This window comes from Astatotilapia calliptera, chromosome 1 (assembly GCF_900246225.1).
Source record: "Astatotilapia calliptera chromosome 1, fAstCal1.2, whole genome shotgun sequence".
NCBI lineage: Eukaryota > Metazoa > Chordata > Actinopteri > Cichliformes > Cichlidae > Astatotilapia > Astatotilapia calliptera.
The window spans coordinates 616,422-904,779 of record NC_039302.1 but is presented as its reverse complement, the minus strand read 5'-3'; the positions used below and the strand labels follow the sequence as shown (position 1 = coordinate 904,779).

The 288,358-nt window shown below is 41.6% G+C and overlaps 10 protein-coding genes and 1 pseudogene across 21 annotated transcripts; 4 read left to right on the top strand and 7 right to left on the bottom strand.

Moving 5' to 3' along the window:
- The first annotated feature begins 4,988 nt into the window (after positions 1 to 4,988).
- On the top strand, positions 4,989 to 10,057 carry ctxnd1 (cortexin domain containing 1). 2 transcript variants are annotated; one of them, XM_026185711.1, is made up of 3 exons: positions 4,989 to 5,609; positions 9,225 to 9,306; positions 9,848 to 10,057. In XM_026185711.1, exons 1-3 carry the CDS (start codon positions 5,242 to 5,244, stop codon positions 9,875 to 9,877), a joined length of 480 nt encoding a protein of 159 aa, XP_026041496.1. In that variant the 5' UTR covers positions 4,989 to 5,241; the 3' UTR covers positions 9,878 to 10,057. The 2 variants fall into 2 exon arrangements, with proteins under 2 accessions (XP_026041496.1, XP_026042275.1); XM_026186490.1 differs by having other exon boundaries at positions 9,225 to 10,057.
- Positions 10,058 to 18,303: 8,246 nt separating this feature from the next.
- Positions 18,304 to 38,943, bottom strand: fah (fumarylacetoacetate hydrolase (fumarylacetoacetase)). The gene is made up of 14 exons (XM_026184228.1): positions 38,794 to 38,943; positions 38,199 to 38,309; positions 36,722 to 36,843; positions 33,508 to 33,557; positions 32,059 to 32,149; positions 30,859 to 30,956; positions 30,694 to 30,746; positions 30,413 to 30,512; positions 26,775 to 26,905; positions 24,453 to 24,528; positions 22,879 to 22,925; positions 20,816 to 20,917; positions 20,514 to 20,631; positions 18,304 to 19,064 (listed from the first exon to the last, which is right to left on the bottom strand). The coding sequence occupies exons 1-14, from the start codon at positions 38,872 to 38,874 to the stop codon at positions 18,988 to 18,990; spliced, it is 1,257 nt and encodes a 418-aa protein (XP_026040013.1). The 5' UTR covers positions 38,875 to 38,943; the 3' UTR covers positions 18,304 to 18,987.
- An 11,368-nt stretch (positions 38,944 to 50,311) lies between these two features.
- On the top strand, positions 50,312 to 159,163 carry adamts17 (ADAM metallopeptidase with thrombospondin type 1 motif, 17). 2 transcript variants are annotated; one of them, XM_026183405.1, is made up of 23 exons: positions 50,312 to 50,521; positions 50,818 to 51,176; positions 67,171 to 67,342; positions 79,256 to 79,434; positions 80,326 to 80,409; positions 87,105 to 87,262; positions 97,967 to 98,010; positions 102,318 to 102,423; positions 106,170 to 106,310; positions 106,650 to 106,800; positions 108,851 to 108,952; positions 109,101 to 109,246; positions 109,950 to 110,116; positions 120,203 to 120,330; positions 123,996 to 124,116; positions 137,347 to 137,427; positions 139,874 to 140,031; positions 146,465 to 146,624; positions 148,131 to 148,266; positions 150,542 to 150,746; positions 151,145 to 151,297; positions 153,934 to 154,111; positions 157,012 to 159,163. In XM_026183405.1, exons 1-23 carry the CDS (start codon positions 50,467 to 50,469, stop codon positions 157,161 to 157,163), a joined length of 3,336 nt encoding a protein of 1,111 aa, XP_026039190.1. In that variant the 5' UTR covers positions 50,312 to 50,466; the 3' UTR covers positions 157,164 to 159,163. The 2 variants fall into 2 exon arrangements, with proteins under 2 accessions (XP_026039190.1, XP_026039274.1); XM_026183489.1 differs by lacking the exon at positions 137,347 to 137,427.
- On the bottom strand, positions 110,773 to 118,060 carry LOC113031237 (uncharacterized). Of its 2 annotated transcripts, none has more exons than XR_003273718.1 (2): positions 111,264 to 118,060; positions 110,773 to 111,107 (listed from the first exon to the last, which is right to left on the bottom strand). XR_003273718.1 is itself a non-coding variant. In XM_026183292.1 (2 exons), exon 2 carries the CDS (start codon positions 117,456 to 117,458, stop codon positions 111,630 to 111,632), a length of 5,829 nt encoding a protein of 1,942 aa, XP_026039077.1. In that variant the 5' UTR covers positions 117,459 to 117,623; positions 117,780 to 118,060; the 3' UTR covers positions 110,773 to 111,629. The 2 variants fall into 2 exon arrangements, 1 of the variants encoding a protein (XP_026039077.1); XM_026183292.1 differs by having other exon boundaries at positions 110,773 to 117,623; positions 117,780 to 118,060.
- A 2,464-nt stretch (positions 159,164 to 161,627) lies between the features above and the next one.
- Positions 161,628 to 176,082, top strand: minar1 (membrane integral NOTCH2 associated receptor 1). 5 transcript variants are annotated; one of them, XM_026183694.1, is made up of 6 exons: positions 161,628 to 161,739; positions 161,886 to 162,066; positions 164,816 to 165,701; positions 167,015 to 168,469; positions 173,640 to 173,903; positions 175,625 to 176,082. In XM_026183694.1, the coding sequence occupies exons 2-6, from the start codon at positions 162,035 to 162,037 to the stop codon at positions 175,820 to 175,822; spliced, it is 2,835 nt and encodes a 944-aa protein (XP_026039479.1). In that variant the 5' UTR covers positions 161,628 to 161,739; positions 161,886 to 162,034; the 3' UTR covers positions 175,823 to 176,082. The 5 variants fall into 5 exon arrangements, 4 of the variants coding, with proteins under 4 accessions (XP_026039479.1, XP_026039566.1, XP_026039396.1 ...); XR_003273761.1 differs by lacking the exon at positions 175,625 to 176,082 and adding an exon at positions 168,876 to 169,391 and having other exon boundaries at positions 161,628 to 162,066; positions 173,640 to 173,685; XM_026183781.1 differs by having other exon boundaries at positions 161,628 to 162,056.
- Positions 176,083 to 188,009: 11,927 nt separating this feature from the next.
- On the bottom strand, positions 188,010 to 193,172 carry mthfs (5,10-methenyltetrahydrofolate synthetase (5-formyltetrahydrofolate cyclo-ligase)). Of its 2 annotated transcripts, none has more exons than XM_026184106.1 (4): positions 193,154 to 193,172; positions 192,669 to 192,780; positions 190,630 to 190,894; positions 188,010 to 188,765 (listed from the first exon to the last, which is right to left on the bottom strand). In XM_026184106.1, exons 2-4 carry the CDS (start codon positions 192,777 to 192,779, stop codon positions 188,539 to 188,541), a joined length of 603 nt encoding a protein of 200 aa, XP_026039891.1. In that variant the 5' UTR covers position 192,780; positions 193,154 to 193,172; the 3' UTR covers positions 188,010 to 188,538. The 2 variants fall into 2 exon arrangements, with proteins under 2 accessions (XP_026039891.1, XP_026039810.1); XM_026184025.1 differs by lacking the exon at positions 193,154 to 193,172 and adding an exon at positions 193,078 to 193,147.
- An 18,840-nt stretch (positions 193,173 to 212,012) lies between these two features.
- Positions 212,013 to 228,376, bottom strand: cers3a (ceramide synthase 3a). Of its 3 annotated transcripts, none has more exons than XM_026183094.1 (11): positions 227,430 to 228,376; positions 226,544 to 226,725; positions 225,944 to 226,061; positions 222,176 to 222,294; positions 222,039 to 222,096; positions 221,816 to 221,866; positions 220,998 to 221,090; positions 216,019 to 216,147; positions 215,313 to 215,419; positions 214,985 to 215,138; positions 212,013 to 214,180 (listed from the first exon to the last, which is right to left on the bottom strand). In XM_026183094.1, the coding sequence occupies exons 2-11, from the start codon at positions 226,714 to 226,716 to the stop codon at positions 213,992 to 213,994; spliced, it is 1,191 nt and encodes a 396-aa protein (XP_026038879.1). In that variant the 5' UTR covers positions 226,717 to 226,725; positions 227,430 to 228,376; the 3' UTR covers positions 212,013 to 213,991. The 3 variants fall into 3 exon arrangements, with proteins under 3 accessions (XP_026038879.1, XP_026038953.1, XP_026038797.1); XM_026183168.1 differs by having other exon boundaries at positions 228,289 to 228,370; XM_026183012.1 differs by having other exon boundaries at positions 226,544 to 227,516; positions 228,289 to 228,366.
- An 18,532-nt stretch (positions 228,377 to 246,908) lies between these two features.
- LOC113031021 (serine/threonine-protein kinase pim-1-like) lies at positions 246,909 to 249,849 on the bottom strand (annotated as a pseudogene).
- A 6,910-nt stretch (positions 249,850 to 256,759) lies between these two features.
- Positions 256,760 to 259,716, bottom strand: LOC113030896 (matrin-3-like). 2 transcript variants are annotated; one of them, XM_026182720.1, is made up of 7 exons: positions 259,576 to 259,716; positions 258,895 to 258,974; positions 258,747 to 258,770; positions 258,263 to 258,516; positions 257,139 to 257,255; positions 256,943 to 257,064; positions 256,760 to 256,851 (listed from the first exon to the last, which is right to left on the bottom strand). In XM_026182720.1, the coding sequence occupies exons 1-7, from the start codon at positions 259,639 to 259,641 to the stop codon at positions 256,777 to 256,779; spliced, it is 738 nt and encodes a 245-aa protein (XP_026038505.1). In that variant the 5' UTR covers positions 259,642 to 259,716; the 3' UTR covers positions 256,760 to 256,776. The 2 variants fall into 2 exon arrangements, with proteins under 2 accessions (XP_026038505.1, XP_026038565.1); XM_026182780.1 differs by having other exon boundaries at positions 258,747 to 258,767.
- A 3,108-nt stretch (positions 259,717 to 262,824) lies between these two features.
- On the bottom strand, positions 262,825 to 268,558 carry lins1 (lines homolog 1). Its single transcript, XM_026182602.1, has 6 exons — positions 268,164 to 268,558; positions 268,000 to 268,089; positions 266,555 to 266,687; positions 265,683 to 266,273; positions 263,882 to 264,065; positions 262,825 to 263,622 (listed from the first exon to the last, which is right to left on the bottom strand). Exons 1-6 carry the CDS (start codon positions 268,518 to 268,520, stop codon positions 262,890 to 262,892), a joined length of 2,088 nt encoding a protein of 695 aa, XP_026038387.1. The 5' UTR covers positions 268,521 to 268,558; the 3' UTR covers positions 262,825 to 262,889.
- Positions 268,559 to 269,084: 526 nt separating this feature from the next.
- asb7 (ankyrin repeat and SOCS box containing 7) lies at positions 269,085 to 283,678 on the top strand. The gene is made up of 5 exons (XM_026182485.1): positions 269,085 to 269,332; positions 270,010 to 270,106; positions 274,794 to 275,047; positions 277,048 to 277,653; positions 281,602 to 283,678. The coding sequence occupies exons 3-5, from the start codon at positions 274,807 to 274,809 to the stop codon at positions 281,739 to 281,741; spliced, it is 987 nt and encodes a 328-aa protein (XP_026038270.1). The 5' UTR covers positions 269,085 to 269,332; positions 270,010 to 270,106; positions 274,794 to 274,806; the 3' UTR covers positions 281,742 to 283,678.
- Positions 283,679 to 288,358: the final 4,680 nt, after the last annotated feature.

Sequence of the window (288,358 nt, the reverse complement as noted above, 5' to 3'; positions counted from 1 at the left end):
CCTGAAAATTGTGGAACTACAGAATCTAGATGTGTTTGTTAGACATTTGCCTGCATCCAAATGTATTTTAGGATTTACAGATCTTTCATAGGGGACACACAATCCCACACGCAGCTGCTGGAGCATGGCAGTGATGTCAGGGATGCTGTAGTGATCCAATTTGGCAATGATGATCTGGCATCATTTCTAAGTTTACATTTCTTCAGTATTGAACAGCAGACATTAACATTTCTTGTTGGAGGTCATTTAAAAAAGAATAAACCCCGACCCCCAGGGGTCGTTTGGTACCGGACCGCGAGATTTGAGGCTTGGGTGTGAAATTTATGGTTTTCAGGGTTTTTATCGATTTTTATCATTATTTTTTTTAATCGTTTTTATCGTTAACGGGGTTTCCTGGGTCTTTTCCCATGTGGTATGAATAAATCTGCTTCTTTTCTTTTTGGTACCGGTACTGGTTTTATTTTGTTGTATTTATCTGCGACACCTTAAAGGCTGGTCTGTGAAAATATTGTCAGAAATAAACCGGTCCGTGGGGCAAAAAACGTTGGGGACTGCTGAGTATCTATAATACATAAACATCTCCATAAATATTCAAATAAATACATATAAAGGGAATGGATGCAAATTACATACAGATACAGATAAATGAGTAAATAAGAATTATGTATGGTATTAAGGGTGTGTGTGTGTTTGGGGGGGGGCATGATGTTGAAAGAGCTTTTAGTGAATTCAGTGTTCAGAGCAGAGATGTGCAAAGCAGTCGGTATTGGTATTTGTTGAGGGGGGGAAGTATCAAAATAGGCGTAAAGATCCAGTTTTTTTGTGTTACAGTTCTAATTAACATTAGTGTAAGTATTCTTTAGTAGTGGTGCCGGTGGGGGGGATTGGTGCTTATGGGGGGGTTGGCAGACAGTACCAGGAATAAGATGCTTTAAGTGCATGTGATTATGCATAACAGATGTTGACAGATGTTTGACATAACTGCCTCTGCTGATCTGACTTTTGCACACATTACATAACAGTTTGGTTTCATCTGCAGCACTGAGTGTAAAATGCTTCCACACAAGTTGATCAAATTGTTTTGGCTGGTGCAGGACCAAGAGGTGGCTCAGCAGCAGCAGCACTCTTTTCTGTTTGGTTGACCAACTCCATGTGGGGAGTTTCAGCTAAGTTAATGAGTGACGGAAAGCTCTGCTACTAGCCTATATCTTGCTGTCTGCAAAAGACAGAGTAACATATATGTACCATATAACTCCCACAGGTGCATACAGTTCGACACAACAGAAGCATTGTTTTATCCTTTTAAACCGAACTTTAACGTTACTCTGTCAACAGCCTATTGTCTAAATCCGGTCCTTTTTTGCGCCACGGACAATATTTTTACGGACCGGACTTTAAATACAACAAAATAAAACGAGTATCGGTACCAAAAATAAATAAATAAAAATATGTATTCATAACACATGGGAAAAGACACAGGGAAACTGAGGTAACGATAAAAACGAATAAAACCCTATAAACCATAAATTTCACAACCGAACCTTATCACTCACGGCCCGGTACCGGTCCACGGCCCGGGGGTTGGGGACCGCTGGTCTAAATTACTAACAGAGCTACGTAAACAGAGCGAACATGAGAGCACTGCAGACGTCAATAATGCAGCGTAATGGAATCATCTCCCGATCCTCGCTAAAGTTACAAACTGCCTCCGGAACCCAGTTAAGGTCCAAAAAATCTATTCAACAAACATAGTGATGCAGTTCAGTTCAGTCTTGTCTGCGTGGAGCAGCCTGTGTCATTCACCTTTTACATGCACTGCGGTCTAATAAGGACACTCAGCTTTTTGATATAAAGTTTTTCTTGTTCCCGAACACAAATATTTTTAAAAATATTTATTCAAAATAAGTATTCGTAAAAAAACACGATATTCGTGCTCATCCGAATCCACCCCTAGTTCAGAGTTTTTATAGCCTGAGTAGGCAAGTGTGTGTGACCCGTGGAGGGCCAGAGGCACCAAAATGAATGAATTAAATATGCCACGAAGTAATTAATTATATGTTTAATTAATTAATTAAATTATTGCAGAGAGTAATTAACACCACCCAAAAAGTCATTGGCTGCCCTCTGCCAGATCCTCCTGTCTCAGAAAAATCAGGGCCATCACAGGTGACCCCTTGCACCCCGCCCACCTGCTGCCCTCTGGTCTGCTCCTCAAGTCAGTCAGGTCCCACACCTCCAGACTCACTCACAGCTTCTTCCTCTGGGCCATTCAGACTGTTAACAAACACTATCACCCCACACCACACCCCTACCCACCCACCTCACCAATCTGAGCTATGGTCTCAGTAACCCTCATCACTCAGGCCTCTCACATATGGACTCTATATTCACACCACGTCCTTACTTCTTCCAAGCACTTTGCTGTCCATTGTGTGCCTTTCTCTTGTTTTGCATATATTCACAGCGGTGTGGAACACCCATAAGCTTGTTGTACATGTAAACAGGAAACATAATGAGATGCAGACATGATAACACGAGCTTGACAACATAGGACACACAGACATGAAACATGAGAGATTAAGACCCGCAGACCTAACATGACAAACAGACGAGAAACACACTGTAGATATATTCAGAGGGAAAAGGGAACATGAGACATGGACATAACGAAGTACAAAAAGAACATGATGGCTGGGGGAAAATACACATAGTAGATGGAATGGGTCATGGGGGGGGCAAGAGGAGGAGACGGTGGACAAAGACATTATTGAAACACATGAAGGGAGACTTAGACACAAGGGGTCTAATAAACAAAGAACTAGAACTGGGAAACAGGAGCTTAAGATGACTAAGTGAACTTAAACATAATCCATAAACATCAAAGTATATTAAAACTCAAAGTCTTGTGCTGAATGTCTTACTACCTTTTGTGGTTTTTAATGTCCATTTCATGTTGATTATTTCAGTGGCTGGATTGGCTTCCAGGAGGATAAGCCTGAAGCCATGCGAGGTCCATGGTGGTGGTCCTTCTCCACCCCCCCTTTGTTTTACAGTACCTGGGTGTAACGTTGGTGAGTTTGTATGTGCTCCTTTTTTCTTCTTCTTTTTGTCCTGAGCAACTGGTGAGTCCAGCTCAGCCTTTCTCTTGTTTTTACTTGATTATTGGACAGATTTATCTGCTTCAGTCAACTCTTGATAGTGATCCAGCCTGCAACTGCTTATAATTTCTTTTTATACATGTAATAAATATATCTTAATATTTAAACCAATGTATCTCACTGGGTTGCATTTTAAAACCTGTGCAGCCTTCTATTTAATTTGCTTAAATATTCCATCTTTATATTTCCTAGGAGTGAAATTCCCCTAGGTGGCAGGTCGCAACTTACTTAATGACAACCCCCCCTGAGCACATTGCCAGTAGCAAGACCTCAGGTTAAGTAGTTTTGAGACAAAGTTAAAGAGGCGAGGTTGAGATGGTTTGCAAATGTATAGAAGGGATAAGGTATATGAGGGATACCGCAGAGACGACTCGTGGAAGTAGTGAAAGAGGAGATGCAAATGGTGGGTGTGGTCTGTAGCTCAGCTGCAGGGGAGGTGTGGTGCAGTGGGTTCAGGTGGCAGTACCGGGGGAGGCTGGCCAGCACAGTTGGTGGTCATCATTAAGTCATGCCGCCACTTTTTCAGTAGCACCGGTCAGAAACTAGAAGAGAGAGGAGAGGAGCTGGAAGTGGACAGCTGCAGACAGCAGACATGACAGAGCAACTGTCTGTGTGGAACAGCTGCAGCTGCTGCTGTTCAGTATTATGGGGAATATGAGCTAGCTGCCATAACATCCTGGAAAGGCAATGCTGTAAATTGGGTTGTTCTGGCCAAGAATAACACTGAGTCATGTTACAGTTGGTGTGACAGAAGTGGATGCTCGACATGCTGAGATAAGATGGAAGCAGAAGATCCACTGTGGTGACCCCTAAAGCGAGTAGCTGAAAGAAATCTCTAAAATACTTCTGCAATTAAAAATCATTAACTAAGTAGTGACTGAAAGAATTACAAATGTGAGTGGCGAATATGAACTTTCTCAGAAAGGTGAATGGCTTCTCCGAGTAAGGAGCTCAAACATTCGAGGTGGACTAAGACTAGAGGCAATGCTCCTCAATATTGAAAAGAACCAGCTGAGGAGGTCCAGGCATCTCACTGGGATGCCTCCCTGTGCCACCTGGGAGAGGTGCTCTGAGGCATGTCCTACTCTGAGGAGGGCATAGACCAAGGACACACTGGAGAGATTAGATCTTTCTAGGCTGGCCTGGAAATCCCCTGGATGAGCTGCAGTAGGTGGCTTGGGAAGAGGAGGCCTGGGTTTCTCTGCTTAGATGCTCCCCCCGTGACCCGGACCTGGACAAGTCACAAAATTGTACAAGGAAGTTATTGATACTGCTCAAAAAATGTAAAAACACCTCTGAATCAGAGTATAGCATGAAGTCAATGAACTTCAGGAATAGTACTCTGCTAGTTAAGTAGCAGAGGGGATTGTTGACCAGGTTTAGCTACTTTGGTGTTAACAAACTTCACAACAGGTGCACTAGAGAGGCAACAATGAGACAACCCCAAAAAAGGAAATGGTTTTACATGCTACTAACATTGCTGCCCTCCTTATCTTTCCGAGTGTTTTTCACTATTTTTGCATTTAGTTTGTCACGGTTCTGGGTCAGTTTGACCCAGTATTTTGAGTTGTCATGTTTTTGCAGGTTTAGTTTAGTTCCATGTGTCATTTTCTGTCTGTCTCTGTGTCGTGTCTGCATCTTTGTTTAGTGGTTTCTTGTTCCTGTTTTATTGTGAAGGTCTGCGTCTCATGTGAGTGTGTTCAGTTTTACCTCTTGTCTCGTCTCGTTGATTACTCCCAGCTGTGCCCCCACCTGTGTGTAATCTCCCTGTGTTTCTCTGTGTGCATTAAAGTCTTTGTAGTTGGTGGTCTGTCTGTGTATTCCACCATGTTTCATCCATGTGTTCCCTGCCGTCACCATCTTGTACCGTCGTCCACCTTGCTTCATGTTTGAGTTCCGGTTTGTATTCAGTAGTTTAGTTGTCTCCAGTATAGTTTAGTGTGATCTCTGTTTCCATTTTTCCACTGGCGCATTGTGTTCAATAAACCACCTTCACTCCTCCACTTCTGCATGTGATTGAATCCTCATTTATTATTTTCATACGGCTCATCTCACTCGTCGTGACAGTACGGAATAGCCAGATATGGATCCAGCGGCAGTCACACCACCCAGGGAGCTTCAGGAGGCCGTTATCGACTCTGCTTCTAAATTAATTTACCAGTGGTTAGAGCATGAGGGAGAAGCCCCTCTTTACACTGTGGAAGCCAACCTACAACACCTCATTTCCGGTTATCCCTGGTTATTGGACTCTCTGCATCCGCTCGTGCAGAATTTCGTTCTCCACGAGCTTCACCTACGCCCCCCTGCTACCGCTCGCCTGCTCGCTTCAATGGAGGACGTGCCGTCCGAACCGCTGGACGAAGGATTACCCGGCCTGTCGGAGCCGTCTCCAAGAAAGAAGCGACGTTTGCGCTGTCGGTGTGGCACCCCACATGTAAACAATCGGCTGTGGTGAGTGAAAGGGACGCTTTTTCTGCTGCGTCAGACTCTGTGACTGTGTTTTCTGGAGCTATTTTTTGTGTGTCTTCTGAAGATAACAATAATTTTTCTGTCTCACCCATGGCCACTGCTTCAAAGTCTGTTTCTCCTGAGCCCACGCTCTGTGTTAATGACTGTTTCCATTCTGTTTCCAAGCCTGGTATTATGAATTTAGAGAATGGAAATGTTTGGGACCCTTTTTTTACCTGCGCCGATTCATTCAGGGGAAGTTGTAAACCTCACCGAAACAGTTTTTCCTGATCATGTTCTTCCATCCACACTTTCACCACAGTTTAACGTTGGGTCTGCAATTCAGTTAACCGCAGTCAGCCGCTCCACCACCTGTTACAACTTCGCTACCTGAAGCTCAGTTGCCACCAGTTCAGCAGCCTACCCACTCTTTCATTCAGCCTCCATCTTCACTGTCTAATTCTAAGCAGGGAACACACTTCACCACAATATCTGCTGGTTCTCTTAAGCTGGCCATGTCAGAGACAGTTGCTCCCTCTAGGGCCTCCCCAGAGGCTGGGTGTCAGTCACCAGCCAACTCTGGACCCCTAGAGGTCAAGACGCCAGCGCCAGCAGCCTCACTGGAGAACTCACCAGAACAGTCTCGGCTCTCAGCACCCCCTGAGAGTTCAAGTGAGTTCATCCGCCCGCCTCCGTCCTCTGCTGAGTGTATTGGGGAACACTTTCAGCCCTCTGAGGACTGCATCCCACTGTTGCTGCCTGAGTCTAGCCACTGTGCAGCTCAGTCCCAGCCAGTGTCCACACTGGCAGAGGTCTGCGTACTGGCTGCTTCAGTGTCTGTTTCCACTGGAGGGCCCGAGGAGCCCGTCCAGTCTCAAGCCACGTTAGCTGGGGGTTCAGGTGAACCCAGCCAGCGTCCTGCCTCGTCGGCTGGAGGGCCTGAGGAGCCCATCCAGCCTCGAGTGTCGTCAGCTGGGGTTCGGGAGAACCCAGCCAGCCTCGAGTGTCGTCAGCTGGAGGGCCCAAGTCGCCCGTCCAGCCTCGAGTGTCGTCAGCTGGAGGGCCCGAGTCGCCCGTCCAGCCTCGAGTGTCGTCAGCTGGAGGGCCCGAGTCGCCCGTCCAGCCTCGAGTGTCGTCTGCTGGAGGGCCCGAGTCGCCTGTCCAGCTTTAAGCCAAGTCAGATGGTGGGTCTGAGGAGCCCACCCAGCACCATGCCTCGTCTGCTGGGGGTCCTGGAGGACCCAGCAAGCACATCCTCACGTCTGCTGACGGTCCGGGGAAGTTTGTTTAGCCACCACCTGCTGAATCATCCCCTGTGGCTTCTACACCGTTGCCTGCATCCACATCACCTCCTGCAGCATCACCTACTGCAGCATCACCACTGTCAGGTTCCGCAGCCGTGCCTTCATCCACACCTGGTCCTGCCTCCGTGACACCGTCTTCGTCTGGTCCTGCCTCGTCTTCGTCCTCGTCTGGTCCTGCCTCGTCTGGTCCTGCCTCATCTGGTCTGGCGGTTGCCACACCGCCGTCAGAGCCAACTCGACCCGTTCCGCCTCGCCTCTGCCGGCCATTTTCCGGGCCTCTAAGTTAGCATCATGGCCTTCGGGGACGGCCTCCTGAAAAAGTTTGTCGCCGCCGCTGGCATCGTGGCCGACCTCCGGACCTGCTCAGTGGCCGCCACTGCCTTCCAAGTGGTCGGCCTCCTGATTGGTTTTGCCTGCGGCGCCGCCGTTGCCGTGTGCACGGCCGGCCTCCAGAACTGTCTTGGTCTTTGTGTTGTCGACCCCTGGGTCGACCCCGTGAACTTTTCTCGGACTCTTGTTGAACTCTAATTTTACAGCATTGACAGGAAGAGGGAGCAGACAGCCCCTCCTTCTAGAGTGGGTGTTGGGTATATCTTGGCGGTAGCCAACTAGGTGTTGTCTCCACAGTCAGCCTGGTATCATGCGGGTCAGCAGAGCAGTTACTCCATTACAGTGTGGTACCTGGATCTTGCGGGATCCCTTTGTGTCAGTCTTGTGTCTTTCAGACTGATAGCTCCTCTGCTTCTTAGGGTTGGCCTTCATTTCTGGCAGGGTGCTGACCTGGTGGGCATGTGCTTAAGGTATTGGACCGCACCGTCTCCCCATGCGCTGTTTTACATATGGAATATGTAAATGAGCGGACAGATAGTCTTGATGTGATAGAAAGCATGCTGTTATTTTGCAACCTTGGTTCTCTGAGTGAGAAACTCTCTCCCCAACTTTAAGGACACTTGGAAACACGTCCCAATGACACTATCAGCGATTTCATGTCTGCACAGCTGTTTTATAGTTAAGCTGTGAGGTGTGGCAGTACTGTCTTCAAGAATTTTATACAACCTGACTAATGGGGGGTCATTCTCCTGTACATGCGGGATATGTAACAGAGCAGAAGAGAACCGAGGTTACACAGTAACCGTTCATATCCTGGTTTCTCAGATTCGTTTTGTGTCTTGTGTGAGTTTTTGGTTGTTCTACTTTTGTGTTTACAAGCTACAGTATTAAAGCTGCTGTGTTAGTTGATTTTTTTTTTTTGGTCTCCAAGTCCTGCATTTGGGTCCTGTCTAGAATTCATCTTAAAATCCTTTTGTTCACTAATAAATGCCCTGTCATGGTGCTCGGTTGGCGACCCAGTGCTTTGAGATTTGTTCTGATTTGATGTTTGATTTTTTTCATTTCATTCATTCTCTATTAGTGTTCAGGTTTTGTTCTCAGGGTCTCTAGGTCTTAGGCTTTCTTCCTCTGTTTAGTGTCTACTTATCCCTGTCCAGGTGCTTTCTCTGTGCTCTGTTTCGTGTCTCTGTGTCTGTGGACTTCCTGTTTTACTTTGAAGGTCTGTGTCTTTTGTCTCGTCGCGTTAATTAGGATCAGCTGTGCCTCCCTCCTGTTTGCCATTCCTTGTTTCCGTGTGTGTATACAGTGCGCGGTTGCCTGTGTTTCCTGGTGTCTCTCTTCGTATCTCTGTTCATCATCCCGTGTTCTTCCCTGCATGTTATGGTTTCAGGTTTGTTCTCTAGTTTTCCCAGTTCAGATCTTTTCTTAGTTCTGTCCTCGCCATCCTCGCTTTTGTTTGTTTTCACCTCCTGTTAATAAAGCTTACTTGCATCATCAGCCAGTGCCTGCATTTTGGGCCCTTCTTAATAACTCCACACGGCTTGCCCTGCTAACCTTGACATGCCCCTTATTGAATACTTAGATCAGCTGATGAGTAGGTGTTCATAGTTCAATGTACCAGACTTGCTGCTACAGGTAATTAGACTTTTACCATTGCAGCTCTGAAACAGAACAACATGTCCTTTAAATATGCTATAAATAAACATTTTTCTTTTCTTTTTAAAATTTATTTGTTCTTTTTTCTTTGTTCAGTTTTTAAATGAAATCATATAATACACTATAATAAACATGACTTGTGCATAATCATTTATGATAAAACACATATGTCAGAGTAGAAACCGCTTCTTAGTCTATTAGTCTTTGTTCTGATGTGTCCGTATCTTTTGCCTGATGGCAGCAGTTTGAAGAGATTATGAGCAGGGTATGAGGAGCCTCCACATATCTATAGTATAATACTCACCATATCTCTTTGTTGTGCTTCCAGTCAGGTCTTCAGGATGGTAGCATGGTATGTGGGCGTGTCTGAGGACAGCAGCAGCAGTGAACAGCAGTCATGGAGATGGAAGGTACTGCTGAGCCAGCCTTTGTGGATGTGGACCAGGGCCTGACTTTAGCCTGTGTCGCCTTCCTCTGCTTACTGCTGATGGCCATGATCATCCGCTGTGCCAAGGTCATAATGGACCCATATAGTGCGATTCCTACCTCCACATGGGAGGAACAGCACTTGGATGACTAACAAACTGAAACACATATATACATATACAAGGGGGTAGTGGTGGTTTTTCATTTCACTAAATGACAGTGTGTGTGTTTTTTCTTCTCTAAAATGTTGAAGCTCCAGAACACATGTACTGCTGTACAATCGAAAATTGTATGAAATCCAGACATAAACATGGAATTTACACATCAGCAAAGATTGAAGGAAATGCTGCTGTTTGAAAAACCATTGTTGGAGTGACACTAATACAACCGATACAATAACCTTGGCTTTTGTGCCTAGGGATGTCTTCCAGAGCCTGAATTCTTGTTTGTGTAATAAACACTATTAGTATTTACAAGTGGACAAAACACTTGACTGACCGCACATTTCCCTTTACAACATTACAGACTGGAGAAAAAAAGCAGACGATGATATAAAGAAGAGGACCCTTTCACAAAAGTGGAAACAAAGAAAAATACCATATAGTGATAACACATAACTTAAGCAATGTTTAAGAATAATCTAAAGTATCATTTTAGTTTATTGCAAGTTTTATTTCTTGGTGTTTTATTTACAATTCTGGAATGCTGACAAATATGATGGAACGTCTGAAGATATTGGAACAGATTAAATCAAAGTCATCATTTGATGACTGATAATTATATGTAGTCATCAACCACAGTTTATTACAGTTGTCCAAAATATTGTTTTTCCCTGTTTTTGGAACTTTGGTAGAAATTAGCAGTAGATAATCATGAAGCCATGAGGTTAACCTCATGGACACCTGATTGATTTTTTTAAAAAAAAATTTTATTTAAAAAAAGCCTAAAATATAGAGATTTGCCATTACTTTGGAGATAATAATAATAATAATAATAATAATAATAATAATAATAATAATAATAATAATACATTTTATTTATTGGCACCTTTCAGACCCTCAAGGTCACCTTACAATGACACGTGAACAATAGCATAAAAACATAAAAAAAATATGTATATATAGTAAACATGGTAAATAAAATTTAGACATAAACAGTCATAAAGGCAAGTATAAAAACTGAGCAGGTAAAAATGGACTAAGACAGATCAGGTGTGTGCAATTCTAAATAGATGAGTTTTGAGACGTGATTTAAAAGTGGTGAGACAGTGTGTGGTCTCGGGGCAGAACAACTAAAGGCTCTGAAGAGAAATGAAGACAGAAAAAACTAAACAACAGCAGTGTTTGATGGGTTATTTAAGTTGGGCCATGTGCTACCTGGTCCCCAACAGCAAAGGACAAGACACTGAAAACTGACCAAATTTCAGTCAAGAGATCACATGATGTGATGCAGCCACGAGGTTAACCATTAACCCTCTGCGGCCCAGGGCATAATTTGCCGTTTTTTAATACTTTTGATCGTACTTTTATATTTATTTCACCTTAAAAAACTATTTGTCTTGCCTTGTTTGCTATAATTTTTTAGCACAACCTCTCATCAATTTTTCATTTTGCCATTCTGCGTTAACACAACTGATCTAAAATCACACATAAAACATAAAATCAGAGTCGGAAAAAAGTCACAAACATGTTTTGCGAATCATTTTCATACTTTTAAATGCAAATATAAATCGCACATTTTTAAAACGTATGCACAAATTTTGCCAACAGCAAAGTAACATGCTGTTTACCTAAAAATGCAGCCAATTTCTCAGGCGCTTTTGTACAACCCTTTAAAACTACTAAATTAAAGAACAATCTGGTTTCACGATAAGATGCCACACAAATTTGACCATTTTTGCCGCTCCAACAAATATTTTCTGCCCACAACAAGACAGAGGAACAGTCCTAGGTCTAAAAACTGACAACAGGTGTATCACTCCTCCTGTTTTCCACCTGGAGACAGCGTTTACAATCTGCCTTCATTAGTGGCTTCATTGTTTTGACGCTCAAAACAAACAAATGACTACACTACACATTAACTACATAAGACAACAATACACACAAACTACACACTCCTAAAACGCTAAATGTGAAAATACGCTATCTCCCTCGCTCGCTCGCTCTCTCTTGCCTGATGTCACTCCCAAAACTTTCCCGTCTTCCTGCCAAATGCCTTGTTTTGCCATATAATTCCAGGGAACGAATACCTAAATAATCATATTTTTGACTACAGGCCCAAAGTTTCTAAGTAAAAAATGTAATTAAATTTTGATTAATTACATGGCAGGTCATGGTTTTAACAAACCTTTTGACCTTTTAGTAAAGTTGTGTTGGTCCCAGGTCTCATTATTACTATTGAAATGATGGCCTACAAAACTGCAAAAATACACAGTTGTGTTAAGAACATTAGCCATGATCTCTGTTATGTGCTGACAGTATATCGTATGATGTGATTTTGACATATGATGTAATGTTATTTTGGCCATCCACAGTAGACAAATGCAACAGCCCCAGTTACTTAAATATTCAATGCTGTCATCACAAAAGAAAAGGTTAGACCAGCATACTTTAAAATGATTCATTTCTGGACAGAGACAATGGCACTTAACTGATTAAACAAGTTTACTAATAATTTCAAGTACTAGTCAGAACTTAATAACGGACAACAAGATAACATATGAGTGGTTACCAGGCTCTACAGAAAACAAACTGCATTACTGGACCTGTAGGGTCCAAGGTTTTTAAGGTTTTCACCAATACTAACAGATAAATTGCAGCAATTTCAGTCTTCTAAATATGACCCTTGCAAGTTGCCAGACTCATGGAGATGAAAAGCCAAATCACCAGAGTGCCCCTTTATATCACTTATTACACAAATACAACATAACGAGGCCTTTGAATATTACTTTCGCTGTCAGCCACATGTGAAAATTTTATATGTTTTTTTAAATAACTCTGACTTGACAGAATTATAGCTTGTTTTTGATGTAGTGTCTGTGAGGATAAATGCTCAAACAATCTGTAGCCTTTACGACAGCAGTCTTGCTTGATTATGTGCTAATGCATGCTGATGCATAGGATTTCCTCTCCTGGTGGTGAAAGGAATGCACACACCGTGTCCATGCAAAGATAAACTCCAAAGCAGAGATTGAATGTGTCCCGGTTTAGGGCAGTATAGCACTGACACCTTTGCCTGTCTCAGCCACTAGTTTAAAATAAGCTGGGTGTTCTTGTTGCATATGTCTGACTTATATTTGTGCGTAGACTGCATTTATCATGTATGAAATGTAAGATGCATGTTATGAAGTGCCTATGCTCATAATAAACAACAGAGGAGCCATTTAATACAGAGTTCTAGATCAGCTCCTCAAATCCTTTAAAGTCCTTGGACAACTTTTCATTCGGGTTTCAAAATTGTATAGTGTCTTTCTCCACAGACAGCCATGCTCCATCTACCAGAAAACATATCCATACTCTGATACATGCATCAGAGAGCAACCTGGGGGTGGTATCTTGCCCAAGGGTATTTGACATGCAGCCTGGAGCCTCCAGGGACTGAACCACTAACCATCCAATCAGTAGATGACCTGCTCTACCTTGTATCCCAGAGTCTGTGGGCTACACTCTATAGGCATTAACTACTCGTAGAACTGGTCATCTACCACTGAGGGGTTAAGTGTCCAGCTACTACAGTATGTATGTCCAAATATCTTTGGGCAAGATACTGAAGCCGAGTTGCCCTTAATGCATTCATGTGAATGTGTGCGTGCCTTCTAGCAACTACCAAGAAACAAACAGATAGGCAACAAACTAAAAGACAAACACAGATGATCACTGAAAGGATCAGGTGATGCTGCAACATTTTGTGACAACCGATTGGATATTTACTTCATTTCAGTTCAATGTTATTTATATAGCGCTAAATCACAACAACAATTGCCTCAAGGTGTCACGAAGTGGGATGGACTCAAGCGCAGAAAAGGCAGCTAGAATACAGTTCCGTTTATTACTATACAACACCAGGTGCAAATATATACAAGTGAGAGGGCGGGGGGAATCCAGGGCACAGGGAAATCCGGGAAAGGAGCTCTTCACACACGAGGGACTTCACAAAAAACACAGCACATCAGCAGCCCGCACACCAAGGGTTCCAGGGAAACGGGATTCCTGTTTACAGACAACAAGTGATTAATCCAAAGGGTCAGCGACACGAAAAGGAAACAAGAGACTAGTACTCCGGAGCTTACTACTGAGGTTACTCAATAGTCCAGCAACGAGATGTTTCCAACCACTGCCTTAAGTAGTGGATGAATTTAGGCGATGAGCCACAGGTGTGTGATTAACTTCAGGTGCGAGGGCCAGGGGCGGGAGCCCGCAATGAGCTCTGCCCCGGTGAGACACGGCAAGCGTGAGAGAGGTAGATGTAAACAAGAAACATATGTAGCCAACCTGAGTCAGACACGGGGACCATGACACAAGGTGCTTTATATTGTAAGGTAAAGGTCCTGCAATAATACAAAGAAAACAGATGAAAGGATCATATGACCTCCATGAGCAAGAGTTTTGGTGATAGTGAGAAGGAAAAAAACTCCCTTTTAACAGGAAGAAACCTCCAGCAGAACCAGGCTCAGGGAGGGTTATCTGCCACGACTAGTTGGGGGTGAGGGGAGGAAGGCAGGACAAAGACACATGTCGAAGACAGCCCGAGATAACATCAAATAATTGAATGCAGAGAGGCCTATTAACACATAGTAAGTGAGAAACGTGACTGAAGAAGACACATTCAATGCATCATGGGAATCCCCCAGCAGCTTACATCTATTGCAGCATAACTAAGGGAGGATTCAGGGTCACCTGATCCAAACAAAACTAAATGCTTTATCAAAAAGGAAAGCTTTAAGCCTAATCTTACAAAGAGCGTCTGTCTCCCGATTCCAAACTATCAGCTGGTTCCAGAAGAAGAGAGGCCTGAAAACTGAAGGCTTAATATGTGCATTGAAGGACATGTCCTGGTCAAAAATGACTCCAAGGTTCCTCACAGCGTTACTGGAGGCTGAGGTAATGCCATCCAGAGTAAGAGTCTGGTTAGACACCATATTTCTAAGGTTTTTATGGCCGAGCACAATAACCACAGTTTTAACTAAATTTAGAAGCATAAAATTAGAGATAATCCAGGTCTTTGAGTCTTTAAGACATTCCTGCAGTTTAACTACTTGGTGTGTGTTATCGGACTTCAAGTTCAACCTACAACAGGAGCTGCTAGTGATCTTCTACGCTGCCATCATCCAGTCTATCCTGTGCCCACTAATCACTGTCTAATTGGGCTCAGCTACGAAGCAGGACAGGACCAGACTGCAATGGAGAATCAGGTCTGCAGAGAGGATTATCGGTACTGATCTTCCCTCCATCCAAGACCTGTACAGGTCCAGTGTTTGGAAACAGGCAGAAAACATCTCTGCAGACCCCTCACACCCCGGAAAAACTATTCCAACTGCTGCTTTCAGGCAGGTGTTGTTTACAAAAACCACAGAGACAGTTTCTTCCCTCAGGCTGTCACTCGGAAGGACACCGTGAAATAACGCACTGCTATATCATTCAGGTTGTATACCCATATGCACAATGAACTACACAGTTTTTCATTTACAAGCTATACAAACTTGTTTGTATAGTATCTTAAGACTTTCTGCAAATTTTTTTTCTTACTTTTTATCTGTGAGCTGGAGTCAAAACTTGGAGTGTTCACAAAGAGCAGAAAAATGTTATACAAGAACCAGAGCAGTGAGTGACGTGATTTAAAGTGAAATAAAATAAAATAAAAAGTATTATAGCAATAAAACTGTATTTTTCAAGGGTGAGAAGCTGTTATCCAAAAGTTGACCAAAATGACATTTTGTTGACGACAAAATGTATAAAGACTTCAAGACTTCAGCCAATAGAGAAACACATGAAGGAGGAAAATGATCTGATGGAGACTGGAGAAGATCAGCCAGATGGACAACATGTGTCGCAGCTGAAGTGCCAGAAACCAGGAAGCTCCACCATGAAGGGAAGGAGAATCCCAGCACAGCTTGAGACGTGCAGGCAGGGAGATTCAAACAACAGCAGCAGACCAGCATCCAACTGTAATAGTATTAGTAAAAATGTACAAATGAAAGATTTTTTCACAGATCAATAAAAATGTACATGGGCCAATAAAACTCTGAGCTGAGGGGCTGTTGGGTTGGACAGCGAATTAATATTAACATTAATTATTAACATCTACACCATCACAATGAGTCATTTTCAGCAGTATAACATGTTGCATCAGCGCACAGGGCAAACTTTCTTTACTGCAGCAACCACATACAAGCAATACAGACACAGACTCACTCATTCACTAACACTTACACAGGCAGAAACACATGCACAAAAATACACACATGGACACACAGGAGACACAAGTATACCTTATTTTATTTGACATTACTGCACATTTGATATGCCATGTAAATACACTGAAAGGGTTAGTTTTTAGTTGTTGTTTGCAGTTGAACTATTAAACATTGGTTTCCATTTGAGAAATTGCATTATTATTATTAGTAGTAGTAGTAGTAGTAGTAGTATTAATTCCGATCAATTACTCACAAACACACCTCTCTAACTAACCATCCTCTGAGATTTCAGAAGACGTATGTTATTATTGGGAAATGACATGTTAAACGCTCCCTAACTGCTGGTATTTTTCACCTTTTCGGTGGCTCCGTAATGTGCTTACAGTCTCCTTGCAAGCTCGTGATGATCCTCAGAATTACCTCAGATCCAGTTCACATAAAAAGAAAATTCCTGTGTCTTGTAGACAGCTTTCACAGAAACAGGGTCTTTATCTTTGGTTATGTGATATTCTCAAGAACTTCTTATAGACTTCAGAAGGCACAGACAGGTCCACTCCTGTCTCATTATGACTGGAGAACAGGTGGAATCTGTCTCCACTTTCAGGTTTCTGGGTACCCATATATCAGCCGCTCTCACCTGGATGCACTACACTCACCCTGAGTCCATCAGCAGCTGCACTTCCTCCGTGTCCTCGGGAAGAATGACCTCGACCAGAAGCTGCTGCTGGCCTTCTACTGCTCCTCAGTGGAGAGCACACTGTCCTGCTGCCTGGATGTCTAAGGGGCCAAAGCTGAGAACAGGAAGACTCAAATTCTGTTATGCAAAGATTAGTTTCCCTGTGTCGAGGTAAGTGTTCACTGTTCATAATCATAAACTACACCTTTATTGGCTGCTATTTCCAAGCACATTGTGCGCTGTCGGTCCTGCGTGCTACACAACAACATTCAATATTTAGTATTTACTGCTTCCAGTTTGGATTCAGGAGACAGACACTATCTCTACTTTCAAGATTAGGCTTCAAACTTTCCTTTTTGCTAAAGCATATAGTTAGGGCTGGACCAGGTGACCCTGAATCCTCCCTTAGTTATGCTGCAATAGACGTAGGCTGCCGGGGATTCCCATGATCAGAGATGGGCAGTAACGCGTTACTTGTACCGAGTAGCTACGACGTAATGGGAAATTCACAGAGAAACTCGCGGATTCTTTAACTGACCGCGGCACACCTGCACCAGGGTAAACCTCCGCCTGCCCCACTCCTGCTTTACAGGTGAAAATAGAGCAACAGGACCGCTGAGTCTTTGACTTTATTTATTTTCTGCTGTGTTTTACTTGCATCTATTTAAAGACTGAGTGTAAACACAAAAAATCTTTTATTTTATGTGCTGGAATGTGCAGAAAATAGGTTTAAATGTTAAACTAATTTCTTCCAGTCAGAGAATGTTGCATATAATTTAATTTTTGCTTGATGCATAAAGTTAAAAGATTAAAACTAATAAAACAAGTTTTAAAAAGAGACTTTTCCATTTGATTACATTTTGTATGATGGATTATGCAGAAAAAGTAGAATTGGGCTGAAAGATCTATCACTTTATCACCTACTCAGGTTGTAAATCGTGTTTTTAAAAAGTAAATAATTAATTACTTTTGAAAATAAGTAATCAGAAAAGTAACTGGATTACTTTTTGGGGAAGTAATTAGTTACTGATTACTTTTTTCAAGTAACTTGACCAACACTGCCCATGATGCATTGAGTTTTTCCTTTTCTCACTCACTATGTATTAACAGACCTCTCTGCACTGAATCATATCTGTTATTAACCTCTGTCTCTCTTCCACAGCATGTCTTTATCCTGTCTTCCTTCTCTCACCCCAACCAATTACAGCAGATGGCCCCGCCCCTCCCTGAGCCTGGTTCTGCCGGAGGTTTCTTCCTGTTAAAAGGGAGTTTTTCCTTCCCTCTGTTGCCAAAGTGCTGCTCATAGGGGGTCATATGATTGTTGGGTTTTCTCTGAATCTATTATTGTACGATCTACTGTACAATATAAAGCACCTTGAGGTGACTGTTTTTGTGACTTGGCACTATACAAATAAAATTGAATTGAATTGAAAAGTGGGATTTTAAATCTTTTAGAAGCTTTTCAAATATGATCATCAGGGAAGATCTCATTTCATCTGTTTTGTTTATTTCTGACTGGTTTATTTCCTCATACTCTCACCTCTCAAAGAGTTGGGGTCCCAGAAGAAATCTACAAAAATCTGTGAAAAGAAAATGCTTCATTGCTCTTTTCCTACTTTTATCTAGAAATGTACACCCCAATCCTGGTCCAGATTACAAATGTTTGAGTACTCCTTGTGATGTTAAAGGTATTATTTATTTAAATGTCAGAAGTCTTCTTCCTAACCTGGATTCAGTGTAACTTTGGGTGAACACATCTGATTCTGATATTCTTATATTACCTGAAACCTTGCTTACAAAATCAATTACTGTTTAGCAATAATGAGACAGTGTGTCATGACGCTGTTTCTTCTTCACTGCACACTGAAGCAAATACAGAATCACCACCTCCAGACAGCTTTTTTTTATTCATTTTTTATTCAGCTTTTCAGAAATGATTGTCAGATTTTTGGAAGCATTCATTCTTGCATCATCTTTACCCTGTATTCAAGTTTACCAATTCATCTTTTTCCTATTTTTGGTCATATGCATATCCTGTTCCACTGGAGTTTCAGATAATAAGGTCAAAATGTTTACAAGTCCTGAAAAATCAGAATGACCTGAACATTTACATTTAACCAATTTTAAGCTGCTGCTCTGTAAGGTGACATAGAGAGATAATATATTCATCTCAGATCAACTTCTATGGAAGTGGAAGAGCTCCAGTTGGATAATTCTGAATGCAGCTGTGTTCCTGAGGTGGCTGAGTAAGTCCGCATGAAAACAAGACAATAACAGAACCAAATTTAAAATGGATGATTTCGTCATAGAGGGGATACAAAACATCAGTAACACTGATCCTGGTACAGCAGTAACATTGTGATATGATACAGGACAATCTCTCTGCTGGATGGTTATTTCATTATAGATCAGTAACAAGGTCAGAGATCACATTGAGAGAAATCTGCATTCATTCTTTACTAAAGCCCATAGCGCCCCTTTAAAGAGAAGAGGAGAGTGAGGGGGAAGGTCCATGTTGCAGTTTTCCATTGTTGTCATCAAAGCCAAGTGAAATACTTGTGTGAGTAGACATCTGTTTTAGAGCAGCAAAGCTGGAAGGATTGTTCCCTGGCACGTCCCAAAGCCCACCCTGTAGCCATCTCCTTCACAGTAACCTAAACAGAGGAAGCCATTGGACACGTATATGACCAGTGTCATGATGCTGTGTAATACTGTGTAAGCTCGAAAGCTGAATTTCTGACAGGCAATATAAAAGTAAAACTTTCTCTACTTTAGTGAGCCATCTGTTTGTAGTCATACATTTGTTTAGGGCTGTGCGATATGACCAAAATCTCATATCCCGATATAAGACATTTATTGTCCTGACAACGATATATATCAGAAAAATTTTAGATTTTCTGCCAATTCTGTGAATCTCGACTTGCATGAAATGTTTTCAGCTGGGTGTTGAGTCTTTTGACCCATGCATGAAACTATACATTTTCTGATATAAGTAGTAAAGGCCGCTTATATCTAAAAAAAAAAGCGAGAACTTTAAGAAATTAATAGAGCCACTACAGTGACCATCACAACGCTGATAAAATATTGCTGTAAATTGTTTATTTGCAACACCATGAAACTGTCACGGCTGGCGGAGTGAGCCGTGTGGTGTGGAGGAAATGGAGGACCCAAAATGCAGCAGTGACTGATGGTACGAGTGATGTTTATTCACAAGTGGTAGTGGCAGAAACAGGCAGAGAGGTATGACAGAACAACTGAAGAAACCTAAACTGGGAGAACTAAATGACAAACCTGAGACCATACAAAAGGGGTGCGGGGCAGAGAGACGCAGAGACAGGAACACCATAGAACGCAGAGATACACGGTGAATGCAGACGAGCCGACAACGAACACAGACCGACACCCACTAAATATACACACACAAGGTAATCAGGTAATCACACACAGGAGGGAAGAACAGCTGATCCTAATACACATGAGGACCGGAGGACACAAGCTGAACACAATAACAACAGACACAGACTTTCAGAACAAAACAGGAAATCTAGGACCCGAACCGGACACAAGGGGGGAGGACACAGAATAACTAGAACAGAGGAAAATAATCACAAAACACAAAACGCTGGGTCAACGACCCAGCACCATGACAGAAACAAACGGTAGCGTGATATGAAACGATGGATGTTTTCATATCATCATCCGAGCCGATATCGTTATCTCGAACAGCTACATTTGTTTATGTATTATTGTTATTATTTAACTATTTGTTTTTAACAACAATAATAAAATATTGAAATACACTTTGAAACTGAACAGATTCCTTTCATAATGTCAGCCAGATTAAATTTTCAAGTTCAACAAGTCCAAACTTCAGCTGCAAAATTAAGATAAGAGTTTATCTGGAAATGCCTGAAGCACACGAGAGTCCGACAGTTATGTTCTAATTCTTCAATCCTTATGTTTTGTCTATTGTAGTTAACCTTATCTTTATGTCCATGTTGGCATTATGTAAAGATGCAAAAATGTTATTGCTACTTCTAAAAATATTGTCACATAAATCCAAATGATATGAAGTGGAAAGCATACGTTTTAAACAGACCAACCTGATATAGTGACTTCATCTCCATCATTCAAGAAGGTTCTAGTTCCTTCTCCTCCCAGGTCAATGTTCTTAGAGCCATTCCACGACAGCTCAAGCATGGACCCAAAGCTCTCTGGATCCTGCCATGAAACAAACCAGTTGCAATAAGGACAATGGAAAAGCAACAACAGTGTGAAAAGCCCACAAGAGAATTTGCTAATGAGTGATGTTATATAATCTAGCTTACAAACTGAGAACTGACAGACAAAAAGGTACACATTACAGTCATCGAGTCCTAAGCATACTGTGCACGTGGACACTCACAGGTCCACTGATGGTGCCTGAAGCGAGCAGGTCTCCTGGTTTGACATTGCAACCATTGACCGTGTGATGGGCAAGCTGCTGCTTCATGGTCCAGTACATGTACTTGAGTCAGAGAGACAGAAATAAAAATAAAACATTAGTGAATTCAAGACGGGGACAGTCATGGTACGCAGCGGCACAGCACGCTTTTCTACTGTGCACTTTATTTTGTCTTTTTTATGCCTTTTTACTGCAGCTTCCTGCAACACACTGTCACTTTCAGTCGTCAGACATCAGCCTCAGCCTGAACCTGGCCTTTACTTCAGATTCGACCGACATTATCCCACCTGAGATTGTGAGACCACCCAGCGCTCTGTGGTACATTGTCAGAAACAGACAGCCGAGGGAGAGGAAACAAAAGTGGGGATGGAGAACTGATTATCATATCCAGCTGTCAAAATAACAACACAAACCCCTCCATCCATCCTCATCCTCCTCATTAATGACAGCTCCCTCACAAACATCCCTGATCCCTCAGCGGAGTTACCGGTCAGACATTACACTGCCAGGACCGCAACAAAGGAAGGGGGGGGGGGGGGTGCTCTGTGCTTATGTGCTTCAGGACTGGTGCCGTAACAATAGGATTGTGGACAGTCACTACTCACATGTCAAATAAGTGCAGGCCCTTTAATTTACCTCACAAGCTAACGGCAGCTGCATCAAACAGCAGAGAGAGCGCCCGGAGAGTGTCCATAATCTTGCTTTCAGAAGTCATGTTTAAATCTGTGCTCTGTACCAAATTCCAACAACATGTTACATGTGCCACACAAATATGGACTCTATACTCAGAGCAAATCCTTTGCACTACTTCCAAGCACATGGTTCTCCAGTGGGTGCCTTTCTCTTGTTTTGTATATATTCCTGTTGATTGTATATATTTCACCTGTTTGTTATTTATTCCTGCTGTTTTTCTATTTACCTTTTATTCCTACACAGTTAGCATCGAGCACCCATAATTTTGTTGTAGATGTACATTGGCAATAAAGGGCTATTCTATTCTATTCTATTCTATTCTATTCTAAAAGAGAGCAACTGAAACTTTATACTGATTCTCCATTCTCCTAACGAATAAAGGCCAATCCTTCCTTTTGCAGTCTTCTGACCAGCTGAGAGAAATGAAGAAGTCAACAATGTCAAAATTGCTACAGCTACACTAAATAGATAAAAATGTCAGAACACATTTTACATAACACAAACATTTACAAGAGAATCGGTCTTTCTAAAGAACTCACTGACTTTGAGTGTGGTGCTGTAACAGGATTTCAAATCAGTTCATAAAAATGCTTCCCTTATTCCATGTCTGGTAAGGTTCTCCAGGTTCTCCCGGTCATTGTAGTCTAAGAAGCTTGGTAAGAAAAGCGTCTGAACGTCTTTAAGTTTCCTTGAAGACGTTTCACTTTCATCCGAGAAGCTTCTTCAGCTCTAAGAACAACTGGTGCAGAGTCACAGCTTTTAAGCCCTATGGGAGTGTCCCCCCAAGAGAGACATGGACCCCCTCAGATGAGAGGTGAAACGTCTTGAGGGAAACTTGAAGCAGTCCAGACGCTTTTCTTACCAGGCTCCTTAGACTTCCCTTATTCCATGGCCAATTTTATGTTGTTTCTTTGCTGCAGCAACTCAAACAACCGGAGCAATCCATGTCAAGTTAAATCAAAGGATTGCTGAGAGCCAAGGCTTTAAATGACTCGATAACTTCAAAATCCCTCTGGCATTAACATCAGCACAAAAACCGTGTGCTGAGAGCTTCACAGCATGGATCTCCATGACTGAGCATCTGTTGCATATATAATGTGTAGATGGCTTACTACTTTTGTTTATACATGCTGTTTTTCTTTAGTGGTGCAGCCAAAGAATATAATAAAATATAATCATTTAAGAATGAAGCAACCATAAAATGCTGGCAAAACAGGCATAGCTGAGACAGCAACATGTCAAGTCCTCTTTAATCGTATTTTATATAATACGGTTTGTTGGTTTAAAAACATGTAATATAGTGGTTCTGGCTCTGCAACCATGAATCTTACCTTAAAGTTGGATCTGCAGATGTTCACAGCTTCAGCCATGCCTTTGCCTTTAACAACAGAACAGAGATTCATTTCAAAACATGTTACTCTCCTAACCAAGAGCATTATTATAGTGAACTAAAACTAAACTAAAAATGTGGGCAAATGGTTAACTGAAATAAAATCGCATCCATCTTCTTCTATTTAGTAGAAATAAGAACTATCCTTAAAAAAAATTAATAAAAGAAATTAAAGCAGCATTGTGTACTTTTAAAATAACTAAGTTCAAATGAAAGTATATAATAAATGAGCTTGTTTTAGGGTTGTGACAGTTTGGTCAGTTGTGTTTGTTGCCTGACCTGGACCGTCAGTGTGTCTGTGAGTCAACAAAAGTGCAACTTCCTTTATGTTATAATAGCAGAGTAGCACTGACACTTTTAAAAAGCAAACTAAAATAAAATATTTTGACTAAAAAGACTAAAAGCTAAACTGAAAAGAATAAACTTACTCTGGCAACGAACTGAAGCTAAACTGAAGGGAAAACAAATCCTCCAAATGAAACAAAATAATAATAATAATCTAGGATCAAAGTTATTGTAGTCTTGTAGTTTCTAATTTTTATTTTTATTTCATTTGGAGATTTGGTTTTCAGGCAACCACCAGTTTACAGTAAATACAGAAATAATGCTTTACACCAGAAAATCCAATGGGGTCAACCCAATCTTAAACTTTTAAGGCCAGAAAATTCTCATTCTTTGAAAAAAATCTGATCACCCTTTTTGGCTCCTACCTCAAAGCACACTGTGTTCTGTTGATCTTATGTGCTGCACAATAATGTTTAACATTTAGTATTTACTGTCATATTCCCATATATCATTGTGATGCTGTTTATTCTATTACTCTTGTTCTCTTCTGCTTGCTTTCTTTTTTCTTTCTCAGCAGGTGATCCAGGTGATCGATAGATGCATTTTTTTTCTCTGCCCGTTCTGTTGGTTTTTGTCTTTTGCCCTTCTCCCCCGTCCCTCTTCTCAGCTGTTTCTCTTTCCCTCTTTCTTTCTCCCCTTCTTTCCCCCAGTCAAGTCTGTCCCGTATTCAGCAAGTGAAAATAAAATAAACAATAAAAGGTGAATCAAATGGACCATTACGGCAAGGCTGGGATGGTCAGTTTGGTAAAGTAAATCCGTTGGGCATCTTTCTTTGCCTTTAGACAATAATTCTGATGCAAAAGAGCCAAACGGGACAGGCAAAAAAAACAAAAAAAAGAAAAAAATCTGATCAAACTACGAGAAAAATTTGTATTTCTTTGAATATTTTATTCCCAAACCAAACAGCAGAAGATTGTTGTCTATTAAGTGCTAATGCTACCCAGTCATTAGGGTATGAGCATTCATTAAAGTATCTACCCAACAGTATGTAGAAGGTTGAATGAGACTCACTTAACCAGCTGCATTAGGATGCTGCCTGCATATTGAAACATCACAGAAACTCTATTACTATATATTACTTAACACTGGCAGGGACAGTGCTACTCCTCATGAGAGAACTTGACCATGAGTATATGTACAATTGATATCATGATAGTTTGTGGATGGTACCTTTTAGTGAAACAAACAGATTAATATTGAAAGTATACGCATCATGGTGTTGTAGGTATGGGAGGGGTTCTGGATCCTGTTGGAAGACACAAAATACAAAGCTGAAAAAGAACAGTGAGCAAAAAGAGATGAAAAAGAACACATTTTCATTTCACAGGTTAGAATGATGGAAGAAAAAGGTTGTGAGGTGATGTCAGATGGGACGGTCTGGCTTGTGGTCTTTGCTCTAATTCATCGCAAAGGTGTTCAGTCAGGTTGAGATGAGGACTCGGTGCAGGTCAAGTTCTTCCTTGTCAATCTCACCAGTCAATCCCATCGTTATGGACCTTGATTTGTGCACTGGTGCACAGTCATGTAGGAAGGGATCAAGTTGGGAACATGAAACTGAATGAAACTGAACATGAATGACTTGGAATGCTGAAGCATTAAGAGTTCCTTTCACTGGAAGTAAGGGGCTGATCCCAGCTCATGAAAAAACCCACCATAATCCTCCCTCCTTTAAGAAAATGACACTTGGCACAATGGCAGTGAAGTACCACTCTTGTGGCAACAACCAAACCCAGACTCCTCTATCAGAGTGACAGAAGCACGATTCATTACTTCAGAGACACGTCTCCACTGTTCTAGAGTTCAAGCTCCTGTTCTGCTGATGGGTTGAGGACCTTTACCGCCTTGTCCAGCATTATTTTAATTTGTTTGGTTTTTTTTTGCCTGTCCTGTCCAGTACTGTAGCCATCAGAATTATTGTCTGAAGGCCAAGAAAAATGCCGAATCGATTTATTTTCCCTAGTGGACCATTACGTATTTGCTAAACTGGTCTTGATTGACTGGTCCACTTGATTAGATTTTTCTTTACTTTAAGTTATTACTAGAAAGAAGATTAAGAAGAAGGAAAGTGAAGTGAAGATATATTATATATATATTTTTTTTTTTGCACTAACTTGTCTTGTAGCACCTTGGTTCCTGGAGGAACGTTGTTTCGCCTCACTGTGTATTTTTAAACTGTATATGGTTGAAGTGACAATAAAGTTGAACTTGAACTTGAACTTGAACTTGAGTTGGGAAGAGAGTTAAACGAATGAGAGGGGACAAAAATAAAGGAGAAGACGGGTAGAGAGAAAGGACACTGAAAATCTACTTGACCACCTGCTGGAAAAAAACAACCAACAAGAAAACAACACAGCAGGGAAACCACAGCAACAACCAACGTAAGCACAAGTAACAGTAAATAATAAATACTGAATGTTGAGTACATGTTTCTACACCTGTATGAACACATGTGTGTACACCTGTGTCAAAAAGTGGGTGTGGGAAGTCATAGCCCCGCCCCCCCAAGAAGCAGGCATGGAGGAGATCCGGGCCCCGGACATCTGGAGGCCGCCCAGAGCATGAGGACCACCGCAGGGGCAATCACACCACCCACTCAGAAAAGACCTGAGAAGTGTCCTAGAAAGAGGTCACCCAGCAGCCACTGTACAGAAGCCACAGGGCGACGGGCCCAGAGGCTCCACTGGCAGCCGGCTATGCCACCAGGAGTGAGCCAGTACTCACCCAAGCATAACCACCAATGCACCGGCAGCTGGGGGCACCAGCCACTGGGAGGGTGTGTGGTGGGAGGGGCCTGAGATGTTCTGAGAGAGGTGGAATCTGAGACCTGACCTAACACATAGATATAGATGAACAGGCACACACAGACACAAAGATCCGTTCCCACCCTCATGCACACATATACAAATACTCAGCACTTGCCCAACATGGACACACACAGAAATAAATGTAGTACACACGCTCACACTCCCCTCTACATACTCTATATTCCAGGCACAAGCACCCCCAGAGGAGCAATCCCAGACCATGGACATGGTTCCCTTTACGCTGGGGTGGAGAAAGAAAACCACCCCGGGTCCTGCAACAGCAGGGAAGCCCACCAGCCCAGACTCAGACCAGCTTCTCCTCCCAACCCTCCACCCCAGATGGCAAACAGAGAACGGGGTGTGTGAAGAAAGGAAGCCCCTTCCTGGAGTCAGCTCACCCCCCGACCCCCATGTGTGAGCTGTTCCCTGATATCCACCAAGGACAGTGGGTGCCTGGGCCCATCCAGACTGAGGCCCACAGCAGCAGCACCACCAAGCCACACAGAGCATGAGGAAGCCCCATCCATGCAGTTAACTCCCAGACTGCATAAGACAATAGACGCCCAAGCTGAGTTCATCTTTTGACTCGATGCTATAGTCTGATTCAAATGTGCTCCTTAATTCTTTTTGAGCAATGTACTACATGCCGCTTATCTTTGTTGTTGTTAATTGAGAACCTTATGTTCACCTGAATGGGGTTAGGCTCAGCAAAGGGTAACAGTGCCTCCATGGGGACGACCCAAGGTGAAATAGTTGTCCCAAAATTCTTCCCCAGGAAAGGTCCCAATGGAACATACTCCCAGGCCTGGATGTCCCTAGCTGAGAATAAACACAAGTGAGAGAAAATTAGGAAGGTTATTCTTTTTTCTTTCCAAATTACTTTGCAGATTATTCAATCCACTCTTGTGGCAAACCTTTAATTTAATAAGTTGTATTCCAGGACACAAATTTCCAAAGTGCATAATTATCGGTTAATACAAGAGTTCAAATATGGTTGTCCATTCATAAAACTTTGTGTTCTTCGTTGCCACATTGACAAGTGTATACTGAGATAGTCTATACGTTGGTCGCACATAGTATTGTCATGATCCTGGGTCTGTTGGCCCAGCGTTTTGAGTTTTAGTTTATGTAAGCCCTTCAGGTTTCCTAAGTTCATTTGTTATCATGCCTAGGTGTTTCTAGTTCTTATTATTTCCCCCTCGTGTTTCCAACCATGTTAAATCTCCCCAGCTCTTCATGCGTTTCATGTCTGTGTCTTACGTTGTCAAGTTCGGGTTGTCATGTCTATGTCTCATTATGTTTCCTGTTTTATTGTGAAGAGGTCTGGTGTTTCTGTGTTCATCGTGTTCAGTCTTACTCTCCCACTGTGACGTCATTATGTTCATGTGTGCCAGCTGTTTCCCCATGTGTTCCCACTTCCCTCATCATCCTCCTGTGTGTATTTAGTCCGTGTGCTTTCAGTCATTTGTTGTCAGGTCGTCTGCTCATCCATGTCAGTTCACTATGGTTAAGCTTTTTCATGTTTTGTTATTAGTTCACCCAGTTTAGGTTATTGTTTAGTTTTCACCGATGCCTGATTATTTTTACCCTCGTTGCTAGCCTCAATAAACGGCTTGTTTTGTTTATCCACACTACGTTTTGGTCTGCGTTTGAGTCCTCCTCTGCAACACATACGGTCTGCCCCAGCCAGACCGTGACAAGTATACGTCCAGATTAAATATCTTTGTTTCAAAATCATGCAGAGTGTAATGATTTGTGTATTTATGTCAGTGAACACAAACAAATGCATTGCCTTGTCACGGCCTTTTCATGTTTTGCCATGAGAATTGGTAGTAAGGGACAATTCATCCATTCTATTTATTAATGAATCAATTTTCCAAGGGACATTTCTAAAATACACGCACAAGCACATGTTTAGTCTAAGTAATGTTTTATATGTACTAAAACAAACTGTTGACAAGTTAAATTTAATCTTGATCTTGAAAGGTTAGTATATCCAGTTCATACCTGGTACCATAATTCATTGTTGTAATCCAAAGTTTCATATTCACTGTTCCTCAGATTCCACTTCATTTAGAAACTGATTTCTTTTGATCTCACAACATTTTAATGTTTAAAATTACATCTTTAACAAATCAGTGATTAGAAAAATATATTTTTAATTAAATTAAGAAAACATTTTCTACAATTTAAAGCTGCAGTGGAGACCGTCTAATTAAATCGTCTAGATTGGTTCAAAGTTGCATTAGCTACTGAGGTACCAGCATGGCCGCCTACAGGTTTAGTTTTAATGAAGCTGGTTCCTCTCATGAAATCTAGCTGCAGTTCATAATTAGACAGTGGATGTTGTTTAAGTATATTATACAACAGTTTGTGTAAGTATATATTTTCACAAACAATGACTCAAATGGAGCTGTGGCAGTGTAACAGGACTGTTACTTACGAAGAGTAACTCTCTGCTTTGGGGGTGACTGTAGCTCAGGAGTCAGAGCAGCTCCGCTAACTGAAAGGTTGGTGGTTTGATGCCTGGCTGCTCCAGTCTGCATAGCAAATATCCTGTGGCAAGATACTAACCTCAATTTGTTCTCTGATGCATCTATCAGATTAAAAATGTGTGTGAATGAAAGCACTTTCTGGGTTACTTATTCTTTGATGTTCAAAGAATGTATGGGTCCATTTTGAAATGTTTGTTTCGTGCTGGCTATAGTTTTAATGCCAGTCTTCTTTCAGAATCTTTTTCTGTTCTTGCACACAGATACATTTCATTGCCTGAGCTTTCTCCACTGAAAAAAATACTTTATAAACAAGAAGAAAGCATTGCATTTAGCTTATTGTGCAGTTCTATGGGAGAAAGTTTACATGGCAAATATTCATAGAAAGTCTGTGGTGAAGTCTGCAGCCTGATGTCCTGAGGGCATCAGCAGTCGTGTATAAAGTAAAAGTGACATCAGTTCACCTTCAAGCTGCATATTCAGCAGAAATGTCACAGGCTGAAAAACCTCTTACCACTGTACTGTTAGGAGGAAAAGCTGGGGACTAAAGTGAAGAGTTCACTAGTAAGACAGGATGTGCTTGAAATATCAAAAGTCCAGAGAATATGTTCCCTAAAGACAACTCCCTACTTACTGGATGTTTTAAGAGTAAAGTTAAATTCAAAGGTTTTGTACATTTAGCTTTTTTTCTTTTTCCTACGGCTTGTATCTCTCTGACACTCAGACACGAGAAGGCCTGGCTTACAATCTCCGCTCTGATTCATCATAAAGGTGTTCTATCAAGCTGAGAGGAGGACTCTGTGCAGGCTAGTCAAGTGCTTCCTCAGCAATGTCAATCTCAGCATCCACTGCCCTGTGATTTCACATGGCCCACCTGTCAGGGGTTTTGAGTTTGTTCTGTATTTTTGAGTTTCTTGTGTAAGGTTTGTGTTATTCTTATTAGGGTCTAGTTGAGTTGAGTTGAGCCGTTACTATCATCTGTCTCCTTGGTTTTTGTGTCTTGTTTCTTGTCTAGTCCGTCATGTGTTTTAGGTCTGTGTGCTCCATAGTGTCAAGCTTGTGTTGTCATGTCTATGTCTCTCCATGTTTCCTGTTTTATTTTGAAAGTCTTGTGTTGCTATGTTCAATGAACATCTTGGGATAACAAAGCAGCAATATCTGCTCCTGTACTTTAGACACATGGGATTCATGTAGCCTCTCTCCAAGTACCAATAAAAGACAAAGCTACAATAGTAGTTGTGTTGAAAAGGCACAACCTGTACTCCCTGAATAGCCTCCCAAATCACAGCCGGGCAGGGCAGAAGTAACTCACCCAGTGTTGTGCAGAGGATTACAGAGTGCATACATATAAGACTAAACAGCAGACTTGGTTTGTTGTGGAGGGTGGAAGTTCATGACTTATTTTTTCACTTTACTTTAACCGGAAATAAACTTTCAGTTACACTTTTAGTAGCTATAGCTATGAAAATATGAAAACAGCTTGCAGCATTCATAGCATGTAAAATTACAATCTATGAATATAAAAGGACAATTAGCTTTTACAACCAGATACAACGTGTCATTTGAACATAATTATTTGAGTCTCATAGGTGTTCTTATTGAATAGCGTCACAACCACATGTGAAATGTAAGATTCTGTGTAAACCTTAGTTTGACTATGGCACTGCAGTTGGTGGCGTACCAATGTGTTCTCTAGTAACGTTTTGGGAGTCCCCCCTTCTTCTCCTGCAGATTATCTACTATAAACATTCCCATTTCTGTTGCATAGTAAAACCATCTTCAAGCATTTACAACATGAAAATGTTGGTGAGGTGTATTGTTTAGAGACTCTTACCACTCCAGTCATTCATGAGTACCATTCCAAAGATGTGTTCATGGGCTTTCTGGATAGGAATGGCTTCCCCTAGTGGATTACCTCCTCCAACAAAGAATGCCTGATCACAAACAGAAGCAGTTGTGAATATGAAAACAACTAAATACTGAAGTACAATACTGAATATTCTGACCAGAGAAACTCTGATCTTTCTCTCAGTTAATTCAGATGTTGAAATTAAATTAATACAATTACAAATAAAATACACCTGGGCTGTTAGATTAAACAAACACATTAATCACCATCTCCAGTTCAATGTCCAGCTTCTTAGATGGGCCAAACACTGGGGGTTTTGCTAAAAAGAAGAACAAAGGCAACAGTTATCGTCAGCTACGAGGTGAGACTGTGCCTCATGTAAACATGTGATGCGAATACAATAAAGAATCCTTGAATTATAAGGATCTTACTCTGATCAGGCCTCATCTGGCCTGAAGGGCGGCGGATGGGAGTCCCAGAAACAACCACTGATGATGCCCGGCCATGGTATCCCACAGGAAGCCTCAACCTGCATAATACAGAACTCAAGTCACTACAACAAGCTGCTGTGCCGCTTTAAGTCTGCAATGTGCAAAATGGATAGGAAATTGATTTCTGGCAAATAAGCTGCATCATTTCCAGTTATCTTCGAAATGTACAGTCAGTGACAACAAGAAGAAGATAAGGGTAAAGGCATAACTTGCAGAAATGAGACAAAGGTACTTATAGTTGAAGATGAAATATTAACCATAGTAAATAATGACTCATTTAATTATGTAAAAAAGCTCAATGTACGCGAGCGTGTGGGTAATTCTTCACAAAATATTCCAAAAACAAGCATTTTTAGGCATGTAAATAATGTTGAATACTAAGAAATTTCAAATCACATATGTTGCTAAATGGCAAAATGTCTGACTTTGAGATGATAAACCCCACGGTAGCATTTCTGTTTCAGTTCAGCAGCATCGATCGTTGGTCACGTTCATAGTTTGATTGCTGGTTTTCTGGACTTAATTGTCTTCTGAATCATATTTTCAAAGTGTTTATATGCAATAAAATCCAAAAATAAATTCGCTTTAGTAACTTTGACACAGTCACATCTGCTGTAATATTTACACAGATTACTGTGGTTTACAGAAATACTCATTTTGGCCATGTCATTTTCAGGCAGTAACCTCAGAAAGACTGTATGGGCGTTTAGTTTGGCAGGTGTTTTGGTAGCAACCAGGGACCCCATACAATATATGACATGTTGTGGTTTACCATTTGCCCTTTGGAGCTTTTAAATGGCTTCATTTTATAAATGAACTGTTAAAATGAAGTGTTAGGTAACTTTATGCAACCTTCACTGCCTGAGATGAAATTATCCAGTACAGTGTGTCAGAGGGGCACACAGTTATACTTAGCATTAGTCCCCTGAGAGCGCACGTTGTGACAGAGGGATTCAGTGGGGATTCCTGCAAGTCCACACCAAAGCTCTGAAGTACAAATTAATTAGGCAAACCTTGTAGTGGCCACAGTTTGTGGACAATTTGAAATGATCTCTTTTAATATTACTACACATTAAGGCCTCCCAGTCAGCATTTTCTTCATTGTATCAAGTGTTTACTGTTGGTTGGATTCACATGTACCAGTTTGGCATCAGAGCATTCTCCTTTCCCCGGAACATGATCCCAACATTAGTGGCATGATCTCTGGAGGAGTAGAAGTCCGTGTAGTCTCCTATGAAAAACAGACAGTTCATGAATGGGATGGATGCTTTCTTTAACAAACATTTGCAGGAGCGGTCTGCATGCCTAGGCACTTGATTTAGTGTACCATTTCGAGATTAAGTATAAAAAAGCTTATTTTTGCTTGTACTCTCTGCCGCCTGCATTCTGGGTCCACTATGTGGTTCTCCACCCAGTTATATTTGCTCTGTCACAGCTGTAGTAGGCTGTAAAAATGTGTTCTGAATTTTGCAAGTGTCTTGAGCCACTGCTATAGAACCAGCAATGTCCTTGTAAAAGAAGAAACAGCATTATTTGATGTGTGTGTGGTGGGGCGTGGTTTACGATGCTGCTGCAGGTGCGCTTGATCCACCTGCGCGGCATCTGCAATGACGCCTCGCCTGCTTAAAAGTTTGGAGATGTGGTTAACAATGTGGTTGTTGGTGTGTTGAGCTGGTGGCGGGCTAGCTGCAGCTGTGTGTGGATGTATAGCAACCGTGTGAGTGTTAATAAAGTATGTTGAAAAGCATGTTTATGCCACCGGGCCTGCCGTGGTCCTTTACAGTGTGAAATTAATCAAAAAAGGCTTTGTACACAGGTGTGTATAGATATGACATCAGAACAATGCAGAAGGTGCTTGCAGGCACCATTCCTGCCATTTTCTTTGGAAATAATGATATTTCTACATGACCTTGAAATTTTGAGTGGAAGTTTATATAAACTCGTCAACCACAACATTAAACTCAGACAGGTCAAGTACAATGACATTAAATCACATTAACTGAAGTTTGATAAGCGGTTAAGAAAATGTATTCATGAATGAATGGTATATACAAGTGTGTATAAGTGTACTCTGAAGTTCTTTGGGCAGTCAGTAAGATTTAAAGACTAGAAAAGTGCTGCAGTCAAGAGAGACTAATGACTCTCTCACTGCGTCCAGACTCAGCAGCTACGGCGCGCTGCCAGAGACCCTATATGCAGTTTAACAACCGTTTTTTGCCTTTGCTATCAGAACATCATGATAGCGTGATTACCTGACAGAAAATGACAATGAAGCCACATTTTTGCACAGGTTTGGCCTGTGGTTCTAAACTTTTGATCAGCTGTGAAACAGCCTGTTTCAATTTAAGTGTTGTTTTCAATAAATTGCTCCAAAAAATATTTTGTCTCACTCCCAATTCTGCTTGTTGCATGTTGAAGCTCTACTTGGAAACTTGTTTTGCAATGCCATCTCTTCAATAATCATGCAAAATATGTTTGTTTTTTGCCATTTTTCAAGTCGTCTTTAACTTTTAATTGTGACTGTATACAAAAGCAAGTCCATTTTCATACAACAAAATCTCTGATAAGAGAAGTTTAGGTGAGGCTTACCAATGTTTGCAGGAAGGTGCATGATGACTGCGCTTTGATGGATAAATGCTCTGCACAGACAAAGGAAAGAGGTGGATATTAGCAAAATAAGCTTTCTCAAAAGAGGATACACACACTTATGGACATAAAATCTCCTGAAGACTAAATAATGCAAAGATACGTTTTGCTTTGTTTTGTTATATGTGGCTCAAAGGGGATTAAACAATACAAAACTGCATTTACAAACACAGACACACTTGTAGAGTGCAAAAAAATCCAGAACCCCCCCCCCCCCCCTTAATATTCTGGCAGCTTTGCACCAGAAAAATATCTGAAAATAACAAAATCTATCATCACGTAAAACTGTGGAAATTTTCTGTAATTTAAATACAATAAATGTGTGTGACGTGTGGGATACTAAATTAGACTGCAGCTGTTTTAGCTTTAAATTTACTAGAATCACAGACTTTGTATATTAAAAATAAATGCAGTAGTAGTATTAAAAACAATGACATTACCTATTAATATGGTAAAACACTGATCTAATACAATTATCAGGCCTCTAACAGCAGAAAAGTACTCTTATTAGTTGGGCTTTATTATGTAATTTAATGTGAACATTTTTGTACTTTTTATCCATAATTAATGCAATAATATTCTGTACCGCCCATTAAACAAAAGTCACAATATTTTTATTAAACGGGTACAGTGGTTTAAAAATACAGCAATCTACTGTTTATTTTTATACGGACTGTGTAATAGGTTTTTACGTGTATTCTAACATAAAGTTAATGGATTTACCCTTTAAAAAGTATCCTTGTTATTGTAATTATAATATATTGTTAACTACAGATGTTATAATGCACATACTGATCAATATGAATATTGAAAGAGACCATTTTATCATTTTATATAACTTTTTCAAAAATTAGAGAACAATGAGATTTTGTTTTACAGTGCCATCTCTTCAATAATTAGGACACACTTACTTGCTTTGCCTCAGCATTTAATTCTGTTAACAAACAGACCACAACAGAAAACTTCTAACAATCTGTCGTAAAAAAACGAAAGTGCTTTGTTCAAATGGCTGTTAATGAGCCATAAAAAACAGCAAGTAATTAAACCTAGGGTACACTAAATTTAGAGCCACACTGAATATGGCAAGTTTTCCTGGTGCTGCAGACACCTAAAGATATTTAGGCACGTGCAGACAGCAAAGTTATTTTTCAGTCTAGTTGACAACAGGCATAGTTTCTATGGTAGCTCGCTCTATCATTAGAAAATAACCACTACAAACTTCACTGGTGGTGGAGTCTGAGTACACCACATCTCCAACTTCCTCACCTAAACTGTTACAACTGGAGTGCTTAAATTTTGGGCGAATATTCTAAATACCATTAGCCACATTATAATAGATAGATAGATAGATAGATAGATAGATAGATAGATAGATAGATAGATAGATAGATAGATAGATAGATAGATAGATAGATAGATAGATAGATAGATAGATAGATAGATAGATAGATAGATAGATAGATATATGTGGGGCACAGAAAGGAATGGGCAAGAATACTAGAGGCACAAAACAACAGCTCCTGGTAGACAGAGCAGTCGTCCAAGACTGCAAGAGCAGGCTGACCAACCTGTGCACTGCCTCGATTGATTAGAAGAAGGCCAATGACTCGATGCCCCACACCTGGATCCTAGAATACGTCGAACTGTACAATATCAACAGGACCCTAAGAGCCTTCATCAGGAACTCAAGTTTTTATAACATGGTAGTTTACTTGATCATACTAACTTTAGCTACTTACCTACCTTTAACTACTCTGTCAGGGGTATTAATAGTTAGTAATAGTTAATAGTATGATGTATAAGTTAATATCTACAAGAGACAGTCCTAAATATAATGTATGAAATAAAAAAGGTTTTAGCTACCTTGCAGTCCTGAGCAGTAGCTAGAATGTGGGGTTTGCTGCTGTTGAAACCCATTGGTTTATGTAAGCATGGTTCTGTGAGGCAAGCCACAGAGGAAAATGGCAGCTAAAGTTAACTGTTGGTGCCTCAATTCTTTTCCTTCATCCTGGGCTATAATAGAAAATGCAGACTCCCGATAAGCAGCAGTCTGCCACCTACTGGCAGCTGGCTCTTTGCAACAGTGTCTAGTGTTGAAGTGGCAATTTAAAGGGATGCACACTGACTATTGCCCTAATTAACATAATTTCATCTTAATGTTAATAACCCAAAATAATCTGTGTCCTGATTGCACACCTCACAACACTGAATTGGACAACTGGGAAAACATGGATGGTATCTTATTTTTGTTTACTGGACATTTTAAACATGTGTTCCCCCTTCTTTCCTGCCTGAAATACTTTTACCATATTATGCAGGGGTGCCCAATCCCGGTCCTCGAGAGCTACCGTCCTGCAGCTTTTAGATGCATCCCTACTCCAACACAGCTGAATCAAATGGTTTGATTACCTCTTCAGCATGCCATCGTGTTTGGCAAAGGCCTGATAACAAGCCATTCATTTGATTCAGCTGTGTTGGAGTAGGGATGCATCTAAAAGCTGCAGGACGGTAGCTCTCGAGGACTGGGATTGGGCACCCCTGATATTATGTATTGTCATCCAGATGCTGTGAAAGAGCAAATCTAATATATTCACATGTATAATTCTTTTAAACCTAACTATTAGCATTTAGCTGTTTCCAGTTTATTCCAGACTTCCTGATTCTTTCTGATTCGTGTTTTATTCAGTTATCATTGCCATGGTATTAAATTGCTGCTTATTACACCAAAACTGCCAGTTGTTTCCTGGTCATCACTATTCTTTAAGCTTGTTTTAAAAGCTTATTAACATGGGTATTAATGTGTTATTAAATAGAAGCAGGCAGTTTTGGATTTTGTAGTTGGAAGCAGGTTATTTATTGCTTTATACATAGATTTATGTGCAATATTACTCAACTGTAACCACTGTTGCTACCATTGTATTACTTGGATATTAAGTGGTTATTACTTTGGTAATTAAGTGGTAATAACTTAGAAATCAGCACATTATTACGTTCATGTTTCTGCCTTGTTACCCTATTATTACTACTTCATTACAGAGCTGTAATAGAAAGCACAAAAATATATGTATTTTCTAAGAGAAAAACAACACAGTAGCCTGAGGATGAAGATGCAGTGTAGACTATGCTTTGTACTGTACACTCCTGTAAACAGACTGACCTGCTCCGAAGGCTCATATCATCTCTCAGTGTGCTCTCATTGGCTGACAGCAGCATTTGCACTGTCCTTCTGGCTTCCCTCCAGGCCTCATAACCAAGAGCCATGAATGCATTCAGTGTAGGCTTATAGGGACACAGATAAAGGTTAGTATATGATCCACCAAGTAGCCTTTTTGGTACATTTCTTCAATGGAACATGAAGCAAATAAAACTTTGGCTGATGCACAATACATTAGTGGGCGAGACCACAATCCAAGTGTAGGGGTTCTGTGTGACTAAATGTACACAGGAACCACTTGATCACTTCCAGCTTTGTCTGTTGTACTGTGAACATATCAAAAAGTAGAACTAGTAATGACAACCCTTTTGTTCTAATGAAAGCTGCTTAATTAGTGAATATACTTTCAAACATTTCTACTGTCCTGTAATGTAGGATATCTAAAATATATGATCCACAGAGTTCAGAATGTGATTCTTCCTGACTCATCTCTATACAAAGGAAAATATTTACATTGCTTTGAGAAAATATTTGCTCCCCTTTCTGTTTGTCATATTTGTCCCACTTACATGTTTCAGATCAAATAGATTTTAATATTTTAATATGTTTTAATATTATAGAAAGACAACCTTTGTAAATACAAAATATGATGATTTAACTTGTTTAAGAACTGCCACCAACGGCAGCATTTAAAAAAACACCATCATCATTTGAAAGGTTATTATGTTTTAAGAATGCATATTTGTCTTTCTAAATGATGTTTAGGACGAGACCTGCAGTCTGTCATGTTACTGAGAATGCCAAATCTGTAAAATCTGAAGCTGCGGTATTCCTGGAATCTTTATTTTCATTTTTATTTCCTTTTTTAAGGCTTAAGATTGTCTATTAACGATCTGATCTTTAACTGACACAAAAAATTAACTTGCTGGATTGTATTGATATTCTACTGTATGATGAAGAGACATAGTATGGCAGTAATACAGTGGCTTGCAAAAGTATTCGGCCCCCTTGAACTTTCCCACATTTTGTCACATTACAGCCACAAACATGAATCAATGTTATTGGAATTGCACGTGAAGGACCAACACAAAGTGGTGCACACGTGAGAAGTAGAACGAAATTCATGCATGATTCCAAACATTTTTTACACATAAATAACTGCAAAGTGGGGTGTGTGTAATTATTCAGCCCTGAGTCAATACTTTGCACACCCCACTTTGCAGTTATTTATTTGTAACAAATGTTTGGAATCATGTATGATTTTGTTCCACTTCTCACGTGTGCACCACTTTGTGTTGGTCTTTCACCTGGAATTCCAATAACATTGATTCATGTTTGTGGCTGTAATGTGACAAAATGTGGGAAAGTTCAAGGGGGCCGAATACTTTTGCAAGTCACTGTATTTCATTTACTGAAATTTTGTTTAGTTAATGTCAGATTAAACAGGTAACCTGTGTTATTGGTTAATGTTTAGACTCACCTGGTCAAAGACATCTTGATGTTTGGAAAGCACAGGTCCTCTAAACAGAGACTTCACTGCACTGAGGTCTAGGATCTGGTCCCCAATCGCAACACCAATGCGATGTCTGGGCTTGGGAAGTACATGCATCCACAGAAATACACGTGACTAAAGATTATCTACTATGCTTTCACATACACCACAGTTCCACCACCAGTGTTATGTACATCAGGGCAAAAGGCTCCCTTTAATGCAAATAATAGTTCCCTACTAATACCACTGTTCTCTCTTCACATTAATTTAATTCTCATTGTGTCCTGTAGATGGAAGCATTGTCATCCAACCCCACTTGTAAAGGGACAAGTGGACCCATACCAGGCAAGAAAACATAGACACTGAATGTATGTATGTATGTATGGGGGGAAGGGTTGAGGTTTTTCATTCAATTTTAATCAACTCTCTTTGTCTGTGTGACTAAACTAGTGTTTGTGAGCAGAACATTCCCATGGGTCAGGTTTTTACTTGGAGAAAAAGAGGCTCTGTTGTCATCTCTGTTACTGAAAGGTTACGCAATATTCCTTCATTAGAATAGTAGTAAAAAGCAAACTACACTTACACTGTCAGGTGTAGAGAATATTCCATAAGGAAGGTTGTGGAAGGAGAAGTCAGAAGTTGGATCTACTGCTATAAAGGACATCTTCTCTTTGGCAGCTGGATTCAACTGAAGCTTACTGACTAACCAAAAGACTGAGCAGTAAGCTCTTCCAGATGTTTAACTTTAGAAAGGCCCCACCTCCTACTGGACAGCCAATCACATGTTGCCTAGAGTATCCACCTCTAGCTAAGGTCCCTGGAAGTTAATGCAAAACAGCCACATAAATGACTCAGCAAAACTGTAGCCTCATCTCTTGGTGGAGTATGGAGAGAGGGAAAGTTCATGCACCTTAGTAGAAAATGTTAAAGATCTCTCAGGTGTTAACTTTGAATGAAAAAGCCACAAGTAAGTAAGTAACACTTATATGATCGTGACAGATCGTTATTGTTTCAGTATTACTGATAGAAAATGTGCTGTCAGACTTATAGAGTTTAAATAAAGTGTTACCAAATGTTTTTAGTTCAATAAAGTTCAACACATAATTTGCCTTTGATGTCTGTGCTTCCCATCAGGAAGATACATGAATGAGTTTGAACGAGTGGCACTTCACAGAGGCAGTTACTTTTTGTGTTTAAAAAATTTGTCCCAAAAGTTGATGTGTGTAGTTCTGTGATGTAGTGGGTCAAAAAAAGTATACTGAAACACACAATGATAGTCTAATAGAGTGAAAATATAACAGATAACACCAAATCCATTCTTACCCTCATTAAAACTGAAGTTTTGTGTAATCATACGTGCATTTTGACTTTTCTTCTCCATGAACAGACTTTCACTCGTCTGTTGTATTTATTGCTGAATTGTCTATCAGGAGTTTCAGCCCAAAGGAAAGCAAAAATTTTGGGCTTCAAATTTAATCACAAAATTATTTTGCCAGTGGCGGTCAAAACTTCTGCGCTTAAATCTTTCAATTCCCCCTTCCTCTCACAAACACACTCTCACACATTTCCCTTTTAAGGGTTTGACAGATTGACACACTCAAACAGAGAGCCTTTTCTTAATGATGGATTGGAAACAAAGTGAAGTTTACACTAATACAGTACATTTGCTTATGAAAGACTGAAGTGAGGAGTAGTAAAAAATTCAGTTCAACTTCCCTACAAACAAAAACACATGGGTTTGATTGCTGTGATAAGCTGTGGACAAACGCATGCCTGAGGTTGGCTTTGACGAGACACCATTTCGTATCTCTTTCATGCATAGTGGTCACCACAGTTACAGCTATTCAAAAGCTGTTTTCTTGTATTTGTGTCAGTGTTGATAGGGGAGAGAGGGCTTTTGCTGTGGCTGCACCCAGACTGTGGAACAGTTTACCTCCTCACATCAGACTCTCCACAAGCCTAGGAACTTTTAAAACTGCTCTTAAAACTCACCTCTTCTCATTGGCTTTTTAGCAAGGTTTTAACTTATTGGTTTAACTTATTGTTTTATCAGTGAGGTGTTTTATGTACTTGCGTTTTATTGTATTTTATATTTGTATTTTATTGTACAGCACTTTGGTCAGCCTCGGTTGTTTTTAAATGTGCTTTATAAATAAACTTGACTTGACTTGACATCTATAGTAACATTAAACAACCAGTGGGAGGCAGGTATGGGCTGACACACATTGTCCAATGTAGTGGTTTATGTACAAGTATCTGTACCTGGGAACATCTAAAAGCATCAGGTCTGCTGACCTCAAAGATCTCCTGGGGCGGTAAATGCTAAGAAGCTCTGCCAGGTAAGGAGGTGCAGTACCGTTAAGAACCTTAAAAACCAGCAGTAAATTTTTAAAATCAATCCTAAAAGCAACTGGGAGCCAGTGGAGAGAGCAGAGGACCGGAGTGATGTGGTCTCTCTTTTTGGAACCGGTCAGCATGCGAGCAGCAGGGTGCTGCACCAGTTGGAGGCGATGCAGACAGGAACGATCTAAACCAGCATAAAGGGAGTTACAGTAGTCCAGCCGTGATGTAATAAAAGCATGGACCACCCTTTCTAGATCGTTCCTGCACAGGTAGGACTCCACACCTTTGCTGAATGTCATCAGCAAAGGTGTGGAAGGACACATTATGTTTGCGCAGCACATCGCCCAGAGGGAGCAAATACAGAGTAAACAGCAGGGGGCCTAGAATGGACCCCTGAGGTACACCACAAGTTAAAGGAGCTCTGGGAGATGACAGTTCACCGAGGTGAACAGAAAAACTCCTGTTATCCAGGTAGGACTGGAAAAACTTTAAAACAGTACCTTTCAAACCGACACAGTGTTCTAGGCGGGATAACAGTATGTTGTGATCGACAGTGTCGGAGGCTGCTGTCAGGTCTAAGGTTACTAGGACAGCAGCACAACCAGAGTCTACACAGCAAAATCTCCAGTGTTAATTTAACACTGGAGATTTTGCTGTGTACAGTTAAAAGCAAAAGCATGTGATGTGCGACGTGTTTGATTGTAATGATTGTTATTCAACCCTTTCATGCATGAATTAGGACAACCTCAATCAGGAGTTTTATTATTCTTTTCATGCATAAAGACAAATAAAAATCCTGATTGAGGTTGAAAAAAACAAAAGCAACATCAGTCCAGCAAACAAGTACTGCACACTCCAGTGCTCAAAATCTTTAGTCCAGCGGCTGTTTTGAAGCCTAATCTCTTCTCTCTGTAACAACCAAACCCACAGCTGACTAACACCTTCAGGTGTGCTCCACCAGCGACTCTTGGACAAGGACAAAAACTCTGGTTCAAAGGGAGTCTGGCTGCTCTAAAGCCGGCACAGCCGTAACCAGTATTTAATGCCCCTCTGGAACTCAGGCTACTCACAGGATTGGGCCCATAAGTAGCAATGTCAACTAGTGTCCTTTCCTGGACAGCAATATCTAACAGGTAGTAACGTGACAGCAGCACAGCTCCTGATCTAGCGTTTCCCACATATGTGCTTCATGTTCTCCCATCACCAGTCCTGTGCAGGCCTATAACTATAGTAACAAACATGTAGCTCCACATCAAGACTGCTTATTGGCCCTCAGCAACCTGCTCCCAAGCAGACTGACTCTTCCAGTTTTCCATCAGACTACTCAGTTGTGTCTATTAACCACAGTTGTCTTGTCATTCAATTGTCTCAACAAAATCTGTTTTACATTTATGGTAAACTAGTTGGAAAAGATGGTATGAGTTTACAGCTAAGGTTAAATAAATGTGTGTGTTGTGTTTGCTCTGGTACAAATATCTGCCCCAGAGCAGATACTGTATTTATCCCAGTGAAAAAAGACTGAGCAGTTGCCTCAAAACCAGCTTAAAAGTTGTGTAAGTGCCAAGAACTCAACAAATTTACTACAAGAATGTTCAAACATCCAGCCATGAAAGAAGGTGGTGTGTGGATGAGGTGCCACTTACTAAGGGGCATTTAACCAAACATTAGTGAGGAGGTAGATATATATTCAACCTGCATGTATAATTTAGAGAAAATCTCAAATAAATTTTAATTTGTGTACCCAATTCTTGTTTTTTTCTTTTGAAGATGTATGCTGTACAATCATTCCAACATGGAAAATGATTCAAAGAAATCATTAAAACCCTCAAACGAACGTGGATGTCATGGTCCTGAGTCTTCTGACTCAGTGTTTATGGTTTTTGAGTATTTATATTCTCTGTTTCCATTTATTACACTAGGTTAGGTTATCGTGATGTTGTTTATTCTATTGCTCTCTTTTTCGTCGTTTCTTTCTCAACAGGTGATCCAGGTGATTGATAGATGTATCTTTTGTCTGCTTATTTTGTTGGTTTTTGGGTTTTTTTGCCCTTTATCCCCGTTCCTCTTCTCCGTTGTTTTTCTTTCTCCCCTTTCTTTTCCTCAGTCAAATCTGTCCCGTATTTAGCAAGTGAAAATAAAAAATAAAATAAACAATAAAAGGTGAATCAAATGGACCATTACGGCAAGGCTGGGATGGTCCCTTTGGTAAAGTAAATCCGTTGGGCATCTTTCTTCGCCTTTAGACAATAATTCTGATGGCAAACGGGACAGGCAAAAAAAAAAGACTAGGTTAGGTTTTGCGCTGTGCCTGCATGTGTCACGACTAGTCAGTTATGTTTTCTTGTCTACGTTCATGTGTCTCTCCAGTCAGTCGTGTTTCCACGTCGCAGTTCGTCGCTCTTGTCACTGTTTACACCGTGTTCCCTGTCAGATGCATCCCTTTGACAGTCTGTGTCTCTGTGTTTTGCTTCCTGTTTTACTTTGACAGTCTGTGTCTCTGTGTTTTGCTTCCTGTTTTACTTTGACAGTCTGTGTCCTGTGTCAAATATATTCTGCTTTATTTCCTTTGTCTCGTCATGTCAAATCAGCCCCAGCTGTGCTTACCTCCTGTTTTCCATTCCCTTGTTACTCCCTGGTGTATTTAAGCTCTGCGTCTTCTGCTGTTTGTTGCTTGTTCGTCTGTGTTTTATCCATGTTATATGTCTCCGCTCAGGTTTTTGGCTGTATTACTTTCTGTAACTTAGTTTTGGGACATTCTGCTTCTGTTTGTGTCTCATCCACTGTAAATAAAGCTCACTCAGAGTAAAGTCAGTGCCTTCACTTGGTCCTTTTTTCACCACTCTGACATTCATGCTCATGATGAGTGTATTTAAACTTTTGATCACAACTATAAGTTGTTGTCTCTGCAAACACATAGTTCCATTAGTCTCTGATCTAACTTTCGGTCTGACAGGCAGAAATACCTTCCTGATTTCTCTCTTTGTGAAATAACGATCAGAACAGCAGCTCCTTGCACACAAACAGCATGTGTTGTTTGCAGAGATGCTGATGTGAACGTTTAATGAGATAATATTTCATATGAATCTCATAACAATAAAAATAATAATACTACTTTACTGCATTAAAGGGAATACAAACAAAACAACAACTTGACTACTGAGCTGCTGCATTCACACGGACCACTGCTGATTTCTAGCATCCTTTTTTCCCCGTCATGTTTTCTCAACAGTCACTACAATAGCGACCTCGTCTCCTGTGCATTGCGTTCAGTTTCTCTTCCCTTTGTCGCATTAGATAGATTTAGTTCAATTGTGTTTCCGCAGGTGTCTCTACTTTGTAGTCATTTTCTGTTGTGTATTTAAATCCTGTTTTTTTTCTGTTCTTCTTCATGTCCTCCTCCTCTTTGTTTTTCTTTTTGTGTTTTGACCTGCGTTGATTATTTTTTACCCCCCCTTAATTTGAGTCCTGCATTTGGGTCCAACTCCTGCCTGCACAGTCTTGACAGAAGGATACCAAAGGACCCAGCAGACTCAGGTTTGCTAGAGTACAGTGAGGAACTAGGTAGAGGACACAAGTCTATCTCACTGTAGCAGCAAGTGTCCTCCTGCCTCCTTTCTGGCGAAATTATAGGTTGAAGAAGAGGAGCCTGCTTCCTCTGTTTCTGCTGCACCAGTTTCATTGGCTCCATCTTCCCAACAGAAGCAATGTTCTTGCCCCCGGCGTACAAGATTGGACCCAAAAGCACACTCAAAACACTGTAAAATTTGAATTAAGTCTTTTATTTAACACAGGAATTTCTAAAGCAAAGTAGAGATCTAGTCTCACTGGACGGGGGAGCACTGCAAGGGAGAGGTGAGTTAATTACAGAGTTTTTGATGTGAGGAGTGATGTTGTTCAAGGAAATAAGGCGAGGTTTTCTCACTTGTTGTTAGAGCGACGTGGACAGGATGAGGGAAGCAATTTGTCTGATTTCTGATCTTTCCTTTCTAGAGCGGAGGTGAACTAAGGTGTGCAGGAAGGCAGGTACGCAAGATTTCTGAGCGGCTCAGAGGTAAGCAAAGAGCAGGTGCGCTACAGGCAGGCAGCAAGCGTGAGGGGATCAGCATAAGAGGGAATCAGGTTCTTGGCTGAGCTGAGTGAATGGTTGGAGCGTAAATGTAACACTAACGATCTGGCAGGGAGTGAAGCTCTGAGCTGGTTTTCAATACTGCCGTGCTGATTGCTGCCAGTGAACTGCAGGTGAGGTGGACCTGGAGTCTGAAGTTGGAGCTGAAGTGAGAGAAATGGGAAAACTACTCCAGGAAAACCAAAACACATCAGATTATGACAGCAGGTGTTAGTCACCACTCTCAACTGCTTTCCAGCCTGTGCCCGCCTCCAATTGCATCAGCCAATGTCAGGCCTCCGTGACCCAATAGAAGGGTGAATGAAAAAGACGTGTGCCTCCATGGTCACTCTGAGCCTGACAGAATAAAGATGGGCTTTTAATTCTAGTTCAGTAACAAAACTGTTCTGTGTGGTGCTACTCCAGTTGAGGTAATGACTATGATTTCTATTTTTGAAACCAACAATATTGTGCTTGCTTCTGAGTTTTTAGTTTCCAAGCCAGTCAGTGTTAATGGGTTAGTTGGTGTCTTCTCTGTTCATGAGTCAGTTCACTTGAGAACTGAGAAAGATGTGTTTGAGCTGGCCGAATAATAAAGGTACAGATCTTTGTGCTACTGTTGTCACAAATAGAACACTACCTGGTGTTCCTGTGTCGACCGGTAAGAAAGTGTTTAGACTTTTCTGTGTCTGAATTGGCCTCTGATTGTTTCATTTCCCTGTTGTTCAATGTGGAAAGAATTGTGTTTCGTCTTCCCCGGCTGGCTCACTCTGATACCTTGCCCCAAGACTGCATATTCTGTTTCTGAGCTTACCCCATCAGGGACTTTGGCATGTGCAGAGTCTATTCCCCAGCTGGGATTCCCAGTTAAATCTGGAGCCTCGGTGGATCCCATGCCAGAAAAGCCACAGTCGTTGTCACCTGTAACGTTGGTTGCATGCCCTACCGAGCAGCCATAGCCTCAAGCGCCAGCTGGGTGTTCCAGCAAGCAGCCCCAGTCTCTGATGTCTCCAGAAAATCGTATCCGTCCTGCGTTCCTAGAGTTTTTCATCCTGCCTGCTTAATCCACTTCTGAGCCCATAGGGCATGTGTCACCTAACCCTATGGGTTCCCTCCTCTTTCTGTCATAGCCCCGCCATCGCTGCCAGGTCTCTAAGGGGCATGTCCTCTACCTATGTATGTGTATGAAAAAACAACAACAACAACAAAAAATGTTGTTGACTCATTGGCCCACTAGTGCGTTGACCCACCAGGCAAATGCCACATTATCATCCCATTCCTGGCTTCATGGATAGATAAAGCTGGGTATCATCTACATATGCACTCATCAGGGAGAGGCAGGGATGTCCCTGCAATAACTTAGAGCAAACTCTAAGTTATTGCAGAGATTGCTCCACAAACAAAATTCTCTGTTTTCATGTTTGTGGATTAGATGGACGTGTGGAGTTTACAAAATTTGGCAGCTGTTTTATAATTATTCTCTATGATCAAGGTGATTGCAGGAGTCTGTGTTTTGGTGGAATTCATGAGGGAACCATAAATCCTATGACACTGGCTGAAAGAGGACAACACTGGTTACATTTTGATGCGTGTGTTATGCATGGAGATCAAAAGGTTTGGGCTTGAAACAAAAAAATTATTAGTAATTGTATTACATTGGCACACATAATTATCAAAATAATAATTTGGATAAATTATATACAGACATTTTCTAGTTGAGTTATTGCATTGAGACACTCAACTAAATTTTTGAAGAAATGTCTTGTATGCTACTGATGATAAATTGTATCAGAAGCCAGTAAGACCTGGAAGTGGAAGATTTGCTTATTAGAAGAGCTGGGTGCATGGTATATATCTGGAAACAAAAACACATGGAGACCAAGTGTTTAACCCTCTCAGGCTCAAATTAAACTTTTTGTTGCTAATGCACAACCAAGTCCTGCAGTGGTGCTTCTGAGTTAAAAAAACTCATAAAATATGTATGTGGGGTAATCAGGTTGTTAGTTTTTAACTGTTGCAAATCGGCAACGCCTGCCTGGAGAGAGTTAACAGTCATCACTGGAATTCTATTTTGATACATTATTACACCGACATCCTGTTCACACAGCAGTAACAGTCGTAAGTCAAGCTACTGTGGCAACCACATGATACAGAATGATGTGATGAAAACTATCATCTTATACAAGCCCTGGAAAGCAACTTTAATACTTTAAGGTCAAATATAATTTGGTTAAAAATATTATAAGGTGAAACAAAATGTAGAGATTTTGTCAGTCACAACTTGTCCATGAAAGAACTAGATACATATAATTTATTAGGTGGACATGTTAAACAAAAGCTTGTTTTGAAAATGTTCAATTTAACTTTTTATTGGCAAGTACTGAAAAGTTAACAGCATTACAAGAAATGATTAAAAGAATAAAATGTAAAACAAGGTAAACAAAACAAACAAACAAAAACAATGAACACAGCTCAGGCAGGACTGATCAACCTTCAGTTCTAACAAACCACAGAAACAATTTCTTATAGAGGTGCGTTTGCATTGTGCCACTTTAAGTAGCAGCGTTAGACATTTAGCTTTTCATTGTTATGCTGAAATACTCATTTTCACACGCTGAAGTGTATTTGTCTGGTATATTAACAAGGAAAACAATATGATGTAATGAACATTTCTTTATTCACTGCTGGTATTACTGCGGTCCTTCATAAAGGGTAAACTGCCTTGCAACACTGTGGTTCTGTCCATTTGACTTCCACCTACACACAAGAACAGTTCATATGATCAAATGAACAAATTAAATGAGACAGTTGTTGATGACCAACAATGGTGTGAAATGAGAGAAAGGCTAAATCGGTGCATTAATATACTCAGTTCAGGTGTGCGTGATCCCTCGTCTGAACTCTCTAGATCTGATATGTTCTCCAAAGGTTGTTGGTTCTCCATTATTCCTGTCAACAATTCATCCAACTGCTCCGTGTGCTTATTTGCAGGTCTGCCACCACTATTTCTGCAACAGTCTTTTTTAAGTTTATTTGTATATTCTTCCACAAAACAACTTGATCTAAAGCAGCATTGTAAGTCTGAGCTAAAAAGATTTTTCCCGTATTAGTATTCTGGAATGTGGCAAGGTACTAGAGATTGCAATTGTCTATACAGGCTAGTTGTCATGACCCGAGTGAGTGTCCAGCGTTTTTCTGTTTTGGCTCTGCTTTTCTTGTGTCCACCCATTGGAGCAAACCCCTGGTTCCACACCTGCATCGCTACCCGTCGTCCGTCAGCAACAATCAGCGTTTGTCATCACGGTTGTAACTAGACCTTCATGGTGCTTGTTGTTAAACAAGTGTTGCCTTGTACCCACTCCTGTGTCTTTATGCCTCTAGATCCTTTCAGTCTCAACTTACCGGTAACTCAGTCCTCTGGATGCTGGTCACTAGTCATGGTGTGTGTGTGTGTGTGTGTGTGTGTGTGTGTGTGTGTGTGTGTGTGTGTGTGTGTGTGTGTGTGTGTATACACCAATATGTGTAGCCTCATATGGGTATTCTATAATTCGTACATCATTACATTTACATACCTACTACTGGTATGAAGCACACATTTAATGCCACAGCAGGGCTGCTGTACGTTGAATAACCAACAGATGTCAGTACTTTCAAACGAGCTGTTAAAAAGGGCTTCGTGGGATCTGCCTTTTGGCAAAGCAATTGGCTGGAAAGATTAGACACATTCCTCATGCTAAACCTTCCAAGTAAGCTTGCAAAATCATTCTTTGGAAACTCAGCTGCTCCCACCTGCCTGCCCTCCTGCTTGCTGCACCATCGCTGGACCTCTGGAAACAAAAGGTTGTAACTGCAAGCTCGCGTACATCGTCAGCCAGACGCTCACTCGGTCATACTCTACCCTAGAGCAAACTCTCATCCACCTACAAGTAAGGCTTCATCATCCCAACTCTTACTTGCCTTCAGTCATCCTCACCCGTTCACTAAAATGAACTATTCGCTCCCTCTGTTCCAGTTGCTTCCTCGATAGGGACTCTCACCACCACACCTACAGTTCACGTCACTAATTTGAATAAGGCTTTGTTTAAATCACAACCTAACTGTCCGTTGAGTCTGCTCTTGGGTCCACTCCCACCTACAGGCCATCTCGGCCACTGAGTGTAGCCATAGATGATAGTATGCAGGGTCAGGGATCCATTTACTTTGTATCAAATAAATGTTTCAGAATTTCACATATTCAAAACCTGTGACCAATATTAATGTAAAGCCATTTCTGTCTCAATGTATTTTGAAAAGAGGTCTAAATGATTAAAGTACTTATTGTGCATCTGGAATCTAATGTGGACTGGACCATTATTTACATAATGAATACCATGCTGTGTTTAAAAGCCTTAAAACTAAAAACTGAGATGTTATACTCATCACTGATTAATAAGGGAATAATAATAATGGATTGGATTTATATAGCGCTTTTCAAGGCACCCAAAGCGCTTTACAATACCACTAATCATTCACTCTCACATTCACTGGTGGAGGCAGCTACAGTTGTAGCCACAGCTGCCCTGGGGCAGACTGACAGAGGCGAGGCTGCCATATCGCGCCATCGGCCCCTCTGGCCAACACCAGTAGGCGGTAGGTGAAGCGTCTTGCCCAAGGACACAACGACCAGGACAGAGAGCCCAGGGATCGAACCGGCAACCTTCCGGTTACAGATACGCTTCCCAACCCCCTGAGCCACGGTCACCCCAACTGTATGAATGAATGAATCAAGGGAGCTAAGTTCTATTTCTCCACTGATTTCTATATAGCTGGACTTCTTTCAGTAATCATAGTTAGTAACAACTAATCATTCAAAAGAATGCAGGTTAAAGGAATTTACATATGAACTTAATTTTTCAGACTCAGGGGCATATTTTATATACAGCAAATGCAACAAATGAAGCGGGCAACTACCTGCACTGTTCTCACACATATAGGACATCGCACAGATGCTGTGTTAGGAGGCCAGCAGGCTAAAGACTGTTTAGTGTTCAATTCTTGATGGGTAACTTCTACAAAGGTTTAGAGCTGGAGTGCATCTGTTGAATCATTTAATTTTGTGTGTTGATTATATAGGTTGCCTCCTTATGGGGCAGCTGTGACTTAGGAGATAGAGCAGGTCATCTAATCCAGAGAGTGGTGCCTCAATCCTTGGCTCCTCCAGACTGCAATTCAAAGTATATTATGGAATTTGTGTCATGTGTGACTGTCAGATGAGGCTTGAAATAAAAAGTTTCTTGAGAGCACAATTAGAATATAAAAAACTATTTAAGTACAATTTATGCAGTTACTCCTAAAAACTCTGGTTTATGTAGTCTTAAAAATGATCTCCTTTTTTATTTGTATTTTTACTGTCCAACAATCACATCTTCTTTCGTTTGTTCATCCCCTCCCGTCTATGTAAAGTTTTCTCTTAAAAATGAAAAGCAGAATACAAAAAAACCTTTGACAATTATCAGCAATTCTCCCCACTTGAAACCACGTGTAGGGTTTCAACCCACGACACTTTCCAACAGCTTTGCCGGCCAATGAGAATAGAGAGATTTCTCGGCCTCGGTCGCCTTAAGGTTTAACGGACCCAATCTCACGCGAGTAGAGGCGGACTCCAGCTGTGTGGGCGTGTCCTGCGCTGCAAAGTAATTCCAGCCTGAGTTACTGAAGCTTCTCCTACTTTGGAAAAGTAGAGTTTCCGACCTATGCTTCGCTAAGCGCTTCGGTTTCCTCAAAATAAAGCACTTTTAGTTTTTCTTTCTGCGCTGCTTTGTTTTTATCATGGTTAACAGCCATGTTGTCCCTCTGCTCTTTCTCCTCTGCATCGCATTCACTGGTAAGTATAACAGCTCTTACGCATGAACTCATTGCCTTGTACGACGGCTGACACAGGGCAGCTGAAGAAATGTCTTTCTGCAGTTAAAAATCCAAATGTTTCTCACCAGTTACTTGTATTCTGTTACGAATAGTCGAAGGCTTTAGATTTTTGAGATCCACAAACTGAGCTCGGATGTTGAACGTGTGTGCTAAGAGTCAGGGAGCACCGGAGCAGACTGTCTCCTCACGCAGACTAGGATAGACTATTTTTGTCCAATGTGGTCGCTGTTTGATGGAGGCTGTCTCTATCCACAGCCCAGTCTGAGCTGGAGACAGATGAAGTAATTCCCAGGCTGCTGTATGGCCAGGAGGCGCACCTATCCGACCACACTACCCGCACCCTGCGCCGCGGTCAGCGCTCCCTGGACGCCGCGAGAGAAGGACGCTCGGAACCAGAAAACATCATCGTCTTACTGCCCGCTTTCGGAAGCAACCTGCATTTAAATCTAACGCGGGATAGCACGTTTCTGTCCAAGGACTTTGTAGTAGAGGAGAGGTACAAGGGGGAAAGCGCTGTGGTAAACAGCTTATCCAAGAACCAGCTATGCTTTTATTCTGGAGCCATCATTAACCATACAGACTCTCTGGCATCAGTTAGCACCTGCGGTGGTCTGGTAAATGTGTCTGCAGTTTCTCTTTGTGCGTGTGTGTGTGTGTGTGTGTGTGTGTGTGTGCGTGCGTGTGTGTGTGTGTGTGTGTGTGTGTGTGTGTGTGTGTGTGTTTGGACTTGTTAATAGGTGTCATATGATTCGATTCAAGCAGTTGGGGTCATATTATTCATTTTCATAAAACTAAAGACTACGTTACAGCAAACTGGCTAGTGAGACTTCAGTCACCTAGTGAAGCACCTCTGAAGCATGATTTTGTAACAACTGCTAATCTCTTAAACCCCACTGACCTGATGGTGGGTCAGTCAGTTCAAAGTCGCACAATGCAGCTCGATACTAACTGTATATTAAGGGCTTGGCAAAACACTGTAATTCAAGTTCCACTCAGCAGTTCTCAACTGCTTCTTACAATCTCCTCAGTGAGTCAAAGATTAGCAACTTCCACTGTGAAACATACCTGTAAGCTGAGCGAGCAGGCCAGGAGTTAACAATTTGTGTTTCTTTCATGCTCTGTGTGTGTTGAGTGGTGCTACGTAATCACTTTGTCCACATCTTGATTAGTGACAGAGGAATAAGGCGATTGCTTCAGTCTTAAAGTATTGCAAGGAAAATACTGCCTAACTACAAAATACTGGATGTTAAATAGTCAAATCTGTTAGTTTGCCAACATCCATCGGAAACTATCACTTTAAAATGTTTTGAGTCACGTACTTTTACTAGCTATAGCAGTCACTGATCTCTGAGGCACTCGTGGAGGAATGGGGTGGGGTTAGTGTTTGGTATTTTGATAATACTCTTATGTAATGGGACTGTGCAGGTAGGGGTCCGGGTTCAGTCCTGGACTCCTGGATTCAACAGGCCTGAGGTCAGTTCTCAAAGCTGTGCTTCTTTATTTTCTCTGTATAGTCTTAGTAGCCACATTTGAGCATTAAACCCACCTACACTGAATGAGAAGATCATTGTCCAGCAGTGAACAGACACATAGTGTGTTCATATGGAAAAACAAAAACTTTGGCAGCTGCAATCCATGAACTTACAGCCTCATATCCTCCTGCATGGTAGCTTATTCTGCGATTCTAAATTGGCTAAGTGGTCAAAGACCAGAAACACGTTACTCACTGTAAATGTGTGCTTACAGTAAGTAATTCTGTAAACTCACATTCACATTACATTACATCTGACTTACAAGTAAACCAACCCTAAATGGGTTACTGAGGGGATGATAACACAATATCACTTCAAAGTTTAATTTTTCCAGGACAAGCAGCTGGACGAAGGTTGGAGAGCAGGTTACTGAGAAAGAACACTGAGGCAGCAAGGGGAATAAAAACTCCTGTTAAAGATGCCACAGTTCAGTTAGTGCTGCTTTTACTACTGGAAGAAATTATGTTCCAAAGTAATAACACAAAAGTTGTAAGCAACAAAGCAGAAATGCAATCTGCATGAAAATGTTTCAGTTGCTTGTCCAGTGTTTATAAATGTATTGCAAACTTTATCCATGATTAGTGTTTTGTGGAAATTGGATAAAAACTACTGGCTGACTCCACAGTGGGACTGTAAATGGTTTGCATTTGTATAGCGCTTTACTCAGTCCCTAAGGACCCCAAAGCGCTTTACACTACATTCAGTCATTCACCCATTCACACACACACACTGGTGATGGCAGCTACATCGTAGCTACAGCTGCCCTGGGGCGCACTGACAGAGGCGAGGCTGCCGGACACTGGCGCCACCAGTAGGCAAACATGGGGTTAGTATCTTGCCCAAGGATATTTGGCATGCAGCCTGGAGGCAGCCTGGGATCGAACCACCGACCTTCTGATTAGTGGCTGACCTGCTCTGGCTGTGTAATACACCCCTGCCAGGTTCCCAGTTTATGGTGTGGCTAACAAATAGAAGAAGCCAGCTGGTAAATTACAACCAACGACCCTTTTGTGCTGTTAGGTGAGAGTGCTAACCGCTGCCCACTGTGCTGAGAGAAAGAGAAACGTTTCCTTTTTAAAAATGTATTTATTTCTAAATTGGGACCCATGGCAATGGATGGTAACCATGTCAAGCTCTGGGACACCTGTCAGTCGCACTTTACTGTGTATATGTGTGAGATAGCCTGGTCTACACACACGTGCACAGAGTTGATTTAACCATGTTGCTCAGTTGATCTGGTAGTTGAACTGTTTGTGGTTGGATAAATTTCATAAGAGTGCAAGCCCACTTTGCCCTTGTGCGACCAAGAAGCATAAATGAGACTGATATCTGCATGGCCATCTGTCAGGTCTGCTTGGATTATGGTTTGCTGCATTTCTTTCTTCTATTTTTTTTAACCCGTATTCAAAATTCATCATTGCAGAGTAGACAGGATAGGAGGGCAAGGGAAGACAGAGCAAAAGGCCACAGGTCGCACTCAAACCCCGGCTGTTGCTTTCTAGCAATAAGGCATATGGGCACACGTTTGACCAGTGACCTAAACTGGTTCCTGTTTGCAGTATGTTTATTCTGTATTTGCAGTAAAGATGAGTTTGTTCCGTTGGTGTGTGATCGCCGAACACTTGTTGAAATCAGATCATCCCACATAACTTGGATAAAGCATTACTTGGGTGATCAAATCTCCTTCAAATATTCCAGGACAAGGAAGAAGTGGGAAGGTGTTTTGATGAGAATTAAGGTTTACTTGAAGTTTGCCTGCAGGTCTGGTCCCTGCCTGCTTTCAGTTGGATTTCTTCTGACTCACTGACTACTGGGGCTTTTGTGGACCCATCCAGTCCTTCTTGTTCATCCAGAACTTCCTCACTGGCTGATGAAGACTCCTCTCCCTCTCCAAAAACAGGCCTAGACATTGAATTACAAAAAAGTTCCAGGTTGTTGGTGATTCGTAACTGTTGTGAATCCAGACCCTTGGCCAAAGAATTTCAAGTCAAACAGAGTTTTATTGTCAACCCAACATTATACACTCAAAGTGTACAGTTGGATGAAATGTCATCCTCCTGGGTCGAAGTTACAAAGTGTAGAAATAAAAATAAAATTTCTAGTCAATAGATTTAAAAAAAACAAAAAACAATCTAATTAATCGCACAATTTTTCTGTAATTAATCGCAATTACTTGATCAATAGCCTGGCTGCAATTACACTTTTTCAACTTTATATTTAAGCTTGTAACTGACATTTATGCAACATAATGAAGCAGAATAAACACAAAAAATGTTAAATGCTTAAATTCAAAGAGAATTTGAATAGTTTCAGTCTTTTAACACAGCTTCTCTCCTGTGAAATACAACTTTTTAAAAAACCTATATACTAAGAAGTAAGTTTACACTCATATATAATATATATTAGTGCTGTCAAACAATGAAAATATTTAATCAGATTCATCACAGGGTTACTGTGGATTAATTTTGATTAATCACAATTAAATATCATTCATTTTTATTCTATATTTTTTTTAGTATTTTTAGTATTTATTTATTTATTGTCATTGTCAAGAACAATGAAATTGCGTTTGGGGCTTCCATACAACCCCAAAAAAAGAAGAAAATAATAAATACCCCTTAAAACCCAAGTGTACATATTTAACCCAGTGTGACTCCAATGCAATAATGTTCGTAGAAATTCAGACAAAGACCTGAGAAACATGACAAAATACAACAATGCAACCCATTCAATATTATTGTACTGTAAGATATGATATCAGATATGATAGTTATCTATTTAAGAAAGAGGGGGGGGGGGCAGGAGGGGGAAGAGAATAAAGATATGATGCACCAATGCAGACCAGTTCATTGCTATTAAGAAGTTGGATATGGTTATTGTCCGTGAGAGGGGGGCAGAGAGTTCAGGAGCCTCACAGCCTGTGGATACAGGCTGTTGGCCAGTCTGGATGTTCTGGCCTGTATAGACCTGTACCTTCTCCCTGAGGGCAGCAGATGGAAAAGGTGGCGCGCAGGGTGATGTTGGTCCCGCAGGATACTGTGCACCCTCCTCAGACAGCGAGTGGGGAAGATATTACTGATCTCTGGCAGACTTGTTCCAATAATCGCATTTCAGTTTGCATGAGCAAACAGAAAAAAGGGAAAATATAGGCACTTAACATGTTTATTGAACATCTTAAACCTTCATGTAAACAAAACTCTGTGAACATTTATCCTCTCTCTTCTCAACGATATTAACAGGTCTGCAGTTTGTTGCAATTGTGTCAGTTAATATGTCCGAGGTCGACTTACCGAGCCCCCGATGCTCCGTGATTGGTTTGGTGCAAGCTGGGTGACACGTTAGCCAAAGTGCTAGCAGCATCCCTGACTAACGTAGGCTTCGCTTCAATGTGATATTTTAAGATGGAAGTGCTTCGGTGAAAAGAAAATTCCTTCTTGCACAATGTGCAAAATACTTTATGTCGGTCGACTGTTCCATCTTGTTATTTTTTTAATACTCAAATTTCCCATCGAGAGGGCCAATGTGTGTTTATCATCTTCCATATTGAGTTGATTGGTTCAGCTGCCCGTCACTACCAGATCAACTGCCCATTTGCACATGTGCGAAGGTAACTCTATTTGGACAAACTGCCCAAAATGCGCTGACAGAAACATTTCAGGGATTTTGAGTCATTCTGCACTCCAGATGCGTTAATTGCGTTAAAAAAATGTAGTGGATTAATTTGTGTTAATGCGTTAATTTTGACAGCACTAAAAATTTCAAATACAACAATACAGAACTAAGATAAACTAAGAATAAGTACAGCAATACTGTAATTGAATAGAAATAGAATAAAAAATAGAAAAATGAGAATAAATAAATACAAGAGTGGAACAGTGTAATATGGAATAGATCAAGTATTGGAAGTGAGAGGAGAGTGTTATATGTGTGATGGAGGGCAGCATGGTGTTCAGGAGCCGGACTGCTTAGTGGGAAAAAACTACCTGGTCCTGATGCTGCAAAGTCATCTTCCGGATGGAAGAGGAGTAAACAGTTGGTGGGAGAGGTGATGCGGGTCAGCCATGATGCTAATGGCTTTACAAATTCAGTGTCAGGTGTAAATACCCTGTAGACTGGGTAGAGAGCTGCCAATAATGCGCTCAGCAGTCCACACAATCCTCTGGAGGGCTCTGTGGTTGGACGCGTTTCAGTTTCCGTACCAGACTGTGATAAAGCTGGTTAAGATGCTCTCTATGGTGCCTGTGTAGAAGGTGCTAAGGATAAGGATGGGTTTGGGGAGGTGCACCTTCTTCAGTCGTCTCAGGAAGTGCAGTCGCTTTGTGCTTGAATTTCTTAATCCCCTAGGGTCTAGTGTATAATTACACATTTGTGACTACTTTTGATTTTACCTTTGTCTGAAATTACAGTTACATTTTCATTTTGACATTCTGTGTTAACACAATTGATCTAAAAGTGCACGAAAAATATCAAATACTTATGAAGTTTTTTTTTCTGTGAAAACCACAAACATGTTTCTGTTTACATTTTCACAACTTGAAATGCAAATATAAATTGTCAATTTTAAAATGACAGAACAATTAGGCGTCACAATAAGATCCAAAAAATAGTTTCTCTGCATCACAAAACAGGGTTTGCATTGCAATCTGCCATTGGTCACTTTTTGGCTAGCAACTGTGACATTCACTAGTGCCCTTTTTGTTCTGACTTCACACTAATTAACATAAGACAAGACACTATAGTCATGTCCAAATTCATGGGCTGCATCCTCCTGAGGACCCGGCCTTTGCGGTCTACGTGGGCCGGGTCCTCAGAAGGTCGGGTAGGCTGGAAATAAGCGGCTGTGAAATTGGACGGTCCAGCCTTCAGATTAGCGTCACCGCTGTCTCGGTGGAGTTTAATAAACTCAGCCGTCTGCTCCTTGCTATCTAAAATATAACAGGACACTGGAGTAAACTCTCCACCATCTCACACGTCTGTTTAATCAGTTTTCTGTCTGACGTTTAGTCAGCTGTGTGAAAACCAAGGAGGAACCCACCCGGGGGATTAATAAAGTTTTATTTTATCTAATCTAATAACTTTAATCTCAGCCAAACCGATTTACTCACGAACAAACAAAACACTGAAATAAGCCAAACCATAACATTTTTAGGTTGTCTAAGTGACTTATATATTACATTTAACCTGAGTAGCAAAAGTCCGCGGTGATCTGAACATGATGTGCCGGGAGTTTGCCGTTCTCTGCGGCTCTAATGACCCTCGAGCTCCCGGCTAGCTATCGACCCAGGAAGATTAATAAGAGTAATTTTAAAACTTAGTAGCGGCCGCCATTGCCGGAAACTGGAGTTTGGCTGGGCCACGCTATGAATTCTGGGATATGGTGGGCCACGAAGGACACACCCGACCCATCCTTCAAATTCGGGGAAAAGGAGGACGCATTTGTCGGCTGCATTCGGAGGAGTCTACGAATTTGGACAGCCTTCGGCGCGTCGCTGTGACGCAATTGGTCTACAAATGCGGCCTCAGGAGGATGCAGCCCATGAATTTGGACACCCCCTATATACTCCAAACACGCTAAATGTCACAAATCTCTCACATCTCAAAACTCTCTCGCTGCCGTCTCTCCCAAAACGTTTCTCTCTTCCTAAACAACTAAACGCCACATGTTGGCATAGAATATTTTTGATTGGTTGAAATTTGTAATTTTTATTTATTTTTTTATTTTTTTACACCAATAGGAAAGAAATGTCATGGATTTTTTTTTTTTCACGGTCCTTAGAAAATGCAATTTTTACTGTATCTTGCCACACTAAACCTGATATTTATTTGTCTTGTTTTACATGTGCTATCAACACAATTTCAAAACTGTTGTGTACATAGTTTCAACTCTGCACTTTCAGCACAAGTTGAAATGGAAACTCAGTGTGGGTGCATCTTGTTGCTATGTCATCTTGAATGGGTCATATGATTTGGGTGTGTCCATTGATCCCAGAGGGTAAATCTAGTTAAATCATGCTCTGATAGCTTTCAGAGGCACTCTTTTGTGTGAGGTTGGTCAGAGGGCTGGTCAGCTCCACGAAATTTGGGATGAACCTACAGAAGTAATCAGCCAACCCCAAGAACTGCTGCATCTCTTTTTTTTTTTTTGGTCTTGGGATGAGAACAGGATGCAACAGCTGGAGTCTTCTCCATCTGCATCTGCACACTTCTTTGGGTTGGTGATGAACCCCTGCAGCACTGCGGCATCTCGCTGCATATGCTTCGCCCAGGTGTCACTGTGGATCATGACATCATCCAGGTACACGGCAGCATGTTGATGCAGCTCTCCATCAGACACTAGACAGAATTGGTAAAAACAAGGGATGGAGAAAGCAAATTTTTTTCGTAGACGTTGGAGTCAAGGGAATCTGCTGCTAGCCAATGATCAAGCAAAAAAAAAAAAAAAATACAATAGCAAGGTGATTAATGTAATGATTTAATACAACTTCATGTATATCTGTTTGATAAAGCTTAAGTTGGATCATATACACATTTGACTTGATGTGCCACTAATAAAGAGGAAAACCTTTTAGTAATGGCTAAAGTCTGGGTCAACAAGACTGAAGGTATCTTGCTGCTCAACAGAGCTTTTGTGTGATTTATACAAGAATGCTGGTCCAGTGCATATATAGACTGCATCAAGCTCAAAGCCAGTGAGAACTGAGAAAGAATCGGCTCGAAAAGTTATATCGGCAATGGAATCGAAATCGCTAATTTCTTATTGTTTTCCATCCATAACTCCAAGGCTGTCTCCTCGACAATAAGCTCTTCCCGGCAGTGCTGGCTGTGGAAATTGCTGAGGTCTAATCTGGGTATGGTGGTCTTGGTTGTTTTGAGGTATGCTACAGCACTGATGGCCTTGGTTGAAGCATCTGAGAAGGTACAACTCTGGTCCAGTGAGTAGAACATTGTTCAGAGAGATGCCGTTGTTTTGTGCGAGTCAAAAACTACTCTGGTCTGGTCTGGCTTTCTCGGTTCATAGACCAAGTGTTGGTAAATGCCAGCACTCTGTGGAGGTGGAAGCTCTGCATGGTTGTCAAATACTGCATCAAAGCAACAAACTGCTCTTTGTTGCTTGGGTTGTGCTCTAGGGTGTATCTAAGACAAGAAAGACAAGTCACAGCTTGCTCTCAATTGTTTGGCAGAGGTGGCCTTGGGGATCAAAAGGAGCGTCAAAACTCTGTCCCTCAGCCTCCAACCTTCAGACAGAGCCCCCCAACAGCAGCCTAACAGTAGCAGAGGAGCTCAACAGCTGTTTGAGACCGCCCCTCCCTGGCACCTCCTGCCCCCCACCTCCGCCCTACCTGGTACACTTCTCCTCTCCCTCCAGGAACATGAGGTGAGGAGAAGACTGAGAGCGGTGAAGCCCAGGAGAGCTGCCAGCCCCAGCAGCATCCCAGTAGTTGTGGTTGAAGCCTGCGTGCACCAACTGGCAGTGATCCTCACCAGCCTGTTCAACCTGTCTGACTCATGCCACTGTTCCCACCCGTCTGAAGACTGCAACAGACAGCTTCCATGATTACAGACTACTACAGCCCTCATGTCTGTACTCATGAAGTGTTTCGAGCAGATATGCGTCAGCACATCAGAGACTGCCTACCACCCTCTCTTGACACCCACAAATTTGCTTACAGAGCAAATTGGTCCACGGAGGATGGCATCACCATCACCATCCGGAGAAAAGGAAGAGCTACGTGAGAATGCTATTCATGGACTACAGCTCACAGTGTAGCTGTGCGGATGGGGATGCGGAGGGGGAGGAGGCACAGTCCATTTATCAGTCTGACAGCTTGTGCAAGGTAATGGTCAGATTATTACCTGAAGACTAAAGCTATAAGCATAAATCCTTTCTTAAAAAAACGAGCCATGAACTAACTAAAAGTGAAACGTGCACGAACAACTCACAAACACTGTAAAATACCCAGAACCATGACATTATGTCTACCCTTTCAGCTTTGTTCTGGCATGTTCTTCAGTACAGAAATGGCAAAGAAAATGTTGGTTTTGCTTATTGAGATGCAGCTTGACATTTTCATTAAAACTGGATTTGGTGATTATTTTTTATGATTAGAAAATCAATGTGTTCACGTTGTAGACAGTGGTACTTGCTAATAGCACCACTTTAGCTCTCTCTATCATCAGTTATTTTATTTTAAAAGATCTAAATACTGATATGTGATTCTAATTGAAGATCATATAATCAGACTTATTTGGGTATTTATTCAAACTGGTTTTGGATTGATCAGGTTTTAGTTTATATTGTTTGATATTGCTCTATCAAAGCCAGAGATCTTGACTCCAATGCCAAAAACTTTAATTTTGTCTAGTTTAGTTTAATATGCTCGGTTTGGTCATTTGCTAGCTAATCAGAAACATCCAACCTTTCATGTATGGCATAGCCACTCACTTACATACTGGTAATATAAACATGAGGCAGAAGGTAGGTTATTAAAGTGCTACAAATCGAAAAATGACATGTAGTGACAAAGAATGGGAATTGAGAACTGGTTCTTGTAGAAAACCGATTCCCAGTAGTCCAATTCTTTGGTATTGTTAGTCTGCCTGCTTGTCGATCCCACTTATCAGTTCTTGCACTTCCACAGCAATCAGCTGATTTCAGTTCGCGTGTCAGAGGAGAAAAATAGCAACGCAGTCGAGAGCATGGAAACACAAAAGGACGAGATAAATGGCAAAGTGGAAAACTGCATCCAGGACAGAAACGGCCTCATTATGCTGCTAACACAACTTCATTTTTTTTTTTTTTGGAAGCATCTGCCAAGACAGCATGCTAATGGTAAGCTAGCCATGAACCCAGAGCAAAAGCTGAGTGCAAGCCAAAAGCCAGATCCTTAAGTTCAGCAAGTAACAAGCAGATGAGCAGTCAGGCTGCAGCCTCTCTTTCTACCTCATGTTTCTGATCGCATGTGCTGGTTTTCATCTGTACTTTGTGTGGTCAGCTTTGTATTCTACTAAGAAAAAGATTTTAGAGATGGATGTCCTCATTAGGAATTTGTGTTGGTGTGTGGGGTTGGAGCCTCAGGTTTATATTGTTAAAGGCTGATCCTGATACAGTGTGTTTTAGCTGTTTTACAGAGTAACGTGAAAGATTAGATTAGATTAGATGAAACTCCCCTCCAGAGAGGAGTTAAACAGTCTGATGGCGTGTGGGACAAAGGAGTTTTTAAGTCTGTTAGTTCTTGTCTTGGGGAGAAGCAACCTGTCACCGAACAGACTCTTCTGGTTGTTAATGGCCGTGTGCAGAGGATGCCCAGCATTGTTCATAATGTCCAGCAGTTTCTTTAATGTCCTTTTCTCTGCCACTGTCACCAGAGTGTCCAGCTTCATGCCGACCACAGAGCTAGCCCTCCTGATCAGTTTCTCCAGCCTGGATGAGTCCTTCTTTGCTGTGCTGCTCCCCCAGCACACCACAGCATAGAAAAGTACTCCAGCAACCACCGACTGGTAAAACATCCTCAGGAGCTTCCTGCAGATGTTAAAAGACCTCAGCCTCCTGAGGAAGTACAGTCGGCTTTAGGCTTTTTTATACAGGTGCTCTGTGTTGCATGACCAGTCCAGTTTATTGTCCACCCACAGCCCGAGGTACTTGTACTTGTTGACCACCTCCACCTCCTCCCCCTCTATCTGAACCGGCAGTGGACCTTCTCTGGACCTCCCGAAGTCCACAACCAGTTCCTTAGTCTTTGAGGTGTTGAGTTGCAGGTGGTTTGTGTGACTCCATGCGACAAAGTTCCTCACCAGACTTCTGTACTCCTCTTCCTGATCATCCCAGATACACCCCATGATGGCTGTGTCGTCTGCAAACTTCTGAATGTGGCATAATTCAGAGTTGTAGCAGAAGTCAGAGGTGTACAGGGTGAAGAGAAGAGGGGACAGCACAGCTCCCCGTGGTGCTGCAGACCACAGTGTCACAGCCTGACGTACTGTGGTCTGTCGGTGAGGTAGTTTGAGATCCAAGCGACCAGGCAGGGGTCCACCTGCATCCTGTTCAGTTTCTCCTGAAGCAGACAGGGCCGGATAGTATTGAAGGCACTTGAAAAGTCAAGAAACAGGATCCTGACCGTGCCTTTTCACTTGTCCAGGTGTGAGTGGGCTCTATGCAGGAGGTACAGGATGGCATCCTCCACTCCGACATCCGCCTTGTTTGCGAACTGTAGTGGGTCCTGGGCATGTTGTACCTGTGGTCGGAGGAGGATGTAATATTTGCAATCATGACTTTTTTGAGTAACGACTCCAACACAAAAAACATGCACAAACATTTAACCCACAGCATGAATTCATTTGCAAGAGAGGACTTTCTTTATTGCTACTTCAGGCGACTGTCCAAACAGAACCAAAGAGAACCCAACGACAGCTGATAAGAGACTCGATACACAATCGACTTGATAAGTGAAATCGATAGTTGCTAAATTCTTATCTAATTTCCATCCCCAGTAGTGACTGATGAGACTGTGATAAGAATTAAACATAGGTGATTCAAATCTCTCATACTTAAAAACTGGATTTTACCATATAAATAAACTGTATTTCAGTGTAATAATGTATAAAAAGCATGGGAAAGAGCAGTAGTTCTAAAATTTGATATTCTCACAGTTACACTATATCATTTAACCAAACCCATTTCTCACTTGCTTTCGCTGTGCAGCACTTGATAGGTTAAATCAAACTTTCATGAATCAATTTAATCTCTTTAAAAGTTTTGAAACTCTGAGAATAGAGAAAGTTTTAAAGTTACCACACATCCCTCCAAATACAGCTATCTTTACATACTTTGCATAGTTTTGATATATTTACTCTCCAGTAACTGACTGGTATCATATTCATATGTTGATGGAGCTGTAGAAATCCTTTAATCCATCCTCCAGACCACATTCTGCTGGCTAACATCATTTGTTAGTCCTGAGGTTCAGCTGGAAGTGGAATGTCTGCACAAATGCTGGAACAGGCTGAGCTGTATTTTATGGCATACCACACCATTATAGTCAGAGGAGGCCTGTTTATAGTAAATCCAGAGTATAATTGTCCATTGTGTTTATACTATACTAAACCTTATTCTGTTTTACTGATTTGAAGCCATTCAAAATAGAAAATAAAACTGTCAAATGCTTCTTGAAAAAATCTGTAAGACTTCAAATTAAACAGGATTGCCCTGTGTAGGAGGCTATCAAATGTAGTTAGCTCGGCTATTAAATTTGAATTGCTATTGTATACAAGTAGCACCAAATCAGGTGATCAAGAATTCAGGGTTACTATTAATTAGGGATGGGAATAGTCCAATTCATTGGAATCATTAGTCTGCCTGCCTATCGATCCCGCTTATCGGTTCTTGCACTCTCGCTATGATTAGCTGATTGCAGTTTGTGTGTTGAAGGAGGAAAATGGTGTTTACAGCGTGGATATAGACATTACTTTTATTTTTATTGGATAAAAGCATGAGACCATGAGAGATGGTAAAGTGGAGACTGCTCCAGGTCAGAAACGGCTGCATTATGCTGCTAACACTTCAGCTTTTTGCAAGCACCTGCACAGGCAGCATGCTAACGCTAAGCTAGCCAATAATGGTCTTAATGTGCCTCATGACAAGCCTCTCGAAGCACTTCATCATAATGGGTGTGAGTGTAATGGGACGGTAGTCGTTGAAGCAGGACACCAGAGACTTCCAGAGACGATCATGGTGGCCTTGGTTGAAGATGTCAGTGAGGAAATCTGCAGCTGCTCTACATCCGTGGAAGAGTGATCAATCTGGATCAGCAGCCTTCCGTTGGTTAAGTCTGCGAAGTGTTTTTCTCACATCAGCCGAGGTCAGTCACATAACCTGGTCATTGTGAGGAGGGGTAGTCTTCCTCACCATTATGTTGTTCTGAGCGTCAAATAGGGCATAGAAGTTGTTCAGCGCATCTGGTAGGCAGGTGTCACCATCACAGGGAGGTGTTGGCCTCTGTGCCCTGCCGTATGTGCCGCGTGTCGCCGCTGGTCTGGAAGTGTCCGTGGTTCGACAGTTTGGCCCTTGCTGTTCACAGAGCCGCCTTGTCAACTGCTCTGTACGCGTGGTCTCGAGTCTTTAGCAGCTCACCCACCTCTGCAGCCATCCACAGTTTCTGGTTGGAGTGTATTGTGATAGCCTGGAAGACAGTGACATCATCAATGCCCTTGTTGATGTGGCTGGTCACCGATGATGTGTACACCTCCAAGATGGTGTGGTTGGTTTGTTGCAGCCTCCCTGAACATAACAGTCCTGAAGCGCGGAGAGAGCTCCTGCAGGCCAGGGTCTCAGCTGTCTCAGAGCCAGTCTGCAGCATCTGATGAGCGGTCTGTATGCCGGAATTAGCACAACACACAAGTGGTCTGATTGTCCATAACCATTCCATGTTCATGTAGATACACAAGCCACCACCGCGAGTCTTACCGCACAGAGCTACATTTCGGTTGGCACGAAATGAGGTGAGCCTGTGTAGCTGAATGGTGGTGTCCGGAACTGAGCCATGTTTCTGTGAAAACAAAAATGCTGCAGTCCCTAAATTCCCACTGTGTAGTCTGCTGGAGTTGGATGTAGTCCAGTTAATTTTGTCTAGTGAGCGAGCGTTTGAGAGCAGGATGGATGGGAGAGCCAACCAGCTTGGATTTGCTCTTAGCCAAGCACAGACCCCAGCGCATTTGCCGCCCCTCCGTTTCCTCACACATCGCTTTTGGCGACCCATCCCTCGGCCACTGGCATCAGGTGATGCCGAGGACTGGATGCCTGGTTTCCGTAGCAACCTAACTCCACACAGCGCTTCTGGTCCTGGTCGATTTTTGTATGATGGGTGTTTGCTGTTGGTAAACACGAACAACCCTTGTTCTGGTGTCCATGTGGCTCAGAAGTCGTGATGAAAAGGTGATTAAAAAGCCAATTAGTTAAACCACAGGAATTTCTTAAAGACTTAATTACCTTCAAGACCTCTAATAAGAAATCATTTTGTCTTATTAATGAGCAATAATAAATATTCCATCCATCCATCCATCCATCTTCATCCGCGGCCGGGTCGCGGGGGCAGCAGCCTAAGCAAAGAGGCCCAGACCTCCCTCTCCCCAGCCACCTCCTCCAGCTTATCCGGGGGAATACCAAGGCGTTCCCAGGCCAGCCGAGAGATATAATCTCTCCAGCGTGTCCTGGGTCTGCCCCGGGGCCTCCTCCCGGTGGGACATGCCTGGAACACCTCACCCAGGAGGCGCCCAGGGGGCATCCTTGTCAGATGCCCGAACCACCTCAGCTGGCTCCTTTCGATGTGGAGCAGCAGCTGCTCTACTCTGAGCCCCTCCCGGATGGCCGAACTTCTCACCCTATCTCTAAGGGAGAGGCCAGCCACCCTTCGGAGGAAGCTAATTTCTGCCGCTTGTATCCGCGATCTCGTTCTTTCGGTCACTACCCACAGCTCGTGGCCATAGGTGAGAGCAGGGACGTAGATCGACCGGTAAATTGAGAGCTTCGCTTTTACACTCAGCTCCCTCTTCACCACGTCCGCATTACTGCAGCTGCAGCCCCAATCCGTCTGTCGATCTCCGGCTCCCTTCTCCCATCACTCGCGAACAAGACCCCGAGTTACTTGAACTCCTCCACTTGGGGCAGGAACTCATCCCCGACCCGGAGTGGGCACTCCACCCTTTTCCGGCTGAGAACCATGGCCTCAGATTTGAAGGTGCTGATCCTCATTCCCGCTGCTTCAAACTCGGCTGCGAACCGTTCCAGTGCGAGCTGGAGGCCCTCACCCGATGAAGCCAACAGAACCACATCATCTGCAAAAATCAGAGATGAGATTCTGAGGCCACCAAAGCGAAAGCCCTCCGCCACTTGGCTGCGCCTAGAAATCCTGTCCATAAAAATTATGAACTATGAAATAATAAATATTCAAAAGAGAAAAATCAGTTTTCAGAATTAACTTCTGGGATGGGAAGATCATTTGTGGATGTAGGCTTCCCCGCATCCTTCTGTCTCTTCATGTAATCCCAGACACACTCGATGATGTGGAGATCAGGGCTCTGTGGGGGCCAGAGCATCCTTCCCAGTACTACTACTTCTTCTTTATGCTGAAGATAGTTCTTAATGACTTTGGCTGTACGTTTGGGTTTGCTGTCCTGCTGCAGAATACATTTGGGGCCAATAAATAATCATTTATATTTCTGAAAACATTCTTTGCTTACAGCACCTGCCTAAAACTGTTGCACAGTACTGTAGATGGAATAGAAAAGCATGAACTAAACAGTCATGAGTGTGGTATAGTCCGGGAGAACGGAAATAGACAGGCCATTCACAGTGATCTGTTGTTTTTCCCAAGCAAGCGGCAGGATATTTGCACATTCTTACAGGTAGTGGAGATGGGCAATGATGATCCGTGGTGGAGCCCCCTGTTTGGGAGCCTGTAGAAGTGATCTGTGTGCCCTGTCCAGCAGCGGCGCTCCTTTCAAGCCCAATGCTTCCTTCAGCAGTGCCGAAACGGGATGCAGAGCAGGCGTGTCCCGGGAACCCTCATTATCCTGATGTTTTTCCTTCTTGATCTGGCCTCTAAATTGTCACACTTGTTCTCCAGAGAAACAGCCACATCTGCCAGGTGTCTTTTTGCGTTTATCATCATTGGACTTTTTTGAATCACACTTAATCTGGCCCCAATCCAAGGTGTTAACAAACTTTTTGAATGTGGGAAAAAATTGTTGTAGCAATACACTAGGTAAACAGAATTAACATTACAGCAAAATGTGAACTCTTCTCAGAAATTACTTAAAAAGTACAAACAAATACCTGCAATTATTTTAACTTTCCAAAATTTTACATTATTTTTATTCTGTATTTATTTTAAAAATGTAGAAATAATGGAGCTCTTTCAAATGTAGTACTTTGTTATATCTTCACTATGTTGGAATTATTGGTTGTAATAATAAACAATGTAAATTTACAATAAATATAACTTTTAAAATCATGCTTTTCTTGCTCCAGGACCAGATTTCCCAACACAGTCATAATAATTTCAGGTTGTATATGTCTTGACAGATGGGTTTTATCCAGATGGGAGAGGAGAGCCTGTTTATCCAGCCTGCTGTTGTACATGACCCATCCCTGTCATTCTCCGGTCTTAAACACCAGCTTCTGCGGCAATCACGTTCAGCCAAGACCAAATCTGGTCTAGATTTTAAGCGGTCCAACTACTGTGGGGCTGTACAAGGTGAGTGACACATCGAGACTGAATAGCGGAGGTCATATGGTTATAGTGACACTGACAGCAGAAGTGGTTTAGAATGATAGTTCAGGAACTTGGATGAGGTTGACAAGATGATTGGTCACGGTTAAAATTATTTGTACAAATGCATTCATGTGTATGTGTGTTTTTCCACAGGTACAGCACTGTTTAAATGTACATTCTGTTAGAACACTCTAAAGCAATGACAAAAGCCAACTTTTCGACTTTGAAAAGTCCCCGCAGGGGACATGGGAGAAAAAAAAAATTAAGACGGACTCGGGATCTCGCAAAAGTTTTAGCCGCATTCTTTGGAGGCCGCCAGCTCGAAGCCGACTGGGAGGTCGAGGCACGATGTGCCGGGAAAGCGGTGTTCCTCCCGGCTGTAGTAGGTCTCGACCTCCCGTTAGCTTCGAGCTAGTGGGTGTCAGATCTCCGAAAACGTCGGAGCACTTTTGCAAATATGTGATGTCTTGTAAACCGAGCAGGTATCTGACGTTTACACAGCTACATTCATGCCTCAAACTATCTTAAAAGTGTATTTTGTGACCCAGAAAGAGTAATATTACAACTAAGTAGCTGCTGCCATTGTTGGAATTCAACTTTTGCGAGATCCCGAGTTAGTTTTGCGAGATCTCGCAAAAGTCCATCTTAATTTTTTTTTCTCCCATGTCCCCTGCGGGGCTCCGTAGTAATTTGCAATTGGGGGAAAAAAAATTGATTCACCAGAAAAGACCAAGAAATTGCAAGTGATGAAATTACAGCAACGAGAAGACCATTTTAGAGAAATATGTGTAATAGCACTCAAACCACTTTAGACAACGTGCCCCATTTACTCAAATTAGTGAATTCCTATAAGCACGTTGCCTAAATGCTTTCTATGTAAACATCCACACACATTCACAGTATCTTGCCCAAGGCAGCACTGCTGACTGGCTGCCAGGGAATCAATCCACCAATTTTGTAATTAGTGGATGACCTGCTCTGCCTCCTGAGCTACAGTCACTGTAGGTTTTTCATGAGAGAGAACACAAATGTGCTCCACTTATAAGTTTTCACAATTTATTATCAAAACGGTTAGAATTTCACTTTAGTTTTTCATGTTGCCATGGACCTTCTCTCTCTGGCTCAGAGACAAAAGGCTGCCGCGCCCGGGCGCTAAACACGTTTCTATTGCACGTCACAAAAACATAACGATAACATGATTGGTGGAAAGAGTTCGGGGTGGCCTTGGGTCTGATGTCAGCTCACGTTTCTTCTTCTGCAACTTTCTGGGCATCTCATTATTTGGAAACGCACTTCGTGCTTCTGCCAGCTACATTCCTGTTACCATGACAACCACCTCTTTTCCTCCAGTCAGACCTGCATAAACACGGAGCTGGGGTGCATTTCATAACAGCACCTAATCTAAGGCCTTGTTGTCTTGTACGTACCACAACCTCCACATTTTTGTGAAGGGGTCGTAGTCTGTTAGTATCAGAGTGAATCCAAAACTATTCTACAATAGACAAAACACAAAAATGTTACGCCAGTGATGAGGCATTAGCTCTAAAAATAAAAATAAATCCCTCCTTTTATACCTTTCAAGGTGTAAATTGATTAAAAGAATAATCTGTCATTCTTTTAATAATAGTTACTGGACTTGCAGGCTATAAGCCTAGCTTATCAAAAGAGTGCAACATGAGGTCAACTGGAAATGTCTGATCACACTATTGTTACATAGTGAAAGACAACAAGAAACCTTTAACACATGAGAGGAAGTGTCCTATTTCAGTATCCTTGATCTCATCCTCACTTTCCAGGTCCTCCAGCATACTCCAAGAATCTTAACCTGTTTATTTAAGAATGAAAGTGCAGGATACAGGATACCACACTTTCTACGTACAGGGGAGGTGTGTATACCTAACACCTCCCTGTTCTGTACCACCCTCAGTCATGTGGAAACAAGTTGTTCAAACAAACCTGCAACGGTATTTTGAGAGTAAATTAGCCAATTAAACAGTAGACTTTATTAATGCGGTACAGTTTTTATGGAAACTTACCCAACAGTATGAATTTAAATCCATTTGCAACTTAATTAAGAATAACACCAATTTATATCAAAATCTTTATTGAATCAAGATCAAAATTAAGAAATCATCTTAACCACACAAGTACCTGAGTTAGGTTCAGCCAGTGTCCTATTACAGTCACTGGTAACTTTAATCTTACCAGGTTCCTGACCCCGTCTGAGGCAGGAAGTCTTTTCCTCCACAAAACCAAATTAGGTCAGCACAGGTATGGTTCACATGCAAACAGTCATAGTATAAAATCTTTGAATCTTTAAACATTTGACTCAGTTTTCTCTGAGTAAAACTGCAATACCAATTTCTGGTGATGTTCAGTAACAGTCTTGAAGTATCAAGGAGACAGTCGTGTTCTATAATGTGCAAAACCAGAGCTATGAATTTGACCCTCTAACATGTGTACGCTGTTCAAATGCCAATGCTGCAAAACAGCAAAAAAAACAAAAAACAGAAAAAACAAAAACTGCAATTATTCCAATTAAAAAACTGAAAAAGAAGATCTCAAACTGCTTCTCTGTTCAGTCGTATTTTGTATATCGACTCTTCTTAGAATAATGAAAGTGTCACAGTCGACAGCAGGGACTCAAGCGCAGGGCAGGTTGATGTTCCAAACACAGTTTATTTACAACACCGGTGCAGAATATGTACAATGAGGGGAAAATCCAGGGTTCCAAAGGTCCAAAGGGAAGCTCTCTCACACTCGCTCTCGCCTCCACGTCCAAACTCACACACGTCCACGCAGCAGGAAGGCCACAGGTCCGGGGAGGAAAACTATCACACAACAGAGGGAAATTACTCAAAGGTCACAAAGTACTTAAGCATAGATTCACGGGAGCTGAGAGGATCACTAACGTGTCTCAACCATCCAGCCACGAGAAGATCTGCGTCCCAGCCTCAAATAGTGGACAGGTAACGACAGCTAATAGCGAACAGGTGTGTGGGCCAAGGGCGGAGCCCACAGTGAGCTCCGCCCAGGCAGAGCAGTGAAGGAGAGAGAGAGAATACAAAACACATGTAGCCCTGCAGGGCCGGCTAGGCAGTCACGGGGACCATGACAAAAAGGTAATGCACTGTTGCTGGGTTTTTTTAAATTTTAGTATGATTAAAATACGTCATTTTAATTCACGTGTAAATGGACTGGTTCTTATGTAGCGCTTTTCTACTCTTCTGAGCACTCAAAGCGCTTTATACAACTTTTGCATTCACCCATTCACACAAGCACGTTTTTCTCAGTGCTTTCTAGCTGACATTCATACACATTCATACTCCGATGGATGCATCGGAGAGCAGTTTGGGGTTCGTATCTTGTAGAATGGACCCTTTTATACTTAAAGCTTAAAATAAATAGACATCAAGAGAGGAAGGCAGTGCAAATAAATGCAAACACAGCTTCTCGCGACACTCATGCTTTAATGGATGTCAGTGTAAACTATTTCTGTCAGATTTAACCTGACAACCTGAATTTTGTGTAATTACCATACAAAACTTAACACAAGTATTAAAAAAAGTCTTTTTCATAGTTTCATCGAAATGATTTTATGTACACGGCGCTCGAAAATCTGTCAAATGTTTCAGTACGACTTTGCTAAGCTACGAAGCCGCACCGCTTGATGGATTGTCGGAGCATTACGGCTATCGTAGGCGGAGCCTCGCGGAGTGATACGTACTGTGCTTCAACATGATATTACCGTATTGTGTGTGTATAACCTCTTTTTAAGTGTTGTGGATATTATACATGGTTATGCTGAGGATATGTCGGCCAGTTTCCACTGGAAATGCCTTTTGGTTAAACTGTCAGCGAGGAATTTGCACTGTTACGATTTAATATAACTTTAATGCAGATAAAGATAGATCTTGTGAAATATTTTTGTGGTAGGCCTCCCTTGTCTTCTAAAACTCCACCTGTCACCATGATGAGTGGGGCTTGCATGGGTGGTGCTCAGGAGTTACACTTTATTTTGTGGAAGTGAACTTGCTGACAAAGATGGAAATAAAAGTGGAGCCTTATGTTCGGGCTCTGTAGCTGCTGGTCTGACCTCAGTTGCTTTGAGACACTGGCTTTGTGTTTGTGTTGATTCTGCCTCTTCCCTTTAACAACTGTTCGACACAGTATTGGTATTGTCATCGGAAGAGCTCTTGTTTTATTCACGTCAACTTTCCTTGAGCCCCAGGTTTTCACGTGTTCCTCTCTTGCTTTTTGATGTAGGGCTTTTGTTGCATCATTAGTTGGGACTTGTGTTTCTGGATCGGTGAAAATCAATCCTCCTTCTCCCCATTTGTTTTCCATACTTCATCTTGGGGTCTTTCTAATTTTGTCTGTTTCTTGTTCTTTACAAAGCCCTTCAGCTGTCTCATATTGCTGGGAGATTGTGGTTCTTCTTCTTTAAGTTTTGCAAGAAGTCAGTATTCTTTATTCTCTGGTCTCATAATGAATCAAGTATTTCTCTTTTTTATCTCCAAATAATTCTCCATAACACATCCTGTTGACTGAAGGCGCACTTTTCTTTGATCATCTTGACTTGCACCCGACGAGTGTTTCTTAACTGTTCACTTTGTAAATAAAACCTTGATCAGACTCTGTCGCCAACATAGAGATGGACAGCTGAAAACACAATGGCTGAGGAGCACTTAGATAATATTGGCTGGTCCTTGAGTTTAATGATATGCTCAGGGGAACACCAGAACAAGCCAAAGTGTTGGTCATTAGAAACATTGAACTGGGCAAATACTGATGTTACTCTTACACTGGCGGTATGAATAAACATGTGATGTGACACAACACACCACATGGCACAATCTGAAAGAATTTCATCTGAATCTGACAACAATAACAATTTAATTCAATGGAATTTGCTTTATGATCAACTGAAACTGAGAACATTTCAATACACAGACCATAATGTTGTGGACTTGGAAATCGATGTAGACCCAGAAAATAATTTCTTCTACAACATCAGCAACAACCGCTGCTACTTCACTGATCACTGATCACTGACTTCCTGACGGACAGGAAGCAGCACGTGAAGCTGGGAAAGAACGTCTCGGACTCTCGGACCATCAGCACCGGCTCCCCTCAGGGCTGTGTTCTTTCTCCTCTGCTCTTCTCCCTGTACACCAACTGCTGCACCTCCACCCACCAGTCTGTCAAGCTAATCAAGTTTGCAGATGACACCACCGTTATTGGACTCATCTCGGACGGGGACGAGTCTGCCTACAGGAGGGAGGTTGAACGTCTGGTGTCCTGGTGCAGCCACAACAACCTGGTGCTGAATGCCCAGAAGACAGTGGAGATTATTGTGGACTTCAGGAAGCACACAGCCCCACTCCCCCCCATCATCCTGACTGACACCCCCATCACCTCTGTGGACTCATTCCGCTTCCTGGGTACCACCATCACCCAGGACCTGAAGTGGGAGCCCACCATCACCTCCGTCATCAAGAAAGCCCAGCAGAGGATGTACTTCCTGAGGCAGCTGAAGAAATTCAACCTGCCAACACGGACGATGATGCAATTCTACACTGCAATCATCGAGTCCATCCTCACCTCCTCCATCACCGTGTGGTACGCTGGAGCCACTATCAGGGACAAACAGAGACTGCAGCGTGTTGTGCGCTCTGCTGAGAAGGTGATTGGCTGCAGACTCCCATCTCTGCAGGACCTGTACACCTCCAGGACACTGGGGCGTGCAGCTCAGATCTCAGCTGACCCTTCTCACCCTGGACACAGTCTGTTTGACCTGCTCCCCTCAGGCAGGAGGCTCCGGTCCATTCGCACCAGAACCTCTCGCCATAAGAACAGTTTCTTCCCCTCTGCTGTTGGACACATGAACAATAACCGTATGACTGTTCCCACCACTAACACATGACCCTACGCTGTGTTCACTGCATCATTCCATGTTTGGCACTGATCACCACCTGCACTCATGTATATATCTTTCTACGTAGCACTTTTAATTCTTATTCTTACTTTTATTTTTTTTCATGTCTATTTAAGTGCTATTTATGACACTATGTTTGCACTGAAGCACCGCAGCAATTTCCTAATGTTGTAAACCTCAACATCTGGCAATAAAACCCTTTCTGATTCTGATTCTGATTCTGATGAACAGTGTAGTCACACCATCAACACGGAAAACAAATGGTCAATAATCCATTTAATAGCAGAAGTCTATGTGGCAGTTTCAATAATATAAAGCAATATTTTAATCAATTCACAAAACCATTTGGAATTATTGCCATATCTAAAACATGATCAATGCAGAGAAACGACTGGATTTTGAACTGGAGGGGTTGAAGTTAATTATAAGGTGGTGAAAAGTATGACAACTACAATTGATAACTTATTAGAATGTATATAACAACTGAAGTTTATGAGGAAAAAGTGAAAAATGTAATAATTAGCTGTTTATATCGAGCACCAGGCTCAAGCATACATGTATTTAATGACTTCATAGAAGAAATGTTCTCAAAAACAAATCAAAAGTTATGTTTATCATGGTGATTTTAACAATGATCTGCTGAATGCGAATAAGCATAAAATTACCAATGAATTTTAAACACTATATACAGTCTGAGGTTACATCCTAAAACAACCAGGCCAAGCAGAATTACACCTCACTGTGCCACCTTAATTGACAATATTTTCACTAACAACATGGAAAACAACATTGTGAGTATATTATTATTTAATGGCATCAGTTTTTATGTATTTTAAAGGGCAGAGAGCCTTTCAGCCTACCACAGCTGCGTTTGGTTGACTCTGTGGAATCCTTTAAAGAGCAGTTAAAAGTTTCTGTTTAAACAAGCCTTCTGTTGATCAATGCTGTTTATTTATTTATTTGTTTGTTTGTTTTTACATTTATCCCTTTGTATTGTCTATTTTATTACTTCTCTGTTTATTTTAACCTTTGTGTGCTGTGCTTTGCAACTGTCTGTCTATGAAAAGTGCTTAATAAATAAACTTTAGTTACTTACTGTAATCATGCAGAGCAGTGGTCCCCAACCCCCGGGCCGGTCCATGAGTCGTTGGTACCGGGCCGCGAGAGTTGAGGCTCGGGGGTGAAATTTGTGGTTTTCAGGCTTTTCATCTGTTTTTATTGTTTTTTTATTTATCATTTTTATTGTTAACGTGGTTTTCCTGTGTGTCAATCTTTTTTTTGGGGGGGGGAATCTCCACGTGTGTGTGTGTGTGTGTGTATACAATTAACCTCATTTATTTTAATTCTTTCTTTTATCTGTTTACATTATACCCCTGTTCAGCACTGTGGCTGAGACTTGATGTCTTTTAAATGTGCTACACAAATAAAGCTGACTTGACTTAACTTGACTATTCCATCTGGAGAACCACCAAGCAGCCCACTGTTGGATAAAAACAGTCTCCTCCTTGATAACTGCTCCAGTAGAGTCAGTATACAGCTGCTTGGCCTTCGGTTCATAAAGGATCCCCCAATCACATGCCTTTGGGGATGAAAATATCTCTTAGTCATAAATGCTTCTTAGAAACACAGACCCCTTTTTACTAACAACTTACTTTACATCCTTTTGTCAGGTTCTACCGGCCAAGCAGAGTCTTAAATAATGAAGGAGGGTATGAGCTCCCCTGGAGTGCACCCACGACCAAACCAAAGTTGCTAGCTGTGATAGTCTTCTTGCAATATACCAGCCTTTTATAAAGAAACACAAATTAGGAGACACAGTTCACTAAAATTTCTTGCTTAACACCTAACAGAATTAATTTATTACCACAATGCATTCTTTGTTTGTCCAACTGTTGCTTCCTCAACCTGTTTCTTCTCTTCCTCGGTCGCAGCCAGTGACGACAGTACATAACTGGCCTTGTCTTCTGCTTGGGCTAAATCCAAGTTCCTCAGCACTGCATCGAATTTCTTGGCTTTTTAAAGCAAAAGGATTTTAAAAGTTTTAATGGGACCAAGCCATTTTGACCACAGAGTAGACAAAGTCGAGTACAAAGCATACAAAATACATATAAAATTAAAGTGGGGATAGTGGAGATGAACAGTCTGATGTCTGTAGTTTACATACATGTAAAGGCAGAAATTAGGGACATACAGTTTTTATTCATAAACACCCCAAAGAAAAAACATTCTAACAATCAGTACCTTCCTGGTTCAAAGCACTCTCCAGGTCACAAAGTGTGGTTATCCACTAAAACCATTCCACCGTGTACTGAATGTAAAAAAGTGTCACCCAGTTTAATTGGTCTCAGACTGCCTCAAAATACCTCAGAATATGAGAATTCAAAACTATTTTTATGTCTCTCAGATTGAACCAGTCAGATTGAGCCGGATATTATATGCTCTGGCCATTGAGTCCCATCTAAACCAACCCAGACAGAGCCTCACGGGGTTGACCTTTTGTGGGAGAAAAAGGCCACAGTGAGTTTGTCACCATATGCTGATGATGTAAAAGTCTTTATGACCGGGCACAATAAAATCAGCACTCAGAAATTAGCATTATATGAACCAGCTTCTGTTGTTTAGGTCAGCTGGTCAAAATGTGTTGGCCTTTGCCAGAAGAGTGGATTAATAAAGTGAAACCAAAAATGCCAGCTCTGCTACAGTGGGACAGGGAGGGGATGAAATGTTTAAGTGTGTTTCTGGGAAGGGATGACTTCCAGATGAAAAAAATTGGAAGGGTTTACTAAAAACTGGTGAGATCTGCTGGACCCAAGCCCACTGCTTGTCTCGTGGGTGCCTCTATATGACATACAGCTGTCTTATAGAGGGAGGACCTTGGGTTTTAATAACTGCGCAAAGCAGTTATTAAAAACCATGTGAGGAGCATTGACTATGACAACAATCTGTAGAGCCAGGAACCAAATAATGACCATCTACAGCATTGGTGTCAAACTCCAGTCCTTTAGGGCCAGTGTCCTGAAACTTACAAGTGTCCCTGCTACCACACACCTCAATAATATTAGTAGGTCATTTGCAAGACTCTATAGAACACTGTAGTTCAGGGTGCTGAGGTGGCAATTCAACCACTGAATTCATGTTACAGCTGCTCATGAGTGAATGAACATGGTGCAATAAAAAGTATATTTTTCTAAACGCTTACATTATTCTCCAAGAAGGCTGGGTACTCAAGACCGGTTCCCCCGACCCAAAGGCGCTGGGAACAAACCTTCTCATCCACAGGGAGAAACCCCAATGTACAGGCAGCAGAGGGGATACTAGGATACCTACCCCAGCCTGCTGCCTCTCACCTAGGGCAACTGTAGACTGAGACAGAGTCCAGCCGCTCTCTCGGAGACTGGTTCCACAGCCTAAGTCATGCGTTGAGGTGAGCCAGACTATATCTAGCCGGTACCTCTCAACCTCACGCACTAACTCAGTAACCCTATCCTGGGCAGGGTGAATTGTTCCCTTGGTTGTATACTCGTAGGAGTCTTTTCGGTCTTTGTCTTATCCCTCACAAAGGACAAAATTGCGATGGGACACCCGACCAGGTGGGCAAAGGCCCCCCAACAACCTAGCCCCTGGGATCCCTGGGACACACAAACCCCTCCATCACAATAAGTGCTTAATAATAACAATTCCATGTATCCAAGTGGAACCTATTTAAACCAACGTGAAAAGTGATTCCTTTATTTGTGCTGTACTGGAGCAGAGCTAACATTTTAGCAGAATGCCATACATACATAGTGACATAGTGATGATGGTAACGGCATTATTAGTAACGCCGTTACTAATGCTGTAAATGTTTCAGCTTTCAGTAACTAGTAATCTAATTAATTACTATTTCTATCATTACAACGCTGTTACTGTTATTAACAAGGTGCAGATGCGTTACTACTGTTTTTTTTACTTTTTCAATACACTGTTGAAGCTGTCTTCAGCTTATTCAGAGTTAGGGGTTGAAACAATCGCACGTGTGCTGCTGATTGGCTGAGAAAGAAAAGTAATCATGTTAAACAAATCACATGACTTCTTTAAGGTGACATAGTAACAAGATGCTATGTCAGCCCAAGACAAGCCCGAGTCTCTATTTTTGTGTTAAAAGTGTGGACTTCAAACTATATACCTGTTTTTTAAATTGTGTTGATAGGCCACGTAAAACCAGTCATGATAAAAAATATATACCAGCGGTCCCAACCCCCGGGCCTCGGACCGGTACCGGTCCGTGAGTCGTTTGGTGCCGGGCCGCGAGAGTTGACGTTCAGGTGTGAAATGTGTGGTTTTCAGGGTTTTTATCGGTTTCCAGCGTTATTTTGTTATCGTTTTTATCATTAACTCGGTTTTCCTGGGTCTTTTCATGTGTGTTATGAATAAATTTTCTTTTTTTCGGTACCGGTACTAGTTTTATTTTGTTGTATTTATCCGCGACACCTTAAAGGCCGTGAAAATATTGTCGGGCATAAATCGGTCCGTGGCGCAAAAAAGGTTGGAGACCGCTGATATATACAATGTTTTTTCCTGAATACTATTGATGTGTTTACTGTGTAAGGATAGCGCTTGTGACCAAAAAAAAGAAGTACCATACTGACCAATCAAAAATGATTTGGCAACATGGCAGGAAGAGGGGAAAGTTCTAGGAGCAATGGCAGCGAGAGAGAGAGCAAAAGAAAGAGAGAGAGAGTTTTGAGATGTGAGATATTTGTGACCTTTAGCGTGTTTGGATTGTGTAGTTAGTGTGTAGTGTAGTCGATATTTTTTTGTGTGTGTGTCAGAACAATGAGGCGACTGCTGATTGTCACAGTTGCTGCCAAAAAGCCACCAAAGTCAGATTACAGTGTAAACGGTGTCTGCAGGTGGAAAACAGGAGTGATACACCTCCTGCTGTCAGGCCTGCAGGTACCACGCTTGTGATGAGGTCCACTATTTCATAGTAGACAGAAATTATTTTTTGGAGTGGCACAAATCATTTTGTGGCATCTTATTTGATGTAGAACAGCTGATTGTTCTGTAAATAGTTTGAAATAGTTATTTTAAAAATCCTTGGGTGCATTTTTAGGTGAATAGCTGCAAAAAACTTTGTTGTTTACAAAACTTGTTCATAACTTCTTAAAGTTTATAATTTATCTTTGCATTTCAAGTTAATGATTCATTAAACATGTTTGTGGTTCTTACAGTAAAAATATAACCTTTTTCTACTCTGATTTTATGTTTTTGGTCATTTTACGTACACCAATAGTTACTTTTCCTAGTAATTAGTTACTTTTATAATATTGTAACTGAGTTACTAACCCAGTTACTTTTTTGAAAAAGTAACTATTAACCAAAACTAATTACCTTTTCATAGTATTTTGCCCAACACTGATACATACATTCTTACATGCGTTCCCTCATCATTCATCCGCAGAATAAAATGAAACAGCAAATATAAAAGTCTAAATACAGTTGTGCTAAAAAGGATGTTGCATTTGTCGTTAGGTAACAGCCATCGAGTGTAAGTGATATTGATTATTGTAATATGTTATGCTAGTGTTTTATTTACCTTATATTTTAAAAAGTTATCATTAAACTATTCACAATTAGAGGAATTTTGCAGATATTGAACATTTTAGCAGGCGTACAAATCTGTTGAACAGTTCTCCCAATTCTAGAAGTTTGGTCCAGGCAATATCAGGCTCTTTTTCTACAAAACACTACATCTCTTTATTATTATTGTTATTATTATTATTATTATTATTATAAATGATCAAAGTGTTCGTGTTTAAGTACGGCATCTTTTCAAATCAAAGACACTGAATCTAAGATAATTAAGTTTTAAAATGTTTATTTGGAAGTTTTTTCATAGGATGTAGTTATTTTTTAAATGGTTTGTACATACTTCTGGCGTACTGTTTTTAAATTTAGTCTTCCTTTTGTGGTAGGAAGGAAGAAAGAAAGCAGTTCAAGAGTTCAAGAGAATGAGGAGGGTCGTGGGAAGAGAGATGCCATACGCCTGCACGAAGTCTACACTCTGGAGACAGTGGTGGTAGCAGATTCGGACATGGTCCAGTACCATGGTGGTGAGGCAGCACAGAGGTTCCTATTGACTGTTATGAATATGGTAAGATTTTTAGAATCAAACGCTGTTTTTGACTTCCCTCACTTGAGTTTAAGTCAAACCGAAACTGTTTATTCAAATACATATAAGTGTTTATTTAAATACAGAGACTGATGCATTTCTAAACCAGTAAAAATGTTGAAAGAAGTTACTCTGTATTTAATATGTGAGCATTTAAGTCAACTTCATTAAAAAACCATCACATGGTAGCAGTAGCAATAACTTTTTTAGTGTTTGCCAGTATAACTGTCTTAAAGTTATACTGAAATTTGCAATTTCAGCCTTCTTGTGTACTGTTTGGTCTCATACTTACAATACTACCTCGGAAACCCAGTGCACTTTAAATACAGATCGATTTTCCTAAATTCTTATACAATTTTGTTGCAGAGGGACTGAAGCCTATCACATTATCATCAGGCGACTTTACACACTCGAGTGTGTTACCCTTATACTCACAACATTAATGCAGGCAACTACACTCTCTTACACTTAGAGCCAATTTAGAATCACCAGTTAACATGACAAGCTAGTTGTGTGTTTGCACCACTGCACAATAATGCTGCTCATAACCAAATTAACAAACCCCAAACCTTTTAAAATACATAACCAGTTAATATCTGTTTAGGCTATGTTAGGTAGAGTTGTTTAATTTATGTCTATAGAAAAGTGTGATGTTGATGTCAACTATCTAATCCAAGTGGATTAAAATATTCATTTGCAATAGTCAGTTTGTTTATTTGCATTAGCAGGTTATCCATCCATTCATGCATTATTTCTAATGGATGTTATCAGAAAATTGTCCCATAAATTTTGACATTCACTCAAGTATGTTGATGATTTTTTTCCTTTATATGACCTTTCACATGGTTCAGTTGTACTAATTCTTTCTTTCAGGTCTACAATATGTTTCATCACCCAAGTCTCAGAGTTAGACTAGACATTCGAGTCACCAAGCTGATGCTGCTTTACAACCGCCCAGTAAGTCTGACATTTCGCCTTCTTTGACCCACATTAAAATTGCTTTCAACCCTAACAACCTGAGTTTCATAGGTTTGTGAGATTACCTCTCTCTGAGGTGTGCGTGCGTGCGTGCGTGTGTGTGTGTGTGTGTGTGTGTGTGTGTGTGTGTGTGTGTGTGTGTGTGTGTGTGTGTGTGCGTGCGTGTGTGTGTGTGTGTGTGTGTGTGTGTGTGTGTGTGTGTGTGAGAAAAGAAATTAAAAAATCCCCTTTTTCTCTTTCAAAACAATCTGCCAAACTTTACAGGCTTTTTTCTAAATTTCATCTATGCAAAGATTTATTCTCAAGGTGTGCCTTGTGTGCATCCTTTCAGTGTGTTAAAATTGCTTTATGATGACATTTCTTTCACTTTTATAACCTTGTTTTCTTAAAATGTGGTGTACTATGTATACAATTCAATGATTACATATAGTGTAACTCACTATCTTTGATTCCAGTTCGCACAAAGACAACAAATGGCAGCAAAATTATTTATTTTACACATGTTGGGATATTGTATTTGTTTTAAATGTTATGTACTTATGTGGTATGTAGCTTTTGTTGCCATGATGCCAGGTCTCTCTTGGAAATGAGATTTTTAATCTCAATGAGATTTTTACCTGGATAAATAAAGGACTAATAAAAAAGCACACATACTGTAGTCCAGCGGGTGTGTTGGTTGGTTGTTTGCTGCTAATAGACGTACATTAGTTTATGTAAGCTAATTAATAACCAAAGCCAAAACTAAATGGAATATAAAGAGACTAAAACTATAATTCGGTTTCGGGGGTCACTTTGGTATTCCCCCTGGCTGCAACAACAAGTTTCATGTTAACAAATGAAGAATATGCCGTCCACTTTCAGTTCTGTCCAAGTGGGTCTTCCGTTGTTTGGCTAGTGTTAGAATTTATTTTTATCTTTAAGGCTATATACCTCATAATTTGCATCACACATATGGTTTATCCTTTACTGCACAAATGTATGTAATATCAGGTAGTTTTGAATGCAGACTGTTACACTATGACCCCCTGTCAGGTATGTGGGTGAGGGTTGTGATACATACAAGAAAACAGGGCCATAAATTCTGGTGTTTGGGAATGCATTCCTCCCACCTTCTACAGGCCTGACCAGAGGACAAGAGGCAGTTGCCATGGTGATGGCATTGTTGCATGCAAAAGTTTCATCTCTATAAAAGGAGATGTTCAGAAATGTGTAGAAGTTGAAACGTGAGCCGTACATGAGGTCTAAAGGCTTTCCTCCAACTTTTGACCAATCATCTTAACATACATACAGATAAGATAAGAACTTTATTTATCCTGAGGGAAATTATTTTGTCTGCCTAGGTGTACCAGCCTTTTGTCTCTGAGCCAGAGAGATGGAGGTCCATGGCGGCATGTAAAAGTAATCTGAAATCCGTTTGATAATAAATTGGGAAAACTTGTAATTTGAGCATATTTGTTTTCTCTCTCATAAAAAAACAGACAATTCTGCACCCAACATGGGGCTTGATTGAGTTGAGGAGAAGATCACCATTGGCGAGCAGAATCGGAGCGATGTTGATTTGAGCCTCGCCAGATATTCTGAACCGAGCCTAGCTGGTTGCTCGTGAAAGAAAATGGGCCTAATGAAAAGGTAGGCAGGATTGCTGTTATTGAAGCATAGTTTTAACACTAGTGGCATTGAAATGGAAAAATCTACCTGTTAGCTGTAATGCTCAGGTTTGTAAAGCACTCTCCTCCACAGTGTAAATAAGTATAGCGTTGAGCAGAATCTTTTTGAGTCCCCAGACCAACAACCTGGTGTCTGACACTCTAAATTTAGTAAAAAGGGGTCACTCGCTCACATTTGGGCTTTGCTTTTCTTCACTTCTAATATGAAGTAATCCATTCAGGGACATGACTTGAGGGATAAAAAAGGTCTTTAAAAAGGTCGTGGCATCTTTTCCTCTGAGTCTGTTTTTTGTTTTGCTTCTTTCATCGCATACATCAACGTCTTTTCTTTCCCAATCCTGCTTCAGTAAGAAACATAGTTATGTTTGTGGTGTGATTTGCATGTAGTAAGCTGTTATGTTGTTGTGTTTAAGATTATTGTATTGCATAAAATACTGCTTATGGCATCAGCTCAGTACACGCGACCAGACCAGAGTCTCCAGCTTGTCGGTCCCACGAACCACCTGATTCAAACAGGCTCTCGTCCACACAGTGCTCATTTATAAAGTGCTTTACAAACCTAAATATTACAGCTAACAGGTGGATTTCCCTGTGTCTGTGTAGGTAGTCAAACATCAAAGAAGCACTTACTGCTAAAGAGACAGACTGAAATCATTGGTTTCTTAACATAAAACTTATTGTTGCAGCCAGGAGCAGTGGAAACGTGACCTCCTTAGACTGCTTTTTTAGTTTTAGTGTCCTTATTTTTCCCCTGAGTTGTTGGTGCTTTTCGGTAATCTCAGTCTCTCACTGAACGAGCTCCTGTGACTGACCAAAAGGACCCCCTGATGATCCTCTAATCGCCTGAGCCAAGGTGGGAAACTGGCCGTGGGTCCCAATCAGCCAGAGTTTCGGGTGTGTTCATTGTGAAACCTGGCCCCACCTTATCATGTGAATTCCTGAGGTCAGATGGCCCAGGATGTGAGTGGGCGTTAAGGCGTCTGGGAAGGATCTCAAAACTGGATTATAGATGGCAGAGAGTTGGTGTCGTAAACCCCGCCTCTGTTCAAAGATGGTCGCTCACAGTGGACATAGATGCTTCTTTCACTCCTCTTTCAAACCATCTGTCCTCTCTGTCCAAAATGTGAACATTGGCATCCTCAAAGAGTGACCTTTGACCTTTAGATGCAGATGGACTGCTGAGTCTTGTCCTGTGGAGGTGGCTGTTCTGTGTTGTGCCATGCGCTTGTGAAGTGGCTGTTTGGTCTCTCCAATGTAGAGGTCTGGGCATTCCTCGCTGCACTGTACAGCATACACCACATTGTTAAGTTTGTGTTTTGGCGTTTTGTCTTTCGGGTGAACCAGTTTGTGTCTGAGCGTGTTGCTGGTTCTGAAATACACCGGGATGTCATGCTTGGAGAAAACTCTCCTGAGTTTCTCTGATACACCGGCTACATAGGGGATGACAATGTTGACAATGTTGTCACTTGCATACCCACCACGGAGGCCGTGGAGACGGTCAGAAAACGACTACAAGAAGACAGCTCCTTGGAGGACAGGACCAACTTCACACCCGATCAGATCTGCACCCTGTTAGACCTCTGCCTCACCACTACATATTTCAAATACAACGAAGGCTTTTACAGACAAAAACATGGCTGTGCCATGGGCTCCCCCGTGTCACCTATTGTAGCAACCTTTACATGGAGGAAGTGGAAAGGAAGGCTCTTGGCTCTTTCAAAGGAAGAGTACCCAGCCACTGGTACAGATATGTGGACGACACCTGGGTCAAAATCAAGACACAAGAAGTGGAATCCTTCACTGCGCACATTAACTCTGTGGATAAAAACATCAAGTTCACCAGGGAAGACACAAAGGACGACTGTTTGCCTTTCCTGGACTGCGCTGTGCACATTGAAGAGAACGGCAACCTCAACATCGAAGTTTACCGGAAGCCCACACACACGGACCAGTACCTCCTCTTTGACTCCCATCACCCTCTGAACACAAACTTGGAGTAATCAGGACCCTACACCACCGGGCAGAACATGTTCCCTCTAAGCCTGAAGGGAAAAAGAAGGAACACACACATGTAAAGGAAGCACTCAAAACCTGCGGCTATCCTAAATGGGCGTTTATAAAGTCAGCAAAGAGGCACAGAAAAGAAGACCAGACACCAGCGAGGGAGGATAAGAAGGACAGACGCAACAACATTGTCATCCCCTATGTAGCCGGTGTATCAGAGGAACTTTCTCCAAGCATGACATCCCAGTGTATTTCAGACCCAGCAACACGCTCAGACACAAACTGGTTCACCCGAAAGACAAAACACCAAAACACAAACTTAACAATGTGGTGTATGCTGTACAGTGCAGCGAGGAATGCCCAGACCTCTACATTGGAGAGTCCAAACAGCCACTTCACAAGCGCATGGCACAACACAGAACAGCCACCTCCACAGGACAAGACTCAGCATCCATCTGCATCTAAAGGTCAAAGGTCACTCTTTGAGGATGCCAATGTTCACATTTAGGACAGAGAGGACAGATGGTTTGAAAGAGGAGTGAAAGAAGCATCTATGTCCACTGTGAGCGACCATCTTTGAACAGAGGCGGGGTTTACGACACCAACTCTCTGCCATCTATAATCCAGTTTTGAGATCCTTCCCAGACGCCTTAACGCCCACTCGCATCCTGGGCCATCTGACCTCAGGAATTCACATGATAAGGTGGGGCCAGGTTTCACAATGAACTCACCCGAAACTCTGGCTGATTGGGACCCACACCCAGTTTCCCACCTTGGCTCAGGCGATTAGAGGATCATCAGGGGGTCCTTTTGTCCCTCTGTGGGGGGTCACTCCCACTAGGTTTATATCTGGGACTCTCCACCATTTGACCTTAGAACTGAAGAAGCTTCTCGGATGAAGGTGAAACGTCTTCAAGCAACTTAAAGAAGTCCAGACGCTTTTCTTTGCAAGCTCCTTTGACTACGATGACCTGGATGACTGAGAACCTTCACAGACATACATTTATAAAAGCCAGTTTAAACCATGCTCGAGCATTGTTAAATACTGTCTGTGAAGCTGAATGTAAGAAATAAGTGCTTAAAATTTAAGTTTAAAAAACATGTTTAGCGCCGTCTTCTGTCATTACAGAATGTTATGTCATGAGGTTGGTTGGTTTGCTGTTTTACATTGGTTTATGTTAGTAAGCTAGAGACAGAATTCACTATGACCATATGCTGTGGAGCCTCTTCTTGTTGTTTAGACATTTTACCTGGATCCCTGTTTAAAGATGTTTTTCGGTCCATCTGTTCTTGTACGCACATGGCTAATCCCTCTCTGGCCTCTGGTTAAGTCCGGTTTACTTCAAGAATGCTGTTATTCACCCTATACTAAAAAAAAGCCCAAACTTGACCCTTCTATTGGTCAGCTATAGACCAATCTCTAAATTACCATTTCTTACCAAGATTATTGATAAGCTAAGCTAACTGCTGCTTTAGATAAATACAGCATTCTTGATAAATTTCAATCTGAGTTCTGTAAAGGACATTCAAAGGAGAGAGCTCTTGTCAGAGTGTCTAGTGACACAGGAAATTGTTCTGTTCTCAACCACTGTATCAACCAAGCGAGATCTGGTGATACAGTGATCACCAGATCTTGACAGGTTGAGGTATTGGGCCAGTGTATCAGGATCTGCCTTACAACTGTTTACTTCATATCTTTCTGATTGTTCTCTTTGTGTGGCTGCTTCCAATTATAGGTCTTCCTTAAGCCATCTTAATTTTGGTGTACCTCAGGGTTCTTTTTTGGGGACCTTACTATTTCTGGTTTACATGATCCCTCTTCAACACATTTTGAGTAGAGGTCTCATATACCTGCTACACAGATGATATTCATTTATACATCCATTTTAAGCCTAATGAGGTATTGAATCTGCATGTCTTACACAAGTGCTTAGGGTTTGTAAAAGTCTGGATGGATAGAACTTTTCTTCAACTTAATCAGGAAAAGCTGAAATTCCTGATTGTGCTCCAGAAGAGCGTAAATTTCAATAATGGAAACTCTTGGTCCGTTAGCCTCTTATGCCAAGTCTTCCATCAGAAACATCGGGGCAAATTTTGAGTCTGGTTTTCCCTCAGATGTTCATGTTCATACTCTGGTTAATTCATGTTTATATTAGTTACAAAATATTGTTAAGCTAAGTAATATTATCCCGCAAACAGACTTGGAAACTGTTATTCATGCTTTTGTTTCTTCAAGATTGGATTACTGTACTGTAAAGCGCTATACAAATACAGGCCATTTACCATTCATCATTCACCTGCCTAAACAAAGCATCATTAGACCATCTGCAGATCCAATGAAATTCAGCAGCGAATGAGAAACAAAGTAATTAAGATCTCTTAGTCTGGGAAAGGCTATAAAGTCAAAACATAGAACAGTGATGAACCTTCTCAGGAGTGGCTGGCAGAGCAAAATTACCAGAGTAGTGCAGCGGTGACTTATCCAAGAGGCTACAAAAGACCCCAGAACAATATCCAAAGAACTGCAGCCCTCACTTGCCTCAGTTAAGGTTAGTGTTTATGACTCCATCATAAGAAAGAGACTGAGCAACAATGGAGGTCTAAAATGAAAAAGGAACATAAAGGCTTGTCTCAATTTTGCCGGAAAACATCTTGACGATCCCCTAAACTTTTTTGGAAATACTCTGTGGACTGATAAGATAAAAATTTAACTTTTTGGAAGATGTGTGTCCCTTCTAAAACATCATGGTTATGCAGGGAAGATCCCCAAACAAGTGATCCAAGGAAGCTTCCTTACAGCAGACGGACTCACATGCTGTTTTATCCTCCTCACTGGCCATTGGGTTTTTGAGTAGGTTATCAAAGCACCTATTGGCTTCGCCTTCAGCCATTTTGTTGTGTCAAACCAACTAGCCTAATGACATAATGTTCATTGTGCATAAGTCCCAATTTTTTTTTTCATTATTATCAGAATTAAATTAATTTAGTGTCTTTGTTCTCCAGGAAAAGCTAAAGGTGGGCCATCATGGAGAAAGATCTCTGGAGAGCTTCTGTCACTGGCAGCATCAAGAATTTGGTGGGCCTTGGTACCTTGGTACCAACCATGTTCCCGGTGGAAGAGATGATATCCCTCCAGTGGACAGTGCTGTATTGGTCACCAGGTATGCAGCTATGAACTGTTTTAAAGCTTCTTAGAACTTCACTGTGAGGAAGAGAGCTGCCATGTTATTGAGTCTGACTGTTGTTCCCCGTCAGAGCAAAAACCTGAGCATTATATAAATGTGACTCCGCAGTTCCCCCACTCCCCAGGCCAGACCAGTGCCATAGAAGATGGTGAATAGAAAACTCTGTCTTGTTCTATTAGGGTCCAATCATGTGCTGCCTGATACTTATAGGCAAATACACCAATGTCTTGGCAGCATTTATGTTTGTTTGCTCAGAGATGTGTGAGGTGCAGAATGATAAATACTGAATAACTCCCACTGAGGTGGGGTGAGACAGACAGTGAAGAAGCACGTGCTGTCTTGCCAGTACATGCAGTCAGCAGTGATGACATAATTAAACACTTTTAACCACTGGGTTTCAAATCTTATGTCAGGACCTGCAGAGATGCAATACAATTCAAGTTTGTTGGTAGCATAAAATCAACTTCTGTGAGAGATGCTGAGACATGCTTATGAGCCTTCTGAAGAACAGCTGCACAAAGAGTGTGATTACCGGCAGCCATTCATATATATACTGGTCCTCAATCATGTCGAAGTTTGAGATGTGACAATGTTTTCTGTTTTTATAACCCTTAATGCCATGAGGTGTAAAATAAGACATCAATCTCTGCACAGAACACATGAAATGGCCTTTCAGAGCAGGTTGCTCAGGAATGTCAGCTGCTCTGATGATGAGTGCGTGGCACCAGAATCTATCCTACATTCAATATCTTTGCCGGTAATAATCAAAGTATAAGTGAGAAAAGCTTCGTGTGAGTATTTTACATTTAGAGCAGAAGGATTCTGCTCTAAATGTTTAATTGTTGTCTGTATCAGTGTAGGTGTCACTTCTGATACCAAGTTGTTGTGGAAATTGAGTGCATTAAAGAGGAGGTTTTATTCTTGCAAGAAGGAGTTCAGTCAGCACAAGGCACTTTGGCGTTGTAGTGAAGAATTCAACTGAACAAAGGAACCGGGCTCTACTTATATAGGGTCCCCCCTAAATCTTTATTACCCTAGTGCCTGTCAGAACGTAACTGCCCAGAGGCAGGAAGCAGGATATCGCTTCATTAAAAGAGATCCCATATACTTGCACTTCTCCGATCGACAGGGTCAAGCATAATGTTGGCACAGGAGAAAGAAAGCTGCATCTTAGTATACAAGCAACAAAATAATCTTCTAGAGTCGTAACATTGATGAATAAGCAGTTCATTTACACAGCCGTCATGTTTGCTTTGTCCACAGTGCTGCAGTTAACTACATAAATATACAGCACAGACACATACAACCATACAACGTAGACACACTCATGTCTGATTACACTTTCCTTTCACCAGTAAACCATGCACATTCTCGCTTAGACCGTTTTTAAGTTAGCAGCTCCATTATGAAGGATATCACAGACACTCATATTCATTTGATCAACATCAGTGGTGCCAGCGTCTGCCTCTCTAACACAAGAAACAGTCACACCACCCATTAAGAACGGAAGACTAGGGCTGGGCGATATGACCCAAAATTCATATCTCGATATTTTTTAGCTGGATGGCGATATAAGATATATATCTTGATATTTTTTTTTAAAAGCCATAAGTTAAGAACAAAAAGAGAGTTCTTAGTCACACTGTGTCCCAGATGTCACACGGGCATTTTCTTTACATACAGCGTAGATGTACATGAAGAAATTACTCAAAAATAAATTATCAGCATTTATTTTTTTTTATGATTAATATTTTATTGTACTTTTTAGAACACTACAGTCCACTGCGGAGACAGATTACATCGCATAAAAAAAACATCAGCATAGCAGCAGAACAGTAGAGAATACCAAACCAAAATGAGGGGGGGGCAAACAAAGCAAGAGATAAACAAAAGCATGGAAAGAAAAACAAAAACAACAACAAACAAAAAAGTAAAAAAGAAAAAAAAGAAAAAAAAGAAACAAAAACAGCCAGCCTTTGACTATGTGGGTCTTACTGCATGCCACACTCTGACATATTCTGGACAGATATGGATCCCACTTCAGATGGAAACTCTCCACTTTATTCAGGAGCCTGTATGAGAGTTGTTCTAGTGCAGCGAGTCTCCCTAGTTGAATATGCCATACAGAGACAGGTGGGGTGGAGGGGGCCTTCCACTGGGAGATAATGAGTTTACGCCCCAGCATCAATGCAGTCTGTACCCACTCAGCAGCCTTAGGTGGAGCATAGTTAAGGAGTGATGGGTCCCCCAAAACAAATAGTCTTGGTGAAAAAGGAATATCCCATCGTATGGTTGATTTGATAAAGTCATGTATCTCAGTCCAAAAGATTTGGGTTTTAGGACAGCTCCAAATCATATGGGTCAATGTGCCTACCCCAGTCTGACATCTCCAGCATTCAGGGGACTGAATGAGGTTCGCCCTATACAGTCTGTGTGGCGACCAGTAAATTCGGTGTAGTAATTTGAATTGGATTAGTCTCGTTCTAACTTCCCTGGACACCTTTTTACTATTCTGCAACATTGCAGTCCATTCCTGATCTGTAAAAGCCACACCAAGGTCAGATTCCCAAGCTAACCGGAGGGCGGGTAGTCCTTTACTCGTGCCCGTAACAAGCATTGAGTAATATTTAGAGACTTCACGACCCCCCCCCAAAGATTTTTTTGATGTAGCTGAGATATTCAATATTTGGAGGTGGTGTGGAGGAGGAACCAAAGGTTTTGAGCAATAAGTGCAGGACCTGCAAGTACCTCCAAAACTGACTTTGTGGCAACTGAAACTGTGCTTTAAGGTCGTTGAAGGACTTGAGAATCCTCCCCTGATACAGGTCTCCGAGAACAAGTATCCCTCTCTGGACCCACAGTCTCCAGAAAAACGGCGATTTATTAATGCAGAGTTTGGGATTGAGCCATATGGAAGCCTCAGTGTGAAGGTGGGAGTTAAAATTTAGTAGCAAGGCCACCTTCTTCCAGACCGTCTGCAGGAAAGAAAGAATGGGGTGGGTTTGTATATCTGGTGGGAGCTTGGTGGTTAAAATGTGCATCGGAGGGAGTGGTGAGCACAAAGTACTCTCCAGACTAAGCCATGGGGGGGCTCGTTCTGGAGGGAGAGCCCAGTGAACCATGTGTCTCAGACTGAAAGCATAATGGTAAAATAGTAGATTTGGGACCCCCAGGCCACCCGACTCCACTGGTTGCTGTAGCTTTTTAAGCTTTATTCTAGGGCGTCTGTTATTCCATATGAATTGGTTGCATAATCTGTCAAATTGATGGAAATATTTTGATGGGATTTTTAGCGGGAGTGTTTGTAGTAGGTAATTAAATTTTGGAGCACAATTCATTTTGATGATGTTAACTTTACCCCAAAGGGTGAGGAACAAAGGGGACCATCTACTTATGTCGATTCTGAACTTGTCCAATAGAGTTTCAAAACTAGCCTGAACTATGTTGTATAACAAACGGGGGAATGTAATGCCCAAGTATTTAATACCAGTCTGAGGCCAGCTGAAATCCCCTGGCTGGAACAGGGTTTTGGGGCAGAAGGCTGTCAGAGGGAGCGCTTCAGACTTTGACCAATTTACTCTATATCCTGATATATTAGAGAACTGGTTAATAATTCTCAAGAGAGCAGGTAGAGATCGTTCTGGCTGTGATATTAGGACCAGGGCGTCATCAGCATAGAGCATCAATTTGTGGTTATTATTGTGGACCTGGATACCTGGAAAATCAGGGTCTCTACGTATTGTCGCTGCCAGAGGCTCTAAAACTAAAGCAAAAAGCAGAGGACTCAGTGGGCAGCCCTGTCTTGTACCCCTGTGGAGGTCGAAGGACTGTGATATAATACGGTTCGTTAGTATTGATGCTCTCGGATTGTTGTAGAGAAGTTTGACCCACCTTATGAATTTTGGGCCAAAGCCAAATGCTTCCATTACACAAAATAGAAAACGCCACTCCACCCTGTCGAATGCTTTCTCTGCATCTAGGGAGAGGGCTATAGCTGGAGAAAAGTCCCCCGTAGGGGATTTATTCTGGGTTGCCCACATAATATCAATTAGGCGTCTAATATTATCGGCAGAGCAGCGAGTCCGAATAAAGCCAACTTGGTCGGGGTGTATTAAGTAAGTCATGACCTTATCTAATCTGGTTGCTAGTAACTTGGCTAAAATTTTGCAATCACAATTGATCAAGCTTATTGGCCTGTAACTCTTACAGTCAAGCGGGTCTTTGTTTTTCTTTAAGACAAGGGAAATAAGTGCCTCTGACAGTGTTGGTGGCAGGCTGCCCTTATCCAGGGCCTCCTCAAACATTTGCAGGAGTAAAGGGGAGAGCTCCTCTGCAAACTTCCTGTAAAACTCTGCTGTAAACCCATCCAACCCAGGGGCCTTGTCAATTGGGAGATTTTTGATTACCCTTAAGATCTCTTCCTTTGAAATTGGGGCGTCCAGGGAGTCCACCTGTGTCCTAGAGAGAGTTGGGAGGTTGAGGGGGGAGAGAAAACTGTTAATTTCCTGAGAGTTTGCTTGTATTTCTGAGGAGTAGAGTTGCATATAGAAATCTCTGAAGGCTTCATTCACTTCATAGGGTTTTGACACCATAGTGCCATCCTGTGCTCTAATTGCTGCTATGATAGTCTGAGCTTCTTTTTGTTTAATATATCTTGCAAGCAGTTTGCCAGGTTTATCTCCATCTTCGAAGTATTTCTGCCTAGCCCGAAATAGAGAAAACTCCAAATTATCAGCATTTATTAAATAATCATGGTCCATAAATAAAAGAAAACAATGTTGTTTTTGTGCATAACAAAAAGCTCACAATTGTGCAGTCAAAATGTAAACTAATAGACGCTGAGCGTAATAACAAAGAGACAGATTTCACAGCTGCACCACGTCTCTGAACAGGTGCCATTTGTGGTCCTTATACACACACAGTACGTATCACTCCGCGAGGCTCCTCCTCGGTAGCTGTAATCCTCCGACAATCCATCAAGCGGTGCAGCTCCGTAGCTTAGCAAAGTCATATTAAAACATTTTTTGACAGATTGCTGAGCGCTGTGTACCACATAAAATCGGTTCGCGGTCAGTAAGCACATACATAAGGCGCACTGTCGAGTTTTGAGAAAATGAAAGGATTTTAGGCCGTACAGTCGTTAGCGCGGTTAGCTCGCTAACACGTTGACGCCGTCCAGCCCCACGCACGGGGCGATCCGCGGTAACTCGCTAACGGAGATTTTCCGCTTTCATCTTGTCATTGCCTGCAGGTGAAGCTATGGGGGAGGGGGAGTTGTGTTCAGTGAAGGAGAGGCGAGGCCGAGTAACGTTGCATAGAGACAAAAGTGGACGAAAGAGAGGCAAACCTGCGGCTCCACAACGTAACATAGACTATATCGATATAAACGATATTGTCACATCTTATATCTCGTATGAAAATATATCGATATTTTTAAAAAACTCGATATATCGCCCAGCCCTACGGAAGACTTAATACACCAGGTTGCATTTGGAGAACTTTGGACATGGTAATAAATCTGGAAAATGTTTGTTAACCAGTCAAAGCTAAATAAAGAAAAAAAAGATTTACTCTATTAAGGATTCGACTGGGAACCTTACTTATAACCAGAGGTGTGGACTCGAGTCACATGACTTGGACTCGAGTCAGACTCGAGTCATTAATTTTATGACTTTAGACTTGACTTGAAAAAATGTTCTAAGACTTGTGACTTGACTTGGACTTTTACACCAATGACTTGGGACTTGAATTGGACTTGAACCGGTTTACTTGAAAAGACTTGATATTTTACCCCAAATATAAAATTTAACATGCATATTATATAGAGATTGAAAATGTGACGTCATTCACGGGTAGAACCGCAAAGGATTCTGGGAACTCGTGGCAAGCGGTACTAGCGCACGCAGGCCTTCAATTAAAATCAGTTATACAGCGATAAAAAGAAACACAAAAATGTCAAGAAGCCGTTGTATTATTAACTGCAATAGCCGGTCGCATGACAGCCACGGGAAGCCGACGGGTAAAGAGATCGGTTGTTATCGGATTACGTCGTTGAGGAGAAATTGTTCGAGCCATGTTTCTGAAGTAACAAAGACGCGACGGATGGCCTGGATTGCAGCCATTCAAAGACCAAATATAACGTCCTAGAACACTCCAGCTCACAGGTTAGTCTGCTTCAAGCATTTACACAAAGGTCAGTCTGCTGTTGTAGTTAATACGTCATTTTTTTAACATAATTGGTGATATAGGTTACAAGCAAGTCTGGCGCTGAACAGAAATTGTCGCGCTATGCTCCTTTGTTTATTGTGCATAAATAGTGAATTGTCCTGACACAATATTGTGTTTCGCTTCTGTTATTATGGTACATTGACAAAAACATATGCTTTTATTCACAGGATAAAACAGTTGTTTTGTATCACTAATTGCCCAGTACGATTACAGCATACAATATTATTGTCACTGCTACATTTCTGTGATGCTACCAGAAATTATTTCCACTACTAATTAATTACCGTTGAGCTCAAAGGTCCTATTAATAAACGGTTAATGAATGTGTATTTATGACGACAGTTTGTGAGACTGGTAAACTTATGATACGTACGATGGTCTTTCGTTCTACACGGTGCATTTCAAGGTCCTGCACCCATCCGTCGGTAAACTGTACCTGGGCTTGTTGCAGTGACCTGAAGTTACTAAACTTCATGAGTGTGTGCACTCACTCCAAGAACCGTATAATTATAAATATGCATATAAATATGCTACGATGAGATAGCTGACTTCATCTAACTAGCAAATGTTGTCCAGGCTACGTTGGTGATACAGTTTTTTTTTAATGTGTATGATATTTTTGTCATGCGATTTTAAAGCTGGTCCTACAACCGCATCCAAGAATAACATGCAGCTTATCTCAGAACTGTCGGTGAAAATTATTCTAGGAGCTAGGTTTAATTGAGCTGCATTTTAAAGAGGTGCAATTTCACAATTTGTGTATATTTTCTAAGTTCACTATTTTGTCATGTGTTGAGAAAAACACAGATTTTAAAATTACATGGTCTAATATTTACATTTAGCATAACTGCAACATGCTTTTTTTCGTTTTTTTTTTTTAAAGACTCGAAAGGACTTGAAATTCAAAGTTTCAGACTTGTGACTTGACTCGGACTTTTACACCAGTGACTTGAGACTCGACTCTGACTTGCCTGACATTACTTGAGACTTGACTTGAGACTTGAGGATAAAGACTTGAGACTTACTTGAGACTTGCAAAACAATGACTTGGTCCCACCTCTGCTTATAACCTATTTGGTTCATTCTTCATCGATTGGATCAAAACACTATAAGGCTTCACAAATGCTTGTGCTATAACTAACCATCCTACTTCCCAAAGCTTCCAGCTACAAAGAGGCGCCAGACGAGGCCTGTCCAGTTTCCCCCTCACTTTTGTCATTTTCATTGAGCCACTAGCAGCACCAATTCGACAAAATGTCAAGTTAAAACTGAAAATACAGACCATAAAGTAAGCCTTTATGCTCATGATGTATTACCTTTCCTTGGGAACTCACAAACTTCTTATGAAGACAATCACACTTACAGAAAAGTTCTCATCCTTGAGGTTATCTCCTGATGTTTGTATGTGCAATAAATGTTAGATTTGTATTGTTGATTGTCATTTATGCTTAGAAATATTTACTCATATATGCTTAGAGTTTATAGTCGATGTCATATTGATTGGGGTCTGATCCTTAGCAGTCTGCAAAGACTTTGTGTGCATTCCAGAGGGTTCTGGCATTCACACCCACATCCTGGGAGCATGGGAGAGGTCTACCTGCTCTTATTGTTTCATGGTAGGATAAACGTCCGGACTTCTAGACCAGCAGGTTTAGGGAAGTTGGTTATGGGGTCACACACACACACACACCACACACACACGCACACACACACACACACGCACACACACACACCACACACACGCACACGCACACACACACACACACACACACCACACACACGCACACGCACACACACACACTTACACAATGCACAGGCAAGGTACTCTTTGTGTGTATGTAGACGTCATATGTTAATGAACCTATGTCTATATAAAAGAGCAGTGTTACAGGGTAGCAGACAAGAGCGACTGGGGTCAAGCGAAGGAACGGTGCTTGTCCACTTGGTCTCCCTCGTGTACAAGAATCATAAAGAGCTCTGCTTGGTGTTCAATGCTTTTTGCTGTGCAGTTGAATTGTCTTGAGCGTTCCAGCGAATAGGTTTAAGCTACAAACCTATCAATTTGCATGAATTTCTTTGCTAATTTATATTAGTTATAAATTATAATATAAAGTTTTAACAGCCTTTGCCATTATACTTAAAATTCAGCTCTGTCAGAATCAGAATCAGAGAGACAGAGACAGCAGAAACCCAAGAAAAAGTGAAGCGAGGAGAAGAACCATCATGGAAGGAGAGACCACTGGCAGACAGAAAAAAAATGACTCACATCCAGAAATCCTAAAAGTGGCTGGACAAAGCTGGACTGAAAGACAGCACAGAGGCACTAATCATGGCAGCACAAGAACAAGCTCTGAGCACAAGATCCATAGAGGCTGGGGTCTATCACACCAGGCAAGACCCCAGGTGCAGTCTGTGTAGAGATGCCCCAGAGACAATCCAGCACATAACAGCAGGGTGCAAGATGCTAGCAGGCAAGGCATACATGGAACGCCATAACCAAGTGGCCGGCATAGTGTACAGGAACATCTGTGCCGAGTATAACCTGGAAGTCCCGAGGTCAAAATGGGATTCCTGGGTGGTCAAGAATGACGGCGCTAAGATGGTGTGGGGCTTTCAGATAGAGATAGACAAACTGGTGATGGCTAACCAACCAGACCTAGTATTGGTGGGCAAGCAGAAGAAGACAGCCATAGTGAAAGATGTGGCTATACTGAATGACAGTAACATCAGGAAGAAGCTGAGGAAGTACCAAGAACTCGAGAAGATGTGAAGGGTGAGGGTAACAGTGGTCCCAGTGGTAATAAGAGCACTCAACAACCCCCAAGCTATCCTAGGAACAGCAAAGATGCTGTGCAGGAGCCTCGAGCTCCCAGGCCTCTGGTGTAGAACCCGAGCTCGAGGGATCGACTGCCCACAGGGGCAAGAGGGGAATTTAAAAACATATATATTCAGTCGATTTACACTTACAGGCCAGTGGCCACTCTTTCCATTATGATGTGCACATACTTGAAAGGGAGGAATGCTGGTTTGAGCAGGGAGTCAAGTCACTCATGGCCATTGATCAGTGATCTTTGATCAGTGGCTATTGATCAATGGTGATGACAATTAATGATCAAGAAAACGACCTCATAGCCCTCTTAGTTATTACGCAAATGTACTGTTTATAATGTTGGGGAAACCTGCATTTAGCCGAGACTGAAGAAGTGTTTGATGAAATGTTTCTCCCACTGAATATGCTACGTCCAGGTGAACAGAATCAGGTGTTTAGGAGTACATATGGCACACTGTAATTCACTAGCAGGTGTGGTGGAGTCATCACCAGAGTGATGGTCTGTAGCAAGGAGCTGTACAGGTGTCTGGTTGTTTTGGTGTACTCTGTGCCTACCATAGGGGAGGAGTTGTAACAGGTTGTGTCCAGAGTGTGATGGGCCCATTTCCTTATCTTGTCCTAATCTACCTATTTGGCTTCTGTCTTTGTCTTCCTCAGTATAATTTGTGAGCTTACTGGTCTATACTGCTAGCACCAAAGTTGGTTAGCTTTCACTGCTTTATTGTTTTCCCTTTATCGTGAAGTCCAGAAGAGCAACTTGCATTTGCTGCAAAATTTTTTAACAACACACATCTTATGAGGTGGCTTCAATCATTTAGATTCATTTAAACCCAATCGGATATATTGTTTTGTGTTATTTTGTATTATTTTCTTATGTTTATATTGTGTTTAATTCATGTGCGAGTTTTAAGTTAAGGGTTTAGTTGAGTTATTTTGTATTTTGGGATTATTTATGTCTTATTTAGGTCCTGTCATGTCTCCTTAGTTATGAGTCTCTTCATATCCCCTGGTATAAGTCTGTTCATGTCTTCTGTGTGTGTGGTTTCATGTTGTCAAGCCGGTGCCATGTCTACGTCTCTCAGCGTTTCCTGTGTTGTTTTGTAGAGGTCTTGTGATGATATGTTCATTGTTTTAGTTTCACTTTCCCTGTGGGTGTCATGACGTTCGTGTGTTTCCACTTCCCCTAAATACCTCCTGTGTGTCTTTAGTCTCTGTGTGGTCATTCAGTCTTTGTAAGGATGTCTGTTCTTCTCGTCTAGTCATGTACCTCTTGTCATAGTTGTCATAGTTATTGTCATAGTTTTATAGGTTCATAGTTGTTTCCCAGTTTCACAGTCTCATCACAGCTTGTCAGTTATTTATTTTTTTCCAGTTTATGTTTAGTTTTAGTTTCACCCCACATGGATCTTGCCTTGTATTTATGTTTCTCTTGTATTAGCCCAATAAAGGCTCGCCTTTTGTTCAAGCATTTGGGTCCTCCACTCACGCTCCATACGGTCTGCCGCTGGACCGTGACATCATTTTTCTAGCACAATCCATATTAAGTGTAAATGTACTCTACTTTAATGTTTTAACTAATCTCAGTAAATCAGTGTTGCAAATTCTTTCTTTTCTTCTTTCAGAACAGATTTCTGTGTTCACAAAGATGAGCCATGTGATACTGTGGGTGAGTACCACTCACTCACTCACTCACTCACTCACTCACTCACTCACTCACTCACTCACTCACTCACTCACTCACTCACTCAGCTGACATAAGACATACTTGAACCCTCACTATAATCACAGAACTCAAAGGTTCAGCTGCAAGAAACCCTGCCACCTGCATTTCCTTTTCCCTCATGCTTTAAACTTCAAAAGTCCATTGAATGCAAAAAAAATGAGATCATTAAACATTTGATCAAATTGAACCATTTATTTTCATGTTTTCCTCAACTATAAAAATCTCTGTAATACGTCGTGATGAATGTGGAAGATTTCTTTGTGCTTCTGTCACGTTGATTATTTCTGTTGAAGGAACATGTAATGATAGATAATAGTAAACTGTAGGACCCCAAACCTCACACTGAGTTCTTTATAATCATTAATTTCACTTTACCAGAAAAAACAAGCCTCCCTGCTTTTGTCTCTTCATACAAGGACAAGTGTCCCGTATGCAAAAGCTCTCATTTTATAATTTCAGTTGCACAGTTTATGTCATCATTATTGCTAGTATGACTGGCAAGCAAAGATCAGGCTTACAGACTTTTGAGTGACTGAAAAGTCTGACCAGAATGAGTATACTGTAAAATGTGATCGTCATGTCTTCTTCAATAAGAAGACATGACAACAATTCTGACAGTTGTCTTCATGGCAAGACAAAACATTTTGAGTTGAGTATTAATATTTCTCTGATACTGGATCTCAAAAACTAAGCATACAAAACACTGTCAAAACTCTTTTTCAGAATCAGAATACTTTATTAATTAAGAAATTAATTGCTCCAATAATAAGAACAGTAACAGAAATAAATTAAATAACAGAATATATTACAAAGTTACAAAATAGAATATATATCTACCTGTGTGCATACAGGTGTGCCTTCCTTGGCTGCTGCCTCTAAGCATATCATGCATTTTCGGTCTAATCTGCGCTCAGTAGCATTCAGTATTTATTATTTATTGTTACTTGTGCTTATCTAGGTTATTGCTGTGGGTTCCCTACTGTGTTGTTCTCTTTTTGCTTGTTCTTTCCAACAGGTGATCTAGAAGATTTTTAGTGTCTTTTCTCCCCGACCCTCTTCCCCTCTGTTTTTCTTTCCTTCTGCTTCTCTTGAGGTTCTTCCCAACTTCTCTTGTCTATGTGTTTCCCTCTCCTCCCCCCCAGTCCTATTCCATTCTGTAATATTTTAAAAATAAAAAAAATTAATTAATTAAAATGATTATAGATTATATATTGATATAAGGCATAACATTAAGACCACTGACAGGTGAATTGAAAAAAAAAAGAATATCTGATGGACATAGCACCTGTTGGTGGGTGGGATCTATGAGGGACCCAGCTAACAGAAGCACGAAAAATGAGCACACATGAATCAAGCAAGGATTTAAGCAAGTCTGACGATAGTCAAATTGTAATAGCTAGATGAGTAGGTCAAGGTTTTCAAAACTGCAGCTCTTATGGGTGTTAATAGATATATCTGTCAAACGGTCTGAGGAAGGAACAATGGTGAACCAGTGACAGGGTCACGGCCAGCCCAGGTTCACTGATGTATGCATGCAGTGAAAGCTGGTCTGTGTGGTCCAATCAAACAGGCAAGCTATTACAGCTCAGATTCCCCAAAATTGATGCTGGTTCTGATAGAAAGATGTCAGAATACAAAGTATTTGCAACACTTTGTTTGTTGCATATGTGTCTGCATAGCTGCAGAACAGTCAGAGTGCCCACGCTGACTCCTATCAACCACGATAAGCTGCTGGTGGGAAGTACAGTGTGGTCAGCCCAGAAGCCTGATGAGTCTGTTTGGCTCACTGTGCTGCCAGCTCTGGGAGCCATCACATCACTGTTTGATCAGACCCCAGTCAAAATATATCACTGATATATTTATTTAACAGCACTGTGGATCACACGTCTTTGTCTGTGGGCTTCACAATGTTTGGGTTCTTCATTTTTTGGCCTTATGTGCATTACTATTAGGTTGCTGGAAGACTTTACTGACAGAAGGAATGTGTATACAGTGATTTAATCATTTAATCAGTACATCACAGGAGCAGGCTTCCCATCAATAGAGGACACATACCACCAGGGTCTTCTGGAGCGCCAACAAAATGTGACATGCGTTACGGGCTACGTTAACGTCTGTGTGGATAACCCCGTGCCCTCCAGGACTGTGCGGTGCTTGTCCAACAACAAACCTTGGATTACCCCAAAAATAAAAGCTGTCTTCAAGCAGAAGTGGAGGGCCTTCAAATCTGGAGACAAGAAAGGGGGTGAAAAGGGTGCAGAGAGAGCTGAAAGGACTGATCGGGAATGGGAAGGAGAGCTAAAGGCAGAAGAAGGAAAACCAGCTTTGAATCAAACCAACAGGTTTGATGCAGTCTTCAACATCGGCTGCAGACACACCAACTCAAACTCCTGCTGTTACACCTCAGACACTTCACATCTCCTCCACTCAACCTGCTCACTCCTCCCCACCCCCAACCACAGCATCCAGTACACATCCAACACACGGCTCCAGCCTGTCTCTGTCAGCCATCCAGGTTAGGAGGGAACTAAGGAGCCAATAAGGCACCAGATACCATCAGCTCAAGGGTTGTCAGGTCCTGCGCAAATCAACTGTGTGGTAAGCTTCAGTCTGAAGCTTATGGAGAGTTCCACAGCTCTGAAAAACCTCTTGTGTGGTACCAGTGCCAAAGACCCCACGTCCCAAGGACCTCTGCAGGCTTGGACTCCGGCCTGTAGTTGTAGGACCTCTGCAGCTACAGGCCAGAGGCTCTGACATCCCACCTGATGAAGACCCTGGAGTTGCTTGTCCTGGTTCAGCTTCAGCCCCTGGTGAGCTCATCACTGGACCCACTTCAGCTTGCCTACCAGCCTGGCACTGGAGTGGATGATGCCATCATTCACCTCCTACATTGTTCTCTCACCTGGAGACCGCTGGGAGCACTGTGAGCATCATGTTCAACACTAGAAAAACCAAGGAGCTGGTTGTAGACTTTCGCAGGAACAAACATCCTCCACTGAAACCACTGAACATCCAAGGCATGGACATGAAGCTGTGGACAGCTACAGGTACCATGGTGTTCATCTGAACAATAAACTGGAGTCACAATTCAGATGCTCTTTACAGAAAAGGACAGAGCAGGCTGTTTTGCTCTTTTGGAGTGGAGGGCCCACTCCTGAAGACCTTCTATGACTCTGTGGTGGCTTCTGCCATCTTTTACGGTGTGGTCTGCTGGGGCGGCAGCATCTCTGCTGGGGACAGGAAGACACTGAACAGGCTGATCCGCAGGCCCAGTTCTGTTCTAGGATGCCCTCTGGACCCAGTGGAGGTGGTGAGTGACAGGAGAACGGTGGCTAAGCTGTCATCTCTGATGGACAACATCTGCAGGAGACTGACAGCACTGAGCAGCTCCTTCAGTGGCAGCTGCACCCACGGTGTGAGACGGAGAGATTCCACAGGTCTTTCCTCCCCACTGCTGTGAGACTCCACAACAAAGACAAAGATGACCACACACATGCAGACAGACACACACACATCCAGTACACCACGGTAGCCTAGGTCTGTCTCCCTGATGTGCAATTTTTCTGAGGCAACATAGTATTTTATTCTAGTCTGTATAGTATGTTATTCTATTTTATCTCATTCTATTCTATTGTTTTTTTCTTAATTTTTGGTGCTCTTAACTTGGTACTGTCCACTCTCTGTCGTGACCAAGACAAATTTCCCACATGTGGGGCTAATAAAGGTTTATCTTATCTTATCTTATCTTATCTTATCTTATCTTATCTTATCTTATCTTATCTTATCTTATCTTATCTTATCTTATCTTATGGCAATGCTGTGAAATGAGTAACGCCCTATTATTCCATATCCATGTAACCAATTTCGGCAGTCAGGGGATATGACAGATCTTTTCACATCTTGTAGTCTTAGATTTGTAGTGCATTCTTTGAATTCTGAATGTGTCACGGTGAATGAATATGATCGTGCTATGGCATCAATTAAACAGGGACCTGTGACAGACACGTCTAACACAGATTGCTGTGTTGCATTAAATAAATGGGTACAAATTTACCTTTTACTAAGCTACTGAACTGACGAGACAGAAAAACTGATCCACAGTAAGCTGTTTTAGGTAAAACACCTTTTAAACTTCATTATACTAACTATTATATTAACTATACTAACTGCTCAAACACTGTCAAACATTAAAACACAATCATAAGTGTAACTCATAAAACTCATTGTCATTTTACCCAACTGTATTACAGGTATTGCTTATCTGGGTGGTGTCTGCAGTGCGAAGAAGAAGTGTGTGTTAGCTGAGGACAATGGTCTCAATTTGGCTTTCACTATTGCTCATGAGCTGGGACACAAGTAGGTTCAAGTTTTAAACAATTGTATTGTAATCAATATATCCTGTTATTATCCTGCATTATCTTTTAAAAATGCTGTAAATCATAAATGGATTAATACTTCTATTGCACTTCTATGACACTTTTCTATACAAGTATCAAGTTTGACGCCCCTCATCTCTTTCTCTATCTCTATCTCATACCTAAGGTCTTTTATCTAACACTCTCCTACATACTCACGCTCCAGTGGATGCATTGGGGGAAAGTCTAGGTTTGATATCTTGGCCAAGATGCACATAAGATACACAGGGACTGTAAGAGCTGGGAATTGGTCCACCAGCTTTTCACTAAATAAACCAACTCTACCATTTCAGCCACAACTGTTAAATGTATGCATAACAATTAAAATCATGCACAATGCATATTTTCAAGCTACAGTATGTGGGAAGTATAGCGTTCTTCAATTTCTCCCACACCCAGCAATGGTCACGTCCTCAACTGGGTGCCCCACCCCGTCCAATTGGCTTACGTGCACCCATGAGCCCTGGAGACGCAGACTAGACATCCCAATGTGGGCTGACTCACCCTAGACAGCAAGGTGGCCAGAGCACGCTATTTGGTTCATATACAACCATTGCAAGAGCTGCAAGTTGGACTTCTTTCCGGTGGGTTTTGGACTCCGCCAATGCTACAGTGGGTCACTGACTCTGTTCGTAACTTTTAGTCTCGTCTCTGCCTTTCACAAACAGTGTAGTTCTGTTGGCTTCATCAGGTGGTGGCCCACTGGAGTGGTTTGCAGCAGAAATGAGAATCAGCAGCTCCACGTCTGAAGCAAAGCTCCACAGCTGTAAAAGGGTGGAGTGCCCACTCCAGCACAGGGACAAGTTGGTGCCCCAAGTGAAGGAGTTAAAGAATCTCGGGGTCTTGTTCACAAGTGAGGGGAGAGGGTAGCGAGAGATCGACAGACGAATTAGTGTGGTGGCTGCAATGATGCGAATGCTGTAACCGTGTGTTGTCGTGAAACAAGAGCTCATTGTAAAAGCGAAGCTTTCAATTTACTGGTCGATCTACGTCCCTACTCTCACTTATGGTCACAAGCTTTGGGTAGGGATCGAAAGAGAATGTGTGTACAAATGGTGGAAAGGAGCTTTCTCTGAAGGGCCTCTCCCTTAGAGATAGGGTGAGTACGTCAGCCATCTGGGAGGATTGCAGAGTAGAGCCTCTACTCCTCCACATCAAAAGGAGCGACTCGAGGTTCTGGAGGCATCTAAAAGAATGCTTCCTGTGTGCCAACTGCGTGAGGTGTTCCAAGTATGTCCCAAAGTGAATAGACTCTGGGGAAGACCCAGAATGCTGAAGAGATATTTCTTGGTTGGCCCGGGAACTCCTCGGCGGGACAAATAAGCTACAGGAGGTAGCTGGGGAGAAGGGTGGACCCTGGAGAAGTGGAAGAAAATGGATAGATGGATGGATGGTATCAGCGTGGGATGTATTTCAGCAGTCTTGTAGGAATGGGATCTAAGAAAACACGCTGATAGTTTGGAGGAAGTAATTACTGAAGTTAACTCAGAAAGATCTATTGGAGAAAAAGACTCTAAATGAATATCAATTTAAAGTAGTTGTAACATTACATCTATGGGATTGTTATGAGTAATTTTCCCCCTAATGGTTAAAATTTTATTTCTGAAGAAATTAATGAAGCTACCATGAGTTGACTTTAAAGGGATGGTTGGCTCAACAGAGCTCTGACTTTTTGTCAGCGTGGCTACAGTGCTGAAGACAAATCTAGGGTTCTTATTTTCTTTAATCAGTGATGAATAATAATGTTTTAGGAGGGCTTTTTTTTATAAAGCAGCAAACTGACTTTCCAGGCTAAATGATGATCCTCTAAATGACTGAAGTGCCATTTCTTCTTTCCATCAGCATGGCTACAGCTTTCTGCTTTAAGGTGCACGTTTGATTGCTACGCAAGGAAATTAACTACTTCTGATTTGAGGCTTTCTTTTCTGGAGGAGTTACAGAATCTACAGTCAACACAGTGAAGATGTAAAATTGTCAACAAGATGATTAGCCTATGTGGGAGTAGAGCTCATACTGCTGCTCTATACTGTGTAGACACAAGCCATTAAAGAAGATAAGAGTGGATGAATTTTATCCTGAGATGTAATTACAGCACTTTCTGAAAGACTGCTATCTACTGTGATGAAAACTGCTGCTGTGTAATGCATTATTGTAAATTTAAAGGAAATTAGGAAATGATCAGACAAAAGATGCTTTTCAGGAAATGCTGTTAAATGTTCAGTTTCTGTGTCATATGTCAGAACAAGATCTACAGTGAGATTAAAGTTATGGGTTCTTTTACATTTTGAGAGAAGCCATTTGAGTCTAATATAGATAAACTTCTGTGTTGAGGCTGTCATTTTTAGGTTTCCAAATGAATTAAAACTCTGTCTGTGTTGTTGGTTGATTAATTAGCTGGAGCGGAAGATTATTGCCACACCAGCTCGTCAGGCTGTGATTCAAGGATTCTGACAATTCTGCTGGGGTATTGGTTCATTGAAACTAAAATAAGCATCCTGCTGTAACTATACACGTGCACATGAACTGACTGACAGCACAGTGACAGAAAGCTGACACCACATTCACCTGGGAATCATGTATAAAAGCTTAAAGAAGCTTTGTGGCTGTTCTAAGTACCACAGAAGTCATTACTGTTTTCAGTCAGCAGCTCTCTTCCATTTTTGGGGAAAAATAATGAGCTGGCACACACTGTACCTCAGTGCAGTCTATGAACATGCACAACAGGGCAATGGTGTTACATAAGTGCACGCACAGATTCATGATTCATCCAGACACACTAAAGAGAATTCTCGTGTGTGTGTGTGTGTGTGCGTGTGTGTGTGTGTGTGTGTGTGTGTGTGTGTGTGTGTGTGTGTGTGTGTCACAAAGGTGTCAAAGCACTATGCTGTTAGTATAAACTTAGAACAGACAGTACTGTATGAGTGTTTTAATGCACCATGCTTATTACTGATCACATCCAATAGAAATAAAATAGATCACAATAGTTATTTCATGTCAAAAACACAAACCAAAACAAAGCCAAAAACTTCACCGGAACTATACTGACCTTTGAAACCTATACTGCGATATTCTCAAGAGTTCTTTAAGTGATGATTATAATGTAAAAAAATAAACAGGACTGAAAATCACTTTAAAATGACTATTTTAATGACATATACAGTAGCTCTCAGGAGAGTTGTCTTTGCAATCTGTGCATATGTTTTATTGTGTAACACCCATTTGGAACAACCTGTATAGTGTGTTCTGTGGAGAATTTTGTATTATATATGTTGTAAGTTGGTGGCTTTTAGTCATTTTTAAAGTGTTTCAGCATATTTGTGTCCAGACATTTTGATCTGGACTTTGATGGAGCAATAATTTATTCTATTTATTAGTGCAAGTGTATCATTGGCTTACTGTCTGGCCTAGACAAAGCCCATTTGGTCACAATGTACTATGAATGGAGTGGGGTTTCTTCTGCCAAGGACTATTTTAAGGTCTACCTATGGGAGTGTAGGATCTTTGCCTGACTAATGATGGTAGCGTTCATGTTTGGAGACCTGAGGATTGAATGCAATTCTTAACATGCTGACTGTGGTGCAGAAAATGCTTCAGATTCGATCGATGTGATCAAGTACAAAAATTGGGAGCTTGGGAAGTCCGGGATCATCTTCAATCTACTCTATGTATACTATCCTGTCTTTTCAGCATGGGAATGAGCCATGATGATGACCACGCCACCTGCATTGGCTATTCCCATATAATGTCTGGTGAGTGGGTGAAAGGAAGAAATCCCAGTGATCTTTCCTGGTCGTCCTGCAGTCGCAATGACCTGGAGAATTTCCTCAGGTACAAAACACAAGTTGGAAAGTCTCTCTTCTCGAGTTATTGTTGTTTTACATTGTTTACATAGCTAGCTAAAGTCTTTGCCAAGGAATAGTGTCTTGTCTAAAAAGTCAAGTTACAATGAAAATATAAAAAACATGCATTGTGGATGTTGATATCATCAATTACCACCTATATCTCTTTTCAAAAGAAAAAACTAATACTGTTTAAATATCCCTGCTGTAAATGCCAAGTCTCTTGTGAATGGGACAATAAAAAGAAAATGAAAAGAGAATTTTTTTGAAGTAAAATTGATTATTGTTAGCAAACCTGATCAATGTCTCTTTTTGGTATTTCAAACAGATCAAAAACCAGCACCTGCCTACTTCACACAGACCTCAGGAGGCGTTACCAGGTCCAGCTGCCCCCCAAGCTGCCCGGCATGCACTACAGTGTGGTTGAACAGTGCCAGATCCTTTTTGGAACCAATGCAACCTTCTGCAGTGAAATGGAGGTACAATCCCATTGCACCTGTGTATAATATTTGATATATTAGGCAGCTTTTACTAAAGGAGGTGGGATTTTAAAATTTCAGAAATCTTCCCATAAATAGCAAAATAGTTTAATGGTTGCTTTTTTTTTAAAACTCTTCAGAAAGTACTATTCTGACTATTCTCATAATAAAAATAAGACACCTTGTCCCATGCTTCCCGCTTTGTGCTTTTGGATGAAGCAATAACAAGACACCATCCTTTTAAATTACCGTATTTCCCGGACTACAAAGCGCACCTGAATATTAGCCGCACAAGCTAAAATCAGGGGAAAATCCTGTTTTGTACATACATTAGCCGCACCTGACTAAAAGCCGCAGGTGTTTCAATGTTGACTTATCATATGTAAGAGAATATGCACAAAGCGAATTGTCAGGAAAGAGATGGCTGTTTGGAGACACACCCCTTTTATTAATATTTTGAAAAACAAGTTATGGGTACATATTTGCACATGTAGTACATAACAGTAACCTACAGCACACCAGAAAAATAGATTCAGACTACCTTTTAGGCTCAGGTGCAGTGACACGGCTTTAACAAGAAGAAAAGTCAGTCATTCACCATCTTTCTCTTCTTCCTGCGCACTGAAACCACCAAAGTCCTCTTCTCCAGTGTCGGAAACGAACAGGCTCTCCGCTTCTCTCCTTCGTTGTCACTTTCAAAACCAAAGAAATCCTCGTTGTCAGTGTCGGAGTCGAACACCCTCAGAAGGGCCGTGGCGGTGTCCTCCTCTCCATCAGGCAGCAGTCCAGCCCAAATGACTATGTGAATGGGTTCAGGCAACAATTTATTTGTTGCAGGTGAGCTGGCAAGGGAGACATTGGTTGCATCACCGGCTAAAATAAAAGAGAGATATGATCGCTGCGCTAAGTTGTGTGAGTTTAGTCCTTGGCTCTTTCTCCACTGGTGAGTTCACCATTATAGGCCAAGAACTATGTGATTTCAGCTCCTGGTCATCAGAAGTCGGTGAAGTTATTTCATGTTAATTTGTTAAAACCTTGTCATGTCTTCTCCTATTTGTCAAGGAGGAGATACAGTTGTCAGTCCCCTTTTGGTAGCTAGTGGAATCCGGACCATTTGCCTGAAGCTCAGGCTTGTAAACTCATTTTGAAATACAGTATCTGTGTTTGCTAGGTGATGTGCTTTCTTGCACAGATTGAGTGTAGCATGACCTTGATGTAGGGGATGCACAGCCTATTTTCCAGCATTTTTAGTTTGTCTTTGGAACCATAAATGTCTAGAAGCTGAGGTAGAGTACATGCTCCATGGTTGTTGGTGCAAAAGAGTGAAAGAGGAAAAGTTTTATTGTGGTTTGATCAGAAAATGTTACTGACAGGTAGGTGCATTGTCAAAAAGAGCACATGAAGTGACAGCTTTTATTACTTGATCTTGGTTGTATTCCTAGAATGTGATGGCATTTGGCTTGAGGAATGCAAAAGCCATCTTTCAGCACCATATTGGTGGGTTGATGGACAGTGTAGTATATTTACATGATTTGGTGGTTAGAGATATGCACACCGACCACTAGGATATTGTTTCTCAAACTTTTTCAATAATGTCCTTCAAATATTTTTGCCTGTGACCAGCTGATAGCATTTTTAGTATGAAAAGTAAGGGTCTAACAATTCCACAAAACCATTTGTTTTCATTGGAAGAAATTAACAAAATTAATGGTTTAAAAATACTGTATGTATAAAAATCTTCCTCTCACCCGCTGGGGATGACGTGCATGTGTTCAAGCTCGAGTTGTGGGGGAGACAGGTCCCTTTTTCCTTTTCGTTTTTCTGTCTAATATATTTATTATCTTGTCATCGGCAGTAGATGCTCATATGCTTTGTTTTTATTGTGGGATGTTAACAAGAAGTTTTGTGTTTACTTTACTGACTAAAAAGACAAGAGAAAAGAAACAATATGTTTTGAAAGAGTTTGGTGGTAAATTAATCGAAACATTGAACATATTATGTTAACACCCGCATTTATGTGGGAATTCATGTTATCATCTTTATGTCTCAGCACCTCATGTGTGCTGGGCTGTGGTGCTTAATAGAGGGAGAGACATCCTGCAAGACTAAACTGGATCCTCCCCTGGACGGAACGGAGTGTGGGGCAGACAAGGTAGGACTGTTTTGCTCAAAAACAATCTGCATCCATTCACCAATCCTCAGAGCTACCGGTCGTTCAGGCCAGTAGCTTATATTGCGTGTTAGCTTGAAAAAATTACGAATAAAGTATTTGTGAAAACATCTCAATATGTTTTTGTCAGTGGTGCAGGGCAGGCGAATGTGTCAGTAAGACTCCCATCCCTCAGCATGTGGATGGTGACTGGAGTCCATGGAGCCAGTGGAGCTTGTGCAGCCGGACCTGTGGTACTGGAGTCCAGTTCAGACAGAGGAAATGTGACAACCCTCCGTACGTCACCAGTTTGTCTGTGTATTTGCTTACTAATGTTACACGTTCGCCTACCTGAGACCAGAAAGCAAAGAGGGGGCATTTTGTTATGATTTCAAATTTGGTCTCATTAACATCACAAGTATTTGAAGTTAATATAACTGAAAAATTAAAATATTGCAAAAACTTTTCTTTTGTGAATGAATCTCAAAGGTAAACTTTAACATATCTCGAGATTTTTTTGTTTCATTTTAATTTTGATGGTGGCTTTTATCCCACAACAATTCAAAGGTAAGTATGCCAGATGATTAGAATATTTCATGAGATCAGTCTACAAAGGATTTATAGCACCGAAATGTCCAATTTCTGAAAAATGTATTCATTTATATATTACATATGCTGACTGTGAAACAGAAACACTGCAGCTGCTGATTAAGACCACAAGCTAATATAAAGTGTGGTCACATAGCAAGGGTCTTTTTGCAATCAGAAGAGGTGTCCCCTTGCTGGCTATTAAAAAGAAGTATGAGGTTTAAGGCACTTTGCAGGTATTAATCTACTGAATAAGGTTTAAATAAATACTGCTTTTAGTACTAAAAAGGTCCTTACAGGCATTGTGAAATGTATGTAATGCTTACATGTGTTACTTTAATACTAACGCTCCAGTCTTCTTGTTTTCTAAACTAAGTGTTCACACTGTATGTGTTTGTGTGTGTGGGCACAGACCTGGTCCAGGTGGGCGACACTGCCCACAGGCCAGTGTGGAACACAAGGCCTGTGAAGCCCCTCCCTGTCCCAAGGGGTCACCCAGCTTCAGAGATTTGCAGTGTCTATCCTATAACCAACAAGCCAACAAGAAGGGCGGCATGCTGACTGCTATTGTTAATGACGGTGAGTTCCATAGAACGTCGTACTGCACAGTTACAATCATTACAATCAGTGCCTTTCAATAGTGTGTTTGTAAAACTCTGAAGCACATCGGCAGTTTATAAATTTGTCTGGAAGCATGTCTGGGCATCAGATGTCAGTTTCAAAACTATGGCAATGCTTTTCAAATCATATATTGTCATGTGTGGTGCGAGCGGAGCTGAATCAGAACCAGACGGTGTGGAGGCCTCTGGCAGAGACAGAGCTGGTTGGAGCTGCGTAGTGCACACAGTCCACTCAGGACACTTCTCAGGCTCGGACAGCAATGCCGAGTAAGTAGCTGGCTGGATAAGCTCGCCCAATTCCCCAGCAGACAACAGAGGAGGCTGGGTTGGCTTGCCTGAGCTCTCAGTGGAGACAGGAGGCTAAGACTGCCCGGCTGAGCTTCAAGCGTAGACAGACGACTGAACAGGCTGAATGGATTCAAGAACTCTGGGGTCCAGACGTGGCTGACGCCTCTCTGGACCCCTGCGGCTAATGCTTGGCCTCGTCCACCACAGCTGGAAAACTCAAAAACCAATCTTATTTGCGGTCATCTATCGTCCACCTGGGCCTTACACAGAGTTTCTGTCTGATTTCTCAGACTTTTTATCTGATTTAGTTCTCGCTGAAATAATGCTAAAAATGACAGCCTCAGCACGGCATTCGTTAATAGACTCATTTGGTTTCTCTCAAAATGTAAAAGAACCCACCCACCAATTTAATCACACACTTAACAGTGTTTCCCGAAAACCCTCTCCTGTCTGATCATTTCCTGATAACATTCATCAGGAGGAGTAGGCTTCATCACAGCAGATCTTTCTGAAAGCGCTGTAACTAAGTTTAAGAATATAATCCACCCACTGTTATCATCTTTATGCTGCCCTCACGACACGTGACCCTGTGAGGTTAGACAGCTAGCGAACAAATAGAAGAGGTCTTCCACACAAGGCTTGACTTTCTTGTTTTTATGTAACTAGAACATGAGAAAAAATGAAAATGAATCGCTGGTTAACACACATCTTAATAACAACTTGCCGATTAGCCTAGCTTAACATGTACATTACATCAGCATACAGTTCGCTCCATGTAAACACACATAACGACTGTCTCTACACATGTCAATACTCACAAAGACGAACGTTTTCCGAGGTGCGAACGTGTAGAGCACTCTTAGCGTGAACATGAACTAGTCCCTATTTAATAACTGCCGGAGCACTTTTTCACGACATCATAAGCGAAAGGGTACATCAAAGATAGGTTAGTGAACAGGACGCTCCCTCGCTCCATTTCCGCACATAGGATACAAAGATCTCTTGTGGAAATGATGTCTCACTCTGAGCTTATTTATCACTCTGCTTATGTGGCTCAATCAGCACACACACCAACCGCTGACTTTTGACTCAAGGGCATAACACTCCCCGCTTGATATACACACATTATATCACAATAAACATCAATACAACATATTCAAACATCATCTAGCATTGAAGAATATTCATTCAGTCTCTGCAAGCAAAACAACAATCTCTGAAACTGGTCTGAGAAACATTTTAACAGTCCCATCTTTTACAGTCCGCACTTCCACTTTTCGGACCTTCTTGTCGCTGCTGGGGAATGTTTTTACTATTAGTCCCATGGGCCATTCGTTCCTGCTGGCTTGGAGGTCCTTTAGCAGGACCACATCTCCTATTTTGACATTAGGTCTAGTCTCTGTCCATTTTGCACGACCTTGTAAGGTGGATAAATACTCTCCCTTCCACCTTTTCCAAAAAGTGTCAGCGAGGAGTTGAACATGTTTCCATTGTTTCCCAAACAGCTGCCCTGATGAGAAGTTCCCAAGTGGGGCGGACACAGCACTCATCTTCTGCGTTAGTAGCACTGCTGGAGTGAGTACTGCAGGACTGTCAGGGTCGGTGGATATAGGAACAAGAGGCCTTGCATTAATAATTGCCATCACCTCGGCCATGAAGGTGCACAACACTTCATGAGTAAGACGTGTTTGTTCAGTTCGTAACAACATTGCATCCAGAATGCGCCTGGCAACGCCTATAAGGCGCTCCCACGAGCCTCCCATATGAGACGCATGAGGGGGATTGAAAGTCCAAACACACCCTCTCTCTTGCAGGTACTTTCCTACTGCTTTGTTTCCTGAGTTTAGGTCTAATTCCTTACAAGCGCCCACAAAATTCGTGCCTCTGTCCGAGCGCAGAAACTTGGCCGGGCCCCGAATAGAGAAGAGCCTTCTTAATGCATTGATAAAACTATCAGCAGACATAGTCTCTATCAGTTCGATATGCACAGCCCTAGTTGACATGCATGTGAATAACACAGCCCAACGTTTGTTCTGGGAACAACCACCTCTTGTACGACGCGTCACAATAGTCCATGGCCCAAATACATCTAGGCCTACAGTGGTAAAGGGTGGTTCAGGGGTGACTCGGTCTGCAGGCAAGTCTGCCATTTTCTGGATCTGCATTTTGCCTCGCAACTTGCGACATGTGACACACCGATGAATGACAGATGACACAAGCCGCTTCCCTCCAATTATCCAGTACCCAGCACCACGGATAGCTCCTTCAGTTATGTGTCTTCCTTGATGAGCCACTCGTTCATGATAGTGAGTTACAATTAGCATGGCGATGTGGCTGGTAGATGGGATAATCAGAGGGTGCTTTTCATTCTCTGTGAGATCGGCAGCGGAAAGACGTCCACCGACTCGTAAGAGACTGTCTTTGTCCACTACAGGATTGAGCTTTTTGAGTGCATCAAATATGCCACTGACCTTCCTTCCTTTTTTAATGTTTTCAAGCGTCCCTTTGTAAGCTTCTTGTTGGACGGCTCGAATAATGACTGCTTGGGCTCGGGTGAGTTCTTGGACGCTCGGTGTCTCACTGAAACCTTTCCATCCCCTTTGTCCACTTGTCTTTTGTGCAAAGGATGTAACTACATGAATGAGTCTGGCTATGACTCTGCAAAGAGTGATCCAGTTTGAGTACTTTTTGAAACGGTCAGAACCTAACTGTGGCGCTGCTACAGTAGTTTTCATTACTTTTATTTCCGGATGTATCTCTCTGTCTTTTTCAGGTTCGATGAGCGTGAAAGGACCAGTGTGTGGTTCTGTGTGTGGGTCAGGGTACAGAAAGGGTGGACCTGAGAACCAGGTACTGTTCTGCAGGTCTGCTGCTGGAATGAACCGAGTGGCCTGGTCAGCTGGATTTAACTCACTTGGTACATAATGCCATTGACTCGGATGGGTGGATGCTCTAATGCGCGTAACCCTGTTGGCAACATACATGTAGAATCGTCTGGAGGTGTTGTGTATGTACCCCAACACAATCCTACTGTCTGTGTAAAAAGTCACATTGTCTACTTTAATGTCTAACTCGTCTCTGATGAGCTCAAACATTTCCACCGCGAGCACAGCAGCACATAGTTCCAGGCGTGGTACAGTGTGTGCGGGGCGGGGTGCGAGTTTAGACTTCCCCATCACAAACCCAGTATGACACTGTCCTTCACTGTCAACTGTACGCAGATAGACTACTGCACCTATAGCGACAGTGGAGGCATCACAGAAAATGCAAAGTTCTTTCACTTTCGTTGTGCTTAACGTACCTGGGCTGTAGCACCTTGGTATTTGAAGGTTCTCAAGGGCTTGCAAAGAGTCTTTCCATAAGTCCCACCTCTCCTGTTTCTCAGGGGGTAAGAGTGTGTCCCAGTCTTTTCCATCAGATGACAGTTCCCTGAGTAATGCTTTGCCCTGCATTATTATGGGAGCAGCAAATCCCAAAGGGTCATAGAGGCTATTAACTGTCGACAATACTCCCCTCCGTGTGAATGGTTTGCTCTCATTTGACACCTGGTAAGTGAAGCTGTCAGATTGTAGGTTCCAACAGAGTCCCAAGCTTCTCTGAACTGGAAGAGGGTCTACTCCTAGGTCTAAATCTTTCAGGTCCTTTGCACGATCCTCAACAGGGAAAGCTTCCATGACTTGACTGCAGTTTGATGCCACCTTGTGGAGGCGCAAGTTAGACTCTGCCAACATGTTTTGCGTTCTTGTGAGCAGGTTGATTGCTTCCTCTGGCGTGGCGACTGATGTGAGACCATCGTCAACATAAAACTGACGCTCAACAAACTGTCTTGCATCAGATCCGTGTTCTCGTTCTCCCTGCTGTGCTGCCTGTCTCATGCAGTAGATGGCAACAGCGGGTGACGGGCTGTTTCCAAACACGTGGACCTTCATTCTAAACTCAACTATGCTCTTTGTAATGTCATTGTCCTCATACCACAGATAACGCAGATAATCTCTGTGGTCTTCGCGCACAACGAAGCAGTAAAACATTTGCTGCACATCGGCTGTCAGGGCTATGGGCTCTTTGCGGAAGCGCAACAGCACTCCCAATAGGGAGTTGTTCAAATCAGGTCCGCCAAGAAGCACTTGATTGAGCGAAATTCCATCACATTCTGCACTTGAATCAAACACGACTCGTATTTGTTGTGGCTTCTGTGGGTGGTATACCCCAAACGTGGGCAGATACCAATGTTCTTTACTTAGTGGCAGAGGAGGGGCAGGCTCGGCTTGGTCGTTATCCAACATTTTCTGCATGAATTGGATGTAGTGATCTTTCATTTCTGGTCTCTTTTCCAAAGTCTTTCGGAGAGAGCAGAGGCGTTTTAGGGCTTGTTCTCTGTTGTCAGGGAGCCTCCTTCTCTGTGAGCGAAAGGGTAAAGGTGCAACCCAGCTGTTCTCTTGGTTTTGATAAACTTCACTGTCCATTATTGTCAGGAATGCTCTGTCGTCGATAGACATGGCTTGTTTGTTATCACCCTCAGATCTAACAAACACAGAGTGTCCCAAATCGTCTGTGATGCAGGTTGCATTCATAGTGACCCCATAATTCTCTTTAACGTGAATTGTGTTTGGGCAAGGCTCAAAATAGGATGCACGTCCATTATCTAAGGTGTGTGTTTTATAGACATTGACCTCTGACTGACTGTGCACTTTTCCTAGACACACCTCCCCCACAATAACCCAACCCAGGTCTAGCCTTTGGGCGTATGGTGCATCATTGGGTCCGTTGATTTGCTCACGTACCTTATGGACCCTGATGACGTCCCTTCCAAGGAGTAAAAGGATTGGGGCGTGGTGGTCGACAGGTGGGATGTTATCTGTCACTGGAAGAAGATGTGGGTGATGCTGGGCAATCTCTGGAGAGGGTATTTCAGATCTATTGTCCGGCACAGAGTCACATTCAATTAAAGGGGGTAGCTGGATGTTGACTTCTCCATCCAAAGACTCGAGGAAGAAGTTTACAGCTCTCCTACCTGAGGTTTGTTCTCTGCCAGAGCAAGTCTTTAAGGTGTATGGAGTGGGTTTGGCATTGATTTTGAAAAGGCTGAAAAACTCTGACTTAACCAGTGACCTGTTGGACTGATCATCTATTACTGCATACATTTTTATAGCTCTCTCTTTTTGGCCTGCGGGATACACTTTGACCAAACTGATCTTAGAACATGAACGTGGGCTATCACCTTGGCCACATACCTCTGTGCACTTCGACTCGACTGAAGGTGAGCTCTCGATTTGCTCTTCATTGTCGTTGTTTCCTGGTGTAGTACTCTTAGGGGCAAGAGTAGGACCAGGATGCATTGCAGATAAGTGTTTGAGGCTGTCACATTCAATACACTTAACCATTGCTTTACAGTTTTTTGCAATGTGTTGGACAGACCCACAGCATCTGTAGCATATGTGGTGCTCTTTGAGATAGGCTTGTCTTTCTTCAATAGTTTTGTCTCTAAAGAGCTTACACTTTTTGAGTGGATGTGGTTTTTTGTGGATTGGGCACTGGCGATCCGGTTCCTCCATTTTCTTTGGACTGAGATTATTCTGGTCCGGCTCTGCCGTAATGTCCATTTTGTGTGCTGACACAGTAGGTTTGCGACTATATGACCTCAGTTTTTCTGTGGGAGAAGGGACATGGGTGTTGGCCTTGGACATAGCAAAGCTTGGGTCATTCCTCATTTTCGCTTGCCGCTGGACAAATTGTGTGAAAACTGAGAAAGGAGGAAATGACACACTATGAATCTCCTTGTACTGAGTTCCTACAGTTGTCCACTTTTCCTGTAGGTTGAAGGGAAGTTTTTCCACTATTTGCCTGACTCCTCTAGCTGTGTCCAGGTAAGCAAGTCCTGGGAGCGCGCCATCTTGTTTAGCACACTGAAGCTCCAATAAGATGTCACTAAGTTCCTGCAGCTTAACATTGTCTTTGTTTGTGAGTTTGGGAAAGTCCTCTACCTTTTTTAAGAGTGCGTCCTCAATAGCCTCAGGTGAGCCGTAGCACTCTTCAAGGCGTTGCCAGACCATCTTCGCACCTGCAGCAGGATTGAGGGTGTGTACAGCACGAATGCGCTTAGCCTGTTTGGATGATGTTGGACCCAACCATTTTGTTAACAAGTCTAATTCCTCTCTTGGAGACAAATTTAGGTCTTTGGTTGCGCTGATGAATGAGGTTTTCCATGCCCAATAGTTTTCAGGTTTGTCATCAAATTGCAAAAGACCTGTGCTGACTAGTTCTTTGCGAATTAGGTATTTTGCAAACTGTTGCATTTCACTTGATTCAGGTACACAGTTGTTAAGGTTGGGGGTGTGCTTTGTGGAGTTGGACCAGTACGTGTCGACTACACCAGTGTTCACTGTTTGCTCCTGTTTCCTTTCTCTATTTACAGGTGGTGTTTTCGTCTGAGTGTTGGTTATAAAAGGATTAGTTATTTGTGTACTGTCTTGTGCATCTACTTCATTGCAATTTCCTTTAGGAGGCTGTGCTGAGTCGTGCTGAGTGTCTGGGTAGAGGAACTCACATTGTTGTTGAACATATTCGTTAGTGCGGTGCACTGTACTGATGGGCTCAGCTTCCTCACAAAGTTCTCCGTAGAGCTCCCCGCTCTGAATCTCTGCTTCTTCATAGGCTGAGGCCTCTGCTTCAGCTGCGGCTATTGCTTTTTGGCACTGGAGGACATGTAGATGAGCATCCAGTTCAGCTCTCTGTTTCATTGCATTAGCTTCCTTTTCAGCGAAGGCCAGTTGAGCTCGTGCTGCTTGAGCTTTGGCGTAGGCCCTTGCAGCTGCAGAAGCTGTTGATGAGGATGTCCGTTGAGAACGCCTTGTCGAGGTTCTGGATTGCTGCGACTTGGTGTCGAATGGTTGAGACCGTTGCTGCGTTGTAGCTGGTTGAGTGGCAACGTCTGGTTGCTGTTCACCACCGGCTGCTTCGTCTAGCTCTTCAGCAGCGTAGTCTTTTAGGTAATTTCTTCCTGAGCGTAGACTCATGTTGCTTAAAGTAGCTCTGTATGTTTGAACCCGCTGAGTAGGCGTCTTTTCCTTCGTCTTTTTACTATGCTGCCCTCACGACACGTGACCCTGTGAGGTTAGACAGCTAGCGAACAAATAGAAGAGGTCTTCCACACAAGGCTTGACTTTCTTGTTTTTATGTAACTAGAACATGAGAAAAAATGAAAATGAATCGCTGGTTAACACACATCTTAATAACAACTTGCCGATTAGCCTAGCTTAACATGTACATTACATCAGCATACAGTTCGCTCCATGTAAACACACATAACGACTGTCTCTACACATGTCAATACTCACAAAGACGAACGTTTTCCGAGGTGCGAACGTGTAGAGCACTCTTAGCGTGAACATGAACTAGTCCCTATTTAATAACTGCCGGAGCACTTTTTCACGACATCATAAGCGAAAGGGTACATCAAAGATAGGTTAGTGAACAGGACGCTCCCTCGCTCCATTTCCGCACATAGGATACAAAGATCTCTTGTGGAAATGATGTCTCACTCTGAGCTTATTTATCACTCTGCTTATGTGGCTCAATCAGCACACACACCAACCGCTGACTTTTGACTCAAGGGCATAACAATCTTCAATGCCCTGTACCAACACAGAGCAGAGCAGCTATCTGAACGCTGCTCCAACAGAGGTCGATCATCTTGTTAATAATTTCACCTCCTCACTACGTACGACTCTGGATACTGTAGCTCCTGTGAAAACTAAGGTCTCTAATCAGAAGTACCTGACTCCGTGGTATAATTCTCAAACACGTAGCCTAAAGCAGATGACTCGTAATCTGGAGAGGAAATGGCGTGTCACAAATTTAGAGGATCATCATTTAGCCTGGAGAAATAGTTTGCTGCTTTATAAGAAAGCCCTCCACAAAGCCAGAACATCTTACTATTCATCACTGATTGAAGACAATAAGAAGGTTTCTCTTCAGCTCTGTAGCCAGGCTGACAAACAGTCAGAGTACTATAAAGGTTGTCCTTTAGGTGATTGTTGTTGTCATTTGGCGCTATATAAATACACAGAGGATAATGAGGGAAAAACAGCTGGGACTAATTACATATAATAAGACAAGGAAGCAAAAGTGAAAACACTGAACACAGGAAGTGTCAAAATCAAACAGGAATCATGACACATTCACAAAGACGTGGACTTGACACTGTGACATGGAGACTGACAGAGGAGAGCGTGGAGCACGGAGACCACGAAACAAGTGAGACCCAGCAAAACACCGAGACAGAAACCTAAAGACTGAAACTATAACATAAGCACAAGACCATAAAGAGAACTGTGGGTCACAGAGCACCGTGACATATATCATATGTAACTCTTAATCCATAATGTCAGTAACATGAGTGGTTAGGTTAATGGATCATATTGGATTATGCTTTGTTTATCCCAATATCTGCTCCCACAGTTTTAGCCATTAACAAGCCAGTACTGAGTCTGGGATGGGTACACTGCTGTGTACGAGGCATTCGTTTAAAAATATTGTAGTTTTGAATTGGGGCAAACCAATCAACTCAACTGATTTGGATGCCAGCACAAATATATTAAATAAGTTAAATGTGAGAGCATCCTCTGGAGCAGGGGTCCCCAACTCCAGGCCTTGAGGGCCGGTGTCCTGCAGGTTTTAGATGTGTCCTTGATCCATCACAGCTGATTCAAATGGCTAAATGACCTCCTCAACATGTCCTGAAGTTCTCCAGAGGCCTGGTAATGAGCTAATCATTTGATTCAGGTGTGTAGACCCAGGATGAGATCTAAAACCTGCAGGACACCGGCCCTCGGGGACCCCTGCTCTAGACCCCTGGGTGATTGGATCCCAGAGGTACAGAACAGGTAAGAAAAACCACTTAAATCACTCCAGTTGGAGTGTAAAAAGTAAAAGCTCACACTGTATGCACAGAACTGTTAGGTAAAGTCCTCCAGTCATGTTTTTTCTGAATAACTACATTACTCGTTTTTCCAGAATAACACTGAATACAGTTTTTACCCCTTAGCTGAAAATCTTGTGAATGTGATAACTTGAGAACAAAGCGAAGGGAATTTTAAATTGATACCATAAGTGTATCTACTGGACAGCTAAGGGATAGAACTGGCAGCTGCCCGTATTTTTTTTAATTATACTGAATGTAGAAATGTACATCCCCAATTCCACAAAAGAAAAAAAGGAGGCTGTGTAAAATGCCAATAAAACTGAGCAAACATGTAATTTATTCCCAAGAGAACACAGGAAATATGTGAGACATTTTACTATTTCATGAAAAATATTAGCTTACTTTTAATTTGATGGCAGCAACACTTATCGGGAAAACAAATGGCTGGAAAATGAAGTGGTACTAAAAAGAAACCGTACAAAGAACAATTGAAACTAATTAGGTTGGATGGTACCAGGCTGAGTTTCACCAATCAGTTTAAAAACTGCAGCTACAAATTCTAGAAAGATTTCTGTGAGTAATTCATCATCTATAGTACATAATGTAATCAACAGAAATCAGTACTGGATGCCTGTGATCTTCAGCCTGTCAGGCAGCAATACATTCAAAGCTGACACGACTCTGTCACTGAATACTTTTAGAAGTCATTGTTTGTGAACCCAGTTCACCATGCCATTAATATTTCTATTATTTTGAATTAACACCGGCTCAAAATCAGACTTGACTGTCATACATGCATACATCTTACAACTGGATTTTGTGTGTGTTTATGAGCAGATAAGCCATGCATGTTGTTCTGCAGCCCAGTGGGCCGAGACATCCCAGTTCTGATGGCTGACAGAGTAATGGATGGGACTCCCTGTGGACCGTATGAGGTGGACCTGTGTGTTAATGGAAGATGTCAGGTACATATGTATCCAATATTGCACATATGTGATGAAATAGACCACATACAGTTTGACTTCTTTCCATTCGTGACTTCTGTCTTCTGGGGACCTCCCAGCTCTAGATAGATTCAGTAATTCCCGAGCAAAAAAAAAAGCTTTGGGATGTCACTGTGACATACTACACCAGCTGAGCGCATAGCTGGACTGGCCATTGGGCATACCGGTGGGCCGATGGTGATTTTTCATTTCTGTTTGTTTGTTTTTGTAACGGTATAAAGAATGAAAGGTGGTGGATTAGCCAATTGGTCATGATCAACTGTGGGCTGGAGAAATTACAACACATCCGTATTGAGGTGAAAAGGAACGTGATCCGTCCCGTACTTCAGCTAGAATGGGAAAAAAAAGACACAAAGCTGGAGTTATTCTGTCTTTGCTGCACAGCTGCCTCTTCTCCCATTCTCTCCCTCTCCTATCAGCTGATCGTCTCTCTTGTTTATTTATCGCCCACTTTGTGCCAAAAAGAGGAAACCAGCAGATGTCGCGCTAAACAACAGCAGCACGTTTAAGCTTGATCAGCTGTTAGAATTTATTTAATATCACTTTCTAGTATCAGCTGATGTTTGCTGGAGCCACAGCTGTAAAGCTGCTGGTCATGATATTGGTTTGGAAACATGAAGGTGATCCACTGTATACAAATCCTACATACATACCAACAAGACAGTGTACATCACTGTCACAACAGCGTTTGTTTTAGTTCAAAGGCTTTATGGTTTTTCCTGTAACACCTGGTGGTGTAGTCGGACGATTTTTTGTCCCAGTCCAGCCCTGGCTATTTGGGTGGTCAAGGCGCAGACTCCCAGCACATCATTTTCAAACCCCCTGCGGTCTTTCGCTACTTGGGTTAAACACGATATATAAGTCACTTAGATAACTGCTAAATGTTAATGTTTGGTTTATTTCAGTGTTTGATTTGTTCATGAGTAAATCGGTTTGGCTGAGATTAAAGTTCAGCTTCATAACTGGACCGTTTTAAGTCTTACCTGTCACCATCCTCCCTACTCTGGTCTCTTAAAGAGCACTTAGCAGAAATATTAAACAGCCTAACTAATAGGATTACCACTTCCCATCAGCAATATTAGGGAACCACCCCCCCACCCTCTACCTCACAATGCTTAATCAACATAATCAACTTTAATTTAATGCATGTGTAAAACAAATACACAGAAATCAATTATTTTTCTACAATATTTAAATGGACTCAACATCTTTCTTCAACAGAACTGCAGACTGCACAGATGGTACAAGTACTATAGCTTAGTGTATATTAGACTTAACAGTTACTATATACAGTAATGGACTTCTATACATGTAATCAGATGACCATTTTGGTTAAGATTAAGAGAATTATTATTTATTAAAAGTTAGTCATTTTTAATAAATAACAAAGAAAATTATTTCCTTGTGCCCCCCTCTCCCTGTTAATGCCCTACCTGGCCCCCTGGCAACACTTTGCTAGACCCGCCCCTGCACAGTTACCAGCTGTCAGCTGCTTAGAAAAGGATCCTGGTGTTATTTGTGTCTCAGAAACAGTTCATAACTTCAACTCATTCATGTCACCTAAAAGGTAAACCTGTTTCTCCATCACCTGTTCAGCTCTGATGATTCAGTAAGGACATCTCCTGGTTTCATCTTCATGTTTCCCTCTCACCACATATCCAAACCGACATCATGACCAGCAGCTTTACAGCTGTGGCTCCAGCAAACATCAGCTGATACTAGAAATTAATATTAAATAAATTCTAACAACAGCTGATCAAGCTTAAACGTGCTGCTGCTGTTTATCCGCTGGTCTCCTCTTTCTGGCGTGAAGTGGGCGATAAACAAATAAGTAAGACGGGACTTGCGACAGAAAAGCCAATCAGCTGATCATTGATCAGTTTCTTAATTGAAGTAGCAACAAGGAGGGAGGGGAGAGAATGAGAGAAGAAGAGGCAGCTGTGCAGCAAAGACAGAATAACTCCAGCTTTGTGCCTTTTTTCATTCTAGCTGATGTACGGGAAAAATCGCTTCCTTTTCGCCTCAATATGAAACTCCGATGGCCAGTCCAGTTGTGGCTCCATATATCAGTTGTTAAGGTAAACATTGAAATACTATGCAAACATTCAGAGATGCACTTACACACTTGTTTTACTTCTCTGGGATAGTTTTCTCTGAGATGAAATGCTGCAGTTTGGAAGCAGGTAGCAAGGCTCCAAATGCTCCACCAGACCACTGACATTTCTTGCAGACAACAGCAGCTCTATCACATACTGCTCTGATGCGCTGAGCTGGGTTAGGCCAAGTAGCGCCTTTTGTGAGGTGATTTTGTGATACTTCGGATCGGATAACGTTTTTTATTTCGCTCCGATATCCAATCCAGTAATTTAGGTCAGTATCGCACCGATACGTAATATCGGATCGGTCCATCTCTAATTTTCACGTACTTTACATTTGTTTTGTAGTTGTGTGTCTTATTTTGAAATAAATATTTAGGCGTTACCATATCGACCAAAGGGGCAGAGAGGAGGATGTTACTCTCAATGTTGTTGGCGCATTTCAGGAGGACACTTCTAATAAAGTTACACAATTACGCCGTGAATTTGCGTTGATTATTATATTTTCAAAATACCACAGTTTTTGTTTTGGTCGTATCATTTTATTTTGTTGTATTTATTCACGAAACGTTAAGGCCGGTCCGTGAAAATATGTGTGAAATATGTGAAAACGATGTGCCGGGAGCCGCGCCTTGACCACTTTCGGAGATGTCTGGTGGGTAACAGGCATCTCCGAAAATGTTAGAGCACTTTTGCAAATATGTCTTGATGAATCGAGCAGATATTTGAAGTTTACGCAGCACCATTCTCGACTGAAAATATTTTAAAAGTTTATTTTGTGATCCAGAAAGAGTAATATTTCAAACTCCGCCATTGTGCGTCCCTCCGCCACTGCCTCGTTTGAGTGTTGGACGAAATGCATTCTGGGATGCTGCATTTCGTCATTTCGAGCTGATTGGAGACCAAAACAACCAATCAGATTTTTTTGCGAGCGAGCGCAAATGCAAAAACTGAGCGAGAGGGGCTGCTGTGTCTGTGTGGATAATAGCAAACACTGAAATACATTTTTTGCAGGCAGCAATGAAGTTTGTTCACTCAAATTTAGCTTTTCTTCTCTCAAAATAAATTTCTCCTCAAAATGCAACACTTGCACCTGCAAATAGTTTTTACGTGCGCTCAGAATAGTGGCACAAAAATGACGCCATAGTGGGAGGCTTGTTTTTTTTTAAATCCTGGCATGTGAGTAATGGCATGCTAGGAGAGAGGCAAAGAAATAGACTAATTAATATTGATCTTTTTTTTAATGGGCTGCAGTTTCTGTTTACCTAAGAAATTCCTGTTCTTTTTCAGTCCTAACAATAAAAACAATAAAAAGACCTCAATTATTTACTGTTAAATTATGGTTAATTATATCATTTATTTCATCTGTTAATATTGTGGTAAACTCATTCCATGCTCAAGGTAATATACAATCCTTTTGGCAACTGCTGTGTGTTGACCTAAGGATATAATTTTACATATGCATACAAAGATGTAAATTGTAATGTACTTCCTCCATTTTACAGTTGGGTTTTGTTTTGTTATGGACAGAAAATCGGCTGTGACAGCATCATTGGCTCATCTGCTAAAGAGGACCGCTGCGGTGTTTGTAATGGAGATGGACGGTCCTGTAAAATAGTGACAGGGGACTTCAACCACACTAGGGGAATGGGTGGGTATATATTTTTTCATGTCTAGCTAGTATGCTGCTCAGATGTTTTTTTTGTAGTTCTTTTTTTTAACAAGTACCCAGTCTTTGCCATTGACTCCTGGTTTGATGTGGTTTGATGGGTTGTTTAAATTGATTCTTCCAAAAGCGATCCTAAATAAATATTTCAGGTGAAACCAACATATTCTAATGTTTTCTGTTTTATTAAAATTTTACAATGGTATATTATATTGGCCTTCAACTTAAAGTCACACCCATTTATAAACGTGACATGATGGATGTTTCTGTCTTTGCATTTGCTTCTTTTCCAAGATGCAAGTTAATTTTAGTCAGTTTAGTCATTTTGGTATTCAATATGTATAGGTTACATTAATGGACCAATGTGCCTTTCTTTAGTTAGTAAAATTGTCCCTGGTTTTTATTTACTGCTCACCAGTTACTTTAATAGTTGAGAGATTATTAGATGTAAAATTCTAAGCATGCGCATGTGTTTACTAGGGCTGGGTATCATCACTGATTTCTAAAATCGATTCAATTCCGATTCACAAGGTCCTGAATTGATTCGATCCACGATTCGATTTGAATCAGGTAAATTTTGCCTCAGACAGTCAGAAATATTATAATTCTGATCACTTATCAGTACATATCTATATTTTTATATCTACTGTCCTGGATCTCCAGTCCAGGACATCGAGATCAATATCCATAAATCGATAATCAAAACCCACCCCTGGTGTTTTTACCCCCACACATTTAAACACTCCCCTCAAGCATCTGCGTACACACCTACACAACCACACACATACACTTGTTTTTTATATTTTAGTGAGGACATCTAATTGACATAATGATTTCCTTAGCCGCTTACCCTAAACCTAACCATCAAAAGTGAATGCCTAACCCTAGCCCTTATCCTAAACCTAACTGTAACCCAAATGACCTGCGGTCTCTGCGCTTCAGCACTTTGCAGTGCACAATGCTCAGCAGCACTGCAGCTGGCTCTCTGCTCCAGCAGCTCTCTCTCCTCTCCAGTCCAGCTGCTTCTGAAATACAGAATGCATGATTAGATGATGCTCACCGGCTGCGAAAACCAGCCTTCCTTTTTTTTTTTTTTTTTTTTGGCCTGTCCCGTTTGGCTCTTTTGCATCAGAATTATTGTCTAAAGGCAAAGAAAGATGCCCAACGGATTTACTTTACCAAACTGACCATCCCAGCCTTGCCGTAATGGTCCATTTGATTCACCTTTTATTGTTTATTTTATTTTCACTTACTGAATACGGGACAGACTTGACTGGGGGAAAGAAGGGGAGAAAGAAAGAGGGAAAGAGAAACAGCTGAGAAGAGGGACGGGGGAGAAGGGCAAAAGACAAAAACCAACAGAACGGGCAGAGAAAAAAAATGCATATATCAATCACCTGGATCACCTGCTGAGAAAGAAAAAAGAAAGCAAGCAGAAGAGAACAAGAGTAATAGAATAAACAACATCACAATGATATATGGGAATATGACAGTAAATACTAAATGTTAAACATTATTGTGCAGCACGTAAGATCGACAGCACACAGTGTGCTTTGAGGTAGGAGCCAAAAAGGGTGTAGTTTGTGGGTGTGATCACCCGTGTGTACACCTGTGAGCATGGACGCACTTGTTTTTAAAAGGTTCCTTCATGTAATGATCTGCTAGAGGGTGTGGGGGGGCCACAGCCCCGTCCTCCAGGGCATGAAGCAGGTATGGAGGAGATCAAGACTCCAGACATCCAGAGGCCCCCAGAACACAAGAGACCAAGGAAGACCAACAGAGGGGCAGCCGCGCCACTGTCCCAGAAAGAGCTGAGGAGAGTCCCAGATGAGGGCTCACTCAGCAGCCGCGGAGCAGAAGCCAGGGGGAGTTGCAGTGACGCGCCCGTGAGCTCCGCCGGCAGCCAGCCGTGCCTGAGTGACCGAGCCCCAGGCCGAGAGGCCGGGGGCACCCCACCTCCGAAGTGGCCCGAGCGAGCCCCAGGCTCCAGGCCCCGATAAGCGGCCGCCAAGGAGTGAGCCGGTGTGTACCTGGACGCCCATCCCCGGACACAAAGAACCACCAACGCACCGATGTCTGAGGGGGTCCGCCACTGGCAGGGGAAGTGGTGGTGGGTGGAGATAGGCCTCCAAACCTTGGAGGGCCTGAGGTGTCCCCAGAGAGGTGGCGCCTGACACCCAACCTGACATATAGACACAGACATACAGGCACACACAGATACAAACATCCATCCAAGGCACAATCCCGCCCCCCGTTTGGCAAATCTGATCACGCCGCCATCTTCCTCATGCCAAAATACAAACAAAGGCTGAAACAGGAAGTTCCGGTTCAGAGGAAGGTCGCGCGCTGGACGGATCAATCGGTGGCTGCGTTACAGGACGCACTCGATGACGCAGACTGGGGCATGTTCAGAAACAGCTCCGACGATGACGTCAACGTGTTTACGGAAGCGGTTGTGGGATTCATCGGGAAACTAGCGGATGATACCGTGGAGACAAAGACTATCACAACGTTTCCCAACCAGAAGCCGTGGGTGGATAAAACCATCCGCGACGCTCTGAGATCCCGCACCGCTGCCTACAACACGGGACTCATGACGGGGGACATGGACCCGTACAAAGCCGCGTCATATAACGTGCGGAGGGCGGTGAAAGAGGCGAAGCAGCGCTACGGGAGGAAACTAGAGTCACAACTCCAACAGAGTGACTCTAGGAGCCTGTGGCGGGGACTAAGGACAATAACGGACTATAAAGCACCAACAACCGGTATGACGAACGCGGCCGTGACTCTGGCAGACGAGCTGAACACTTTCTATGCTCGCTTCGAGGCTGCAGCTAAGGTCTCCAACAATGCTTGTGTTAGCGGCGCTAACGGCTGCAGACAGGAAGATACTGCCAGCACCGGAAACTTGCTCGTCATCTCCGAGCATGAAGTAAGGAGAGCCTTCAAGAGAGTGAACACCAGGAAAGCAGCAGGACCAGACGGCATCCCAGGTCGTATCCTAAGAGACTGCACATACCAGCTAGCTCCTGTGTTCACTGAGATATTCAACATCTCTTTATCTCAGTCGGTGATCCCCACATGCTTCAAAGAGTCCATCATTGTTCCTGTCCCGAAGAAACCCCACCCTGCTTCTCTCAATGACTATCGCCCTGTAGCCCTCACCTCAGTAGTGATGAAGTGCTTTGAACGCCTGGTCAGAGACTTCATCATTTCTTCACTACCAGACACACTGGACCCACTACAGTTGGCTTACCGTCCAAATCGTTCCACAGACGATGCCATCTCTCATCTCCTCCACACATCACTCACTCACTTGGACACTAGAAGGGGGAATTATGTTAAAATGCTCTTCATAGACTACAGCTCTGCATTTAACACCATAATTCCCTCCACACTCACCACCAAGCTGGAGCATCTGGGACTCAGCTCATCTATGTGTCAGTGGATCTCCAACTTCCTAACTGGCAGACCACAGGCAGTAAGGATGGGCGGACATGTCTCAGCCTCCACCACTCTCAGCACTGGAGCCCCCCAGGGGTGTGTTCTGAGCCCCCTGCTGTACTCTTTGTACACATATGACTGTGTGGCCACTACCAGCTCCACCACCATCATCACGTTTGCTGACGACACCGTCGTGGTGGGCCTGATCTCTGATAACAACGAGACGGCCTACCTGAAGGAGATTAGGAATCTGGAGAACTGGTGCCAGAGGAACAACCTCCTTCTAAACGTCAGTAAGACAAAGGAGCTGATAGTGGACTTCAGCACTAAGCAGGAGAGGAACTACCAGACCCCCGTCATCAACGAGTGCCCAGTGGAGAGAGTGGACAGCTTCAAATACCTCGGAGTTCACATCACGCAGGACCTGTCATGGTCCTGTCACATCAACACCGTGGTGAAAAAGGCCCGTCAGCGTCTCTACCACCTCAGACGCTTGAGAGACTTCCAACTGCCCTCCAAGGTGCTCAGGAACTTTTACTCATGCACCATAGAGAGCATCCTGGCGGGAAACATCTTAACCTGGTTCGGGAACAGCACCATGCAGGACAGACGAGCTCTACAGAGGGTTGTGCGGTCAGCTGAGCGCACCATCCGCTCCGAGCTCCCTGACCTGCACTCAATCTACAGCAGGCGGTGCTGGACCAAGGCCAGGAAGATCGTGAAGGACCTCAGCCATCCCAACAACAGACTGTTCTCTCTGCTGAGGTCAGGAAAGCGATTCCGCTCCCTGAAGACCAACACAGAGAGACTGAGGAGGAGCTTCTTCCCGCAGGCGATACGGTCTCTCGATCACACCACCACACAGTACTGACCCACACATATGGTTCTTACACACACACTGGACTTTCTGGACTTTGGTTTTGCACAACACTGGTCACTATATTCTTCATTTCCGGTTAATACTTGTACAGCTGCTGTTATTGTGTATATATTTATTTATATTTAGATTTCTTCATACATTCTTATATAGTTCTATATTGTGTATTGTGTATTTTGTTGTACAGTTATTTTATTTTCAACTTTAATTTATATATTTATCTTTATCTTATTCTTCCCAGTTAAATTTACCCTTCATTCTAATTTGTGTTGTACAGTTATTTCATTTTTAACCTTAATTTATATTTTATTCCTTCCTAGTTAAATTTACCCTTTTTAATTTTTCATATTTATTTCCTATCTTATTCATAGCCTTTTCCTTTTTTGTTCTCTTTAGGTCACGAGCAGTTGTCCAAGCATTTCACTACATATCGTACTGTGTATGACTGTGTACGTGACAAATAAAATTTGAATTTGAATTTGAAATTTGAAATTTGAATTTGAATTCCCACCCTCATGCTCTCATATGCACTTACTCCACACTCAACCAACGTGGAGACAGACATAAAGAGACGCTGTACACACGATCACACTCCCCAAGCGTACTCTACAAACCGGGTCTAGGTGCCCCCGCCCCTGGAGGGGGGAACTGCACCCAGACCCAGGTGGTGTTACCCTTTTCCCTGCGGTGGGGGGAGGCAGACCGCCCCGACTCCGCAGCAGCAGGAAGGCTCCACACTCCAGACCGCAGTCGGACGGCCAACTCCTCCTCCTAGTCCTAGCCCCCCTGCTCCAGCAGGTCGCAGAGAATGGGGGTGAGAGAAGACTCCAAACCTCCCTCCACCCGCTCATTGTAATGTTGATGCATGTGTGTTCTAAGGTGCATTTAAAACCCAGGAGGGCTTGGAGCCTTCCTTGACACCACACCCTGAACCCACTGCTCCACTCCTCCCCTGCATAGAAGCCACCAACCACACTCCGCTACACACCCCCACCACCCAACTTAGGGCAGGGACCCATCCGCGCCCACCTCCCCCTAGAGTGGGAGGGGAAATCTGCCAGGATCATCTGCACCCCTGCTTCCAGTAAAGTCACTTTGAACTTTAAAGGCTTGAGGGCCAGATACCGCCGTGTGATCCGGGTGTTGGCATCCTTGATGCGGTGGAGCCATTGCAGTGGCGCGTGATCAGAGGGTGAAACGGTGGCTCAGGAGGTAATAACATAGGCAGTCGACCACCCACCAGATGGCCAAGCACTCCTTTTCCATGGTCCTGTACCCGGCATCCCACTCTGACAGTTTCCAGCTGTTACCTCCTGTGACAAAATAGCCCCCAGCCCTCTGACGTTAAGCTTTCTTCCACTGCACAAATGGAGCCTTGCACTGCTTCCTACACCGGACCAGATCTAGGGCACCCTTTCGGCTGAGGTCTGTCAAGGGGGCTGGTCACCTCTGCAAAATGGGCACGAACTGGCGGTAGTAACCGGCCAGCCCCAAAAACCGCCTCACCTCCTTTTTTGTCTTAGGACACGAGCAAGATGCAATGGCTGCTGTTTTATCCATCTGTGAACGTACCTGCCCGCTTCCCAAGTGGTACCCTAAATATTGTAACTCCCTCAGTCCAACTGCACACTTCTTTAGGTTGGCCGTGAGTGCCTCCTGCCTCAGGGACTCCAGGATTGCAGCCACCTGCTACACATGCTCCGCTCTGGTGTTGTCATGGATGATAACATCCTCCAGGTAGGCGGCAGCATATGCAGATGCAGCACCCGGTCCATGAGGCACTGGAAAGTGGCAGGGGCTCCAAACCAGCCAAACGGAAGTGTGACAAAATCGTACAAACCGTATTGGGTGGCCGTTTTTTCCATAGACAAAGGAATCTGCCAGTAGCCCTTGGTTAAATCCAGCGTCGTAAAAAGTAAGTAGTGCCTAACCGGTCAAGGAGCTCATCCATCTAGGGCATGGGATAAGCATCAAACCATGAGACCAAGTTCACCTTGCAGCACAGAACCGTATAGACCCATACTTCTTCACTACAAGAACTATGGGGCTACAGCAAGCGCTGTGCAACTCTTCTATTACTGCCAGCTTTAGCATTTGTGCCAATTCCTTTTTCACAGTCTGTCTGTTGTGCTTGGAGAAGAACAAACCGCTCTGCAAGCCGCTGTTGCAATGCAGCAACATCCGCTCTCTGGGCCTGTGTGAGATGGTCATCTCAATGGAGGGAGGCAGGAATAGAGGAATTCAGCACCACTGACCACAACTGTTCTCTTTCCTTAACCAGGCTAACCAGAGAAGTGGTTTCAGCCTCTCTCCATGCTTTAAGGAGGTTAACATGAAATATCTGTGTGGTTCCACCTCTGTCTGACCATACCACCTCATAGTCTACGTCCCACATTCGCCGTGTGACCATGAAAGGTCCTCCCCACTTGGTGAGTAACTTTGAAGTTTTAGAAGGGAGGAATACAACCCTTTATCTCCTGGTAAAAATTGCCTGAACCTAGCCCCTCTGTTGTACAAGCGCTGCTGATGTTCCTGGGCCTGGAGCAAATTTTCTTGTGACAACCTCCCCAAAGTGAGCAGCTTTGCTTGCAGGTCCAGGTCGTGCTGATTCTCCTTTTCAGCCAGCCTCTGACTTTCCTCCCAGTTTTCTTTAATCAGGTCCAACACCCCCCGCGGCTTCCTGCCAAACAGTAACTCAAAGGGAGAAAATCCTGTGGAGCCCTGGGGCACCTCCTGCGCTGGAAATAACAGAGGGTCTAGCCAGCGATCCCATTTACGCGAAGGAACTTATGGATCATGGACTTTAGCACTAAAAAAGGCAGCATCTACCACAACATGTCCCGCCTGCTGCCACTCAGGGTGCCCCACCACCAGCCAAGAAGTCGGACTGCAAGAAGAAGCGGACTGCCTAACATCCCCCACGGGGAGATCGGAGCCGGACCAGCCCGGGCTCCAAGTTCACTCCAGGGCTCAGTTCCGGAGCCCGTTCGGAGAAATTTGTTCTGCCTCCACCTTTCAGCGCCTGGGACTCGAGTTGGATCCCACAGAGCGCATTTCAACAAAGAGATGACGAGACACTGTTCAGCTGAATCAAGCATGTCACAGTCTCACAAAAACACACTGTTTATTAAAAATTCACCCGTTGCATCCAGGCATGTTGCCAAGGGCACGGGAAAAATGTGTGAAAAACACAGAGTATGTTGAAAAACATAATGCCCCCACGCACCCAGACACCACCGGGGTCGATTCCCTCAGTGGTGTCCGGCCCCATGAGCACTGGTCAAGCGTGGGCCGCCCGCGCTGTCTTTGGGGCCGCTGTCAGCAAGAATAGAGAGATGGCGAGCTCTCGCTGCGCCAGAATGGGTTGTGAGGACATTAGAGCGAGACTATCGTTTACAATTCGCAACCACCCCTCCCAGATTTCACAGAGTGATTTTCTCTCTTGCAAAAGGCGAATCAGCCAGGATCCTGCAAGAAGAAATAACTGCCTTGCTATCAAAGGGAGTAGTACGAGAAATACCCCAGGAGCACAGCCAATGCGGCTTTTACTCAAAGTATTTTCTCGTGCCAAAGAAGGGAGGGGGACTGTGTCCGATACTGGACCTACGGGCTCTGAATCAGTATCTGAGGTCATACAAATTCAGGATGTTGACGACCACCACTCTGCTGCATGTAGTGCGCCCAGGCGATTGGTTTACATCAAGAGACCTGAAGGACGCATATTTTCACGTCCCTATTTAACCGCCTGACAGAAAATTCCTGCGCTTTGCGTTTCAGGGCAGAATGTACGAGTACCAGGTCCTGCCGTTGGGTCTCTCACTGAGCCCTCGGGTATTTGTGAAATGCACAGAGGCAGCCATAGCCCCACTGCATAGCAACATACATAGACAATTGGCTGCTGATATCAGAGTCAGACAGCACACCAGGTTGACAGTGGATCATCTGATGGCTCTGGGTTTCACCATAAACTACCAAAAGAGTGTCCTGCAGCCAGCTCAGGCCATCTCTTTCATAGGAATAGCTCTAAACTCCACCTCATACCGAGCGTGTCTCTCTGTGGACAGAGTAAAAAAATGCTATCACATGCCGGCATTTTTCAGGAGGGAAGATATCTCCCATTCAGAAGATGCCTGCAGATGCTGGGATTAATGGCGTCTTCACTGACTTCCACTAGGCAGACTGCATATGAGGGAATTTCAGCGATGGCTTGCATCACTGAGACTCAATCAAAAGCACCATACCCACCACCATATCAGAGTGACAGCAGACTGCACTGCAGCATTCCACTGTTGGAGAAATTCCACATTTCTCACTCAGGGGGTGTCACTGGGGGCTGTCACCACCAGGAAGGTGGTGACCACGGATGCGAGTCTCACGGGCTGGGGTGCCACTCACGAGGGCAGAGCAGTGAGTGGCAGCTGGGACTCACGACAGAGGGGTGCTCACATAAACTGGCTAGAATTGCTAGCAGCATTTCTAGCACTGAGACACTTCCTTCCCCTGTTGAGAAACCACCATGTTCTGATCAGAACAGACAACACCAACAGACAGGGCGGGTTACGGTCCCGTCCTTTGCACATGCTGGCTCGCAGACTGATCATGTGGAGCAGCATCAATCTGTTGTCACTGAGAGCTGCTCACATTCCAGGAGCTCTGAACTTGGGAGCAGACTTAATGTCCAGGAGGCTGGACACTGGCCTTAATTTCTCCCACTCTAACCAGAGTGAGAGAGAGAGAGAGGGCTAACAAGGATATTGATCGCCGCAAGGTGGACGAGGTCCCATTGGTTAGCGGAGATTATGCTCCTCTTGTGGAGCGAACCTTGGCCTCTCCCTCTCCGACAAGACCTAGTCTCCCAAGCCAGGGGCGAGATTTTTCACCCTCACCCCGAGCGCCTTGCCCTGTGGGCTTGGCCCGTGAGAGGTTGTTATAGCCACTAAGGGGCGACCATGGCTCAGGGGGTTGGGAAGCGTATCTGTAACCGGAAGGTCGCCGGTTCGATCCCCGGGCTCTCTGTCCTGGTCGTTGTGTCCTTGGGCAAGACACTTTACCCTACTTGCCTACTGGTGTTGGCCAGAGGGGCCGATGGCGCGATATGGCAGCCTCGCTTCTGTCAGTCTGCCCCAGGGCAGCTGTGGCTACACCTGTAGCTGCCTCCACCAGTGTGTGAATGTGAGAGTGAATGAATAGTGGCATTGTAAAGCGCTTTGGGTGCCTTGAAAAGCGCTATATAAATCCAATCCATTATTATTATTATTATCATTATTATTATTATTCAGAGTGCTAGAGCCCCCTCCACAAGATCATTGTATGAGAACAAGTGGAGGGTATTTGAGGAATGGTGTGGAAAGTCTCACACTCTCTCCTTTCAGTGCTCCGTGACAACAATTCTCTCCTTTCTCCAAGAACTGTTAGATAAAGGAAAGGCCTTTTCCACGATTAAAGTATATCTAGCAGCCATTTCAGCCTGCCATGTGGGCTTCATGGATGGCCCAGTGAGCCATCATCCGCTAGTCTGCCGTTTCATGAAAGGGGCACGATGGCTCCACCCGGTGTCTAAACCTCTCGTTCCCACGTGGGATTTATCCCTGGTGCTGGGGGCAGTTTCACAGCCACCATTTGAACCACTAAACCAGGTGGAAATAAAAATCCTGTCTTTGAAGACTGCATTGCTCCTGGCTCTCGCATCTGCGAAGCGTGTCAGTGATATTCATGCGCTGTCAGTACACAAAGAGTGCACCCGATTCACGCGGGATAACTCTAGAGGCACACTCAGGCCAAATCCGGCCTTTGTGCCCAAAAATCCTTATCTCCAATGCACCCCATTGGAGCTGGAAGCTTTTTGCCCTCCTCCTTTCTCCTCCCCTGAACAGGAGCGCCTACATGCTCTCTGTCCAGTTAGGGCTTTATGTACCTATATAGAGAGAACGAAGGCTTCCAGGAGGTCGGATCAGCTGTTTGTTTCCTGGGCTAAACCACATCTTGGCAAGCCCGTTAGAAAAGAACGCATTTCCCACTGGATTGTTGAGGCGATCCAATTGGCTTATTCCAGCACGAGTCTGACTTGTCTTCTCTGCCACTCTTGACTTCCTCATACAGCACCACAGTTCTATGCAACTATGCAAGTTGTAATCCTACAACTGTTTACAACTTGCATAGTTCCCATTTCTGTATAGCTGTATATCCCAGATTCTGTAAAGTTATTTATTTCATATTCTGTATAGTTTTTCATATTTATATCCTGTTCATATCCTGTACATAGCTTGTACTCACTACAGCCTGTACATACTTATAGTTATAGAATATTCACAACATACTTCATACCGTGTACATTATAACATACCATAATAGACCCATTTCTGTAATATACTCACATATCTATATTATTGCTAATATATATTGTAATATATCTATATCACTAAGCACTTCTGGATGGATGCAAACTGCATTTCGTTGCCCTGTACCTGTGCATGTGCAATGACAATAAAGTTGAATTCTATTCTATTCTATTCTATTCTCTTGGCACTCGATCATATGCTTTCTCTTGATACACAAAAACACTGTGTGGCTTCTTCCCAGTTCATCTATACTTCTCCATCAACACTGTCAGAATCCCATGTGTCGTTCCCTTTTTCAGTATTAAGCCATACTGCTTCTCACCAAAGTGCTTTATGCACTTTTTTAAATGCAGAGGCATACACTGCATCATGCACAAACCTATTGCAGTTACAGTATTTCAGTCACATAATATTTATTATAGGGTCTACATTACAATATAAAGCGCCTTGAGGTGACTGTTGTTGTGATTTGGTGCTGTATAAGTAAAGTTGAATTGAATAATTGATTGATAGATTGATAATACTTTATTCATCCCGAGGGAAGTTGGGTTAAGGCTGCCAGCTGTGCCAGCGCCATCTTACCCTTCCGACCATACATACATTACACAAAAATCACATGGGGAATACAGGTCAGAGAGGTATAACAATGGAAAATGCACAACATGAGGAAAGACGAGAAGAAGAAAGAACTCCCCCTAGACCAGTGGTTCCCAAACTTTTTTTGCTGGGTCCCCCCTGTCAGGATGAGGTCGTGGACGAAAGAAGGAGCCCTGACACCCCCTTAGTTTTCCAAGAAACTAAGCCCCCCCGCAAGCACGCGCACAAACACATCCTCCAACCACACGCGCCCATATTTTGCTCCATTGCGGTTTATTTCACACCTCAAACATTTAGTAAACAATTAAGCAAATACAAGTAATCAGCAATAAATTACAGGTAGTAATAAAATAAACTACTAACCCTTTTACGCTGCGTCTACACCTACACGGGTATTTTTGAAAACGCAGCTGTTTCGTCCACGTAAACGGCGTTTCGAATCACTGAAAACGAAAAAAATTTTAAACTCCTTTTTTGCGTTTACGTGTGGACGAGGAATACAGAGTTGGTCACGCAACAGCTGTGCGCCACGTTATTGTTTACAGGAGATGAATTGCAAAATGGCAGATATTCAGATTAACAGTATTTTGTCTCCATCTTCAGGTTTTACAAGCTTACATAAACACACAGTTACTGTCCCTCTATTTACAAATGCAGAGGCGTCACGGTGTCATTATTTTACATGTAGTTTTTTTCCCCTCTGTAATAATGTTCAACATTGCATCAATACATTTTTCAAAAAATGTCTCTGTGCAAAATGGGTTTAAAAACATAAACAGCTGTTGGATCCTGTTTGTCCGTGACTTGAACCGGGGGAACAAATCGTGGCAGGATCAGCCTGATGTTATTTGTATCCAGCTGTAACTTTACTGTATAAAGAGCAAACATCTCCAAAATGTCAGGAGTAGTTAGTCATTACAAGAAGTGTTTGTAAAGTAAAAATCAAGAATATGGGATACTGTTTGATTTGAAGAGCCCAGCGCTGCTCCCGACGAAGGGAAAACCAACCCTGCAGGGAGACCTACCTCAGCACCTGTGCAGGTGAAGCCAAAGGGCAGATTTGCTTCACCATATTTTCTAGTCTTTGGCTTAGAATGAAGTTGGTTTGGAAACATATTCAGCGACGCTTCATCTCCTGCTTTGCGTTTGTGTGGGCGCCCCGTGCTAGCAGTGTCCAAGCATTGTTTTGTTTTTTTTGTTGTTGTTTTTTTCCCCTTTTCATACCGCGCAATGGCTCTGCACCCCCCATAGGGGGCGGGCCCCACACTTTGGGAAGGTCTGCCCTAGACTGAGCTCCAACAGGGAGATCAGTTTGAGAACAGAAAAAAAACACCTCAGCACATGAATCATCACATCTCACAACATAGATGACATAAGCTTCGAAGGCGTTTGGGGGGGTGAGTGTAGGTCTGTGTCAGTGTACATGCGCGTGTGTGTCTGTGTGTTCCGTGTCAACTGAGAGAAAGTGTCCCTTCACCCGGTTAAGCAAAAGTCAACAATCTTCAATCAACGTGGATGGCCTTGAAGGAGGAACAAAGAGTTCTGACAACAATCCTGTTATCATGGAGATTTTTGTTGTTCCAGTCAGCTTAGACCTTGGCAGGCCTTCAGCTGGCGCCAGTGGGATAGCCGCATGAGTGAAGGTGAATGATTTGGGTTTAGTGCAAACAACTGCATCCAATTTTTACAATTGGTCTAATGTCTATCACTGGTCACCAATTCTCTCAATTCCCGTTGTTCTTCTCCAAGATGTTATCCATATTGCGTTCAAAACACAGTCTGAGTACTCACAGCCCTGCCAACCGTCTGTCATGTCGGCCAGCCTTGTGGGATTTTGAACAACTAAATTTATCTTTAAATAGACAACTCCGATGTAGACAGAAATAACCAGCCCATCCCTTTTTGCCCACCATTTATGCTTCTGATAGTTTTTCTGTCCTGCTTCTGTGTCTCTATCAGGCTATATCGAAGCTGTGGTGATCCCTGCAGGAGCTAGAAGGATCAGAGTAGTGGAGGACAAACCTTCACATAGTTTTTTGGGTAATGATGCTTGTGTTTTCCAGATGACTTTGTGGTTCTTCTCAACAATGCCGCTCACTTTTAGACACGCTGAGACATTAGATACCAGAAATGTCTCTTTCCAAAATAAAAGCTGTACTATACGCTTCTTCTGGGCTATATTCTCAGCAGCATATTAAACATACCAGGTCCCCATAAGGAGAATCATGTGCTAACGGCTGTCTAAATGACTCGGGTAAAGTTTGTAGCATGCATGCTTGTTGTTTTTGTCTGCTTCCACTTGTCTTTGCACTAGGATGATGTCGGTGTAAATGTGCAGTCATATTCGTTGTGTTCCCACTAGTGCTGTCAGCGTTAATCTCATTAAAATTACATTAACGCCATAACGCCGCAAATCTCCGTTAGCGAGTTACCGGGGATCGCCCCGTGCGCGGCGCTGGACAGCGTCAACACGTTAACGATCTCACTGTGCTAATGCACTAGTTCCCACCAATGTAATTGAGCATTGCGTGGCACATCCGACACACTGTTTTACTTTTGTCCATGACGCGCTTACCTTCAGGGTCATGCTTCACAGGAAAAACAAAAAAGTTCCAAACACCAGATCTGAATGAGGGTGGGGGAGGTTCAATTTTGGCTAGCATTGAGGCAGTTGCCATGTTGCAACAAGCTTAGCTTCTGTCTTGCTAGCTTGCGCTACGCTCAGCGGATCTGCGCTCGACAGTGCAGCCTAGGCGGAGTAGTCGAACGCAGATTCACTGAGCTCTCAACACAGACAGCATCGTCAGAAGGAAAGTTGATAAAATATATTACAAATTTTGTATTGTTCGATACACATGCGTACCGAACCGAAAGCACTGTATCGAACGGTTCAATACCGATACGAGTATTGTTGCACCCCTAATATATATATATATATATATATATATATATTAGGGGTGCAACGAGTGCAGATCCGCTGAGCGCTCAACACAGACAGCATCATCAGAAGGAAGAGCGCAGGGCAAGCTAGCGAGACAGAAGTTAAGCTCTCCTTGCAACATGGCAAATTGAACCTCCCCCACCCTCATTCAGATGCAAAGACAAGTGGAAGCAGACAAAAACAACAAGCATGCATGCTACAAACTTTACCCGAGTCATTTAGACAGCCGTTAGCACAGGATTGTCCTTATGGGGACCTGATATGTTTAATATGCTGCTGAGAATATAGCCCAGAAGAAGCGTATAGTACAGCTTTTATTTTGGAAAGAGACATTTCTCTGTAATAAACTCTCTTTTCCAAAGATGAGTGATTCCTCAATCAGATACAGGGCTTGCAATATCGCTAGCCCGACGTCCCGGGGCTAGCGATTTTTCCAGTCGGGCTACCAAAATCTATCTCTGCCCTGCCCGTCGGGCTATTGTAGGAAGGAAAAATATATGTCAATGCTTTTGCATTCTTTCAGAAATGTAGCTGGGTAATTATGTCATTGGCATCGATGAGCCACTGTCAATATGTGACATATTGAAGTCGCGTTTGAATTTGCGCTTGTTTTTTGCTTTCACTTTGCAATCGCGTGAACTGTATAGAGAGCGACAGCACTGATCTGTGAGTGATGATAATTTGTGCACCAATTCCTCTGACATCGTCTTATTAATCGTTAGCTTACTATGCAAACATGACAAGTGAAATCTCCCGCAGCTTAAACATGTGAGAGGTTGATCGCGCAGAGAATCGCTGAGCTTATGTGAGTGCATGTGTAAAAGCAGCAGGATATATATTTTAGTTCTGCTGAGCCAAATAAGACAGGTCAGGGTGAAGAAGTGACAGCCAAAGAAAAGCTTACCACAAAACGGAGAAGTTATGACAAATCAGACTATAAGGCAAAAAGAAAGTGCAGCTTTATGGTTTCATGGACAAAAGAATTTCTGTGGCTGCAATATGACGAGCTAAATAACCAGGGCTGCACATAAGTGGTCCACAGGTGCGCATTCGCTGTCACAATAAAAAACACGCACAAGGGTTAGGGTTAAATTTAAAAACTGTACTTTTGAGTTAAAATATATATTTATAATTTTAATAAATGACAAATTAAAAAGGCATGAACATTTTTTTTGTATTGAAAAAATATCGAACCATGACACCAAAGTATCGAACCGAACCGAACCGTGAATTTTGTGTATCGTTGCACCCCTAATATATATATATATATATATATATATATATATATATATATATATATAGATAGATAGATAGATATATCTATCTATCTATCTATCTATCTATCTATCTATCTATCTATCTATCTATCTATCTATCTATCTATCTATCTATCGATCGATCGATCGATCGATCGATCGATCGATAGATAGATAGATAGATAGAGATATATATATATATATATATAGATAGATAGATAGATAGATAGATAGATAGATAGATAGATAGATAGATGTGTGTGTGTAACTTCTTGTATCTTACTTATAGCTCTCAAAGACTCAAGTAAGAGGTCCATCAACAATGACTGGAAAATTGAACTTCCAGGAGAATTTGAGCTGGCTGGAACCACTGTGCGCTATGTTAGAAGAGGAATATGGGAGAAGATGTCTGCCAAGGGACCCACTAAGACTCCTTTATATCTAATGGTAAATTGATTTGTATTGCTACTCATGGAAACAAACACACACACCCACACACAGATACACTACCAGTAAAAAGTTGACTGGTAGTTGAAAAGGTAGACGCATATACTGATTTAATGTTTTTTCTTAATTTTAGATTCTCACTGAAGGCATCAAAACTGTTAATGAATACATATAGAAGAATTATGTAATAAATAAAAATGTCTGAAATAACTCAAAACATGTTTTAGATTTTAGATTCTTTAAAATAGCCACTCTTTGCTTTGATTACTGCTTTGCACACTCTTGGCATTCTCTTAATGAGCTTCATGAGGTCATCACCTGAAATGGTTTTCCAACAGCTTTGAAGGAATTCCCAGAGATGCTGTGCACTTGTTGGTCCTTTCGCCTTCACTCTGCGGTCCATCTTATTCCAAAACATCTTGAACGGGTTTAGCTTAGGTGACTGTGGAGGCCGGGCCATCTGGTGCAACACTTCACATCACTCTTCTTCTTGGTCAAATAGCCCTTCAACAGCCTGGAGGTGTGTTTGGGGTGATTGTCCACAGCGAAAAATAAATGATGGTCCAATTAAAAGCAAACCGGAACCAATGATGGCATGTTGCTGCAGGATACTGTGGTAGCCATGCTGGTTCAGTGTACCTTCAGTTTTGAATAAATCCCCAACCAGCAAAGCACCCCCGCACCATCACACCTCCTCCTCCGCTCTTCACGGTGGGAACCATGCATGTAGAGAGACCATCCTCACCTCAGACCAAAGCATAGATTTCCACTGGTCTAATGTCCATTCCTTGTGTTTCTTGGCCCAAAGAAATTTCTTCTGCTTGTTGCTTTTCCTTAGTCGACATTTCTTAAAGGCCTGATTCACACAGGATCCTCTGAACAGTTGATGTAGAGATGTGTCTGCTACTGTGTGGCATTTATCTGGGCTCTAATCTGAGGTGCTGTTGTAATTTCTGAGGCTGGTAATTCAAATGAATTTATCCTCAGGAGCAGAGGGGACTCGTGGTCTTCATTTCCTGGGGCGGCGCTCATGTGAACCAGTTTTAGTGTAGGGCTTGATAGTTTTTGCAACTGCACTTGGGGACACAAAAAACCTCTGAGTTTTACCAATTTTCTGGACTAACTGACCTTTAATTCTTAAAGTAATGATGGACTGTCGTTTCTCTTTACTTCGCTGATTGGTTCTTGCCATAATATGAATTCTAACAGTTATCAAATAGGGCTGTCAGCTGTGTACCGACCTGACTTCTGTTCCCAACTGCATTAGGAAGGCAAGAACTTCCACAAATGAACCCTGACAGGCTCACCTGTGAAGGGAAAACCAATTCAGGTGACTACATCACGACGCTTACTGAGAGAAGGCCAAGGGTTTGCAGCACTGTCAACAAAGCAAAGGGTGGCTACTTTCAGGAATATTCAGAGTTATTTATTCATTTATTCTTTGCTTCATAATTTCATATATCTTGAATTCACATATTTTACTTATATTGTGGTGGACCACTAGAGGGCTCCACTCACACCCAGTGTAGAGGAAGTGTGTTCCTGTGTTTTGTGGCGCGATATGCGCAGTTGATGTTGGAGACGAATAAAGAAGGAGTGAGAACTGAGAGCTGTGTCGTTGATGCTTACCTCCACATTGGTGACCCCTGACTCGAGCATGCAACGGGCCGTAGATAACGCACACTCCGCTATGGATGCATCAGCGGCCGCCGGACCTCCGCCTCCTGTTGCAGCTACGTTCGCTGTGGCGCTGAAACTGCCGGACTTTTGGCTCCATGACCCCCCGTCATGGTTCGTACACGTGGAGGCTCAGTTCGCCCTTCGCGGCATCTCGGCTGACGACACGAAGTATCACCATGTGGTGACCTCGCTCGACCCGCTGGCCACCCGTCGCGCGATGGCGCTCCTCCGGGACCCACCCGCCCAAGGGAAATACGCCGCCCTCAAAGAGCTGCTTCTTTGGCGCTATGCCCTCTCCGACGCCGAACGAGCCGAAAAGCTCCTCAACCTGTCAGGCTTGGGTGGCGGTACCGCGCTCGAGCTCATGGAGAACATGCTATCGTTGCTCGGGCCGGATGACGGTGGTTTCCTCTTCGTGCACCTCTTCCTTCGCCAACTACCGGCCGCCGTGAGAGCTGTCCTCGCGAACTCTCCGCTTCTGCCTGCGAAGGATTATCGCTCCCTGGCTGAAGAAGCGGATCGCATTCTCCTGGCTAGCCGCACTTTCGACGTTCACGCCCTGGCTACGGACACGCCGGCGGCACCTTCCACGCCTCCACCTGCCTCCCCCGGAGCATCCGCCCCCTTGCTGACGGCAGGGATTGCTACACGCCGGCACCGCGGAAAGAGCATCTGTTTCTACCATCAGCGTTTTGGCGACAGAGCGCGTCGCTGCCTGCCGCCTTGCGCTTTCACGGCCCAGGGAAACGGACCCGCCAGCGCGCCGTAGCAGCCGCGACCGCTGGCAATACAGAAAGGCTGCTCTTCATAGAGGACTCGCGCTCCGGGAGACGTTTTCTCGTGGACTCCGGCTCCCAGCAGAGCCTCCTTCCCCCTACCGCTGCCGACGGACTAGCAGCGAACTGTGGGCCGCAGCTCATTGCAGCTAACGGCTCTCCCATCAAAACGTTTGGGGAAAGGTTGGTGACTGTTTGTTTTCATGGCCGGGATTTCCAGTGGAACTTTGTTGTTGCTGCTAGCTCTGTACCTATTTTGGGTGCTGATTTCCTGTGTGCTCATGGACTACTTGTCGATGTCGCTAACAGACGTTTAATCGATGCTCTCTCGTTTTCTTCGCTACCCTGTTTTACTCGGGCCGCCGAGCCCCTGATTCGGGCTAATGTAGTGACCTCCGGGGATGCTTTTCAGCGTTTGCTTTTAGAGTTTCCATCGCTGTCTGTCCCTAATTTCTCTAGCACGGTAACGAAGCATGGGGTTGAGCATTATATTCCCACGGTCGGGCCCCCGGTGTTCGCGCGCGCGCGCCGCCTCGACCCCGCGAAACTGTCCGTCGCTCGGGAAGAGTTTGCAGCCATGGAGCGCCTTGGCATTGTACAGCGTTCGAACAGTGCATGGGCCTCTCCGCTTCACATGGTGCCCAAATCGGACGGTCGGTGGCGGCCATGCGGAGATTTCCGCCGTTTAAATAATGCCACGGAGAATGACCGTTACCCCATCCCCCACATTCAGGATTTTTCTGCCAATCTCGCCGGAACGTCGATTTTTTCTAAAATTGACTTGGTGCGGGGGTATCACCAGGTTCCCGTGCGCCCCGAAGACGTTCCTAAAACCGCTGTCATTACCCCCTTCGGCTTGTTCGAGTTTTTGCGCATGCCGTTTGGCCTGAAAGGTGCCGCCCAGACCTTTCAGCGGCTGATGGACTCCGTTTTGCGTGGGCTGCCGTTCGTTTTTGTTTATCTGGACGATATATTGGTGGCCAGCTGCTCAGCGAGCCAGCACGAGTCCCATCTGCGCCAGGTTTTCCAGCGTTTGGAAGCGCACGGCCTGATCATCAACCCTTCCAAGTGCCAGTTTGGGTTGCCTGTTCTGGATTTCCTCGGGCACCGCATTTCCGCTGAAGGTGTGGTTCCGTTGCCCGACAGAGTCCAGGCCGTTTCGGCTTTCCCGCGTCCCACGTCGGTTAAAGCGTTGCAGGAGTTCTTGGGGATGATAAATTTTTACAACCGCTTTCTCCCCAGAGCTGCCCACCTGCTACAGCCACTCTATGCTGCCTTAAAAGGTAAAACAGCCCAAAGATCCGGTTGACTGGCTGCCTGAACGCGTCCGTGCGTTTTCCGCAGCCAAGTCTGCGCTGGCTGACGCCGCCCTGCTGGCCCACCCGCTTCCGTCGGCGGAGATCGCGTTGACCACCGACGCCTCGGACGTGGCAGTGGGCGGAGTGTTGGAACAGCGGGTTTCAGGTCTCTGGCAACCGCTCGCCTTTTTCAGTCGTACGCTCCGGGATGCTGAACGCAAGTACAGTGTTTTTGACAGGGAGTTGCTGGCCCTGCACCTCGCAACACGGCATTTTCGTTTTTTCCTCGAGGGTCGCAACTTTGCTGCGTACGTTGACCACAAACCTTTGACGTTTGCGATGTCCAAGGTCTCTGACCCATGGAGCGCACGCCAGCAGCGCCAGTTGGCGGCCATTTCTGAGTTTACCACAGACATTCAGCATGTGGCTGGTAAGTCCAATCACGTCGCTGACTGTCTCTCGCGTGTGTTGGTTTCTCCGGTGTATGTCGGCATCGACTACGCTGCCATGGCCGCCGAGCAACGTGCTGACCCGGACGTCCTTGCCCTTCAGTCAACAAAAACGGGCCTCGTGCTGGAGGACACCCCGGTGTGGGACGGCGGTCCGCGCCTTCTTTGCAACGTTTCCACCGGCCGCCCCCGCCCGGTGGTTCCCCTTTCGTGGCGTCGTCGTGTTTTTGACTCGGTGCATGCCCTCTCTCATCCCGGCGTCCGGGCCTCGGTCAAGCTGGTCAGCGCCAGGTTTGTTTGGCCGGGCCTTCGCAAGACGGTGAAAGAATGGGCGGCGGTTTGTATCCCATGCCAACGCTCGAAAATCCACCGGCACACACAGGCACCCCTCGAGCCTTTCCGTGTCCCGGGTAGGCGTTTCGATCACGTTCATGTGGACCTGGTTGGTCCCTTGCCGCAGTCACAGGGTTTCACGCACCTTTTGACTGTGGTGGACCGCACAACCAGGTGGCCGGAGGCAGTACCCCTGGCGTCCACGACAGCGGCGACGGTGGCCAGGGCATTTTTGTCAACGTGGGTTTCACGTTTCGGCCCCCCTGCTGACATTACCTCGGACAGGGGCCCCCAGTTTGTTTCCGAGCTTTGGTCTGCTATGGCTGACGGCCTGGGAGTCAAGGTCCACCGCACCACAGCATACCACCCGCAAGCTAATGGGATGTGCGAACGGTTTCACCGGTCACTTCAGGCCGCGCTCCGTGCTTCCTTGACAAGTGGCGACTGGGTCGAACGTCTTCCGTGGGTTTTGCTGGGTTTGCGTAGCGCGGTTAAAGAAGACCTCGGGGTTTCCCCGGCTGAACTGGTCCTCGGCCAGCCTCTCCGGGTCCCCGGGGAATTCTTACCTGAGAGCCCTCCCCCATGTTTCGATACCTCTTTGTTGCCTTTTCGCCCCCCAAGAAACTCATTTCCTGTTCCTGGTCCTGTGCACCACTGCCTGCCTGACACCTTTGTTCCGAGTTCATTGGACTCTGCTCGTTTCGTTTTCGTCAGGCACGATGCCCATAGGACTCCGCTGCGTCCACCATATGACGGGCCATACAGGGTTCTTAAACCAGGCAACAAACATTTCGTTTTGGACTTTGGCGGTCGGCAGGAAGTTGTCTCTGTTGACAGACTTAAGCCTGCACATGTTATGCAAGAGGATCAGGTGGTCCCGGCCCAGGCCCCTCGCCGCGGCCGCCCACCTGCCACCGGGCTGATGGATTCTGTTTTTTCCCCCAGGAGCGACCCGAAATCAACGGAGTCCGAGTCGTCTTCAGCTTTTTCTGACCGCCAGTGCCAGCCTCACTCCCGGGCTGGGTTGCCCTCTGTCAGTTCCCCACCCCCCCAGTTCAGCCGCTCCGGCCGTTTGCTTAAGCCCCGGGTCCTGGACTAGTTCTGCTGGGTGTTCGGGGGGGGGGGGGCATGTGTGGTGGACCAATAGAGGGCTCCACTCACACCCAGTGTAGAGGAAGTGTGTTCCTGTGTTTTGTGGCGCGATATGTGCAGTTGATGTTGGAGACGAATAAAGAAGGAGTGAGAACTGAGAGCTGTGTCGTTGATGCTTACCTCCACAATATATGTATATATATATATATATATTTCAGTGTATCTACCACTGAATCAGAGGACTTTTTTTTTTATTAAGCCACTTAATCCTCACCTGTGATTCATTCAAGCATTAAAAAGGCACCCAACTCCAGGGTTGGACCAGTTTTATAACCCTAACAGACAACTTGGCAAATAAACAATTATAAATACCATTTTAGCCACTTTATAGAAGGGCAGCTACCCAGAACACAGCCATGTTGTTACTGTATTTAAACAATTCAAACGGAAACAGCAGTCTTCTTTTGACTATGGTGGTCCTATCTCAGTCCATCAGCCGGTCAATCTGCATCCCTCAGATTTTGTCAGTCTTTTTAAAGATATAAGTTATGTCTCTATTGAAATGGATTAGGCATTTGAGTTTTACCTTTTTAAATAGCCACCTTCCTTCTGGTGCAGCTATAAATCTCTGACGCGCTTTATTATTAAAGTTTAAAGAACAGAAAAGAAACGTTTAAAGAACAGCTATACACTTGACTGGGTTTATCAACAATATTTTACAGCTAGAAAAGCAAATGTAGAGAAATTTGGTAAGCTATAGGTACAACTTCCCTTGTCTTTCAACCCTTCTATGTCATATTAACAGGTACTGCTGTTTCATGACCAGAGCTATGGGATCCACTATGAGTACACAGTGTCTTTAAACACAGGTCAGAACAGGAGCAGTGAGGAACAAAGGGAACCAGAGTATCTCTACATCTGGACACATAGCAGCTGGCAAGACTGTAATGTCCATTGTGGAGGAGGTAAGCTCTCTGCTTTATTTGGTTTGCTTTGTGGAAACAAACAAAAATGAAGTAATACAGGGGAACTGACACAAAAGGATGAAGCTAAACTCCAAAGTACCAGGAACTGGGAATATAACTAATCAGGAAAATGCTCAAAGAACTATATAAACAAAACTATAACCAGGAACTAAGGAAAACAAAAACACGATTCAATTAACAAATACATTTCCAAATTAATTCAAAATAAAACAAAACCAGACAGTGCGTAAACCTTCACAACCATGACAACATATGTGTGTACTGTAGACTTGATAGACCCAAATTAGGCAGGACACATTGGAAGGATAAAAAACTGGCTCGAGTTTTGTCAACGGGGATGCAGACAAAAATAACCAGAGGGATGAATCCAAAAAGGCAGGTCATTAATTAGAAGCAGGCCAGAAGAGAAATAAGTGGAACTTGTAGCCAATGTTAGAAATGTTGTGAGATGAATTTGGAAATAGGAAACAGATGAGCAGGTAGGGATGGAAATTGATAAGAATTTAGCAATAACGATTCAATTATTGAAATCACCTCTCGATTTGATTCCTTTGATTCTCATTTGGTTCTTACTGGCTTATTTGGTTTGTGCATGTTGGAGGTATTTCCCCATGTTGTTGTGATCTGTGTTAGGGTCACTGCTCAAAAATTTACGTAGTACAGATATTACACTTTCCTTAAAAGCAATGCAATATGTTACTTAATTACTCTAAAGAGAAGGTCATTTTACCATAAATGGCCTCCTTGACTCCGCCCTCAAACCAGCGTTCCTCCCTGTCCAGGATGTTACATCCTCATCATTGAAAGAGTGTCCACTGGCCTGTAGGTGTAAATAGACTGCAGAGTCCTGGCCTGACGAGGTGGCTCTTCTGTGTTGTGCTATTCGCTTCGCCAGAGGTTGTTTGGTTTCCCCGATGTTTAAATCCTGGCAATCCTCCTGCACTTAACAGCGTACACTATGTTACTCTGTTTGTGTCGGGGCACCCGATCCTTGTGGTGGACCAATTTTTGGCGCAGCATGTTTAGGGGTTTGAAAGCCACAGAGACCCGGTGTTTAGACAAAATGAACTCAACTGTTCCCATACTCCTGACACATACGGGATCACTAAGGGTTTTCACTGTGATGGCAGTTGTCTTTCTTCTCTCCTGCATTGAATGTGGGAATGTGGCATCTTGCATAAAGCACTATGAGTGCTCCAATAGACTAGAAAAGCAGTAAGCACTAAGTCCAACTAGTTAAAACTCAGACACTACTTTATAATATAAAGTAGTTAATATGGTGTTATTAAAAAGGTGTTGCATTTTCCCCCTTAAGTCCCTCACTCAATTCTCTCAGCCACGCTGATTTTTATGGGTACCTCAGCAGAAATGGGATAAAGAAATTCTTGTTCCCTGCTCTTTTCTGGTATTTTATAACGGGTGGGATAAGGTATAGCACTTACACATATGTGTGTTTGTATGTGTGTCTGTGTGTGTTTTGTACAGGAGAGAGGAGGACAGTGGTTTCATGTATGAGGATAGTCAACAAAACTATGGAGGTTGTCAACAATAGTTACTGTCAACCTGAAAACCGACCGCAACCGCAAGTACGTCTCTGCAACACTCACCCCTGCCAGTACCGGTGAGACACACACACACACACACACACACACACACACACACACACACACACACACACACACACACACACACACAAACAAATAGCCATTGGAATAGATACAGTATGACATAATACATATACATTATTTAGCCCATTTTTAGAAATTCTTTTGCTACAGCAGTGATGATGTAGTTGTAATAATAACATAACAGAAGATACAAATAACAAAATACGTATACTTCCCTACAAAACTCAGTACACACACGAAATCTCGGGTCATACTTCATTTTCTCAATCATTTTTAGGCCATATTCAGACTGTAGTTCGTTCAGTCAATCAAACAATTTATTTATAAGCAGATTTAAAAACCAACACAGGATGACCAAAGTGCTATACAGAGTTTGTTATCAATAGGTCAATGTTTTGGGGGTTTTAGGAGCATTCATTGCACTATGAAGCACAATAAGATGAAGTAATTTCTTTTTGTGTCCTGTTTGTTTTCAAAGATGACAAAGAGACTTCACAGCGATCACCATGGTGATTCGACTTTAGATGGATGGCTCACTTTATCACAGTAGTGGGCAGGGCTCAGCATTTACTCAGTTTTAACATCACTCTGGGTTCTTGGCTAGGTTAGCATTAGCATGCTGTCTGTGCAGGTGCTCACGAAGAGCCGAAATTTTGTTAACAGTATAATGCAGTTGTTTCTGTCCTGAAGCAGTCTCCACTTTACCACTTTGTTTTTTTGTTTGTTATTTGTGCAATAAAAAAAAGTAATGTCCATATCCATGCTGGAAACCGCGCAGTTATTGTACTCCTCCGACACGCGAACTGAAATCAGCTTATCGTAGCGAGAGTGCACGAACCGATAAGCAGGATAGATATAGGCTGGCAAGTCGGTTCTCGATTCCATCACCATCACTAACCGTTATAGCTCTATAGAGCTTGGGGACAGAGCTCTGACAGTGCAGGTATGGATCATGGTCCACTCAGACTCAATGGCCCCAGTCTCCCAACTTGCATGCTGTTGAAGCTTTGCTAGAAGTGGGAATTCTCACAGACCAGGGTCTCTTCCAGACTTTCACAGTGTGCCCTCACTAACCATGGGGCTATTTCCCACATTCGCATGGAAATCCCACAGTAGGAAAGTGACCCAACTGGGGACAATGGAGTCCCTACCCTGAGTCTGACCCTTATTCACGGTGGGGCCCAATAGCCCCAATCCTGGTGAGATAACACAATCTACTTTTTTTCTCCACCGAGGTGTCATTGTAATTGCATTTTCAGAGCACTAGATGCTGCTGGTAGTTTTGTAATTTAGGAAAATAACTTCACCCGAGTGATGACAGAAATGATCAGTTCAAGGTTTCACAATGGATATTCTATAACCCAGTATTAGAGCCCGTAGGTGTGCCGTGAAACATGATCAGGTGTGCCATGGAAGATCATCTGGTTCCACCTGATTACTACTGTAAGCAATCAGCGTGATGGGCAAAACACTTACATTCTCTTCCACTAGAGGGCAGTACAACTACCTGTTCTAATTAAATGAGTCACGCCGTAAGACGACGCAGTAGATAGATAAATAGCAATAGATAAATACAGCGGAACCCCGGCTTACGAAGACCCCATTTAACGAAAAATTCAAGTTACGAAGGCACTGAACGGCAATATGCCCGCGTAATGAAATAGATAAAATAGAAAATAAATAAATAAATAAATTAAATTCAATAATGTTATGTACATGTACATGTACGTATGTATGCATGTATACGTATGCTTTCTTCAACCTCTGCCACCTCCTCCTCCACCAAGAACTTCGTCTTCAGCCAGCATCGCCTCACTCAAAAGGCGACGGAAAAAGGTGCTTCGACTTACGAAAATTGTGACTTACGAAAGACCCTCTGGAACAAATTCATTTCGTAAGTTGGGGTTCCACTGTATTTGAAAAGAAAAAGTGTTCAGTCTGACCTGAGTCCTGGAGAAAACTGACTCAGATGAAGACCCTAGTATGAGCAGTGGTCAGAAGAAAGCAAAAAAGGTATACTGGGGACAAACCGAACCAAATCCGCTACGCCTGGTGCACAGGGAAAAATGATCAATATGCTTTCTGTGACATCTTTGTTTGATGCTGTGCCCTGTGACTTTTATAATGTGAAATATGTGCTGTGGCTCCAAAAGGTTGGGAAACACTGCTCTAACCAGTGGATAACATCACAGAAGTTACATCCTTGTTTGTTCTACCATTCATTGGTATGATTGAACTCAAAATGTAAACAACTGATATTTTTCACAGGTGGATGACAGGTGAGTGGGGGCCTTGCTCTGTCACTTGCGGTAAAGGTCATCAGCAGAGGGAGGTGTTGTGTCTTTACCACCTACAGAATGGTTCAGTCATCCACACCAGGGACCTGTACTGCCAAGGAGGAAAACCTCCTGTTTTACAGGGCTGCGAGGGCCGCCTTTGCCTCACAGCGTGGGAGGCTTCAGAATGGTCCAAGGTATGGCACATGCACACTTTCTGTACTTTAATTTTAAGAAAACATGAAACTGTAAGAAGAGCCCTTAAGAGTATACCGGATGTATTTAATCTGTAAGATTAAGGGCATCCTGTAAGAGGTGTACTGATTTGAAAACTGAATCAAATTCCTCACCCAGAATATTTGGAAGTCACGTCATTTGGTGTATGATGCGCCCTTTTTCTGTAAGCATCTGCCAGATTCCTTCAGATGTAATTTTGCTGCAGTGTCAAGAATGCAAATGTTCATGTCAGCTCCTTTAAGTAGCGTAGGATCAAAAAACCCTTGGATTTTAATCTAACAGAATCAACTTTTGGAGATTTACTTACCTGGATGATTGAGACTGCATCAAGACATTTCTTTCTTATTCTTTTCTCCAGTGTTCATCAAATTGTGGTCAAGGTGTCCGCAGACGTACAGTGTTGTGTACAAACCCTCAGGGTCTGTGTGATCCATTATCCCAGCCAACTCAAGAAGAATATTGTGAGGACTTCTCCAAATGTTACGAATGGAAAACCGGAGACTGGTCCAAGGTATGACAAAAGCAAATTCATATATACATATATATATATATATATATATATTAGGGGTGCAACGATATTCGTATCGATATTGAACCGTTCGATACAGTGCTTTCGGTTCGGTACGCATATGTATCGAAAAATACAAAATTTGTAATTTATTTTATCAACTTTCCTTCTGACGATGCTGTCTGTGTTGAGCGCTCAGTGAATCTGCGTTCGACTACTCCGCCTAGGGTCGACAGTGCAGCCTAGGCGGAGTAGTCGAACGCAGATTCACTGAGCGCTCAACACAGACAGCATCGTCAGAAGGAAGAGCGCAGGGCAAGCTAGCGAGACAGAAGTTAAGCTCCCCTTACAACATGGACCTCCCCCACCCTCATTCAGATCTGGCGTTTGGAATTATTTTGGTCTTCATGTGACGTATGACCCTGAAGGTAAGCGAGTCATGGACTAAAGTAAAACAGTATGTTGGATGTGCCATGCAATGCTCAATTACATGGGTGGGAACTAGTGTGTTAGCGCAGTTAGCTCGTTAACGTGTTGGCCGTCTAGCCCCATGCACGGGGCGATCGGCGGTAGCTCGTTAACGGAGATTTGCCGTGTTGTGGCGTTAAGGTCATTTCAACGAGATTAACCTGAAAGCACTAGTGGAACACAACGAATATGACTGCACATTTACGCCGACATCATCCTAGTGCAAAGACAAAAACAACAAGCATGCTACTAACTTTAGCCGAGTCATTTAGACAGCTGTTAGCACAGGATTCTCCTTATGCTGATGAGAATATAGCCCAGAAGAAGCGGATAGTATAGCTTTTATTTTGGAAAGAGCCATTTCTCTGTAATAAACTCTCTTTTCCAAAGATGAGTGATTCCTCAATCAGATACAGGGCTTGCAATATCGCTAGCCCGACGTCCCGGGGCTAGCGATTTTTTTCAGTCGGGCTACCAAAATCTATCTCTGCCCTGCCCGTCGGGCTATTGTAGGAAAAATATATGTCAATGCTTTTGCATTCTTTCAGAAATGTAGCTGGGTAATTATGTCATTGGCATCGGTGAGCCACTGTCAATATGTGACATATTGAAGTCGCGTTTGAATTTGCGCTTGTTTTTTTGCTTTCACTTTGCAATCGTGCAAACTGTGTATAGAGAGCGACAGCACTGATCTGTGAGTGATGATAATTTGTGCACCAATTCCTCTGACATCGTCTTATTAATCATTAGCTTACTATGCAAACATGACAAGTGAAATCTCCCGCAGCTTAAACATGTGAGAGGTTGATTGCGCAGAGAATCGCTGAGCTTATGTGAGTGTGTGTGTAAAAGCAGCAGGATATATATTTTAGTTCTGCTGAGCCAAATAAGACAGGTCAGGGTGAAGAAGTGACAGCCAAAGAAAAGCTTACCACAAAACGGAGAAGTTATGACAAATCAGACTATAAAGCAAAAAGAAAGTGCAGCTTTATGGTTTCATGGACAAAAGAATTTCTGTGGCTGCAATATGACGAGCTAAATAACCAGGGCTGCACATAAGTGGTCCGCAGGTGCGCATTCACTGTCAAAATAAAAAACACGCACAAGGGTTAGGGTTAAATTTAAAAACTGTACTTTTGAGTTAAAATATATATTTACAATTTTAATAAATGACAAATTAAAAAGGCATGAACATTTTTTTTGTATCGAAAAAATATCGAACCGTGACACCAAAGTATCGAACCGAACCGAACCGTGAATTTTGTGTATCGTTGCACCCCTAATATATATATATATATATATATATATATATATAGATATATATATATATATATATATATATATATATATAGATAGATATATATATATATATATATATATATATATATATATATATATATATATATATATATATGTCCAGATGAACAGAATCAACTTTTGGAGTAAAGAGCTAAAGTTATAGCAGTATAATGTGGTTGTTTCTGTTCTGGGGACAGTTTGCAATTTACCATTGTACTCTCATCCTTTTGTAAAGTGATGTCTATATCCACGCTGTAGACTGCACCACTAGTTTTCACTTCTGGCTCACAAACTGAAATCAGCTGATTTTAGCACAAGTGGAACCTATAAGTAGGATCCATAGGCAAGCAGACTTACAACTGCTGTGAACCGGTTCTTAATCTTAATATTCTTATTATTGTATAACGTTGAAGTTGGCTAAATCTTGATTCTTGACTCTATCCTGATTTTCATTTATAATTTTAATGCACTTTACATTTTTAATCAGAATCAGAATACTTTATTAATCCCTAAGGAAATTATTCCTCATTCCTCGTCATCATGCTCAAGGTTAATATGTGTATATATGAAAATGACAACAACAGATATACTTCTGCAGTGAAGTACATAAATCATTGCCAAATGAATCTCTCCCATGGTAGAATGTGTGTAGACTATTCACCCTGTGTTATAGCTTCGGGAATAAGTGTTTGAAATAATCTACCTCTGTTTAAAACAATGCTGTTAAAAGATGAATAAATTAATTCCTACTGTAGTATTTCCTTGCTCTTAAGAGTTCTCACCTGTAAAATGATAATTTTACTGTTCCATTTAAAAATCAACCAAGTTTAGTAAAACCTCTGCAAACTGGCACTTTTCATTTGCTGTTTCAGTGCTCATCATCCTGTGGAAAGGGACTGCAGTCACGGGTGGTTCAGTGTATGCACAAGGTGACCGGTCGACATGGTAACAACTGCTCTGTGATACTGAGACCACCAACATATCGATCCTGTCACAGTGGGAACTGTGATGAGAAAATTAATGCGAATACCATCACCTCCCCTAGGCTAGGTGAGACACTGATCGCAATTGCAGTTTGCATTTTTAACGGATAAAGAAATCTTGCACACAGTACAGATTCACCTATACCTACTGAACAGCTAAAGCTTCCTCAAGTTGTAGAACACTAAGAAAACAGCTGCTTTGTAATTTAAAGAACTGGAACACTTTCTCCGAGGCACAAGCTCAATTTACAAATGATTAAGGTCTGTTGAGTAATTTGCTTGATTAATAAATATACAGAAAAGTCAGAATTAAACTTGCATGTAAATGTGTTTCATAGATTAATTATGATAGCTTTTGGAAAAATAAACAGAAATTTGTGTTTGTGTTCACTGCAACATTTATTTATTTATAATAACTGGTTATAATACCATCCTTGCCTTCAGGCAACTGATGTTGTGATTTGGTGCTGTTTAAATAAAATTGATTTGAACAAAACATCAGTTATTGTAGAGATGCTAAAAATGCAAGATGCAAAAAGAACTTTATGACTGGCTCTCACCAGGTTTTACTCATGTATGACGATTAAAGCCTGGTGTTAAGATAACATTTAGAATGAGATTTATGCTAGGGTTGTTTATGTTAGAGTATTTGTTTGTTCTTAGTGAAACCTAGGGGTAAGAGGAATCTCAGTGAAGGTCCTCACAAAAAAAACCAAAATATATTCCAGTGTGTGTATTCATTCTCCCACCATGACAGCCCCATTCTACCCACCCCCTGTGTGGTTCAGTTCAATTCAATTCATTCATACAGCACTAAATCACAACAACCTCAGGGCACTAAGGTAGACCGTACAATAATACACACAGAGAAAAACCCAACAATCATATGACCCCCTATGAGCAGCACTTTGGCGACAGTGGGAAGGAAAAACTCCCTTTTAACAGGAAGAAACCTCCGGCAGAACCAGGCTCAGGGAGGGGCGGGGCTATCTGCCATGACTGGTTGAGGTGAGAGAAGGAAGACAGGACAAAAGTAATGCTGTGGAAGAGAGACAGAGATTAATAATAAGTACGATTCAATGCAGAGGTTCCCAAAGTGTGGGGCCCGCAGAGCCATTGCAGGGGGGCGCGGTATGAAAAGAAAAAAAAATGAGGACACTGTCACCATAATTGACAGGTTTTTTGACGGGGCTCCCACACAAAAGCAAAGCAGGAGATGAAGCATCGCCAAATATGTTCCCAGGTGGTGGGGGGCGCGAACATTTTTCTTGTAAAACAAAGGGGGGCCTAGCAAAAAAGGTTTGGGAACCACTGTATTAACGCATTTTGAGTGAGAAAGGTGACTGACGAAGAAATACTCATGGGAATCCCCCTGCAGCCTACACCTGTTGCAGCATAACTAAGGGAGGATTCAGAGTTACCTGATCCAGCCCTAATTATTTGCTTTAGCAAAAAGGAAAGTTCTAAGCATAAAGAGTCTGCAACTGACTGCTCTTTTATTTGTGTTACCTGGTGAAGTTCAGCGTCTGGCTGTTGGGCTAGTGTCAGCAAACACTCGGCTCTAGCGTCACTCTGGGTTCTTGGCTAGCTAAGCGTTAGCATGCTAGCTGGCTAACTTAGCATTAGCATGCTGCCTGTCCAGATGCTTGCAACGAGCCAAATGTGTGTTTGCAGCATAATGGAGTTGTTTCTGTCCTGGATGCAATTTCCACCTACCATGCTCTTATCCATTTGTGCAATAAAAATGAAAGTTATGTCCCCATCCATACTGTAGCCTGAGCCAGTGAGAATTGAAATCAGCTGATTGTAGTGCATATGCAAATTGAACCGGTAAATAAGATTGATAGCAGTTCCAAGGAGTTGGACGACTGGGAACCGGTTCTCAATTCCATCTCTACATGCATATGTACTTGAGTGACAGTCCATTCTTTATTTAACACGATGTTGACCCACCCTATGCAGCTATAATAGCTTCAACTCCTCTGTGAAGGCTTTCCACAAGGTATAGGAGTATGCTTATGGGAATTTTTAAACTATTCTTTCAGAAGCTCATTTTTCAGATCAAACAGAAGGCATGGCTCTCAGTATATGCTCTAGTTCCTAAAAGTGTTCTGTCTGGTTGATGTCAGGACTCAGTTAAGTTCTTCCACACCAAACTGGCTCTGCGAATGTTTCTATAGACCTTGCTTTTTGCACTGGTGCACAGTCATGTTGGAGCAGGACGGAGGCATTCCCAAACTGTTCCAACAAAGCTGGTAACCTGAAATGGAGAAGCGTGATTCAACACTCCAGAGAACACGCCTCTACTGCTCTACACTTGGTGGTGTAAGGCTCGACCATAGAAACCCAAACTGTTATTGAGCTAATCTGAAGACCCCATGAAGTTTAGGGGTCTGTAGCAACTTTGCAGAAAATTGGCTACCCCTGCACATTATGTGCCTCAGTATCCACTGACCTTGGATGCTGGCCTACCGCTTCATGGCTGAGTTGCTATCATTCACAGTCACTTCTGCTTTGCCACTAACTGTGGAATATTTAGTAGCATGGTGCTGTGATGGGATGCCACCTGCGATGGGATGCACAGGTGACATCGCATCACAGCACCATGCTGGAATTCAATGAACTCCTGTTTGTAGAAGCATTTTACATGCCTAGCTGCTTAACTTTACACGCTTGTGGTTATGTGGAAGTGATTAGAACATCAATTATTTAGGTGGGTTAACATTTTTGGCAATATAATTTAATTACAAGAAAAAGTAGTATAATGGGGAATTAAAAGAAATGCTTAGGAGGACATTGTTAGAACAAAAATGGAATGATCCCACTCAATTTGTCACACTGGTAAAAAGATACGATTGATTGCTGGGAAGTCATTGCTAATGAAGTACACTTTTATTAACATTTAACAAGACTCTCACATCTGCTAAATATACTGAATTGCTGCTTTCTTCTCTTCCACCCCAACAGCTGCTCTGACCTACAAGTGCTTGGGGGACAGGTGGACAGTGTACTGTCATGTGATCCGGGATAAAGACCTTTGTCAGGACATGAGGTGGTACCAACGATGCTGTGAAACCTGTCGGGTCTTTTATGCTAACAAAATACTGCACAAGCGCTAATAACCAAAAGCACATACTCCCTTTTAAATGTTATATAATACTGATAAATAATCTACAGAAATTCTTTGGGTTTTTTTTTATTTAAAACAAAAAAGGTAAGTATACATAAATGTATACTGGAAACAAGAATATTTAGCTTGTAATTTTAATGCACATTAGAAAATATCTGATATTTTACTTGCTGTAGACAAAAACAAAGAACAAACTTTATTGTACACAGCAACTGACAAATGTGTGTTATATAATAACCTGGCAGGTCCACTAAATAACATGTGATTCAGAGTAAGCATGAACTTTCCCCTCTCCTTCTTTTGTATTGTTTCTGTTATATAGCAAATTTCAAATCATTGGTCACTTTTTTAATGTTTAAGTAACATTATGTAAGTATTAATAAATTACTGTAATATGTGCCTATGATCAGGAGCCATTGTAAAATACTGTAGAACTCTACTGAATCACTCCAGCTTATAATAGAAGACACACTGATCTTACTCGGGTGTGGAAAGCTCATGTAGCAGATAACGATGAAAACAAATTCTGGGGCTCTGGTAGTGTTTGGTTTGCACTCAGTCATTCTCCACCACCCTAAGGGGGGTATTCCATTTTGACCTTGGGACTTTAGGCTATATTTGGCACAGATATCCCTGTATACTATGCCAGCCATGCCCTGTCTGCTAGCATCTTGGGACCTCTTTGCACAGCCTGCACCTGAGGTCTTGCCTGGTGTGGTAGATCCCAGCCTCTATCAATCTTGCTTGTTCCTGTGCAAACATGATTAGTGCCTCTGTGCCTTCCAAAATGGTTCCTCTACTTGCTCTTCTTCTTTCTCAAGTTACTGCCGCCTGAGATATTCAGAGCTGGTTGGTTTCGGTGGTGGTCACACCTTGGGAGCGTACTTCACGTATTCTTGGTAATCGACCAAAAGGGTCCAGTTTTCCAGCTGCCATACTGAACACCTTGAACGCATCAGTTTTTTGGGGGGGGCTTGGTATCCATCTCAGAGGGTGGGGATCACAATATCTCGTCCTGACCTAAAGTCCTGGCTTCCCCTTGCCGTAGCGTTCATGTACCTCATTGATCTCTAGTTGTGATAGCAGTTGCTGTCAATTTTGATCCTGGTAGTTTTTGTTTTTATAAAGTTGTGCAAAGGAATTAGGTCAGCTAATCTTTTTTAGTTTGATAGTAAGATTTTACAGTTCAATCATTTAAACTGCCTGTAGTGATCAGGAGCAAGAATATAACTATTTCGCTAGCAGTATCTGATTAGATGCACCAAGACCTGAAGCTAGTTAACCTGTATAGTTGCATATACAGCTAAACACAAGTCAGAACCAGTATTTGTTGTAGACACAGCTGACAATTCTGTTCAGCCTGTTCAAACCTCACTGGTGCTGCTTCTTCCTCTTTTAAAACTGCCAATCAAAAGTTATAAGCACTTATTTTCCTCAGTATGAGGTGCTCAAAAGAACATCAGTTACTAGTGTGATTACTATCCAGATAAAATAGCCAGATATAATATTTTTTCTCAAATGGCCAAAAAATGTAATACTTGATGAATTTTATGGGGTCTTTAATGCTTTTAGCTGTAAGACTAGAAGGTGCTGTATGAATGCCAGTTCATTTCCCTTATACAGTCAGGGAGAACACATGCGTGTTGGTGTGTATATCATCATATGATAAACGTGTTTTACAGTTGGTTGAATGGTGCTATCTTATAACTTGTTTCACATTTGTGGAATTCAGATTATGTCCGTGTATGATCCTTACAATTAATGGCTGTCTGCTTTTATTTGTTGGTGGATTGATACCATTGTTTTGACAATACTTTTTTTCTTATGGTATAAATATTCTTTATTATTCTTGTACTGTTCTTTGTTAGTTGCACATACACCATGTTTGATTAATAAAATTTCAATAGTAAGTGTTTTTCACCGTGCTGATTGAGAGCTGGGTATTTGTGTATGCATGCATTTGTTTGTATATTCATGCATAAAGACGTGTCATAGATGGTTAATTTAATAAAATGAAAATTATACTTTCTATGAAGAATACTGTATGTAAGTATTAAAAATATTTTATGCTGTGATTTAAGTATCTCTTATATTTATGAACATTTTTGCCTGAAACTTGATTAAAAGGTTGTGACGTGCAGCTGAAAATTCTGGAAAAGCCTAGAAAGTGGTCTTTTTTTAAGACTAAATGTAAATCTTGAAATTTGACATTTTTTCATATTTTAGAATTCGCCACGTAAATTTAGAATTCACTTATAAACAGTGAGATATGCTGGTGGTAGAAACTGCATTTTGTGTTGACTTGTGTCTAACAATTACATTTTTTGCTGATCATCAATTTATGTGTGATAAACATATAAAAAATAGGAAATCAGGAAAGGTTCAAACACTTCTTGACACCGCTGTCGGTCAACACAATGAGTATATAGGGAGAAATGTTTAAGATACAGGTACACCATCACGTGTACACGATTTGAGAGCAGAAAAGAGAAACAACCATCCTGCATCCTGACATCACTCTGAGCAGCTGTGTGATTTTTATGTTAACAGTGTCCCAGATTTGTGACCCACTTGGTGACAGAAAAGTGCCAGGCTGTTTTTAAGTCTTGTTTAAAACACACTGTTACTCTCACGGTACTGAAACTGCGATCCAGTATTTGTGTTTCAGTCTTTGTAATTCTTTAATTATTGTTGTTCATGTTTTTGGGTTTCTTTAGTTCTCAGTGATCTTAGTTGTGTTATCTCAGCCTGTGTTTGAGTCTGTGTTGTTTACCTCCTGTACACAAGGATGAATTATTGATCCATTAATTAATTAATTTCACAAAAAAGAATTAAACTCTCAATGAAAACCTCGTTTCAAAAACCATTTTCCGATTTCCAAAATCGTTTTTTCAAAATAGGTAAATGGATTTTTTATTTTTATTTTTTTAAGAATAGCTGTCAGTTCTCCTATTCTTTATATCACTGCCCTCTGCCAAGACCGGAGATGGCACTACTGATTTAAGTTAATTTATTTAATATGTGAGTGCATAGATTCATAAATGATGATCAAAGACAATGTGTGGTTTTATTTTATGTTTTTACATGATGCTTGTCTTTATTTCTTCAGTTTGAAAAGTAATACTCAAAAGTTGGATGATGAATTCATCAAAACCCAGCCAAATCCCAACAAAGTATACTAAATGTCACTGAATGTCAGGTATATTCCAGTCAGTACAGTTTAAGCATTCACTGCACCTACAGTGCTGTGAAATATACAGTAAATGATGTGGAAGAAATTTTCACAGAGATCATAAAGTAATTAAATCAAGTAGTAATTAAGTAATTAAATCACAGCTCATAGTTTGGTTGTTTATTTTCAAATGTTTTTTTCTGTCTGTTGGTCTGTTTGATGACAATTTGGACTCCTCTGGGAGATGAGGACACACCCACATTTGTGTCATACCGCAGTCATGTTGTCCTCCATAAATAGCAAAAAGCTTAAATAAATAGATGATTTTATGCTTACTGACATCTTAAAAGGTACAAACTAATTTAAATAAAGAGAATTCAGAGAAAGTAAAAATATTTGTACATTTATAAATACTTCAAATATAGAACAAGAACTTTAGTTTTTAACATTACGTGCTAATCAAACCCTAATGTCGATCACTGCACGGCACAAAATACATATTATTTATTTTCCTGTTCAAGCATGCTTCATGTTTATTGGTTATGTACAATGGTTTTACTGGACCAGCCCACTGCAGATCAAATGTACACTGCATATGGTTAAGGAACAAAAGTTAGTCACACACTGATTTAAAATCAAAGCAAAAAATCAAAACAGCAACAAACAACCTAAACGCACTATTTCTCAATAATAATGAGATACGTATGACACTTTTGTTTGTATAATGATTCATTTTTCTACACTGATTACTGGTCAGCAGTCACAGATGTCAAGTGTAGCATCCTGTGAAATAATAGCGCGTGTGAGATCGCAGACGGCATATTGTGTCGGATGCTAAGTGTAGTTACATCATTCTGAGTAGAAACAAAGAACCGCAGCGACCCCGCAGCATCACCCAGTCTGTGAACGGAAATACGACTCTCCGCCTTCAAAATAAATGCCCGCATCTTTTCAACGCGGTTCTTCGGGTGCTACATTACATGTCAAAGCGATGTTGTTACTGCAAAACAACATGAAGGAAGCGATTAAATACTGTAACGATGGGTGTCTGGCAGATAAAATCTGCTCTAATTAAGCAAAGTTCAACTGAAATGCAAACAAACAAATAGATGAATGCATTAAAAACACTGATGACGTTGCTGGAAAGCAATAAGATAAATCAAACTGCTGATGCAATTCTTGCTGCTGATCAGAATTGTTGCTTCTAAGTGAAAACGTGTTTTTGTGTTTGTGTTACTTCTCAAGCTTTTCCTCTGAAAGCGGAAATCAGTGCTGTTGGTGTCCAGTTAATTTGATAGTACTCAGGCTTCGCACAGCAGGCAGTTTGAATTTCCACCCAGGCCCTTCGCGACAGACCCACAGCTGTAGTCAGCAGTAAACCAGGAGGGAAAACGTAGGTCAATGGATTCACTACAGCCCGCTCTGCGTGGGCAGGAGCGTGGATCCGTGTTTAACGTTTAAACCAACCGGGACACTAAATGTCATTGTGTTCACAGTTCGCTGTGGTCATGCGTGTGGGTTTGGTTTGCTCCTCTGTAGGCTGGCGGATAATGTAACGGGCTGAAGGCGTTTTTGGATGCTGCGGGGTGCGCGCTGCGGATTCACATCCAGATGATCCTCCATTCATTTTCCCGTTTTTTGGCTCTAACGAGCGCCGTGCCGTTTCGATCCCGCACCCAGCTGATCAGATGATTCTCAGCTCTGTTCACAGTGAGTCCGTGTAAGTGATTTTTGTACAAATACAACCAGGGGCGGATCTAAAGAAATTTTCTTAGGGTGGCATAGGAATCAAATGGGGTGGCAAAATCAAAGCAATTTCTTTACATACATTCTGTAATATGCATTATATATGGTTAAAATACGTCAAACGCAGTAAATGTACACGTTTCGTAGGTTCTTATTTTCTTTAGCCCAAACAAATGGAAAATATCTGTTACATAAAACAAGTGAATGTAGATTTCATGTACTGTATAGCCTGTGTAATAAATAAACATAGCCCAATAAGTACAAAATTCAGAAATCTACACAACATGAGGTGGTTTAGTTAAATTAGAAATAACCACGTGGTTACAAGGTTACATTTACACAAAATCTGCACTGTCATGAAAAGATTTTTCACCTGAAATTTAAACCTAATTTGTCATAATTTATTGAGGGCCAGGGTATAACTGGCCATTTTTGACTGCTTTTCATTTTACCTTTGTATTTCACTTTTAAAAATTATTTACCTTGTCTTGTGTGCTATCTTTTATTTCAGCACAATCTGAATTTACAGTTATGTTTTCACTGGCATACTGTCATAGTATAATATGGGCACAATAATCTAAAATCACACAAAAAACACAAAATCTGAGTAGAAGAAAGTTGTATTTTGTTACTGTAAAAGCCACAAACATGTTTAGCGAAAACTGTGAATTTTAAAAACTTATGCACAATTTTTGCATACAATAAAATTATAAACAACTATTTTTCTAAAGATGCAGCCAAGGCCTCTGTGTTTTCTGTACAACTATTTGAGCCTACTACTAAAACTAAAATTATACAAGTCAAATCGAATCAAATCACTTTTATTGTCACATCCCATGTGCAGGTACATTGGTACAGCACATGCAAGTGAAATTCTTGTGTGCGAGCTTCACAAGCAACAGAGTTGTGCAAAATACAATAATGTAAACAAGCAAATTACAAGAATGGCTACATCTGAAACTAATAAATATATGTACAATATATAATAGTGTATGCATTTCTGGATGTGTATACTAAATATTTTCCTACGTGTGTGTGTGTGTGTGTGTGTGTGTGTGTATACACATTTTTACAAATTAAATAGTAAAAAAAAATAAAATAAAATAATAATAATAATAATAAAATATATAAAATATACAGAGTTGAATATGTGCAAAACAAGTGGCATTTATATACAGTGTGGAGTGCATAATGTTGAAGTTCCAGTAGTGAAGCTGAGGTGTCTATGACGTGTTCAGCAGTCTGATGGCCTGGTGGAAGAAGCTGTCTCTCAGTCTGCTGGTACGGGACCGGATGCTGCAGAACCTCCTTCCTGATGGAAGCAGTCTGAACAGTTTATGGCTGGGGTGACTGGAGTCCTTGATGATCCTCCCCGCTTTCCTCAGGCACCGCTTCCTGTAGATGTCTTGGAGGGAGGGAAGCTCACCTCCAATTATCCGTTTAGAGCACCGCACTACTCGCTGGAGAGCTTTGCAGTTGTAGGCGGTGCTGTTGCCGTACCAGGTGGTGATGCATCCAGTGAGGATGCTCTCAATGGCACAGTGATAGAAGGTCCTGAGGATGCGGGGGCTCATGCCGAATCTTTTCAGTCTCCTGAGAAAGAAGAGGCGCTGCTGCGCCTTCTTCACTGTTTTGTGTCACAATAAGATGCCACACAAATTATTTGTGCCACTCCAAAAAATAGTTTCTGTCCACCACAAGACAGAGGAGCACATCACACTCCTGAAACCTGCAGGTATGACAACAGGAAGTGTATCACTCCTGTTTCCCACCTGGAGACAGCGTTTACACTGCAATCTGCCTTTGATGACTTTTTGGCAGCGACTGTGACATCCAGCAGTGCCCTCAGTGTCACACAAAACAAAACAATGACTACACTATACACTAACTGTACACTCCAAACACGCTAAATGTCACAAATCTCTCAAACCACACTGTTGATGTCTCCTCTTTCTCGCTCACTTGCTCTCACCATCGTCACTCCCAAAGCTCTCTCACCTTCCTAAGGTCGACATGGTACATTTTCCCACCAATAGGAAAGTAGTGACGTTTTGTTGTTGTTGTTCATGTTGTTGTTTTGTGCTGTCCTTAGAAAATGCAGTTTTTACAATTTCTTCTTGCACAAAACGTGACGATAGTATTCAGAAAAAAGCATTGTCTATATATATATAACTCTGTTTTCACATGGCGTATTAACACAATTTAAAAACTACTATATAGTTTGAAGTCTGAACTGTCAAAGGAAATTGAAATTGAAATGACGACTCAGTCAGTCTGCATCTTGTTGCTATGTCATGTGATTTGGAGGCGATGACGTGTCCGTAGACCCCAGAGGGTTAATACCGCACACCTTCATTCCATTTCTACAGTGTTGAAATCTAAAATCTCACTGCAATAGACAACACTGTCATATGCAAAACTACAATGGCACAAGGATGACAAGAGATTAGTTGCCACCGCAGTAGATCCGCCCCTGAATACAACTAAAAACGTGAAATGTTGATTTGTATTTATTGATTTTGACAGACATGTCACTATTGCTGTTATTGTCAGAATGTAGGTTATCGATTGGATGGGAAGGAATTGTGTTAACTTTTTCGTCCATTATATTCGTTGTTGTGACTGTGGCCTGTCTGCATTGTGTCTGTTTGATTCTGTTATGTGTCTTATTTCACAGAAAACCAGATTAGCACAGAATGAACATTTGACTGTGTTGTTTCCAGGTGTCAAGCCTCTCCTGAGGAAGAACCGATTCTTTCTTCCTGCCATCCAGCAGCCATGGACTCCCTCCCAGAGTATTCTCTGTTCCTGGTTCGGATCCTGGAAGAGTTGGACACCAAGCACACCACCATGTCCTACCAGGACCTGTGCAAGTCTCTGTGTGCTCGCTTTGACTTGGTGCACTTGGCCAAGCTCCGCAGCCTGCTCTTCCACACAGCCTGCCTGGACCCTGCCTTCCCAGCCACCCTCTTCAAGGACAAGATGCGCTGTTCCACTGAGGACCCGCTGTCCAAAAAGCTCATGGTTGCAGCGGACATTGTCACCATGTTCAATTTGATCCACATGAATGGAGGAATAGCCAAAGATAAGCTTCCTATAGTTCAAAGAGCCACGTTTCACAAGAGTCAGTCAGTGGAGTTCTGCAGGTCTGACAGTGATCACCTTAAGTATCAGGACTGTGACAGGGGGATTGGTTATGAGCACATGGATCACCCCAGGGAAGGGCGCCATCACCACCACTCTCAGCAGCATCCTGTGGCTCAGAACGCCCCTCCCTGTGCTAATTCCTCTGATTGCAACAGCCAGCAGCGCTTTCTTGTCTCCTCAGGACCAAACTTCCTCCTGGGCATAAGGAAAGACATGAAATGTAGAGCAGGCTCTCTGGACAAGCTGCATCATCTGCCTCAGTACTCTAGCAGCAGTCCACCATCACCACCTTGTGAAATGCAGAGCACCTACTTTCCTATGGACATAGACACCGAGTCCACCACTGACCAGGAGTCCCTGCAGAACATGGGACATCCAGAGCCCTTCTCTCTTCACACTTCCATCCAGAAGAGAAACGATTTTAAGAAGGATTTTCACAATTTTGTGGCTTTTTCACCACAGGTTTGTGTTTTTAGGGTGCTGTTGAAAGGAATTACTGAGACAGATGTCTATAGGGAGACGGCCAGGTGACATATGAGATGGTACACAAGTTTAGTAAACGAAATGGAAATTTGAGTTTCATTTGAGTTGAATAGTCTATTGGAGATTCATAATTTAAATATACTAAATTATACCCTAACCCGTGTTTGTAGACACACAAAAATGCACACAAACACGTAAACATATATGTAAAACATTTTTAAAAATTTGAAGGCAATGTTATGGGCATTTTATTTACGTCCTCTGAAATGCAGTGATGAAAAAAAAACAATAATACAAGGTTGTTAAAGTGTGACCCACAGGCCGGTGGCCTTGATCATGTGTTTTGCTGCTCACTAGTTTGATGGCCAAACAACACAATACTATGATATGACACCACAAGTATTTCTCCTCAACTTTGACTCTTCTGCTTTAGCAAAGTAAACATTCCTCACACTGACAAATACAGCTGGTGTCAGGAAATGTAACAGCCACCCAATGAAATATTCATTGTCACAAAAACAACAAGTGCTAACCTAAGCCTCCATTTTCTGAACAGACAAATTATAAAGAATATGCAAGTACTGAGTGAGTGCATTTTCCCCTTTGCGACCCTTAATCATATGCTGGCTCCCTGAACTGACCGTGTCGAAAATGTTTTGCTTCTTTTAGAATTGTGAACCAGTAAAGACAGACAGAAAGTGGGAGAGTGGGTGGACATGCAGCACAAGGCCACAGGTCATACACCTGGGCTGCTGCCCGCCGGTCATGTGGTTTCCTGCTCACCCACTGAGCTAAAGTGGCACCTTGTGTACAACACACACGAGAGTGTTTTAATATTTACTTATTTTCTCCCACTATTATCAATACCTGCTTTGATTTAGTGAATAATAGTGTTATCTTAATAATCTCACATCCCAAATATTCTAAACGAACTAAACATGAAAGATTCGATGTCCTGTCAATAACACACACACATAGTATAATAAAAATGTTTTGTATACGGTTTTGTACAGTTTATTGATACAGATGTTCCTGACACCTCTATTGTCTTGTAATTAAAGTTGATTGATGTGCTAAAAAATAGTAACATAATGGATGATGTGACTAGATTCTCTACACCGAAGATCAAATTAGTCCATTTGTATTTTATAAATCAGTTATTGCCCAGATTTCTCTGTAGTATTGTGTTATTTCATAATTCTAAACTTTCTTAATCCCCGAGTTATGATTGATAATTGCTGCATTTTTGTGCCTTTAAGCCAACTCCATCTTTGTCTTGGTTATTGTTGCAGGTCATCACCAGTGAGTGCAAACAGGGCAGTAAGGCTGCTGAAGGTTACCACAATAGGGAGTTACGTAAGCCTGCTACCTTCTTCAACCGTAGCTTCGAACTGCCCTACAGTAACCCCTACTTTGAACCGCCACTTAACTCCCCCCTACAGGACAGACGGAGGGTGAAGCACGAGAGCCTGGATGACTTACAGGTGTCAACTTATTTTGGTCCAACCACCGTCTCTGAGTGTGTTAGTAGCAAGAAGCACATTAACAAAGCAGGGAAACAGCCAGTATGGCCCATGAAGAGCCTCAGTCTCAACGCAGAAGAGGGCCCTCCTGTTTCAGAAAGGATTTTTCAAAGCAGCAGACCACTCAAAGAAAACCATCAGTGTAACATTATTACCACTGAGAGTGAGCAATATTTTCACACCCCGATGCAAAAGGTATCAGCGTCACCTGGCTTTGCAAAGAAAAGTACTGAAATAAAACCCAAGGATATATCACTGATGGGTAGGGGACCCGGAGGTCTGGACAATGGAGACGTAGCCAAAAGGTTTGGGGACAAAAATACGAAGAATGCATCCTTTCAAGAAGGGGAAAGCGCCTCTAGTGTTGGAACACAAACTGAGCGGATTGAACAGAAGAAGCTGAAAGAATACCAATCTAAGTATAACGACAGCGAAAGGCACGGTTTGAAACGCTCAGTTGAGGAGTGTGAGGTCATTAGTGATGACATAAGTGATATTTTTCGTTTTCTGGATGATATGAGTGTTTGTGACTCTCTGGGTGTTGTTCAGTCATCATGTTACAATAGTAATGGGTCTCTGTCTCAGGTAAAGTCAGAAGGTGACAGCTCCCCTGAATGCAACACAGTCAAATTAGCCAAGTCTAAGGTAGACCGCCTGTTCCATTCACTTGAAAACACTGATGATGAGCTCAAAACAAGTGTGTGTAAGCTTGTGAGGAGAATTGGTGAGATTGAGAAGAAGTTGGAGTCTTTGTCGGGGGTTCGCAGTGAAATATCCCAGGTACTTTCCAAGCTCAACAAACTGGATGAAAAGATCCAGGAGCCTGAGGCCAATGGGAGGCACGGGGAGAAAGCATCATCATCATCATCCAGGTCCAATGCCACACCGACAAAGGCTCAACCCTACCCACATCCACATTTCAACAGTACTGCTCTTTCACCCCATGTTTACCAGTGCAACACCACTGGTCACAATGTGAAAACAGACAATGGATATGTCGGAGAGTGGTGTTGCTCAGATGGGAGTAATAGCAACACTCTTGGGATTAAGGCTGTGAAGAAAGGCATGCTATTCAGAAGGTCTTCCTGTTCACTCAACGAGGAGCCCATGGCTACCGAGTCGAAGGTTGCTAGCATAACCAACTCTCTACAGGACCGGGGGACTGTGTCCTACTCCTGTCACCCTGAGGACAGAGACAAGGATAGGCATCGGAAGGTTAAAGAGGTATGTGTGTGTGTGTGTTTGTATAAAGAAACACAAATTCAGTAACAAGAATTTTGCATGGCACTTGTAGATTTTATGGAATCATTTTACATTGTATTCACAAAGCATGAGAGAGTTTTTAAAGGGAAACAATCTGGAATGTATATTGTGTCCTGGAGTTATCACTTGTATGATCAGACGAGATATCGGGGCAGTAGGTTTATAAGTATAACTGCTGATATTCGTCTACTTAACTAAATGCACATTCTTATTTGTATCTGTCATTCTTCTTGTGAAGGTGATGTTAGATCATGCATTATGCTGAACTGGAGTTAGTATAAGAAACCAGTCATTGTTTTAGTCTTGGCTGCATTTTGGTCACCTTAACAAGCTTGTGTGTTGTGTCTTACTGGTGACCCTGGTGTAGAAACATCTGATTGGCCTGGACAGACCTCTAACTGATGGAACACCTTTGGCATGAGTCAGAGCAGAGACCGTGAGTCAGGCCTTCTTATCCAACATCAGGCCCAGGATCCTCCAGCAGTCACCAAGCTCAGCCACCAGGCCACAACCAGGCTTCAATAGCCCAGGACCAGGCTTCCTTATTAGCCTCCAGCCATTTTTGCAGAAGACAGACTGTCTAGGGTTGTGGACAGTGAATGCTCCTACTTTTCCCTTCACAAAGCACCTTATGTTTTGCTCCTGTGCCTTGTCATTTGCACATTATCAACTGATTGGCGTCACAAACCAACAAGGTCGGCTAATATCAACAATCTGCTTGACATTCTCAAGTAACACACTTTTGTGGTGTCCGACTAGCGTAACAATCAAAAGGGGAAAGGTTTCTATTGCTTCCCTCTAGTGCTGACACATCTAGCATTCCTTAACAACTGTGAATTGTGGAAGCCAACTGTCAACTTCCTGCTAAGCAACAACTAAACAGGTTAACTGTGTTTGTTTATATCTTAATTGAGCAAAGATGGGTACAGTCTCTGAGGATGAGATTGAGGGGATTAAGAAATCTCTATGTTGTATGTCAGGAGAGTTTTCTAATATCTCCAAACAACAGAAGTTGCTATTGCAGTATGAATGACTTAATAGTAAGTGGAATACAGAACGTATGGCAGAGCTGCAGAGGAAGAAGCTGGCATCTCTCAGCTCTGGGTACTTCTTGAGCTTCTCATGTTCCTTTTTCCTGATGTTGCTATCACTCAGGATAGCTACATCGATCACTGTCTTCCTCAGCTTGTTCACCATTACAATGTCCAGTTGGTTAGCCATCACCAGTTTGTGTCTGTATCTGTAGTCTCACCTGATCTTAGCTCTGTCATTCTCAACCACACTAGAGGACGTGTCCCATTTTGACCTTGACTTCCAGGAAACACCACAGATGTTCCTGTATATTATTTTGGCCACCCAGTTATGTTGCACATCTTTGGGGTCTTGCCTGGTGTGGTAGACCCCAGCCTCTGTGGATCTTGTGTTTAGAGCCTGTTCCTGTGCTGCCATGATCAGTGTCTCTTAGCTGTCTTTCAGTCCATCCTCGTCCAGCCACTTGATGTCAGTGTCTTCTGTCTCCACCTTTGGCCAGCTGATTATCTGATCACTGGCAAGGTGTAGGTACTATGATATGGTGATGTGATATGTTACTATGAAGTCTTTAACATTAGATGTGGCCTCATTATTCAAGAATTTGTATGAGGAGAAACATTTTAAATTCGATTTTGGATTTAACAGGTAGCCAATAAAGAGAAGCCAGCATTAGAGACATTTGCTCTCTTTCCTGTCACTGTCAGTACTTTGCCTGCAGCATTTCAAATCACCTGAAAGGTTTTCATATAGCCTCGAATTCTCCCATGAAGGTTTTTCAGCTTCACTCTGAGTTAGGATGTTTTTTTAATTTTAGAGATATTGCACAAATACAAGAAAGCAACCCCACATATTCGTTTAATGTGCACATTGAAGGACATATCCTGGTTAAAAAATGACTCCAAGATTCCTCACAGTGCTGCTGCAGAGTAAGGTAATGCCACCGTAGCTCGTTAGAACGTGTATGCTTTACTGTTTCTGTTCTATAATTTGGAAACTAAGAATTGGGAAACTTTTCTGATATACTATTTCTTCTGATTATCAGTTTGGCTGATTTACAAGTACTCTTTCAAGAATCTTTGAGATTTTTTGAGAAAGGAAGGTTAGAGATTGGTCTATAATCAGCTAAGACACTGGGTCAAGTGATGGCTTTTTATGCAAGGATGAGAGGTGAAACGTCTTCAAGCAACTTAAAGAAGTCCAGACGCTTTTCTTTGCAAGCTCCTTTGACTACGATGACCTGGATGACTGAGAACCTTCACAGACACTTTTTATGCAATGGTTTACTGCCAGCTTAAAAGCCTGTAGTATGCAGCCTGTTAATCAGAATCAGAATCAGAATACTTTATTGATCCCTGGGGGAAATTATTTTTTGTTACAGTGCTCCATTTTAAACCAACATTAAGACAAGACAGACAATACGCTAACTAAGAATAGTACAATATATACATATATATACATACATACATACATAAGTCACTCATAAATAAATAGTTGGAAAAGAAACATGTGTAGTTGTAGCAGCAAACAGTGTGTTAAGTGGATGCGTTGTACAGGGAGATGGCCACAGGCAGGAATGATTTCCTGTGTCGTTCAGTGGTGCATCATGGGTAATCTCAGTCTCTCACTGAACGAGCTCCTGTGACTGACCAGCATGTCATGGAGTGGGTGGGAGGTGTTATCCAACATTGTCTTTATCTTGGACAGCATCCGCCTCTCCGACACCACCTTGAGGGAGTCCAGCTCCATCCCCACAACATTGCTGGCCTTACGGATCAGTTTATTAAGTCTGTTGGCATCTGCGACCCTCAGCCTGCTCCCCCAGCATGCAACAGCATAGAGGATCGCACTGGCCACAACAGACTCATAGAAAATCCTCAGCATTTTCTGGCAGATGTTGAAGGACCTCAGTCGCCTCAAAAAATAGAGACGACTCTGGCCCTTCCTGTAAAGTGCTGTGGTGTTTTTAGCCCAGTCCAGTTTATTGTCAATGTGTACTCCAAGGTATTTATAGTCCTCCACAATGTCAACACTGACCCCCTGGATTGAAACAGGGGTCAAGTGTTTCCTGGTCTTCCTGAAGTCCACGATCAGTTCCTTGGTCTTTGCCACGTTGAGCTGCAGATGATTCTGCTCACACCACGTGACAAAGGAGTCGACCACAGCCCGGTACTCTGTCTCATCATCCCTGCTGATGCATCCAACCACCGCAGAGTCATCAGAAAACTTCTGAAGATGGCAGGTCTCTGTGCAGTGGCTGAAGTCTGTGGTGTAGAGGGTGAAGAGGAAGGGGGAGAGGACAGTCCCCTGTGGTGCCCCTGTGTTGCTGATCACCTTGTCAGACACACACTGTGGGAGACGTACATATTGTGGTCTTCCTGTCAGGTAATCAACAATCCAGGACACCAGAGAAGCATCCACCTGCATCGCTGCTAACTTATCACCCAGGAGGGTCGGCCTGATGGTGTTGAAAGCACTGGAAAAGTCAAAAAACATGACCCTCACAGTGCTCGCCGGCTGGTCCAGATGGGTGTAGACACGATTGAGCAGGTAGATGATGGCGTCCTCAGTTCCGAGACGAGGCTGATAAGCGAACTGAAGGGGATCCAGATGTGGTCTTACTATGGGTCGCAGCTGGTCCAGGATGAGCCTTTCCAGGGTCTTCATGATGTGGGAGGTCAATGCCACGGGCCTGTAATCCTGGGGGCCACTGGGACGTGGCGTCTTTGGTACAGGGACGAGGCATGATGTCTTCCACATCACCGGGACCCTCTGCAGACTCAGACTCAGCATAAACAGTTTATGAAAGACTCCACACAGCTGGGGGGCACAGGCCTTGAGGACAAGGGGACTCACTCCGTCTGGTCCAGCAGACTTGCCTGAGTGAAGTCACCTCATTTGCATCTCAACCTGGTATTGAGTGAAGGTGATGGGTGGGGGAGGGGTGTCAGGAATCTCACAGGAGGCAACATGTGAAGAGAGAGGCTGGCACAGTGGTGTGGCTCTGGATTCCAGGCTGACTGCAGGTGAGGTTGTGGGGGTAATAGAGATAGACTAATCATATTCAAAACTGAAGTATTCATTTTTGTAGGATTCATATTATTGCATTACTTCTAGGCTAGACTACTGTAATTTGTTATTATGAGGACGTCCAAAAAACTCCCTGAAAAGCCTTCAGCTGATCCAAAATGCTGCAGCAAGAGTCCTGACAGGGACTAGAAAGAGAGAGCAGATTCCTCCTGTGTTGGCTTCCCTTCATTGGCTTCCTGTTAAATCCAGAATACAATTTAAAGTTCTTCTCATCGGCTGGGGGATGTGTGTAAGTATTGCTGTTCAGCAGTGGGGTGTTTGTGTCACGTCCCCCACCCAACAGCACTCTAGTTTTCATACAGTAATAGTCATCCCGTATATACACTCACACTCCACAGCACACTGTGTCACACTCTGCCAGGTGCGGGGGTCTACAGGTCGTTTGTGGGGCGCTGTGGCTGCGTCCTGGCTTGCTGTTTCAGAGGGACGTCTCCTTACCGCACCGCCGGGGGGATTGTCAGTGTGTGCGTGTGTGTCTTTGTGTGTCATTAGTGGGTTCGTGGGTATTATTAGTCCTTTATTCAGCCAGGTAAAAATCTCATTGAGATCTAATTTCCAAGAGAGACCTGGAATCAGGTGTTTCTTGGGTGTGTGTGTGTGTGTGTGTGTGTGTGTGTGTGTGTGTGTGTGTAGCTGGGTTTTTCCTTTCCACTGTTACTAAGCACTTGCTCAAAGGGGGATCAAGTGATTGTTGGGGTTTTCTGTTGTCTTTGTATTATCGTGGGGTCATGACCGTGCAGTATAAAGCACCATGAGGTGATTTGGTGCTTTATAAATAAAATTGAATTTAATTGAAAAGTGAATAGGACTTTTCTGAGCATTCTTGTAGCAATGGTGTCTAAAAATCGATCATTTGGAGGGAGTGAATATTGAAGTTAACTCAGGAACAAGTTTAAAAGAACATAAGTAGTGCTGAAAGTATCTGGACGTAATGATATATCTGTGAGATGGTTGTAAATATTTCTCTGCGGTGATTAAAATCTGCTGTGTTTATCCTTCGCTGTTTTCTTAGACAGATCGAAAGCGTCAATATGAGCTTCCCCAAGTGCAACGACTCCAAAAACAATCAAAGGATTCCTACCTGACTGAGCAGGTTTTTTCACCGCATCACTTCAACCCTTCTGTCAAGGCCCATATGAAAGACAGCTCTCTGTACGCTGATGTAAGGCTCACCAGTCCATCAGCTGGGATACGTGGCCAGCCATCCTGGACCATTGAGGAATACAAACGCAATTCAGGAAAGAAGGAAAAGCAGCTCACTGCTCTTGACCTGCAGGTACAGTTCTGGGCTCTGCATACATATTGCATATTATGAAATGTCGAGCAACTTAATTTCTGAACCATACCCTAGTCATGCTGCTGTAGATTCAGGCTTCTGGGGGTCCTTCTATGATCCACTGAGCATTTTTTTCTCCACTCACCTCTTGTCACTCATTAAATTCTGTCTTCTATCTCATATAGTTTGTGTTTTACATACTTATCACTTAAAATCTTCACAAAAATATGCATGTATTATTGAAACCATTTCACTTCAATCCCACCAAAAGCAACAAGAAGTAGTGGGTAATGAAATCTGTTGGAGTATCTAATTGTTGTTTTGTTTCGTAATACAATCACACAATGATATTGTCCAAAAGGAGCCAAGAATCCATCCTGGCCATTTATATTCAGCACCAAGTCCCAAAAAGTTGATTGTGTTCATCTGGATGTAGCGTTTCCAGAAACATTTGGTCACTCATCAACTGACTTCTTCAGTCTTCAGCACCAAGGACAGTACTTTGACAAATAAATAAATTAAGACCATACACGAGGAGGTCTTGCAACTTTGGACGTATAGAGGGGCACACTTAAGGCAGCTATTACTCCAACCCGAGATACAATCCTTGTCATAGTTAATACAGTGTTTTTTTATCGTACCCAGGGGTGACCCAGAAAAAGAGGTGTGTGCTGTGCTTTGAACAGGCAAAAATTGATTTGTTCCGTGCGATTACCAGAAAGGGGGAGAGTGACTGTCATTTTTAGCATCTACGTGGATGTTAAAATCACCCACAATAATTGTTTTAACTGAGCTGAGCACTAAATCAGATAAAAAGTCTGAGAAATCAGACAAACTCTGTGTAAGGCCGAGGTGGACGAGTACAGGGAAGTGCAGTAGTCCTGTTCCAGTCAGGCAGCCATTTATTTTGCTCCTTCGTCCAAAGGAAGGCTGCTTGGGTGGTCTTCCAGAGTGGATGTTGGTAACATATGGAGGCCTCAAAAGGTAGCAGACCAGTTGACCAGCAGGTCATGCAGTTTTGGGTGTATTCCAACCAGGCAAGCTGCATGGTCCGGTTGGAATTCCAGCTCCTGATTGACCTATTTAATTAGCAATGGGTGGTGAATTTAAATGTATGGTAATGACAGATAATTTTGATATCAGACATAGTTTATCTCCCCACAAACACACAGTTTTAAAATAAAACTTTTTTTCCTGCTCATTTGATAACAATTCCCCACTTTCACTCACTTACACTAACAGACACACACGCATGCACAGACACACATGCATGCGCACACACAAACACACGCATACACACACAACAGATATTCTGGTTATTCATTTGAAATTCTTGAGTTTAGACATTTAAAATACATAATTTCACTCTGTAAGTAATTTAAAGAATATGAGCTTTTCACTATTCATTCAGACGTTTATAGTAATAAGCCTATTGGAAGCTCTGGATACCAGGATGATTGAATTAGAGACTCATCTGAAAGCCTGATGCTCAGCCTCCTCCGCCCCAGCTTTGCTACCACCGATGGTACACCTGGACCTCACACAGAGTTTCTGTCTGACTTCTCACTCACAATAAAACAATTATTGTGGGTGATTTTAACATCCATGCAGATGCTAAAAATAACAGCCTCAACACAGCATTTAATTAAAAAATGTTTTTTTTAAAAGCCAAATGGAAAACATCCCTAATTGTTATTTATAGTCTTTGTGTCTTTCATCAGACTCAGGAGTCGTTAAACCCCAATAATCTGGAGTACTGGATGGAGGACATCTACACCCCAGGCTATGACTCGTTGCTCAAGAGGAAAGAGGCAGAATTTAGGAGGGCCAAGGCGTGTAAGATTGGAGCACTGATTGCAGCTGCTACTTGCACTGTGATCCTGGTTATTGTTGTTCCAATTTGCACCATGAAATCATGAATAAATGAGAAAGGTGGTAGCCATGCACAATGGATGTTATACTTCTACCTGTAGGTGTTTTCTTTTTGTGGACCAGTAAGTGCAAAGCAAACTGAGTGACAGCATGAGAATGTACGACTTTACATTGTTTTTTTTGTTTTTATGGTGTTTACATCTGGGAGTATTGCCAATGTAGAAATATTAAGGTTATAAAATCAGCAAGTGCATAATATCTATCTGTCTATCTGTCTATCTATTAGGGGTGCAACGATACTCGTATTGATATTGAACCGTTCGATACAGTGCTTTCGGTTCAGTATGCATATGTATCGAACAATACAACATTTTTAATTTATTTTATCAACTTTTCTTCGGACGATGCTGTCTGTGTTCAGCGCTCAGTGGATCTGCGTTCGACTACTCTGCCTAGACTGTCGAGCGCAGATTCACTGAGCGCAGCGCAAGCTAGCAAGACAGAAGCTAAGCTCGTTGCAACATGGCAAATTGAACCTCCCCCACCCTCATTCAGATCTGGCGTTTGGAACTATTTTGGTCTTCATGTGACGTATGACCCTGAAGGTAAGCGAGTCATGAACTAAAGTAAAACAGTATGTTGGATGTGCCACGCAATGCTCAATTACATGGGTGGGAGCTAGTGCGTTAGCGCAGTTAGCTCGTTCACGTGTTGACGCCATCCAGCCCCACACACGGGGCGATCCGTGGTAGCTCGTTAACAGAGATTTGCCGTGTTGTGGCGTTAAGGTCATTTCAACGAGATTAACGCTGACAGCACTAGTGGGAACACAACGAATATGACTGCACATTTACTCCGACATCATCCTAGTGCAAAGACAAGTGGAAGCAGACAAAAACAACAAGCACGCATGCTACAAACTTTAGCCGAGTCGTTTAGACAGCCGTTAGCACAGGATTCTCCTTATGGGGACCTGATATGTTTAATATGCTGCTGAGAATATAGCCCAGAAGAAGCGTATAGTATAGCTTTTATTTTGAAAGAGCCATTTCTCTGTAATAAACTCTCTTTTCCAAAGATGAGGGATTCCTCAATCAGATAGTTTTTTTTTTTTTATTTTGTTGTTTCAGCAACATTAAATTTAAAAACTGTACTTTTGAGTTAAAATATATATTTATAATTTTAATAAATGACAAATTAAAAAAGCATGAACATTTTCTTGTATCGAAAAAATTTCGAACCGTGACACCAAAGTATTGAACCGAACCGTGAATTTTGTGTATCGTTGCACCCCTACTATCTATCTATCTATCTATCTATCTATCTATCTATCTATCTATTTTAACAATTCTAGTTCATTGTAATGCTAGATGGAAGGTAGTTGATGTAATTGTCCATCTTAAACAACTACAGCACATGATAACAAAACTGTTGTAATTTTAGCCAACATATAGCAACTTATGATAGGGTATATATTTTTTATTTTTCATATGATTACTGTACTTTATTTTGTTCAAAGTTATTTTTTGATTAATTATCTAGTTGTGAGAATTTATCTTTATCAATAAAAACAAGCATTTTGAGTAATGACATTTATGCTACACATTTTTCTAAATAGAAATATGTATGTCCTTTAGCCTAAGTACAGTTATACTCCAAAGTAGATGTATGACTATGTACAGTATGACTGTACAGCCAATGTGAATGTATTGATAACTTTTAGCCTACTTGTGAAGAATGAGAATTACATTTGAATGTTGCTGCAGTCTCCTCCTCTTTTTCTGAATTGTAACCAGCCAAAAGCACATGTCCTTTAAATAAAAAAGAAACTGTGGCTTTGTTCATTTCTTTGCAGGCATTTGTTCAGTGAATATTTCTACATCAGTGTCCTAGCTAGCGAACTCACCTAAGAGGATTAAATGGGCTGGACAATTAACTGGACCAGCTTCTTTAGTGAAGCCAAATGTGTAAACAGAACAGAACAGCTGTAATGTTGTAGTCCAATGAGCTGTGTAGGTGCTCATTGGACTACAACATTGCATTACAGATTTTCAACTTATTGAACAGTTGAAAATCTAGCAGAACATTAGTTCTGCTAGATTTTCAACTGAAACAATTCACATACATTCGCTAATCTGTTCCAACTTCCTATCCAACTGATCTCCACTCAGTGTCTTAGACCCAAGCTATTCTGCCAGATACATGTTACTACAGATGAAATTATCAGTCTACTTTTGACTTTACACTTTTTTTAATTCTGTACATTCTGTTCATTTAATTTATTGTAAATATGTAAAATATTAGTCATTTATTACACAAATGGATTAATAATGAATGCATTCCAATGCAATACCCTCACATTTGTTTGAAACTATAAACTTAATTTGAATGTTATCCACCCGTTGAATGGCTTTTTCCACGGCCTCTAAAAGTAGCCATACGGGCAGACAGATAATATATTACTGCACAATATGTGCTGAAATGTCCATACTGCGCGCCATGATAGCAACTTTTACAGTTTCATTGACACTTTCAGTAAAATATGAAAAGAAAAAACTATTTATTTTTACTTAGAGACACAAAATGAACATATCCAGTATTCATGTTCTGTATAGGTGTTTACTCAACAGACCCCTCTGGCTAACTGGCTTTACTTTTGTCAGTGATCAGGACATCAGTTTCCCCATTCTTAAATACTTCTAAATAAATGGTTGTGTTTTAGATCCTCAATGCAAACCATATCAATCTGCTGGAAACCCAGCTCTAAGCAGGCACCCACTGTGTCGTGTTTCTCTCTCCTTTTACTATCTATTGCTTTGAACTCGGAGCTGCAGTAAACTGTGAAAGTCTGTAAATATTGTTGAGATTTGAACCAGCTTGAAGTGTTAATTGAAAAATTATTGTAATAAAAACAAATTCTTCTGACTGTTAATGGATCTGTGTTTTTCTTATTCCTACACTGCATTCATACCCGAGAACACTTCGCCACTAAAGAGGAAATTCTTCTCAAAAGCAAATTATCCCTCCTGTCAAAATGGCGTGCTTCCACCAACACAATTACACAGCCTTTACTCGTCTTTTAAATTGTGCTGAGGCAGAACTGTCAAAGTTGAATTGCACAGGATGCTGTACTGTAGTAATGTGAGACCCACTGGGAATCTTGGCCATACTGAACATACTCACCAAAAAACATTTCTGTCACTAATTTTCACCAACAGTCTTCTGCCAGGCAGCTTTAAACATAACAACATATGATCTGGACAGTCTACAGCTTTATACTGATGAGTGTTTTGAGTGCGTCATCATGGGGAAACCAAACAAGACAGAGACTCCCTCCAAAAGAACAGGTACTCCATCCACAAAGAAAAGCCCCCAGGAAGACTCCCTGGAACTGGTCTCTCTCCACAGACAGTGACATGGTCGATATTTTGGAATCTATAGATAAAAACCTGTTCAGCTTTGACACAAACCCAGACCACAGCCAGGAACTGAGAGGAAGGGACTTCAACGACCAGTTTCCTAAGGGGATCCTGGAGCAACGCACGGTCCTGATTTGAAATAAGTTGTCCAAGGAGGCTCTCATGATGTCATTGCAGTTGATACGCTATATGTTAAAGTCAACTTTATCGTGACCAGAACACCGCTCCATGGCTGTGCTGATCCTGTGTCGAACGCCTTTTTCTAATTCTCTCTTCGTGTCTATTATAGACATATCTGCCTTTTCCTGTTGTTATTGCTGTTGATTTGAGATCATTTCAGACGTATTCTTGGGTGGCTGGACTGTGTGAGTTATTGCACAATTAAAGCACAGGCACACACACACACACCTTTACACACACACTCAACACTACAAAATGTGTAGTTCATATACTTAATATAAATTTTGGTGATCCCTCCTTTTGTTAATGCCCTTTTCACTTTATTTTTGGATCAGTCTGACACCACACTTATTTGAACTGGAAGAGATTTCAACCTGTTACTTAATCCAGAAATTGACAGGCACAGTAGAGCAATGAGTCAAAGGACCTGGCAGACACTACGACATTCTTAAATAATACATACATGATTTTGGTGTTAGCAATGCTTGGTGTCATACGACTGTAAGGTTTTCTCTGTATGTATTACCGTAGGGTCTGCCTTACAATAAAAAGCTCCTTGAGGCGACTGTTGTTGTGATTTGGCGCTGTGTAAATAAAACTGAACTGAACTGAATTGAGACTTTCAGAACACCTCCACAACTTCACTACTGCTACCGACAATTAGGTACAAACTTTTCCTTTTGGCTTTCAGACTTGGTAAAGCTGAATCACATTCCTCACATATAACAGTCCATACAGAATCACATACAGCAGAGCAGGGATACTCGACTTCATTTGGCTGAGGCTCACATTTGGAAAACGAAGAGGCTGGGGACCAGTTAAACTACATTCTTCATAAAATGAGGAAACTTTGAAAAAGGCTGATATAGCTCATTCTCAGATTTTTGTCTATTTTATTAGCACCATTGCAATTCACCAGGATATATTTTTAACCATCTTTAACAGCATAGCTGGAATTTTTCCTATCGTGCAGACAAATATTGCACAAATTCATAAACACGTACAACTATTAACAATTCTTATAGAATGGACATAGTGCAGCTCTTTTAGTGTAAGAGATATATTAAATGTGTTTATTTTATTGCCTGGGGTCAAAGGCTGTGCAGACGCTGTACCTGGGGCAGACCTCTGCCCTCTTGTGCTCAGAGCTTGTTCCTGTGCTGCCATGATTAGTGCCTCTGTGCTTGTCTTTCAGTCCAGCTTTGTCCAGCCACTGGTAGGATTTCTAAACGTCAGCCACTTCCTCTTTCTGCTGATGTTATATACTGTGCAGGGGCCTGCCTCCCTTTATGGCTCTTCCTCTTGCTCCACTTCTTTCATGGGTTTCTGCTACCAGAGGTATTTACTTAGCACACGGTCAGTTGTGGCCATCTTCCTGATGTATTCATGGATGTCCGTTGTGTCATACTGGACAGTGGTTCTGACACTCACCAGTCCGCGGCCTCCTTCCTTCTGCTAAGCGTACAGCCTCAGGGTGATGGACCTGGGGTGAAACCCTCCATGCATGGTCAGGAGCTTCCTTGTCTTAATGTTGGTGGCTTCTATCTCCACCTCTCCTCCTTTGCCCAGCTTATTATCCCAGCAGGTATCTGACCACTGGCAGCGTGTAGGTGTTGATAGCCTGGATCTCATTCTTGCCGTTCAGCTGACTCCTCAGAACTTGCCTGACCCTCTGCAGGTACTTGGTGGTTGTAGCTTTCTTAGCATAGCACAATCCGCTCAGTTCTGGCTACCTTCCCTCTCTTTGTTTCCTCTAACTACATTTTGTCAAGGTGTGTAGTGTTACCACTATGCTAGAAATGGGCAGTTTTACATTTTGTTGTTGTTCAAGTTAAGGACAATGCTGGAGAATACCTCCCACCCAGTCCATGACATGCTGGCTAGTCACAAGAGCATGTTCAGTGAGAGACTGAGATTACCCAAATGGAAGACACTACAGCATCTGTAGATGCTGCAGACCATGTGCAGTGTTAGGGAGGACCCAAACACAGACAACGAGAGGCGGGCTAGATTGAACTGAAAGAAACCCTTCATTGGTCAATTAATAAACAAAATAACAAGACAACACTATGCAGTGTTTAAAATGTGAATGAAATTCTCACCAGATGATGGTAACAACCCGTCTGCATATGCAAAGAAATCCAATGATAGATGTCAATAAATTAAGTTATATGTATTAATGAGAAATGAGACAGGGGAAAAGTATTTGCACCAGGAGCTTCGTGATGGCTACCAAAAGCTGGTTGAGGTTATTGGGGGTATCAAGTATGTATATTTCAGACTGTATACATTTCACAGTATGCATATGAGAGAGAAAAAATCCTAAATAAATTCTAACTTGTACATCCGATTTTTTTAAGTAATTAAAGAAAAATGAACTACACAAAAGAACACTTCAAATAAATAATTAAAAGCCCCCAAATTACTATTATATTTGTGTTTATGATGACTTTATGCAAACCTATGACCAGAGGTGGCAAAAGAAAAGAAATTCTATACTTAAGAAGAAGAATAGTTCATTGTGTTAAAAGCACTCTGGGAAAAGTACTCATTGAACATCTTTAGTGAAGTAAAAGTGAAAAAACACAGAAATAAACTTTGGACTTTGTTTTGTTTTATTGCACTACTTTGGATACGAAATTGCAGAGTCGTCAGAAAGGGGAAGTAGCACTGAGTGTGGTATGCTGCTGTAAAGCTCCCTCGGATGAGGAAGAGAAAGAAATTCCACAAATGAACCCTGACAAGGCACCCCTGTGATGTGAAAACCATTTCAGGTGACTGCATCATGAAGCTCACTGAAAGAAGGCCAAGGGTTTGCAACGCTGTCAACAAAGCAAAGGGTGGCTAAAGTATAAAACACATTTAGAGTTATTCATCCATTTTTTCTTTGCCACATATATATTGTTGTATATTTGATGTCTTCAGCATGTATCTACATCTAGAAAGTAGTAAAAATAAAGAAAAACCATTCAGTGAGAACATGTATCCAAACTCTTGACTGGTAGTGCAAAAATAAGCAGGTTAATCACAGTGTTAACAATCCTCCACAAACATATTTTGGAAGCTGGACGGCACCAGAATTTAGTTACAAGTTATACTGTATATAAAAGGGACTGGTGTAAGGTAAATATTTTGTATTTGTATACATAAAAATAAACAAGTTAATCAAGTGGGTTTAACACATTAACCTGAATTGAGATTGTAGTTTTGGTTACAAGAGACATTTGTGGAGAAAAACATGAAAATGAGGGGGTAAAATTCTGTTTAATAAACAGGTGAGAAAGAGCCTTTGAGAGGATGTATCTTGGATGACATCAAGATTCCAAAATATCCTCTGCAAGACTTCAAACATGTGTTTGAGCTCTGGTGGATGGCTCAGGTCCAAACAACAGACCATCTCTCCCTGTTCCTCACACCTCAGTACTCACCACTCATCCGATGCGTGAAACCTGCTGTGAAGACAATTAAAGTGTGGCCAGAGGGGACAGATGCCGTGCTCCAATTCAAAACCACAGACTGGAATACGTTCATCCACACAGACTTGGACCAGTACACCTCATCTGTACTGGACTACATCTCCACGACTACAGACAGTGTCACCACCCAGAAACAGATCACCATGTACCCCAACCAGAAGCTTTGGATGAACTGGACCCGCAATAACGCCTTCAGGTCAGGGATGCACAGGCCTACCATACAGCCAGGGCTAAGCTAAAGAGGAGCTTAAAAAACGCAAAACACCACTACAACTTTTATGCTTGTTTTGAGCGAGGGAACCCAACAACTGCAACAACTGCAACTAAAGCAGATGTGACTGCAGATTTCATTGAACTTCGTTGCCTTGTACTTGTGACGTGTGCAATGACAATAAAGTTGAATTCTATTCTATTCAGACCAGACACCTGGGCATTGCTAACAAACAAGTGAGGACCAACACATCCTGGATGAAGACATTGATGTCTAACTCATAAGAGTAGCAACATTTCAAACGTTTGAAGGCATGGCAGAGGGGATCTGAAGGCGAACCAGTTTGGTGATAAAGATGAGCTTTATCACCAAACTGGTTCGCCCTCCATCCCTCCCCTGGACCCTGGTGATGGGTCCGGGGGAGGGATGGTCTCAAGCTAGGCAAAGAAGCTGTTGAGCCCCTCTGCTAGTGTGTCAGGGGTTGGGGAAGGAGGATCGGAGGGGGGGCTTTGGCCTTTGAAGCTGGTGACCATAACAGTCCCCGCCAAGTCTCAGGTATAGCACAGAGGCTAACAGTAGCTAATCAAGAGAATACAAATAGATTTCCACACAAAGTCTTTCTCTTTATTATTCACTTGTGAAAAAATACCTGGAGTAAACTAGAAAACAGAACAACAAAGCACACGTTTGAGCTAGCTTTGTTAACTATACAATTACAAAACTTTAATAACTACATTTACTTTTCACTCCTACAGAAATAAATACATTCAGGTCTATAGCTATACCCTTGGCATCAGGGATACAAAAAAGTATTTCTGCAAATGGTAGCTCTGAGGATTAGTTAGCTTTTTCAGGAGTGTGGAGCATGCACAATCATTAGCAACGACAGAGTCACTGTTTTCAAGTACTTATTGGGTGAACACATATAGATCTAGTTGCTCTGAATTTTCTTTGATTCAAATACAACCAACAAGAAGGAATCATGTAACAAACTTGAACATCATATATTTATATTAACCAAACATTTTTATATTCAAGTAATCAAGCAAATGCCTTAGTTCACAGCTACATCACAGCTAAGAGAGCGTAAAAGGCATTAATATTCAGCCTTTGTGATTAAAAATGATCAGATTGCTAACACAGAGCTTTTGTCTATTTCCTAATAATAAAGCATTTTTATTCTTAATCAAAGCTAAATCAAAATCAAAGTTTGATACATATAAAATTCAGAGATGAAGTTTGAGTGCTAGAAATGCTTGTTTATTGTTTAAGTTTTATTTTGGTGATGTGTGTGTGGGCATGGGCCAGAAAACTCTGCTTTAAGGTCTCACATTCACAGGCAGTGTTTGACCTCTGCCTGCTAAGTGCTCTGATGTTCTTCAGCAGTTTGAGCATGTGACTTTGTTTTGTCTTACAGGAAGTCATTGATCACCTTCTAATCCCCCACAGGATATTCTTCCCTCTGACCTTTTCAAGGAAGCTCTTCACGTTATTGGGCCTAGTATTTTACTTCTAATGCTTCCCTGTCATTACCAGATGCTTTCAAACATGCTGTTGTGCAACCCATTATTAAAAAGCAAACTCTTGATCCAAATGCTCTTTCTAACTGCAGGCCAATTTCTAAACTTTCTTTTATGTCCAAAATTCTGGAAAAGAGTTGTGAGTCACTTGGATGAGTGATGAAACGTTTCTCCAACTGAAAATGTCCAGATGGACAGAATCAACCTTTTGGAATTTACTTACCTGGATGATTAAGCACGCATCAAGACGTTATTTTATTAACATTTTAAAATGTTAGCAGCACAAACAAACATTTTTGCAGCACAAACGTTTGACATCAATTTTGTTTGATTCCATTAATATGGGGGGGCTGGTTGACCTCTGATGACCTCTAGAAATTTTTATTAATATCTTTAAAACAGAAGCAGCACAAACGAAAATTTTTGCAGCACAAACGCAGCACAAACGTTTGATACCACTTTTGTTGGATTTGAAGAAGGTGGGGGGGCCAACTTCACTCACATCGTCGACTAGCTTTGTTATTACCTCATGGACTGCTCTTTCACCCTCTGTTCAGATCACACTCCTACATGGTTGTGTCCCTCGCAGGAGGACAGATGGCTCCCCAGCCTAACTCGGGCAATGGGGGTATGTGGCAGGGTGTGGTTTGTGGCTCAGCTACAGGGGAGGGGTGGAGCAGTGGGTTGTCAGGGGAACCTGACCCATGTGCCTTCTTGTAACATGCTTGCCCTGTATGAACAGGATGCTGGGACCTGATAGCAGGGTGGTGTGCTGCACTAGAGAGGCAGCTGGCAAACTGTACAAGCAGAAAAGTGAAAAAACACTGGACAGAAAATGTTCAAGTGCCTGTAATGCTGCATGTGTTGGATTCCTTCTATCACAGGAAAACTCCCATGCACCCTCAAATATGCTTGAGAAGATAAAGGGCTGGTCCAGTGATCTTTCAGCAGTAGGCGTCTGAAGCTGTTCATCTGTCCAAATGGTTCGGCTACTTCATTACTGCAGGTTCATACGACAGTACACACTTTAAGCCTTCCTTTGCTTTATTCCATATTCATTTGTGTCAGCATTTCTGCTCTGTCTCAGGGGCTATTCAATTTAAATGCAACATGCTTTGTAATGTCTGTGCACAGCTGGCATTCCTATTTAGGTTTATGCAATGTTATACAAGCCAGCGGATGACATTACTTCATTTCTATTCATGTGCTTTGCTACCAATGTGCAGCAGTGCTGCCGCCCCCCTTTCCTCCTACTTCTCCTCCCATTACCTCTTTTGTGTCCGAGTTAAAATGTTGTGACCTTTTCAGATCATTAAGTCTTCCTGTCTGCCTGTTTTTATGGCCTTTCCCTTTCCCCATACAATTCTGTTTCCCAGCTGCTGGAGACTTTGTGACAAGCTCCAATGAGGAATGTCAAAATTTATATTTCTCCTTAACAGGCTGTAGTTTTCCCAACACATTTTTCTCCCAGTTAATTATTGGGCCATGCTGGTGACAAAAAGTCTGGTTTCATTACCCCCTTTAAAGTTTATTTAGAAACAGCAAATAATCTTAACCCCAAGGGAATTTATATAAGTGCAGCTCTTCCATTCCTCACATCACAAGGAACAGTAAAATAGTTGTACTTATATGATGACTTTTATTTATCTTTGAGGTCACAAAGGGTTTCTTCCCCTGTATTTTTGTCCAAGAGAAAAAAACAAAACAACAAGAACAAATAAACCCCTTCACTACAATAGGGTCACAATTCACGGAGGAAGTCTGGGCAAAGATAATAAAATAGATTTTTTGAGTTGTAATGATTCAAGGTCTTAAGTTAAAGGTCATGCATCAGAATGTTTTAATAAAAGCAGGCTGACGTCATCATATTGCAGTATGAAAATAGGCAGACAATAGCGTGTTAAAAAAAACATACATTTTAGTATGTCCGTTGCCTTTTGGGGGGAGTTGTGCTCTGTTTGGTTTGGGGTTTTTAGTAGAATTGGGGGGTCGGGAAATGGTTTTGTCCAACTTTTGTTTTAGTACATCAACAAAAGAGAAGCAATTTGAGCAAAATTACCAAAATACATGTGGTCATATTTTAGACATGACACTATACTTTTGAAATACTTGAATGATATTCAGAAATCATATTTAATTTCCATTAAATGTAAGGTGAAAAACTGCAGTAAGACTGAGGCTAAAATTTTAATTGAATTAGACAAATGGCTCAAAGCATGAACTGTATATCTGTGGTATCCCACGGTGCTGAGTTTGATGTTTGTCACACTAAAATGTTTCAGATCATCAAACAGATTGAAATATTAGACAAAGACAACACGAGTAAATACAAAATGCAGTTTTCTGAATGAATGTGTTTACTATTAACAGGAAAGAAAATTCAAACCTAGCTCTGCGTGAAAAGCTGATTGCCCATCTTGTTATAACATAGATGAACTGTCTTTGGAAAATCGAGTCTCTAGCCACACACAGACCTGATTACTGCCACACCTGTTCTCAATCAAGAAATCATTCAAATAGGACCTGAATCACAACGTGGAGTAGACGCAGAAACAAGTTTGTTTTTTAAAAAGTTAGAGTGCATCCAGAACCAGGCTTTAAGACTCTGTACAGGTGCAACAAAATCAACCCCAACAGCTACACTTCAGATGGAAATGTGAGAAATGCCTCTTGATATCAGAAGAAAACCATTTTCATTAAATTACTGAGTGAATTTGCAAGGGCATGGACAGGATCACCTCACACAGGAAACACTTAAACCTTGTTGGGAGAAAGAGGTGTATGGGCTCAAACTTCATAAAAACTCATAAATATTTTGTACTTGTACATCAGACTGCGTAGTTATGAACCGAGTTTTGCAACCTTGTAAACCAAAACATCTGAAAATGTTATGTTTGTGCATCTAGACTGTGCGTGTGCAAAAAAGATGTTAAGGTCTATTTACAAATACAAAGCAAAGAAATGTGGGCTCTATCTAATCCAGCGATTTAAGTTACATTTGCTAATGTTTTTGAAGCTTGTAAATAGGTAAGAATAGTTAATAAGTCTACAAAAATGTAAATACAATTCATACTTTCCTTTTTCTCAAGTAACTTGCATGTGCTCCCTCACTGCTAAAGCTTCCATCCAGTTAACAACAGTAGTTAGTGAGGAATAATATCATGGAGGACAATGACAAGTTATTTAGTTACATTAATTTCAATGACTTTTGTTAAGAAACACACAGTGTGATGATGCTCACATTAATTCATTCGACCTTTTTATGTTAAGAATTAGTTGAAACGATGTTTTGTGAACTTTTCCCTCAGAACTGCTGGCTGACACCCACTACTGTGGTTGTCTCAGTGAGCCTGTGTGGAGACAGTGACCAGATAACCAAGCTAATCACACATCATATAAAATACTGGTTGATAAGAAGGCAACATGAAAACATTTTCTAACATCTTTATTTGCTGCTGCTTTCAATTTATTATGATCTGGAAATTAATATTTAATTTTAGACAGTATTACATAAAATACCTTTTAAAAGCTTTTTATGACAAGATAAACAGCCTGGTGACTTCATTTGACAAAGTCGGTCCACTGTGAACTTCAGTTCAACCTGAATTGAAGATGAGCATTCCACATCTGATCACATTCTACAACATCTCGGAAAACTGGCTGGAAATTAAGTCCACTGGAGAGAGCTGCTGAATGAAGAACAAACTAACCAGACAATGCATCTCATAAATGACACGTTACTTCTTGACTGTAGCCTTGAGCATATTACCTTAGCTTGTCTCATATCAGGACAACCACAGACTGAAGTGATAACATTGATAATAACGGCATTAATTACGACATCCTTCGAATTTCATCCACTCTAACAATTACAAAACCCTGGTGTTGAATGGAAAGGCCATGTTTAAAGGGTTAGTGGACTTCCTGAGTTCATAGACCAGCCCTAGTGACAACTAGCTATTTTTCATCCTCATACAGTACTTCATCTATGGGCACATCATGGTTATCAACAGGTACTTTTTCACAAAGCTGCTCTTTGAAGGCCAAGGCAATTGTGTAGGGCTTGCCTTTGGGGTGTTTTTTGCAATGCTCCAGGTAGTTATCATAGAAACCCTTCCCTCGTCCCAGTCGGTTCCTGGCGCGGTCAAAGCCCAGCCCTGGCATCAGAATCAGGTCCAGACCTCCTGGATTGTGCAAGTAGACAGTATAATTACTGTTAAAGTTCTCATTGTGTCTGTACATATACATCCTAACTCATAAATTCCTGTTTAATCTGTATGTAGGAAGGAAAAACTGAAGTCTTTGTATGTTCCCCTGACAGATTTATGCCCAAGATAATAAAAGCTCTTGGTCCCCATTCAACATTTGCTAAATCGTCTGTCGGGAAACTTGGGGTAACCCTTGATTCCGGTCTCATGTTGGATGTTTATGTCAAGTCTCTGGTTCAGTTTTGCTTCTATCACGTAAGAAACACTGCCAAATCAAGTCCTGTTGTATCACACACTGAACTGTAGATTGGTATTGATGCATTCAGTTCATCACATCTGGATTACTGTAATTCATATTGATTTTTCTGAGAAAAAACTCCCTCTAGGTTGTTCAAAATGCTGCAGCAATGGACCCTGAACTCACATTTCATTCTAAGATTCTGGTTCTGACTTTTAGAGCTCTTCGTGGGCAAGCACCAGCTTACATTATTGTAATTCTACACTCTGTGTCCCTAGCAGGGCCCTGAGATCATGTAATCAGGGCCTACTTGTTACAAGGCTGAGAGCTAAGGTAGACAGAGCTTTTGCCACTGTGGCCCCCAGACTCTAGATTTCCCTTCCCCTAAGCTTGAGATCTGTCGATTCATTAGTCTCTTAAAAAAACAACCAAAAACTAATTTTTTGCGTTTGGTTAACTTTTTGAATCATTACTGAAGACAAATGTAGGCTTTCAGCACACATTGACCCAAACATTTTTCGTTTTAACAGACTTAGTAATTGTTGTTTTGGTTGTTTTTATTGTCTTCTTGTTTTAGTCCCTCTTTTTATTTTATATATTTTATTTTATTGCATCGTAGTTGTGCATCGAATTGCAAAGGGTTCAGTTGCTAAAGTAAATAGTGAAGGAGGTAAAGGATAACCTTTGAAGGCCAACGCCTCTAGGAACGGGGTAAGCAATTTAGTTTTTTTATATACATCAGTTGGTGCAACTTTTTTCCCTGTTTTCATCCTGTTTATGGCTGTTTCTGTTTCTTCCTCGCTAATCACTTGTTACAAGTGGTGCGCATCTCCCTTTTCTATAAAAGCAAAGAAATTATTTTGGTTTTGCCATTTCCATTTCCTGTTTCTATTTCAGTAATGTATAGTTTTGCATAGTACATTCTGCAGAATCAGAATACTTTATTAATCCCGAAGGAAATTAGGGTTACAGCAGGCAGCACGCTAATGGCGCATGCGCACTTACAAAGGAACCTTCTGACCAACTTTACACAAACATCACATTGGGGAGACATGTCAGAAAGGTAGGCTGATAGGAAAAAACAACGAAAATACATAACATAAACATAAATGTCCTGATTTTTAAAAATCTGATATTAGATCTTAATATAATGTTCTGAAATGCCCTGCAAAATAAACTGCGTTACTCAAACCACGTATACTCTGTGGTTTAGAGCAGGATAAACACGTTAGCTTGCAATACTGTGGTGAATTCAAAGTAAAGCACTGTCTTGAACTGGTGTGCAGTGGCTGTGGTGTTCATGGTTCAAGGTTCTTTATTTGTCACATGCATAGTTATACAAGTATAACACACATCGAAATGTAACCTGACACTCTCCTCGACATGTGCAAATATAGTGGGGGGGGGTAGAGGAAGAACATTATATATATATATATGGTATATGTATGGTCGGGGTTAGGTTACATCAAGTGTAACAGAGAATTTGATTTGAAAGTTGAATTTTAGACCACCCACATTCAGTGTAACAATTGGTTAGTATTAAGGTGTGTCTGCCCCTATTGCTCTTATTAATAAAAGTGTCTTGTGTGTGTGCATGCTAACCTGAAGCCAATGCTTCCTCTCTGCTGTCATCTTCCTTAGCAGGTTGTCGGATATTCCAGGAGGTCAGAGGCAGCGTCTCTATGTCCTGCAGACTGTTGACCTTCAACATGTCCATATGACTGCTAGTGCTCTCATATCTAGGAATGAAGCAGCTTTTACCACACTTAAACATGTCCTTGATGATTTCCTGAGTATTTAATTCATCCTTCATACTCAGAAACACAGCAATCCGCTGAGAGGACATGTACTTGGGGTGACTGAACAACTGAAAGAAAATGCAGATGAAGAGAAAATCAAGGTTCTGAATCCTTAATCTTCCATGAGTAAATTAATTTATTAATTTAATTGAAAATACCCTGTAAATCTGAATGCTCAAAAGAATTAAATAAATTAACTAATGTGAAATTATTTTTTAAAACTCAAAAAGCTCAAGTTTATCTAACATTTTCTTACATTTGAGTTAATTCAACGTATTATTTTTGACCAACTTAACTTGTTGGGCCACTCTTTGCGACTTGCAAATAAGGACTTGCTACTATCATTTATATCATTTAATTTTACTTATTTATTTCACTCCTATAGCAGTAATCTTTAGAAGGTTTTTGGGTCTAAGATACACTGCCAGTAAAAAGTTTAGACACTTTTTTCTTTAATTTTTAGGACTATTTACATTGTAGATTCTCACTAAAGTCATCAAAACAGTGAATGAACACATATGGAATTATGTAGTAAAAACAAAAGTGTGAACGCAGATAAATGGCCTACAGAGTTGCAGAATGGGATGAGTTTCACCTTGGGTGTGTTGTCCATTACTATGAGAAAAAATCAGTCCTTGTACAACCAAGAGCTTTGTTTACATTGGCAGCAATAAGTTGGACTTGTTCCAGTGGGTGCTGGACTCCGCCTAGGCTGCCCTTTGTCACTGATTCTGTTCATAATTTTTATAGACAGAATTTCTAGGTGTAGCCAAGCCAGGGCCAAGGCCAGGCTTCCGGGTATCTCCCATTGGGAGGAGGCCCCGGAGCAGACCTCCATGTCAGGTTCCATGTTTTAGCCATTTCTGGATAATGCAGCAGTTTTTCACACAGGTCCATGTAAGTTTGGATCCCCCCCCCCCTTAATAATAAACACCTTTATTACAAACTGCATTTTGTGTTTGTTTGTTGCACAGTGTATTGTTAGATAAAGGTCCAGCTGCTGAATTTTCAGACAGAGAAAGGAGTGAAGGATGTAACGTAAAGACTGCTCAGTGACACTTGATAAACTACCAATTTATCAAGTGTACCAATTAAAATGACCTGGAAGGCCATAATTTTTAAACAGATACTCGATCCGTGTGTAGCGGCAGGTTAGCGGCTCACAGCCTGTCCACTAAGAAAATCGACTGTAGCTGACATTAGAAATGATTGTGAGCTGTTAGCATGTTCCCCACACTGAGCCACTAAAACAGATCTTTGTGTTACTCCACCTGCTAAATCTGATGACTGTTGTCATTTTCCTGTTTAGGTGTGGAAGCAAAGTCACCCCCAACTATTTTTTTCTATTCCCTTATTGCTTGTGTCATAAATAAACGTTTCAAAATAAGTACATTCATTAGCATTAGAATTTAGATTTACATAACAGTTCTATTTTCTTATAAACATTATTTTTGTTTTACAGTAATATATGAGAAGGTCTAGCTACCAGTGCGTGAAAGTAGTTGGTGGAAGTGTCCTTTTTAAACTTTCTTACTTTTGTACATTTCAGAGCTTGCACCTTTTCACTTTTACTTCAGTAAAGACGTTGAATAAGTACTTCAGCTTTTGCTGGAATCATTTTTAACACTAGCATCTTTACTTCTACTTAAGTACAGCATGTCTGTGCTTTTGCCACATCTGTATACACATGTTTTTGCATATATGTAAAAATGGCAATCTTCTTTTTCGGCGAAGTCTTTATAATACTCGCAGAAATGTTAGAATCTGGGGATGCAACATCTGAGACACACAGACTGGTTTCCATGAACATTTCCATGAACATTTCCATGAACATTTCCTTACCTTCTGTGAAACGACCAGAGACTGCCGTCGTTTCTCGTCGTCCGTCACTGTGGCAACCCGTCGCTTTACTTCTTTCCTCAGGGCTTGCTTTGCTGCTCGCAATGCGGCCATTCTAACATTTAATTAAGCCAAAGGAAAAGAGATGATTTACATTGCGTTTGAGCACGTCTACTGGCAAAACCTTTGGTGCCGAGTTGTGTAACAGGCGGGATTTCGACATCTATTCTGCTTCATGCAACTGTCCCAACATTAAACACTAATAGGCTTATCAACACAAGACTGGCACTGTGACGAGTAAACGAAGTAAAATCAGGACGGCCCTGAACCGTAAAAGATCCGTAAACGTTACAGTAAAGCTGTGGTGGACACCACTACCGAACATCTTTCTTCGTTTGTATTTTAAACGTACTTCGTCCTCGTTTTTGCCACGTTGCTGCCCCCACGAGTGTTGGAATATCATCATCACTGCGTTTTTTTATACTTACAGTTAAACAGTGACGACATATAAGGGTGCGCGCGCATACTTCTGATGACGTGGCCACTATCGACTAGGGCCGTTTTTTTTTAATGAACTTTATTTAGAACAATAACAATGACAATCTCAAAGAGACAAGCCACAAATCAATCAGAACAGAATCACATCTCCTGTACACCACAATGAAATCGACAATAACTGAAAGTAAACATACATACACACACACACATATATATACATATATATGCATATACACATGCATACATACACATCCATATTCACACATCTACATAATAATAAAATAAAAAGACGAATAACCAATACAAAAATAAATAACAATAAAAAAAGAATGAAAAACAAGGAACAGAAATAAAGACGACAAGGGGGATCATAAAATCTCTAAAAGTGAGGTTCCATAAACAAGACACATAACTTAAATAAGGGGCTAAGAAAAATCAAACTCTTCTAAAAATCTATGCAATTTGATTGCTTGGGGCTGACTAGGGCCGTTTGTTTGTTTGTTTGTTTTTTTGTTTTTTTCCAAAATATTAAACTTTATTAAGAAACAGTATACAGAACATGTATACAATCAGAACAAAATTAACATATGCCAGGGGGTGTAATACAAAGAATTACAAACATTCAAATAATTTGTAATTACTACAAATAGTAATAGTTTTCATAGCCTTTTTGTTAAGTGATCCACTAATCAATTTTATGTAACATAAAACATCATTACAGTAATGTTTAAAATTAGGTTTTTTGTTACTGTATTTGCATTTGTGAAAATAAAATTTAGCTAAGATAACTAATAAGTTTATTATAAAGTAAACATCTTCTTTTTTTTGCCTTCGAAAGAAACAAAATACAACATTTTCCCGTTTCACAGTAAAGTCTTTATAGAGATGTCCAGCAATGAATCTACTGAAGTCTTTCCAAAATGTTCTAACGTATGAACAGATCCAGAGGTGCTGCAGTCTCAGGATGGCTTCCACAAAATCCACAGCTCACATTTATGTCCCTTTTGAACTTCGTCATGTAATGATTAGCAGGATAAAATTTATGCAGTATTTTAAATGAGACTTCCTTCACTTTATTCGTTACCAGATACTTGTTAGGAATTGTCCATACTCTTTTCCAGTTAATGTCACTGACAAAGAAATTCCAATAAGAGACCACATGTGGAATAGTTAGAGATTCTGTCTGGAACAAAGCACGAATATTCTTATTACTTTTACTGTGGTTTGTTAGACAGATTCTTCCTATGTGTGAATCTAAAGGGTTGGGGAGAGAAACAGATGATATGCAAGGTTGAATACCTTTAAAAAGCATTATAATACCCGTAGGTATTGCATCAAATAATATGGCATATTCTTTGGGTGTGGCTGGAAATTTATAGGTGTTTAATACGCGCATGTTCTCGTAACAATGCAACTAACTGTTTGCTCTTCATTCAGTGAAGTGAGCATCACACGCTGCTCATATAAAACATATTCTGACAAACAGCCGCACAGCTGAGGAGCCTTTTTTTCAGAAACTTGAAGGATAACTTCCCAAAGTCTGACCTGCATCGGACCATCCGCTCAGTGTCCGTGGTTACCATGGTTACTGCAGAAGCTGCTATGAATTAAACAGTTGTCCCTGAGATAACTTACCGGAGACATGAATGTTTGTTTTTCCATTACAAAAGAATTGGATGACTTGGATAACTTATAGGAGTATCAGACTCCACGTGCCATGTCCTCGGAAATCTGGACTCGTGTGGATTTTTCAAGGACAAACTGGTAAGAGTCGCACACCACTATACTGAAATAAAGAAGCTATTACTGAAATACACGTGCTATATTATAAACTATGATATAAAACTTAAGGTTTAGTTATAAAGGACACCTTCCTACCTTTAGTCTTATTAATGAGCAGCATCAGTTGTCTTCTAACATCCAAGAGTCTGCACGATGTGTTTCATAGGTCCTAACTAGAGATGGACGGTCCGATACTGACCTAAATTACTGGATCGAATATCGGAGAGAAATAAAAAATGTAATCCGATCCATTAAATATCAAAAAAGCACCTCACAAAACTTGCGACCTGGCGTAACTCGGCTCACAACCGTAGCACATCGGAGCATTATGCATCAAGTGATAGAGCGGCTGTGGCGTGCGGGACCTGTCACGGTCTGGTTGAGCATTTGGAGCCTTGCCACCAAACCGGCATTTCATCTCCAAGAAAGTGATCCCAGAGAGAAGTAAAGCAAATGTTTGTAAAGCATTCCAGCGTTAAGCTTAACAACTGATATATGGAGCGACTGCCTCTTCTCTCCCCCTCCCTCTCCTGCTGCTACTTAAATCATGAAACTGATTAATGATCAGCTGATCGGCTTTTCTGTCGCGAGTCCGTCTCTCTTGTTTGTTCGTGCCAGAAAGAGGAAACAAGCGGCTGAACAACAGCAGCATGTTTAAGCTTGATAATTTGTTGTTAGAATTTATTTAATATTACTTTCTACACCAGGATCTTTTTCTATGTAGCTGACGGCTGGTAACTGTGCAGGGGCGGATCTAGCAAAGTTTAGCCAGGGGGGCCGATAGGGCATGAACAGGGAAAAGGGGGCACAAATATATACTTTTCTTTCTTATTCTCATTTAAAATGTCTAGCTTTTAATAAATAATTATCTGAATCTTACACCCAAAATTTTAATCTGATGTAAAAAGTATAGAAGACCATTACTGTATATAGTAACTATTAAGTCTAATATACCCTTGTAAGCTATAGTACTTTTTCCTTTGGGAAGGTACCACCTGTGCAGTCTGCAATTCTGTTGAAGAAAGATGTTGAATCTATTTAATATTTCTTGAAAAATAATTGATTTCTGTGCATTTTTTTCACACTGCATCAAATTAAAGTTGATTACGTCGATTAAGCATCATGAGGTGGGGGGTGGTTCCCTTTTTTTATTTATTTTTTGCTGGGAGTTTGCAACCCTATTAGTTAGGTTGCTTACTCTTTTAAATACCAGAATAGGGAGGATGGAGTAGGTTTAAGTTTATTAGATTCATCAGTTTTGCTGAACTATGAAATATTTTCGGTGCAGTGTATTTTTTGCATACAGGTATAACAAAATAGCATTAGTGTTTTTTTTAAACTTGAGTTTGGACCCATACAAAATGCAGCAAGATATTAAAAAAACAGTTTTATTGATTATAAAACACACTATATTGGATTCATATCGGTATCTGCCGATATCCAAATTTATAATATCAGTATCGGACATAAAAAAGTGGTATTGTGCCATCTCTAGTCCTAACATGAGGATCCCAGAACCAAAAAATAACCCAAAGGGTTAAAAAGATTTCCACATTGATGCAGATGATGTATATGATTGTGGGACTTGTATAAAAAAAATGTATATGCCATATTTGTCTGTGAAGGTTCTCAGTCATCCAGGTCATCGTAGTCAAAGGAGCTTGCAAAGAAAAGCGTCTGGACTTCTTTAAGCTGCTTGAAGACATTTCACCTCTCATCCTAGAAGCTTCTTCAGTTCTAAGGTCAAATGGCGGAAAGTCCCAGATTTAAACCCAGTGGGAGTATCCCCCCAAAGAGGGACAAAAGGACCCCCCGATGATCCTCTAATCATGGTGTGAAAATGGGTGTGGGTCCCAATCAGCCAGGGTTTCAGGTGAGCTCATTGTGAAACCTGGCCCCACCTTATCATGCAATTTCCTGAGGTCAGATGGCCCAGGAAGTGAGTGGGCGTTAAGGCGTCTGGGGGAGGGATCTCAAAACTGGATTATAGATGGCAGACAGTTGGTGTCGTAAACCACCCTCTGTTCAAAGACGTTCGCTCACAGTGAACGTAAATGGCTTCTTTCACTCCTCTTTCAAACCATCTGTCCTCTCTGTCCAAAATGTGAACATTGGCATCCCATTTCACCGAAACAATAACATAGCGCACAGTGTGACGTCAAAAAAGGCACACACATTTGACGCTGTGCTTGTCTGGAGGAACGGAGTTTTCGAAAATCTCCACCCTGGCAGGTGGTTTCAAAAATCTCAGTTTTCAGTGACCAAAAACGCCATTTACGTGTGGACTAAAGGTGCAAAAATATGGGTTTTCAAAAATACCCGGGTACATGTGGATGTGTGGACAAAGCCTAAGGCTTTTCGTTTGAAAACGCATCCTTTTCTCTCCGTTTTGGCCTCCCATCCACACTGAGATGGCGTTTTCACAGATGGAAAACACAGCGTTTTGAAAACACATACATTTCAAAAGGGTGCTTTCCGTGGCAGTGTGGACAGCGAAAATGGAGACTTTCTAAAACGATGACGCATGATGCAGTCATGTGATCAATTAAACTAAGGCTACGTTCACACTGCAGGCAAAGCGCATCAAATCCGATTTTTTTTTACCCTATGCCACCCATATCCGATCATGCTATGACAGTGTGAACGGCACAAATCCGATATTTTCAAATCCGATTTGGGTCACTTTCGTATGTGGTACTGAATCCGATACATATCTGATGTTTTAGAAAGCGACTGCTGTTTGAACGGTCATGTCGCATTAAATCCGTCTTTTACGTCACTGACACAAGACAGACGCCAATTATCAGCGCCGGGGAAGCGCCCGAGAAGACATCGCGAACGCTTCCTGGCCATCATAGCTGGACTGGCCATCGGGCATACCGGGCATTTGCCCGGTGGGCCGCTGGCGATTTTTTATTTTTATGGGCCGATGGATATTTTTTTTTTTTTTTTTTTTAGGAAGGGTATATATAATGAAAGGTGTTGGATTGGCCAATTGGTCATGATCGACTCTGGGCTGGACCAATTACAGCCGAGGAGGCTGGATGCACCCTCCCCCTTGTTTAGCAATCACGTGATTTTCGCGCATTGCATGCCGGGAACTCGTGGCAAAACAATCCAAGTACCGCATCAAATGCAAGCATTTGCAGCACCGCAAAACGTTCATTCTCCGGTTCCAATACCTTCTTTTTTTTTCTTTGCCGCACAAAAAAGGAATGTACAAAACAAAAGGAGAACAATGCCGGTCCGTACAAAGACAGACTCGACGAAAAGACAAAGAAAAGATACGAGGAAAAAATCAAAGGAGTGAAAGGGTCAGACCCTTACGAGCACACAGAGTGGACAAAAGACGTCAGTGTGCTGCCAACTTTCACCACGCTCAGATTTATAATTACACGGTTCTTGGAGTGAGTGCACACACTCATGAAGTTTAGTAACTTCAGGTCACTGCAACAAGCCCAGGTACAGTTTACCGACGGATGGGTACAGGACCTTGAAATGCACCGTGTAGGACGAAAGACTATTGTACGTATCATAAGTTTACCAGTCTCACAAATCGTCTTCATAAATACACATTCATTAACAGTTTATTAATAGGACCTTTGAGCTCAACGGTAATTAATTAGTAGTGGAAATAATTTCTGGTAGTGTAACAGTGTTTGTGGTATTATTCCACTTGCCACAAATATCAGTGTAATGGGGAAACAGCGCCCCCCCGCTCTCAGTGTGGCTGGTTAGGTGAGGCTGGCTGCAGTAATCGCTGCCAGTCTGCCGTAGCCATACGAGAGGTGAGTTGTATTGTTCCGCACACAATATAGCTAAGTAGTACAGACACATAAAACATGTTTGATTAGCTGACGAGCACCGAGTGTAATAAGTGCTTAGTGGACACATGTCCAACACCAGTTTTATGTACTTTTCATTTGTTTATTACAGTTTTTTACAGACGCTAGGACACATTTCTCAATACTTAGGTCACGTTTGCAAAACTCCTCACACAGTGAGCACAACAGAAGTCTATGTGGGCTAAACTGAGGACCAGTTATCATTGTTTTGGCACAAAATGCATTCAATGACTACATCTCTCAAATTACATGAATCATCTTCTCACTCAGACACAACAACTGCCAAAAACCTTTGTACGGACAGGACATTTTGCATGTGCTTACATACTGTTTTCAAAACTGTTAAACTCATGGTCAAAACAATAACACAATGCAAAACTTGAAAAGACAGCAAAATCCAACGGCAATATTTTACTGAAACATATTTTAAATCTAACAATGCAGTTTAACCAGCCACAGCTGATTCTCATTGTGGATGAACATCTACACAGTTATTACTCCTTTAATTTTTCAACTCCTTCAATTCTGGCATGCCAGAAGATTCTTTCCTAGGTGTGTTGCCCAAGATGACATAAGATGTGATGTGGATGAGAACCTGTGGCCAAATGGAGAAGACCGAGTAGATTAGCATTACTATTGTATGTGTATCAGTGGATGGTGTGTATACGAATTCTTGTATTTTGGGATTACTTAGTGCAAAAAAATAAAAATACATAAACATAAATACATGATGTCTGATTCATTCCAGTAACATATATTGAAATTATAAACAGAGATGTGTCCTTGTTTTACACAGGAAAACACTGTGTAATGCTACATGTTGTTAGTGTTTTTTAGATCATTGTTTTGTGGGTGACAAAGTGTGTTTGTCGGCTGTCAACCTTTGCTAGTGTTCTGGAGGAATGTTTTTATTTGAGACCTGAATGAAGTGTTTTGGTAGTTGTAGTGCATTTTGAATGTGGAATGAACTGCTTTGCCAAGCTGAGGGTCAGTTAGGAGAATTGTGTGAAGAGTTTTGCAAAAGTGACCTAAGTATTGAGAAATGTGTCCTAGCGTCTGTAAAAAACTGTAATGTGTGAAACTGTATGCTAAAGCGGAATGCTAATGAGATGTTCTGCCGTAGTGTGCTGTGCGGAGTGGTGTGTGGCGAGCCTGTGCACTGATAATACACCGTTGTTTCCATTCGGGAAATAAAGTGGCAACGATCGATCAGAGACTCCTTGTCTTTTTAAAAACACTACACAACGCAGAGTCGAGGAGTCTGTTTGGGCCGAACTGTTGCAGCGGGATGAAGCAGAAACCGGTTACAGTAGCATTACAGAAATGTAGCAGTGACAATAATATTGTATGTTGTAATCGCAATGGACAATAAGTGATACAAAACAACTGTTTTATCCTGTGAATAAAAGTATATGTTTTTGTCAATGTACCATGGTAATAACAGAAGCGAAACACAATATTGTGTCAGGACAATTTACTATTTATGCACAATAAATAAAGGAGCATAGCGCGACAATTTCTGTTCAGCGCCAGACTTGCTTGTAACCTATATCACCAATTATGTTAAGAAAAATGACGTATTAACTACTAAAAAACTCTGACCTTTGTGGGAATGCTTGGAGCAGACTAACATGTGAGCTGGAGTGTTCTGAGACGTTATATTTGGTATATCCAGACCATCCGTCGGCTCTTACTTCGGAAACATGGCTTAAAAAATTTCTCTTCAACGACGTAATCCGATAAAAAAAAAAAAACGATCTCTTTACCCATCGGCTTCCCGTGGCTGTCATGCGACCGGCTATTGAAGTTAATAATACAACAGCTTCTTGCCATTTTTTGGGTTTCTTTTTATCGCTGTGTAAGTGAGTTCAATTGAAAGCCTGCGTGCGCTAGTACCTCTTGCCACAAGTTCCCAGAATCCTTTGCGGTTTTATCCCTGAATGACGTCACATTTTCAATCTTTATCCTGGTGGGCCGGTCTCTAGTCAAAATGCCCGGGCCGATTTTTTGTCCCAGTCCAGCCTTGCTGGCCATCCCGTGTAGATGTCAGTGAAACTGTTGGAAAGACAACGTTGGAGAAACGTGAACATTTTATTTGTACTGCATAATCTGCAGATTCTGACAGAAATCTGCAGCTATCCTTTGAAGCACCGCTCCTCTCTAAAACAGCAATAAGGATCATTATTAGGTTATTTACATTATTATGTAAATAACAAAATAACTTAAAGCAAAAATTGGGAAACGTGAAGACCGAAGTCTTTATATTAAGGGCCATCAGTCAAACAATACTGTTTGCTCTGGGTCTAAACAGAGCGTGTTGTGTGTGACATCTTCTTTTGCGCATGCGGGCCGCATCGAGCGTTCACACTAGAGCACGTTTGCTGTCGCATTTTATTTGTAGTGTGAACAAGCAGACAAAAAAAATTGGATTTGATCAAAAAATCAGAATTGAGCATCAAGACCTGCGGTGTGAACGCAGCCTAAGATAGCGGAGGGCATTATATAGCAGTGGTTTTGTTTGCTCTCAATTTTGACAGCCTATTAAAGATTAATATCAGTCTGTACATGCTCCAGATAGCTTTTCTTCAAATTCTTTAACTTTCACTCGCTTTTGCAACTTTGTACTTTTGTGTTACTTGCAGCAACAACTGTACCTCATTGTTATTCCATTTAAAAAACTTGGTGCTTTTCCTCAACATTTTGCTGCGACGTTTCAAAGAGCCGGAAAGTAAATAAGCGGCAGACAGAAATGAGTCAGGTCAAATCATCTTGGGTTTCACATATGAGCAGTACTGGAACGTAAGCGTTTTCGGCTGTTTCAATGTGGATGCACAACTCTGTGAAAACGACTGAAAACGCTACTGTGGACGCGGAGCGTTTTCACACACGAAAACGCCTTTCAAATCTATCCGGGCTACTATTAAAAACCAAAACAAACAAACAAACAAACAAATAAAAAAAAACATTAAAAGTCACAAAAACCTACAAGGGCACTTAACACCACACACAGTCAAACAAAATACACAAAAAAGTATTAAACAGAAAAAAAAGTATACAATCCTAGTAATTTGCACCCCCACAGGTGAACTGCTGCCTGAGCCAAATGTAGTTGTTGTGATATTTGATCCCAGCGCACTCCAAAAAGGAATGTAGAATAGTTCTGTGGCGACTGAAACAAGTCAAACATCGCTGTAAACAACCATCAAAACGCACGGGAAGGGGATCACGAAAGCCCGACTACTTGGGCACAACAATTATAAACCGTCTCACAAAATAAAACTGTAGACAGGACAAGATAGCAGTTCCTTAAAGGATGGGCCCAAAACAGCGGCTGCTGCAGGCGTTTCCCTCATCCTGACACATATCTTTATATTTTGCTGGGCAAATTTGGTTACCAGGAACAGTAATTTCTTGACAAATGTGCAATCATACAGGTGTGGTGAAAAGTTTAGATTCACTCCTTATGGGTATGAGTGTTATGGGAATTTGGGTTTTTAATGATTTAGCTGAACTGTTTTTTGTTTTTTTTTACCTGAATGGTATGATTGTACAGTATTGTATCTTTAATGACTTTAAAAAGTAAGAATTGGGTGCACACGTTTTTAATTTACTGAGGAGAACAAACGGCTATATGGCAGCTGTGTCACTGACAACTGACAATCTAAATGTTCTTGCTTAACAATGACTGTAAAAAAATCAACATTGATCAGAAACTTTTATTCCTCATTTATGCAAACAGATTGAAAATTGGAATTATTTCAAATATACAGTTATGTTGTTTAAAACTGTTCACTATAAATGAGTTTTTAGCTTCAGCCTAAACTGAAAATGTATACACAATCTGAAGACAAATAAAACAAAGCTCAAAATCAAGATCTTTTTTTTAATTTTTTGTTTTTTATTATTTGTTGGTAATAATTTCATGTGGTCTTTAGTGAACAGTTCCACAAGTTCTTGTTACTCTTCTGGGCTTTTAAATAAAGTGAGTAATCTTCTTTGTAACGCCAGGTAAACTTTAGCGTACACATGAAAACATCCTAGAGAAGATATTTGGTCTCTTAAATGGTGCATTTCTTATGAAACTTTTGACAATCTCTTTGTCAACATTTCGGTGGCCAATTTTCATTAACTGCATGACAGTGTTTGGATATTTCCACTTTTCCTGGAGTTCATTGTATACTGCCACGCTGACCTCTTCAATGTCCTCCAAGGAGATTTTAAGCTTTTGGGACACAATTTTAGCCCAGACTTTTTGGGCAAGCCTCTGTTTAATGGCTTCATCAGCCCCTAGAGGCAATTTCCCTGCTTCATTTGTATTGCTCATTGCGTGCATAACCAGATCTCTGGCAAAGCGTTCCACAAGTTCTCTGTACTCGTCTCGGTTTTTAGATAAAGTGAGTATTCTTTTGGGTAATGCCAGCAGATGTCTGGTGAATGTTGGGACAGTAATATCATCCTCAAGCTCTTCCTTCAGACTTGAAATCAAATGATTTTCCTTGCACTTATGCACTTTACAGAGATTGGTGAAAATGGCTTTCGCCATACTGGGCAGCCTCTTTGGACATAGATCCAAATGTTTTCCCTCAATTTCAGGCCAGATTTTCTCCATCAGACAATAACAGTTGGGAATCCTTGTGGAGTCTTTGTGTTTAGAGGAGACTTTCTCTAAGGCCCGTGAAACTACCAACTGAGTAAGTGCATAAACAAACATTTTTTCTGCAGACACATCATCAGATGCCAGACTGATGACAGAAGAAGAACCAACTTCTGACTCATGTACAGCTGGAATCACAGGCTTTTCCACGGGACAAGCTTCTATTTTGTCCCAGTGTTTTGTATCAGCTGTGGGCTTTTTCTTCATACAGCTTTTCTTTGGTTCTGCTGTGGCTTGGGATTGTGTGTCCACATGCTGAAGATTTGCACTGGCCTCTGTCTCCAGTTCCGGAGTTTCGGTTTTCTTATCATCACCACAGTTGTCTACAGAAATTTCTGTAACCATGTCTTCCTTTGCTGGTGTTACCCCTGTTTTCTCATGGGAATCAGCGTCCACTGACTCAAGACACTCCTCTGTCTGTGTGGACACTGGAGCTCCCTTCTCCATGGTTGTCTCTGTTGCATCCACTAACATGGAGCAAAGTGATGTTGTGGCAGGTATGTCTGCTCTTTGTGAACTAAATGTGTTTAAATGTTGCTCGCTATTCTGATGCATGAATGCGCTCTGAACTAAATCGCAGGTGTTTATGGAGTTCTGGAGTTCTATTTATAGGCTCGGGTCCTGTAGGCCCCGCCCACTGCCCTTTGATAATTGCCAAGCCCCACCCACACCGAATGACTGTTGCCTAGCAACCGCTAGACGATCGTAGCATGGATGGGCACAGCCACTGTGACGTCATCCAGTGTTCTTTGATCAAAGAGAAGTAAGTGTTGGCTTTCTTGCCGCTCAGCAATTGATAACAAAGAACCTTGAAATGTGTTTTTAGCTAAACTTTGACACAGCTGCAGCACATTAATAATAATGAGAAGCTACTTAATATATATATATATATATATATATATACACACATATATATATATATATATATATATATATATATATATATATATATATATATATATATATATATATATATATACACACACATACATATATATACACATATATATATAAGGTGTGTTGATTTCTCCCTAAGATGGCAAACTGAAACACTCAGTTGGTAACTTTTGGAGATTTATTTCCCTGGATGATTGAGAATGCATCAAGATGAAACACAAAAGGAAGTTCACAGCTTTTTGCAGCTCCCCCACTCCCCTCCCTCCAGAATTCCCAGGTAACGACCTAATATACATATGAATGACTAGCCAATTTAGCTTCCACTTGGCTGAAGCTAAAGCTTAGCTAAAAGCCTACCAGCCATTTGGCTGCTCTCCGGGTTTTAAAGGTAGAAAGGTAGAAGCCTGGGACTCCTAGTGTTAAGAATTCTGAGTGACTAGGGCCGTTTGTATTTGCCTTCTCGTGGACTTGTGATACGTCATCAGTCGCGGACCAAGTACTGTTCCAGAATGCGTCAAGTAGCCAAGTACGCTCAAAATTCCCGGATGTGCTCTCGCTATCATTTCATTTGTTTGTTCATTTTCAGGCACAACAAATACCTATATTGAACATAAAATGCACAAAACAAAAAACAAAAATTGCCTGCTATGTGTTCTCCCATTCTGTCGAGCACGCTTCGGTGCTGATTGGTGTAGACTTGATGCAGTCAAATATCCCAGAATGCATTTCGTCCAAAACGGAAACGCAGCAATGGCGGAGGAGAGTGATAAAGGCTGAATTCGTCCTTTATTACCTTTTTTTCTTCTTGGTGCTTATTGGCATTTAACAAACAACGAATTGGTATATTACTGCCACCAACTAGAGTGGAGTGTGGACTGGATGTCGCATAAGGATTAGATCCAATCATACAAATGTGTTTGTCTTAAGTATTGTGTGATAACTTTTATTTCTTGAGTTATTTCCAAGCAACTCAGTTAAATCTAGTTTCAGTTTAATTCTATTTAGGCTTTGAACCAGTTGTCTTCTTTTTTCCTCATGCCTCTCGACAGTGTAGTATAGCATGCTGTACTGTCTCATTATCTCCACAATACACAGCACATTTTCCAGTGCAATGGTTCCCTAAAATAAATAGTGTGCTGTTTAGCCAGGTGTGCCCAAAGCGGTCTCTCTCTTTATCAGTTGTCATGTGTAGGTCCCCACCCTCCTCACCTGTGGATCGACACCCACCTGTTTCTGACAAGCAGTCACTACCCCCTACTTAAGACAGTGGCCGAGGGTCATTCCTCGCTGGATTGCTGACCTACCTCATTAGTGAATCACCAGCTCATCTCAGTATTTTCTGACAAGCTAATAAGCGAGTTATTGTGAGCGATAACTCAATTTATAAAGTAATACATACAGAGAAAAGACTGCTGTATTTACTGTAGCACACAGGTTTCCAGCTGTTTTAAGCCGCATGATACCTGCTGAGAACACCTGAGACCCAGCACATTGTTTTCAAAACCCCCACTGGCTTTCAACACTCAGTGGAAATTAAACATTATTGCTGACAAATAATGTTTGGTTTATTTCAGTATTTTATTTGATTCCGAGCAAATCGGTTATAGCCAAGATTAAAGTTAGTTTTATTGAACCCTAATGTCTCACTCAAGAGTTGTCGGTAAATTTGGAAATTAATCTTTGCTCATCCTAACTGCTTGGTGTAGTAATGTGCTATTCTTATTTTAACAATTTATTAAAGCTAACATTGACAATATTTTAATCCAGGAGCAAAGTTCGAGCATTTTCACCAGAAACAGAAACATCTGGTCAAGCATGATGTTGTTGTACATGGAAATAAAATTTAAAAAAAAAGGGGGGGGGGGGGGGGAGTAATATTAACTCCATTCTAAACATTAGCTGTCTGTACATTTTTGGAGTCTATTACAAATAATAATAATAATAATAATAATAATAATAATAATAATAATAATAATAATAATAATAATAATAATAATAATAATTCTAACATCCACCATGTTATAAAAACTCTGTTAAAGGAGAGTTCCATTGTACCATGTGAAACTAACTTAACATCAAAACATCAACCACTTAACAAACTCTGAAAGCTTTTGAGTTTATTTGTCTCCTCTCATAAGGAAAATGAACCCAACAATTTGCTGGGACTCAGTTGGATAGCTCATTTTACAATGTATTTTAATAGAGAGAATCTTCCTTCAACCTACTCTTTCAGTTCTAAGTGGTTGCAGATGCGCTACAGACAGCATTTGAAACATCAGCAAACATTGAGCTTTTGAGTATGGAAGAGGATTAGGGGCACAAAAAGAAAAAAAGTGGGCATGTCTTTTTTTCTTCTTTTCCAAGAACTCTGAGATTAAAATCAGAATTCTGAGAAAAAAAAAATTCTGGGGAAAAAGTCAGAATTCAGACTTTTTCTCAGAATTCTGGAAAAGAAACAAAAAACAAAGACTTTTTTTTCCCCAGTGGCCCTAATCCTTTTCTATAATTGAGCCTTTAATCAGCTTTTACAGTTTTTCCCAATTGTTTACACACATTTTTTGAAAGCATGCCTCACTACACACAAATCAAAAAAACACACACAATGGGCAAAACCCTTCAATTGTCCTGCAAAATGAAACTCTACATTCAAAACAATGTAATTTCTTCTTACAAGAAGTCTAAGACCAGGCAACAAAATAAGTTTGACTTGTTGTACGTCGGAAACCACAGCAAAATACGGAGAGTGTCCTCAACAGCCAGAAGAGAGGAGGATATGATACCGAGGATGTGGACAACTGGGTGAAGAATTTGTCTGACAGACAGATCACCCAAACAGAGAAAAACATCCTTGCTAAAGGGTTGAATTTTGCTGTCACGCTGAGACAAATCCCGCTAGTGGAGCTGATCACAGCCACAGAAACAGCAATTTGAAATAACAATATTGCAGAAGTGGAAGCAGAGCAACTACGGACGAAAGTTTTAGCCTGTCTCAGCAATGCAAAGCCCCCAGTGTCCAACATCACCATGGAGGAGAGGAAGGCACTCACATCACTTAGTGATGACAACAACATTATCATCCTTCTGGCGGACAAGGGTAGGTGCACAGTATTGCTAAACCAAAAAGACTATCATGAGAACCACCTGTCCTCAGACATCCTGGTGAACTTCTATCGCTGCACCATCGAGAGCATCCTGACCAACTGTATAACAGTCTGGTACGGGAACTGCTCTGCCTCGGACCGGAAGGCGTTGCAGAGGGTCGTGAAAACTGCCCAGCGCATCGCCGGAGCACCACTTCCTGCCATAAAAGACATCTACAGGAAGCTGTGTCTGAAAAGGGCTGGGAAAATCATCAAAGACCCCAGTCACCCATCACATGGACTCTTCACCCTCCTGCCCTCTGGGAGGCGCTACAGGAGCCTCCGGACTAAGACCACCAGGTACCGGAACAGCTTCTTCCCCACAGCTGTCAGACTCCTGAACTCTGCCTCCTGACATCTGACCCACGTTAAACTCATGGACTGAACATACACACACCCACAATGGACAACTGTACCCTCAAACACAATAATAACATGGACTGAACCACCACTCACAACCACCAGCACTTTATATACCTCTGTAGAATTATATCTCACTTATCTTAACTGCACTACTGTATAGCTCTGTGTAAATAATCATTCTGTACATACGATAATTTTTAATCCTACAACTGTTTACAACTTGCATAGTTCCCATTTCTGTATAGCTGTATATCCCAGATTCTGTAGAGTTTTTATATCCTGTACATAGCTTGTACTCACTACAGCCTGTACATACTTATAGTTATAGAATATTCACAACATACTTCATACCGTGTACATTATAGCATACCATAATAGACCCATTTCTGTAATATACTCACATATCTATACTATTGCTAATATATATTGTAATATATCTATATCACTAAAGCACTTCTGGATGGATGCAAACTGCATTTCGTTGCCCTGTACCTGTGCATGTGCAATGACAATAAAGTTGAATTCTATTCTATTCTATTCTAAAATACTTATGAGCCCCTGAAACGAGACCCAGGAAGTGGCTACAAGAAGAGGGTGGGAGACTGTCTGAAGCAGTTAGACCAAGACAAGGCTATCAACCGGACCTCATACCACAGGCTATATCCAGGGGGGTCTACACCAAGTCTGAAAGGTTTACCAAAGTTACATAAACAGGGTGCACCTTTAAGACCGATTGTCTGTATGATCAACTCTGTCACCTATAACATCTCCAAGTTTCTGGCTTCAATCCTCAACCTGTCACGGTCCTGGGTCTTATGACCCAGTGTTTTGAGTTTCAGTTCTTTTGATGCTGTTAGTGTATGTTCTAGCTTATTATGTTTCCTATGTGCATCTGTTTATCAGTTCCCCCTTGTATTGTCATACCCAGTGAAGTCTCCCTTGCCCTTCGCTTCGTGTGTTTCTTATCTATGTGTCTTATGTTGTCAGGTCTGCGTTTCATTAGATTTCCTGTTTTATTTTGAAGGGTTCCTGTGTCCCTAGGTTCGATGTTGTTAATGTTACGCTCCCCTTGTCACGTCGTTATGTTCATGTGTGTCAGCTGTTTCCCCATGTGTTCCCACTTTCCTCATTATCCTCCTGTGTGTATTTAGTCCGCGTGCTTTCAGTCATTCCTGGTCAGGTCGTACTGTCACAGTCTGGCTGGGGCAGACTGTATGTGTTGCAAAAGAGGACTCAAACGCAGACCAAAACGTGGCGTGGATTAACAAAAACAAGCCGTTTATTGAGGCTAGCAACGAGGGTACAAATAATAGGGCATTGGTGAACACTAAACACTAACCTAAACTGGGTGAACTAAAACTAAACATGAAAAACCTTAAGCATAGTGAACTGACAGAGATACCTGGAGATGAGACATGGATGAGCAGACGACCTGACCAGGAATGACTGAAAGCACGCGGACTAAATACACACAGGAGGATAATGAGGAAAGTGGGAACACATGGGGAAACAGCTGACACACATGAACATAACGACGTGACAAGGGGAGCGTAACATTAACAACATCGAACCTAGGGACACAGGAACCCTTCAAAATAAAACAGGAAATCTAATGAAACGCAGACCTGACAGCATAAGACACATAGATAAGAAACACACGAAGCGAAGGGCAAGGGAGACTTCACTGGGTATGACAATACAAGGGGGAACTGATAAACAGATGCACATAGGAAACATAATAAGCTAGAACATACACTAACAGCATCAAAAGAACTGAAACTCAAAACACTGGGTCATAAGACCCAGGACCGTGACACAACCCGCTGGTGGGCAACTCTGAGCACCACATCCAGAACACCCTGGATTTTGTTGGGAAGGTGAGAGATGTCATTATGGAGGCAGATGAAACCATGGTCTCGTACGACGTTACATCTCTCTTCACTTGCATCCCAGTCACGGAAGTGTTGGAGGTAGTTCGTAAGAGATTACAGGATGACACCAACCTCAGCAACAGGACCGCTCTCAGCACCGACCAAGTGTGTTTGAACTGTGTCTTCATTCCACCTACTTCACATACAAGGGTCAGTTCTACAGGCAGAAACATGGGTGTGCCGTGGGCTCCCCAGTTTCACCCATCGTGGCCAATTTGTACATGGAGGAAGTGGAAAAGAGGGCTTTGCTATCCTCCCCTGGAACAACACCAAGCCATTGGTTCAGGTATGTGGATGACACCGGGGTGAAAATCAAATCACATACCACAATTCACGGATCACATTAACTCGGTGGACCGACACATCAAATTCACCAGGGAGGATATGAAAAGAGGCAGGTTAGCCTTCTTAGACTGTGAGATTTCCATCAGTAATGGGGGACATCTAAAAGCTGATGTGTACAGGAAACCTACGGATACGAATCAGTATCTAAGGTTTGACTCTCATCATCCACTGGAGCACAAACTGGGCGTCATCAGGACGCTACAACACAGAGCGAACACCATCCCTACTGACACAGCAGCCAGGGAGGCAGAAGAACATCAGGAAGGCCCTGAGTAACTGTGGTTATCCCAGCTGGACTTTTGTCAAAGCTGGGAAGGCACCTGAAGAAAGCTCCAGCTGATCCAGGAGAGAAGGACAACCGCCGCCCAAGTGAAAACCTGTAGTGATCCTGTATATGTCAGGACTATCGGAGCAGCTGAGACACATTTTTTCTAAACACCAGGTCTCTGTGGCTTTTAAACCCCAAAACACGCTGCACCAAAAACTGGTGCACCCCAAGGATCGGGTCCCCCGACACAAACAGAGTAACATGGTGTACGCTGTTCAGTGCAGGAGGACTGCCAGGATTTATACGTCGGGGAAACCAAACAACCTCTGGCTACAACACAGAAGAGTCACCTGCAGTCTATTTACACCTACAGGCCAGTGGACACTCTTTCAATGATGAGGATGTAACATCCTGGACAGGGAGGAACGCTGGTTTGAGGGCGGAGTCAAGGAGGCCATTTACGTGAAAAGGGAAAGACCATCTCTGAATGGAGGAGGGGCCTAAGGGTACATCTGTCACCATCTTACACTGCTGTGATTGCAGCCATTCCCCAGCTCTCTGTGAGTGGGACTCATGGCCATTGATCAGTGGGCTTTGATCAGTGGTCATGAGAATTTGCATAATTATGAATAAGGAACTGACCTCTCAGCCCATTGTTCCTTCATTCGCTGGTTTCAGTCATTATGCAAATGTGCTGTTTATAAGGGTGAAACCTGCAGTCAGCTGAGACTGAAGACGTCACCTGATGATGATGAAATGTTTCTCCCACTGAAAACGCTACGTCCAGATGAACAGAACCAACTTTTGGAGAATGTAATTTCTTCTCAAAATGGTATTTTGTTTTCAAATGACACACACAACCCATCACCAGTTGAACACTGATGTGCTTAATGTAAAATACTATGACCATTTCTTCTCCAGTCATCATAATGACTACTGTAAGCCTTTTTTTGTTTTGTGTTACACTTACTACAGACAGTACAGTGGCCTGTCAAACAATGGGGAAAAACTGTGAAAGTAGAGATGGTGTCAGTCTCACAAATCCAAACTGAAAGCTACAATAACCCAGTTTTATCTGAATTTGAAAGCAGGAAATTAGAGATCATCCAGATTTGACAAAACAAATAGAGCAGGAAGTTGTTTTTAACACCCTCCACCCCCAAAAAGGGCAAAGTCTAGTAGGATTTGCTGTTAGCTGAACTCAGAGTTGGAGTCAGAGCAATTTCCCTGAAAAAGTATTAATGAACTTAAAGGCAGAAACTCATCATTTTATTTTCATTCTGAATGAGATTTTTCAAATCAAGTAATGTTTTTTTCAGAAACTCATTGTGCCACCTGAGTGGGTCAACTGAGCCACAGGTTGCAGAAATGATCCCCGGCTCCTGCAATAGATTTAAATATCTCGCCCAAGGATACTTAAAACCCTTATTTACCCCATTGCTTTGCAAGTATTACTGCATGTGTGAGAAAGTTAGGAAAAGAGCTTTTAAAAACACTGTATATGTGTGAGATCAGGTAAATGAAATGTGTCCTAGAATTATATAGAATATATAGAATTAAATAGTTTTGAAATGAAAAACAGTGACAATAAAATAATAATAATAATTCTCTTACACAATGTGGATAATGTAAGAGTAAACTTTATCAGATTTTTTTCTTTTGCACTTGGAAAGCCCATTGGCTCCTGACATTATACAGTAACACTGATATGCAGCTGATCAGCCAGGTAATCTTCAATGTCCAGAAATTTAATTTAACAAGTTTGCTGATGCTCTCTTGAACAATACAGAACACTATGAATACTATAGTCAACAAATGTCAAAAAACAGTCCAGGGTACAGAAGTGACAGCGATATGATTAGAGCTACAGCACAAAACAAACTTGATGGGCAGAGGAAGAGGAGAATGAAGTACAGGACGTATCAATACTTGTTTTTGTTGTAGTATAAAACTGTATCGCCTGCTTTAAGGGTCATCCTTTTTGTGGAGCAGACTGCTGGTTCACATCAAGGTCCAGCACATTGTAAGTTATAATTTCAACTGCTGAAGCGAATTCCATCTTTTAAAAGATGTACTTCCTTTAAGAAAAGAAAACGAACACAACAGTTTATGGACAAATTCTGGTTTGGGGTGAAATTGTGACAAATGTGACAATGACAATTCCTCACAACTGGGTTTTGACCATATAAATAAAAAAAAAAGCTTTTTCATTTTGCTGTCTAAAACCTATAACACTTTTTATTTTTTTTAGTCACTGGAGAAACAGCAACAAGTAGCACGATGCTTCTCTTTGGCCTCATGGTGGCATTGTTGTCTTACTGTCACGCTGAATAAGAACCAGATGTTTAAAAAAAAGACAGACGACAAATAAAATTAAAGAAGTAAAACATCAGTCCCAAACAAACTATTTCAGTTCCCCTGAGTTACTAATGCACACATGCTTCAAAACTCATCTGCTTTTCTGTAACTTGCCTCTTTCAGACAGTGAACTTGCTGCTTATGTTTCCAGGAAGACCATGACATCTGAAAAGCTGATAGAGGCAACAAGGATGCTACTTTTTCCCTACAGCTCATCTTGTAAACTTACACTAAAATGTTGTTATGACCATAATCAGGTGACTGTGGGATTTCTCTGTGTTTTGAATGAATACCTAACATGCTAGGATTCGAAGTTGACAGTTGTCAAAGTTGATTTGGTCAGTGACAGTTACTGCAGTTATCAACCCAAGTTTAAGCATCATTCCAAGTGTTAGTGGGAGTAGTTTGTTTGGTTGTTTTCTTTTTTTTCACTTTGGAATGGAAACAAACAGGTTTCATTTTGGTAGAAAAGAAAAAATGTGATACAAATGTGCTCATTATCAGCATTCTATTCATGCTTTCTAAAAACACAGTACCAGTACAATAAAAAAAAGTTGAATATGGGAATCATTTTAAAACTTTTTTGTTATAATGCAATCTTTGTGTGGTTGACCAAAGCAGGTATTGCAAAGTCTAATAGAAAACTGGATTGTAATAGATACATTTAAGAAGGGAAAATAATTAACTTAAATCTGAAAACATCTAAACCTGGTCATGTGTTCGTGTTGAAGTTGTTTTCAGACATAAATACAGCTCTGAATCTTCAATTTTTCAGCTCCCTGCTTCTTCCCTGATTTCTGTTTTTGTTGTGCCTCCTGCATTCGATATGCTGTCTTAACACTATCCTAAACTGGTTTTTATTCGGCTATTTCTAATGTATTCTGCATGTAAGAAAGGTAAAATTGTGGAACTTGATTCTCCTGATATTCTCCAGATTTTTTGTTTTAAAATAGCTTTAAACACATTTACAGCACGATTTTGCAGAGGTGCTCTGTGTAAGAGTCTGTTTTGCTCACATGAGGCATGTTTCAAACTCGAATTCTGTTGCATAGTCAGAGCTTTTTGAGTTTCAAAATCTGAAAACAATGTTTAAGTGTAGCTTTCTTGTCTGTGGAGGGCAACAGTTGGGCTGTGTTACTTAATGCATGTATATGTGATATGTTTGGCTCGCTGGACTTTTTTGATAAGCAAAACACAAAGTCTATTTCAGGATTATTCTCCTGTACTCAGAGTCGTGAATACGAGTCAGCACACAGTCTTTGACCAGCAGATGTTCTCTGGTGGAGATAAGGATCTAGACCCTCCGTTCTTGTCATACTTCTTATCAGCCACCAGTGATCCGGCAGGCTTGTGCCTTTGTTCAACTTCATCCTGTGTTGAGCTGCTTTCGTCCCCATCTTCCTCTTCATTGTCACTTCTTTCATCTTTGGTTAGCTGAATGAAATGATTACAGTAAAAATACAGAATGAAAAACATGATGGGAAAATCAACAGAAAAGGAGACTGTATTTAGAAAAAAGCCGCCAAAGAGGACAAAATGTCTACTTGAAAGCAGATTTGAAATCTGAGATGCAGCAGAGAACTCTGGGTAGCAGTTTGGCTTCCTTTCAATGTAAAACACAAAGCTTTGTTGAGCATTTTGAAGCCTGGATATTAACATTTTGCTCATCACAATGCAGGTTTTTTAACAACGTAGTGACATATTTGGACGAAATGATGCATTTTAAAGTTACCACGTAAGAGTGATCTGCATTTATAGGATGCAAAGAACCACATACCTGCTATTTAAAAGATCCATTTTTGCTAGGCGTGTTGGTTTGAGTTACTAACTAACCTTTTGAAACATGTTTGTGGTATGTTTGGAGTATTTCATTGAAAATTGCATGTTTTATTAGCTTTCTTACATCACTGGGAAACTAGGTCAGTAAGGTACTTAAAACCTACTTGATGGTCTGGCCTTTACCTGAGTTCTTGAAGGCTCTGGATGTTGTAGGGCTGTCTTGGTTGACATGCCTCTGCAACATCGCAGAGTTTGTTCATTAGTCAAACTTTGAACGCAGGGTACATGTTTTAATTCTGGTTGGGGAACACTGGGCCAGCTCTTTATCATCTCAAGGACGTTCGAGTTTGCCCACCCAGTCCACATGTATTTTATGGCCCTCTGAGTATCCTGTGGGTGTTCTTTAGGAGTGTGGGGTGTAAAGAGAGACGTGGATAAATACTGTCACAGCAGACTTACTGTGCCAAACATAAATTTCCTGATCATGCGTAGAATGAGGTAGGCCCAGAAAATGTGCAGACAAAGCAGGACCACCAGCATTGTGTTGAAGAAGTAGTAACCAAAGAAGGCAGGGTAATAGAGAACAGGGTAGACCCAAGTACAGTGGATCAGCCTGAAACACAAGCATATCAAAAATGTAAAAATCTGTTACATACTAAATGTAATACATGTATAGGAAATCTGCTTGAGTATGAATGAACAAAGACCAATAAACTTAGTTCACTGGTTACTTTAGACTTAATTTGAAGAAAAAAACACACAACTTAAGTCTTATTTATCGGCTTACCAAAATGGAAAGATGATCAGTCGTGTTACCATGAACACTATGGCAAACAAAACAAAGAGAGTTTTGCAGGTTTTCTCCCATTTGGCATAGTTGAATAATTTGGCAGACTAAAAGAAAAATGAGTTTTACCATTAATTAACAACACACATATACACACAGCAGGTTTTATGTAGGATAAAGACCCAGTAAGTCCCAACAATCAGTTGACCCGCATGAGAAGGCACTTGGTGACAGCGAAGGAAAAACTCCCTTTTCACAGGAAGAAACCTCTGGCAGAACCAGGTCAGCCATCTCCCACGACTGGTGGAGAGTGAAAAGGGTTCAGTGAAGTAGAAACACTTCCATCATATTCTAGATCTCAAATATTTTCTTTTCTTTAATATGTGGCACACCACAAAGTAACAGAAACAGGTATTGGCACTTTGCATGTTTTATCTGCTTTCTGACAATTCACAAGAGAAAACTTCAAAAAGTGTATTTTTGAAAAATATCACCATGTGGTCATTGTTCAGAATACGTTACTGCTTAGGTGAGGTCTCATTTTTACCCATGCTGCTCGTTTTTGAGCTAAGATTCCTTTTGTGTCACAACTATTTTCATTTACCTGCAATACCAGGTGGATTTATTTTGAACTGTAAGCAGTGTCCAGTTACTAAAGGTTAATCTATACCTTCATGTGGCCACCAAACATGTGGCCGAGACTGACCTCTAGGAAAACATCGGAAGCATCATGGATAAGCATAACCAGTGTTCCTACACGGATGTAGTTGGCACACCAGGAAAAGGATAAGAGGACCAGAGTGGCCAAGTGGTGGATGATTTGCTCCTTAAAGTCCTGATGGAGATAAGAAACACACAAAAACACACAAAGAAAACTCCAATCAACACAGGGAGTACTGTTTCATCACAAATCATGTTTGCATATTAAAAAAAGGTACATGTTGTTAAATGACAGAAGGACAAGAAAAGCAAAGAGAGAGAGAGAGAAATACAGAAAGTCATGACGCAGAAAACAGCGCTGACTCTGCCAAGTTAAAATAAATAAATAAATAAACATTTCTAACGTTATTTACACTTTTCATAATAGTGGAACAAGTTTCAGAATGCATCAATTATAATAATACCATTAAATATGTACATATATTTATTAGTTTCAGATGTAGCCATTCTTGTATTTTGCTTGTTTACATTATTGTATTTTGCACAACTCTGTTGCTTGTGAAGCTCGCACACAAGAATTTCACTCACATGTGCTGTACCAATGTACCTGCAACATGTGATGTGACAATAAAAGTGATTTGATTTGATTTTGATTTGATTTGAAATATAAAAAATACCATAAAAGACAGGAAGAACTTTTTCCCCATTTCCTGCATTCTAATAGTTATCTTTGTACACTCCAACAGAATCTAATTAACAGGAGGCAAGGTTATTATCGTTAACGAAAACTAACGAAATAACAACTAGAACGAATCATTTTCGTTATCGGAAATAAAAATAAAAACAAGACTTTGCAAAAAAATGAAAACCAACTAAAACTGTAATGAGTGTTCACAAAACTAACTAAAATTAACTAAATTTATAGCGAAAATGTGTTTAGTTTTCATTGATGTGTGCGTGTCCTACAATAGTCAAGGGTGAAAATGAAGTGTAGTTTTCAGGGTTTTTTCTTGCTGTGTCACATTATGCCAGCAGGTGGCAGCACGTTAGTCGAATCCAATTTGGGATTACTTTGAATATGACTGTGTTTTGGATAAAGCAAGTGTCTTGTAGTGGAAAGAGACAAATTATGAGGGACATTTCTAAAGGGGAAAAAATCCCACAAACCTTAAAGTGCACTTGAAAAGCTCACACATATATACAATAAAAATTCATTCATTAATTAATTAATTAATAAAAAAAAAAAATAAAAAAAAAAAAGCTTGCACAAGAAGGCTAACCTAGCTTACCTTGAGAAGGTAAGGGAGCACACTCAACCCTCATCCCCAGAAACAGAAGCTAACCCCGGGCAAGGCAGCGTGATGCATCCCGAGACAACTCCACAAAAAACATTAATGCAGTGGTTGCAACAGCGAGCCGATGGCTGCTGGTTGGTCAATTTGCAGGAACATCACAAGCGAGAGGAAGCGTTGATGAATATGTTTATTGAGACGGGGACATCTACATAACTGTGTGAGTCAGTTGCCTTCAAAAAGTTTAGCAATTCACTTGAACCAAAATTACGAACACCTGGTGCTGCAAAAGTTAATAGTCTCATTGGGGCCAAGATTTATCTTTTATAGTTGCCTGCTATCAATGGTTGTTCATCTGGCCTTTTTTTTTTTTTTAAGAACCCAGAGGTTCCCCATAGGTGGGAATGTGAGTTGTCTGTCTCTGCGTGTTAGCCCTGCGACCTGTCCAGGGTGCAGGGTATGGCAGCTGGAATAGCAACATACCCAAGGATGAGCAGAAGAGCATGACTGATATGATGAAACTGGGATTTTGTTACACTTAAATGTTGCAAACAACTAAAAAAAAAAAAAAAAAAAAAACTAAACTAGCAAACAAATGGTAAAAACTAATTAAAACTGATATAAATTTGAAAATCTGAAGTCAAAACTAAATAAAAATAAAAACTAATGAAAATTGCAAAACTATTAAAACCCTGTCAGGAGGTTTCATGTATTAGAAAGAAAGGGAAACTTCTTCACATGCCTGATCACAATAGGTTAAACATGTTTTATTTTGTTTTGTTTTTTTATCTTTCTCTACAACAGGTAGCATTGATAAGACAACTCATATGTCTTCAGAAGGGCTATAGTGTGTACTGGAAAGAAAGGGACCAAGCACCGAGTCTTAAAGGTAATAAAATTAGATTGAATAGATGCTTGGACTGTTTTCTTTGCCATGTTGCTATGACTGATCAGTTAAAGTAGCTCTGCACCCAAAATGCCAAGATTATATCAGTCCATCAGTGTGGCTGGATATCTGTTCTCACCAAGCCTGCTGTTTCTATGAAGGATAGCATCTTATTTTCAGTTGAAGTGAACTCTTTAAAATGCAGACAGTAAGACACAGAAAGTAAGGTTTAATTGTTTGTTTAGCTTTCATGTATGCCCACTCTCTTCTGTAAGATTTTCCTTTCTCTCACGATCATTTCTTAGTACTACGTATGTTCATTTTGTACAGATAGCGATTCAAATAATTCCATTAGAATGTCAGTTAAACATCTGGAATATTGATTTGGTCAGTAAGGTAGTAAATGGGGTTGTTAATCAGTTTTAGCTTCTTCGGTTTCAAGAGGAGCAACAATGAGACAACCTCCAAAACAATTCAATTCAATAAAACTTTATTGATCCTGAAGGTTGACCCCGAAGGAAATGAGTAAGCAATGGTATTACAAGTGGAGGCTACTGACATTTTTCCCTCCACATCTGTTCGGATTGTTTTTTCACTGCTACTTCCTTTTGGCTAGGATAAGTATCACTACTGGTAGCATGATGCAATACCTGGACCCTACAGAGGTTGCACAGATATTTCAACTCATCCAGGATGGCTCATCAATATGTACCATTGGCAGAAGGTTTGCTGTATCTCCTAGCAAAGTCTCAAGAGAGGAGATACTAGGAGATAGGCTGTTACTCTAGGAGCCCTGGTAGAAGGTCTTCAACCATCAGGAGGTCCAGTATCTGCTCTTTTGTGCAGGGAGCATGAAGAGCATTGCCAGAGTCCAACAAAATGACCCCCAGCAGGCCACTTGTGTGTGTCTCTGACCAGACAATCAGAACCAAACTTCATGAGGGTGGCCTGAAGGCCCTGTGCTCACTGCCCAGCACCATGGTGCTCGATTGGCATTCACCATACAATACAAGAATTGGAAGGTCCTGCACTGGTGCCCAGTGTTTTTCACAGATTAGAGCAGGTTCATGTGACAGACATGAATGGGTCTGGAGAAGCAGTGGAGAACACTACCTGAGCTACCTGTAACATCGTTCAGTATGACTGGTTTGCTGGTGGATCAGCGATCGTGTGGGGAGGAATATCCATGGAGAGACAAACAGACCTCTACAGGCTAAACGGTAAATGGACTAGTTCTTATATAGCACTTTACTACTCTGTCTGAGCACACAAAATGTTTCATGCAACTTGCCTCATTTATCAATTGACACCTATTTATACAAGCACTTTTTTCTATGCTTTATTTCTCCACAGAAGTGCTTTCTATCTAACATTCACACACATTCATACTCATGTGGATGCATCGGAGAGCAACCTAGGGTTAGTATCTTGCCCAAGTATACTTGGCTTGGCAGACTGGAGCAGCCATCGATCAAACCACCAAACTTCCAAACCTCCCATACCTCCTGAACTAAGTCATGGTGCAGTAGGCCCTGGGTTCCTCCTTGTGCATGACAATGCCTGGCCTCAAATGGTGAGAGTATGCAGACAGTGCCTGAAGGATCGAGGAATTGATACCACTGACTGGCTCCCATGCTTGCCTGACCTAAGTCCAATAGAACACCTTTGAGGCATTATGTTTCAGTTTATCCAACACTGCCAGGTTGCACCTCATGGAGGAGCTGAGTGATACCCAGGTATGGGTGAAGTCTTCTGGTTAGGTCTGTCTTCTAGTGAAACAGGTGTTTGAAGAGGAGTGGGAAGAAATAACACTTATGTACTCCCACCCTCTTCAGATATTTATAGTTCAGTCATGTAGCTGAGCAGCTGCTTCCTGAGTATATGTAATACATTATATAACAATGATAATTTACCACACGAGAAATATCTATGTTGAAAAGACCTCTTGTAGCTTAATGCTGCCCTCATCCCTGTACTGCATAAAAACCACATCTTTATACACTGATTTAAATTTGTGGACATTTGGACATTGCTTGTGCTTAACCTCACACACAGACACACAAAAACCTTTCCTAGTAGTTCTCACCACAACTCATAGCCCCACTGCAGAGAGAGAAGTGTAATATATAAAACTGTAACAATACAACTGAGCGTAAGGCAGACAAGACAAGAGATTATCAGAATAAAACAGGAAACAGAAAGTGAACTTGTGACACCAAGAAAAGATTGACTACAAAGGAGACGCTGATGGCAAGACACATGGATGAGATTAGGAATAACAAAAACCAGAAACTAGAAATAAACGCAGACCCAACAGAGAAAACTAAACTATACAGAGTTAGCACTTAAGTCATCTCTTAGATGCAGCAGAAAGAATCGCGAGTCCACAACAAACTCAAAGATCCAGAGACGCAGGAACACTGAGCACCACTTTGAGTTGCTGCAATTAAATGTTGGGAAATGGACGAGCCTGCCGCTGCCGCTTTTTCAATTTGATTCTCTGCTTTTGAATTCAGGTGTCTGTAGGCTAATCATTTTAATTTCAGTTTCAACAATATAGCATCCTTTCCAACAAATTACCCAGTCTATACGAGTACGAGTCTGCTGTCTTCATTTATTTTCTTGAGCAGTATGTATAATTGCATTTGTTGAGTATTGTATTGTTGAGATTCAAATATTAATATTAGCCTGAAGTTTCGAAAAAATAATACTACCTTTTTTAATACTAATACTCTTTCACATATTTAGAAATGGTTAAAATTATACATTACATATTATGTAAAGAAAAAAAGAAAGCAGATGAATGAACCTAATTGAAGTTTGTGGTCTCTAAGAACCACTACTTACCTTCCTCTTGACATCAAAAGCAACACTGAAGAGAAGACAGCCATAGAAACTCATTTCCAAGATATAATACCAGTACTGAGACTCTAGCATGGTCTGCAGACAGGGAGACAAAGAGACAGATTCAAGAAGACGGGACAAAATTATAATCAGTTATACAGACAAAAGGTTTGTCCCATAAGGTTCTGTTTTTTTCCCCTAGACCTTAAGGCTAAAAATAAGCTGCAGAGGAATCTATTGTTTACACCAATTTGCAGCTTTCCACGTAAATGCTAGTACAGGTTGATGCTTCTGTTAAACACTGAAAGAAAAGGAAATCTGAGTACTAGTAATTAAAGTCCCACATGGCAAGAAACATGGCAGGTTTACAATCCTTTCACAAAGTATAGCCCTGTTTTTTCAGTTTGTACTGATTGCAAAAATAAATAAATGTATCGTCTGCTTTGTCTGAATGTCTGCTGAACTTCACATCTGTAGTGGTGTACAGAAGAGAAATTACAAAAATGTGTGATGCCCAAAAATCTATGGACCTAACCGGATGTTAGATGGACATCTATAAGTAGTGTGGGATGGATGATTGGATAATTGGATCCATCATCCCATTGGATGATGGATCCAATTATCCATCATCCCATTGGATGATGGATAATTGTTAGAATTCTGAGTTCTTTTTTTCTGAGTTTGTTTTTTACTCTTTTTTGTTATTGCCCTTGCCTGTGTTTTCCGTATGTTTCCTCAGTGGTTTTGTGGTTTTCTGTGTTTTTGCTCTTGATGATTGATTGATGATTATGGCATGTGGTGTGGGAGAGTATGCAACAAACCTGCTTGGGAAAACCTGTCCATACTTCCCTAGTATCATAAAGCCATTCTTTCTGCAGAAAAAAAAGGTATTATATTTGTACAGGTAATGCAAAATAAAGAAGAGTGGTGAAATGTTAACTTATAAAGAGCTGTTCAGACAAAAGCCTAATGAGTAAAGAGACTTAATCATTTAACCATCACTGCCTTGAGTTGGAAAAATGTTGAAATGGTTATGTTACTTACATCATGCAGTGCTACCATTCCTCCAATAAATGCAGACAGGTAGAAAACAAATCGCCAGCTGTTGGGACACAATAAAGTTGCTGTTAATATCAGAATAATCACAAATACACACACTCACAAAAGCAGAGCGTAGTAACCTGGCCTCTGTGAATTTCTTCAGAACTCCAGGGCGGTCCTGTCTGCGTCTTCTTCTAAACCAGCGCTCCACTTGTCTCGTGGACAGACTGCTTTTCTTAGACAACCCATCAATGTCAACCTGGTATTAAATACACATGCAGACAGACACAAAAACACATGCATGTTTGTTTACATATGTGTATCGTGTAGGTGCTTAAATGTATATCTCTAGCCCGCTCGTTTCAGATACATAAATAATGTAGTTTTGTCAAAACTGCAGGAATCTCTCAGGCACATTTGCAAACAAACGCTGGAAAGTGTGGAGTCACACTTCAGGCTGTTGAAGGTAATTAAAGAGCAGAAATATATCCGCAAGCTTTGAGACATCCTTGACTTTCACTGCGAGAAACAGTAGCTTGCAGTCAGCAGAACTCCAGAAATGTATCGATGTAATTTGTCGTGATTTGGTAATCTGTTAATAATGTACATCACTTATGGAAAATGTGCATGTCCGCTGACTCAAACCAGTACAGTTTAAAACAAATATGTTATATTTGGACATTTGTTCATAATGAAGGTGGCACAGTGGTGGAGTGGTACACACTGCAGCAAGAAAGTCCATGGTTCAGATCCGGTCTGGTCTCATGTTCCCACTCTCTACGGGAACATGAGATTGCATCAAAAACATGCATCAAGAGGGAGGGGTGGTTGGTAGGTAGGTAGAGGGATACTTTATTGAACACAAACACATATACGGTCCCTCGCTATAACGCAGTTCACCTTTCACGGTCTCACTGTTTCGCATTGTGTTCTGCGTCCTGATCGGCTGTAGACAATTATCAATCAATCTCGTGCCGTGTCTCCTGTGGCTGGATTTTGCACTGTCAGAGGCCCCTGTGGGTGCCTTTGGTTTCATTCTTTAATACTGGACTTATTTTTCTACTAAGGTTTGAACTTTGAGAGTTTAAACAAGAGAGAAAAGTGTGAAAATGTTCACGCCTGTCTGAGAAAAGTGTATAAAGTGTGTAGTGAGGGGTTTTACAGCCTTAAAACATCTATAATAGCTGTAGAAAATAAAGTTGGCTACTTTGCAGATTTTACCTATCGCGGAATATTTTTAGAACGTAACTCCTGCGACAAATGAGGGACGACTGTACCAAATACACTAACAGAAAGCAAACTGGCTACACCAAGTTACAAAAAAGAAAAGACAAGCATTTGTACAAGAGCTGTACAAACCTAGCCTCCTAACTAAAATACAGTAAATAGCTGTGGAGCAGTGATGAACTATCCCAAAATAAGTGAAATAAGTAAATAACTGTAGTGCAATGACAGTCTAACCACCAGAAATGTACGACCAGCAAAAATGAACAGTCCTTGAGTGTGTATGGGCGAGGTTGTGAAGGGGCCCATTAGTCCACCTTACCCCTGCGCCTGACTGCTTTGTTAGATGTATAGTCCTTGGAACAAAGGACTTCCTTAGCATGTCTGTAGAGTGACAAGAGTCTGCCAATGAACTAGCTTCTCTGCTTGTTGAAGATTAAGTGTTGGTCATTGTCCATGATGGACAGCAGCTTGTTCAGGGTCCTTTTCCCTGCCACCAATGTAAAGAGCCAGCTTTCTTCACAACTTGTCCAGCTTGTCTGTTGGCATCTCTCTTTCTCTTTTGGATGCTGCCTCACCAGGACACCAGCGCACAGAAGAGGACACTGGTGATGACTGACTGGTAAAATATAAACAAGAATTTGCTGCAGATGGTAAACAACCCCAATTTCCTCAGGAAGCTCAGCCAGCCCTTTTTTGTAGAGTATATCTATGTTCACTAACCAGTCCAGTGTGGTATCCAGACAGAGTCCCAGGTACCTGTAGGTACTGACAAATTCCAATTGATACAGGTAGTGCAGAATGCCTAGCCCTGCGGAAGTCTACCTTACGTCAGTTTACAAAGTCCAATCAAGCTCCTATACTCTCCCTCCTGTCCATCCATGATATGCCCAACTATAGCTGTGTTATTAGAAAACTTCTCCATGTGACATGTTGCAGAGTTGTAGCTGAAGTCAGCCATGTACAGGGCAAAAAGGACAGGAGAGAGCACTGAGAGAGCATTTTTAGGTCACCAATGCTGCTGACCACGGTCTCTGAGGTGCAGTCTCTCAGCCTCACAAACTGTGTGAGGTTCGCTATTGAGGACACCAGGAGTCCAGCCCCATCTGCAACAACTAGTCTCTCAGTAGTGGGGACTGTATAGTGTTAAATGTGCTGGAGAAAGGACTTCCAGGTCGCACAGTGGAGGTAGCTACGTAGAACTACTGCTTCTGGCTCGAAATACTAACAAGATAAAAAGCTAACTAGGATGGGGCTATGGTGAATGACAAACACGGCAAGGTGAAAACCAAGAGAAGGGTGATAACTATGACTGCAATGTATACTGAAGAAAGTGAAGCTAACGAAGATGGCGACATTTTGGCTAGTGCTGGGGCTAATGCTAGCAAAAAAGAATGAAATGGAGGAGAACGTCAATATTAACTCATCACTTTAAGGCGATACTTATGGAAATTAGGGAATCGGAAAAGAAAATGTGCAACAGTTTGAAGAAGTTAAGGCCAAAGTGTGCAAAACCAGCGCAAGACTCAAGGAAGCAGATAATCATATTTTGGACATGGAGGAGCAGATTCAAACAATGCAGGATGCTGTTACGGAGCTATTAAAACTACAATCCAAACTCAAGTGACAAATCACCGAAGGTTAAAGTTGGGAATGAAGAGAAAAGCGCTCCCACTACTCGGTCCATTACTGCACACTTTCTGAGTTATGAGACAAGACAAATGTGTAATATTTAGAACTATTGCCTTGGCTTAATCGAGATGCAAGGAGTAGTGGTTCATGTGCAGTGTGGAAGAATTGTGCGAGGAGGACTTCTAATCCTGGGCCCCACTCCGAAGTGTGTGGGTCAGCCCACACCTGACTTATTACATCAGGTCTTACAGACCTGAAAATCCTGTTTTATTTTCTTATTATCTGTTTGATTGTTATCTTGTTAACTGTGGTTCTGAGCAGTTTGGAGAAGCGGTATTGTTATGTTTATTTTGACAACAATGTTCCATCTTAAAAATGGCAAACACTGTTAATATCCTCTCCTTTAATGTAAATAGAATAGTCAGCCCACAAAAAGGTCCAACATACTGTTTAAGGTAAAGAAAGAAATGATTCGTGCAGCCCTCCTACAGCAGACGCGTTTGTCAGATAAAGAACACAAAAAACTAGAACAAGGTTTTTGTTACTATGCCTATTCATTATCACAGAGATCTGGGCACTGTAGAGATTTAGCAATTTTAATATCACAACAGATCTGTTTTGAATATTTATTTGATATAAGGGATAGGGAGATCCGATATGTATTGGTAAAATGGAGAACTGATGGTTTTCCACCCACTACCCCCAATATATACACAACTATAGGAATGACTGGGCTTTCGATAAGCTCATGTTTGAGCTGATCTGAAACTGAAGCAATGCTGATATGTGGAGGGGACATGAATATAAGGCTATCCAAATTAGAAATTTCTAAAGCACATATATAGTACAGCAAAAATGGAAAATAAGTTGCATTATTATAATATGTATTTATTGACATCTGGAGAGATGCTAATCCTTCTCGGCTCCCCACTCTACATACTCGAGAACTGATTATTTTACAATTATTACAATTATTTTTTCAGACCTAACAATACCAAAGGTAAACAACAACATTTTGATTGTCAGGACTAAAGGTGTGTGACTTGGTTTACCTGAGCAGGATTTCGACACTGAGTAGTGTAGTAGAACTCCAAGATAGAATTTTCCTCAGCTTTCAGATAGACTCTCTGCTTGATTCCAGCAGAAACTGCAAGTGGTGTTGCTATCCATCTGAAGTACCATAGACATAAGCAAAATGAAATTCAGCACATGATGGAAAATGACATTTTAAGGAAAACAGGTATATTGGGCCGTTACTTTGTCTGTAGCCATGGCTGCGCTTTGTTTGTTAGGCCTGTGGCTGCAACATTTGTTTGTTTGTTTTGTTCTTTTTGTTTTATGTGTGTGTGCAGTAGCGATTGTGCTGGATGGTTGTGCTGGGATCAAATCTATCAGAGCCACACTCCAAGTTAAAGCTGAATTTTTCCATAGCAACACAAAATGAACTATAGTAGCAATAACTATATCCAGCCACAGTATCACCTGTCACAACCAGGAAGACTGGTTACATTTGTGCTTACTCCCAGCAAACACTGTTGATGGTTCACGATGAACGATTAATGAAAAGCAAGTAAGTGAAGTGTTAACCCACCACCACCCACTCCTCTACTGGAGTAGGGTTAGGTGGTTTAGGTGCACAATTTGGAGCTTACCTTTCAAACAGGTATCTGATGAGTAAAAAGGCTAAGGCATAGGGGAGAGTCACATAAAGATTGGAGGCTTTGGCATAGACCCGGCCCTCTTTGTCTTCCAGGTCAGCCCATGTTAGGCCCACAGGCAACCATAGACTGTCTGACCAGAAGCATTCATACAGTGTGTCAAACATCCCTCCTCCCTAAGGGAGCCAAAAGGTTATACAAACAAAAGAGAGGCAAAGGTCATGATATTAGTAGTCATGTAGTACTATATACTATGTATGTATGTGTATATATATATATATACACACACACACACACACACACACACACACTTTCCTTTACCTTACATGGGCAGCAGTATGGTAAAATGTTACAGTTACTAAAGTCTACATACAGATCTGTTCAGAAAACAAATATTGACTTATTGATCCTTTCCCTGAGATCACTCCCACACTTTTTCAACAAGGCCTCTCTAAACACAGAAAGAAAGAGTGCTGAAACAGGCAAGGAGTGCCTCACTTGCAACTTGGCAACATATAATTACATTTGAAAGCACTTTTTTAATAAAGTCCAAATAAAGTGATGATAATCACATAATAAAATAATGTGAATTTCAAAGATAGTTCTGAAAAGGACTGTGTAATCTACTCTTCTCTACTGTAGAAGCTGAAAAGTTGATTTCAAGCCATCACCAAACGGTTTCATTTCATTCAACAGTGTTTCATAACATCTCCGTTTAGAGTTGGCTGCATTCACAGGGATCATTTTAAGAAAGCTTCAGTGCCAGCTTATTCTGATGCTGAAACTTTGTGCAACACAACCCTCTTTTAATGTTAGCCTGCACAAAACCTCTCAGCAGAAAGCCCAGCTTAACAGAGAGAGTTGATAACTAACATCATACCTGTTATATCCTACTGGGTTTTTCAGGTAAAGCAAATAAAGCTTGGCTATTGACCTTCCTTGGCAGGATACTCCTATGAAGATCAACCTTTCACAAAGAAAACGTTGTTGACTGTGTCAATGCCCACGAACCTACTGTAGATTCACTTGCATCACATTTATCTTTACAACAGTTCCCTGTAGCCATATTAGCACACTGTTAAGGAGGCTTCGCATTATAACCCCCAGTCAATAAGGGGACAATAGTTTTCATTACGGTTGTTACTTCCTCTATAAATACTTCAGCTGAAATCTACTGAGAATTGATTCGGTGTGCATGACATGTTCACCCTGCATGCTACAAACACATATCTCTAAATGTGCTGTTTTGTCATCAACGTAGAGTAGTTTTGAATACTTTAACACATTTATAAAGTTTATCTTTAATAAACACAGCACTAACAGAAAATGTAAGAATATGTATTAAATGTGCAGAAAAGTAAAAAGAGTATAATAATGTCAAAGTAAAACTAAATGAAACTTTTAAATCACCTGACTTTGTTCACCCATTAGCTCAGGCTTGGTCTGTTAGCTGTTTGTTTAGTGTTTTTAGCTTACCGCTATTTATTTTTTTTATTTCAAGGAGGCAAACCACATAACTCAGATTTACTGTGATCTTGCTGAGAACAGAGAATCGATTCGTTACAAACCACATCACTTACTGCAGAAAAGCCTGGATCAAATATCTCCTCCTGCCCACAGTTCTAGTTTAAACACAATAGATATCTAGCAAAAACTTGGAAATATTACTCATATTCAAAGGAAGACACACAATTTGCTTGCTAGTCACATTTCAAGGTCACAGTAAAAGAAAAGCTTACCTTTTCACAGCCAGATAGAACAGGTAAGGGAACTTTTCCACATCAGCTGACTGCTTGTGTTTGCTGTGGAATATGAACACAGATGGGAAAGTCCTACGTTGCCCCCACCCCATCCCCAAACACACTCACACACCTTACCACCACCACCCCCACCATATGACAAGCAATCAGCCACTCTTGTCTTTGTTTGATATTCTTTAGGGTCACACCCACCCAGCGACAATTATCTGGGAAGGGCTTTCAGGAAGTGGAGGTAGGCTAGTGGATTGCCACAACACACAGGCTTTTTTTTTTCTCTCTGCCCTCAAAGGATCTAATAACATTGTTTGTACTGTGCTCCTGATAAAATACAAAAGACAAGTTCTCTGACAGAACAAACCCTCCAGGAATAGAAACTGGAAAATGTAAAAATATCCCAGATACTGTATATAATAGACATATTTCTTTAAAAAGAAAGACTAAAGAAAGAAAGAATATTTGCTAAAGTTTACCTATGTTTTATTTTTAAACTTTAGGGTGTGTGTGTGTACAGACGGAACAAATAGCACCAGGACTCTGTACTAAGCTAAAACCAATAGAGAGCTTTGATGAGACTCTAAATTAATCATTAACATAACATAAAAATGAAAAGGTACCTAAAAGTTCCTATTAGGACCAAATACAATGAAACAAACACCTTTAAACATTAAGTTTGTGCAAAAACACCCAAATGTTCATGTTCTGTTAGGGAGGTCAGTACACACATACAGACATATTAACAGAGCAAGTTAGTCTTGTACAAGACTTCCACTGCAGCCTGAGGATGGTATATAAAAACTTTTTCCCAAACAAAGAGGTGTTTTGTAACCATAAGTTCTGGTTTTCAGCTACAGAGACATCACTGGTTTTTGAGGCAATTGTTGCTGAGATTTGACGCTCTGTAAATAAAACTGAATTCAACTGACTTTATTCCAATTTACATATACAGAAGATAATATCCCCTGGCCATAAACCCACAGCTCATTTCCTGAGGATATTATTTGCTTTTTATTCATTTGTAGCCATCTCATGATCTCATTTTTCATTTTCCTACATAAACATTTAGGATAACAAAGGAAAATGTAAAAAAAAATTTTAACATTCAGATGACTCTTAAAAAACTGAGTCTCTTTTTACCCTAAGGATACACAATGCCACCAAAAATGTTATATAGTCAGGTTTTTCTACAGGGTGGCCATTTATATGGATACAGCGTAATAACATGGGAATGGTTGGTGATATTAAAGTCCTGTTTGTGGCACATTAGTATATATGAGGGGGCAAACTCCTCAAGATGGGTGGTGACCATGGTGGCCATTTAGAAGTCGGCCATCTTGGATACAACTTTTGTTTTTTCAATAGGAAGAGGGTCATGTGACACATCAGACTTATTGGTAATGTCACAAGAAAAACAATGGTGTGCTTGATTTCAACATAACTTTATTCTTTCATGAGTTATTTACAAGTTTCTCTTTGTTCACAGCCATTGACATGTCGAAGAGGTTAACATGTGAGGAGCGGATCGAAATTGTGTTGATATCTGGTGAACGCAGTAACCGGGTCATTGCAGCAGATTTCAATGCAAGACCCCCTACGAGACCACCCATCTCCCATGCTGCAGTCAGCAAACTGCTCGCTAAGTTTCGTGAAACTGGTTCAGTGTTGGATTTGCCAAAATGTGGACGCAAGAAAACTGTCACTAATGAAGAAACATCAGTGGCTGTCCTAGCTTCATTCAGCAAGAGCCCACAGCGTAGCACTTGCCGCATGTCACTGGAGAGTGGCATTAGTCCAACATCCCTTGGGCGGATATTAGCTACTCACAAATGGCACCCATACAAACTCCAGCTACTGCAGCATCTCAGCGAGGATGACCCAGATCGGCCACAGAATTTGCAGAATGGGCAAAACAAAAACTGGAACAGGACCCTCAGATCACGCAGAAGATTTTGTTCAGTGATGAGGCAAACTTTTATGTGAATGGTGAAGTTAACAAACAAAACCAGCGCTATTGGTCTGACACTAACCCACATTGGATGGATCCCTCCAAGACTGTTGGAACAACAAAAGTGATGGTTTGGTGTGGTATATGGGGCACAACAATAGTGGGTCCATTCTTCATCAATGGAAACCTCAAGGCCACTGGATATTTGAAATTGCTACAGGATGATGTAGATGAACAGTTTCCTGGAAAGTGGATTGGTCATCGTGGGCCAGTTGAATGGCCCCCAAAGTCTCCCGATCTGACCCCTTAGACTTTTATCTTTGGGGTCATCTGAAGGCAATTGTCTATGGTGTGAAGATACGAGATGTGCAGCACCTGAAACTACGGATACTGGATGCCTGTGCTGGCATTTCTCCTGCGGTGTTGCTATCAGTGTGTGAAGAGTGGGAGAAGAGGGTTGCATTGACAATCCAACACAATGGGCAGCACATTGAACACATCTTATAAGTGGCCAGAAACTTGTAAATAACTCATGAAAGAATAAAGTTATGTTGAAACCAAGCACACCATTGTTTTTCTTGTGACATTACCAATAAGTCTGATGTGTCACATGGCCCTCTTCCTATTGAAAAAACAAAAGTTGTATCCAAGATGGCCGACTTCTAAATGGCCACCGTGGTCACCACCCATCTTGAGGAGTTTGCCCCCTCACATATACTAATGTGCCACAAACAGGACTTTAATATCACCAACCATTCCCATGTTATTACAGTGTATCCATATAAATGGCCACCCTTTATATTTATTTCCTTACTCTTCTTATATTTATTGTTTGTTTACTTGCACTGCTGTAGCTGGAGCCTCGTCGTCTCGTCTCTCTATATACTGGACTGTATGTAGCGGAGATGACAATAAAGTTTACTTTGACTTCAGCAGCGAGCAGGCGCACCGAGGGCTCTCGCGCTCACTTTTCGTGTATAGAATTTCGAAAAAACATCGGTGCAAATTATAAGTCTGTATCATAATGTCTGGTGTTTTCGTGTTTGTTGTTTTGCCTTTATTTTGTTTTATTTTGCGAGTTGGTTATTAGATGCTGCTCCCCGCCGCCCCGCCCTCTCCTCCCTGTGCCGCAAGCAGCAGGCGCACCTCGCAAACGGAGGGCGCCCTTACTCCCAGCAAATGGGCGATAGAAAGCCGATCAGTGCCTGTACCATTCCCAATATGCGCCGGCTGATGTCGGGGCAGCATGAGTACGAGCAATTTTTTTTTTTTTTTGCCGATGCCCCTGATGCCGCCCCCCACCACGATGCCGCCCCGGGCAACCGTCCGTGTCGCCCGTATCAAAAACCGCTACTGATCAGGGACAAACAGAGACTGCAGCGCGTTGTGCGCTCTGCTGAGAAGGTGATTGGCTGCAAACTCCCATCTCTGCAGGACCTGTACACCTCCAGGACACTGGGGCGTGCAGCTCAGATCACAGCTGACCCTTCTCACCCTGGACACAGTCTGTTTCTGTTAAGAAAAAAATATACCATCTCAAAAGAAACACAACTCAAACATGCACACAACAAGACAACACAGCCTGTTCCCCTACAGCACAGCAGATTTCAACATAAGCCACAGCACTATAACCCAGCTCAGTGTATTCATCAGCAGAAATATCTTATTTTAATAGTTTTTAAATAGAGTGTTTGACAGCTTCGCGTGTCATTTTTCTACAATGCCAATCCGATTACTCATATCATGTGAGGATGAAGACAGCACTGCTTGATAAGATTGTCAAGGTGTGCTGTGTTTTGGTGAATATGTGCCCCAGTGTGGTTGTCAAACCAGGGCCAAATGTAACTTGCTCTTGTTGAATATTCATAAAACTGCTGTGTTGCATGTACAGTTCATTGTAAACAATTGTACTTTCTGTAAAGTGCTTTCAATAAAACAGAAAAGAAAAGTATGTTTTGTTTTCAGGTTTTTTTATTCAAAATCTGTTCACATGTACTTAGCAAGCGTGAGTACACAGCGTGAGGAAGGCGAAAAGCAAGGCAAGCGTATGAAGGTAATATTGAAGTAGGCTTAGTTTTGAAGTGGTGAAAGGCAAAGGCATGAGTGTAAGGTAATAAAAGCTAATAAGAGAGATGTAGAGCTGGCGGAGGACTTGGCGAGAGCAGGAAAAGGCAAAAAGGAAACGCGAGTGCACGTCTCCCCGCCCACCAAGCAAGGGCCGTGGCACTGAGTTCGTGAGGGGCGCTCTGCAGCAGAGTCCTCCACCACATGTCATACGCCAAACGGCCGGCCAGAGAAGGCTTGAAAAAAAAGGACATTTATCTTTTCTTCTTCAGCCAGCTTTTTTTCTCATTGTTTTTACAAAGTACACATTAAGCTTCTTCTGCAATAACACACTAATTACACATGGAAAGCTACCTACTTCTTTCTTCATTGGAAACAATTAGACTTTCTGTAAAGTGGTTTCAATAAAACAGAAAAGAAAAGTGTGTTTTGTTTTGTTTCTTGCCTACAACAAAATGGGACCCAACCACTTTAATCACCCAACTTAAACTCCCTCACGCTCTGTCTACTATAGGGCGGAGGAGCGTCATGTCACGGCCCACGCCCCCTCCCGCCATGACACCAGGCCAAACAAAGCACACGGAAGTCTCAGCTATGCTTCCTACCAGCTGTGTTGTCGGTTGCAACCTTAGATCACACCATAGGGAAGGCAAGAAGCTGGAAAATCGCCTCTCTTTTCATCCTTTCCCCTCCTGGAGGCAACGGGAGTTATCTCATGTATCCGATATTACTAAACGAAGACGTCAGGCTTGGATTGCAGCGCTCACACGAGCGGATATCGACTTCTCTGCCATCCCCAATTTTTTTTTGTTGTTGCATTGCTCGCGGCATTTTCTTTCCGGTGAGTTCTAAATAAATTCATATCTCTCTTAATAGGCTTTAGTGTTATTTTGAATGCGCTGAGGTCATAGATCATTAGATAAAACATCCTAATGTGGGATGCTGCAGAACCACGTCATGTTGACGGAGTAGCTTATTATTATTTGGCATTATTGCAGGCAAACCAGCATATGAAATGGGTGTAACAAATCCAGACTGGGCTCCAACGCTGCCCATGGGGCACGGCGACATACCTGTGTCAAACTCGGACCTGCACGCATGGCGAATGCAGCGAAAGTGAAAAAGAGCACCCATCGGAGGTAAACCCCCCCCAAACGTACCAAATTGCTCTCATTGTACGCTAATCTGCACATAACTTTCAGATGAATCACGCACCTGGAATACTGGTGTACATTTACCTTATGTGTATGCACTAATTTTATCTTACAGGCTTTCGTTATACAGCAGCAGAGTCTGAAGGTGTGCCCCGTGCAGAAGTAATAGATGAAGATCTGACAGAAGACCAACAACAAAATCACCATGTCGTGGAGGCTGTGGACAAGTGGAGGTTGAGGTACCAGCTGCAAATGTGGACAGTGGTCATCAGACAGACAGCGTCACGGAAGCTAAAGGGCAGACGAAGGATTGTGTGTGCAGTGAACAGGGCAGAGCAGAAATAAACCGGCTGCTGGAGGAGAACAGACTGCTTCGATCACAGTTGCAAAAGACAGAGCTGAATGAAAATGTCTATTCTATTAACACACAGTGAGTGAGAAAGGTGACTGGAAAGGGAAAAACTCAATGCATCATGGGAATCCCCAGTAGCCTACGTCTATTGCAGCATAACTAAGGGAGGATTCAGGGTCACCTGGTCCAGCCCTAACTATATGCTTTAGCAAAAAGGAAAGTTTGAAGCCTGATCTTATTAAACCCAAAGTACTTACTAGCTAACTGACTGGATGCCCATCAACCTTATAAATCCTGCTGTGTGTGTGTGTGTGTGTGTGTGTGTGTGTGTGTGTGTGTGTGTGTGTGTGTGTGTGTGTGTGTGTGTGTGTGTGTGTGTGTGCAGAGAGACAGCCAGGTTCATAATGGATATGTTTTTGTTGTTGTTTTAAAAAAGGAGCCACATTCAGGTTAAAGTGTAGGATGTTGGATCAGTGTTTCAATATTTATATCTTTTATTACATGTACATGTGGTTTGGTTATTTGCCTTTTGATTGAAAGTACACTAAGAGGACTTTTTTTATTAGTGATCTTAATAGTTTTTTTTTTTTTTTAATCTAATTGAATACAATCTATTTGTGTATGATTGTCAGTCCAATGAGGGAGAGAGGAGAACATGAGGAGAAAGTACAAGGTCAGGAAGAACCAGGTAAGAAAACAGACAGGAAATACTAACAGGCAAAACATAAACTGTTAAACTGAAAGGCACGGACGTTTTCATTAATGAGCATCTGACACGAAAAAACGCAGACATCGCGAGGAAGGCAAGGCAACTGAAGAAGAACGGTAAAATACAACATACATGGGTAACAAACTGTAAGATTTTCATTAAGCTAAACGGGACACCAGAAGAGGCAAAAGTACTGATAGTGAGGAACATGGAGGATCTGGACAAGTACAACTGACACTAATGTATCGAGGTAATATATAACTCTAATGACAATCAAATGATAAATACACCAACATCTCTAATTACACCAGGAAATGACATGGACACGTTGAAATTAATTCTTCAACAGAAAGTAATTGATCTAGATTGTGAATATAAGGAGCATAATATAATAGATCCAGAAATAGATTCTGGAAGTAACTTTCTCTCTACTTTTGTTAAAAATTGTAATTATTTCACTCAGGAACAATATGAAAAAGAAATTAACCTAGACGGGAAGCTCTCATTAATTCACTTTAACAGCAGAAGTATGTACTCTAATTTTGATTTCATTAAGGACTATTTGCAACAATTTTCTCGCCCCTTTAGTGTTATAGCCATCACTGAAACTTGGTTCAATGTCGATAAAGGAATAGATTTTTGTTTGAATGGATATGATTTAAAATACATGAATAGATTAAATAAGGCGGGCGGCGGGGTTGCTATATATGTTCATAACTCTATAAACTATAATGTTGTAACAACTATGTCTATGGCTATTGATGGAATTTTGAAATGTTTGACTATTGAGATTATGAATGAAAAAAAGAGAAATGTTATAATAAGTTGCATATATCGGACACCCAGTTCAAGTATTGACACTTTTAATGAATGGATAGAAAAAACGTTTGCTTCGGTGAACCAAAAATTACTATTTATCTGTGGTGATTTTAACATTGATTTGCTAAATCCAACAAGGTTAAAAGCCATTGATGACTTTACTGACACAATGTACAGCTTATCACTATATCCAACAATAACAAAGCCAAGCAGAATAACTTCACATAGCGCCACTATTATTGACAATATTTTTACTAATGTCATGGATTTCCAAATTAATAGTGGTCTGTTTGTCTGTGATATAACTGACCACTTACCAGTTTTTACTTTGTGTGACTGTGATTTAAAAAAAAATAGATACCAAGATCATGATAGCAAAGCGAACAATAAATGAAGAAGCAATTCATGCCTTCAATTTTGATTTAGCACAACAAGATTGGAGTTCGGTGTATGAAGAGTCAGATGTGGACAAGGCTTATGATAATTTCCTAGATATTTTTACTATGTGGTACAATAAACATTGTCCTGTAAACGAACACATGACAAAGAAAAAAAAGATAAAAAGTCCTTGGCTCACAAAAGGAATTATTAATGCTTGCAAAAAGAAAAACAATCTGTATAAACAGTTCATCAAAGTAAAAACAAAAGAAGTGGAACAAAGATATAAAGCATATAGAAATAAATTGACTGATATTATAAGAACGAGCAAACAACTTTATTATAGAAGAAGATTATATGAAAATAAAAACAATATAAAAGGAACTTGGGATGTGTTAAACAACTTAATTAAACAAGGATCTTCTGGAACATCATATCCTGAATATTTTACTGATGCAAATGGTGAAAATCACAACATGAGTAATATTGTCGATGGGTTCAATAAATTCTTCATAAATGTTGGCCCTGAACTAGCAGCGGACATCCCGTGTCATAAAAATGAAATATCAGTAATATAAAATCAAATCCCTTTTCACTGTTCCTCTCAGCTACAAATGAGCAAGAAGTAATAAATATCACATTAAAATGTAAAAGTAAGTCTTCAATGGATTATCATGACATAAATATGTCTGTAGTTAAACAGGTTATTCTGAATATTGCTAGTCCCTTAACATATATCTGTAATTTATCATTTCAGTCCGGTTGTTTTCCAAAAAAAATGAAAATTGCGAAAGTAATACCACTATATAAAAGTAATGACAAACACAGTTTTACCAATTATAGGCCTATTTCTCTACTGCCTCAATTCTCAAAAATTCTAGAAAAACTTTTTCATTCAAGATTACGAAAATTCCTTGAAAAACATCAAATAATAAATGTTGGTCAGTATGGTTTCAGAACACAAAGAACCACCTCAATGGCGATAATTTGGATGTTTTACCAGTCGGTGGTTGCTGGATGTTTTACCAGTCGGTGGTTGCTGGAGTACTTTTCTATGCTGTGGTGTGCTGGGGGAGCAGCACAGCAAAGAAGGACTCATGCAGGCTGGAGAAACTGATCAGGAGGGCTGGCTCTGTGGTCGGCATGAAGCTGGACACTCTGGTGACAGTGGCAGAGAAAAGGACATTAAAGAAACTGCTGGACATTATGGACAATGCTGGGCATCCTCTGCACACGGCCATTAACAACCAGAAGAGTCTGTTCAGTGACAGGTTGCTTCTCCCAAAGACAAGAACTAACAGACTTAAAAACTCCTTTGTCCCACACGCCATCAGACTGTTTAACTCCTCTCTGGAGGGGAGAGGGAGGGGAGACAGGAGGACAAAGGAGGGGGGAACAACTAAGCTGTAGTGCCTCTTCACCTCACTGTGCAATACCTTGTGCAATACTTTTGTAAATAGTCAACAGTGCAATAGACTCAATACTTGAAATGTGCAATTCACTGGTATTTTTATTTTTATTCCTATTTATTCTATTTATCCCCTTCGTATATTTTATTTATATTTGTCTCTGTATTTATATATATGTGTGTGTGTGTGTGTATTATATATATATATATATATATAAAAACACCCAGCACGCCCCTGCGGGCGGTTTATCCTTCAAGCTCGGGTCCTCTACCAGAGGCCTGGGAGCTTGAGGGTCCTGCGCAGTATCTTAGCTGTTCCCAGGACTGCGCTCTTCTGGACAGAGATCTCCGATGTTGTTCCCGGGATCTGCTGGAGCCACTCGCCTAGCTTGGGAGTCACCGCACCTAGTGCTCCGATTACCACGGGGACCACCGTTACCTTCACCCTCCACATCCTCTCGAGCTCTTCTCTGAGCCCTTGGTATTTCTCCAGCTTCTCGTGTTCCTTCTTCCTGATGTTGCTGTCATTCGGAACCGCTACATCGATCACTACGGCCGTCTTCTTCTGTTTGTCTACCACCACTATGTCCGGTTGGTTAGCCACCACCATTTTGTCCGTCTGTATCTGGAAGTCCCACAGGATCTTAGCTCGGTCATTCTCCACCACCCTTGGGGGCATCTCCCATTTTGACCTCGGGACTTCTAGGTTATACTCGGCACAGATGTTCCTGTACACTATGCCGGCCACTTGGTTATGGCGTTCCATGTATGCCTTGCCTGCTAGCATCTTGCACCCTGCTGTTATGTGCTGGATTGTTTCTGGGGCATCTTTACACAGCCTGCACCTGGGGTCTTGCCTGGTGTGATAGACCCCAGCCTCTATGGATCTTGTACTCAGAGCTTGTTCTTGTGCTGCCATGATTAGTGCCTCTGTGCTGTCTTTCAGTCCAGCTTTGTCCAGCCACTGGTAGGATTTCTGGATATCAGCCACCTCCTCTATCTGCCGGTGGTACATACCGTGCAGGGGCCTGTCCTTCCATGATGGTTCCTCGTCTCCCTCCTCTTTCTTGGGTTTCTGCTGCCTGAGGTATTCACTGAGCACTCGGTCAGTTGGGGCCATCTTCCCAATGTATTCTTGGATGTTCATTGTCTCATCCTGGACTGTGGTGCTGACACTCACCAGTCCCCGGCCCCCTTCCTTCCGCTTAGCGTACAGCCTCAGGGTGCTGGACTTGGGGTGAAACCCTCCATGCATGGTCAGGAGCTTTCTTGTCTTTATGTCAGTGGCTTCTATCTCCTCCTTTGGCCAGCTTATTACCCCAGCAGGGTACCTGATCACGGGCAGGGCGTATGTGTTGATGGCCCGGATCTTGTTCTTACCATTCAGCTGACTCCTCAGGACTTGCCTGACCCTCTGCAGGTACTTGGTGGTTGCAGCCTTTCTGGCGGCCTCTTCATGGTTCCCATTTGCCTGCGGGATCCCCAGGTACTTGTAACTGTCCTCTATGTCTGCAATGTTGCCTTCTGGTAGTTCAATCCCCTCAGTTCTGACTACCTTCCCTCTCTTTGTTACCATCCGACTACACTTCTCCAGTCCGAACGACATTCCAATGTCATTGCTGTATAGCCTGGTAGTGTGGATCAGTGAATCGATGTCTCGTTCACTCTTGGCATACAGCTTGATGTCATCCATGTACAGGAGGTGGCTGACAACTGCTCCGTTCCGTAGTCGGTATCCGTAGCCAGTCTTGTTAATGATCTCACTGAGGGGGTTCAGGCCTATGCAGAACAGCAGTGGGGACAGAGCATCTCCTTGGTAGATCCCGCACTTGATGGTAACTTGTGCTATGGGCTTGGAGTTGGCCTCTAGTGTTGTACGCCACATCCCCATTGAGTTCCTGATGAAGGCTCTTAGGGTCCCATTGATCTTGTACAATTCTAGGCATTCCAGTATCCAGCTGTGGGGCATTGAGTCATAGGCCTTCTTGTAATCAATCCAGGCAGTGCACAGGTTGGTCAGTCTGGTCTTGCAGTCTCGGCTGATTGTTCTGTCTACCAGTAGCTGGTGTTTTGCACCTCTGGTATTCTTGCCAATTCCTTTCTGTGTCCCGCTCATGTATTGACCCATGTGCCTGTTCATCTTAGCCGATATGATGCCTGACAGGAGCTTCCATGTAGTACTGAGGCAGGTTATTGGTCGGTAGTTGGAGGGGACCGGTCCCTTCTTGGGGTCCTTGGGGATCAGGACCGTCCGGCCTTCAGTTAGCCATTCCGGGTGTCTTTCGTTAACTAGCAGCTGGTTCATTTGTGCTGCCAGACGCTCGTGGAGTGCAGTCAGCTTCTTCAGCCAGTAGGCGTGAACCATGTCGGGCCCTGGTGCTGTCCAACTCTTCATACTAGAGACCCTTTCTTGGATATCTGCCACTGTGATGGTTACTGGACCCTGTTCAGGGAGGTCGCTGTGGTCTGCCCTCAGATCCTCTAGCCACTGAGCATTGCCGTTATGGGTTGTGTCCTTCTCCCATATGCTCTTCCAGTATTGCTCCGTCTCCAGCCTTGGTGGTGCTGTTCTCTTATTGTTCCCTTGCCACTGAGAGTACACCTTTGCTGGTTCTGTGGAGAACAGCTGGTTTATTCTCCTGCCTTCTTTCTCTCTGGTGTACCTCCTCAAGCGGCTGGCCAAGGCTGTGAGTCTTTGCTTGGCAGTTTCCAAGGCCTCAGGTATGGACAGCTTGCTGTATTTCTTAGGCACCTTATTTGTCGCACCTTTCTGCAACTCCGTTAGTTGGCTAACCTCCCTCCGTGCTACTTTGATCTTGCCCTCTAGCCTCCTTCTCCATGGAGGGTACTGCCCCTTGTCGCTGTTCAACTTGTAGCCAAGCATCTCACTGATCACTGCTGCCGTATTGTAGATCAGCTTGTTAGTGTCGGTAATCGTGGGGTGCAGCTGGATAGCGTAGTGGTTAAACTACACGCCTTTGGAACAGAGGATCGCAAGTTCGATTCCTGCCTGGGGCGTCTGTATCCAGTAAGGGTCCTAAGGCTAGACCCCCTATGCTAAGCAAGCCTACCGCAGACATGAGCGAGACAGATAAATATGAAGGCATGCCGGCTCGGACGTCGCCCGGATCAACAAGGTCCGCGTCAGGTGTTGAGGAACCAGGGCACCCTGACGAAAAGTGGGCTACTGGAACAAGAAGGCATCGGTGGGCAAGGGACGAAAACAGGGCGTTGTTGGAATGCTACTACGCAAGTAACCCCGGCGGAAGGGGCTACATGAATAGGATGAGGGACCTATGGATATATATATATATATATATATATATATATATATGTATAATATTCTGTAACTCTGTAACTTCTGTTGGTGCTGTGCTTTTTTGGAAATCGAATTTCCCAGAGGAACCCACCCGAGGGATTAATAAAGTTCTATCTAATCTAATCTAATCTAATCTAATTGAGGCAGTAGAAGAAATTACTGATGCACTGGACAAAAATAAATATGCAGTTGGTATTTTTGTTGATCTCAAAAAGGCCTTCGACACAATTAATCACTCAATTTTATTGGATAAATTGGAAAGATATGGTATTCGAGGGAAAGCTGGTAACTGGTTAAAAAGTTATCTAACGGGTCGGGAACAATATGTTAGCATAGGGCATTACCATTCAGAGAAACTTGGTATTACATGTGGTGTTCCCCAAGGGTCAGTGTTGGGACCAAAACCTTTCAATGTATACATAAATGATATTTTTGATGTTTCTCAAGTACTTAAACTCATACTGTTCGCAGATGACACCAACATATTTTTCAGTAGCGATGATTATACTGATCTTGTAATGACCGTAAACAGGGAGCTACAATTAATAAAAAAATGGATGGACATAAATAAATTATCATTAAATATAAATAAAACTAAAGCAATGTTTTTTGGTAATTTAAAATATAATATAGAATTACCAATTATCATTGAAGGTGTACCAATTGATAATGTGAGTGAAAACAAATTTTTGGGAGTCGTAATTGATAACAAAATTTCATGGAAACCCCACGTCAGACACATAAAAACCAAAATTTCCAGAAGCCTCGCAGTTTTGAACAAAGTGAAACAATTCCTTGATAAAGATGCACTTCGTACTCTGTACTGTACCCTGGTTCTTCCATATCTTACATATTGTGTGGAAGTGTGGGGAAACACATATAAAAATACAACTAATCCATTAGTCACAGTACAGAAACGAGCACTGCGTATTATTCACAAGGCTGGTTATCTAGATCATACTCACAAACTCTTTCTTCAGGCAAAGTTACTTAAATTCCAGGATCTGGTTAATTACAATACATCCATAATTTTGTATAAAGCTTTTACTAAACTTTTACCGGCAAATTTACAAACTAGATTTGAAATTCGAGAAAAGGTTTATAATGTGAGAGGCTTTGGAGAATTCAAATTACCCAGAACTCGAGCAACCCGTAAAGGCTTTTGTGTGTCTGTATGTGGTGTGAAAATCTGGAACAGTCTGAGTTTACAACTGAAACAATGCAAAAATATTCATAGATTTAAATTCCTCTACAAACAGTTGGTCTGGTCACAGTATACTCAATGATGCTTTTAGTGTGCTCTGTAATGTCTGTTCTCTTACCATTGCTGGTATGGATTCAAAAAAAAAGGAAAAAAAAGAGTGTGCGCATGTATGTGCATATATGTACATGTGTGTGTAGATATATATGTATGTATATGTATGTGTGTTTGTTACTTGTAGTTATTACTGCCTGTTACCTGTGGTAATGTAATTTATAATTTATATATTCTGTATTCAGTTATGAAGGCTCTAATTGTTGTTTGCGAGCTGCCGCTTAGATGCTTGTATGTGCCCGGGGCTGTTGATGGGACTGTATGCAATGATGGGCGTAGCTGCGGGAAGTTTATTGTTTTGTTTTGTTTTTTGTTTTTTTGTTGATGAGTGAGTATAGGGGTGGGATTTAATAAGTTTTCTTCGTCCCACTCCTTTTTCAGGCAATTTTTGTTTTTTGTTTTGTGCATTTTATGTTCAATATAGGTATTTGTTGTGCCTGGAAATGAACAAATAAATGAATGAAATGAATGAATGAAACTGGCAAAGAAAAAGAACAACAAATTTTACTCGTACAATCTGGAAGTTGTGTTCTCCCTATATTAAAGCTGCTATACAGAGTCTGCAAAACAAACTGGGTTGTCAGCCCTGGCACTGCATTACCATATTGAACTTCAGTCAGAGGAAGTCACGGTTGCCAAAAACTTTTTGACCATGGGTCAAAGCAGACAGTGGCGTGTCCCCAGGCGGGGTGGCCTGGGGGGGCACAGGCCACCCCCCCAACCAGACTGGCCACCCCAGGTGCCACCCCAAAGGCAAAACAATAAAATTCAATCAAATATCAAATGTACGATTATGGTTTCACGGTGAAGCTCAGATATCCGAGTGTAAGTGAATGCAGCATCGGCTTCTGCGCTAACACGTTAGCAAAGGTAGGAGAGCCAAGCAGAAAGACGCACTGCAGGAAACTATTTTCGGTGAAAGAAAATGAGGACAGAATAAATGTCCCGGTAAGTAATATTAAGTTTGTTGAGTTTAGTAAACTTCGGTGAAATTAGAATACCAAGGAAAAAAATAACACTTAAAGAATTATTGCAGCCATCGAATATATCAGACAGTATGCTACTGAGGGCAGCTAACATAAGAGTTATGAGTTATAAGATATAATCCAAGTCGTAACATTGCTGTATGGAGCTGCAGATTTGGTTGCAGGTTAACATAGCTGGACTGGCCATCGGGCATACCGGGCATATGCCCGGTGACTTATTTTTTATTTATTTTGTAATGGCATGAACAATGAGAGGTGGTGGATTGGCCAGATGCAGGTCGATGTGTAAAAATAACTCCGTTGTTTGGTGGTGGCTATGGCGGGGCTTCCACAGAGGCAACAGGTGGATGAGGGAAGGGGAGGCAGGAGGAGAGCCCCGAGGCAGCCGCCAGTCCGAGTGTCAGGTGAACTGAACTTCAGGTAAGAAGTTATGACCTGCAGTCTATCTGGGTCAGATATAAACCAAGTTTAGGTGGAGTTTATTTTCGTTATGCTGACTTTTTACTGTCAGTTACAATAACTCGTACTGCGTGCTAGCTAGCAGGACGGAGTTTTTATACAGTACAGCTGGGTGGGTGCTATGATGTTACTGATAGTGAACTTTATTTTATTCATAAGGTTAGTTAGTAGAGTTTCCAACGGCTCCTTAAAAAAATGGAATGGTCCCTCATTCAGAGAAAATATTACACGTTTCGTATTGAGCTGTTTGTCCCGGGCTTTCGCTATAATGAAAAAAGACACAAAGCTGGAGTTATTCTGTGTTTACGCTGCACAGCTGCCTCTTCTTCTCTCATCCTCTCCCCTCTCTCTCCTGTTGCTACTTCAATCATGAAACTGATCAGTGATCAGCTGATCAGCTTTTCTCTCTTGTTTGTTTATCGCCCACTTTGCCAGCGGATGTCGCGCTAAACAACAGCAGCACGTTTAAGCTTGATCAGCTGTTGTTAGAATATATTTAATATTAATTTCTAGTATCAGCTGATGTTTGCTGGAGCCACAGCTGTAAAGCTGCTGGTCATGATGTTGGTTTGGATATGTGGTGAGAGGGAAACATGAGGATGAAACCAGGAGATGTCCTTACTAGAGATGGCACGATACCACTTTTTTATGTCCGATACCGATACCGATATCATAAATTTGGATATCTGCCGATACCGATATGAATCCGATATAGTGTTTTTTAATAAACAAAACTGTTTTTTAAAATATCTTGCTGCATTTTGCAAGTCTGCAAGTTCATACTCAAGTTTAAAACAACAACTACACTAAAGCTATTCTGTTATACCTGTATGCAAAAAAAAATATTTCATAGTTCAGCAATACTGATCAATGTAATAAACTTAAACCTACACCATCCTCCCTATTCTGGTATTTTAAAGAGTACTTAGCGTAAATATTAAGCAACCTAACTAATAGGGTTCCAACTCCCAGCAACAACAAAAATAAATAAATAAAAAATAGGGAACCACCCCTCACGCTCCACCTCATGATGCTTAATCGACGTAATCAACCTTAATTTGATGCAGTGTGAAAAAAAATGCACAGAAATCAATTACTTTTCAAGAAATATTAAATAGATTCAACATCTTTCTTCAACAAAATTGCAGACTGCACAGATGGTACCTTCCCAAAGGAAAAAGTACTATAGCTTACTAGGGTATATATATTAGACTTAATAGTTACTATATGCAGTAATTGACTTCTATTCATTTTACATCAAATTTAAACTTTGGGTGTCAGATAATTATTTATTAAAAGCTCGACATTTTAAATGAGAATAAGAAAGAAAAGTATGTCTTTGTGCCCCCTTTTCCCAGTTAATGCCCTATCGGCCCCCCTGGCTAAACTTTGCTAGATCCGCCCCTGCACAGTTACCAGCCGTCAGCTACGTAGAAAAAGATCCTGGTGTAGAAAGTAATATTAAATAAATTGTAACAACAGCTTATCAAGCTTAAACGTGCTGCTGTTGTTCAGCCGCTGGTTTCCTCTTTCTGGCGCAAAGTGGACCAAAAACAAACAAGAGAGACTCGCGACAGAAAAGCCGATCAGCTGATCATTTAAGCAGTTTCATGATTGAAGTAGCAGCCGGAGAGCGAGAGGCAGTCGCTCGTTAAGCTTAACGTGGGAATGCTTTACAAACATTCAGAGATGGACTTACACACTTGCTTTACTTCTCTCGGGGATAACTTTGTCGGAGATGAAATGCCAGGTTGCTAGCGAAGCTCCACATGCTATCCAGACCACCGACAGGTCCCGCATGCCACAGCTGCTCTATCACGTGATGCATACTGCTCCGACGTTCTGAGGTGAGTTACGGCGTGTTGCAAGTTTTGTGAGGTGCTTTCGTGATATTTAATGGATCGGATTACATTTTTTATTTTTCTCCGATATCCGATCCAGTAATTTAGGTCAGTATCGGACCGATACCGATACGTAATATCGGATCGGTCCATCTCTAGTCCTTACTGAATCATCAGAGCTGAACAGGTGATGGAGAAACAGGTTTACCTTTTAGGTGACACGAATGAGTTGAAGTTATGAACTGTTTCTGAGAGACAAATAACACCAGGATCCTTTTTTTATGTAGCTGACAGCTGGTAACTGTGCAGGGGCGGGTCTAGCAAAGTGTTGCCAGGGGGGCAGGTAGGGCATTAACAGGGAGAGGGGGGCACAAAGAAATACTGTACTTTCTTATTCTCATTTAAAATGTCTCACTGTTATTAAATAATTATCTGAATCTTACAACCAAAGTTTTTATCTGACGTAAAATGTATAGAAATCATACATATACCAACAAGACTGTACATCACTGTCACAACAGCATCTGTTTCCATTCAAAGGCTTTATGGCTTTAATACCTGGTGGGCCGGTCTGTAGTCAAAATGCTCGATTTTCTGTCCCAGTCCAGCCCTGCAGGTTAATACTGGCAGTGTCACCATGCCAGCTGACTGTATTTCATCATCAGCCAGTGTTGTTCTTTATCAATATTACCAAAGTTTACCCTAAGGCAGCATAGAAAGTATTTACTTGCTTTCAGGTTTTATTCAAATGTTAGTCTTTTCAGTTGTTTCCCCACTTTTTTCCCTGTTTCAAAATCAAACACCAGTTTGTGAGAAGATTATCTTCTTTTTTTTAACAGGCAACTGCAGCACAGATCATAATAAAATTGCTATTTGCTTGGGTATTACCTTCATGAATGACATCCATATTACTAGGAAGCAAATTCTGCATCTTCAAGTTAGGATTTTAAGGGGGATAAGGGGCGGGGACACCAACTGATGTGCAACTTCTACTAAAGCTTTAGCATCATACTAATGATTCTTGACGCCAGCGAGGCTGACAAAGTGGTGTAACAATTTGGTTTTTTTTAAAGATAGAATTTCCTATTACTGACATCATTTAGAAACTAGGGTTTGAATCCTGTGTGAGACCGTAATTTTCTTTATTTATGTAACTTTTGTTTTCACTGGCAGTTTAGTGTTAGGTTAGGACAAAAAACAAATTAGGAAGGTTAAAGACAGAACATTACTAGATTGTGGTTTTAATTAAAATGTAGCCTGTGACAATGCTGAACACATGACAAGCTACTTTAAGGCATATCACCCAATTTGTAATATTGCTAAACATTTCTGAAGGCAGACGAGTCATGCTGGCTGGGTCAGTGTCATTTTTGTTGTAATTGATGTCTGGTTTGTTCTGTTCCCTAGTGATGGGTAGGGATGGGTACCAGTATCTGACATAATCCTTGAAATAGTAATAACACAGTATCCTCAGCAAAGATGAATTAAACAAGTTTTATTTTAATGGAAGTTTACTTCAAGTCTTAGATTTTTACTGTTTTTTATTTGATTACTTTAAAGTATATGATTACATTTGAGTAATTAAATAAAGACAGTTTTGATGGAGCTCCTGAGCCAGCCCAAGCTCTCTATGAAGACGAGGAAAAACTCCCCTGGGGGGGCCAGATTGACAGGAAGAAACCTCGGGAAAGCCCATTCAAAGAGAGATCCCCTTTCCTGGGATGGCTGGGGGGGTTACAGGAATTCCAAAACACTGAAATTTAAAGTGGGCCAATTAAAAAAATTATTTCCTGAAAAAAAGAAAGGTAATTCATACATCACACATAAATGATAACGTCTGAATTGTGTGTGTTTGTGTGTGTGTGATAGGCTTATCTCAGCCAAGTGTGATGCTGTAGGTCCTCCAGCGTCGGCCGCGTCTCCGGGACTTTGGTTAAACACGCGTCCAAGAAATCCCGGCAGTCTGGAAAGAAAGGAAAGAGAAAAAACATGAAGATGATAGTTCAAGTGGTCCAAGCCATCAGTCAGTCTTGAAGTGTGACGTTTTCTTACTTTTGGACAGATGTCTTTTGAATTTCAGGCGCTTTTTGAGGAAGCTCGTGGTGTCAAAGTCCCCCGCATGAAGCGCTTCGTACAGAACCACTCCCATTTGCCATACCGTGGTGGGTCCACACCTGTAGCAACTGCGCCCGTACCACTCGGGAGGGGAGTAAATTTCTGTACCTAATAAACAGACACAATTGCAATTTCTTCTAAAACAAAAGGCGAAAACTGTGACATCTGTGAAGAGCAAGAGCAGAATATGTTACCATAGAAGAGGCGGTACTGCGACCGCTCCTTAAAAAAGCAGCTGAGTCCAAAGTCGATGATACGAACACGCGGTACATCTGAGCCGGTCTCAATCAGAATGTTCTCACTCTTGATGTCCCGGTGAAAGATGTGTTTATCCTCCAGGTGCTTCGCAGCATCAACCAGCTGCTTCAGAATGACCTGGAAATAGAGCAGGGCGATATGACCAAAAATATTCATCACGATATACATTTGAAAAGTTGCGATAACGATATAACTGACGATATAACTGACACTAGACAAAATACTTTACAACTCCACAACTTTATTAGTGCAAAAAACCCCATCAATGTATTTTCACTTAAACAAGCAGCTGTTTTTTTATGTCCATTAAAGTTATATAAAAATGTAACAGTGCAAATTCCTCGCTGACAGTTTAACCAAAAGGCATTTCCAGTGGAAACTGGCCGACACATCCTCAGCATAACCATGTATAATATCCACAAAACTTAAAAAGAGGTCATACACACACAATACGGTAATATCATGTTGAGGTGCAGTACGTATCACTCCGCCAGGCTCCGCCTACGATAGCCGTAATGCTCCGACAATCCATCGAGCGGTGCAGCTTTGTAGCTTAGCAAAGTCGCCGTGCACATAAAACCGTTTCGAGGTCAGTAAACACAACCAGAGTTCATACATAAGGCACACGGGTTTATAAGGGGCGCTGTCGACTTTCAGAAAATTCAAAGGATTGATTTTAAGTGTGCCGTATTTTCCATACAACACGGTAATAACGACGGCCTGCTAGCATGCTCTACCAAAAATTGTGCTTTGTTGTGTATCTGACGGACGAAAGCGAAACCAGTTCCACACCACTGAAGCTGCAGCATTTTTACAAACCAGTTCTGGTTCATCCGTTTCATTCAACGATCCACTTTTGCTCTTCTCTTTCTGTGTCACCGCCATGTGCATATGTAAACAAAGGCACTGCATATGCGCGTTTTACCCATATTCTATCGCCATATTTCATTTTCCTATCGTTGCCCAAAATTACACCGGTATTACCGTGAACGGTGTGATATAGCCCAGCCCTACCTGGAAACGATGAAAAAGACAATAACCAATCAATGGGTTAATGTTTCTCTAATACTCTGTGCTTTGATTGAATGATGTACAGTCTAAGACTCTTCTAAGGCAAGTCAACTTGCCTTGGCCTTGTCCTCTGGCAAAAATCCTCCATTTTCTTCTATGTATTTATCCAGGTCCACAGCGGGGACAGGTCTCTCCATCACCAGGATCAGCTCTCTACCAAAGTCAAACCACTCCAACAGAGACACTGGGGCTGATGTTTCCACTGATCCATCTGCTTCAGCTGCAAGCTTCAGCATGATGGCAACTTCCACCGACAGATTCTTCCCGTTGTCATCCTGAAATATTTTAACAAAGTGGATGATGAGGCACAGACGTTCCACAGGTGAACGCTGCATGCAATCCACTAATGTAAAAACAATTCAAGTCTTGCACATTTACCTTCACTTTGCAGTACACTTTCCCCTTTGGGATGTGTTTGATGGCCACCTAAAAGACACAGGGCATTGATGAGCATTTCCTCAGTATGACATAATTAAAGGTGTAAAACAGCACACGTCTCAGCTTACGATATTATCCCTTATCTGCATTACTGCCTGTCTCACTACCACCATCTGAACACTTACTGGTAAATGATCCTTTATGCGGTAGCCAGCAAACACTGCTCCGCATCCTCCTTCTCCAAGCCGGTGCTCCTCCACGTATTTCGCTTGGAAGTCTCCTAAACAGACAAACACAAATTGGGTTTTACTACAGCTGTCACACAAATTACTCTCTGCTGTACCCTAAATGTTCATTTTGCTCTTCACCTGAATATAAAAGCTAAGCTGCTTGCTACTTACGTTTCTGTTCAGCCACTGACTTTTTGGCAACAGTTTTGGTTTTGTCCTGGTCCACGTTCTTTTTCTTAGGTGGGTCCCTGGTGTCTCCCGCAGCTTTCCTTTTGCCAGCCTTTTTGTTTTTACTGCAGCTCTCTGAAATTTCTATGCTGCAGTCTGCAGATGTGGAAAACACCAAAAGCACGTCAGCTTATTAGATAATAGACACAAATATCTCCCAAACACTAATACCTTCAAACTAGCAACCAGATGTACACTTAATCTACCCCTCACTCAACTAATTAGCCTACCTTTACCAGTGTCCAACCAGGAAGATGCCTGCCCCTTGTCACCGCTCACATGGTCAAGAAGTTTACGCTTTTTTGCTGTATTGGTTGTCCCCGCTTCATCTTGTTGGACCTTTAGCTTGACTCCCCTGACCACATGAGCATCTGAGCTGGTGGAAGGACCAGCCTGCTCAGTGACCCTCCTTCTTTTTATGGGGGTCGTTTTTTCAGGACTGGCCTTTCTTTTAGCCATCCTGCTCTTACAATCTATAAACAACAACAACACATTAGTGAAAAAGAGCGCTCGACATCAGGACTAGAAGGATTTTGATGTCATTGAATTTTAAATTAGTATTGCTTACAATATTACAAAAAGCCCACAACAAAATACAAAACCCCCACAACAAATTACAAAAAGCCCACAACAAATTACAAAAAGCCCACAACAAAATACAAAAAGCCCACAACAAATTACAAAAAGCCCACAACAAAATACAAAACCCCCACAACAAAATACAAAACCCCCACAACAAAATACAAAACCCCCACAACAAATTACAAAAAGCCCACAACAAAATACAAAACGCCCACAACAAAATACAAAAAGCCCACAACAAAATACAAAACCCCCACAACAAAATACAAAACCCCCACAACAAATTACAAAAAGTCCACAACAAAATACAAAACCCCCACAACAAAATACAAAACCCCCACAACAAATTACAAAAAGTCCACAACAAAATACAAAACCCCCACAACAAAATACAAAACCCCCACAACAAAATACAAAACCCCCACAACAAATTACAAAATGTCCACAACAAAATACAAAACCCCCACAACAAATTACAAAAAGCCCACAACAAATTACAAAAAGTCCACAACAAAATACAAAAAGTCCACAACAAAATACAAAACCCCCACAACAAATTACAAAAAGCCCACAACAAAATACAAAACCCCCACAACAAATTACAAAAAGCCCACAACAAATTACAAAAAGCCCACAACAAAATACAAAACCCCCACAACAAATTACAAAAAGCCCACAACAAAATACAAAACCCCCACAACAAATTACAAAAAGCCCACAACAAATTACAAAAAGCCCACAACAAAATACAAAACCTCCACAACAAATTACAAAAAGCCCACAACAAATTACTAAAAGCCCACAACAAAATACAAAACCCCCACAACAAATTACAAAACCCCCACAACAAATTACAAAAAGCCCACAACAAATTACAAAAAGCCCACAACAAAATACAAAACCCCCACAACAAATTACAAAACCCCCACAACAAAATACAAAACCCCCACAACAAAATACAAAACCCCCACAACAAATTACAAAAAGTCCACAACAAATTACAAAAAGCCCACAACAAAATACAAAACCCCCACAACAAATTACAAAAAGCCCACAACAAAATACAAAACCCCCACAACAAATTACAAAAAGCCCACAACAAAATACAAAACCCCCACAACAAATTACAAAAAGCCCACAACAAAATACAAAAAGCCCACAACAAAATACAAAACCCCCACAACAAATTACAAAAAGCCCACAACAAATTACAAAAAGCCCACAACAAAATACAAAACACCCACAACAAAATACAAAACCCCCACAACAAAATACAAAACCCCCACAACAAATTACAAAAAGCCCACAACAAAATACAAAAAGCCTACAACAAAATACACAACCCCCACAACAAAATACAAAACCCCCACAACAAATTACACAAAGCCCACAACAAAATACAAAACCCCCACAACAAATTACAAAAAGCCCACAACAAATTACAAAAAGCCCACAACAAAATACAAAACCCCCACAACAAATTACACAAAGCCCACAACAAATTACAAAAAGCCTACAACAAAATACAAAACCCCCACAACAAATTACAAAAAGCCTACAACAAATTACAAAAAGCCTACAACAAAATACAAAACCCCCACAACAAATTACAAAAAGCCCACAACAAAATACAAAACCCCCACAACAAATTACAAAAAGCCCACAACAAATTACAAAAAGCCCACAACAAAATACAAAACCCCCACAACAAATTACAAAAAGCCCACAACAAAATACAAAACCCCCACAACAAATTACAAAAAGCCCACAACAAAATACAAAACCCCCACAACAAATTACAAAAAGCCCACAACAAATTACAAAAAGCCCACAACAAAATACACAACCCCCACAACAAAATACAAAACCCCCACAACAAAATACACAACCCCCACAACAAATTACAAAAAGCCCACAACAAAATACAAAAAGCCCACAACAAAATACACAACCCCCACAACAAAATACAAAACCCCCACAACAAATTACACAAAGCCCACAACAAAATACAAAACCCCCACAACAAAATACAAAACCCCCACAACAAAATACAAAACCCCCACAACAAAATACAAAAAGCCCACAACAAAATACAAAACCCCCACAACAAAATACAAAAAGCCCACAACAAAATACAAAACCCCCACAACAAATTACAAAAAGCCCACAACAAATTACAAAAAGCCCACAACAAATTACAAAAAGCCCACAACAAAATACAAAACCCCCACAACAAATTACACAAAGCCCACAACAAATTACAAAAAGCCCACAACAAAATACAAAACCCCCACAACAAATTACAAAAAGCCCACAACAAAATACAAAACCCCCACAACAAATTACAAAAAGCCCACAACAAATTACAAAAAGCCCACAACAAAATACAAAACCCCCACAACAAATTACAAAAAGCCTACAACAAATTACAAAACCCCCACAACAAATTACACAAAGCCCACAACAAATTACAAAAAGCCCACAACAAAATACAAAACCCCCACAACAAATTACAAAAAGCCCACAACAAAATACAAAACCCCCACAACAAATTACACAAAGCCCACAACAAATTACAAAAAGCCTACAACAAAATACAAAACCCCCACAACAAATTACACAAAGCCCACAACAAATTACAAAAAGCCCACAACAAAATACAAAACCCCCACAACAAATTACAAAAAGTCCACAACAAAATACAAAACCCCCACAACAAATTACAAAAAGCCCACAACAAAATACAAAACCCCCACAACAAAATACAAAAAGCCCACAACAAATTACAAAAAGCCCACAACAAAATACAAACCCCCCACAACAAAATACAAAACCCCCACAACAAAATACAAAAAGCCCACAACAAAATACAAAAAGCCTACAACAAAATACAAAACCCCCCACAACACGCCCACCCCCGTGACATCACGCTCCAAAGCCCTATTAGGCTAATCGTTGTGTCACTTCCGGTATTTTAGACAATCCCTTTCCGTCAAGGATTTTTAATTTGTTGTGGGCTTTTTGTAATTTGTTGTGGTTTTTTTTTAATTTGTTGCGGTTTTTTAATTTGTTGCGATTTGCACTTCCCAGCCACCGTAGAACCAGTTTCACGAAACTTAGCAAGCAGTTTGCTGACTGTAGCATGGGAGATGGGTGGTCTCGTAGGGTGTCTTGCATTGAAATCTGCTGCAATGACCCGGTTACTGCGTTCACCAGATATCAACACAATTTCGATCCGCTCCTAACATGTTAACCTCTTCGACATATCAATGGCTGTGAACAAAGAGAAACTTGTAAATAACTCATGAAAGGATAACCAAGCACACCATTGGGCAGAGAGAGTGTTCGCCTGTGGCGCCAAACAGGCTAGGACCGCCACTGTCCCTGATAGTGGCTCCAGCGTACCACACGGTGATGGAGTTGAGGATGGACTCGATGATTGCAGTGTAGAATTGCATCATCGCCCGTGTTGGCAGGTTGAATTTCTTCAGCTCCCTCAGGAAGTACATCCTCTGCTATGGCATCATGGCCTTGCACTCATTTTTACAACTTTTTAATAGGAAAAAAAGATTAATTTTAATTAAAAAATGTTTTGACATTTGTGAAAATGGAATTTTTCCTGTATTAATTTTTTTACATTTGTTTTGGTTTTTATTGCCTTTTGAGTCAAAAGTCTCCAGAGGCAGATGCTTGGTTTCCTGGTATTTCAAGACATTAATGCAATGGAAAGGGATTTTAAAAAAAGAAAGAAAGAAAGGAAACAGTGGAAAGTGAATCTCACATGAAGCGGAGGAGCTCAGAGTTCTCTCACTAGTCTAAATATCTTCAGAAGTGAGTGCAGATAGTAGTGGGAACATTTACTCAAGTACTTAAAATACATAAAGTCTGTGTTTCAGGTAGGTGTTTCCATGTTATACTAGATTCTGCTATTGTCATGGTTGGCTGTGTGGCAGGCGAGCAGAAGCGGTGGACCCAAAAATGCAGGACTCTTGGAGACGGGAAGAAACTGAAAACACAGCTTTATTGCTGGAAGAATGATTGACAAAATAAAACTTACAAAAGGAAAACAAGACTCTAAAGCGAGGTGCTGGAGGACTGGACATTACAAACACACAGCAGGTTGAAGGTACGACGCGACAGGGAGCCCAGGAAAACACAGGGCTTAAATACACAGGGGAGTAATTAGGGAATGGGCGGGAGGGAGGGAGACACAGCTGGGAGAAATCAGGCTAACGAGACAGGGGAGAGGTAAAACTGAACACACTGACATAAGACATGAACTTTCAAAGTAAAACAGGAAATAAGAAACAAATCACAAAACCGCAAACATGTTATGGCCCTGTCCATAATCTGTTTTGGTGGCTGTTGTTGTCTGTGCCTTTAAGTCTTTGCAGGTCCCGGAGTGGATGAGCTGACGGCTGCTGATTGGTCCCCTGGCCATGTGATCTTCATTCAAATCCCTCACCAGCAGTTGTCCCGGGGCAGCCACTGACAGCAGCAGCAGATCTGACCCTGGCCTCCAAAACCTGAGACTTTTGTGTGACTTTTTTGGAGTTTTGTATATAGTGTGTACATTAGTTTTCATTGTAAATAGCCTTGTAAATAGTAGTGATGGGCAGATGAAGCCCCATGAAGCACTGGAGCTTTTCATCCAATTGGTTCACCCCAACGCGAAGCTTCATGAAGCTTCATTTGCTCTAGCAGGACACCTACTGGACGTAAAAATAATAGCTGGCATGAATTTGAAGAGTGTGGCATTTTGCACACAGCCTGTAAATGTCAACAACAAAAGGAGTGTGTAAAACATGTATATTGTAGTGATGGCAGTATACTGTGTATATTTATGCTGGCAGTATGGAAAATGATTATTTGCGGCAAAGTTCGAACCGCTTCATGAACCAGTCACGTGGTACAGCCGGGCAGCGAGGCTTCGGACGTCATCATTTTCAGCTCCTCCCATAAATGAAGCAAGCCTCGATACGCGCTTCGCGGAAACGCCCCCTCCATTACTCGACACACGCTCCGAAGCCTCGATACAGAACGTCACATCACTAGTAAATAGCACTGCAACAGAAGGGGTGAGCTGCCTTATTGTTTTTCCTTGCACTGTTTTCTCCTGTTTATTTCAGTTAGGGAGTTAGGTGTAGCGCTTGTCTTTTGTTTGATATTTGATTTCACATAGGGTTGTAGATAACACCTCCTCCTGACTTAGCTTGTTTTGTTTGTTATTTTGGCCTTTGTTCACCCCGGAGCTTCATTTTTGCAGTGCAGAAAAATAAATCACGATTCACTAAGAAATTGGTTTCCCTTTGTGTATGGTTTTGGGGACCAGGGCGGGGCAATTCTTTCAAACTTGTGTTGCGTTCCTGTACCCCTAGACTGGGGCGTAACATAAAGTGGGGGCTCGTCCTTTTTTTTTTTTTTCTTTTGCCATCCTTTTTGCTCATTGTATTTTGTGGGTTGTCTGCAGTTTTTTGTTGGCAGTTTTCTTGTAGTGTTGGGGGTGATCTAGTCACAATGACTTTTGATGTGGATGATTTTGCACTACAACCCACCGTGGATAAGTTGGATCGATGCAGAAAGGCGGATTTGTTGTTGGTGGCAGATTTGTTTAATGTTAGTGTGCTTTTACATGCTGCAAAGGCAGAAATTAAGCAGTGCCTGACTGCTCAGCTGGTGGATAAAGGGGTATTTGCGGAGTCGAAACCTCGGCCGGTTGAGGCGACTGGAGGTTTGGTGGTGGATGCGGGAGCAGAAGCTGCTGCAACCATCCCAAAAGCTGCCAGTGGACGGGTGTCGCCAGGGGTGGAGGCTCCTGCTGCCATTCAGATCCCAAACGTTAGCCCAGCCGGACAATCAACAGGATTGGTTACGGAGGATCTTGGGCTCACCCTTCGCCTGAAAGAGGTGGAGCTTGCGACTAAGTCCAAAGAAGTTGAGCTTATGCATCTCCGCATAAGGGCTATGGAGCTGGATCCTTCCCGACAGCGCAATGTTACCTCTACCCCAGCGAGTAAAGTTGTGAGTAAATCTTCTGATTCATTCTCCTCTGACCAATTTGATGCAAGCAGGCAAATTGCTTTAGTGCCACCTTTCAGAGAAAGTGAGGTTGACTCTTACTTTAATGCCTTTGAACGCATCGCAACCACTTTGAAATGGCCCAAGGATGTGTGGAGTTTGTTGCTGCAGTGTAAATTGGTGGGGAAAGCACAGGAAGTGTGTGCGAGCTTGTCTATTGATGACAGCCTGGATTATGAAATTGTGAAATCCACTATTTTAAGGGCTTATGAGCTAGTTCCAGAGGCATATCGCCAGAGGTTTCGGTCGTGTGAAAAATCTGCCAACCAAACACATGTAGAGTTTGCAAGGGAGAAGACTCTCTTGTTTGATAAGTGGTTAGCTGCAAGTAAAGTGAAGGACTTTGCTCAGCTAAGAGAATTGGTCCTGCTGGAGGAATTCAAAACGTGTCTTCCAGAGAATGTTGTTGTATATATCAATGAGCAAAAGGTGGATTCGTTGTCTAAAGCTGCTGTTCTCGCAGATGAGTTTGTGTTGACCCATCGTGTTGCGTTTTCAGCTGTGCGCCGTGAATGTGCCCCGTTGTCGAAACCTGCGAGGAGTTTGAGGGTTTCTCCTAAGCGTCAAACGCGCCCTGATCAGGTCCCCATGACTGTCCGAGAATGCTTTTATTGCCATGATACTGGCCATCTCATTGCCAGTTGTCCGTCACTCCGTCGCAAAGAGCAAACTCACACATGGAAAAAGCCAAAAAGCATTGGTTTTGTTCAGTCGGTTGCTACTCCTAATCCTATATACACTCTGCACAGTTATGTGTTAAAAATACAGTAGATCAGGTCCATCAGTCAGAAACGGAGCCTGGAGACGTCTGAGACAAAGCTTTTGTAGCTCTTTGTCGACGTTCCTCATAATATTTCTAAAAAAAGGGAAAAGTGAGAAAACAAACATCGTTAGGCCAACAGTGTGATTTTGTGTGCTGAATCGTGTATATGTATGTGCGTGCGTACCTGCAGGTTGTCGTAGTGTTTCTGGCTGCAGCAGTGGAGTTCCTTGGCGGTCTTCTCATTCAGGCAGAAAACAGAGCAGATGTTACAGAAAAATCCTGATTTAGGGACCACAAACTCCTGACCTGCAGAGAAGCAGAAACAGGAAGATTAGACAAGTATTAACAACACATTTGAATTTAGAGTGTGTGTGTCTGACCGATGGGGCTGTTAGGGTTGAACTGAGGCAGTCTGAAATCTGCTACAACACACGGAGACTGAGAGCGAGATCGCTTTGCCTCAGCTCCGACAAGCTCCCTCCTGCGTTTAGCCACAACTGAAAATGAAAAGAGCGACACGTTAATCATCAACGAATCTGCTACAGGAGCCACTGGGTTTATAACATATTTAAACATTCAATTATAACTCAATAATAATTGAACAAATGATTTCGATTTACTTGAAAAGCTGAAACGTTCATCGGCCACTTTATTAGGTACACCTGTTTGACTGCTCATTAATGCAACTCTCTAATCAGCCAATCACATGGCAGCAACTTAGTGATTTAGGTATGTAGACATGGTCAGGTGACCTGCTGAAATTTAAACTGAGCATCAGAATGAAGAAGAAAAATAATTTAAGTCACTTAAACGTGGCATGTTTGCTGAGCTTAGCATTTCAAAAACTGCTGATGTGCTGGGATTTTCCCACAGAAGCATCTCTAGGGTTTACATAAAACCGTCTGAAACAGAAAATATCCAGTGAGTGGCAGTTCCCTGGAGGAAATGCATTTTTGAGTTTAGAGGAGAATGAAATAACTGCTTCACGCTGACCGGAAGGCCAGAGCAAGCCAAACAACCACTTATTACAATGCACAAGAGTATCTCTGAACGCACAGCACATCCAACACTGAAGCAGATGAGCTACAGCAGCAGAAGACCACACTGGGTTCGACTTCTCTAAGCTAAGAACGCAAAACTGAGGGTACAATTCACACAGGCTCAGCAACGCTGTAAAATAAAAACGCTGCCTGGTCTGTTGAATCTCAGTTTCTGCTGTGACATTAGGATGGTAGGGTCAGAAATCTTGGATCCATCCTGCCTTGTATCAAAATCTCAGGCTGGTGATGGTGTGGGACATAGTCATCGCACCAACGGAGCATTTCTTAAACACCACATATATAAAATATATTACTACCACCAGGCTGAATGTCTGTAGCACAGTGAGGAGCACAAATATGAGATCAGAGCCACAAAATATCACAACTTGTCTTTTTATATTCACTTTACTGTGTTTTGGCTGTCAGAGCGGTGTATTTTGCTGATTTAAAGCAGCTCTTTGTACCTTTAATGTCGGCCATGCTCCATCCATCATTCTCCTCTCCCTCCTGTGTCTCGTCATCAGGACACTTGGGCTCTGGCTGCTGTCCAGCAGGGGCGGCTGCAGCATCGGGCTGGGTCCCTGCTTCCTCCTCGGTCCTCTGGCTCTCCGCCTGGCAGTCACCTTTGGTCACTGCATCAGTCGATTCTGCGGTCTTCTTGGTTTTCATTTTGAGGTTGTCACCAGAGTCTTGCAGATGCTGTTTCAGGCTCTTCAAACTGAATTTGAAAGCAAAGATGCCAGTAGGTTACCACAAAAAGAGGTTTGTTGTCACAAAATGTTCATGTGAAATAAGAAATTCCATTTCAAATTCCTAATCTAGAGTTGCTTATATCTAAATCACATGCTGCTCTTTTTGCATCTTTGGGAACTGTTTACTACAGACGACCTTGAGGAGCGTATGGTATATTTGACTCTGCCACTAAAGCTGAAAAAGAAAGATACTCACGACTCAATACGTCCAGCTTTACTGCTATGAAGAGGAGAGAAAGAAGCACAAGGTCAGACAGACATGAAGACACTTTAAAGAAAATGAAGAAACACAGTGTAAAATAAATTTCCTCTTTTTCTCACTTCTGATCGTGGGACACACTTACCAAGCAGATAAATAGTCCTTGGTGACTTTGCTCTCCATCACCTGTGTTAATCCACCAGGTTCGGCCATCTCAATGCATATCTGAGAGAACAGAACGGATATTTGAGCAACACAGTGGTACTCAATGGGTGTGCTACAGGCACGATTTGTATTGTACAGGGCGATAAAGAATTTGTCCTGGCGAGTTTCTTTACTGCCCTGTACGATAGTACAAGGCAAAGAAAAAAAAATCTTGGGGTTTTAAACTTGCAAATGGGAAATAAGTGCAAACATATTTCTATACTTTTTCAAAGTTTTTGATTGAACAATAAAACCACTGAGCAAGAAACACTAAAAGAATAACTTAGCGCTGCCTCAAACTGCAGGGATCTCCCCTGCTCGATGGGCCAGGACAAAAGGCTGAACAGGTCATAAGATTACTACTTGGTTGAGAACTTGGTGCATTTCAGGCAGTCCTTCTTCACCAGTGTTTGCAAAGGCATGTGTAATTCAGATTGCCTGCCGCAGGGACTGTCTGTACATGGAATATTTAAACTTGCTCAACTCGTGTTAAAAAAAACACAAAGTCTCCTTCAGACTCATTTAAAATGTTTCTCAATATGAAAAGAACAGCAGACACCATGACAAGCCTTGCAGCCTTCTGTAAAACATAAAACAGTTGCACGTGCTTATGAAATCGTACCCTGTTGGCAAGCGGCAAGAATCTGACAAAAGCAGCAATGGACGCCACCACTTCTATGATCATCATGACAAGGTCCACATTCTACCAGTGTTGGATTTGTCAAAATCTGGAAGCAAGAAAACTCACTAATGAAGAAACATCAGTGGCTGTCCTAGCTTCATTCAGCATGAGCCCACAGCGACTCGCCGCATGTCACTGGAGAGTGGCATTAGTGGAACATCCCTTGGGCGGATATTAGCTACTCACAAATGGCACCCTTACAAACTCCAGCTACTGCAGCATCTCAGCGAGGATGACCCAGATCGGCCACAGAATTTGCAGAATGGGCAAAACAAAAATTGGAAAAGGACCCTCAGGTCACGCAGAAGATTTTGTTCAGTGATGAGGCAAACTTTTATGTGAATGGTGAAGTTAACAAACAAAACCACTGCTATTGGTCTGACACTAACCCTCATTGGATGGATCCCTCCAAGACTGTTGGAACAACAAAAGTGATGGTTTGGTGTGGTATATGGGGTACAACGATAGTGGGTCCATTCTTCATCAATGGAAACCTCAAGGCCACTGGATATTTGAAATTGCTACATGATGATGTAGATGAACAGTTTCCTGGAAAGTGGATTGGTCGTCGTGGGCCAGTTGAATGGCCCCCAAAGTCTCCCGATCTGACCCCTTAGACTTTTATCTTTGGGGTCATCTGAAGGCAATTGTCTATGGTGTGAAGATACGAGATGTGCAGCACCTGAAACTACAGATACTGGATGCCTGTGCTGGCATTTCTCCTGCGGTGTTGCTATCAGTGTGTGAAGAGTGGGAGAAGAGGGTTGCATTGACAATCCAACACAATGGGCAGCACATTGAACACATCTTATAAGTGGCCAGAAACTTGTAAATAACTCATGAAAGAATAAAGTTACGTTGAAACCAAGCACACCATTGTTTTTCTTGTGACATTACCAATAAGTCTGATGTGTCACATGACCCTCTTCCTATTGAAGTTGTATCCAAGATGGCCGACTTCTAAATGGCCACCATGGTCACCACCCATCTTGAGGAGTTTGCCCCCTCACATATACTAATGTGCCACAAACAGGACTTTAATATCACCAACCATTCCCATGTTATTACAGTGTATCCATATAAATGGCCCACCCTGTATTTTCCAAGTCATCAGCATGCTGTGCTAGTTCCTCTACCCACTTCTTCAATGATTGGAGTTTGCCCAGGGTCACCGTCGTGACATCCGCCATAGCCAAGATCCGGGCGTCCGCTTCCTTTATGTGCGTCTCATGGTCCTCCAGTTGTTTCCCTTGTGCTTGTAAATAGCAGGGAGACCCGGCTCGAGTTTATCTTCAATGACTTCACAGTTACTTCCTGAATCACCTCACAAACTAATGGATGTGTTCCAATATTCAACTCTGCATCAGTTCCCATGCTAGTTCCCTCATTTGCCTCTCCGCTCTGCAAGTTGGGGTCCCCCACAGTGTTGGGTATTACAACTTTCCTTCACGGCATGTTGTCAGACTGTCCCAAAAAGTAGCTGCTAATGCTCATCCCAGGCTTACAGATAATGTCACTGTAGTAACTTGTAATAAATTGCATTTCTAAAGTTATGGGTGTAGAATCAGTGAACTGGTGTACTAGCACTCCCTAGTACAACCTCACTACAAGCTGCCATCTTGAAAACCAATGACCAATGGTCTTTTAAAACTACTTCAGCCTGAAATATAAATATCAAATATTATAGTTTTTGGATTTTACCCGTTAAAGAAGAAGAGTTTTGCCCTGTAAACACCATCAAAAATGAGCATCCCTACATAAGCCACTAAGTGTTTCCCATTCAAGGTTTTAGCATGGCCACAATTTGCTGCAGGATTTCATCCATCAGCAGCAGTGCAAACCTTTGGCTACTGGGAGGTAGTAGAGCATTGCAGTCTTTGTTGAAGACCAAAATATGGGGATAAGGAGTCCATCCTGTGACTGCTTCAACCATATTTTCACTCTCACCTTCAGATGAGTCAGAGTTGGACTCCAGCTGGTCTGTTTCTACGTCCGAGGCCTCCTCCATGTCAGCCCGGAGGAGTATGATGTGTCTTTTCCAGAGGCTCCTCTGTGCTGTAAAGTCTTGCCATCTTCTTGCAGAGTGCTCCTGCACTACTGCTCATACTTCTAACCATGGCTGCAGTGCAGTTGCATAAATTACCTGAGCTTTGGTTCTTGCTGCTGAGATAGCTTTGAAGCTCTGAAAGGTCACCTATCAGTAATTATTATTGAATTAGTTTATGACACACAGTGTGGCCTTCTAAGAAAAAAAGACTTGCACACACAAAATTATCTAACATCATTAGCAGCACACGTTCATCATTTCATTAGCAAGACACCCATTTGGTTGGACAAATATAAAAACAAAACATTAAAGGCAAGTTGTCAAAAATGAAATCTTAGCATAAAGGAATTCGTTAGTTGATTTGGGATCAAAAATTGTATTTTCACTTGTTTAAATGGGACATGTTTTGGCCAGAAGATAAATTGTGGCGGCTTTTGCATGGCTTAGCCATTTTAAGCTTATTTAAGGAAATGAGACAACAATTCTAAAATGAAAATAAAAAATTATATCTACTAGCAAATATGGGGTTTTATTCGTTCAGCGCAGCCAAAATAGCACAAAAATTAAAACTCGGAATGGCACAAAATGTGGTTCTCTTTGACAGCCATAATCGTAGAGCAAAACTGCTTTACAATAAAAAAAAATAGCAACTCTGGGAGTGAATGGTAAATGGACTTTAAGGCACTTTTCTATTCTATCTGTGCACTCAAAGCGCTTTCTAAAAGCTGGGACAATTCCTGAGTCAGATCATTCTGTATCCAACATTTAGACCCTGATGAATGCATCTGTGAACAACTTTGGTATCTTTCAAACAAACTGGATCAGCCAGGGACCAAAACACCAAAACTTCCTGAGGTACATCCACCCCGGTGTGACATTAAAATTGCCTTCTGAGAATGCACTTAAAAGTCCTCTGCTGCCACCCTATGGTATAGCTTCAGAAACAATTTGACGTTTTTTACTTAATGACATGATAATAGTAAGACATGGTAATATTTTTTAAAGACTGAGCACTAAATGTAACACTGTCAATGAAATAGCATTTGTACTTAGAAATATAAAACAATTAGTGAAACACAAAATGTAAATACAGATAAAGGGATGAATATTTATAATATCGACAATAATATTTTTATATGTGCAATAGCAGGAACAGGAAGTGCACACCACATCAGCAAACAAACAAAATCACTGAAACTAGTGATCCTCATGATTTACTGCATTGTGACAGGTGTGATTTCTGGTAACAGCTCTCTACTTGCGCTAGGAGCTTTAAGAGTGAAGAAGGGTTATATGGGAAGAGCTTCTTTGTGTGCAGCCTCGTTACCACCTCTCTAAGCTGTGACAAACAATGGACTGCTCTGACTGATATTTCACCTGTAAGCTGCCATGACAGAGATGCCATGTTTGCATGTGATGTTTCTTCACTCTGCAACACTGGCTGTAATAATCCTTCCGGTCTTGGACTCAGTAAAGCTGTTGACTTATATTGTTTCCCATTCAAGGCACAGACAGATTCCACTGTATTCTCAGAATCAGACTCATCAGAAGTATCATACTCTACAAGGCGAAGCTCTGAAGCCATACCTAGCCTTCCAGCTGGTGGAATAACACAGGAACCAGATTCTACTTTATCTGGCTCTCCTTTACATTTCAATGTTGACCTATCGGCGCCTAACTTCTTCTGCTGTGAAAGACAACAGTCTGACATAGTGATACGTCCACATGCTGCAGCGAAGCCCTGCCAATCATCTCGGAGGCATTTCAAGTACTGCACAAAGTACTCCAGGAAGCAGGTTTCAGCTGAGATCAGAAAGTCTAGGAGGATGCTATAGTCAAAGGACATGCTCTGAAGCAGAAGCACAAAGTGACAGTGAGGGTTAAAGCCAGATGCACAGGCCGTCTCCAGCACTGCAAATTCATCCATCCCAGACATCAGTCTAAAAATGAGAGAAAAATCTAATTAGAACATATCACGTAAACACTAACAGCTTATTTGAATTTTTCTCTTCTGGTAAAGTGAAAGACAGTGAAGTATCAGTAAACAGTGACAGAAACACACACATGTATATTTTAAATCTGAATACTTTTACATGTGTAGAAGTTATCTTTAAGCATCTTTAAAGATGGTAAACTAACATCAGGACCTCTTTACCATTATAGTTTTTATATCATACCCAAATCTGGTATCTGTTTTACCTGTAATGAAGAAATATGTAGAGCAGAGCTTTAGCTGCCTCCATCATGTCATCATCCTGTTCTCCAAACAGCATGCTGATCCAGCAGCAGAGATGAGTGACCTCTCTCTGTTTGAACCTGTACTGTCTCAGGAAGCCCCACAGACTCTGCATGTATGCATGAACCTCTGTTGCAGTCTTCACTTCTGTGTTGAGAAGATAATCATACGCCTAAGCCACAGCAGAAAGCAAATCAAATCAAATCAAATCAAATCACTTTTATTGTCACATCACATGTGCAGGCACACTGGCACAGCACATGCGAGTGAAATTCTTGTGTGCGAGCCCCACAAGCAACAGAGATGTGCAAACACAACAACACAAACGAGCAAAATACAAGAATGGCCAACCTGAAACTAATAAATATATGTACAATATATAATAGTGTATGCATTTCTGGATGTGTATACTAAATATTTTCCTACGTGTGTGTGTGTGTGTGTGTGTGTGTGTGTGTGTGTGTGTGTGTGTGTGTGTGTGTGTGTGTATACACATTTTTACAAATTAAATAGTAAAAAAAAAAAAAAAAAAAAAAATTATAATAATAATAATAATAATAATAAAATATATAAAATATACAGAGTTGAATATGTGCAAAACAAGTGGCATTTATATACAGTGTGGAGTGCATATAAAGGCTTTTAAGATCATTGGTAAACTTCCTGGGTGAAACCTGGCCTGTTTAGAGAAAGCGATTAAAGGTAAAGACCCGACAATAATACAAAGAAAACTGCAGCAATCAAACAACCTCCTTTGAGTAAACATTTGGCGACAGTGGAATGGAAAAACGAAACTCTTTTCAAAAAAAAAAAAAGTAAAAGTAAAGTGTGCGTGTTAGTCCCCCATGGGGAAATAGTTCCTCTGCATTTAACCCATTCACCCAGTGAAGCAGTGGGCAGCCACCAGTGCAGCGCCCGGGGAGCAGTGTGTAGGGACGGTACCTTGCTCAGGGGTACCTCAGGGTAGCCGTTCAGTGGAGTCGAACCCCCGACCTTCCGATCATGGGGCCACTACTCTACCTACTGAACTATCCCTGCCCATTGGAGGACATAAAGGACGAAACCACCGTCAGAAACTCCGCCAGGGAGGAGCAGCCATCTGCCGCATAACCAGGTGTGGGTGATGGCAGAGAGCCAGGACAAAAAACATTTTATTTATTGATATCTATTGTCCACCTGGCACTTCGAGCTTCTCTCCAATTTATCACACTCAGTTCAGATAAAATAATTACTGTGGGTGACTTAAACATAGATGCAGCTTCAACTCTGCATTTAATCTGTTATTGAACGGCTTCTCTCCAAATGTAAAAGGACCCACCCACCACTTCAATCACACTCTGGAGCTTGTTCTGACATATGGCATAGAAACTGAACATTTAACAGTTTTTCCTGAAAACCCTCTTTTGACTGATCATTTCTTAATAACTTTAGATTTACAATCATTGGCTACACAACATTTGAAATATCAAATGTCATTTTCAAAGCATTTGTCATCCAGATTTTTGTCTTTGATTTGACTGGTCAGGGGAGAGAACAGACACTGAGTGAAAACATTCAGCATCTCTTTCATTGTTTTTCCACTGAATGTGCTGCTGAGATTTCTGAGTGAGGAAAAAAACCCAGTACTATCACAGTTATCAAAAAGAAGAGCTTCAAATGATTTGTTTTTAATTTAATTGGTTTAAAGTTCAGCAACATCTTTAATTGTACTCATGCAAAAATGATAGATCATCAACCACGCTGGTATTTCTTTTTAACTCTCACCTGATCCTGCAGCTGTTTGGATGCAAAGCTCTATGGACTTGAGAATAATGAGGCTGACAGCTCTCAGCATCATGCAATCCCAGTTCTGAATCTGATCTCCCAGAATGTGCCTGGTTCCTCCAAAGAAAGCGCCAGACTGCATTTGAATACTCAGTAACCAATTGTCAGAAGCTGCTTTTAACACAGTCCGAGCTAGAATGCTCATATCAGAGCTCCAGTTTCCACACGTCCTCCCTGACGCCACATCGCCTGAAATCCAGTCCTCTCCAGCCTTCTGGAGGATTGCTCTCTTTAGAAGAAGCAGCACTCTCTTTTTAACATAATACTCTGAGGAGCAGCAGATGTTTAGGAGGGCCAACGAGTGAAGGTGGGTTACTCTCTGACTCTTCAAACGGACACCAGCTCCACATACCAAACTAGAAGAAGTCAGCACCTCAAGCAGGTCTAGCAGTAGACATAATGATGTTCCCCAGTGTGAGCTTCTGGTAAAATCCACTGAATGCTGTGACATGTGTTTCTTCTCTTCAGGGAGCAGTTTTGAACATAGAACACTTAGAGTGAGGTCAAAACCTACCAGAAGTGTCATGAGCTCTAATGGAAGGAAAAAAAAGGCATTCAAAATGTGAGAGTAGACAAAATCAACCGTCATCCTGTAAGCATCATATCTGCCCATATCTTACCCCAAGGAGTTAGCCTAGCTACAGAACAAATGATTTCAATAAACTCATCTTTCAGTAAATTCATTTAAATGTTCAAAATCTTAAAATGTTCTGGCTGCAGTTTCTACAATTTTCTGTATTTTTGTTACCATTATAGCTTAGATATCGCGGATTTTGGACTCCTTGAAAATGAAAATTACTAACACCGTTTACCTCGATGAGCTCCTTTAAGAAGTTTTTTGGAGACTTCAGTCAGTGACCACAAACAGGCATCTAATTCAGCACCAGGCCACGGGTTCTGAAATGCTTGTTCACATTTCCTCTGCCAGGCAGGACTGATAAGTCCCTAAGAAATTTAAGCATACAAGCACTCAAATTCAATTTTAAACTGTCAAATCACAACAACAGTCACTTCAAGGTGCTCAATACTGAAAGGTAAAGACACTAAAATTTTACAGAGAAACCCTAACAGATAGCCTCCTATGAGTAAGGACTTGGCAACAGTGGGGAGGAAAAACTCCCTTTCAACCTTCATTTTAAAAGGGAGTTCCTTTCCACTGTTGTCCAACCCGTCAGAACCAGGTCGCGGCAGCCATCTGCCATGACCAGTCGGGCGGGGGACCAGATAAAAGACATGCTGTGAAAGAGCCGTTGATGGTGAGTAAAAAAGGGTAAGAGAAGGAGAAACGCTCAGTGCATCTTGAGAGGACCCCAGCAGCCTAAGTCTACTGCTAAGGTCACACGATTCAGCCATAGCTGTAAGCTTTCAGAAAAAGGAAAGTCCTCAGCCTAATCTTAAAAGTAGAAAGGGTCTCTGTCTCCCAAATCCAAGCTGGAAGCTGGGTCCACAGACAAGGTGCCTGATACCTGAAGGTTCTGCCTCCCATACTACTTTTAAATATCCCAGTAACCACAAGTAAAGCTGCAATCTGAGAGCAAAGTGCTCCATTGGGGTGATATGGTACTATACATCTTCCTGATGGCCACAATAAATGATGTGGCTCTTTGTTGTTTCACCCTGGATAGTGCTTCTGACACTTGGTCTCCTTCCCTCCGCTCAGCGTACAGTCTCAGAGGGCTAGATGCATAAGTAAGAAGCTTCATTGTCTTGATGTCAGTGGATTTGATCTCCTCCTTTGGGTGTAGGTGGCGATTGCCTTGATCTTGTTCTTCCCATTCACCTACTTCTCAGGACCTGCCTTACTCGCTGGGTTGTTGTAGCTTTCCTAGTAGCCTTTTCATGGTTCCCAATTGGCTATTTTCAGTGTGTTGCCTTCTGATAGACCTTAGAGGATTGCAGTAACTACCTTTCCTCTCTTTTTTTACTATTAGGGTTCTGCTCATCTTGTGTAGCTCTATGAATTCCAGGTTCCATGTGTGAGGTTTTGAGTCATAGGCTTTCTTGTAAGTCCAGGTGGTGCACAGGCTGGCCAGTCTGGTCTTAGTCGTACAACCTACCAGTTGCTGAAGTTTTACCCTTTTACGTTATTTTAAACGTTGCTTTTTTCACCATTCTTAACATTACACACAATGAACAGTGTTGCATATTTTTTAATAGTATGTGATTTACAGTAGGTAGGCTAAAGCGCTTCGGTCATCTCAGAGACGGAAACAAAAAGTCGTTGCTGAAGACGAATCCCCAAAGAATGACTACTTACAGATTTGCAGATAAGGTAAAAAACACAGTTTGATGCCGTCTTTGCAGCCAGATGTGAGATAATGTGGTCCTCGGCTTGGAACCGCTTTACCTATGGAAAAGGTAATTAAATCAATTATTAAGATAACTTTACGTCTTTACTCCCTGAGCAGTGGTAGCACTTACAAGGTGCGTGATGAGATCCATGTCTTCAAGCAATACTTTTAGGACCTCCGCATAATAAAACCTAACGTCTGGATGCAGCCCCTGAGACGTCAGATTGGAAGAAACCCTCCCGAGGAAAGACATGCACATGCAAGTCAGCTCCGCACTGTTTTCACCGCAGTACTCTGAGGGGGAACCTTCTCTGCCTTTCCCGTGGACAGGTCCACAAAAGCCGGAATATATTACGCCCGCTACATCGGCAGCATTTTGGGGGGGATACGATCCCGCAAGAAAGCATCTGTACGCTTCTGTCAAACAGTTAAAAAGCCCTGTCATTACGGACAGGTCTTCGTCTTTACAACTCATATTGCCCTCCATTGCGCGGCTACTTCCGCGTGGATCTCCCACGTGATATACACGGAAGTACCCCTACAAAATACGTGAAGCATTACCAAAATAAAACAAAAAAGTCTAATAAATGAAAACACAACTTTATATTGTTGTTGTTGTTTTTACATTGTGGGGAATATATAATAGTGAATATAATACTAGCACTTTATTTACTACAATGACCATGGATTTATATAATGTGTCTAGTTTCAGAAAGTTCATTCTGTCAAACTGGACGTTTTCTGTAGGAGAAAGGTTTCTTCATCCAAACCACTCCTTTAATCTCAGCTGACTGCAGAATAATGATGGAAACTAGCTCCACTGACTAACAATGGGCCGTGAGGTTAGTTTTATGATCATTAATCTGCAAATTGATTAATCAGAATAGCATCATCATATATGCACGTTTCCTTGCCTTTCTGATTTATTTTAAATTAATTGCATCCTAAAATACAGTTTCATACGTCTGCTTTGCAAATGGTAGTTCTTGACGTGCTTGGGGCTGTGGAAATTATACTTATATTGTGAAAGTCTGCAGACGGAAGTGTTATTGTTTTTGCTGATGGAGTCACGCTGGTGAAGCTCTTCGCAGACACTCTTTGATTAAGTCTTAGTGTTGAACAGTTAGATTATTCTTGTCATTACCTACAAAGACATGGATAAAAGTTTGACACTAGCTTCTTTGTTTGGTATTGTATTTGTGCTGAAAGTAACGGAATAATGCAGCTTTGACAACTTCAATCGTTCCGTATACCTGAAAGCTGATTGGCTCAGTTACACGTCGGTTCAGCGTCTGACAAGTAAGTCTTTGTTTTATAGAGCTGCTGTTTTGTCAATAAAGGCGTAGAATTCCTTTTAATATCCACACGCGCTGTGTTTGGGGGTTTATTTCTACCCAATTATAATAGTGTAAAAAGTCAAATGAAGCCAAATAAAATTAAAAACGAGCGAATGAGTTTGTTAGCTTTCTGGCTAACTAGCTTCAGCTAACCTTCTAAGAACGTACAGCCGTAGACCATGGGTTATTCTAAAAGGATCTACTGTCGTTACACTTTCTGGGGTGGTGGAAACGAGCTATCTTCACCGCCGAGCTTTTGTAAGTTATACTTGTGCGTGCTTTGTATTATTGGTCATGTTAGCAAATAAAGCCACGGTGATGTCTATTGTTTATCACAAACGAGTTAAACTAACGAGCCAAACTTTTAAGGTAATGACAGATAGTTACGTTTTCATTCATTTGCAAAGTTTTCCCAGGTTGGCTAAAAAATAGTGTAATTAGTAAGTTTACCTTTGGGTAGTGTATATGCATATCATTATTTTTTTGTATTTAACTCTCTGGTTGTTACTATTGTTTGGCTGTTGTGGTTTTCAGCAATAAATGGGGTGTATCCATAATCAATTGACTCTGTCCGTTAGCGTTCACAATACTCTTCATTGCCTCTAATCTCTTTTTGATGACTGTGTTTGTGTGCCACAGGGAAACAAATTCTCAGTTCTTCACAGTGTGCACCAGTACATCTGCAAAGCAGCTCTGATATGACTAAAAGAAGCCTATCTCTTCAGCTGGTCCAAAGGTACATTTTAATATCTAAAACATTAGCTTTTGTTTCTTTTCTTTTAACATCAACATAATTTCTCCCAACAAGGAAACCAAAAAAACTTGCTAGACCTCTTCATCAAGTAATGGTTAAGCCTTTGTTAGCTGAAGCAAAAAAGTGACTGTCTCTGAAATTCCACTGTTGTGCCTGAACATACGTCAAACATGTACATTTTCAGATAACTTCATTTATAATTACATTTTTGGGGGGAATATATACAACTTTTATAGTTTTGCCTCTATATTATTTAAATTCCAAGTTTTCTGCTTTTTATTCAGTAAGACTGAATTAAAGAAAATTAATAAATTATAGTTTTTACTCCTAAGTTCTGAATGTCGTGGAGTAAAGATTTGTTTGCTGCTTTATACATTATTTGTGCAATTCTGAGATCAACCAAATTTTCAAACTGTTAATAATTTAATAAAAAAATGATTTGATGGTCTTTTGAAGTGTAGCTCAGGTAGTAGAGCACCTGCTAATCAGAAGGTTGGTAGTTCAATCCTCGTCTCTCCAGTCTGCGTGCCAAATATCCTTGGGCAAGATGCATCCGTCAGTGAATGCGTGTAAATGTTAGATAGGAAGCTTAGATAGAAACAGTACAGTATGCTTGTGTGAATGAGGCAAGTTTTGTAAAGCATTTTGAGTGCTCAGAGTAGAAAAGCGCTATATAAGAACCAGTCCGTTTACCATCTATACTCCACCACTCTGGATTTTAAGTCAAATGTGTTCAAGTGCAGACTTTGAGCTTTAAGTCAGTGTTTTTTCAGAGTTTGGATTAACTGCTGAGAAATTTAGGGTGATGGAGGGGCTGGAGCCTATCCTAGCTGCAGTACAGTAAGAAGCGGCTTACACCCTTTTCTTGTAGTCCCCTGTTTTTAGCTGCTCAAAATTAACTGGACAGTTGACTCCAAAGCAGTTTCATTGCCAGATGGGGCTTGTTTCCTTGCTATGTCATCACAAATGAAGCAGATGCCTGAAGTTGACTCATAGAGCTGATTTTGTATTTGTAGTTTTGCATTTTTGAATAGAAGTCTCAGACAGATGGCAGTGCACACAAGGTACACCATCACTAGGCTGGGAAAAAAACCCACAATAAACCAGAGAGAGATGGTAAGAAATTTGGCAGTGGCCAGTGGCAGTGGTACATCCTTAAAAACATTTAGTGCACTAGCCAGCCAACACCGAAAGACCATAGCAGACAACTAATGTGCCAGAGTTATTTCTGTAACAACATTGTTCACAATATTTCATCAAAAACACTCTACATGTGTATCAGTGTCGACATCTAGAATTTGGAGACCCCATCAATGTACACTGTATCAATACACATCATCAGTGTTAATACAGAACAATTTGCAGACTACTCGTTACACTCAAGAACAAGAAGATCACATTCAACTTTGTCAGAATCAGCTGGAAAGAAGCTGTATTTTTAGACTCATAAAACAAAGATTAACTTTAACCAGAGCGATGGGGAAAGTATTGAGAAGCAGGAAAGCAGCTCAAGATCAGATGGGCTCCTTTCCCATTAGTACCTGCTCGGTTTGATTCACCACGACTCGAATTGGATTAACTGGTTTTCCATTATAATAGAGTACCACCTAATGTGCGTTTTCATTGTCATAGCAACGCGTCCAAGTGTCCTGTGACGTAATTAATATGCAACACAAACACTACAACAAAGGTGGGTGTCGAGGCAAGAATACACCTCCTGCTCAGTCTGTCGCTTTTCGGCAGACTCTGGGACCACGGCATTGTTTTTTCAGGCAGAGCGGTGTAGAGATTTTTGAAGGGGCGGGTACTGAAAGTTAAAAAGGGGCACATGGGACCAGGGTGAATAACAACAACCCGCATTCTTCAAAAATCTAATATGGATTCACATCATTTTATATCACTGTTATCAGGCGGGGACAAGGCAAAGCAAAGGTAGCCTATTTCTTACCCGATGGGTACAATGTTGCTGTTGAGGTGTTGCTGCTGCTCCTGATAGTACTGGAGGGCAGGGCTGTGTTGATCTGACACTGTAGACTAGAGCAGGGCGATATGGCCAAAAATATTTATCACGATATATATTTGAAAATTTACGATAACGATATAACTGACAATATAGTTGATGCAAGACAAAATACAACTCCACAACATTACTAGCGCAAAAAGACAACCTTCCATTTATTTTCACTTAAACAAGAAGCTGGTTTTTATGTACATTAAAGCTTTATAAAAATTTAACAGTGCAAATGCAAATTCCTTGCTGAAAGTTTAACCAAAAGGCATTTCCACTAGAAATGGGCTGACATATCCTGAGCATAACCATGTATAATATCCACTGAAGTTAAAAAGAGGTGCTTTGCAACATTAAACTGCAGTGTCCAGTACGCATTTTTCGGACCATAAGGTGCACGGGATTATAAGGCACATTAAGCGAAACAAAGCAGTCAGATAAATCAAACTTTATTAAACTCATTCTTCTTGCTTCCTCCACTTCTGTACCATTGATTCATTAATGTTGAATTCTCTGGCAGCTGCTCTATTCCCATGTTGTTGCAGTATATTAATGACTAACCTCGTATTGTGGATGGATTATCTCAGTTGTTCTCCTGACTGAAGTTTGGTCCGTTTACAGCATCCTGCCAAGCGATTGCATTTGTCTCTAACCATGAGGAACCTTAACGTTAACTTTTATAAGTGGAAAAGTGTTAGTGTTCGTCCTCCAGCTTCACTGTTTATGTTATGCTAACATAGCTGTGTCGCTAGCGATCACGTAGCACATCATTATATACCAGCTAGCCCAACTTCAGTAACCCTACAAACGTCACTGCTGTTTAGTTTCCTGTCTTCATTTATGTTGGAAGTGATAGCAGAGCTGTACGTTTGATTTTTTTCAGAAATCTCTCCGTCAGAACATGCTATATCATGCTTAGGTAACTAGCGAAACTAGCGAGCTAACTTCCGCTAGCTTCCTGCTAACTTCTAACTCCGTTAAATGTAATAACTTTTGTTTTCATGGATGCCTGGAAGTTAAACTTCATAGTTACACCTGGTAAAGCAGCAATGCTGATCGTTTTATTAAAGATGAAAGAATTTAGACAGTTTTTAACTCTAAGTGATGCTGCAGTGTTGTTTGACCTGAAGCATATGGAGTTTAGGACCCAGATCACTCCCAGATTTAAGAGCATCTTAGTCCGACAATAACAACGGCCGCTTGCATGTTCTGCAAAAAAATGTGCTTTGTCGTGTATCTGACGGACAAACACCAAACCAGTTCCACATCACGGAAGTTGCACCATTTTTACAAACCAATTCTGGTTCATCTGTTTCACTCAACAATCGGCCATGTGCGTATGAAAACAAAGGCACTGCGCATGCGCGTTTTACTCATATTCTATCGCGATATTTCATTTTCCTATCGTTGCCTAACATTATACCGGTATTACCGTGAACGGTATAATATGGCCCAGCCCTACTGTAGACATTTAAAAAGTCTGTAGGAGAGCTGGTAGCTGATTAAACAAGTGTTGTGAGATAATAATGAAATGCAAAGATTGGTGACAGCGCTTGGAACCATAAGGCAACAGATTACACGAGCTGTGGGAAATAAACCAGGCTCTGCCTCTGAATCACTCTTTGCCTCTCTTCCTCCTTGCATTGCCTCATCTCACCTATCCCTGTCCACTTGCTGTCCTTCTGAGAACAAGGCACAACTTGCAATTGCATTTAACTATCCACACTTAACAAATCCCATGATGCTTTGAGTATTTCTTCTTCATGTGTTAATAGACCTCTCTGCTTTGAGTCATACTTGTTATTAATCTCTTCCACAGCATGTCTTTTATCCTGTCTTCCTTCTATCTCCCTAACTGGTTACGGCAGATGCCCCGCCCCTCCCAGAGCCTGGTTCTGCCGGAGGGTTCTTCCTGTTAAAAAAAAAGAGTTTTTCCTTCTGCACTCATGTGGTTGAAAAAAACATTTGATTCTGGAGGTTATTTAAACATATCATGAGATATAGATATTAGATTTTCCTCATCACTCAGCCCTCGATCAAATAATGAGCTTCCTCAATATTTGAGGAAGCTCATTATTAATGTTAACCCTTAAAAACTCCTGAACATCATTAGTACATCATTTCAGTATTATTTTGATTCCTATTCTTATGCTTAAAATGACTTAACATTTTGATTTTGATTTTTTTTTTAAGATATTTTTTTAATGCACCACCTGTGTGTGCTTGATTTGTGTGTTTTGTCAGCCATTTATGTCCATTCAAGTCTGTCAGATCTACAATGAACTGCTTAAACTGTAGATCTTTGTTGCACTGAGGCGGTAGGCAGACTTCATTCACATACTTGAAAAATGGCAAAAAATCATATTTTTCATGGTTGGATATTAACAGGGTTCCAAGTTGAGCTTCAGCATGCAACAAGAAGAAATGGGAGTGAGGCCAAAAAATTTTTGATCATGCAATTTATTGAAAACAACACTTAAACTGACACAGGCTCTTAGGCCACTTCTATCACCAAGTAATGCGTTACTACTTTTTCAATTTTAGTGTTGTCTTTTCAGATTAAAAGCCACGGCCATAAGTCTGAACTTAATTTCAGTCATGCTTAATGTACCATCTGAATCTGAATATATTTACTGATTTTTATTTATTTATTTTAAACAGAGCTTAGGTACAGATGAAAATTACCATTCCGAAATGTGACAGGATGTTGAACCACCACTGCAGAAGGAACCCTGAGCTTCATGAAGAGCTGCAGATCCAGGCTGCAGTGGCAGCAGGGGATGTATACACTGTTAGGAGAATGCTGGAGCAAGGATACTCGCCAAAGATCCGCGATGCCAATGGCTGGACACTGCTTCACTTCTCAGCAGCCAAGGGAAAAGAGAGATGTGTTCGAGTTTTCCTGGAGCATGGAGGTCAGACCCCCAACCCCACGACCTGAAAATGTTTTTGCTGTTAATGCTACAGGGCAGTGTGTTACTAAAAAGTGGGCATTTATTCAGCTATGTTAGGTGAAATTTGAAAAGAAGTCACTTCTATAGCATTCAGATAAATATCCCTTAAACACTTAAAAAATGTTTAAGTGTCCCAAATCCCAAAAGTTCATTCTTTTCATCTGGACTTATCGTTCTCAATGGGAGAAAAGTTTTTTCACTCACCCATGTCCAGATGAACAGAATCCACGTTTGGGATATTATTCATATGACTTAAGATTCATCCAGATACCATTTTGTCACCCCAGAATATGATTATTATCGTGCATCTTCTGTTAGAATCAGAAAAACCATGGACATACACTCTGGAGATGACGGGCTAGCGCATCCAAATCAGATGACTGATTTAAGATAACATAGCAGCAGTGAGTCTCATACACAGAGTCAAGGTGTGCCCCAATTCAGGCCCCGCATCCTTCAAAAAACTACCTGGTCTGCATAGGCCAGGTGCTTTAAAGGCCAGAAGTGCAAGGCTGTTAAATGGGTTGGGTTGCCTAGCAACCATGCTTTTTCAAATGTTAGAAGTTGGCTGGGCAGTGTATATTTTGTAATGGGTGATAGGTCATATATAGAACTTAAAAAAAATAAAACAATTGGAAAAAACATGGCAGAAAATGCTGAAAAAGAAACCCACCACACTAATAAAATAATTAGAAAAGTGTCCAACAAAACATCAGTTTTCTGCACAACTCCACTGCACACGCTCACTCTCTCAACCTTTGCATTCCTGGGGCTGCTGTGATGCAGTGCTTCGGATTAATGTAATGACTCTTAATATCACTGAAAAGCGCAGAGTTGCTGCTTTCAAGAGCGGTTGCCATTTTTCAGATTGCCCACATCATTCAAGAGTTGCAGTAGTTTAAAGAAACGTTGCCACCAGTGTAGCCCTAACCTGTTAGGGTTAAAGGGTTAAACCTTTCTAGCGTTCCTTTACAAAGAGAGAACAGTCTTTATATTCTCTCCTGTTCTCCTCTCCATCTCTCATCTGGCACCAGCGAGCTCTTTTTCCTCTTACACTGCTGAATTTGTCCTGGTGTATCATCGGGGTGGAGAGAACAATCTCACCAGTTCTCCCTCAAAGTTGGTTCCTCACTCTGTCCTAACTCGTGCATAAAATGGACTGTTATAATTGGTCAGAATTAGCCTGTGAAAATAAATCTTACCTTTTTATAAAGAAGGAGAACATTTATTTTCTTCATTTAATTATATATTTTTAAATTAATTAAAAATAAAACCTTGTTAGGAATTGTGCTGGGCTTGTCTGCATTACTGTTTGACTGAATATTGTTTAAGATGTGGCAATATCCAAATTGGCCAGCAGGGGTCACTGTGGAGATGGGTTTGATATTGTTTCAAAACCAGTACAATTCCAGCACAAATGCTTCAAATGTTTCAGTGTTTTACGAAGCTTCAGTTTGCCCATAACTAAACATTTAAATTGCTACATGAATAAGTCAGGTAAAACCCTGTTGCTACTTTTAAAAGTTGACTGTTTGGCCACTCCACTTAAGCCGTCTGCCATTATGTTTGAAAGACTTCCCATTGCCACCACCGCGCTATGACAGAATCAGCTTTTTGGGCAGTGAGGTATTGGTTCAGCTACTAGTTAGCTAACATACACTAATGTAAACCTATTAGCTGCAACCCAACCAACATGTTCTCAAAACTTTAACTTTGAACACTTATTTTCTAAATGCAACTTCACAGACTGTTAAATCTGTCAGTTTCTGAGAGCAGGGCTTCGTGTTTCATGTCCACTTAAAGTATAACAGTCTAGCAGGAATGCACTGTAAATACGAATTGATGAAAAATTCTTTCTAGCAGATTATTCTTGGACTGTACTATCTTGGCTTATCATAAATCCTATAATATGAAGCGTCTGCTGCATTTAACTCTTCTTTTCTTTTCACTCGTCTGTACAGCTGACCCCACAGTGAAGGACTTTATTGGTGGCTTCACCGCACTTCACTATGCAGCAATGCATGGCAGAGCACGCATTGCCCGACTGATGCTGGAGTCAGAGTTTCGAAGTGACATTATAAATGCAAAAAGTAACGATGGCTGGACGCCGCTGCATGTGGCCGCCCACTATGGTCGAGACTCATTCGTGCGGCTGCTGCTCGAGTTCAAGGCCGAGGTAGACCCTCTGAGCGACAAAGGAACCACGCCACTACAGCTTGCCATAATCCGCGAGCGCTCCAGCTGTGTACGGATCCTCCTTGACCACAGCGCCAACATTGACATTCAAAATGGCTTCCTGCTACGCTATGCTGTCATCAAAGGCAATCACTCATACTGCCGCATGTTCCTGCAGAGGGGAGCGGACACTAATCTTGGACGCCTTGAAGATGGCCAAACTCCCTTACATTTGTCAGCTCTAAGGGATGATGTGTTGTGTGCCCAGATGCTCTACACGTATGGAGCAGATACCAATACTAGGAATTACGAGGGCCAGACTCCGGTGGCTGTGTCTGTCAGCATGTCAGGGATTAGCCGGCCTTGTCTGGATTTCCTGCAGAAGGTCACAAGTGAGTAACACACTCTTTGTCATATAAGTCCGGTGGCATTGTGAAGAATATGCCAATGTTGTGTTTGTTGCATAAAGGAGGAAAAAGTAAATATTCTTAACTATGAAAGAAAATTAGGGGTGAAGGAAAGAAAATTGCTACAACATAGTATTGCAATATTCTGCCTGTTTCATTTTGTGCAACAAATATAGATATAGCATTCAGTATCAATATTTGGGATACCAAAGTATTTCTTTATATCATTAAATAAAACAATGGGTTATCTCATGCAGCACCATCCTGAAGTTAGCTATGCAAACTTAGACTACCAGTCAAAAGTTTTAGAACACCCCAATTTTTCCAGTTATTGCAATTCAACTCATCCAGGTCCAATGAATAGCTTGCAATGGAACAAAAGTAAGTGGTGAACTGCCAGAGTTTTGGGTTGTTTGTTTGTTTTTCTTAAAGGAAAAAAAAAGGTAAGGTTGAAAACCGACTCGACAGCGTACAAAACATGTCAGCATGTTTTACACGACTAGATATGCAGATTTTGTTACTCCGGGTTTTTTCTTCTGAAGGCCCAAAATGACTATAGTACTGTGGTGAAATGGCTCATCAGTGTTGTCTATACATTAATCAACTGGCTCATGGCACGTGCATTTAATCTCTGATTTATCTCCTTTTTATGGTTGTGCTCTAGTCTTGAGATCATTCTGGGCTCTGGAGTTGTGTGTTTGGGGTCAGTATATTTCAGCAACTTTGTACAGTCTCTGCCTTTCCCTTTTTACATACGTACAAGGGGGTGGGGGTTAGAGCTGGGCGATAGAACGATAACGATATGTATCGCGATATAACTTTTACTCGATAGAGAAATTAAGCTATCGCGATAGACCTCGTTGCTCTTGTCCTCTAAAAAAAAAAAAAAAAAAAAAAAAAAAAAAAGATCAGCCAATCCAAATTAAGTAGCGCAGAGCCGAACCAATCACAGCCGCAGCGTCACGTCGCGTGACTTGTTACGTACAGCACAAGTGCCAAGCCACACGTGTGTTTGTTTGGGAAGCAGCCAGCGGGTAATGGAGGAAATGAGTGTGCCGACTAGAAAAATCAACCGAGCGTGACCGAAGAGAAAACAGATGATGGTTCCAACGCCGGAGAGATTGTCGAACGGAAGAGCCATAGAAGTTCCGTAGTGTGAAGGTATTTCGGCTATTTCAAGTCTGACAAAAAACAGAGTAGCTGCACTGTAAATGTGCCGAAAACAAGTCTGGAAATACAATAAACTGGTGCATGCGTCACACTGTGCGCCACGTTATTGTTTCAGTGAAATGAATTTCTACAATACTGTTAATTCTACTCTCTGCAGTGTTTACATGCTTACATATACACACAGTTACTGTCCGTCCACACATACGACTCGGTTCTGCTTCTATGCCCCAGCTTTGTTTACTTTTTCCCACCGAGGCTTCTAGACTTCTGATTGGCCAACATTTCTGCACGGTTAGGAATCTAGCGCCACCTGCTGCTTTGGCATGTTCATAGCAGCGTTTTCCTTCATTTCTGCCTTTATGTGTGGACGGGATTATTTTTTAAAACGAAAACGGAAAATCTCCGTTTTCAAAAATACCCGTGTACGTGTGGACGTAGCCTCAGTCTCTGACTGGAAGCGCTAATTCGTCATTCGGCTTTTGTCAGACTAAAGTAACTGTTAAAACTGTTTGAAAAGCTAAGCTATACAACAAGGAGAGATTGAGAATTTCCTTTTAGTTCTCAGTTTATTTGATATTGACAAAAGTTAGTCAGTTTTGTCTGTTCTTCTGTAAAACAAACTAAGATTTATTTTTAGAATTAATATTTTGTTTCTAAGTGGAATTGACAGTTTAGTCTGTTTCGTTTGTTCTATTTTGAAACTTAAACGCTTTAGCGGCTGCCTTTTGTGTAGTTTGCAATATTTGCCTTTATCTATCTGAAAAAGTCTCATGTTCCTTAAGTACATCTACCCTGTTGAACTTATTATGGGAAATAAATATTTAAATAAAAACAAGCTGCTGATTATTTCACATTTTACTTGTGAGCAACGGCACATTTAAATCTTACAAATATAGTTATTTGGCTGATATCGTGATAGATATCGTTATCGCCTGAAATGAAAAAAACATATCGTGATATGAAAAAATCTCATATCGCCCAGCTCTAGTGGGGGTTACAGGAAAGGAGACACAAATTGTACTTAAATAATTTTAAGTAACAAATAAGTGATATTCAGAACAGTTTCATGAATTTTAAGTGGGTAGTGCATAATTTTATGGTAATTTTCCAGGAAAACCAACAATGTTTCCCCATCAGCTGATGTGATCAGTGCCATTTTATGCAATTAAAAATGTTTTTCTTCCCAAGCGTATCCAGACAATTTACAACATAACAGCACGCTACATGCACATCATACCACAAACATAGCTAAGTTTCTTACCGAAGCATGATCAGGAATCAGTAATTGTCAAGTCTGGACCACGTTTTGTTTTTTTTATTCAGAACTGCCTTTAGATTCAGCAAGGTTCCCAAAAATTCCTCAGTCATTGTTTCACCATACTGACACAATAGCATTACACAGTTTCTGCAGACTTGTCCTCTGCAAATCCTTCTATTCCACCACACCACAGAGGGCTGTTGGACTTGGTGAAAGAACCAATTTGAGGTTATTTAATATTTGAAAACATCCAACACTAGGGCTGTTCGATATAACGATATAAAAACGTCTGTCGTTTCATTTTAAGCTATCGTTTGTTTCGTGGTGTCGCAAAATAAACTGTTTACGGCAATATTTTTTCATGGTTCTTATGTCACTGTAGTGGCTGTATTCATTCCTTAAAGTTCTCTCTTTCTCTTATATTTAATAAAACCACACTACTGACAGACATGTTTTTACATGCTGTCGTTAGCAACAATTATGGTAAAAACCATCACGTGGCTCCACTGTCCGCTGGTTTGTTTTCCACATAAACCTTTCACAATAAAGCTTAAGAGCCCGTTGAGACTTTTCAAAATAAACTGAATCATGTGAATGAGTATGCAGAGTTTACAAATGAGAAGCAAAAAAGAGCCGTCAGGTGCTAAAAAAATAAACCTTAGACTCAAACGTTAGAACAGGCTTTCCCCCGCAGCACGCCGTGTAATAAATACTCACAAAGAAAACGGCGCCGTTACAACTTCTGTCTAAAAATGTGTCGTTTCATGCATCGGTTAAAACACTCGACTCCAGCTACATGACGCGCAGCTGGAAACACTTCATGCAAGACGAGCTGCCCGAGATTCACAGAATTTACAGCAAATGTTAAATGTTTGTGATTTATATCGTTATCGGACGATAGATGTCTTATATCGGGACATGAGGTTTTGGTCATATCGCACAGCCCTATCCAACACCAACAAGGTATTTTCACACCGAGAACTGCTAGCTTCTCTTTTTTAGGCCATTCTCTGTAAACCTGAGAGATGGTTGTGTGGCAGATGAACAACCATGCCATATCCAGTTATTTGAATGACCTTTCTTCCCTATTCTAACCCTTTGTTTGACTCAGTCGGCTGTTTTGACCGTGTGTGAGGGTTTTTTTTTTTTTCTTTTGCAGAGTGTATTGATTTCCAGAAAAAGAAAATTTGATAATATTATTAATATTATGTTATGTGCACCTTCACCCTGATTGATTATCTAACTTTCCTCTCAATTTTATTGTTTTTATTTTATGCTTGGAATGCAGTAGGATGCAAACACTGCTGTGAGATAAAGTAGAATTAAAACTCGAAGTGTTGCACTAATGGGGGCATGTGAGCACTGTCACTGTATTAATTGTTAAATAACAAGACATCTACTCTTGCTAATAATTTTGCTCAGTTGATATTTCTTGCTCTGTTTCTGTCATGTTACTGGGAGTCAATGATAGTCATGTGTAGTCATTGTTTCTATTCTTCTTTCAGGACAACCTCGGACTCTACAAGATTTGTGTCGAATAAAAATCCGTCACTGTATTGGCCTTCAAAGCTTGAAATTCTTGGAGGATCTACCACTTGCAAAGGTTATGAAAGACTATTTAAAACACAAGTTTGACACTGTGTGAAGCAATAACACAAGAATAGGAGAGATGACAAATCTCTTAAGAGACTATGCAATCATCCTCATCTGAAAGGAAAGGTACAGAAACCAATTGTGAACTTGTTCACAGGGCTTTTTCTTCACCTAGTTCTCAGTGCATTAAAACATTTTCCCCACTTTTATTCAAACTTTTTACAATAAGAAAAGTTGCCCAAGAATGGAAATGGATACACCTCAAGTTTGTTTGTTTTTTGTGGTTTTGTAGAAAAGAGAAACCTCGTTTGACTGCAGAAAACATTCTTGCTGCACTTAGGATTTTTACTCTTCATTTTCTTTTTGTAAATGTGCATGATGCTATTCTCCATGGGTATACTCAAAGTGTATTGATTGTCATTTTGTTTCTCATTAAACCTTGTTTAAAACAAAGTGCTTCAATGATCATGATTATGATTTCAAAATGATAATAATGATTTCAAAAATGCTATGAATGCTAATTATAATTGTTAAAGAAGCAAACAACAAATTCTCCAGTGCGCTCCCTGATTTGTTTTACTGCACAATATTGAGCCTGAATCCAAAAGGCACTGCATTTACATTTCTGAATCACTCCTTACAACAGGCCTGTCTCAGCTGTATTCCTCACATTGATGAAAGGTGTGTTTGAAAGGAGTAAGAAAAGATATGGAGCTTTAGGTGGGCAGGAAATACAGATTCTGTGTTATAGCTAACAGCATCGTGTCAGTAGCCACCTGTAGAATACTACTATACAAACATGAAAACAAGTTGTAAATTATTCCAAACAATTAAACTTTCATACCAGCTAGTTTTTTGTTTGCTTGTCCAACCAGATTGAGGTTCATTTTAAAATAAATTGAAAGGTTTCAAGCTTCTACTGGATGCTGTGACAAAAGCAGCAAGAATATGTTTTTATTACATTTAGTGCAACATTGCTTTTTTTGTCATGGACAACAATAGACTATGCAGACATATTTTGACTTTATTATGACACAACAATATACCCAGTATAGACTTTTGCAACCGAGGTTAACGCTTGAAACTCTGTCACTTAAAAGGTGGGCTCTCAGTTTCTGTGCCATATGTAGTTATTGAGCGTGTTTCAAATGTGACATTCATAGCATTACTGGTTTGATCAATCTGTTCTAGTGACAACATCCTGTCATTCCAGCATAAGTCACAATTACATAACTGTTAATCATGGCTAGATTCAGACATCGTGTGTCTGGTAGAACAAGGTTACATTAAGATATTTGATGGCTTGTCAGAATTGGCAGTGTAACCACCTTTTCAAGTTGAGTTCTCTGCTGTTGTCATGTCTTTGTGTTGTCTGTATTTTATTCAGCAAATACAAAACTATCCTGCCCCACTCATTGCACACGAGCACTGAGAAAGGATGATCTCTGTTCTACATCGGGCAAAGTAAATATGCACAGACCAGCGTCTCAATCAGTGTAAATTAGAAGCAGGATTTATAAGACAAATGCTGTCTTTGTGATAAAACTCACAAGAGACCTACAAAGTCATAATCTGTTACTGTGACAGCATCCAGTTTTCTTTGTTACGTATTGACACCAATATGTAAAATTGAAATTGCCTAATTTAAAAAGAGCCGTGAGGCTGCTTATTTAAGCATGAGGTCAATCTTTCACATGTTAATGGGGAAAAGTTTTCATGGAAGCAAGAATAATAAAGTCCTGAATTAGTAACATGGATATACAATCACTAGAAGCTAAGATCAGTGTAAATATGTGACATGAACAAGAGATATTTTTTGGAGAATTTATTTAAACAATGATCTCTAAATGTATTTAAAGTTTGGAAAGTATTGTGATCTGTTTGTTGTGACTCATGTTTCTTTTGTGCAAATACATGAAACGTTTGGAATCAGTGTGTTTGATTTCTATTGCAGAAATGCTTTCTTAAAATTAAAAAACTTGCAGTTAAGTGTTCTGGGAGAGATACTGTGAATCTTTTTTTTTACTTATTACAAAATAAAATGCAGGATTTGGCGTTGAAACAGTGCAGCTAAGATTTTTCCTTTGTCTTGCATGGTGGAATTCTGTTTCCCAAAATGTTACATTTACAAATCAAGTCATCTGCAATGACGTCAGTATTATTTTCATATTTAAATTTTGCATGTTTGTCTTTTAGGAAAAATGCTGATTTTGAAACACCAGCTTTCTACAGGTGCTGGTCATAGAATTAGAATATCATCAGAAAGTTGATGTATGTCACCAATTCCATTCAAAAAGGGAAAGTTGTATAATGTTTACATTCGGTCCGCACAAGTGTTTATTTCTTTGTATTTTGATGATTATAACTGACAACTAATGAAAACTGCAAATTCAGTATCTCAGAAAATTAGAATATTGTGAAAAGGTTCAATATTGAATCAGCTAATTAACTCAAAACACTTGCAAAGGCCTTTAAATTGTCTCTCATTCTAGTTCTATAGCCTACACAATCATGGGGAAGACTGCTGTCCTGACTGTAGTCCAAAAGAAGGCAATTGACACCTTGCACACAGATGGCAAGACACAAAAGGTCGTTGCAAAATTGGCTGGCTGTTCACAGAGCTCTGTGTCCAAGCACATTAACAGAGACGTGAAGGGAAAGAAAAGATTTGGTAGAAAAAAGTGTGCAAGCAATAGGGATAACAGCACCCTGGAGAGGATTGTGAAAAAAACCCATTCAAAAATGTGGGGGAGATTCACAAAGAGTGGGCAGCAGCTGGAGTCAGTGCTTTAAGAACCACTACACACAGATGTATGCAAGGCGTGGGCAACCTGGGCTCACATGACAACTGAGCAGCGCCACAGACTGATCAGATCCATGCCACGCTGCATTGCTGCAGTAATTAAGGCAAAAGGAGCCCAACTAAGTACTGAGTGCTGTACATGCTCATGCTTTTCATGTTCATACTTGACAGTTGGCCAGGATGTATTGGTCTTAAATAATATTCTAATTTTCTGAGATACTGAATTTGCAGTTTGTGGTTTTCATTAGTTGTCAGTTATAATCATCAAAGTTGAAAGAAATAAACACTTGAAACATATCAGTCTGTGTGGACTGAATGTACACATTATACAACTTTCACTTTTTGAATGGAATTGGTAAAATAAACTAACTTTTTGATGATATTCTAATTTTATGACCAGCACCTGTATTTTAGGCTGCAAGTTGAAATGGATAGCTTTACCTGAATTTAAGTGGTATTTTATGTCTACCAACAGGCATCGAGTGGTTTCCACAGTAAAATACATTTTTTTATGCATAACTTGGACCACAACTTGAAAGATATTGTGCATGTAATGGGTTGCAAAGTCTCTCTTTGAAGACTCAGCAAGTGCATTTCCTTTCTCAGACATTTGCAAAACTGACAGTTTTAAGAATTGTAACCTTATATTGATCATGTTATTGACTGATCACACTTTTCTGCCTTTGTTGCTGCACAACTACATTTGCAGTGGATTGAAAAGGTATTCAGAGTCATTCCTTTTTAATAACACTCTTTACAGTTTCTCATTGAATTAAAAGACAGCATCATGCTATAGAGGTATCTCTGAGTTGCAGATGAAAACAGCAGGAAAGATGAAGTTAAAACAAGACACATTTCTAGAGAGACGTGACCTGAGCCTGACGTGATCATTGAATACATAAATCACTGATATAGGCAGAAATCATAGGGTAAACTTCCTACATCATCATTAGATTATCTTGCCCAAAATAAACAAACATACCCTCTGAAGATAACTTCAGTTAGTCTGGTTTGTACAAGTACTGTGCCTTCAAGAGTGTATTTTGGTGCACTTTGGTAGATAAGACAAAATAAAATAACTTTATTGTCATTGCACAGTCATACCTAGTACAATAGTACAACAAGATTGGAAACTGTCCTGCATCAGCACAACACAGTAACTCAATAGATAAAAAGAATGAGTGTATGTTTATTGCACATTGTTATCATTAAAAAAAAAATTAAAGAAAAGAAAAAAAGCCCAGGGAGGTCAGCTGTTAGCATTGATTAGGGCTATTGCCCTGTTGTAAAAGCTGTCCTTGAGTCTGTGCGCAACCTCAGCAGTCTGAATCTCCTGCCAGACGGAAGCAGCTTAAACGCCCGGTGTCCTGGGTGTGTGCCGTCCTGCAGGATGTTGTGTGCCGTCCTGTAGGATGTTGTGTGCCGTCCTGCAGGATGTTGTGTGCCGTCCTGTAGGATGTTGTGTGCCCTCTTGAGACAGCAGTTTTCCTTCCTGATGTCATCAAGTGCTGAGTACATTAGGAATTCTATGAAAGTCCTATATTACCTGAATTAAGAGACTTATGTAAGGCTGTTTTTATTTATGCATTTGGCAAAAAGTGTTGTAATATGATGGCCAAAAAAAAAACAAAAAAAACAACCTATTTTTTTCAATTTTGCTTGATCAATGCCCAACAGACACTTTATTAGTTAAATTTTTCTAGTAATGGGTTTGACCCTTTTTTTTTTTTTAAACCTTCGTTAACTCGTTCAGTCTGGGGCCCGTTCTTCGTACCTCGCCAAGTAAGTTAGCTGGATATGATTGTTGACGATTTCGCGTGATCCTGGATCGTTCGGTTCCCCGAAGCTCATACGGGACTTGCTGTCATAGCAACAGATCCGTAAGCGTAAACCTGCTCGCGAGCAGGTTTACTTTATGTAAACAGGATTAGATTGCAGCCACGCAGGTATGTCCGCTTCATTTATACGAAAGCAACAGCGATATTCCACCACTGTTTCACCATAAATACATATTATCAATGTAACTAAAGATAATGCAGTACTTGATCCTTTTATTGATTTCATACAGATACATACAGGTCATTTCCTAAAAAAAGGGAAATGTACTATTGGGCGATCGTGGCTCAAGAGTTGGGAGTTCGCCTTGTAATCAGAAGGTTGCCGGTTCGAGCCCCGGCTTGGACAGTCTCGGTCGTTGTGTCCTTGGGCGAGACACTTCACCTGTTGCCTACTGGTGGTGATCAGAGGGCCCGGTGGCGCCAGTGTCCGGCAGCCTTGCCTCTGTCAGTGCGCCCCAGGGTGGCTGTGGCTACAATGTGGACTCCGGTCTATTCGCACCAGAACCTCTCGCCATAAGAACAGTTTCTTCCCCTCTGCTGTCGGACACATGAACAATAAACGTACGACTGTCCCCGCCACTAACTCATGACCCTACGCTGTGTTCACTGCATGATTCCATGTTTTGGCACTGATCACCACCTCATGTATATATCTTTCTACGTAGCACTTTTATTTTTTCATGTCTATTTAAGCGCAATTTATGACAGCATGTTTGCACTGAAGCGCCGCAGCAATTTCCTAATGTTGTAAACCTGCTCAACATTTGGCAATAAAACCCTTTCTGATTCTGATTCTGATGTAGCTGCCATCACCAGTGTGTGAATGTCTGTGTGAATGACTGGATATGTAAAGCGCTTTGGGGTCCTTAGGGACTAGTAAAGTGCTATAAATACAGGCCATTTACCATATTAATCATTCTATTTCATGTATTTGATTATTTCAGATGTAATTCACAGTTCAGAGTAGTAATTGTAAATTACTTCGTGTAATCAAGATGAGAGACCACGGCTATAAAAGTGAAGGTGGATTTGGGAAGCCTGTCGCAGCCATGTCCTGTCCGTATACGCGAGCCACCCATTGCGGAAGGTGCAAGATTGATAAGGAGAGTCCTCAGAATTCAGCGTATATTGCGGGATAGACAGGATCCTTTAGCTCAGCGCGACAGTGTGCTCATAGAGAGATATCGACTTTCCCGTGAGGGTATTATTTACTTAACCAACTTGTTGACGAGGGGGTGCAGGACCACCACCTGTCTTTTTGTGCTCTGCCCTTTTCTTGGTTGCTGTTATAAACAAACAGATTATTTCAGGGTCTCTTTCCAAGAGACTAAAAGCAATATAAGTGATAAATATTACCATTCTGTAGAATATTCTTATATTTCACTTTTACCTGTTCCCATGTTCTAGTGGGTCCTGTTGTGGCTCTAATGTGAAAGAGGATATAATGTAATATAATATAATAAATCTACCCTACCACCTACTGGTGTTGGCCAGAGGGGCTGATGGTGCGATATGGCAGCCTGGCTTCTGTCAGTCTGCCCCAGGGCAGCTGTGGCTACAACTCTAGCTGCCTCCACCAGTGTGTGAATGTGAGAGTGAATGAATAGTGGCATTGTAAAGCGCTTTGGGTGCCTTGAAAAGCGCTATATAAATCCAATCCATCATTATTATTATTATTATTATTATTATTATTATTATTAAATTACTTACTAGTTTAATTTGTCAGCAACTCTCTGCCAGCCCTCTCTCCTTGCTTTTGCAGCCTTTGCAGTGTTCCCTTGCGTTTTAATTAAACTCTGAAACTGTCACGGTTCTGGGTCCGTTGGACCCAGTATTTTGAGTTCATTATGTTTTGGTACTTTTGCATCATGGATTTTCCTTTATGTTTCTCTGGTACTTGGTGTTTCAGTTATCTTGGTGTTTTTCTATATTATGATTTATGATCTGATACTGTTGTGATTATGATTATCATTTAGTAGCCTTTGGTCAGTGTCAAGTCTGTCTCTGTCTAGTCTGTGTCTTAGTAAA

Coding starts and splice junctions, on each gene's coding strand:
- ctxnd1 (XM_026185711.1), top strand. CDS start 5,242: ATGGATCCAGCGGCAGTCACACCACCCAGGGAGCTTCAGGAGGCCGTT. Junction 5,610..9,224: donor CATGTAAACAATCGGCTGTG/GTGAGTGAAAGG, acceptor TTGTGCTTCCAG/TCAGGTCTTCAGGATGGTAG. Junction 9,307..9,847: donor AGCAGTCATGGAGATGGAAG/GTACTGCTGAGC, acceptor ACAACATTACAG/ACTGGAGAAAAAAAGCAGAC.
- fah (XM_026184228.1), bottom strand. CDS start 38,874: ATGTCCTTTATAGCAGTAGATCCAACTTCTGACTTCTCCTTCCACAAC. Junction 20,918..22,878: donor TCTGCAGATCCAACTTTAAG/GTAAGATTCATG, acceptor CTCTGACTCAAG/TACATGTACTGGACCATGAA. Junction 20,632..20,815: donor CAGGCACCATCAGTGGACCT/GTGAGTGTCCAC, acceptor GTTTCATGGCAG/GATCCAGAGAGCTTTGGGTC.
- adamts17 (XM_026183405.1), top strand. CDS start 50,467: ATGGTTAACAGCCATGTTGTCCCTCTGCTCTTTCTCCTCTGCATCGCA. Junction 108,953..109,100: donor CGGAGTGTGGGGCAGACAAG/GTAGGACTGTTT, acceptor TGTTTTTGTCAG/TGGTGCAGGGCAGGCGAATG. Junction 137,428..139,873: donor ACCTTCACATAGTTTTTTGG/GTAATGATGCTT, acceptor TCTTACTTATAG/CTCTCAAAGACTCAAGTAAG.
- LOC113031237 (XM_026183292.1), bottom strand. CDS start 117,458: ATGAGTCTACGCTCAGGAAGAAATTACCTAAAAGACTACGCTGCTGAA.
- minar1 (XM_026183694.1), top strand. CDS start 162,035: ATGATTCTCAGCTCTGTTCACAGTGAGTCCGT. Junction 168,470..173,639: donor GGCATCGGAAGGTTAAAGAG/GTATGTGTGTGT, acceptor CTGTTTTCTTAG/ACAGATCGAAAGCGTCAATA. Junction 173,904..175,624: donor TCACTGCTCTTGACCTGCAG/GTACAGTTCTGG, acceptor GTCTTTCATCAG/ACTCAGGAGTCGTTAAACCC.
- mthfs (XM_026184106.1), bottom strand. CDS start 192,779: ATGGCCGCATTGCGAGCAGCAAAGCAAGCCCTGAGGAAAGAAGTAAAG. Junction 190,895..192,668: donor CTCTGGTCGTTTCACAGAAG/GTAAGGAAATGT, acceptor ATTTTCTTTCAG/TTGTTCAGTCACCCCAAGTA. Junction 188,766..190,629: donor AGAGGAAGCATTGGCTTCAG/GTTAGCATGCAC, acceptor TGCACAATCCAG/GAGGTCTGGACCTGATTCTG.
- cers3a (XM_026183094.1), bottom strand. CDS start 226,716: ATGTTTGACACACTGTATGAATGCTTCTGGTCAGACAGTCTATGGTTG. Junction 226,062..226,543: donor ATCAGATACCTGTTTGAAAG/GTAAGCTCCAAA, acceptor ATGGTACTTCAG/ATGGATAGCAACACCACTTG. Junction 215,139..215,312: donor CTGATCATCTTTCCATTTTG/GTAAGCCGATAA, acceptor CTTGTGTTTCAG/GCTGATCCACTGTACTTGGG.
- LOC113030896 (XM_026182720.1), bottom strand. CDS start 259,641: ATGATGATCATAGAAGTGGTGGCGTCCATTGCTGCTTTTGTCAGATTC. Junction 258,771..258,894: donor AAGGACTATTTATCTGCTTG/GTAAGTGTGTCC, acceptor TCCTCTTCATAG/CAGTAAAGCTGGACGTATTG. Junction 257,256..258,262: donor GAGCATGGCCGACATTAAAG/GTACAAAGAGCT, acceptor TTTCATTTTCAG/TTGTGGCTAAACGCAGGAGG.
- lins1 (XM_026182602.1), bottom strand. CDS start 268,520: ATGGAGGGCAATATGAGTTGTAAAGACGAAGACCTGTCCGTAATGACA. Junction 268,090..268,163: donor TGGATCTCATCACGCACCTT/GTAAGTGCTACC, acceptor CCTTTTCCATAG/GTAAAGCGGTTCCAAGCCGA. Junction 263,623..263,881: donor TACATATTTCTTCATTACAG/GTAAAACAGATA, acceptor TCTCATTTTTAG/ACTGATGTCTGGGATGGATG.
- asb7 (XM_026182485.1), top strand. CDS start 274,807: ATGAAAATTACCATTCCGAAATGTGACAGGATGTTGAACCACCACTGC. Junction 275,048..277,047: donor AGTTTTCCTGGAGCATGGAG/GTCAGACCCCCA, acceptor TCGTCTGTACAG/CTGACCCCACAGTGAAGGAC. Junction 277,654..281,601: donor TTTCCTGCAGAAGGTCACAA/GTGAGTAACACA, acceptor TTCTTCTTTCAG/GACAACCTCGGACTCTACAA.